This window comes from Esox lucius, chromosome 24, assembly GCF_011004845.1.
Source record: "Esox lucius isolate fEsoLuc1 chromosome 24, fEsoLuc1.pri, whole genome shotgun sequence".
Lineage (NCBI taxonomy): Eukaryota > Metazoa > Chordata > Actinopteri > Esociformes > Esocidae > Esox > Esox lucius.
The window spans coordinates 16,206,011-16,486,932 of NC_047592.1; the positions used below are offsets into that span (position 1 = coordinate 16,206,011).

General features: G+C 43.5%; 21 protein-coding genes and 4 long non-coding RNA genes across 54 annotated transcripts in view; 10 read left to right on the top strand and 15 right to left on the bottom strand.

The window, feature by feature from the left end:
- The first annotated feature begins 8,195 nt into the window (after positions 1-8,195).
- On the top strand, positions 8,196-16,369 carry tm4sf5 (transmembrane 4 L six family member 5). The gene is made up of 6 exons (XM_010900695.5): positions 8,196-8,795; positions 10,852-10,932; positions 11,029-11,171; positions 12,013-12,151; positions 14,486-14,539; positions 15,828-16,369. Exons 1-6 carry the CDS (start codon positions 8,622-8,624, stop codon positions 15,843-15,845), a joined length of 609 nt encoding a protein of 202 aa, XP_010898997.1. The 5' UTR covers positions 8,196-8,621; the 3' UTR covers positions 15,846-16,369.
- Positions 16,370-24,086: 7,717 nt separating this feature from the next.
- Positions 24,087-32,841, top strand: LOC105028164. The gene is made up of 3 exons (XR_829355.4): positions 24,087-24,301; positions 30,261-30,368; positions 31,534-32,841. It is a non-coding gene; the product is annotated as an uncharacterized LOC105028164 (long non-coding RNA).
- Positions 32,831-38,352, bottom strand: mettl3 (methyltransferase like 3). Its single transcript, XM_010900696.4, has 11 exons — positions 37,940-38,352; positions 37,582-37,775; positions 36,966-37,433; positions 36,645-36,820; positions 36,164-36,377; positions 35,839-36,026; positions 35,285-35,323; positions 35,080-35,188; positions 33,621-33,686; positions 33,363-33,475; positions 32,831-33,280 (listed from the first exon to the last, which is right to left on the bottom strand). The coding sequence occupies exons 1-11, from the start codon at positions 38,040-38,042 to the stop codon at positions 33,169-33,171; spliced, it is 1,782 nt and encodes a 593-aa protein (XP_010898998.1). The 5' UTR covers positions 38,043-38,352; the 3' UTR covers positions 32,831-33,168.
- A 59-nt stretch (positions 38,353-38,411) lies between these two features.
- On the top strand, positions 38,412-44,763 carry ttc5 (tetratricopeptide repeat domain 5). Its single transcript, XM_010900697.4, is given in 11 exon segments — positions 38,412-38,724; positions 39,339-39,471; positions 40,232-40,443; positions 40,720-40,870; positions 42,663-42,754; positions 42,842-42,898; positions 43,036-43,182; positions 43,439-43,653; positions 43,902-43,971; positions 43,973-44,047; positions 44,352-44,763. Coding segments are annotated over 11 exon segments (1,335 nt in total). The 5' UTR covers positions 38,412-38,661; the 3' UTR covers positions 44,472-44,763.
- A 97-nt stretch (positions 44,764-44,860) lies between these two features.
- LOC105028168 (E3 ubiquitin-protein ligase CCNB1IP1) lies at positions 44,861-47,698 on the bottom strand. Of its 6 annotated transcripts, none has more exons than XM_020043514.3 (5): positions 47,566-47,698; positions 47,000-47,297; positions 46,757-46,903; positions 46,045-46,213; positions 44,861-45,403 (listed from the first exon to the last, which is right to left on the bottom strand). In XM_020043514.3, the coding sequence occupies exons 2-5, from the start codon at positions 47,294-47,296 to the stop codon at positions 45,234-45,236; spliced, it is 783 nt and encodes a 260-aa protein (XP_019899073.1). In that variant the 5' UTR covers position 47,297; positions 47,566-47,698; the 3' UTR covers positions 44,861-45,233. The 6 variants fall into 6 exon arrangements, with proteins under 6 accessions (XP_019899073.1, XP_010899001.1, XP_019899075.1 ...); XM_010900699.4 differs by having other exon boundaries at positions 47,540-47,697; XM_020043516.3 differs by having other exon boundaries at positions 47,000-47,249; positions 47,540-47,693.
- Positions 47,699-49,191: 1,493 nt separating this feature from the next.
- si:ch211-212k18.5 (sal-like protein 3) lies at positions 49,192-56,377 on the top strand. The gene is made up of 3 exons (XM_020043170.2): positions 49,192-49,748; positions 51,447-54,733; positions 54,861-56,377. The coding sequence occupies exons 1-3, from the start codon at positions 49,673-49,675 to the stop codon at positions 55,101-55,103; spliced, it is 3,606 nt and encodes a 1,201-aa protein (XP_019898729.1). The 5' UTR covers positions 49,192-49,672; the 3' UTR covers positions 55,104-56,377.
- A 1,881-nt stretch (positions 56,378-58,258) lies between these two features.
- On the top strand, positions 58,259-67,987 carry slc7a7 (solute carrier family 7 member 7). The gene is made up of 10 exons (XM_029117557.2): positions 58,259-58,574; positions 60,250-60,913; positions 64,155-64,280; positions 64,522-64,666; positions 65,363-65,486; positions 65,660-65,763; positions 66,020-66,116; positions 66,255-66,404; positions 66,725-66,908; positions 67,140-67,987. The coding sequence occupies exons 2-10, from the start codon at positions 60,406-60,408 to the stop codon at positions 67,214-67,216; spliced, it is 1,515 nt and encodes a 504-aa protein (XP_028973390.2). The 5' UTR covers positions 58,259-58,574; positions 60,250-60,405; the 3' UTR covers positions 67,217-67,987.
- Positions 67,988-68,133: 146 nt separating this feature from the next.
- Positions 68,134-74,211, bottom strand: oxa1l (OXA1L mitochondrial inner membrane protein). Its single transcript, XM_010900705.4, has 10 exons — positions 74,079-74,211; positions 73,428-73,559; positions 72,253-72,532; positions 71,974-72,117; positions 71,560-71,645; positions 71,272-71,436; positions 70,912-71,016; positions 69,758-69,920; positions 68,524-68,604; positions 68,134-68,409 (listed from the first exon to the last, which is right to left on the bottom strand). The coding sequence occupies exons 1-10, from the start codon at positions 74,184-74,186 to the stop codon at positions 68,258-68,260; spliced, it is 1,416 nt and encodes a 471-aa protein (XP_010899007.2). The 5' UTR covers positions 74,187-74,211; the 3' UTR covers positions 68,134-68,257.
- Positions 74,212-74,559: 348 nt separating this feature from the next.
- Positions 74,560-88,450, bottom strand: LOC105028172 (ubiquitin carboxyl-terminal hydrolase 47). Of its 10 annotated transcripts, none has more exons than XM_034290599.1 (14): positions 83,460-84,507; positions 82,713-82,778; positions 81,221-81,351; positions 81,016-81,112; positions 80,772-80,887; positions 78,824-78,894; positions 78,577-78,702; positions 78,409-78,495; positions 78,143-78,271; positions 77,621-77,749; positions 77,225-77,262; positions 75,851-75,885; positions 75,523-75,636; positions 74,560-74,928 (listed from the first exon to the last, which is right to left on the bottom strand). In XM_034290599.1, the coding sequence occupies exons 2-14, from the start codon at positions 82,718-82,720 to the stop codon at positions 74,732-74,734; spliced, it is 1,278 nt and encodes a 425-aa protein (XP_034146490.1). In that variant the 5' UTR covers positions 82,721-82,778; positions 83,460-84,507; the 3' UTR covers positions 74,560-74,731. The 10 variants fall into 10 exon arrangements, 8 of the variants coding, with proteins under 8 accessions (XP_034146490.1, XP_028973389.2, XP_028973388.2 ...); XM_029117556.2 differs by lacking the exon at positions 83,460-84,507 and adding exons at positions 81,791-81,965; positions 87,886-88,450 and having other exon boundaries at positions 74,818-75,636; XM_029117555.2 differs by adding an exon at positions 81,791-81,965 and having other exon boundaries at positions 74,818-75,636; positions 83,460-84,504.
- A 1,745-nt stretch (positions 88,451-90,195) lies between these two features.
- LOC105028173 (ubiquitin carboxyl-terminal hydrolase 47-like) lies at positions 90,196-99,199 on the bottom strand. Of its 6 annotated transcripts, XR_002196033.2 has the most exons (15): positions 99,001-99,199; positions 98,727-98,904; positions 98,389-98,537; positions 98,209-98,305; positions 97,966-98,078; positions 97,813-97,883; positions 96,048-96,179; positions 95,800-95,895; positions 95,241-95,369; positions 94,918-95,046; positions 94,695-94,729; positions 94,567-94,601; positions 93,244-94,467; positions 90,796-90,910; positions 90,196-90,721 (listed from the first exon to the last, which is right to left on the bottom strand). XR_002196033.2 is itself a non-coding variant. In XM_010900712.5 (13 exons), the coding sequence occupies exons 3-13, from the start codon at positions 98,501-98,503 to the stop codon at positions 93,650-93,652; spliced, it is 1,770 nt and encodes a 589-aa protein (XP_010899014.2). In that variant the 5' UTR covers positions 98,504-98,537; positions 98,727-98,904; positions 99,001-99,199; the 3' UTR covers positions 92,716-93,649. The 6 variants fall into 6 exon arrangements, 1 of the variants encoding a protein (XP_010899014.2); XR_002196035.2 differs by having other exon boundaries at positions 90,196-90,910; positions 98,209-98,249; XR_002196036.2 differs by having other exon boundaries at positions 90,196-90,910; positions 98,209-98,259.
- Positions 99,200-105,398: 6,199 nt separating this feature from the next.
- Positions 105,399-108,553, bottom strand: zgc:194655 (uncharacterized protein LOC794380 homolog). Of its 2 annotated transcripts, none has more exons than XM_034290603.1 (5): positions 108,475-108,553; positions 107,777-107,874; positions 107,249-107,362; positions 105,978-106,159; positions 105,399-105,809 (listed from the first exon to the last, which is right to left on the bottom strand). In XM_034290603.1, the coding sequence occupies exons 4-5, from the start codon at positions 106,120-106,122 to the stop codon at positions 105,673-105,675; spliced, it is 282 nt and encodes a 93-aa protein (XP_034146494.1). In that variant the 5' UTR covers positions 106,123-106,159; positions 107,249-107,362; positions 107,777-107,874; positions 108,475-108,553; the 3' UTR covers positions 105,399-105,672. The 2 variants fall into 2 exon arrangements, with proteins under 2 accessions (XP_034146494.1, XP_034146492.1); XM_034290601.1 differs by having other exon boundaries at positions 105,978-106,205.
- On the top strand, positions 106,705-109,998 carry LOC106024920 (probable E3 ubiquitin-protein ligase ARI5). Its single transcript, XM_013140343.4, has 4 exons — positions 106,705-106,996; positions 107,271-107,371; positions 108,403-108,576; positions 109,266-109,998. Exons 1-4 carry the CDS (start codon positions 106,909-106,911, stop codon positions 109,719-109,721), a joined length of 819 nt encoding a protein of 272 aa, XP_012995797.3. The 5' UTR covers positions 106,705-106,908; the 3' UTR covers positions 109,722-109,998.
- Positions 109,999-110,209: 211 nt separating this feature from the next.
- On the bottom strand, positions 110,210-112,015 carry LOC109614999 (leishmanolysin-like peptidase 2). Its single transcript, XM_029117926.2, has 5 exons — positions 111,947-112,015; positions 111,629-111,730; positions 110,803-110,934; positions 110,576-110,709; positions 110,210-110,327 (listed from the first exon to the last, which is right to left on the bottom strand). Exons 1-5 carry the CDS (start codon positions 111,983-111,985, stop codon positions 110,210-110,212), a joined length of 525 nt encoding a protein of 174 aa, XP_028973759.1. The 5' UTR covers positions 111,986-112,015.
- Positions 110,240-115,686, top strand: LOC114830359 (probable E3 ubiquitin-protein ligase ARI7). Of its 2 annotated transcripts, XM_034290600.1 has the most exons (5): positions 110,240-110,313; positions 112,525-112,626; positions 112,968-113,068; positions 114,095-114,268; positions 114,953-115,686. In XM_034290600.1, the coding sequence occupies exons 2-5, from the start codon at positions 112,557-112,559 to the stop codon at positions 115,406-115,408; spliced, it is 801 nt and encodes a 266-aa protein (XP_034146491.1). In that variant the 5' UTR covers positions 110,240-110,313; positions 112,525-112,556; the 3' UTR covers positions 115,409-115,686. The 2 variants fall into 2 exon arrangements, with proteins under 2 accessions (XP_034146491.1, XP_028973756.1); XM_029117923.2 differs by lacking the exon at positions 110,240-110,313 and having other exon boundaries at positions 112,490-112,626.
- A 571-nt stretch (positions 115,687-116,257) lies between these two features.
- LOC117592767 (leishmanolysin-like peptidase 2) lies at positions 116,258-117,811 on the bottom strand. The gene is made up of 5 exons (XM_034290810.1): positions 117,776-117,811; positions 117,583-117,661; positions 117,059-117,160; positions 116,489-116,620; positions 116,258-116,395 (listed from the first exon to the last, which is right to left on the bottom strand). Exons 2-5 carry the CDS (start codon positions 117,631-117,633, stop codon positions 116,258-116,260), a joined length of 423 nt encoding a protein of 140 aa, XP_034146701.1. The 5' UTR covers positions 117,634-117,661; positions 117,776-117,811.
- On the top strand, positions 117,407-124,484 carry LOC106024919 (uncharacterized protein DDB_G0292642-like). Of its 2 annotated transcripts, XM_029117924.2 has the most exons (5): positions 117,407-117,690; positions 117,940-118,041; positions 118,359-118,459; positions 122,249-122,416; positions 123,592-124,484. In XM_029117924.2, exons 2-5 carry the CDS (start codon positions 117,972-117,974, stop codon positions 124,051-124,053), a joined length of 801 nt encoding a protein of 266 aa, XP_028973757.1. In that variant the 5' UTR covers positions 117,407-117,690; positions 117,940-117,971; the 3' UTR covers positions 124,054-124,484. The 2 variants fall into 2 exon arrangements, with proteins under 2 accessions (XP_028973757.1, XP_012995795.1); XM_013140341.4 differs by lacking the exon at positions 117,407-117,690 and having other exon boundaries at positions 117,911-118,041.
- Positions 124,485-125,666: 1,182 nt separating this feature from the next.
- Positions 125,667-144,865, bottom strand: LOC105009086 (ubiquitin carboxyl-terminal hydrolase 47-like). Of its 5 annotated transcripts, none has more exons than XM_029117744.2 (12): positions 144,815-144,865; positions 144,500-144,603; positions 144,320-144,416; positions 144,080-144,189; positions 143,921-143,991; positions 142,591-142,722; positions 142,351-142,446; positions 137,465-137,593; positions 131,416-131,544; positions 127,768-127,805; positions 127,640-127,674; positions 125,667-127,532 (listed from the first exon to the last, which is right to left on the bottom strand). In XM_029117744.2, exons 2-12 carry the CDS (start codon positions 144,573-144,575, stop codon positions 126,004-126,006), a joined length of 2,442 nt encoding a protein of 813 aa, XP_028973577.1. In that variant the 5' UTR covers positions 144,576-144,603; positions 144,815-144,865; the 3' UTR covers positions 125,667-126,003. The 5 variants fall into 5 exon arrangements, with proteins under 5 accessions (XP_028973577.1, XP_028973576.1, XP_012995793.2 ...); XM_029117743.2 differs by having other exon boundaries at positions 144,737-144,865; XM_013140339.3 differs by having other exon boundaries at positions 126,969-127,532; positions 131,447-131,544; positions 144,737-144,865.
- Positions 141,095-160,791, top strand: LOC105009085 (probable E3 ubiquitin-protein ligase RNF144A-A). 3 transcript variants are annotated; one of them, XR_002196022.3, is made up of 7 exons: positions 141,095-141,373; positions 147,109-147,143; positions 149,308-149,497; positions 149,715-149,815; positions 150,024-150,197; positions 150,831-151,959; positions 160,564-160,791. XR_002196022.3 is itself a non-coding variant. In XM_010868484.4 (6 exons), exons 3-6 carry the CDS (start codon positions 149,326-149,328, stop codon positions 151,284-151,286), a joined length of 903 nt encoding a protein of 300 aa, XP_010866786.2. In that variant the 5' UTR covers positions 141,095-141,373; positions 147,109-147,143; positions 149,308-149,325; the 3' UTR covers positions 151,287-153,543.
- LOC105009090 (probable E3 ubiquitin-protein ligase RNF144A-A) lies at positions 153,964-155,972 on the bottom strand. The gene is made up of 3 exons (XM_010868490.5): positions 155,896-155,972; positions 155,177-155,318; positions 153,964-154,524 (listed from the first exon to the last, which is right to left on the bottom strand). Exons 1-3 carry the CDS (start codon positions 155,970-155,972, stop codon positions 154,069-154,071), a joined length of 675 nt encoding a protein of 224 aa, XP_010866792.1. The 3' UTR covers positions 153,964-154,068.
- On the bottom strand, positions 156,743-158,692 carry LOC106024917. The gene is made up of 5 exons (XR_002196116.3): positions 158,557-158,692; positions 158,365-158,424; positions 158,019-158,066; positions 157,181-157,863; positions 156,743-156,929 (listed from the first exon to the last, which is right to left on the bottom strand). It is a non-coding gene; the product is annotated as an uncharacterized LOC106024917 (long non-coding RNA).
- A 1,812-nt stretch (positions 160,792-162,603) lies between the features above and the next one.
- On the top strand, positions 162,604-173,522 carry LOC105009089 (tyrosine-protein kinase FRK). Of its 2 annotated transcripts, none has more exons than XM_010868489.5 (6): positions 162,604-162,766; positions 163,009-163,071; positions 169,749-169,887; positions 170,140-170,295; positions 171,326-171,691; positions 172,709-173,522. In XM_010868489.5, exons 1-6 carry the CDS (start codon positions 162,743-162,745, stop codon positions 172,882-172,884), a joined length of 924 nt encoding a protein of 307 aa, XP_010866791.2. In that variant the 5' UTR covers positions 162,604-162,742; the 3' UTR covers positions 172,885-173,522. The 2 variants fall into 2 exon arrangements, with proteins under 2 accessions (XP_010866791.2, XP_019898665.2); XM_020043106.3 differs by lacking the exon at positions 162,604-162,766 and adding an exon at positions 162,807-162,890.
- A 4,906-nt stretch (positions 173,523-178,428) lies between these two features.
- On the bottom strand, positions 178,429-182,855 carry LOC106024916. The gene is made up of 2 exons (XM_013140333.4): positions 182,831-182,855; positions 178,429-182,010 (listed from the first exon to the last, which is right to left on the bottom strand). The coding sequence occupies exon 2, from the start codon at positions 181,057-181,059 to the stop codon at positions 178,552-178,554; it is 2,508 nt and encodes an 835-aa protein (XP_012995787.3). The 5' UTR covers positions 181,060-182,010; positions 182,831-182,855; the 3' UTR covers positions 178,429-178,551.
- Positions 182,856-242,200: 59,345 nt separating this feature from the next.
- LOC117593987 (MAGE-like protein 2) lies at positions 242,201-246,971 on the bottom strand. Its single transcript, XM_034290811.1, has 6 exons — positions 246,967-246,971; positions 246,792-246,851; positions 246,027-246,563; positions 245,869-245,952; positions 245,320-245,374; positions 242,201-244,486 (listed from the first exon to the last, which is right to left on the bottom strand). Exons 1-6 carry the CDS (start codon positions 246,969-246,971, stop codon positions 242,201-242,203), a joined length of 3,027 nt encoding a protein of 1,008 aa, XP_034146702.1.
- A 39-nt stretch (positions 246,972-247,010) lies between these two features.
- Positions 247,011-253,575, bottom strand: LOC117593902. Its single transcript, XR_004575353.1, has 3 exons — positions 253,504-253,575; positions 253,159-253,228; positions 247,011-252,600 (listed from the first exon to the last, which is right to left on the bottom strand). It is a non-coding gene; the product is annotated as an uncharacterized LOC117593902 (long non-coding RNA).
- Positions 253,576-280,280: 26,705 nt separating this feature from the next.
- Positions 280,281-280,922, bottom strand: part of LOC109615063 — a 2,043-nt gene continuing 1,401 nt past the window's right edge. Inside the window, exon 2 of the long non-coding RNA XR_002196092.2 lies at positions 280,281-280,879. This is a non-coding gene — a long non-coding RNA (uncharacterized LOC109615063). The remainder of the gene's footprint in view (positions 280,880-280,922) is intronic.

Below are 280,922 nucleotides of genomic sequence, written 5' to 3' on the forward strand. Positions count from 1 at the left end.
AATATCCTCATCAAAATATCACATCAAATCCTGAATTGGCAAGAAGATAAAACCTCTGTAGTTTGCCCTAAAGTCTTTTTGGAAGTGTATGGTTCTTTTCCGTAGCCCTTTTCCCTGCCAACATAGAAACATATCTTAGTTCTAACCTTGACATTCTCCCACCATTCTCCCATAAGGTTAAACAAAAATTGTAAGGTCTCCCGTTGCTTGAGTTTTTCTTTATATTTTGAAACCAATTTGAGATTCTCTAATAAACTAACATTCAATTTCCAAGGACCAGGAGATGGTCTAATTGATCTGTGGAATTCTAAAACACAGGTACATTTTGAATGATCAGAAAAAGGTACAGGCTTCATTAGTACAAATATAACCAGGATTAGTAGGATACTTAAATCTAGAAAGATCTATTCATTTGGCATCATGAATAAGAAGAACTGGCATCCAATCTGACTGTGGTTGTAGACATTCAGTCCCCTTCATCAACAATACAATTAAAAACACCACCCAGGACCGCTTCTCTATCACACAGCACCAAGGGATGCATGGACTGCAATGTCAAAAGGCGGTCTTGTAGCTCAGAAGGGCAATATACATTAATGATTTGTAGTTTCTTACCATTGCCTTCTAAATCAACACATAAGTCCTCCATCCAGAATCCTTTGCACTCTTTCAACATGAAAAGACCATCCTCTTAGGAGAATAGCTACCTCTGATGTTCTATTTTTGTTGTCACCTGACCAAACAGATTCCCCCGTACGTCCATATGTCCTGAAACAGCTTGTAATTGTCTCTGTAGGGGATGTCACATTCCTGCAAAAGAAATACATCACTATCCCCATGCACTAAATCAAAGACTGACTGACACTTAATGGGTTCATTTTGTCCTCTGGTGTTAATAGTAACAACTGAAAGGGGAGACATGGGGAAAGTTGGGGGAGGTACATAAGGTCGTGGGCATTACTAAGACACGTGTTTTTGGCTTCTTTTTTTTTATGTCTTTTTTTTACTTTTAACTCTCATCTTTATCACCTACCATATTCAGCATTTGAGATGATACTTGTTTGATCAGCTCTCAGGGGGAAATTCTGATGATGTTACCAGTGGGTCTGTCATCAATGCATCTAGAAGCTCCTGGGGGGGATTACAGTTGATCTTGACTCTGCATCGCCTGACTTCTTGTTAGCTGGCAGATTTTCACTTGTTGACATTGGCAGCTGAGTCGGATGGTTAGCGGTAGAAGTCATGCCCATGGTCCCCTTATCACCTACAGTGGCAAGTGGCTCCAAGCTCCAATCTTTAACACCTTCAGTGGAATTTGTTCTTTCTGTCTGTCTACTGTCATCAATTGCTGGTCGTCATTACTTGGAGGTTCTTTTAGATTACTCACTGACTGGGGGAGAGGGGGTTGGTTTTGTTGCGGTACCTCCTCTGGCCTGTAGGGGTCATACTGCCTTACTCTGTTGGCATATGTATGTGGACAAGCTCTTAAGGTGTGGTTTGTAGGTCCACACATGGTGCATTTTTGTTGGTTGCTCACAGTCTTTTGTATTGTGTTCTGAGCTCCTGCAATTCCTGCAGAAAGTAGCAGAGCATTCAGCTGCTAGATGGCCTAGAGAACCACACTTCCTACATTCTTTGGGCTGGCCATGGCCTCTAAAAGGTCCTAATTGGATGATTGACAGATGGTGTTGCAGTGTCTGAGTGATTCTCCTCAGGCGGACAAAGAAATGTCTAGCGCAGGTTCTAATACCGTCCTCATCTCTAAGTTCCATACCACACTGGACTGTACAGTAAAAAGAGAGCGAAGTCTGGATGTCTTCAGTGTTGACCTTCTCTGAGTACATAACCACAATAACTGTTCTTGAATCTCTTTCAGAAAGTGGTATTATGTGCACACGGCTAAGGCCAGAGTTGCTAGCTTTCCTCTGTTGAAAGCGTTCAATGCATATTTCAAATAAGGTGAAAGTAGCAAAAACCACCTTTCCTGGCATGGCGAAGACATAGTCCAGCTGCGGTGCAGTAAAGCCCAGTTCCTTCGGGATAATAAGTCGGCTGAACTGAAGTCTGTCCATCTCTAAATTCCCTTGAAGCTAGAATCGCACAGCATTCCGACGTGCTCCAAGGGCAGACATTTTAAAAGAGGTATTGGAAGTTGTCTTTGCCTGAGAGTAGAGGACTTAAAATCCACAGGCTGTGAACTACTTGAACAAGGTAAGTATGAACACTGCTTCCTCTGTATGGGGAAATGGATCCTGTGCATACCCAATTCATTGACAGTGCTCAACAATTCCTACCTGACTTTTTCAATGGTGCATGAAAGATCATAATAGAATAGTGCTACTTGAGACAAAGGAAATTAATAGATTTTTGGTGTTCTGATATTTTAGTTTTTAAAACGTCTATAGCCGTTACCCATGATGCAACACAAACATTATGAAAATGAATACCCGTATCATGTAAATATAGAAAAAGCTACTAAAATAGTATGCACTGGGTTGTCAGTGTTAAAGGAAAAAACATATAGTTATATACTGTACGGACTATCTGAACATTAAGCATTTTTACAGACCGTAGTATTCCCAGTTGCGTATGAGGCAGTTACAGCAACAAACACAATTTTGCTTATTTCATCATGTACTTATTCTAAGTTGTACTTTTTGTCTTTCAGTAGGATATAAAGATAGGCCACGTCCATATAGTAGTGTTTTATGTGGCCATGTAAAATGATTGGGAATTAGAATCCAGGTTCTCATACAACAGCACACTCTACTGGCCAAAAAGCTTATTGCACCTGGAATTCCCAGTGACGTCTCCCATCGAAGTACGTATTCGGGCTGATATTGCGGTTAGCGGAGTGATATCATTCGGTGCTCCATAGAAAATTAATCAAGGTTTCATTATTTTAAGGTGCTTAGGAATAAACAGAAATATAACTATCGCCATTTCAGTTAGCACTAACAGTGGTGGTAAGGTAAAGGTGACTTTTGGTTGCTACATGAATCCACGCGTGTTAATTCATAGTTTTGATGTCTTAACTGTCTACAACTAAATAAATACCTTAGAATGAGAAGATGTTTCCAAAGGTCTGTCTGGTACTGTATGACTATCCTAGCACTTAAAATGCACTGCAACTACAGATCCGTCAATTGCCAATTCAACCCATCATTCCATGACGTTTGTTAATGAATTCCACGTTGTCTTTCTGAGGCTAACAAAGTATAGGCCTATGCAAAGCCTGGGATATATATTTAATGATCGTGATATTGGTATATGGTTTTCTTCACACACACGATTATCTGATTTTTAATAGCAAAACTGCAAAAGATAACAGAATCAAATAATTTTGTTTGAAATAAAAATGTGAACAGTTGTGGCTTGTTTTTTTCATTTGAGTTCCTAGTAATCCTAAAGTAAAAGTTATTTTCTAGTTCCCAGCTGTTGTGAACACAGCAACAATTCTGAGCGACCTGCATGTAACCAAAATGCACACTTATCAGCATAACCAACTTCCACAGTCAGCACCACGTAAGAGGATTATTTGCTTTAAGATCAGGAGATATGAGCTGCATATAGTAACAACAAACACTGTTATTACTCATGCCACGAATAGAAAGCAGCTGCTCCCTACAAGGAAAGATGTACACCACCCAATACAAACATACGGTACTAGAAACTTCAGCAGTAACTGAATAAACATGAAATCATACAGGAAACTGCAGAAAAAAAACAGTGGAAAGCAACCACAGTCCATGGCTAGCTCATTAACAACCCAATTTATTCTGACATGGTTTGGATGGGAGCAACATTCCTGGAGGTACTGCAATAACAATCGAATGCAAAAATCACCCTTTTCCCAAAAATTATATTCATAAGAACAGATTTTTCTTTTGACAAAAATGTATTGTCACTTCCACTTGGCCAGTTTGTTATGTGAATTACCCCACTCACATGTTTGACATTTCATTCTACTGAGCACTGAAAAGGGCTGTTCTCAGAATGAATTTATCACTGTCCAATCAGCAGCAAATTCAAGGCGATCAGCGTGGACAAACATCCCTGTGGAACAATTCAGACACCTTGTAGAGTCTATGCCCTCAAGAATTTAAGCCATTCTGGAGGCAGGAAGAAGTGGTCCAACCCAGCATTTGATGAGTGTATCTGGCCAATGTGGTTATTTCATACAGAACACAATGTTATTCGGGTGTTTTCTATTTGTTCTACACAAGACTGTTGAACACATCAAATCAAATATTACGAAAAACAAGTCAGACCATCTGTGATTTGTCAAGATGGTACACTGCTCAAAAAAATTAGGAGACCACTTAAATCACACTTTGGGTCTCGATGAACCAAATATATTAAAGATCAAAATCTTTACTGTACATTGTGTAATTCGCAGAGGACAAAATGATGTAACAATGTTCAGTGTAAACCAAAACCACCACCCGACTAATGGCTGGATTCAAACACACACCGAAACTCAAAGTAAACAACTGAAAACACAGACTGTTCCAACTTCAGTGAATTTCCTCACGGCAACTCATAATGTGACTCAGTAGTGTGTATGGACCCCACGTGCCTGTATATATTCCCAACAATGTCTGGGCATGCTCCTGATGAGACTGTAGATGGTGTCCTGGGGGATCTCCTCCCAGACCTGGATCAGGGCATCGGTGAGCTGGACTGTGTTTGATGCTACCTGATGGTCGTCGGATGCACCGATACATAACGTCCCAGAGGTTCTCAATTGGATTCAGGTCTGGGGAACGTCAGGGCCAGTCAATGGCATCAATGCCTTTGTCATCCAGGAACTGCCTACACACACCAGGAGGAACCCTGGGCCCACTGCACCAGCGTAAGGTCTGACGATGGGTCTGAGAATTTCATCCCGGTACCTAACAGCAGTCAGGGTACCATTGGCTAGCATGTGGAGGTCTGTGCAACCCTCCAATGATATGCCTCCCCAGACCATCACTGACTCACCGCCAAACCGGTCCAACTGGTTGATGTTTCAGGCAGCACAACGTTCACCATGGCATCTCCAGACTCTTTCATGTCGGTTACATGTGCTCATTGTGAACCTGGTCTCATCTGTGAAGAGAACAGGGCATCAATGGTAGACCTGCCAATTCTGGTGTTCTCTGGCGAATGCCAGCCGAGCTGAACAGTGCTGGACTGTGAGCACAGGTCCCACTAGAGGATGTCGGGCCCTCATGCCACCCTTATGGAGTCGGTTTCTGACAGTTTGGTCAGAAACATGTACATCAGTAGCCTGCTGGAGGTAATTTTGTAGGGCTCTGGCAGTGCTCCTCCTGTTACTCCTCGCACAAAGGAGCAGTTACCGGTCCTGCTGCTGGGTTGTTGCCCTTCTACGGCCCTGTCCAGCTCTCCTCGTGTAACGGCCCGTCTCCTTGTATCTCCTCCATGCTCTTGAGACTGTACTGGTCGACACAGCAAACCTTCTAGTGATGACACGTATGGATGTGCGTTCCTGGAAGAGCTGAACTACCTGTGCAACATGAATGGGCTAAAGGTACCGCCTCATGCTACCAGTAGTGACAAGGACAGTAGAAAAACAAAAAGAATCAGCCAGGAAGAATAAGGAGAAAGCAATTGTCTGTGGCCACTACCTGCAAAACCATTCTCTTTTTGGGGGTTGTCTTGCTGTTGCCTCTCCAGTGCACTTGTTGTCACTTTCATTTGCACGAAAACAAGTGACATTGATTCACAATCACTTACGCTTCCTAACTGGACAGGATTGATACTGAAGTTTAATTGACGTGGTGTTATATTGTGATGATTGTGGGTTCTCTTAATTATTTTGAGCAGTGTAGTGTCGCTTGAACAGTACAATAAACACACGCTAGTCACTGGCAGTCCTGACTGACTTATAAGATTAAACACTGGCGCCACCAACCAACCATTCTATGTTACGCTAGTACAACTGCGCGGCAATTCTACTCAAGATACAGTACATCTCACGTTTTAACGGCAACGCCGTACTACAGGTCAAACTAGAAATATGGCGAAACAGGACTGTCCGACTGAGGGAAGGTATTGAGTATCGGATTATATTATAAAAGCATGAACGTGAGTAAACAGAAAGTTCGCCAACTCTTACCATCCTCTCCTGTCACATACTGCAGTTGGTGTGATGTGGTGGGATCCTTGGGACCCATCCCAGGTCCATGGCCTTTCAAGGTTGTCATTTGCAATCGTGCAAAAACATGACCATCGCATGGGGTAATGCTACCTTTCTTCTTGCTGTGATCGCGTCTTTATTTGTATCTTAAATGCATACCTAGACTTTCCATACTTCGATAATTCTCTGGTAGAAACACTGCACACGACGACTAACGATATTACAAACTACTTTTTTACAAACTGTTAATTGCAGGTGCCTCTGATTCCAGATATGCGCAGTTCACACACTTGATATCCTTGACCCCTGTGAAGTAAATGACCAATGTGAAGTACAGACTTATATTAAATTTAGAGGCTTATGTCAGTTGGCAAGAGCAATATGTTTAATACTAAGACTTTTTTGAAAGAACAAATTTTTTCTTTAAACACAATATAATGCACTGTGTATCCTGTAGTTTGTGAGCTCTTTAAAATGTTTCACGCCCACACCTGTATTACGTACGGTACACCTTCATTAATTGTAAAATGTTACGCAATATCGGTTACCTCGGTTTTTTGGAGCGGCAGTGTCAGAGGACTATAATGGATGTCCTATGTGGTTGAGTGCCACGCTAAGGACAGCCACTCCACCGAATTGGAAGTGGAAGACGGTTGAGAGGGTGGAAGTAGGTTTCAGGCAGTGTGAGAAGTGGTGAGCATCATTATTAATACCTTCCCTGTATAAGTCATAAACACACTGTCATAGAGAACGCTAAAGCATAAATTAACACAAAAGCCATGAATATTAGGAACCAAAAGTTGACTTGTTTCTACTGATTGTCAATTGGCTCTCAAAATCATTCAGCTCCCATTGACACATATTCTGTGTTACAAGATTAAATCAAAGTGAATAAAATATAGAACAAGTTGTGAATAAAATCCACAAATTGTTCTATATTAATTCCAAATATAAAAAAGAAAATCATTGATTGAATATGTGTTCACCTCCTTAAGTCAATATTTGGTATAGGTATCTTTGGCTGCAGTTACAGTCATGAGTCAATTTGGATGGGTCTCTACTAGCTTTGCATATCTATACACAACAATGTTTGGCCATTCTTCTCTGCCAAACTGCACAAGCTCCATCTAGTTGGATGCTGACTTTTGCTCTACAGCGATTTTCAAGTCTTTGCACAAATTCTCAATTGGATTGAGAGCTGGGCATTGACTGGGCCACTCAAGGGACTTGTCCAGATTTGTCTTGGCTGTGTGCTTTGGATCGTTGTCATGCTGAAAGATTATTCTTCACCCCAATCTGAGGTCCTGTGTGCTCAAGTTTTTTTAAGGACCTCTCTGTATTTTGCTCAGTACATCCTTCCCTCAGTCCTGACCAGTCTCCCTGTCCCTGCCACTGAGAATCATCCCCATAGCATGATGCTGCCACCACCATGCTTCACGTTAGGGATGGTGTTCTCAGGATGATGTGCGGTATTTGGCTCGTGCTATACATAGAGCTTAGCGTTGACGCCAAAAAGCTATTTTAGACCATAGTCTTCTTCCACTTGATCTCAAAGTCTCCCACATGCAAGTTTATTTCTTTATTTGCCTCTGTCCTATGACAGCCAATTTGTGAAGCCTCTCTGCTATTGCTGTAGTATGCTCCTTTAAAGTTGCCACAGGCCCCTTGTTGGATTCTCTGATTAGTTCATTCAGGTGTTTCATAACAAAGGGGGTGAATACATATACAATCAATTATTAGTTTAGAAAAATCAGCAGATTTTATTTTCAATTTGAGCGGCAAAGACATCCCGTTTTCATTTAATGTTGTAACACAATAAAATGTGGAAAAGTCCAAGGGGAAGTGAATACTTTTGAGAGGTAGTGTACACTGGAGTCTGGCTGGATTAGTCAGTGCTGGATTCCAGTATTTCAAAGTAAATGTTATCATCCCCTTTGTGCTTGCACTTCCCCCCACACATCGATCTACCAGCCTCCCATCAGTGTGGAGATACAGAATCCCCCGGACAGTCAGTTAGCCCCCCTCTCTGTGTTATCAAACCATAAATAACACTGACACTCACAGCCAGGGTACACATGAGCAGGTATCAAAGGGCAGGTAGAGACGTTTCATTTCCTCTTAATCCGTTCTTTTCAGTTCCATTCCACCAGCTGGCGAGAGACCTGTGTTCGTGGGGACTAGACCAAGAACGTGAAGACCTGAGGAGAACGACAACATTTTAGCAGAAGTTTCATTTCAGTGACTTAATTAGTTTTTTTCTTTACAAGGCGTCAACAGCGCTTACAGTGTTGTCCGGCACAGTGGCTTTCGGAGACCGTCGTCCATCTGTCCTTCCGCTCTCCCTCCGTCAGTGCGACTCAGTGTCTCTTCCTCCGGTCGTCCCTCCGTCCTTGCGTCTGCCTGGGGCTGTACCCGTCCTTCTGGTCCCTGTGTCCACCCGTCGTATCCCTGTAGTGGTCTGTGGCTGTGTTCAGTCAGGATGTGTTGCACGGGGAAGTGTGCCCGACTCGTGGGCCTGATCCTGCTGCCCTCAGCCTTCGCCTGTATCCTGTCCAACATACTCCTGTTCTTCCCCAACGGAGAGCAGCAAGACACCAGCCACATCTCCCTGCAGGCCTGGCTCATGGGCGGCCTCATCGGAGGGGGCCTCTTTGTGAGTACTGACTGAGTGTTGACGAAAACCTTTATAGTTCAGCCTTTAGAGCACCTGGGAAACCACACAGGTTCATTGAAGGGTCATCCTCTGGGGACGGAAATATTACTTGCTTTTGAGGGCCCCATGACCACAGCACCACACCCATGCGTAATGGTGATGTTGTCTTGGGACAGGTCATACTTGTAAATAGTCAAAACGATTGGGACACCTGTTTATTACTGTATTGTACGGCGGGAAAGGCAGAAGCAGGTACAGCAGTAATTCAATTGTGGCACCTGTAAGTACAGGTTACTCTTATTTGTGGGTTAACATTTGATTCGTGTTGGGAATGACCTGCACTTCCTCATCTTTGTTTCCCCTCACTCTCCTGATGGCGTGATACGAAAATCTCTCACACATTAAAACCAAGTGAGATAAAATATATTCGGAGTGTCTTTGAGATACCATTTATAATAACCTTTAGACTATTACCGTAGACTATATGACCGCTATTAGAAAATGCATGTTATATACCCTGTGATAAAGTCAATGCTAGGAAGATAAAGACCTTTTAGATCGATAGAAGGGTGTGTCTCCAGTTCCTCTTTATTCTAATCTAAAGCAAGGGTAGACAAGTAATGTGTCCTTACTTCTGTGTAGCGCGGTTTTCCCACCAAGCTACTGTATCTTGATATAAATGCACTACCTGTAATTCACTCTGGATAAGAGTGTTTTACTGATAATCCTGGAGACCCTGGAGGACCTATCCTGGAACAGTGTTGTCTAGCCCTGGTCTGGAGGAAATGTGATTAGATTGTTATGCTGCTGAAACCCTATTGAATTTGTTTGTGTTTGATCTTGATTAGTCGATGCCGTGGAAAATGTTAAGTGAACATTCTTGGAAGTGATAAGGCGTAGAAAGGTGAATCTTGGCAGAGTTCTAAATGGCACTGGTCTACACATTTCCCTGTGATGCCATACCAACTAGCCACATGGTGGCGCTATGACAACATTTTCCAAAGATCACGCCCCTCACCCAGTGTGTTGTTTTTATTTTTGACTTAACCTTGAAAATTTGAAACTGGAGAAAATACATTTGGCCTGGAGTTGGTACTGTTCAATTGGAAAAAGTTTTATGCAAGCTCATTGGCTCATAGCAGCCATATTGTATTAGCAAAACCGCTCGAAAATATAGTGTTTTAAAGCTGTGTCTTTTCAGATCTGGCCCTCGAAGCTAGTTCCACTCCATGTTTTCATTGCAACAACCCAATCAGGGACTTATTTAGACCTGGTAAATCAGGTGGGTGAAATGAATGATGAGATATAACAGAAAGCTAAGTCCCTGATTAGAGGGTTGCAAGGGAAACGAAGTGGAACTGGCTTCGAGGGCAAAGATTTGAAAACCACTTGAAGGCATCATGGATGCTACATATTTTATTGGGATTGGTTAAAGAGGAGTAGTGTTTTATTAAATTGTGAAAAATACATTGAAATCTTATTGTATTGTCCTTTCATTGTTAATTTGTGATGTCATGGAAAGCGGGCTAAGGAGTTGAGAAGGAGGTAAATGGGGAAATGTCTACAATTTGCCTTGATAGTCATACAGTGGGTGCCCTGCTGAAACCCGGGAAACGCTGCTTGCCCCTTTACTTATAGTTGTAATTGTTTTTCAAGCTTTATCACAGAACTCCAAGCTTGGCCAGTTGCTGCACTTTGGACCAAGCAAAGGAAAATTATTACAGGTTGACCAATATTTGTGTTGAAGATAAGAGGACATATATATACACACACACACACACACTAGAACATAGTCAAAGAGCCTGAGATGTAACCTACAATCAGGTGGTTTTGCAGATATAATGAATGTAAAGAAAGCCGTCCTGTCTGTATTTTCTAGTGAAGGTAGTTTCAGCCATCCTGTCTGTCTTTTCTAGTGAAGGTAGTTTCAGCCATCCTGTCTGATATGTATATATACAGCTCAGTGTATTATCAGTCATCCTGTCTCATCTAGAGAAGTCAAATGAGGATATATTAGGGTAATTAAAGTTATCCTGTGTGTCTGTGTTCTTTTCAGATACTGTGCCCCAGTTGTTCGGCTATCAGGGCTGGGGGCAAGGGTTGCTGTGGAAATGGTTGCTGTGGAAACCGTTGTCGGGTGAGTAGAGTTGTTAGTAACTTCATTAAATGAATGTGAGTGAAGGAGAGAAGGACATTTTGTGTTTTTGTGTGTGTGTTTGTTTCTGCCCAAAAGATGCTGAACTCTGTCTTCTCGTCTGCATTTGGTTTGGCCGGAGCGATCTACTGTACAAGCGTCTCCTCAGCAGGACTGGCCATTGGACCTAAATGTCAGATTGCTGATGGAAGTTGGGAATATCCCTTTGAAAACCTGCCAGGGTAAGTCCCCCCCCCTTGCTGTCTGTCTCCCGCGGAGTGGATATTAACTGTAATATTCACAATAGCCAATAGATGGCAGAGTAGCCTAGTGAGAAAGTAGCATCCAGGCCAACGCAGAACAGAGGCCATCAGGAACAACTAAAACAGATCGCCTCAGCTTAAACTAAGCCCACCCAGGCCAGGCGATCGTCAGGGAGAACTAGGGCCCGGAACGGGTCGCCTCAGCTAACTTCCTATTCCTGGTCAAAACTAAACCTCTGTTTACTGTAACATGTCAAATGGACGTGTGGATTGTCAGTTGCATCTTGATGACCGAGTATTGCAACACAGGCACACCAGTTTACTTAAGAAAGATTAACAGATCTCTAGAAACCTTTGGAATGCATGCATGGACATGACCATCTCTCTTCCTAGTCACACAGTTAATGCTGGATGTTGTAAATCCAGTTTGACTGGAACTTTTACCGAACACGCCACATCTTAAATCAGACAGACATCTCCGTTGTTTTTCACTATAGTTCTAAACTTGTATCATCCTCCCTCCTCCCTCTCTCCTCCCTCCCTCTCTCCTCCCTCCTCCCTCTCTCCTCCCTCCCTCTCTCCTCCCTCCTCTCTCCTCCCTCTCTCCTCCCTCCCTCTCTCCTCCCTCCCTCTCTCCTACCTCTTTCCTTCCTCTTTCCTCCCTCTTTCCTTCCTCTCTCCTCCCTCCCTCTCTCCTCTCTCCTCCCTCTTTCCTCCCTCCCTCTTTCCTCCCTCTCTCCTTCCTCTTTCCTCCCTCTTTCCTTCCTCTCTCCTCCTTCCCTCTCTCCTCCCTCTCTCCTCCTCCCTCCTCCCTCCGCAGTGGGAACAGCAGTTACCTGTTTGACCACTCGCTGTGGGAGCTGTGTGTGAAGCCTGACAATGCGGCCCTGTGGCACCTGGTCCTGTTCTCCATCACACTTGGCCTGGGGTGCCTGCAGCTCATCCTCTGTGGTATCCAGGTCAGAGATGGATACAAAACGTCCCAATATGTGACTGTGTTGTACCCAGTAGCTAGTGATAGTCTACACGCTGCCTTCACAGTCTCCAGTGCGTGCTGTCTCAAAGTAATAAATGGTTTTGCAAAGCGGAAAAAGCTACATAACCTACCCCATGTTTTCCATGTTAGATATATTTTTCTGGGGGGAAATGTTCCCAATTACTTAGAAATGCAAAGCGATCAGAATGAATTGACTGTCTTCAAACTTGAGTTAATGCTTGGTGGAAGCAACTTTGAAAGCCATTACTTCTGTTAATCATTTTGAATAATATGCTACCTTTGTGCGACATAACCACTTTTTATGTCAAGATTGCTCAAGCTCAGTACATTTGTTTGATAATCATTGATATTATATTCAATATTCAAACCAGGTCTCAGATTTTTTTAGATTTACAGTACAGGCCAAAGGTTTGGACACACCTTCTCATTCAATGCGTTTCCTTTATCTTCATGACTATTTACATTGTAGATTCTCACTGAAGGCATCAAAACTATGAATGAACACATGTGGAATTATGTACTTAACAAAAAAGTGTGAAATGACTGAAAACATGTCTTATATTCTAGTTTCTTCAAATTAGCCACCCTTTGCTCTGATTAGTGCTTTGCACACTCTTGGCATTCTCTTGATGAGCTTCAAGAGGTTGTCACCTGAAATGGTTTTCCAACAGTCTTGAAGGAGTTCCCAGAGATGCTTTGCACTTGTTGGCCCTTTTGCCTTCACTCTGCGGTCCAGCTCACCCCAAACCATCTCGATTGGGTTCCGGTCCGGTGACTGTGGAGGCCAGGTCATCTGGCGCAGTCTCCTTCTTGGTCAAATAACCCTTACACAGCCTGGAGGTGTGTTTGGGGCCATTGTCCTGTTGAAAAATAAATGATGGTCCAACTAAACGCAAACCGGATGGGATGGCATGTCGCTGCAGGATGCTGTGGTAGCCATGCTGGTTCAGTATGCCTTCAATTTTTTATAAATCCCCAACAGTGTCACCAGAAAAGCACCCCCACACTATCACACCTCCTCCTCCATGCTTCACGGTGGGAACCATGCATGTAGAATCCATCCGTTCACCTTTTCTGCGTCGCACAAAGACACAGCGGTTGGAACCAAAGGTCTCAAATTTGGACTCATCAGACCAAAGCACAGATTTCCACTGGTCTAATGTCTATTCCTTGTGTTTCTTGGCCCAAACAAATCTCTTCTGCTTGTTGCCTTTCCTTAGCAGTGTTTTCCTAGCAGCTACTTGACCATGAAGGCCTCTTAACAGTTGTTCTAGAGATGTGTCTGCTGCTAGAACTCTGTGTGGCATTCAGCTGGTCTCTAATCTGAGCTGCTGTTAACCTGCGATTTCTGAGGCTGGAAACGCGGATTAACTTATCCTCAGCAACAGAGGAAACTCTTGGTCTTCCTTTCCTGGGCCAGTTTCGTTGTAGCGCTTGATGGTTTTTACGACTGCACTTGGGGACACATTCAAAGTTCTCGCAATTTTACGTGACTGACTGACCTTCATTTGTTAAAGTAATGATGGCCACTCGTTTGTCTTTACTTAGCTGATTGGTTCTTGCCAGTTGTCCAATAGGGCTGTGTATCAACCTGACACAACACAACTGATGGTCCCAACCCCATTAATAAGGGGAAAAATTCCACTAATTAACCCTGACAAGGCACACCTGTGAAGTGAAAACCATTTCAGGTGACTACCTCATGAAGCTCATTGAGAGAACACCAAGGGTTTGCAGCGCTATCAAAAAAGCAAAGGGTGGCTACTTTGAGGAATCTAAAATATAAGACATGTTTTCAGTTATTTCACACTTTTTTGTTAAGTACATAATTCCACATATGTTCATTCATAGTTTTGATGCCTTCAGTGAGAATCTACAATGTAAATAGTCATGAAAATAAAGGAAACGCATTGAATGAGAAGGTGTGTCCTAACTTTTGGCCTGTACTGTATGTCCGGATGAGTGGACCATTCCAGAAAACTTGATTCCTCCTGAAAAGCTGTTCTAGTGTTTTATAACATTCAAAGAACGTATAACATTCATTCACTTTGAACATGTGGAATAGGTGGCCTAGATCTGTATGATCCGTTTTTTCAATGTAACCCCTTTTTTTTATGAAAATGTGAGGCAGTAAAACGTGAAGACTGTTACGTAGACGTCACTGCGTGTGAACTTATGCACGTCGTTGTGAGATGTAATGCGACCTTGAGCTAGGCATTTAAGCCTTTTTCCGCTGAATCGCTCAAATTGTACCGAATGACTAACCATGTACATGTGATGCATCTCTGGCACCCAGGTGGTAAACGGCTGCATTGGCTGCATTTGTGGTGATTGTCGTGACAACAAAGAGGTACGCAAATTACCTGGTTATTAATTAATTAGACGTCATTATTAATGAGTTAAACATAACGGGTCATGGCTTGACCAGTGTTTCTGCTAAAATGTAGTAATGGTTGAGTTTTGGGTCTGAAGTAAGGTAATGCTGTAAATGTCACGGAAATAAGATGTGACGGTACAGTAGAACATGGATGTAGTGTTAGTGGTTAGGCTCATGTGAAAACTATGCATATACAGAAAATGCTTTAACAAGCAAACACAAAGGGGTGTTATTTCGTGAGGACAACCCGGCGACCTGAAACAATGCATTAAGCCCTCATAGAGTAAAGCAGTAATGAGTCCAGTTCAGCAAAATCCAGGCATGAATTGAACTGAATCAGTGGGTGGTGGGAGATTTAACTGAGATTGAGTTGCTGGTTGAACATTGAGAGGAGGTACTGCATGTGCCGTACACAAAGGTCTTTCACATCATGTTGTTGGCCTCCCTCCCTTCCTGTTGCACCCTAAATAGACCCCACTATATGGGGAAGAATAGGGGACACACTCAGAGTACATTTATAAATAGTACATGTACAGTACATTAAGTGTACATTAACAGTGTGGCAAAAGAATGTTAGCAGCGCATGTATAGTATTGGTTAATAGAACAGTAGGAGCGCATGTATAGTATTGGTTAATAGAACAGTAGCAGCACATGTATAGTATTAGTTAATAGAACAGTAGCAGCGCATGTATAGTATTGGTTAATAGAACAGTAGCAGCGCATGTATAGTATTAGTTAATAGAACAGTAGCAGCACATGTATAGTATTAGTTAATAGAACAGTAGCAGCGCAAGTATAGTATTGGTTAATAGAACAGTAGCAGCGCATGTATAGTATTGGTTAATAGAACAGTAGCAGCGCATGTATAGTATTGGTTAATAGAACAGTAGCAGCGCATGTATAGTATTAGTTAATAGAACAGTAGCAGCGCATGTATAGTATTAGTTAATAGGACAGTAGCAGCGCATGTATAGTATTGGTTAATAGGACAGTAGCAACACATGAATAATATGTTAACAGTGCGTTAACAGAACATTAACATACATTGACAAACCATTTACAGAACATTAACAACAGTACATTAACATAATCCACAGTATTTACATTAACAGCACATATAACAGTGTTATAACAGTACATGAACAGGAAACTATCGTATTATTAACATTATGTACCATTTACAATACAGTTTAACATTGGCCTTTTCCAAAAGTGCTTTATGAATGCATCTCATCTTTTCCGGTTGTTCCTTTTTGCAGGATGATGGAGGGTTGTGAGAGACTACCTCTACAGTGTCCTGGCCTGTTTCCTAGGTGATATGATGGTACCATGAGTCAAGCATTCACACAACGGCCTATTAACTTTCCCCTTTGGCTTTGGAGTATATTGTCTATTTCTTGTACCCTGTATTTCCAAATCAAGCCAAAATGTGCCATATAAATCCAACGTGTTGTATATCTTTATTTTTAGAATTCTTTGCTCATGTCATAATTGTACCTCCAGTGACATTTTTTTTCTGTCTCTGCTGCCCACAGCCGGTTTGCTCAATTATTAAACTCTTTGGCTTTTGTATGAATTATTGACAACAATGTGAGAGGAAACTTCTAATTTGATGCCGGTTTTGCCGGGATTGATCAGCAGGTTACCTACAGTAGTTGTTCAAATTGTAATTTCTTTTTAGCAACAATTATAAATCATTCACATTGTTTTGTATCTCTGGTATGTTCTTTACTATAATCCATAACAACAATAAAGCAAACATTTGTCAGTGGTACACAATAAAATACTATATTTAACTTAATGATCTGGGTATTGGTCATTTAATATTCGTCAATACTTTGTGAAGATGGCAGACATGATGGGGTATAATAACTGTATAATTACTATATTAGTATTATTTACTGTAGTTAAAACATATCTTAACCCAGTGAAATGTAACCCTAAATGCATGGTTTTCTGATAAATTAGGAATTAGGAATAACTGACACTCAATGTCAGTTATTGCATTAGGAATGATTACTGTGATGTCCATGCAGAATCTCTGGTCTGTTAAATGTGAATAACTGACATTGAGTGTAAATGTAGATAACAACAACTATCAGGATTGTGTCAGAGGTAGGTCAGAGGTCACAGTGACCCCTGCGTTCACAATAGGAACTGCAGCTGGGAAAACAGAAATCTGGACCAGATTGGACAGGAATGAGTCGCTGATGTAGAGAACTTTAACGAGATCAGGTTTATCTCCTAATCTTTTGTTGCCATTGAGCGGCTTTGCGATCACTGTTACCTGTCTAGATATAGGTCTTCAGCAGACTTAGAGATGAAGACTCTGCCGTCGAGAAGAGAAAGAAAGAAGTGGGTTCAATACATGACAGACTGATAGGAGGGAATGCTACATTTACTCCGACCATAACCAAAACATAAAACCGCCTCTGGAACAGCCTGTGATCAAGGCTACGTTCCAATCTCCACATTCTAGGTGAACACAGGAAGCACGGCCATTGTAAGGCTACCGGTATAGTTTTGGGACCCAGCCAAACACTTACTCAACAGCCTATGTGGAGGATGAGGTCCAGAGTTACCCTCTCTTATGTCGTCGGGGGGTGTGCTCCAACTTCACCTCGATTATAGCATAATGAGACCATGTCGGACGGCGTGGTGTGGGGAAAGTGAGGGAGAGAGTGGAAGGAAAAGGTGGAGACGGGGGAAAGCAGAGACAGGGAAGGGAGATCCTACTGACCAAATGAGCTGGGAGGCTAAAAGAGGACAAAAGACATGGAGAGAGAGAGAGGGAGGAATGGACAAACAATTAGAAGGCTCTGGTCAGTGTGCTAACCGGACCGTGAAACCCAGCGTTCTTGTGTTTTGTCCTCCTGAACGGGACATTCATTAACCCTCCGCTGCGAACCCCGTTCCTGAAAACATCCTTCCCTCACCCCTCCCCAGTCCCCTTCACAAGAGGCCGACTCCTCAGCTGACCCCGTTATTGGCAGAGAAGTGAAAGAACAGCGTGGACCCCTTTATTTAGCAGGCTTACAGAACCCCAAGCTCCAAAAACATCCCCCTGCTCACCGTGCCTCCACCCCCCGCACCCAGCACACTGCGACTGAACATAACTGGTTCCAACTGGCTGCTGCAGCCTCTACACACAACACAGTATAAGTGAGTTACATATGTAGTTGGCTGAACGAATCAAATAAACGACAACTGGCTGGCAGTGATGGCCCTCTCTTCAGTCCTGCTACATGCTATTTCATTGATCTCTATTGTTCCTTTGTCCCTTCTTATCTTTCCTTGCTCCTGTTTACTCTCCCCTGTCATCCTTTATTCCTTCCTTTCCTCCTCCTCTCCTTTCCTTTCCTCTGAGTCACAATGACGCCCACAATCAACAGCTTAGCCGCCACAGAGGTGGCTAGAAAAATAACAGAGCTGGTGCCCAAGCCAGGCCTACTGTGGACTGTCTGGGTACCCAGACACAGTGATGACTCTAATTCGGCCCGACTCCCCCTGTAATTACGCCTGTGTTGGTTACACAACCCCGTCCTGACCCGAGCTGCCTACTAGCCAGCCCACAGACACGATGGAGAACAGGGCAGACACAGTGTGGAAAGGACCGACTCAGCGTTTAAACATCCATATTGAATACACGTTCAAGCATCCACACTCTAATGTGAAAAGGATCTTATGTCATTGGGTGAATTAGAATAAAATAATATGAATTATTCAGTAGCAGATCATACTGTAACATAAAACTACTTTTGACGTGTTGTCTTTAACTCTGTCCAAATCAACGAGATATTCAGGCTGCTTCTTAAATAGGAGCACCTCTCCCACGTTTACTGTTACCGTGACGACATCCAGACATGTTCACGTTGTAGACATGTCTGGTATGCTGATGCATCATAAACACATGACATCATTATCACCACGGTAGCAGGTTCATCACTAAAATGCAGCTCTGAGCACCGTGGAATTTAGGCCACTTTGTCAAAGCTTGACAGATAAAAGGCATGTATGAGATCTGACCTGATAGTGTTAGGATTCAGTTGTTTGGAAATATTGGTTTACGGCTCGGTTGTTTGGTTGTATCATCAACATTTTCATGTATAAGTAGTGACTTCCAACCATTATGGCTTGATGGTTTTCTAGCATGCGAACTCTGTTCCCAGGGACGCTTAAAATGGGAAGAAAGAGGGAGCGGGGGGGGCGGTGGGGGTGTAGAGCAGGGACGACATGTTTTCATGCTACTGGACACAAGAGCCAGTTGAGGGTGACGTCAACCAGCCTGTCCCCTGGGCCCCTACAACTGGCCCGTAGTCAAAACCCACAAGTGCCTGAGTGTGTGGGATGTTGGGAACATCTTGTGGTCTGAAGCACCAGGAGAAGTGGAGAGGTGGAGCGGGAGAGTGGGGGAGAAGGTGGAGGGAGGAGAAGGGGGGAGTAGGTGGAGCGAGGAGAAGGGGGGAGAAGGGGGAGAAGGTGGAGCGAGGAGAAGGGGGGAGAAGGGGGGAGAAGGTGGAACGAGGAGAAGGAGGGAGAAGGTGGAGCGAGGAGAAGGAGGGAGAAGGTGGAGCGAGGAGAAGGGGGCAGATGGTGGAGCGAGGAGAAGGGGGGAGAAGGTGGAGCGAGGAGAAGGGGGGAGAAGGTGGAGCAGGGAGAAGGGGGGAGAAGAGTTAGCATTGGACACAGGAACAGACTTGATCTGACCGGTTTCAGGTTCTAATTACTGACTGGTACTTTGATCAGTGTTGATAATTAGATGTGCAACACTATCTGAACACTTTTGAAAGGCACCATATATGAATTGGAACACTTTAGACGCATACAACATACAACAAACAACATACAACATACAACAAACAACAAACAACAAACAACAAACAACATACAACAAACAACAAACAACATACAACAAACAACATACAACATACAACAAACAACAAACAACATACAACAAACAACAAACAACATACAACATACAACTTACAACATACTACATTCAACAAACAACAGACAACAAACAACAAACAACATACAACAAACAACATACAACATACAACAAACAATATACAACATACAACAAACAACATACAACATACCGTTGTCCTGTATATTAAGAGGATCAGTTGGGTCATCACTCCATTCCCTATTTAGTGTTATACTTGTAACAGAGCCCTGGTCAGAAGCAGTACACTGTTTAGGAGCCTGGCCGGGTTCTTGTCATTGTATGTGCAGGAGCGACTAGTGGCACATTGTCATTGGCTTGTAACATTTCAACCTCCCAGATTGTGCTCTGTGGTACATATTTGTTACAACAGTGCTAACGGCAGCCTGGCTGAGGGTGGCAGAATGACACTGGCAGGGCTGGCAGCTCCGCTCTAAATAGCCGAGGGGTCAAAGATTCACAGAGGATGATGTTAGCATTGAAGTTAAGCTAATATTTAAAATCCCTTTTTTCATTCCGGCATGTGATTGGTTCCCCTACAGAACATATCGGCTGACCCAATGAGCCGTTTGCAGAGCGGCTCCAGCTTTGTCCCCTCTTAGGCCAGCGTCATACATGATGAACAATAAGGACTCATTCCTATATAGACCAGGCTTGAGACATAAGTAAACAGAGGGAACCGGGAGCAATTTGCGACGTGTTCTGTTCCTCAGAGGAACGGATCCAACAATTTGTCTGAGATGTGCTGTTTTCCATAAAAGGAGAGACATTTTCTAGGGACTCAAGGGAGGAAGGGCTTTAGTACTGCACAGTACAATGTCCTGCTGCGCAAAAACCTTCTGCTTGTCTGACAACCCCCATGGCATCCATACATTGCAGACTGAATTTCACCCAATACAGTGAGCTTCTTTTAATCAGGGCCCATAGGGCAGTAGTGAACACTGTAGGGACTATGGTGCAATTTAGGACACTGCCCACAGTAATATGAAATACTGGCAGGACTAATTTAATTTAGAATGACAGCATTCTCCCCTTTGTGTGGCCAGTAAACAAAGTCCAGCATATGCAGACGAGCTAATGATTGACTAGAAGCTGGCACAACCCAGAGACGATGGCCCATTTCACTGATGGCCATGTGCAGGCTGGCCTTCACCCAGAATCAGAGAGAGAGGCAGAGAGACATAGAAACCGAGGGACAGATGATCAATGTCATAGGTGTTCCATTGTAAGCTGATATTAATTGTGCAACAATTGTTTATTATCTCATTATAGTGCATTGCCGATCCCACTATAACCATCAACTCGTTCAATTAAATCTGTAGGAGAGTTTTTGAACTATAATTACGATACCCTTGCCAGTTGCCCTGACTACTGTTGGTCAATCTGAATTCTAATCAGTCTGCCTCCTCTGTAGTTTGTCCCAGTAACTTTCCACCAGACCGGGTAAGTCCTTTGGCAATGTCCTCACGCAGCGAGAGAGAAACCATGGCTGGATAAACCATAAGCCTGGATAAGGTTTGCATGCAAAGAGCTTATAAGAGTGATGGGTTTCTGTTTGCATACATGGCTAAGCGAGCTATACAGGATGCCACTATCACTCTAATTGATCCCCTTAGCAAACATCTGGCCCTGTAAGGGGCACTAAATCTCATGCCAAGCTGTTATTTCTAGACTTCTCGTAGGCTGCATATATGATTCTACTCCACCTCTTAGTAATAAAACTCACTAATAATTCTCATAAAGCTGGAGGTCTGACACCACACCAATGGAACCCAGAGAGTGAGGGTGACCGAGGGCCTGTCAGGGGAGGTATCATCTTCAAGGAGATCACCCTCAGGTGATCTTGCACTGTTGCGGCTGTGAGATTAAATGTTAACAGCCTTTTAAGTCACTGTTTAGATGTGCGAGGATCAGGGTGACAAAAAACAGACTCCTCCACCCTCTTCTGTTCCTTCTTTCCTCTGTCCTCCACCCCCCGTCCTCCCAACTCCTCCATTCCCTCTGTCCTCCAACCCCTTGCTCTCCTCCATCCTCCCCCCCTTTCCTTGTCCACCTTCACCCCTCTGTCCCTCTTTTCCCCTCTCTTCTATCCCTCTCACTCCTCCACCAGTCTCTCTCCTAGGTCCAACCCTCCTCCACCAGCCTCTCTCTTGGGTCCAACCCTCCTCCACCAGCCTCTCTCTTGGGTCCAACCCTCCTCCACCAGCCTCTCTCTTGGGTCCAACCCTCCTCCACCAGCCACTCTCTTGGGTCCAACCCTCCTCCACCAGCCTCTCTCTTGGGTCCAACCCTCCTCCACCAGCCTCTCTCTTGGGTCCAACCCTCCTCCACCAGCCTCTCTCTTGCGTCCAACCCTCCTCCACCAGCCTCTCTCTTGCGTCCAACCCTCCTCCACCAGCCTCTCTCTTGGGTCCAACCCTCCTCCACCAGCCTCTCTCTTGGGTCCAACCCTCCTCCACCAGCCTCTCTCTTGCGTCCAACCCTCCTCCACCAGCCTCTCTCTTGCGTCCAACCCTCCTCCACCAGCCTCTCTCCTAGGTCCAACCCTCCTCCATTCCCTCTCATCGTCTCTCACACATTCCGAAAGAGGGGAGGTGTTTATACAACTCTTGCAGCTAATATAGATTTTGTTTTGATTTGGTGCAGATTTGGCATCCAAGTTTGTTTCCAAGTAAACTGCCTTATGTCACATGATGACAGGTCACCATGACTCCATAGGTACTGGTTTGGCTGACTTGATCATATACACCATAGGATTCCAGGAAACAAACTAAAACCACTCGTCAGTGCTTGCTGAGACAGTTATGAATAAACTGAGAGGAACTTACCAGTGACTGGAAATAGTTCAGGGGATATAGGGGCATGTAAAGGCATCTCTGAAGTTTGTTGACATTTGTATTTGTCATAGAAAGTAGGTGAGAGAAAGAGAGAGAAAGAAATGTAAGTTAGTGATCTCTCTTTCTTGCTGTCTTTCATGATTTGCCTTTTAATTCCACGTTCACTGATTTGTCCTTCTCCTTTAATTCCTACAGCTACGGAAAACATTAAGAGACCACTGCACCTTTTTTCCTTCCTTTCCGATAAAGTTAAAAGGAAAGTTTTGAGTGAGGAACAGAAGCGTTCAATTTGCAGTGGTCTCTTAATTTAAACCCTTTTTTGGAAAAGAAAGAATAAGGTGCAGTGGTCTCTTAATGTTTTCCGGAGCTGTATGTCACTAATTCCCTCTTTTACGAGATTATTATCTTCACAGCATTATTTGCTAATTTCCTTTGATCCTGATTAACGACATCTACTCTCTAGAGTCTAACAATCCAGGAGACCTCCTGACCTACACACGGCTGTTGCTTAGTCTGCGTGAGTGACTTCGTTCATCAAAGGTTTTTACTGTATAAAAAGTGTTGTCTTACTATAGTTTTACACAGTTTAATACCATACACACATTAACCACACCTGCCTTTTCCATCCATTACTTCAGTAAGCTGCTCCAGTAGGCTACAGCCTGTTAGATTTTATCGGTTACATATAGCGAATAAATAATAGAGAACCTGTACAAATCAAGGGAGAAAATTCATTCAGTATTTACTGGAATAACACCAGCAGAGTTGTTTTATTAAATGAACATTCCGAAATGTTCTCACTGTAAAAATGTTTGCTAGCTGTTATATACATTGAAGGGCATGTCTACCCATTACAGGTCACATCTCCACAGAAAGCCTCATGCCAAATGGTCAGTGTAAACATTCCACATCCCTGAGGTTGCACAGAGAGAATCTGTTGTCCTCAATATCTAGGCATATTTCACTTCCAATTCCCAAATGTCACAGCAGACCAGACCAAACAATTGAAGATCAGTGACTTGCAACCAAAATCTTAATGAGCCCCACAATGCAATGAACCTCCCACTACTCTGCTTGTGGTGACAGACACACCACTGCAGTTCCTCTTCAGTTCTTTTACCCGGAAGCTTAGAAAAATTCCCAGAATTACAACAAGGCTGCCTGAGTGAAAAGGCAGCAGCTACGTGATGCCTGACATGTCCGGTCCAATCACAGACTGACACTTCCCCCTGATTATCTAAGTCGTGGTTGAGCTCATGTCTAGCGTTCACCTCCAGCGCGTGTGTGCAGATGAAAATCTTCCATGTTGAATGAGCTGTGAGTGAGCGACAAAAGATGGTTTTAAATCCTGCCCCGTGCCATTTGACTCCAACATCCCACTAACTTAAATGTCTTTCAACATTCTTCTCAGCTCTTCCATATAATACATTTTTTAGAAGACATTATTATTACATCAAAGTGCCAACAGACTTCCAAAACGACTACGTGGGCAATAACAGCTCTCAAAACGTGTATATAAAATGTAACACTTTAACTTTTAACTTTTTTATACACAGACATTAACCGTAACTGATTATATTTCCAGTTCACGGCTGTCCATCAATGCCTGTTATGGACTGTAGAAGACAAGTGAAAATGGAATAGAGGAGCAGAGAAAGAGAGATGAAGAGGGAGAAGGCGTGTCGGATTTGATTTGTGGCCCTGCTCCAGGGATTAGCTATTTAAAGTGCAGGCGCTCCACGCGCTTCACAAATTTTCCTGTAGTACAGAACGTTCGCCTTGCGGAGTCTAGCGGAGGTCTTGATAGTTATTCGAACTGACACATCTAATGGACCAAAGTTTCAAATGGTGAAATCGCATTTTAATTGGATCCAGTAGGGCAGTAAAGTTGTATAGGTAATAATATACTCAAACACTTTTCTTTAAGATCTGCAATTTACACCTGTATAAGGTAGGTTTTTATACTTTTTATTTTAACAGTTACGTATTGTAGCTCGAGACTTTAATACTTGTATGATGAGCAAAGATGAAATCAGCCGTTGTTAAATTATTTCATAGTAGTGATTTATTTGCACGTTTAATCAGTTCGAAGTGAAGTAATGTTCGTCTCTACATGTTGCCCTTACATGTAGAGATGAACATTAGCCTAATGTTAAGGGAAAGTTTAATTGTAATCTACCCCAGAGAGGGAGTGCGGCCGCCGGCCGTTGATTTTGGTGTCTGTGTTGGACGTAGGCTACCTGTTGTGCGCTTTGCTGTACAGCCAGCGTGAATGCTATTTACTATGATAATCAAGCTTAATGAGTTTTAGGCTTAACATTGGGTTGCATGTTGTTGTTTAGATTTGACTTCAGTTCATTTTTGCTTTGAGACCTTGGCACATATTCAACTGTTAGCGCACGGGTGTTCATTTATATCTGGGCCACTGGTCTCCAAATGTTTCCAAACAAGGTGGTGTTTGTGGGACAAAATCTCTCCTTTATTTACGTCCTCACGCGCTCAGCTTTCAGTTTAAACGGAAACACAGTAATATGCTACTGCGAAACATTTGAATTGTGTCCATAAGTACTTTGACAGTGACACGTTTTTTATGTTATTGCTCAGTACTTCACATCCTACTTTGGATTTGAAGTGGAAATGTATTAGGACACATGCAATACGTGCATTTAAAATATGCACTCATATTGCTGACGCCGTAGCACGCGATTCACTACATGTGACCAGAAACTTGTGTTTGTTTTGGTTGTGATTAATCGCTTCCCCAAAGAACAGTAGGTCTAAATAATGATGGCATTTTGGAGAACATTTTACCTTTAATAACAATATATTTTTAAACACTTGCTACAGTGACTACAGATAATCATGAATTTGAAACTGTATGATTGCTAAAAGGCATGTATCACACCCACTTCAATAAAGCTAGGAGTATGCACTTTACCTTCATAGTCATTGCGTAATTTCAGATCTTAAATGCTGGAGTATGGAGCCAAAGAAAAAAAATTGTCACTACCCAAATAATTTGGAACCAGACTGTTTCTGATTTCCTTTAACATCAATTAAACGTATTCTGATAAATACAAGTTGTTGTATATTAAAATCTGTCTGGAAATACACTTAAATGGACAGATTAAAACACACCCCAATGCATTTAAACCAGGTACTGCATGTGAAAATAGTACTTCATTGTACTTTCAAATTGATTTGGTCCACAAAAAACGTAAATACACAGGAAATAAGTATTTATACTAGGTTAAGGTTTTTTATGTGGGCTGGTGATCGTTCAGTGCTCATCAATCCAGTTAGATGTTGTTTTCTATCATGAGGGTGGGGGGTGGTGGTGGGGAAAGAACATTGACAAAAAGGTGTGTGTTGGGGCACTCACTGTTCACCTAGCAGTTTGGCTTTGCCAATAGTCCATTGTTGTGTCACTTCATTCAGCCCGGTACGTGCTCGGAGGCCCTCTGACTGGGATGAGCCTTTTATTGGAGCGGATGCCTTGGTTTTCAGAGAGAGAACAGTCCCTGGAGCTCATAAACACTTTGTATTATTCCAGAAATACCATTACCAACATACTGTAGGCCTCCTAAAGAGGAGAAGATTGGACTGGAGTTAAACAATTTTTTTATATATACACATGGAAATCTGACATCTGTTAAGTTTGCCTGTATAATGTGGTACTTCTAGCCTATAAGCCGCCAGCCATTTTACAGAAGACACACACCAGGAATCTCTATTTAAAATAGTGACACTATTTACAGTGTACATTTCTCCTAAAATCTGTGACGTGTTTGCACACATACTGTACAGGCAGGTGTGTCGAAAGTAAACTGTGGGTAATCACTTTGAAACCACAAACACACAAGGCCAGAGCACAACCTACTAATATTTATGGTAATATTGAGCAATCCGTAGCTGCCCCAACAAGTCACTGAGCTGGCAGTGAGTGGAAAACCACATGGTTCCGCGCTGCACGTCCGTCACGTCGCCCCGGGCCTTTTCAGGAGGGAAGAAACGGCCGCAGGAAAAGAGAGCCCCAAAATCCACTTTCACTATTGTGTTTATGTGGGAACTGTGTTCAACTCTCTCCCTCTCTTTTTCTCTCTGTCTGACTTTTTTTTTCTCACTCTTTTATTCCTCTCTTCTATCTGAGTCCTTTCTCTCCATCTCTTCATCCCCCCCTCACCCCCCATCCTTACCTCCACTCCCCCCACCACCGGACAGGGGTGGTTGTTCTGCTCAAAGCTCGGTATGGTTGTCGATCTCTGCCAGAGACTCGCTGTACTGCAGCCATTAATGACCAGGGCCCAAAATTCCACACGACTGCACTGACCAGCCATTCGTGTGTTTGTGTGTGTTTGTGCGTGAGTGAGACCAAAGAATGAGAAAAACAGAGTGTTTCTGAGAAGGTTATTAATACCCAAAGAATGTATTATCGCCGTGTAACTTTGACATAGGGAAAGAAACAGGCAAAGAAACCTAAACCTGAACAATATGCACTATTATATTTTAATAATCTTTAAGCCATCTTAAATGTGATGTTTCTATTTGCGTGCGTTGTCTTTTGTGCTACATTCATTTCCATTATTCCCATCAGTTTATATAATGTCACGCACTTGGAAATGCCCTTTGTATGAAATGCGCTGTTCAAATAAACTTGCCTTGCCTCCAACAGAACCCAGGTTTCTTTAGTTTTCCTGCCCACTCCGCTCACTTTCCCACACTCTCCTTTGTACAATACACTAATACCCGTACAACAACAAACAAGGGGATGTCCTATAGTCAACGCCTGCATCTAATGGAGCCCTGACCACTCAATCACAGTGCTATCACTTACTCAAGCATCCCCTTCCCCCTTAGGAATTCATAAGTGGCTAAATGAATCAGTGTCTGTCTAGCTGAAGGGCTAAAATAGCTTTTAGGTGGACGAGGTCCAACTTTCTGCAGGTAGAACTGGGCCAAACAACATGTAAGTGATGTAATATATTCGCTGTCCACACGCTGAGAGGTGTGCAAAGCAACACCAGACCAAAGGAAATGGAAGTGAAAGAGAATGGGGGGGTGGGGGTGTAGCGAGAGAGTGATTAAAGAAAGAGTTGTTACGGTGATATAAAGTAAGAGAGGGAAAAGATGCTCTGATGGCTATTTTCAACCCTCGTGACGGTCGACATGGGAATGGGTGTCACATTTATAAGTCCCCTTTAGCCTGACCCCTAGGGGTCAAAACCGCTTGTGTGCAGGCTTTATGAACCTGCCCTGTGAGTGCAGACTCCTGTAGCAGCCAGGAAAGCACACAAGCATACACACACACACACAGAAACTCACTGACTAACAATGAGTGAAAAACCGGTAAGAGGGTGTTCACTCCAGATTGCACGTCTGCAATCACAGCAGAATCCGCAGAAAGGCGTCTGTTTTATGTGGTCATGGGTTTGCAGGAAAGCGTCAATTTGTCAGCAGGCTCCACCCCTCCCTCCCCCACCATCCTCTGTTGATGTTGCCACGGAGCAGAAGCCGAATTGAGCTCTATGATGATGCAATACCTTGTGAGGGGATTTATAATGGAAAGCAGTGGGATTGTCTCCACAGAGGGAAGACATTAACGTTGCGTCTGTACTACTCCGGTAGCTTATAACATAAGGTCAATGGGACTAGGGTAACCAATATGTGAAATTAGTTTATATTGATCAGGTAAAACACTGAGACTTGAGTGGCATTTAGAAGGTAATAGATGAGCCGCTAACCTACCACAAATGAAAGGTCATTTAAATTGACAACTAACCTCTTCCACTGAAAATGGCGTAATATCAATGTTCCTCAGAATAATGCCCGTACAACAACAAACAAGGGGATGTCCTATAGTCAACGCCTGCATCTAATGGAGCTCTGACCACTCAATCACAGTGCGATCACTTACTCAAGCATCCCCTTCCCCCTTAGGAATTCATAAGTGGCTAAATTAATCAGTGTCTGTCTAAAATATAGCTTTTAGGTGGACGAGGTCCAACTTTCTGCAGGTAGAACTGTCAGAACTGAGTGTTTCTGCGTATGCTGAGCAGTTGTTGGCTACATTTCCTTCACTCTGTGGTCCAGCTTGTCCCAAACTAATAGGGTTGAGGTTGGGTTTATGGTTGGGTTTATGGAGGCCAGGTCATCTGATGCAGTATCATCACTCTCCTTGGTCAAATAGCCCTTACAGAGCCTGGATGTGTTTTGTGTCTGTCCAGTTGAAAAACAAATAATAGTCCTACTAAGCGCATAACAGATGGGATGGCGTATGACTGCAGAATGCTGTGGTAGTCGTGCTGGTTGTGTGTGATTTGAATACTAAATAAATCACAGACACCGGCAAAGCACCCCCACACCATCACAATTCCTCCTCCATGCTTCACACTGGGAACCATACAATGCGGAGATCATTCTTTCAACCACTCTGCACCTTAAAAAGAGAAAACTGCACCTTTTTCTTTCCTTTCCAAAAAAGTCAAAAAGGAAGGTTTTGAGTGAGGAATAAAAGGGGGAAAATGAAGAGACCACTGCAAGTTGAACGCTTCTGTTCCTCACTCAAAACTTTCCAACTTTTTTGGTTATGAGAGAAAAAGGTGCAGTGGTCTCTTAATTTTTTCGGGAGCTGTATGTATTGATGAAAAATGCTTTATTGACAGAGACAGTGAAGATAACGTTTTTCCTGGCCAGTAGTGGACTGGACGATGCAACTGTAGGTGTGCCCCGGAGGCAGCTGTTCAGAGCGCTGGACCACCCTAGGACACAAATGCATTCATGTTAGTGTCCCACAGCTGTTTAGAGCGCTGGACCACCCTAGGACACAAATACATTCATATTAGTGTCCCACAGCTGTTTAGAGCGCTGGACCAACCTAGGACACAAATACATTCATGTTAGTGTCCCACAGGCCATTTTCCAGAAGATAACTTCTGTAGGGCAGAATCCCAAAGTGCTTCCAGAGTAAAACACAAACAGGAGATATATCTGGCCTCACTTATCCTGCCTGGGTTGTATGTGTCATGTGACCTCTGTGTAATTCCAGCCTTGGGTTTATTCAGCTCCTCTATCCGTCTGCTGTAGCCCGTTGACGTCTACTGGATTATCTATGGGTGTGTGTGTGTGTGTGTGTGTGTGTGTGTGTGTGTGTGTGTGTGTGTGTGTGTGTGTACTCGCGCATGTGTTTGAATGCTCAAGTGCCTTTGCCTGACTGTTGACCAGAGACAACAGAGATTAACTAAGCCTCATCAGGTTTCATGGTGTCCTGTCATTGAACAGATCGTCCCCTCAGAGTGACATTATTGGACTAATTCCATTATGAATTCCCTGGACTAGTGAACCAAACCGTTATAATTCCATCATTGTTTCGCTCTGAGATAAAGGCCCATTTGACTTACTGTATCTTGTTAATGTCTGGTTGATAGAGGTTAATTAATAGAAAGTGGCCTTGTGGAAAAAAAAAATTGTTAAGCAATTGTTTTGGAAACTAAAGGTCAGTCTGTCAAGGCCAGTCTAATCAGTTGGCTGAGAATTTGTGATTTGATATGTTATCTTGGGATTTCAAGATAACACTAACATTACTCTGGCCCAGAAATCCTCTCTGGCATTCATAACACATCAGCCCATATTCTCTTTTGAGGCACCCAATATTAGCCAGTTTCTTGTCATTTGGTGCTAAAAAACTATGTAGACAGGGTAACTCTTGGCCCAGTGAGCAGAAATATTGAATAGCCTACCTGGCATTGTCCAGAAATGTCAGATATTTAGTCCATTCCTGACAAAACCTCTAGGCAATTGAGAAATGGGTAAATGCTTTGCAACTAGAGGTTTACAAGGTATGCGGCATAAAATATGTACACAAGTAAAAGATTTATACCATTCTTTCTTAACTCACTTTCTTTTTGTCTCAGAACTCCTCTCTCCATCTACAGCCATGGGTGTGAAGGTGCTTCAGTGCTTCCCTTGGTACAGGCGCTGTAAAGAACGATGCAAGGCAAAACAGTGCCCCCCACCAGCAGGTAAGAGAACTACAGACTCCCATTACATGTTTTATTGGTTTGTGTATATACTGTATACCACATTACATAGTACTGATTATGTGCATTATCACTAAGCCCAGCATAGACATGACCTGGAAGGCATGTTGAAACTAGTTATTCCCTATCATCCGGGATGTCAGTAAGGCCATGTTAAAGAAAGGCTTGGACCAGCCCCTTATAAAGCCAGACATCCCAAAATTATATAGTCATTCATTTATAATAACGATTCTGCTCTATTAAACTGTTTGTCATATTAGCAAAATGGTTAACAGATTGAAAAGTTGAATTACCCTCCCAGTAAACTCTAAAATGTTTTTATTGATTTAATTGGGATTTTGTTTGTGATAATTTACACTAACGATTCTGTAAATGGACGTATGTTTATTTTTACATAGGTACTGTATTGACAAAAAGATAAAATTAGTTCAGGAGTATCACTTTATTTATTAATGTTTAAATGTTTACATTACTTTCTTTGTCCTCCATACAAACAACTACTGTAAGATCCATTTGTCAAGTATTACATCTCAAGTACAGATTAAACTACAAAGATGTTTCAAAAGCAATATGAGAATGGCATTGTTTGGTAGAAGTTAACAATAAAAAAAACTTAATAGTCATCTTGTTAGACATGGTCAGGTTATAAGTTATCCATGATGTATTTAACCAACAAGGCAAATCAAAGATACATTGTCCTTCGGGAGTTTGCATGTAAAGGCCATTGATAATTTAGAAAATTTAATAATTCAACTTCTGCGATGGAGAAAAAACCTAGAACGGACCCCTCAATAACACAATAATGACCTAAACTCCAGAGTGAATTCCAGAGAATAAAAAAAATTACAGACAAGATTTCAGAGGAATTATTGGTTGAACTCGGAAAGCTTGGTTCAACACGAAACTGGGAGAGGAATGACCATTTTAACAGGACAATAATCTAAACAGGAGATACTTACCAATAATACAGTGAATCTTTTAAATGTATTATATACACTATTACCAACTGTCACATTGGTGGCATCATGCGTTCCAGTGTGTAAATCATCAAATCACACGATGTTGGGACATGGAGAAACACCTAATTAAGATGTGATTTTTCATCCTGCCTCTTTCTCTCCTCAACCCTCACCCTCTACCCACAAAGATCCTATCCCACCAGTCTCCAGAGAGGAAAGAAAGCCTCGTCTGTCATCTACAGTGTCGGTGGGCAGCGATGGCGAGGGCGCCAGCAGCCTGCGCGGATCCCAGATCTACTTCTCTACCAAGGCTCGTCTCTCCTTCAGACACCAGATGGACAGCAATTTCAACGCAGTGGACGCAACCTGTTGAGAGCAGCCTCACTCTCCGGGGTAGTGTTCGTTTTGGCATCTAACATGAGAATGTGGACTGAATCAGGGAGTGACTACCTGGGATTGTCCAGCAGCCGTCATCATCCATCAACGCTAGCTTCTCGCGTGTCTATGGTAGCCATTTCTCAATCGAGCTAAACTGAACAGCGAACGGGGCAAAAGGTTCTGTGTGAAGAGCCGAGACCTCCTCTGCTCAGTTGTATATATCTTTCTCAATTTACCCTTCAGGAGTGACAGTGAAGTCATGGATGTTTCGCAGTAGATTTGAGTTCTTCACTACAACAGAGAAAGACTGAATGCAATGCTAACATAGCTAGTGGAAAAATGTAATGGAGAAATGTTTACAACATCATTACCTACCAAGTGCATTGTTTTTCCTTTTCTTTTTTTTGGGGGGGGGGGGCATTTTTTTCTTTTCACCAATTTATTTTTCTACTTCGCTTTAATGAATGCACATGTTGGAGTGTGGGTTACTGGATTGATTGGGTCTCATAAATGGCCACATATCAATAAACTTTACAATACCATAGCCAGTAAATACAACAAGCTTAAGCACTCCAAACTTTGAACACCAGCTTTCTTAATCATGACGGTATCCTAACTTGCTAAGAAAGATGCAGCAACTCGATTTGATACGTTTGGCTAATATAGTATATGTATATTTGTGCCTTTTTTTTTACTCAACATCTTTTAAGTGAAAATACATGTGGTATTGACACTGCTGTAGTGCCCTGACTGCTTGGAACGAGCCTATTGTTTATTAATATCTAAACATCTTTGAAGCCTCTCTGAGCTTAGGGAACATTTACCTTTCCTGAGTGGGGAACATCAAATAAATGGCCTAAAAGGTGAACAGAGATGCCTCACTTAATAGTTTAAGGATAAAACACATTTTGTTTATTTTTTTTAACAAATGTAAGTCGTAGATACTTTCTAACTGTGTTGCTTGAGCACTGTAACTACCTGGAACTTTTGTGGTAATAATGGAATGTACATAATCACCCATAACTGAAGTGTTTATGAACTTGAAAATATCAATGTTGTACTTTCAATAACATCCTGATGTTCAACAATTTGAATGGAAATTAAAGATCCCAAAATTGTTCTTTATTCTCATTGACAAAATATACTAACAAAGTAATAATACAAAAAAACATATACCAGAATAATGATGGGTGTATTCTTGTTTGCTTTATGTGAAATGTGTAAATATCTGATGCAGATATTTACTTGAACAACCTTTTTAATACAAAACATTCTAAAAGGTACAAAAAGAGACATGGAAAAAAAGGACAGAAGGCAGTCCATCAAAGTTCAAGTCAGCGTTGATCAGTGTATGCTGTTCTTCATTCCCCTCTGCGACTAGGTTCATAACATAACACGAATACTGATTGACAATGTTGAACCTTCACAGGCTGTTAAAGACGACCCTACATGTTCTTGGTTTTGGAGATCACCCCGTCTGGGTATCGTTTCTTGAAGCGAGCCACAACGTCAGGGTCCAAGAGGTGGATCCCATCCAGTTGATTCCCAAGAGTTACCCTGGGAGGGAGAGAAAAGAAGGCTTGAAAAAAAAAAGCACAACTACAGACAATTATTCAACACGGAAATACGATAAACACACCAGTTGGGTTGAACATTGTGGGGTCTGCCAAAGAGCTCAATCTTCCTGGTGCCAGGTGAGAGTCTCTCAATCATCCCATAGATCTCATCTGGCTTGTGGCTGGTGGAACGTACCTGAGAGAGAGAAGACACTATTGAGTTAAAACATCTCAGGCTCCTTTAGAGCTTGAATGGAACATCAAATGGCCCCAAGGGTCCGTTTTCATGGACAGATAAAAACTGCGTCAACGAAAGCAGCCCATGTTGATTGACCCCTGACCTCTGCCACGATTACATCACAGTCCAGCCCTCTGTTGAAGCCCTGAGGGTTTCCCTTAACTCCCACCTGGGGGGAGGAACACACGCAGGAACATGGTAAGGGTATGTTGAGTGGTCTAAATCATAAAAACAATACTACACTACACACACGCTATCCCACAACACTAAACCTATTGCCCCAGACTGTCCGATCAGGAGGAATGAGAGGTATGAGGGAACACAAATGATCACATTCTACAAACATCACAAAATATCAGAACACAGACAAACACCCAAAGACATATCACAATACAGTCAAAAGAAACATACTACCACACGCTTACCAAACACCATACCACATTGCAACCTATCACACTCAGAACACACCATATCTCATAACATTCACCAAACCTCACAATACACCATATCACATAACACTAAACAAACATCACATTATACAACATCACATAACATTCACCAAACAAAACCATCCAAACTCAACAGATCACAACATAGCCACATGCTCACCAAACACAAACTCATATTGCAACCTATCACACTCAGGACACATCACATAACATTCACCAAACTTCACATTACACTGTATCACATAACATTCACCAATCATCACAACACATCACATAACACTCCCCAAATATCACACACCCATCAAACATCTCATTATAACATAAAACCTAACACCAAATATCAAATACCCACCAAACATCACATTATACCATATCACATAAAACTAACCAAAGATCACATTATAAATATCACATAACATTCCACAAACACCACATAACATATCATTCACCAAACAAAACCATCCAAACTCAACAGATCACAACATAACTACATGCTTATCAAACACCAACTCATATTGCAACCTATCACACTCACAAAAAATATAAGGTATCACTACCGGACCATATCACATAACATTCACATTACACCGTAATGACAGTATCACATAACACTCCCTAAATATCACATACCCACCAAACATCACTTTATACCATAATACTCCCCAAACATCATATTATATTACATCATGGGCCGGTTTCAAAGACACAGATTAAGCCTAGTCTAGGACTAAAACAACAAGATAATTGGAGTTTTCTATTGAATTTGATTTCTGAGTCCTAGACTAGTTTTAATACATGTCTGCAAAACCGGCCCGATATCACATAACATTACACAATATCACATAACACTAACCAAACATTACATTAAACCATATCACATAACATTCACCAAACAAAACTATCAAAAATCTACATATCACAACATAACCACATGCTCACCAAACACCAACTCATATTACAACCTATCACACTCACCAAAAATATAAGGTATCACTTCAGGACACACCATTTCACATAACATTCACATTACACCGTAATGACCGTATCACATAACACTCACCAAACATCACATTATACCATATCACATAACATCCACCAAACAATCAGATTTACCAAGCAGTGCTCTTTCCCATGATTCAGCCAGTGACCAGTCCTTCCAGTGCGAATGATTCTCTGTAACTGGTTGGTCTTCACCCAGATGATCTCGTCAACACGCTCATACCTATGAAATAAAGCAAGGAAAAGGACAGGCCCACATTCAGATGAGACCAGTTATTAAGTAGCCCCTACTATAAACGTATGAAAAAAAGACACTCACCCCCAAAGACTTAGACATTCCCTACCCAACTCCATGGCCCTAAAAGAAACAGATAAGAGCATTACAGCAAAACGCATGGGGGGGAGGTATATGGCCAATATATCATGGCTAAGAGATGTTCTCAGGCACGACACATCTGGGAGTGCCTGGATACAGAGATTAGCCGTGATATATTGGCAATATACCACAATCCCCTGAGATGCCTTGTTGCTATTATAAACCAGTCAATGCAATTAGAGCAGTAAAAATGTATGTGACGTCACAGACACGGTATACGTTTCATTTATCACCATTATAGGCCACAACAAGGCATCTCGCGGGTTTGTGCTACATTGCCAAAATACCACGAGTAAGCGCTAGTTCCAGGCATACTGTAATGTGACGGGCCGAATAACAGCTCTTAGCCGTGGAATATAGGCTGTATGCCAGAAGTTTTAATCCGTGAATTCAGATTGGCTGAAATTAGCAGTATATCAGTCCAGAAGTATGATCTGATTACATTATTAACCAGTTCACAATATTGGTACATGGTCAATAGAGTACACCCCTTGTACCTGCCAGTCACCCAGAGGAAGAGGAAGCCGTCATCCTGGAGGAAGGGGATGTGGAGCTTCCTCATCTCATCATCCGTCAGAGTGCCATAGGGCAGCTCCATGTGAATGTCCCAGGGAGGGTCAGCCATCACCACGGAAAACTTCCCCAAAATCGACACATCCAGGACACGGATGTCACAACAGATCCACTGTGATGGGATCAAAAATACTCAAAAGTGTAAGGACATGTAGCCAGGAAGGAAGTATAGCCCGTCAACTTGCCATCCCTTAATTGCATCTCTTCCTCTCGCGAACTCTCCCTCTCCATTCCCGGTCTCTATCTCACCTGAGAGGGGAACAGTTTCCCCACGTTGCTGTCCTCCTCCCCCGGGTGCAGTCCCACCTCCAGGCCACCTGCCTGGGGGCCCAGCAGACCCCCCTCAGCTTCTGGGGGGGCGTCGATCTCGTAGTGGACATATTTACACGAGTCCATGTGGAAACAGGTGTTGAGGAAAGAGCAGTCTCCAAGACTCTCGTCTGTGTGCTTGTTGATGATGCGTCTGGGAGGATGGCGGGAAAACAAAGCTCAGCCAATAAAGTGGGAAAGGATAAGACGCATCATCCAATTAAAAGAGATGTGTAAGTTAAGTGTAAGGTAAATGATGACATAGTACGTAGAGGACAGATCAGCAAACAAGAAAAAATATTTTTTGGTGGGGATGATTAAAAAGTATAGAATCAAAGATAGTCAGAAAATCTGTATTTCTTGAATAATCCCGAATTGTACATATTTTGGTATTTCTAAGACAGTACATCGCAGCACTGACCGGAAGTGCAACTTGGTGCATGGCTGGGGTGTAAATCCAGACCGCATACACTCCTCTTTGGTTCCATGGTCACAGAACTCCTGGACCTGGGCACGACCACGTGAACGGAACTTCTCAACGATGGACTGTTCCTTAGCTGTGCTGGTGTTCAGCAGCTCCAGGATCTCCCTGCTCATCTACCAGACACACAAACACAATTGGGTTTTGATTTTGCCAATGTCTGTGTTGACCAAACATTGGGCAGTGTTAATACATTTGCACTAGTGTGTATTCATACTATCCTATAAACCCCATCTTCCCTCTCCTCAGAGGGGAATGTACCTTTTTGCTCTGCTGCTCCTTGGTGGACTGCTGGTTAAGGAGGCTCTCTATCTCCATGTCCAGATGAGATGTCTGCCCCTTACTGGTCCTACCCTGTTTATCTGCCCCGCCCCTTCCACCCCCAGCCTTCCAATCAGAGGTCCCAACGAGCTGGGAGGAGGAAGCGGGTGCCAGGGAAATGGAAGAAGTGGGCGGAGGGGAGGGTGGGCTCTGCAGAGCAGGGGAGGAGCCTGGAAGTCTTTTGTGGTGGCCCTGGTCCTCCGCTTTACGCTTGGCCCCCGTCCTCTGGGCTAAGGCTCCTCCCCCAATCATGGCCCAGAGTTTTGTGTGGTCCACGGAGACTACGAGCGTGGAGGTGGAAGAGGATGGCGAGGTGGCCATGGATGGCTGGCGAACTTCAATTAGCTCCTGGGCTGAGAACTTGAGCAGCAGACTCTGGATGCAACCATGGGTGACGGGGGCTTCAGGCTGCAAAACAGGAAAAAATAGGATCAGATTTGAGAGGAAGACTAAAAGAATAGAAAAAGAAAAGCAAAATAGAAATTGCTGGTGTCCATAGTCTTTAGTTTGCCTCTGTGCCAATCCATAAACATTGGCTAGCAGGACACACACTCACTGTGTTGAGCTCCTTAGTGATGGTCAAAGAGTCAGAGGGTAGTGAGAGGCTAAGGTCAGACAGATAACCCAACAGTCTTTTCTCTAGTTCGGGATCCGGGGGGCGTTCAGCCTCCTTCTGTGGGGGGCTCTGGAGGGTTGGTCCTGGACTGTCACTCCGTGTTGCAGTTCCTTCAGAACTGCTACCTCCGACTTCTGAAAATATTTTCTGTTTTAAATACCACGAAGTAAATCATATTGTCTGTAATAACGCTGACTATGTAGATCACTAGCATTCAGACCGGAGAAGAGTTTAGTATGCCCTCGTCCTTCCTTTTCCCAATCCCGCCTCTTACTAGCTAGCTAATGTTAGCATATACCTGCAGAGAGTTGAGTAGGATCTTTCCGTCGCCGCTGCAGTCTCTCTCGTAGCGAGTCCAGCTGCTTCTTGTGTGCCTGTATGTTGCTCCATGTATCCGACATTTCCAGTAAGGTCAATTGAGAAAATGTGTCGAGATATCTTCGAGATCACTTAGTTTAGCGGGATAGTATGTGACACCGCTTGCACTGTGTCGGACTAGTAGCAACGACAACACATGAACAGTTCCCCCTTGTTCAAAGTAAGAGACCGAAGAGGCATATCCGATATCAGTCACGTAACTCTTCTTAATATTACAGTAGATATTTCAATTAATATGGAATTGTTCAACCGTATGAACTTGTTTAAGTAATATGTTTAGATGGTGTTCTTTGGTGACTATTCACTAAGCAATCGATTGGTTCGTTATAACACGGATGTGTTTTGGAAACGGACACATTTCCGGTTAAAGAAAAGTCAACTTCTGGCCGACTCTGGCTAAGTCGAGATAAGTCTATTCAATAAAACTCCAAACCTCATTTTTAGTTAATCGGGTAGTTATTTATTAATCTGAGGTAAAACATGTTTCTATAGTTTCACTATTAGCAAATAAGAGCGCAAATAAATAAGCAATAAATATGTAAATATTCTTCAGCACACCACTCCAGGCCAGAAGGTGCCGTACTTTCAATTGACTCTTCAGACAATGTTCGCGAATTCTTCTTCTAATAACCACTGGGAAACATGGCGGAAGCGGAGAAGGATGGTGATCCTGCGAATGACAAAGATGATTTAGACATTTTAAAGGTATTGCGGAAGATAATGATATTATTTCGGCATGCAAAGTATTGTCTTGAGTTTCCTTAAATGGACAATTTTAATGACTGTTTCTTTAGGCGAAGCAGTAACTAAAATCCCATCTTTCCTTTGTTGGTAACAAGCTAACTCCTGGCTCGTTACTATAACAACTGACATCAGCTGTCATACATATTAATCTATCAAATTCTGCTCGTGGTCGGTTTTATTTCAAAATTTTCCACCGAGTTCTTCGTTGCAAAATCTGTCCAGTCACCAGTTCTCGCAAAATGTTAAGGCACCTAGCTCTTTAGCTAGCTTTGAGTGGTGTACATCGTTCTTACAATCTCCTCATCTTGGCTAGCCAGTTAGCGCCTGAGACGTCTAGCCATGATGCAGCAATCTAGTTAACCTGCTGTATCATTCCTCGCTGCCAGTTTATGTGCATGCGTCCACTCATGCCACGGCCCAATCCTCATCAAGTTAATTTACACTGCATTCCTAATCATCAACATATTTTTTAAATGCAGTGTTTGTATCAGCAGACATCTTCCTCTCAGTTAATGCAAGAAAATAGTTTATCTTTTTGCCATCAATATACATTACACCCTTTCTTCCTTGGTCAGGAACAGGTGGATGAGTTGTATCGCTTTCGGGATAATTATTTTGAGACTCACGGTGTGGAGGATGCTGGAAGAAAGCAGAGGGATGTAGCACAGGAGATGGAGAAGACGCTAAAGAAGCTGGAGGAGAAAGAAGGTGATAATGGAACAAAATGGACAGTGTTTAGATTGCGTAACTATAGCTACATGTTAAAGGAATATACTGACATTTTCCAAAGCAGTTCCGTGTCAATTTATCATTTAATTACAACTTTTAACACATTATTCTGTGTTCACGCAGCTTGCTTGATTAGAGAGAGGGACCTCTTAATGCCTTAATCTACATAACTAAGACTACATTTCTAGCGTTCAGCCTCATTTGGCCATAACAATTTTTTTCCATGGTCATATATGCGCTGTTGTCTCATGCAGTAGCGGGTGAGCCAGAGGACAGTGTTCTAACGCCATACTAATAGAGTTGAGCTTTTCATCCGTTTGGCATATTATGTCCTTAAAGGGTCATTGTGTAGAATCCTGCCTTTAACGTTTACAAGACTGAATTTAAACAATTACATGACTTGTCTCTTCTCTTCCCTTACTGAATGTTAGTCCGGGTTAGTTTTGGGGGGTAGCATTGCAAGTGTCTAAAGCAAGTATGAGGAGACTATACGTCAATGCAAACTGATTGATGGAATGTCGAAAGTTTCAATGGGCAATATCTCAGGCACTCTTGAGTATTTTTGTTGAAATAAATATTTGAAACATTAACTGAAAACATTAAGTGTAGATGTGTTCTGATCATGTATGCTTTTATTTATGCTAGTAGTACAGTAAATATACATATGGCAATTTTTAAGAACGCAAAAATAATTAAATTGAAATTTTAATTTAGAAAATCCCCTCTTGGTTTTCTGTAGAGCTGTACAAGCACAATGCTGAGTTCCTGCTTCTGAGGGGCCGCTGCCTGGGGGTGGCTCCGGAGTTCAGCAGCACCGCCGAGGAGTGCCTGTCCCGGGCTGTGAAGCTGAAGCCCGGGCTGGTGGAGGGCTGGAACACCCTGGGGGAACAGTACTGGAAGAAAGGAGACCTGGTCACCGCCAAGACCTGTTTCACAGGAGCCCTGCAGCAGGTGAGAATACATTAATAACGTGTTTTATTTGCATGGCAGGAGGTTAGCTACAGAGAGATGTCTGTGGATCGGATATTGCATTGAGCTCAACATGTAAAGACCAACTTCAGGGAAGAATAAAGAATGTGGAAGCAGTCCCTTCTAATTTTGAGGCCGTCTACTGTTTTCTGACCCTTCTTTTATATTTTTCTTTACTGTCTTTTACCCTCTTGTTAAGAGGAGCTTCCTTCTTTCCTGTGTTTACCTGATCCCATTTGTTTCCTCCCTCTCTCCCAGAGTAAGAACAAGGTGTCCCTGAGAAGTCTTTCCATGGTACTGAGACAGCTTCCTGGAGGGGTCAGTGACGAGCAGGGGAAAAGGGTCCTGGAGAGTGTGGACATGGCCAGGCAGGCTGTACAGCTGGACGTCACCGACGGAACCTCCTGGTGTGAGTACAATGGATGGTGTGTGTGCGCGTGTGTGTGTGTGTGTGTGTGTGGGGGGGGGGGGGGGTGTAACACACTCCTATCTAGTGGAGCATACCATTGTGCTCATAAGTTTGCATACCCTGGCAGGAACTGTGAAATTTTGGCATTGATTTTGAAAATATGACAGATTTTTTTTAAAACTGTTTTTTATTCAAGAATAGTGATCATATGAAGCCATTTTTTATCACAGTTGTTTGGCTCCTTTTTAAATCATAAGGATAACATAAATCACCCAAATGGCCCTGATCAAAGGTTTACATACTCTTGAATGTTCGGCCTTGTTACAGACAAACAAAGGTGACACACACTGGTGAAAATGGCAATTAAAGGTACATTTTCCACACCTGTGGCTTTTTTAATAGCAATTTGTGTCTGTGTGTAAATAGTCAATGAGTTTGTTAGCTCTCACGTAGATGCACTGAGCTTGATGGATACTGAGCCATAGGGAGCAGAAAATAACTGTCAAAAAAAAGACCTGCGTAACAAGGTAATGGAACTTTATAAAATTGGAAAAGGAATAAAAAATATACCCAAAGCCTTGCAAATGCCAGTCAATGTTCAATCACTTATTAAGAAATGGAAAATTCAGGGATCTCTTGATACCAAGCCAAGGTCAGGTAGACCATGAAACATTTCAGCCAAAACTGCCAGAAGAATTGTTCGGGATACAAAGAAAACCCCACAGGTAACCTCAGGAGAAATACAGGCTGTGGTGGTTTTACAATATGGCACAATATGACAATACTTGAACAAAAATGAGCTGAATGGTCGTGTTGCCAGAAAGAAGCCTTTATTCCGCCAATGCCACGAAAAGCCAGATTGCAATATGCCCAACAACACCTTGACGCCACACAGCTTCTGGCACACTGTAATTTGGAGTGACGAGACCAAAATAACGATAAGCGCTATGTTTGGAGAGGGGTCAACAAGGCCTATAGTGAAGAGAATACCATCCCAACTGTGAAGCATGGTGGTGGCTCACTGATGTTTGGGGGGGGGGGTGAGCTCTAAGGGCATGGGGAATCTAGTGAAAATGTATGGCAAGGTGAATGCAGCATATTATCAGAAAATACTGGCAGACAATTTGCATTCTTCTGCACGAAAGCTGCCATGGGACGCTCTTGGACCTTCCAGCACAACAATGATCCCAAGCACAAGGGCAAGTTGACCCTCTAGTGGTTACAGCAGAAAAATGTGAAGGTTCTGGAGTGGCCATCACAGTCTTCATACCTTAATATCATCGAGCCAGTCTGGGAAGACCTCAAACGTGCAGTTCATGCAAAACGGCCAAATATTTTGAATGACCTGGAGGCATTTTGCCAAGACGAATGGACAACTATTACAAAAGACTGCATGATGTCATTGATGCTAAAGGGGGCAATACACACTATTAAGAACCAAGGGTGTGCAGACTTTTGAACAGGGGTCAGTTAATTTTTTGTTTTATGATTGCGCCATTCTGTTATAACCTACAGTTGAATATGGAATAAGACAAATGTTTTGCCTGCTCAATCAGGTTTTCTTTACAAATGGTACATACATTACCAATTCTCCAAGGGTATGCAAACCTTTGAGCACAACTGTACCACAGTCACAGACGGCGGTAGTGGCGCGTCTACATCACGGAGAAGGATGTGGCTGTTCATTATCTTTTCACGATAAAGGATGTGACTAAACAGTGTCTACATTTTTGCACGATAAGGTTTTGTAGTTCTGAATATGAGTTAATGATTTCTAGGTATATTTTAACAGACATCCTAGGGAATGCCTACATCTCCCTGTTCTTCACATGCGGCCAGAATCCACAGATGTCTCAGCAGGCTCTGAGTGCCTACGCTCAGGCTGTAAGTACATCCATGCACACATATAGCTTAAATATCAAAGACCTCTGTTCAGCAGAACCATAATTCCTCCCCTCTTCGTTCTCTTAGGAGAAAGTGGACCGAACAGCAACATCCAACCCCGATCTGCACTTTAACAGAGCCACGGTAAACTCACTGTTTATTTTCGGCTGCTCTTCTTAAATTAACACCGACAGTGCACGTCGTAGATTAAAGGAAATGCCCGAACACGAATTGAGGTAAAGCGGATTCCCCCGGGCCACGCCTGTGTCCCCCCCCTGCAGTTGTTCCAGTATGAGGAGATGTTCGGCTCGGCCCTGGCCGGGTACAGCCGGGCTGCAGCCCTGGATCCCACCTGGGATGGGCCTCCGGAGAGGGAGAGGCAGCTGCTGGAGTACCTGGAAAAACTGACGGCGCTCACAGAAAACAAGGTGAAAACTCCTGTATTATTTGGATCAAGCTCAATAGCGAACACCTAGGTCTTTCTGTAGTTTCGAAGTCCAGTTCCCGTGTCATTGGCGGGGGGGGGGGGTGAGTGAGTGAGTATGTTTTCCGCCTGACTACCAGGCAAGTGAGGGTACATTGTGACCACTCAAAGTTAATCTGCTATACGTCTTGGCCGCCACTAGATGGCGGCAGTGTGACATGCTGTTGTCCAATGCCGACTCCTGTTTTCCACTCTCCCAGGGCAAGGTGAAAGCGCGGCGCCTGAGGTCCATGCTGTCCAGCCTCAGTACGACGGCCCTGGGGCCGTGCTCCTGCCCACAGTTTCGCTCCCCCTCCGGCCGTGTTGGGAGCCTGGAGCCGCGCACGCTGTCCGCCCTGACCCACGGCCACAACGGCGGGGTGGCCGCCCTGGGCAAGGTGGTGTTCAGCCTGGCCTCAGAGGGACGCATGGCCTTGTGAGTTCACCCCGCTGGTAGCCTCCCTTCTCACGCGGGGCCTTTGTGCCTTTAACAAACACGGGTCTCTGCGTGTCGTTTTCGATCCGGGTAATCAAGTTAATCCGTGTCACCCTGCGTTTGAACTCAGAAAAGGCGTTTGTAATGGAGGGTTAGGTGACTTCAATGAAGGGTTACGACACTTTAACGGAGGGTTATAAGACTGACGTCCTGTGTTGTAATGGCGTGTCCGTCTCTCTGTCTCCCAGTACGTTTGGCATGGTGGACAGCGAGGAGACGTGCTGCGTGGTCATGGTCTACAACACGGCCGACAGTTGGGGGGGTCCTCATCGGGGACTCCGTGGTCGTCCCGGAGCCCCGGGTCAAACGTCACAGTGTGGAGCACAACCAGCAGGTCAGTCTCTCCCGACAGCTTGCATGGACTACCCGACCGTTCTGAATGACACCGTAACACATGCAGACAATTCACATACCTTAGGGTGGCTCTGGAGACAAGTGTCCCCTGTAGTGGTGTTGAATGACTGTTGTTACAGTGAACCGCATTTCAGTTCATAAGGCCCTTTTATTTTGTGGGTACACACATTTCCAAAGACAATATAAATCCCACTAAGCCTTTTTTTTTTTTTTATCCACTTATTATAACTTCGTTATTACGTCCTACGTCCTTCTCTTTGTTCTCGTCGCGGGGGTTCCTGCAGACGTTTAACTTCCGCAGCATACGAGTGGACACCCCTCTACTCCTCATCGTCAACGGCAGGAGGCAGAACGTCCAGGCCCAGACGGCAGCCTCCGTCAGCTACAAGCCGCAGAGTGAATGAGGACGCGAGGCAAAACAGGGGGAGCCAAGAAGGAGCATGGACATTCTGTGTGCCTGTTTTAGTTTTTGTGTGAGTTTTGTAAATACTAGATCTTTGTTATGTTAAATAGTATTTAGGAATACACTGTTTGTACATATTTATAAAACTTTTTTTTTTTTTGTATTTTGTTTATGTGAGGGGGGGCTGGGGAACTTCTTAAATGACTGCCTACAATGTAATAATGAATTGCAATGACAATGGTGTCAGACTTATGGGCTCAAGACATTAAAACCGACATTCCCATTCCCCCAAATCATCTGTTTCTCTGACGTGGACCACTTTTGACATATATGCTTCATCAACTGTGTCATCAACTTGTATAATGAATCCTATTTCATTCATCTCATTCATTAACCACTACTTCTGGTCTTTCAATATTGAAAAAGATCATCTTATTTTGCAGAATGATCTCACTGATCTAACTTACAAAGCTGTACTGTGTTTTATTAAGTTCAAGAGATTGCATCCAAGACACTTTCAACTTCACTCAACAAATGTCCAACTACTGAACTACAACATGAATATGAAAAGATCCCCAATACAGACTAACACGTAAATCTATGGTAAAGATGTTCTAAAACAGCCAGGTTTCTAACCAACATTTTCTCCTATGGATTTACAGCAGGCTGTAATTTTCACTATAGCTTGTTCCTAACTGACCAGCCTATCAAAGTTAATAATGAATAGAACCGGAATGATTCTATTTGTTGTTATTCTATGGTCTCAGTATTTCTTGAATAAGGTGCGGCCCTTGTCCCTGGCAGGTGAGCTAAACTGGAAGAAGGTCTTTCCTCCAGTGTCTGGCTCCAGAGAAGAAAAGAGGCGGCTGTCCCCATCAGGGCCTGTGGCCAGGAAAGAAGGACTCCCTCTGGGAGAAGGCTGTCTGATCACCCCTGGGAAACAGATGAATCCCTGTGATTATTTTCTGTTGTTTAACTCATTAGAAGCGGTAATCTTAACATCACACAACTATTGTGCCTTTGGGTTCAGAGATGCCTTTCTGCTCATTGCTGTGGCAAAGAGTGACCTAATTAATGAGGTGTTTGTGCCCACAGAACAGCCACTCACTGGCTGTTGGTTGTGTCTTGCACTATTCTCTATAGTGTGACAAACCCAGGAGGTCAACTGTTTCTGGGATGCCGGAAACACCATGTCTGGCACCAACAATCACCCCACGGTCAAAGTCACTTCGATCACAAGTCTTCCACATTATAACGTATGGCTGAACAGCAACTAAACCTCTTGACCATGTCTGCATGCTTTAAACATTGAGTTGGAGCCACGTAACCCCATTAAAATTGTTGAACATGATCCATGCACGAGCAGAAGCTTCAGGAAAGCATTTTAACCGAACCTCCCTGACAACCTCCAACCCCTCGTTTTTAGCGGGGGGTGGCGGGTCCTGCATGTTGATACATAAGACTGAATTCAAACTCCATGCCAACTTCCCAGATGACATGGATGCATTTGTTGACATACAGACAGACCTCCAAGACGGTCTAATCGGGGATTCACGTCCCCTCCCCCGTCTGACCTGTGGTGAATTCGGGCGGTGCGGCCTGACGGGGCGCCTCTCTGTCCCCCACCACCATGTTACGCAGCCTGAGGGAGTCATAGAGGCCCTGCAGTTTCTGGTACTGCCTGTTCCTCTCCATCAGACGCTCCGACACCTCGCTGTATTTCCTCTTGTACTCGTCCATCACCTGGAGGAAAGACGATGCATGAGAGGGAGGCCAGGGAAACGGAGGGGCAGGACCAGGCCAAGCACACAAGGGCAGGTTGAAGTGATCGGGTTTAAGGCAAGCACTGATAGCTGCCAGCGACCTGTCGCTTGAACGCGGAACGTTCAATAAAAGACCGGGACCCGGATAAAACCTAGCGGGAAAACGTGAGAAGAAAACACGTTGTTCCAACAACAGTTTCTTCAACAGGGGATTTTTAGACCCGCTTTAGAGTTTTATTCAGGCTTACCCCGTCCCTGCATTTTGATACTCATGTAAATGTTGTCAGGACAAGGAGATGTCTGTCAAAACATTTGCATCAAGTCTACCAAAAAAATAAGTTGGCTAACTGTTATTTAGTCCAGGACTAAGCTTAATCTGTGTACCATGAAAACCAGCCATATGTTTCCAAGGCCTTTTGCTTGAACAGAGTAACACTAGAAGTGGTGTGTTGCTGTTTGGTTAGGACAGAACCCTGCAACCAGCCTGCCGCAAACACAACCTGACGCGAGATAACTCTGATACCTTCTTAAGTGAGGCAACCTCCCCTCTCATGGCGTTGAGCTCCAGCTCTCTGTTCTGGTTCTGCTGGGTGAGCACCTTCTCCATTTGTTTCACCTGACTCTCTGCACGAGACAGACTGTACTCCTGGAACATACGCTCCTGGTGCACCTGCAGCACACACACACACTCACACTTATGGTGTTCTACCTAGAAAAAGACTGATGAGATTATTTTAAACGTCTATATTAGGTAATACAACCATACCTGGTAGGTCCAGAAGGCCAGTGCCCGGGCACTTATGTCCAGCACCGTTTCGGGCCTCAGACCCGCGAGCACCATGGCCTTGTACTCCTCAGACGGCGACAACTCGGTGCGCACAATGTCCATCTTTCCAGACAGGGCAGACGAACAGGCCGGGCAAATGGCAGGGGAACGGCTGAACTCTCCTGATCCGTGCTGGTCACAGAAAGCATGCGAGCAGGCCGTTACCCATGCGAACCCGCACAGCTTGGACCTACACTTAGGGTAGTTGCAGAGTAGTGTGTCGTCACACAAAGACATGCTGTCAAGAAAATAAAGCATTTAGTGAGCATAGCTCACTCACAGTGTGCCAGACAAGACATGTTGAGAGAGCATGCCACCTACCAGCGCCATTATTAGCATGCAGTTAGCAGCATGATTAGCTAGATTACCATACAGGCTTGTTACATACAACATCACTAAAAACTGTCTATGTGAAATGAATAGCTAAATATAGAATGATTGGGAAGTGGCCACGACAGTCAATGAGTTTAGCTTACTTACTTAATTTAAATGGACAAAATTCTGACCTTTATGAAACTGAGAGATGCTAAATAATTAAAAGCTATCAGCTCTTGGCCAGCCACAGTAGAGACGGTGGAAGCAGGCTCCAATAAAAATTCTGATTGGCTAGCTAGTAATTTCAAGGAACCAATTAGATGTGATATTTATTATAATCTTATACTTTACATAGCGACCTGGTAACATTTTTGTACCCTTTCTGTTCTATATTTTTGCATATTTTCTAGGTAACTGTTTTAATATAATTCCAAACCAAATATTAAATAAAGTGAACTTCAGTGAACAAATAAAAAGCTATATTTTTTATCTAACAAAGTTATAATACACCAAATATCCCAATGTAAACTCATAAACTGGGTGTTGGAACATCTTCCATTTATGCAGCAATCCAAAAACATCATACTAACATAATGCTTGGTCTTTGATATGGAGTTAACTTGCCATCAGTGTCGGAACCAAAATGTGAGCAAAAGCACACATGTTGGTTGTAGGAAATGTATTGGGTGTTGAGTTAAATAAATTAAATACATATATTACTTTTTGGTCAGTTAGGGTCCCATTATTTAATATCACATTTTGGTTCATCTGAAAACACCCAGTACAAAAAAAATTGTCAAATTAGAGTATATCAGATCAGAAAATACTTTCCCACTAGATATTACTGTAGTAGTTATAAAAGGTAAAACATTTTTTGTAAATAATATCATGTTGGATAGAGATAAAAAATATTTTTACTCTTAGAATTTGCTGCTTCTCTTTTCCTGGGGTTCATTGTTTGCATGCAGGCCAGACAATTATTTTGTGTCAATTTAAATGAACTGGCCTCGTGCTTTTCTTTCTCGTCCTCCATGCATTGAGTGGGACATGTATGTGAGAACACCTACTTAAAAATGGTCCCTTTCTCTCCCTCTCTCTCTTTATCCCTCCTCCACGTGGTACAGGAGTATAGGCAGGGGGTGAAAGAGGGGCATTGTGCTGGAGCGGCACTGCATCCGGGGGTTCATAGTTAGAGAGAAGAGATGCTCACTCAACTGTGTCCAGTGCGCCATTGTCCAGATTCCCATCTATTCTCTGCCTTTTAAATAGAGCTATGCCTGCACCAGAACACTGGCAGAAGGGTGGGGAAAACTTGGAATCGAACACATGCATGTTCTGATGCGGAATGGATGGAAGCGCCTGGACATTCTCACACCAACCAGACTATATAATTAGCCGTATGTAAATCCTTGCGCTAATTGATCCCATTCATTTTGCAACAGTGAGCCGATAGACAGCCACGATCCCCCATGCGAAAAAATTTGCACATAATGATCATATACTGTATATTGATGAGATATTATTATCCTGTCTCTTTAAGACTTGTAGATTATAAACTGCGATACATTTTCAACATTTTATTTGAATAGACTGAATTAGTTATTTAATAACTGATAACAGCTAGAACAAATATTAATTTGCCACCACCTTATTACCCCAATTATACAAATACTTAAAAAATATATATACACCATCTTTTAAAGTTCCTTAACTTTTTTTGTGAAACAGCGTGTAACAAGAAAAGTCATATGGTACTTTGATTTATTCATGTGGATTTTACCACCCATAGGATGATCTTTAATTGAGAGTTTAGTGATGGCGTGGAGAAAATACGCAAAACAGAGAGAAAAGGGAGAACCAGGGAGTCGGTGTTGCGCGCCATTGAAATGCAAATATCACCGAGGAACAAGGAGAGGTTGTGTGTGCGTGTGTGTGTGTGGTGTGTGTGTGTGTGCAGGTTATTATGCGTGCCTGCGTATGTGTATGCAAGGGGGGTGGGGGGCTGGCGCAAATTGGGCAAGTTTGGCGAGCGAGAGAGGCGACTTTAGAAAAACAGCCACACACGAACTCACAGCAGCCTCATATGACACGGTCCATTTATACGGATTTCTATTTCAATCCCTGTTTGCTTTACTTCATCAAGGTACGATTCCGTTATCTTGATGAGTATCTGACTTTAAGATTTTCCGGAAATTGGAGTTTTGACCGATTCTGAAACGCGAAGTCTACAAGTGCGTAAAGTGGCCAGTGTTATTTAATCGGCTGATGCCCCCCTTTCTTTCCGTATCCTCGTGAATCATGTCACGCCGGAAGCAGAAACGACCACAGCAGCTCGTTAACTCGGACCCGGGGGGCACGCGGTTACTATTGCACGGTGAGAACAATATTATCATTATTATTAGGCATGCGTCTATTTTTATTCCCTTATTGTCCCCCTATACGCTTACCTGGTTCTGTGGATGAATAAAGCTACAAGGAAAGGTACAGCTCGGAATTTACAAATATGGTAATGACCAGAAAGGTTAGATAATAACTTTTTTTTTTTGCAGAGATTGCTGTTAAACTGCAGTTAAAAGTGTATGTTTACTCCGTTGGATGCTCTTTATGTCTGTGAAGTCCTCCTCAAATAATTAGGACTACTTTCAAATTAGAATGTATTATTATGAAGATAATCAGTCACTAGTAGCCCATAAGGTCAAATTAATTATGTATTGTGTTTGGGGGAAAAAAATCACATTTCAATACTTTAGTAGAGTTTAGTGGGCTACTCAGATTGCTTCAGCACTGTAAATGGCTGCGGGAGAATAAATCCAGGTATTTGAGGGCTGGCCATGTAAACCTCTCTGATCTGTAAGGGAACATCTGTGGCCATTTTCCTGTGATGTTTAGTCCTCTAGAAAACGAGTAGGCTGCTCATGGCTGACAACTGGAGGTCTTTCATTACTTTGACAAAAGTTCTCCTATTCAGCAACAATACTGTAAGGTTGGATGGTGGGGGGAGGCAAGGTGGGGGGAGGGGGTTTCGTGAAGATGAATCTCTCTCTAATTTTCTCTGCTTCTATTGTACCTGCTTCTCTCCCCCGTGTTTCCTTTCCTGCTTGTCCCCCCCCCCCCCCACACACACGCACACACCCACACACTCTCTATGTACTCCTACACAGTTAGTTGGCTCAGTGTTTAAAGTGCAGAGGGGAAAGAATGCAACTGTATGCACCTCACTTGCACTGCAATACACACCTTTGGAGAATACAAACGACCTATTTGAAGTTCTGCAGGTAACATGTAAATGGGAAGGAACTTGTTTCAAAACTAGTTTTTGGAACTAGTTTAGCACATCATGACTCTTCAAAGACATCTAAGACTGACTGTGTCAGCTGAGGCGAGTTGTACAGTCATTCATTCCATCACTATATCCCTCTAGGAGGGAATAGTTAGTTTGTCTTTCCATTGTCTATACTCCCCCTCCCCCTTCTCTTTTTTCTCTTTCTCACTCTGCGCTCAAGATTCTGAAAGAATTTGACCCCGGAGCTCTAAAGGTCGCATTGGCAGACCAATCAGAAGCTTCTGGACAGTGCCCAGAGCCCTTAGCATGTTGCGACCTCTGACTCCTGGTCTGACGTCAGGGGGGAAGGGTGAATGGGGAGATGAAAGACGTGAACTGCTGCAGTGAGGGGTGGGTTAAGAGGGGTTATGGGTTGTCTTGGCAATGGCCATTGTCCTTTTAAACGTGTTGTCATAGCAGCAAGGTGGTCTGCAAGCATTTTTGGTGTGTTTGCTGAGTTTTGCTCAGGTGAGATGTGGAGCGGACAGAAGACTAGACAATACCATAAAAGAGTAAAGGACTATCAACTGAAGTTTTAAGCTTCAAATTGAATATGTAAAAAAACGTAATTGTTTTAATGTTAATTATAAATGGGAGCTCAAAAGTTTAAACTAAATAATGGAAAAGGTTTTGACCTTGTCTCTTTCGGTTCTTATGGGACGCTGATCATGAAATGAAATGTTGGGTTGAATAAAGCGATGAAAAGGCCCTGGGCTTAATCCTTCTGGTTCTTTCTTTCTCTGTCCATAGACGACCAGCTGTCCGCAAAGTCACCGTCCACATCTCTGGGCTCCGAGTTGACCTTCTCTGGTTCTTCCTCTTCCTCCCCCACCTCCCTGGAGGACAGACAGCGCCCCCTGGCCCCTCGGCAGTCCCCTGGGGGTCTCCATGCACCCTCCCTTCCTAGCGAGAGCTCGTCTCCCCCTCACTGGCCCAGCCACGTCGCGTCCTACACCACCTCCCTGCCCAACACGCACTCATCCCTCTCTCCAGACTTCCCACACCCCTCTTTATCCTCCCAGGCCCACTCCCTGCCGCTCAATCTCGTTCAGACATCCGGCCTGACCCTTTCCCAACAGGCCCACTCCACTATGACCTCGCCACAGATGGGCAGCTCTGCCACCACCACTACCTCCTTCTCCTCATCCTCCCTCCCTTCCCACCGAGAGAGCGCCAGCCCCGGGCATCAGAACGGCTCCAGCCCTCCGGCGCCGGGGCTCGGCCAGATCCAGGTGCCCCCGACCCTGGCTGTTCTCCTGGAGGAGCTCCGAGTGCTACAGCAGAGGCAGATCCACCAGATGCAGATGACGGAGGAGATCTGTAGGCACGTCCTGCGGCTGGGAGGCACCATCTACACCCGAGGCACCTCACAGCCCAGTGGCGGGGAGAACCCTCAGACATCCACCACCAGATCCCCCTCCCCACCTCACCACACCTCCGCTGCCCCGGTTCCAGCCTCTTCCTCATCCACTCTCCTCTCCTGCCTCCCATCTCGCCTTCCCCAGCCGACTGTGTCTAAACCTGGCCTTTCTCACAGCAACGGGAGCAGAGCGCCACAGTCCTCCACCTCTGTGACGTCCTCCTCCTACTACTCCTCGCTGAGCTCCGCCACGGCCTCCTCCATGCACCCTCTGTCCCTGGGGCTCCCCCAGCGCTACCTCCACGAGAAGTCCTCCAACACCTCCCCCTTCGGCCACAGCAACGGGGGCAGCTTCCCCGCACCCCCGCTCCCCGCCCCCAGCCACTCGCAGGACCTCCTCCTGCAGTCCGGCTCCTCCTCGGCTGGGTCGTCTGCGGGACGCTCCCAGCACGCCTGCAAGTTCTGCGGGAAGGTTCTGAGCAGTGACTCGTCGCTGCAGATCCACCTGCGCTCCCACACAGGCGAGAGGCCGTACCACTGCCCCGTGTGCCTGAGTCGCTTCACAACCCGTGGGAACCTCAAGGCCCACTTCCTGCGCCACCGCGAGCAGAACCCGGAGCTATCGCTCTCGCTCCTCCCCCCGGCGCTGGAGCAGCCGAGCCCTGGCCCCGCCAGCGCCACTAGCCAGAGACGCAGGAAGCGGCGAGCCGATGACGAGGAGCTGCCGTTCGGGGGCGTGAAAGGGATGACCGAGGGGATGGCGCTCGGGTTTCTCCCGGGGGGATCTTCTCGCCCATCCTCTTCCTCCGTACCGATGCCGCCCAGCATGGACATGGCACTGTTGTCCACGGCCCACTCCCTCCTGCAGCTGAACCGAGCCTCCGCTTCAGCCAGTGCCGGGGGGAGCGCGCTGCCTTCGTCCTCCTCCTCTTCCTCCATGGCCGGCCAGTTCAAAGGGGCAAAACAGCAACGGTTTGACGAGAACACGCCGCCGCACTCCGCCCTCCACCCCTACCCCCAGCTGGCCCACTTTCCCAAGATCCTCTTCCCCGGAGGACCGTCGCCCCACCACCTCGCCCTTCTCCACCCCCCGGGGACCCACCCCTCCGTCTCCCATCTCACCTCCCCCCACACCCAGCTCCCCTTCCCATTCCCCCCCTACCCCAAACCCCCTACCTCCTCATCCTCCTCATCCACCACCTCCTTCGCCCAGTCATCTGACACCTCCAAGTTGCAGCGGCTGGTTCTGAAACTGGAGAAGCAGCCCCAGGGAGGGATGCAGGCGGCCTCCCGTGGCCCTGGAGATGGCTCCTCCAACGGGGACGCCCGAGGCCAGGACCTCACCACCGGCTCTAACGCCTACCGCAGAGAGATGATGGCAGCCCTGGGCCTCAGTCCGAACCCAGACTCTGGGGTGGGCAGCCAGGGTCAGGCTCTTTCTGGATCCACCGATACCTCCCTGGTCCCCAACCAGTGTGGCGTGTGCCTGAGGGTTCTCTCATGCCCCAGGGCCCTGCATCTCCACCAGGCCACCCACCTGGGTGAGCGCCCCTTCCCCTGCAAGCTATGTGGACGCAACTTCTCCACCAAGGGAAGCCTGAGAGCCCACTTAGCCACCCACCGTGCACGTCCGCCCAACTCGCGCACGCAGAACTCCTGCCCTCTCTGTCCACGCAAGTTCACCAACGCCCTGGTTCTGCAGCACCACATCCGCTTGCACCTCGGGGGCCAGATACCCCCAGGAGGAGACGGGGAGGAAGGCACAGATGGGCTCCAGGAAGAGGCCGCCGACATGGGCCAAGCGACCACCGCGTCTCTATCCAAACCTTCCAGCCTCCAAGTACTCCATCCCCTGGCCTTAACAATGACCATGTCTAACCCCGGCCCGCTGCTCAGCGTCTTGGACTCGGGGAGTCCGGTGGTGGAGCGATCCCAGGCAGCTGACCCAAGTCCAGTGACGGAAGGGGAGTCGGAACCGTCGCCGTCCACGGCCAGCATTAGCCCACCTCTGACCCATAACACGTTTTCAGAAGACCCCATGCTCCTGGAGGAGCCACTGGAGACAGGCGAGGGTCCGTCTGGAGCCTTTGTGGAGTCTCACAACTCCCCAGCCAACCTCTCTAATTTCAGCCCAAGTAGGCTACACAAGGTAGTCTTGGAGGTCAATGGCGAGGAGGAGGAACAGGAGGAGGAGGAGGAAAACATCCCTCTTGCTCTCTGTGTCCCCAGGCCAGGTCTGGAGACTGGTGGTAGTATATACAGAGGAATCACCCACAGCTATGGGCCGCCCGTCGAGGACCAAGCCAACTCTCCGGGTGGACTCATCCCCAACCTTGACTCCCTCGCCACCCTCAACCCCTCGCCCACTCTCACCCCTCCAATCAGCCCTAAAACAACCCCGGAGCCGCCCCCCCAGGCCTCCTGTGTCACCCCGGTGGAGCCCTCAAGTCGTGCCCGGGATGCGGACCCACATGGGGGGGAGAGCGAGAGCACAGCGTCAATAGACCCCTCTCCGGGGGTCGTGTCAGAGAGAGAGTCCATAACCTCCACGGAGGAGAGGGACGGATCTCCCGAAAAACCAGAAGCCATTCATCCAGCCATCCCGGCCTCGACGCCCTACAAACCCTATAGCTGCCTCCTGTGTGGAAAGGCTTATGCTAGCCGCAGTGGATTAAAGGTATGCATTGGAAAAGTGTGGGAATATAAAGTTCATACTAAGCTAAAGAAGATAGTGGGGTGCAATGTCTTTGAGGATATTGGATCAAAATGTTGATGTTGTTTTTATTGCTGTTTTTAATCAACAGGGACATATGAAAACCCACCCTGTGTTGACCAACATGCCCACCGTAACTCCTCCCATCGCCACCCTGACCAATGAAAATGACACTACGGAGGATCGGATTTTGGTTTCAACCAACGGGAACACCGGAGAGGAGGTTGGAAAGGAACGATTGGGCAAATCGCCTGTGAAACCTGGTACCACTGAAGATCAGCCAATCACTGCTGGTTCTAGGGAGGAAGGAGGTGACCCAGAGGCTGCTGACTAAGAAGGCATGGGATTGGCTTCTGAATGGCGTCAGTCCTTTTGTTAAAGGCCCTGACATGGGAATGTATTTTCTTCATTGAATTAGAATTGATTCTAGGATGAGTCGTTCTATTTCTATGTCTAATTGTAATAGTCAGTTTGGTCTAGTTTGTCTATATTAGAACGCACAATTTAAAGTAGCCAAGTAGTGATTCAGTAGGAATCTCAAAGGACACGACGAGGCCTTACTGACAACATGTCACAGAATACTCTTTTACTGTAATGGCTCACAATGAAGTCTGTGTGTTCGATCATAATTGAGTAGAAAAGCAGGTATATATGTTTTAGAGTGCAGCTAGTATTAGTCAATCACAAATTCCCATTTTAATTCTAAAATGGGGATGAAGTGAAAAGGAAGGTGCATCTACTGAAATATCACTCTTTATGAACAATGGTATGAACTCCCTACCAAAACAGGCCGGGTTAGTAGCGGCCATTTCCTTGTACATAGCAACTATGTTTACTATTTGTATGATTTTTACTGACTTTGTACTTTTTAAACCGTCTTGCTGCTGTACTGATATTTCAATGGAGTTGCACTGACTGTAGACATTGCTGTTCATACATTCATTGAAACAGCGACCACACTGATGATGATGTTGATTGTGTTACACTGACCGGTCCATGTAATGTATTTTGTCAAGCCTGGTCTCTTCCGTTATGAGTGACCTTACAAGCTGCGACCCGAGACACGAACGGCCACGACCTAGATCAGCATTGTAATCGGTTTATCCTATTGATTTGAAACCTCTGCACACGGACATATTGAAGCCTGACATCCAAACAGATGGTTCTGTGTTATACTGTTGTGAAGTCTGGGTGCCAGGCTGGTATTGAAGTAAAAACTGGAGAATGTGACATCCAACCCTCCGAAGGACCCAGATGAACTACAATATGCCTGATAGATGACCTCGTCCCTCTGTGCCTTGTCTCATTCTTTCTGGTTCTGTTGTTCTGTATCCCTCCTCGTCCCTAGTTCACTCGACCTCCTTCGTCTTCTCCACTGGTCTCTCTTTCTCTTCCCTCTCCTCTCTCAAAGCACTTGAGAGTTCAACTTTTCTGCCCTGCAGAAATTGTCTGCACTGAATCCTACATGAAATTAGTTTAGTTTTTTTCAAATAAGTTGTTTTGGGGGGGGAGGCTTCGTGTGTTTTTTTTCCCAACCATTGTTTTTGTAGGTATGATAATAACGTGTATAATTTTTGTATGTCAAAAACAGAAAATAAAATCACGGTGATGGTGAACAAAATATCCCGTTGGTTGTCCGTCTCAGTGTATCAGCCCCCAGTCTGTTTGTGTATCTGTTTAGGCATTCTAGGTGCATGTTCTTTATGTCTGTGGGTACTCCAGCCTTGTCTGCCGGTTTGTCCCAGCGCTTTGTAAGTCTGACTGTCTGCCTCACAGCTCCTTTGTCTGGATGTTATAGCTGTCTACTTATTCTGGCTTTTTTGGCCTCAGTTTCTTTTCGCATGTTTAAGTTTCTCAGATGTGTGCGCGTGTGTTTTTCACTTGCGTGTGTGTGTGTGTGTGTGTGAAAGGGATAATCAGTTCTTGTGTGATTGAAAGTGCAGCTGTAGAGGCCCCCCCCCCATACTCTTTCATACTCACTCTCTTTTCATTTTCTCTCTCTCTCTCTCTCTCCCTCTCTCTCTCTTTCAGTCCTCCCCCTCCCCAGTATAATAACCCAACACACAGGAAGCTCTAATCCTTACACAATGATAGCCCTCATCCCTCCTATGCGACTGAACAGGACGGGGGGCAGCGCACACAGACCTGGGACAGCTGTCCCCAAAATGGCTGCCTAATCCTACTACCACCCTTCCCACTAGTAGCTGGGCTCCCGAAACCATGGCAACCGGTAACCAAGGAGAGGAATTTGGGAGCATAAAGGGGAAAGAGACAAAAGGCTGAAAAGAAGCCATGTGTGAGAAGTTTGTCCACATGTGTTGGAAGCGAGACTGCGACATGTCTCAATCAAAAAGAAGTGGACGGTTTAGTTTGTTAGGAAAGGTGTGGAATGATCACACAGGTGTTGATGGGGGTACTTGATCATCTTTTGATCAAGTACCTTAAAAGAGGTTCTCAGTGCTTTATCTGGGCCTAGAAGTTCACAATGTTTTGATGGACACCCAATACCCACCTTTGATCATTTTATGATCAATAATAATAATGAACGAATTACATAAGTGTCAAAGTCTTCCAAAACTAATGTTTTTTTTTTTCTTTTTGCTTGAATGGATAATTTAAGCTGCCTATCGTTCATACAATCAACAAAAAAGCAAAAGTATACCACAAGACTAATTATGACGCAATGGAGTGCTCAAACCGTTAATTTGCTGAAGTTGAGGAACTGGAGGCGTGAAGCCAATAATGACCACACGAGGGGGCTGTGTAACCTGGTTTAGGATTTCCTCCGGAATTGCCAGGAGTTCACTTGAAGAGCCTATATACCAGTTATAACAGATTTTATGAAAATGTAGTGATGACAGGCCCCATATATGTTTGTAAGGCAACCAAAGTTGGCTATATTTGCACCGAGTCATCGAAATCCTTTGAATCGTTTCTCACAATGATTCATTCGATTCCCTCGCTGCTCACACCCAAGCCAGATGTTTGGCGGGCAAAACAAATCTGTCACAATATCAGTGCCTATGATAACATTCTAACAACTAAACGCAATCATCACCACCTGGTTAGCATAAAACTATAACGACAGTATTATGTTGACATTAACTGCCATAGCATAAAAATTCAAGCAGCCCACTTATAGTCTCGTAAACATAAAGGAAATCCGTTTGACAACGAAACATATTCTCGGAACACAGTTACAACATTTATCGTTAACGTTTATTTTAAAATCAGTCCCTGACATTATTGGGCATCCCCCTCCGTCTCTTTCCGTGTCTTGGTATAGTAGTGGGGGCAGAAAACAGAGGTCCATCAGTCTGAGACTAAACGCAATCAAGCTAAAAGGTAATCACGCCCGTTAATGCATTAATCAATGGAGAACAATGAATCTGACAGCGAACCCTTTTGTCAGAGCATAGTGACATTAACAGTGGCATTATAAAAGTCAGTCCCTCCTCTTCCTCCTCCTCTCCCCAGGGTCCCCTTGGCACTAGAGCTGCTGGACCAGAAAACAGAAGTTCATCAGCTGATCGTCTGTGCACCTTCAGACTCTGACGGGAAAGTGAGCCGGATCGGTGACGCCAAGTGAGAGAGTAGAGGGCAGCGTGTGACGGTTGCTACTGGAGAGCGCGCGTCGAGCGCAACGATATTTTGACCACGGTCTTACAATAGAGAGTAAAACAATGAGGATGCAGAATTTACATGAAACGTCTATTAAAAAAAACAAACGCTAACCATTGTTTTAGAGAACAATAGCAAGAGGACACGAAGGGGAAGCAAGCCAAGTTCACCGCATCTGGAGACGGTAAGACCCCAGCATTTCCTGGCATGTAACACAACCTACACCAATGCACGTTGAAAAACAACCCGTTTTAATACAGACTGTTATATGGCTGTGAGCTGTTCGTTTTGCTCTATTCAACACGTGTTGTTCATTCAGGTGCTAGGTCATTACAGTTTAACTTCTGATGGCATTCCTGAGTGGTCATCAATAAAATGTGCAGTGTCAACTGGGCAACATAGCCGGCTCTGCCGTGAAAAAGCTCTGAGTTGACCAAATGACTCCTGCTTACTTTACAGTTACTGACTACTTTACTTCTATCGAGAGAGATGGTTTTTAGGGACAGAATGGTTGAAATCAAAGAGAGTGAAAAACAGGGGGGAGGGACAGAGGACTAGGGGGAGAGAGCATGGGATAGGTCGATTTCAGGTAAGATACGGTAACCTTGAGTGGTATGTGATTGTCACTGTGAGGATCCAACTTATCAGGGCCTGATTGGACCTTGCACCTCACTTCCAGTAGCCTCTCACTGAACGTCTCCCGCCCGTCACCTTTTTAATCACGTGCAGCGACTAAGCAATCTACTGTCCTCCACAATCACGCTTTCTTTAGAGCTGGACTAACGTGCCATTTTATCTGTCGGCGTGAGTTCTCTGTCTCTCCTCTTCTCCTCCAAATCCTGCTCGTGTTGTTGTGCTGCTTCTCTGTTTTCATCCTGCCTCTCTGCCGGATGTCATTGGTTTGTGAGATCGGAAAAGTTTTTCACTTTCAGTGTCCGGGTTTCCGTTCTCTGTCTCATTGCCTACTTGACTTGTTGACATGCTCTGATTCAGTGCTATGATTGATTTTCTCCAGATCTGGGCAGATCTATAGACTAAATCTCTTACACTTTCTCGCTCCATCCCTGCCTCCTTTCCTCCCTCCCTCACTCTCTTTCAATCATTTCCCTCCCCTAACCTCCCTAGGACCTCCAAACAGCTTCTTTAGTACCAGACACAGTCGTTACTATGTTTCTGGGCCTCTGTCCCCTCTCTCATAGAGAGCAGTGTGTGTTTGTGTTGTTTGTGTCTACACGCGTGAGTGTGTGTGTTAAGCTGTAGCTAGCTCAGGACCCCTGTGTGCCCTGTGTCCTAACTCATGTCCTAACCAACTCAGTAGTTCAGGTATATGAAGGCACACTACCCAGGCATGACTGGATTCATTAAAAAACGTGCCTGTGCGGCCTAAAAGCAAGGATACTTAGTGACAGTTCAGGTCAGAACGCTGCCGGTTGTTAACATGGCTTCGTGAGTGTGTGTCTGTCTTTGTCCAACTACAGAATCTTTACATTAAATGACAGAGGCAAAGGGGTCGCTCAGGGCGGGTCGGTACTCAGCGTTACAGCGTTGTCAGGTTGACCTGGCTCTCTCTCCCACTCTGTCAATACACTCCAGCTTAAAAGGCCATTTACCCAAACCCCTAATGGCTCCCAAAATGCCATCTGTGAATCTCAATCCAATAATTAACGTGTACCTCTGTGCACGTCTTCGTGTGTTTATGTGTCCACGTCTTTTTGCCCGTCTTCTGGTCTGCCTGTTAACACGCATTTGGGATGTCATGAGTTAGTTATTAGACAACCACGGAGTTTAGGCTGCCCAAATAGTTCCCATGGTAACAACATGACGGTCTCTGATAAGACTTATGTATCTTTCCCCTGCAGATCTCACCAAAGGTACGCTCGCAGCTGGAAAACATCTACCTCACCAATCAGAACCTATTCTCCCCACGAACTGACTGATTGACAGACACCCGGTCCAATCGCTGCTCACTCCCTCGCATCCCCAGTCACCAACCTTCACACCACACGCCTACTGCCATGGCGTCCTACAGCCCCGCCTCCACGCAGGAGCCGTCCACCAACGGCAAGTCGCCCTCGATCCGTTCGGGAGGCTCGGGGGGGGGCGACAGTGACTCCATGAAGCTGAAGAAGGAGATCTCGCTGCTGAACGGCGTGTGTCTCATCGTGGGCAACATGATCGGCTCGGGCATCTTCGTCTCGCCCAAGGGGGTGCTAATCTACAGCGCCTCCTACGGGCTGTCGCTGGTAGTGTGGACCATCGGCGGAGTCTTCTCCGTGTTCGGGGCCCTGTGTTACGCCGAGCTGGGGACTACCATCACCAAGTCCGGTGCCAGCTACGCCTACATCCTGGAGGCGTTCGGCGGGTTCTTGGCTTTCATCAGACTGTGGACCTCCCTGTTGATCATCGAGCCTACCGGTCAGGCCGTCATAGCCATCACCTTCTCCAACTACATGGTGCAGCCGGTCTTCCCCACCTGTATAGCGCCTTACCTGGCCAATCGGATGCTGGCCGCGGCTTGTATATGTGAGTATTGTGTACGGGGTGGGGTGATTTTAGTGTGGTTCTGTACCAAACTGACAAACCAGCCCGACCCAAATGATGCGGAATAAAAAGGGGCTTCTCGAAATGTACAGTATTCCCATAACCAGTGCTAGTATGAACAGAACAATTAGTTTAATCTCAATATGTGTTATTATCATCACTATCATCTGTTATAATATAACAAATGTACTGGCTGATGTGAATTCGGGGGGGGGTGGGTTGTCTCGTGTGGGTATGCGGCTCACTTCTTTGGGAAAGGAGGAACAGAAACGAGATGAGTCATAGCATACCCAAGTCAGACGCTCGATAAACATAGTGAACACTAGAAAGGTTGAAAGGGGAAGAGAGGCCAAGACAGCGAACTGCTTCCTGTCACAAAATAAGGGAGAACATAATTTACTCAACTTTGGAATAACTTACTCAACTTGAAAAAAAAGAAAAACTGCTTAGCCATGCTAATGACGATAGAATACAATGACATTCTATAAGTGTATATTACTCAGGATAGGAATCAGGAATATTTTTGTCGAATCAGGAATATTTTTGTCAAATCAGGGATCTTTTTCTGACAGTTTAGGATCTCACTACTCACATCTGTGTGTGTTTCAGTTATCTGCACTCATAGTCATTGGTTAGTACAATATGAGACAGATACAACACGGAATGTTGAGCTAAAAAAAGCAATGAGACAGAACTCTGGGTCATCTAAATGGAGACCTGGATGAATAAAAAATAATAAAGATCACTTATTAATCTAATTACAACCCCTATGCATCCACACCCACCAACACACATTCTTTTGCGCACACAGTAACTCACACACACACACAAAGACACAAACTCACACACAGCTCTCACGCGCACACTTAGATAAGCATCGCTTTGAGGAACTCCGATCTGCTGATAGCTTGCTCTGTGAAAAGGTAAAAGTCCTTTTCTACCCGAAGACTCTGACCCCGGGAAAATGGCTAACGATGGCTCCGTCAGCACAACACAGGAGTATAACCCCAGGTCTGGGATCAAATGACCTCGCGTTCACGCCTAAGCATAACCACGCAGCCGACGGGAGAATACCTTAACAGCGGCGTTTAGAGGCGTCTTCAGCGGGCTCGACAACGCGAAGGGTTGAGGACCGGGAAACCCCATCCAAGTGGAAACACACTACAACCACAGATCTAGGATCAGATTACCCTGCGGCCAACTGTCAGGCCGATAGACCCACGCCTGATCCGGAGTCAGCGGTCTGGGGTCCTCCCTTCACCACAGGATGGTGCCCGCTTCACGGCAGCCGTCAATCTCACCCCTGTTTTGACACAGTCCTTGGCCTGACCTCACATCTGGTCCAGATCGAAACGAGCTGAGAGGACCAACCTGATCTCGACCGTCCCACCCTTCTTGACTTTCACTGTCAATACCACCACGCCTCGGTGGTTCAGTGGGCTGAACTGGCCTCTGAAGGCCTCATCGCTCACCGTCTGTCTGGGCCTGTCACGGTTGTAGGGGGGCGGGACACAAACACAGAGGCATATTAAGAAACGGCTCTTTAATTAAAAGACGGACTTACATTCAATGCTTCGCCCCTCAGGAGCATAAACGCGAACAGTGACATTAAACGATGACAGACGAGAAACCCTAGAACTGAAACACAGAATATAGAACTGCAACGACCGGCACAGCACAGGCATCACACTACGCCGAAGTGGACCTCTGCTGATCTTGTCCATGCTTTCACATCTGGGTCCTTTGGCGTGAGCCGGGTCATGGAGGAGGAAGAGAGGCCTGGTGCTGTGTTCAATCTTATACATGCCAGTACAGTATATTTTTGGTCAGCATTTTGCGCCCTGCTGTGATTGGCCTGAGCTCTGTCCAGGTGACCACCCCGGGAGCAATTCTTCATGTTCAGGAAACGCCACCTTTAATTTTGACCCACATATCTAGCCGTAGATATGTGGGTCAACTTCAGTTTATTTTAAACCATAGACATCCACTTGCTTTGTTTTTGAACTAAACTGTTAATTATTTAGGCTAACACTATTTGCTAAATTACTTTATGGCTACTTAGCACTGATGCATGAACATATTTCCAAGGAGCATCATGATTCTATCATACTTGTGAAAAATGAACATTAAAGAGTGGGATTCTTTGGATATATAGTCATTCCCAGTGAGTGGGAGGACTGTGATGGTTCAGTCTGAACCACCATGATTCATCTCCACTCAGGTTTATGAACTTGAAGGAACACTGATAAGGAGGGAGAGATAAGACAAGATGGAAAACATGTTTTCTCAAGACTACACAGTCAGTCAGTCAGTGTGTCAGTCAGTCATTAGTTAAGTCAGTCAGTGTGTCAGTCAGTCATTAGTTAAGTCAGTCAGTGTGTCAGTCAGTCATTAGTTAAGTCAGTCAGTGTGTCAGTCAGTCACTAGTTAAGTCAGTCAGTGTGTCAGTCAGTCATTAGTTAAGTCAGTCAGTGTGTCAGTCAGTCATTAGTTAAGTCAGTCAGTGTGTCAGTCAGTCATTAGTTAAGTCAGTCAGTGTGTCAGTCAGTCATTAGTTAAGTCAGTCAGTGTGTCAGTCAGTCATTAGTTAAGTCAGTCAGGGAGCGTTACAGTCACTCATTTACTCTGTCAATCAGTGAGCTTGGTCATTCAGTCAGTGAGCTTTATCATTCAGTCAGTGAGCTTTATCATTCAGTCAGTGAGCTTTATCATTCAGTCAGTCATTCATCTAGTCAGTCAGGTAGCTTTACAGTGACTCATTCTCAGTCAATCATTTTGCCAGTGAGTGAGCTTGGGTGTGAGTCATTCCTTCAGTCAGTCAGGGAGTCAGTCAGGTTGTCAGTGGTCTTTTTCTCGTTCTTCCTCTGCGCTGGTCTTTTTCTATGTGCTGCTCTCAGCTCTTTCCTTGTGTGGAAAACATCGGACTAGACTGCTGCAGTCAGCAACCTTACTTCCTCAAGCTACGTTATGCAGACGCTGAAACTAACACACACACACACACACACACACTGAAAGTAAAACACACACACGTCAGCGTAGCGACAATGACCCGAGTCCAGACAGGCCCATCCACATGATGAATCCTGGGGACCCTATTGTATAAACAAAGTGGAACCCTACAAATAATACCATTGTACCACCAGAGCCCCATCCAGCTTAGACACGTGATGCAGTGTGTGTGTGTGCGTGTGTATTAATAAAATGTTGTACTCACCCCTTCCAGGTTTGCTGACCTTCGTGAACTGTGCCTACGTGAAGTGGGGGACGCGGGTCCAGGATTTCTTCACCTACGCCAAGGTCGTGGCCCTCATCGCTGTTATCATCACCGGCCTGGTCAAGCTAGGCCAAGGTACCGACGTGGCCTCGCAGTCACACGCCATACCAATAGCCTACATCACACATACGCGTCTCCACTGTATTGTATACTGACAGACTAGCAAATCGTGTTCACTGAAACAGTCCCTCGCGTCAAATGGTTCGGCACACATGACATATTTCTGTGTAATACTGGCGTGCATTCTTCAGCACCGGGTAAGGTGTGTCCTGGTGTGTGCATGTCTTGTGACGGAGAGGCATTCGGTTTTCCTCAGGTTACACCCATAACTTTGAGGGCTTGTTCGAGGGGTCGTCCACGGACCCGGGGAACATGGCCCTGGCTCTGTACTCCGCTCTGTTCTCCTACTCCGGCTGGGACACGCTCAACTTCGTCACGGAGGAGATCAAGAACCCAGAGAGGTGAGGGGGGGGGGGGGGGGGGGGCGGAGAGGGAGCGCCTGGGGGGAGGGGTCCAGGGTGTTGGCGGCCAGAGTACCACGCCGTGGTGTCTCGCAATGAGTTGTGACCGAGGAAAAGACGAGTGTGTTGTAAACGGAGGATTCGAGATGGGAAGGGATGAGAGGGCAGAAGCGGGGAACACTTGAGAGAGGATGAGAGTTTAATAAGGAAGTAAGGAATATTTGGGGTGGCGTTGAATAAGCGGAGAGGGTGGAGTACTGCGGACAGATGCGGGGGAGGACAGGAGGCATGTGGCGGGATTCCCTGCGACTGACGGCCAATCAGACGTGTCAGGCAGGGGATGGCGACGGGAGGCTCCTCTCCCACTGAGCGCTTATTTACCCGGGTCCCTATTCACACTCTTAAACACTGCCCACGTGGAGCAAGACGGACCTGTGGTTCGCAAGCTCATTCCAGGAGTTCTCAGGCAGATTATGTGACACGCCGTCTCCTTCTACATCTCTTCCTCCTCCTCCCGCCCCCTAGTCCTCTAACCCCACCTTTACCCTAAGGGGTCAGCTCTCGGCCCTCGTTCACTGATAGAGAACCCTGGGTCTATATCTGAGCCACTTCATTTTCTTCTTTCTTGTTGTTTTATTATTTCTCTTACTCTAATACTCTCTGTCTCCCCCTGGTGTCTGTTTGTGTGAACTACAGGAACCTGCCCCTGGCCATCGCCATCTCCATGCCCATTGTTACAATCATCTATATCCTTACCAATGTAGCGTACTACACTGTCCTGCCCATCCCGGCCATCCTGGACAGTGACGCCGTGGCTGTGGTGGGTTTTCTCAGCTATATACTGTGCAGAACACACAGCCTTCAGACTAACAGACTAAGAAGCGCATCGTTTACATACATTTTTGTGTGCGCGTCATACGGCAGAATAATCCTTGAATGTAAGCGGGAGCGTTTGTGCTGGTCTGACATGAGGTCTGTATTCACCCCCCTTAGACGTTTGCAGACCAGGTGTTTGGGGTGATGAACTGGACCATCCCTTTGGCCGTGGCTCTATCCTGCTTCGGAGGACTGAACGCTTCCATCCTGGCTGCCTCCAGGTGGGTTAGAACAGTATTTGTCTGGTGCCTCGCATTCATTCACCATCGCACCTGTTATCCATGCCCAATGTCCTCAATAGTCTTTTAAGGATGAACACCAGACCCTCTAATCACGCCAAGTGTTTTCCTGATTGGGAGACCTCAGGATTCCGGGACATGGGACTGAGATTCTAGAAGACATGGATCCGATTCTAGAACACAGTCGAGCCAGCGCTCCGGGGGGTTGTGTGTGACTTGTGCGTGTGTGTTCCCGCAGGCTGTTCTTCGTGGGCTCCAGGGAGGGTCATCTCCCAGACTACCTGTGCATGATTCACGTCACCCGTTACACACCCATCCCTGCACTGCTCTTCAACGTCAGTCACCCCGCAAAACCTCTGTGTGTGTGTGTGTGTGTGTGTGTGTGTCTCTCTCTTTTCTAATTACGTTATCCATAATAACTGGTGGTCTGTAGGTACAGTGCTGTGACACTGGGCTGTTGCTTTATGTCATAGGGAGCCATGGCGTTGGTCTACCTGTGTGTTGAGGACATCTTTAAACTGATCAACTACTATAGCTTCAGCTACTGGTTCTTTGTGGGCCTCTCTATCCTGGGGCAGCTGTACCTGCGTTGGAAACAGCCAGACAGAGTCAGACCCCTCAAGGTATCAAAAACCTCTGAACCTACATCTGTAACACCAAAGTAATGATCAATAATACCATAAATACTCCCAACAGAACTCACGGTGCTGAATGTTGAATCTGTTTCACATTAATAAAACACCTGGTTTCATATTTTTACATACACTCTTTTACAAAATTATTTACAAGAGCAACTAGGGTCAAATGCATTGGCTCTGGGATTCAAACCAGCAGCCTTTTGGTAACTGGCCCAACATTCTTACCCCTAATCCACCTTACAACCTGCTATGTTAATGTTATGACTCTTGCCACCACTGACCCGCTCTCCTTTTCCATCCACCAGCTCAGCCTGTTCTTCCCAATCGTCTTCTGTTTCTGCACATTGTTCCTGGTTGTGGTTCCCATCTACAGTGACACCATCAACTCTCTGATTGGCATTGGCATTGCCCTATCAGGAGTCCCTGTTTACTTCCTGTGCATCTACACTCCCGCCACCAAAAGGCCCATCTGGCTCCGCAGGTTCTTTGGTAAGATGTTGCCTTTATGGTTGCAAATGTCTGGTTTTCCTGAAATCGTAGGACATTTTCCAAATAGGATTTCTGGAAAAACTGGGAACTATATTGGTAGACATTTACAATACCTATATTCTTTATTCTTTGATCAAAATGTCTTGCACTATTCATACTATCTTTAGTGTAGGAACATGACGGGCACGTTTCTGAACCTATCTCCCTTTCTCTCTCTGCCTCTTTCTCCAGCCAACTTTGGTCTGTTGATTCAAAAGGTGTGCTTTTCTGTTGTGACTGAGTTGGATGTCATAGAGAAGTTGGAGTGAAGAGAAGAAACAACATAATAAAGACTCCCCAAATAAAGACTCAAAGAACCTCAACCAGACCACCTCCGGGCCAGAATCTCCCACAGGACTGCCAATCAGAGGGCAGACATCCATTGGCTCAAATTTTTGGCCAGCCAATCATCGCCATGATGTGTCGCTGTGTTCATGTTCATTGGACAATGGGGTCGTTCTATGGCCTGGATAACATTCCAGTTGCCTCTGACATCACAAAGGATGTTCCACATTCAGGAAGAATCAATACTGAATCATTCCTGAGTCTTTCAATGTTTTTACTCAAACACTGATATTTACATGTGTAAATGTAGGAGTAAGTTAGTGACCTACATAGCAACTGGCCCCCCCTAAATTAAAATAATGATGAAACAAGTGATTGAGATACTGAAGACATTGAGGAACGTAATATAATTACTGGGATGACTTGCTGCTGCATGTGGGTGTTCATCATTGATACAGAGCAGTGCTGAAACACATTGTCTTTGGCACCACCGATAGGGAAGACTATTAAAACAATAGAATTTAGAGTAGTAGAATACGTACAGGTATCTCTACTTAGAATTCTTCTGTTGACAAGTAAATGTTCATTTGTACCTGTCCTTTGTAAATGTCTTATCCTACATGCTTTTAAGATCTTTGTGAAGCAAAGGCTTGTATTTTTAATCAACACATTTGGAATAATCTTTACTCTTTCAATCAACTTTATTTAAACAAAGGAAAGGGAGTGTGTAGGGTCATGTTGATAAAAGGTGAATAGTTAAGACTGTATTTATAATAAATTAAATATGGAGATGTTGAAAGAGATTTCCCTGTAATGCCTACTTAAGACAATCACCAGCTGTGAGACTTGGAATAGTTCTCGTCAACAATACAACACACATTCCACAATGCACACAATGACATGAAGTCAATGGGAGTTCTCTTTATTTCGAATAATACATTTATGAAGACAAAACCTCTGCCCTCCACACACCAACCTCTCTCAATAAATATGTACACATGACTGATTGGGCCGTTCAAAACTCTTCAACCAATCGTTTCCTCCCATGGTCTCTTCTTGCCAGCGGTTGCCGGGGCACCTGGCTTTGCTTTGTCTGACTTGCTGGCTGTTGACGCTGCCGTGATGGATGGTGCCGACTGTTGCAGGGGGTTGTGGGTGAAGGTCTGCCTTAACGGACCTGGTTGGACAGGAAATAAGGGCGGAGATACAACATGAATCCACGAGTCTTCACGGATAGAAACAAAAGCACATCTTTCAGTTGGGTGGTGATGGAAAGGCAGTGGAGTCTCACCTTTTGAAGCAATGTCCAGGTGGTTCTTGATCCTCCTCTCCCTCTCCTCCAGCTGCTGAGCCAGTTGAGCGTTCTTCCAGCCTAGCAGGGACAGGTTCACGTTTTAAAAGACGGAAAACAATGTGAGAGAGCGTGACAGAGACAGACAGTGATAGACCGACCGAGCCAGAGGAAGACTGTCAAAAAATAAGACCCCCGAAAAAGAAGTGTATTTTAACAAGGTGGTTCCACCACGGCACTGTGGAAAACAAGTGGCCAGTGCAGAAACACCGTCATTAGTGAGTTTGCCAAACTGGTTTGGACTATTACGGAAAAGATGAACCTCTCTTTTAACCAAATCTAATGTAAAACTAGCATATTTACAGTGCAAGACATGTAACCCAGTCGAACTGAGAGACTGGAGTCTGATTTGGTTTCGAGTTCCATTGACAGATGGTGGGTTCTTGTCCGGGCCGCTGTGTTCTAACAAAGCCAGGGGGGTCAAGCACAGGGCGGCGCACAATTGGCACAGCAGTGTCCCGGGCTGGACGGGTGGATAGTGGGATGGGGGGGCCTTATGACGCCGGCCCAACGGCAGTCTTTCCCACCCACTAGAGAAGGTGCTTTTCACAGGATAGCACAGATCAGAGAATAAAGCCGGTCAACTTAAGTGGGAAAAAGTTGTTGATATTACTATTTGGAATTATTACATATAATAAAATTATTATTATTAACCCAGTTATAGGTGAAGTACTGAACATGTCTCACTGCTTCGTGCACAAAACATGTATGCCTACATTAAACGGTTTTTGAAAACCAGGTATGGTAAAAAGCTTGTTTCTGACTGAAAGGGGCAGTGTTGAGACAGGCTTGAATATGCAAATCCACTCAACAGCCAATTTAATTTAATAAGTTCCATTGATAAAATATACGCCGGCACTGAATGCCATAAAGACTAACAGAAGCCATTTCTAAGTTAACTGGATTGGCTCTATTGTGTTTTTTTTGGCAGGGCACTGAGAGGCTCAAATAGCGTTAGCCACGGCCTGAACAGTAACTTAGCGTGGGCACAGCCTCAGAGTTCACCGCCCAAGTAGCGCAGAATTCTCACCACTTCCAAGTTGCTACACGCGAGACAGGCAACGTGAGCCCCAACCTCACGCCCCGGTGACTCCACAACATGGACCCCCCCCCCCCAAACTAACGCCCCGGTGACTCCACAACATGGACCCCCCCCCCCCAAACTAACGCCCACCCTTCTTGACGGTCTCGATGAAGCCTTCGTTCTGGGGCAGGGCGCTGGACGGGTGCGATATCCTCTCCGGGATCCTCAGCTTCTTCCTGACCAGCGGGTGTTTCAGCAGGCCCACCTGGGCCAGGGAGAAGCAGTTGGACGTCATCCAGTAAGTAAACACCGCCTGGGGGAGGGACGGAGCGGAGGGTTAGACGGGGGGGGGGAGATGTCAAACGGCCTCTTAAAGCCCTTGCGACATCAGCAGTCATTGTGCCAAGTCAGAAAGAAACACCAAAAACCCTGCTCATCTTTCTCACCACTAACCTGGTATTAGGGCAATCTCATACACAATATCGACTGAGCAAGACATGTAATAAAATGAGACTGCCACAGGAGGGCACTATAAACAGGGTAACAAAGAGTTAAATTGTATAAACTTAACATTGCAATATGTACAAACTTAACATTGTAAAATAAGATTTCCATAATATTTTGCAGTAATATTAAAATCATTGTGTTTCACCACATTTATAACCAATAAAATATATTGCATGAATACAAAAGCACTTTTTAAAATGCAGACTTTCTATTGGACACTTTAAGCCGGACAGGTATCTGTTATTGGATGGAAAAGCTGCACCCTCCCTCTTTTCCATCAGTGTCACTGACATGTCAACTCAAACAGAAATGTTGTTCAATCCTTTAATCCAAACTGCTCGCACTAGTCAACAAGTGCCTGTGTTTCAAGGTACTAAAACACAACATTGTTTGAACATTGTTCTATTAGGATGCCTAACAAGCTACAGGTCCTACCTCTCCTTTCAACTCATTAGTTTTCACAAGCCTGCTAACTCAAGTCAATCATTCCAAGACAAACAAGGAGCAATTAAGATCATTTACTACAAAACAAACCTGTCTTCCCTTTCACCAGTTGATTATTTCTTTAAGAAACATTAGACTCAGGAGTCCAAATTCTACAAATATATATTTATTTTTATGTTTATAATTGTTTTTATTTCAGCTTTTGTTCCCGATGGACCAAAAGTGAAAGTACAATGGCCTGGGTGAGAATAGTTCTGACATTGACCTAGCTTCAACATGTAGGCAACATTCTACACGTAGCTCCTTTAAGAGAAGGAGAGAACAGAGAAATGAACCGAAAGAGAGGGACTAACCGTGGGGAAGTTGATAGTCAGGGGCAGGATGACGAAGGGCATGATTCTGAACACGGTCTTCATGGCCTTCAGGTTAGGGTTGTCCACACCAGACTCCGCCCCCAACTGAGGACAAGACCAGGAAACACACAACAGGACAGGGTTATTTAGACTCTACACTGAGACAACTGTCCTTACGATGGAAACAAAATATGTTCATATTCTCGCTTTATTTTGTAGAAATATTCTCGCTTTATTTGATTAATCAGCATAAAAACAGCTGATCACCCAGAGCCAATTAAACTCGTTCCCAGACCCTCCAGGCCAAAGTGAACGCCGGACACAGTTTTTCAGAGCTGACAAGGCCCCATTGTCATTCACCTCCAGGATGGCAAACATGGTGGCGGTCACAGCGATGGGGAGGATGTAGAAGGGGTCCGCTGCTGTGAGGTCCAGGAACCACAAGCACCCGCCCGTCTGCATACTGGGGACAGGGAGGTAGGACATCTTCCTGAGAGCGATGAAGAACGAGATGAAGACCGGAGTCTAGAATGGTGGAAAGACAGACAGGGTTAGGTTTACTCCAGAAACCACTTGTTCAATACTCAGTATGGGGTATAATGAGTTTACATTACTTATTCCAGTCATTCAATTAAAGATGAAACACACCTGAACCAGAGGTACCAAGAAACCTCGGAGAGGGTTGACGTCATTCTTCTTCTGGAACATCGTGAGGTCGGAGTAAGCCTTGGCAACTGGAAGAAAAAACATACGAGACTGAAAACAGGCGTATGACCTCACATTCGAAGCATCTGAACAGTGACACCTCATCATTGCGAAGTAAAAGGAGTTAAAGTTAGTAGATAAATAAAGGCCTGATCTGGACTAACTCTTCTCCCTAGTCTAGTGATGGGAAATGAAGAAGGGGAGAAGCCATGACACTAATTTCCAAATGGGACCTGCCAGGTCAAAAGGGGGCAGTGCATCTTGCGCGAGTAGAAGACGATAAGTAGAAGAAGAAAAGATGCCCTTGGGAGCGGAACGAGTAGGGGGAACAGAGACGAGGTAGAGACGGATACTAACAATCAAACTTGTTGCCGCTCTGCTTGGCCTCGTTCATCTTGTTGGTGAGCTTGGTCATCTCCGGCATGACGTTGTTGAGCTTGGCCGCCTCCCTCTGACCCTTCACTATGACCGGGAACACCATGATGCGGGCCAGTATGGTGCCTGCGGAGTAAACACACAGTTACCGGTGGGCATAAACACAACTCACTCCGGATGGGGGACTGAAGTGGGATCATTGGAATGAGCTCGGCCAGGCAGTTCAGAAAGTTCTGGTGACGGGGTGGGGGGGGGGCTCACCGGCAACAATGGCTCCCCACCACGGCATCCCCATGTCCACATGCATGAACTCCAGCATGTTCTGGACCAGGCCCACGGGCGTGGCGCTCCCCAGGCCCAGCTCCGATAGGCTCAGCTCTACTCCCGACCCCTGCAGAAGGTCCGCCGCGGTTGGTGCTGCCTCTAACACCTGCTCTCCGATTGGCTGTGTGATTACGGAGGCCGGGTCAACCAAGACTGGGCTGGGGATGGGGGGGGTTTCCAGCACTGGTGACGCGGTGGGGACGATGTCATCCGGTATCTGGAAATATAAACATCTAGACTTAGTTAAATGGAAGTTATCTTAATATCCAGCTCAAAAATCAGCTGAAAAGATATCAAACCACAACACCAGATGAAAGGCCCTATAAAATCAGTGAAACTTTGTGTGATTCTGTTTCAAGTTTTCCAACAATATTATTTTTGTCATGTTTGTCCAGGTCTCTGTTTATCCCAGCATTTGCATGTTCTTAGTTCACAACAATATTCAAAATAATCGTGATACCATTCCACCAGGTAAGCAGTGTCTACTGAGTTTCTTTTTTGAACACATTTTTGGGCATTTCTATAGTTTATTGATAGAGAAACTCTGGAAATATCAAAAAGACAGCTTTTGTTGAAAGAGCTGTGGGCCCGATTTGAACCAACGCCTCAGCAATGCATGTGACCTGGAGGCAGTGGTTTAGGTGGCTAGACAGCATATAGTTTGTAGTTAACTCTTTATCTTGTTATTAGCATAATCACTATGCATACACTCGTTGCCATTTGAAAAGGATTCATGAAATACTTTATTGTATATTTTTGATATAAGTTATTTAGCAGATGCTCTTATCCGCAGTGACACAGCAGCGAGTTCATACAGTCATCCTTTCCTTTCCTCTTGCAGGTCAGTGATGAATTCTATTTAGGTGTTACAAAAAACTTGGCCAAATAACTTGAAATACATTTAGTCGATTCCCTACTAAGTTCAGTACAAATGTAATATAAATAAATTGCGTTTTATTCTGTGGACGTGATTCCTTTCGCATTCTTTTCAACAGATTTTATGGCGCCCTAAAGAGGGAAATAAATAAAAGTTTTGAAAACTGATAATCTTTACTATAAACTACTTTGTAGTAGTTTAGTAGAGTAGTCACTATAGATTGACACGGACTCACCTGTGAGCTGTTGTGTCTGACTGACACAGCGCTGACCAATAAGTACCTTCCATTGTGACGAGTGAGAACGGCTCTAGTCGACGGACCTCTGCCGTCTACTATTGAGTGAAGATGGGATCTCTGTTGAAACCTCTATTTAGAACGGGGACACGATAACATGAATGAAAACTTGGTAGTTACTTAAAGACTTGCAAAATCATCAGTTGAAGATACACTAGTCTTTTAATCAGAATAGGTTGACTTTGACAATGCAGCGGTCACTGAAGCATAGTCAATAGAATTTAGTACTGTAAAAAGCAATATTTAAATGATCAGACTGCTAGCTATCACTAGGTAGTACTACAGCAAATATTTTACTGACTGCAGAGTTCAAATTGTATATTCAGACTGGTGGCTCGATCAATACGAGTAAAATATCAAAATGATTCTGGCGTGTGGCATACAGTTGGCTATCAAGATCTTTGATATAAATACACAGGGCTGATTCACTTGCTACATGAGTTAGAATTAGCCAGCTAGAACATTGAACATTGTCAAAGTCACAGACACTGTACATGCACCACGCCGGGCGAGCTGGTAGAATCGCTTTTAACTACCTGCTACCAGACAAACACCTTAATTCTATAGCACAGAGACACAAACAAGTCAAACCTGGTTCCATATGTTTTTACTTGAATGGTTGCCCGGATTTGGTTTAGCCTGTCTTAAAAAACATCCCATTAGACAACCCGGAGTCACCCCTCTCCTGATCGCAGCCATATTGAGAACGATAACTAGAAGAAAAAAAATCTGGTACGGAAAGCATAAATGGACAAATCAAATCAGGATTAGCCAAAAACGCGTTTTAACAAAACAGTTGAAAATGATCTCAGTATATAGCTATATAAACCTCCAGAATATATAGGAACGTATATACCCTTACAAAGAGTAGAGCCCGCCATTATTTACTACACTGGTCCCTAGCATACTCTTTAACCCACACGGAGGTGACTCATGACAGAAATACAGGTGCAGGATATTCAGAGTAAAGGCTATAAATCTTACACTATTTATTAAACTTTGCTACCAGTGTTGTAAATTGTCATATTCAGGTGTAAAGTTTTAGAATCAGAGATTAAATCAGAGACTGATATAAAGGAAGGAGGAAAGTTTTATTTCAATGCACTGTACACATTCAGTATGCATAACCTCCATTGTCACCTGGTGTGCCACTGTGCCAACTACCACGATTGGAATGAGAGCTACTGTATGTCTCTTGTAATCTCTGTGTCTTGTTAGAGATGTCTGCCTGGGGAGACGCTCCTTCAGACCACATTTATGAAATAAGTCTCCATGCACTCAGACCTCTTCATTGCACCTGGGGCAGAGAATGTTCTGAAAGCTTGTCTTTTTGTGCTCCACCTGTTGGCCACAGGTGCGACAGGCAGGAACAGAGGAGCAGTGGGAGACCCCCTGCAGCTGGGGCAGTTCTTCAGCAGTTCTTCGGTACTTGTTGATGCAGCTTTCATTGCGAGTGTTCAGAGTGCAGGGCACAGGAATTATATTGGGGTCTGTAAGTCTGTATTCAATACCAAAAGACCACTGAATAAAACTTAATATAATGAATCCTAGCATACCTATTACATTGCACTCTTTGCCTCCCTTCCTCAGGTCATTTCCTTCATTCCCACAGGGAGTCTGTCAGGTCCCAACTCAGCCATATGTTCAATTACTCTTTTACACTTGACAAGTTTTCTTTTACACTCATGAATTCCTTTTCTACACTCTTCAATTGCTCTTCTATTCTTTTGAATTCCTTTTCTATATTCTTCACTCTGTCTTCCATACTGTCCGATTCCATTTCTATGGACTTCAAACCTTCTTTTATACTTTTCAATTTCTCTCCTACTCTTTTCAATTTCTCTTATATTCTCTTTAAGTCCCTTCTTTTTCTCTGTTGTCATTGGACAACAATTGGCATGATGACTGGCCTTTTCACCACTTCTACTGCTGTCTTCACAGGTCTTTGATTCCACATGTACTCTCTCCTGTTGTACTGATATACTCTTAGATTCCATATTGATTATTTCCATTAATTTCTCATTCATTCTCTTACATTGTTCTTTTATTATTTTCAGTTTTTCCTCTATGTTCTTCCAGTCCTCTTCCATACACTTCAATTCCATTATTCTCTCAATTTCTTCCTTTCTTGGTTGATCTGAAATACATGCTTAAAATTACAGGGGAAATTAGTTTGACTGTAGTAAGTCAGAGAGAGTTAAGATGAAGGAAACATATTTAATTTTAGCCAAGGACACTCGGGCTACACATATAAATGGATCAAACAGGAACTGTTGAAGCCAGGAAGACTGAAAACAAATAAGATTAATGATGTTATTTTAAGGGCTGACTGTATGTCTAGAATTTTAAAACAGTTAACTTACCCTTCTGGTACATAAGCAGATACGGACTCTGGGATCTAGTGAATAAAATAATAATACATAAATTATAAATAACTGAAAAGGAACCAGGAAAGCCTAGTACACAGATTAGAAGGGATGAATGTTGTCCCAGGAAAGCAACTTTTACTTCAGCTATTAGATTTTTGCTAAAATAACATGGACAACAGAATGTTTATTAACAGAACTAAAGTGTACTCTTGTACACAAAGATTACTGTAGATGGCTAGCTAAGAGCTTTACAGTACCTATAATGAAAACAATGACTCCAATCACTCCATGGCCATGGCTTCATTTCTTTAGAAAACAATAATAGTATAAAAGGTTCATGTAATACAATGATTCTTTTAAATATTTCAGATTCAGAGTGGATACATATTGTTGTGCGACGCCTGAAAATTACAGAGTGGATAAAAGTACCAGCAGGGCTTGCTGGTACTCGATCCAGCTCCGTATAGTCTCCAAATTAAACTTTTGCCCCAGCCATTACATTTTTGCTGAAATAACGTGGGCAACAAAAAGTTTATTAACGGTACTAAAGTGTACTCTTGTACAAAGACTACTGTAGATGGCATACAAAAACAGTTGAACAGCTAACCACTACGCTATGTAAACTATAACCACGAGGAAATCGAAAGCTTTGTCTAAATCTTAAATTGCATACTACTTACGATGTACTACAAGTACATACTTTGGATAATGGTGAAGTACTTATGCTACTGTTTAGTATATAGTAAGCTAGTATTCCAGTATTGGGACTAATTGGGACATACTAACTCGTCAGAAAATTGTGTCTCAACATCTTGCCAAGTTTGTATATTTAGCTAGACACCATTAAGCATTGTGTTAAACTGACTAACGTTTCTTATTAAGTTTACTTCCCCAACAAACAACATCTATGAAATGCATGGCTTTTGCCACTGAATGTTTAAACAGTTAATTAGCCAGAAATTATGACACACAATAACTATCAATATAGGTGAAGATAACTTACTTTTTCATCAAGTGAAAAGACAAGAGAATCGTGGAAACCCCTACTCTTTTACGGAGCAAGGGGTTGTGATCTAGATCAACCCAAAAAGCATGGATGCGTACTTCAAATATCCACCAGAAATAGTCCCAATATAACTGTAAACTGTTTTACTTTAAACTTACTATTTAACATAGCTACAGAAGATTGAAGCCAGCAAAGTTTCTGTCCATCCTGAACAAATCCAAATGCACACTTTGTTCTGTCTGCAATGTGGATCGAACACTGGTCGCCTGCATGGGAAGGCTCCGCACACACGGTCCAGCAAAACACAGTCATATCAGAGCCTGATGTTTTTTTAAACACAGTACCTCAAGTGGTGATTTTACCTTTCATTATCCACATGGCTGGTTGATTGTTGACTGGCCTGTAGGAGAGGAGCAATACACATTAAAGAGATAAATCCTGGCATTTCAAGTATAACATTGTATTGCTGGAGTCCCTCACACTGTACTTTCTTTCGTCAAGGTTCCAATTGGCCCAATAAGTAATTCAGTTCCACTAGGCTAAAAACAGACCAGTTGCCCAAAACAGAAGGGTTTCAATCTGCTCCTGACTACAAGAAGTAGAGAACTATATATCAGGAATGTTGTACTGGTAAGGCTGATATAAAACTCTGTTAAGGGTTGTGTCTATTCATGGTTTTCTCATTATATTCTGATGAGACGTCATATTTTAAACTAAAATGATCAGTATTCAATGTAATAAAAAGAGATATACTTTACCAGTCGGACATATGTGTCATCAAAGACATACCAGTTGTGATCCTCATAGGACCTGATTGTGGCTGTGTAATGTCCACCTCTTAGACTTCCCACATGGTCCACAACCGCATAGAGCTCATAGTCACAGTCCTGTTCAGAGACAAAAGGTCGGCGATGAACAGGAAAATCAAGATATAAAATATGTTTTTGGAAGGGGGAAAGACCAGTTGTGAGAAGAGATAACCAAATAATCGGTTTTAGTTCTATTCTACCTGTTCTATTGCAGAAAAAGAACGAAAGACACATCCTAACAAGTTCAAATATATTCAAACGTGTTGCCAATTTGAGAATATTTTAATTCTCCATTTGGTGTAATGGTGCTGGTAACAACCTATAGGACAATATACAGAAAATCTAAAAGTAAATTTGACAATACATTTATGTACCATACAGAAAGTGGTGAGCCTATGAGCTGCAGGGATAGGAGTGTTAAGAGAAAAATCCTATAGATTAATAATATACATAGAGAGTATCTTCAAAAACCTTTATCTGTAATGTGTGAGGAACATCCACACTGCAGTCCTTTTTGACATACGACCTCCTGCGGTAGTCAAACTCAAACCTCTTGAGTAACAGAGTGAGAATCTCTGGGGGCTCCACCATCTCACCTGCCTGGGTGACACAAACATCAGTCCTGATGAGTGTAGCCAGGGGAACAGTGTCACGCAGGAGCTACCGTTACCTTCCACAAAGAAACGCGTTATCTTTTTTGTGGGAAGATATTGTTTTTTCTAAAAATCCTAACTCACAATGGTTGCATGTGTTCTTTCTTCACATTGGTCACAGTACATCTCACTGACGATTGAAGATTTGAAAAGCTCCTCCAAACCTTCCATCTGTGGCACACACACAATGTTCTTTAACATTCCATGCTCAAATTTTTTTTATTACAAATACATAAAGAATATTTTGCTCACCACACTGCAGGATTTGTCTGATGAATGAGCCAATGAAAGTGGCAGAGTCCAGAACGGGCCAGTTACATCACTGACCTCATGACCTTTTGAACATCTGGTAGTGTGTCTGAACTGTCCTTTAAACATCTAAAGCCATAAAATGAATATCATAATATTAAGGCCTTGTTTTGTCTTGTAAAACATTGTATTTGTAAGGTGATCAGTTAGAGGTGGTCCAATAACATCTCAGTATAAATAATAACACTACCTTAGACCAATCAGGATTGACCATGCTTAAAAGTTTCTCTAAATACTCTGCAGCATCACGTTGCTCATGCACTGGTTGGTAAAAAAGAGAAGAAAAGAAAATGTTGAGCTATTTTATAAGGATAACATTTTTAACCTATATATACAGTGAACTCAAAAAGTAGTGGTAATTGTGACACTTTTGTTTGGAGCTCTCTGTATTCCAGATTTAAAAGTATACTATAACCATGAGTTAAAATGTATATAGAAGGTCTACACACCCCTGTTTAAATGCCATGTTTTTGTGATGTACAAGAATGAGACAAAGATAAATCATGTCAGAACCTTTTCCACTTTTAATGTGACCTCTAATGTAAACAATTCAAAGGAAAAACAATCTGAAATCTTCGAGGGGGACAAATGAAAAATAAAAACCTTACAATAACCTGGTTGCATAAGTGTGCACACCCTCTTATAACTGGGGATGTGGCTGTGTTCAGAATTAACTCACATTATCACATAAATTATCACATTCAAACTCATGTTAAATTGAAGTCATTAAACACTTGCCATCATTTAAAGTGACAGATTAATCACAAATACATTTCAGCTGTTCTAGTAGGATTTTCCTGATATTTTCTTAGTTGCATCTCAAAGCAAAAGCCATGGTCTGCAGAATCAGAGGGATCTCATTGTTGAAAGATATCAGTCAGGAGAAGGGTACAAAATGATTTCCAAATCATTAGATATACCATGGAACACAGTGAAGACAGTCATCATCAAGTGGAAAAGATATGGCACAATAGAGACATTACCAAGAACTGGACGTCCCTCCAAAATTGATGAAAAGATGAGAAGAAAACTGTTCAGGGAGGCTCCCAAGAGGCCTACCGCAACATTTAAGGAACTGAAGGAATTTCTGGCAAGTACTGGCTGTGTGCTACATGTGACAACAATCTCCGGTATTCTTCATATGCATGGGCTATGGGGTAGGGTGGCAAGACAGAAGCCTTTTCTTACAAAGAAAAACATCCAAGCCCAGCTGAAGTTTGCAAAAACATGGAAAATGTTTTATGGTCTGATGAAACAAAGGTTGAACTTTTTGGCCAACATTCCAAAAGGTATGTTTGGCACAAAATAACACCATACCCAGAGTGAAGCATCATGCTTTGGGGCTGTTTTTCTTCAGCTGGAACCGGGGCCTTAGTCAGGGTGGAGGGAATTATGAACAGTTCCAAATACCAGGCAATTTTGGCACAAAACCTTCAGGCGTCTGTTAGAAAGCTGAAGATGAAGAGGAAGTTCACCTTTCAGCATGACAAGGACCCAAAGCACACATCCAAATCCACAAAAGCATGGCTTCACCAGAAGAAGACTAACATTTGGCCCAGCCAGAGCCCAGACCTGAATCCAATTGAACATCTGTGGGGTGATCTGAACAGGGCTGTGCACAGGAGATGTCCTTGCAATCTGACAGATTTGGAGCGCTTTTGCAAAGAAGAGTGGGCAAATATTGCCAAGATGTGCCATGCTAATAGACTCCTACCCAAAAAGACTGAGTGCTCTAATAAAATCAAAAGGTACTTCAACAAACTATTAGTTTAAGGTTGTGCACATGTATGCAACCAGGTGAGTTTTGTGAGTTTTAAATTAATTTATTTTTTCCTCAAAGATTTCAGTTTGTTTTTCAATTGAATTGTTCATGTTACAGGTCACATAGACCTGTAACATCCATCCCCCGCCCCTGCTTAGACTGCTGCCCCCGCGACCCGGCCCCGGATAAGCGGAAGATGATGGATGGATGGATGGATGGATGGACAGGTCACATAAAAGGTGGAAAAAGTTCTGATATGATTTATCTTTGTCTCATTCTTTTACATGACAAGAACCTGGCATTTTAACAGGGGTGTGTAGGCTTTTTACATCCACTGTATATACCTTTCTCAACAGGTTACCAACATCAAGCTCACCGTTTACAATGCTCAGTGTAGGTAAGATGTCCTTTATGTTAGTTTCTTTCGTCTTTAAAGTCTTGAATAGGCTTTTAAGCTGAAAATCAACAGTCTTCGGATTTTTACCAGAGTGACTGTAGAGAGAGGTGAGATATAAATATTTTCTTATTACATATAATTATATATTTAAAATATTGCTTTAAAATATTTATAATTTTGTTACAGTAAGTGGGACTCAATCCAGTTCAGAAAACACCCAAACCTTTCCACAGCCTCTCTGAAGCTTTTGGTCATGAAGAGGACCTGCAGAACACTGTTCAAATAACATGTTGCCCCTTGATTAACTAAGCCTTTGTATTCTAAAATCAATAAAGAATAGAGGATTATTGTAGTGCCATACTCAACCACCACATGTCAGCATGTAGGCTTATAATGGCCCGATCATAACAGAGGATCTAATGGCTTACCAAAAATGAGGTCAAGTTTCCTTCTAAACCTCTCTACAATGTCTTCATTGTATCCTTTCTTCTTTGGATGACTGAGCTGGGAATTCATCTGTTCATTTTTTTGTCTGAGTAATAAATCAATATATAGGTGCCTGTTGCAGAGAAAACATGAATGTTACAATGTAAGACTACGATTTAGGCCAATCTATTGTAAACACATAATAGCCTAACATTAACCTTTTAATATTTTTTTATTACGACAATAATATAACAATTACATTATTACAATTGCTGTAACACAAAGCATATAACAACAATAAATACAACAAATAACAATGTTTGCTCTTAATAATAATATTTTTCTCATCATCAACATTATTATCAGGTTAAATCTGCATCAAAGACACATGAGTAATATGGAAATGTCATCTGTAATAACCTCAATCATTAATTTGCAAATTTCCCAACATGCAAGCACAAATGAATGGTCTACAATAACAAGAGCAAAACAGTCAGGCATTGTATGTGGCGGATCTGTTTAAAAAAAATAATATATACACTATTCTGGAAACTCTATGCATTTTGACATACCTTTTTGCTCCTTTGACCACGGATAAACACTGGACAAACAAACCCAATTCAACTCAGTGAGAGCCTGATAATTAGTTAACAATTTGAATCGGCTGTGCTTGTCCGGGGCTAAAATGAAAATGTGTACTTTTGGGGGTACTTGAGGACCAGAGCTGGGAACCACTGTGCTTAATGTCTAAAATGTGATAGAAATGATGGTCAGAGAACACACAAATGAAATGACACAAAAGGTTGCTGGCCTTAGAAAATTATGCAAAGACTATACAATATTGCTATATGTAACTCTCCTGACAATACCAATCTCCACTATCAGTGCAATATTTAAGAACTCTTATACTAGAGCTGCAATTAACCTGCCTAGAAAAGGACTAGGGTGTTTTTCCCCCAGGCACAGTTATAATGGAATGAGATATTTATTTCACAAATATCACAGCTGGAGAATTGCATATGTTAATTGAATCTTGGGGTTACCACTAAGTATCCAGAACAAAAATTAGATGCCATTATTGGACAACTCTACACTCATAAAGACATAAATGTGGGACTTTGATAGGAACCCGGTTTGATGGTCAGATGAAAGTACAGACTTTCTTCTGGAAAGATAATCAAATAGTTTCTTGGCATGGAGATGTCATCTTATTGTATGGATTTTTTCCTCCAATCTAAATTAGTAGATTTTTTAAATGTGTGAACAAACTGACAAACAACAAAGCCTTTCAAGTTCATCTTTACCAAGGCTCCAGGAATTCTAGAGGGCACTGTATCAAGTGCATAAACTAGCTCTGATATATACAATTTACTAAATTGATATTAGAATAACAAATTGTACTACATTAGTACACACAATTGGCAATCTGTAAATCACTGTAATACATATTACACTAAGCATGTGTTATTCTATAATATCCTTTTTATCACTCACCTCAGCATCCACCTGATCCCTCACATCCCTCTGACAGTCACCTGCCTTTGGCTCAGACTCTCCCTGCTGAATTTGTCAAATAAGACAGTCAGACAAAGTGGACTGCACTTGTCTAAACATGTGCAGTCCAAGTAGACAGTTAATATCTATATCTGTTATTGCTCCAGTAGTACATGCACCATTGTGACATATTGAATGTTTTTGGTAATGATGCCTAAAGTGCAACTTCCATTTTTGCAAAGAAATCTATTACAGATGCCTTTCTATTCACGTAAGAGCAAGCTGTTATTCACTGTCTGCAAAGTACACATTTCACTAAGTAAATTTCTCTTTCCTTGGACAGACTACTAGTTAAATGGTAAACCATGAAATGGATTCTTGGAACCAATTTTTTTTCTCCATAGAACGCAAGTGGAATGGAAAATGGACCTGGCCTTTGGGGCTTTAAAATGCGAGCTGGAGGAAGACAAAAACGAAAATTTCTGGATCTACCGCATACAAACGAAAATGAAAACGTTACCATATATTTTTTGACTTCTACCAACGAATTTGTCTCCTCTGAATATCGTCCCCCCTGTCCGAACATACGCCTATGCACAATAATACATTTTCAAGAGTAGCTAAAGTTATTTAGCGTGAGGACGTACCCTGACTACTGGTATGTACGGCTTGTTTACTCAATAAACGTTGCAGGTAGAGCCTGTAATACGTGAAAAAACACATACGCGTTTGTTTACAGACACTTACCGATTTCACAGATTTTTACTATTCGAGAAACACAGCAATGCTAGACATGCCTTTTCCAAATTTCAGTTTCGATTTACATTCAACGTAACTGCCTACCCATTTGCGAGCAGATATAGCACTCCTTGTGGAGATTCAAGGAATTACAAATCTGGCCACTGAGCGATGGAGAACAAAAGCCAAACGGAGCAAGATTTACGAAGAACCCAGCAGCTACATGCAGTGGGCTGTTAGGATGGTTGAGTATATGCATTTCTTTAAAATAACAGATGCCTGCTGGGTTATCATTCCCATATGAGGGCAGCTCCTGTTCAGCCCGGTTGAAGTTCTTCTCTGTCCTGGCAGCACTAGGGAAAACCCAGTATCCATCGTACCAGGACAGCTAAGTCCCTGTCCATCTTCTGAAAATGTCTCAAAAAACCCTCTCTCTTTAAACGTTATTTTAATTACAAAGAATACATAAAAAATACCAGCCCTGGCTTTAAGTCATCTAACACTGCACTTGACATCCCCTGTACCTTCCTTACACTAACTAACATGTGATGTCATCTGTTTTATGGGAGTGGAGACATTATTTTCCTGCTCATGTGCAAAATTCCTAATTGTATACAAGTGATGGCCCATAGGGGGTTTTGACAAGATCTGTTACGACACTTGAGCCAAAATTATTTGGTCAGACTTACCTTAGCTGTACGTTAAATCTGGTTTAAAAGGGTGTTAATAATTATTGTATAAGACTATTTGAATGAATGATTGTCTCTAAATTATCTGGGTTTTTTTTACACAAAACGAACTATCAAATGTTCAGAATTGTACTCAGATGTTTTTATGTATTACTATTGTAACATTCCGTTTTTAAAATGTGCATACATTAAAATGGGTCTAAAATGTGTGTACATTAATGTGGGTCCCCTCAACTGGGGATGTCGTCGGGCGGTGGAAGGAGTACTTCGAGGATCTCCTCAATCCCGCCGTCATGTCTTCCAATGAGGAAGCGGAGGATGAGGCCTCAGAGGTGGACTCGTCCATCACCCGGGCTGAAGTCACAGAGGTGGTCAAGAAACTCCTCGGTGGCAAGGCACCGGGGGTGGATGAGATACGCCTTGAGTACCTCAAGTCTCTGGATGTTGTGGGGCTGTCTTGGCTGACAAGCCTGTGCAACATCGCGTGGCAGTCGGGGACAGTGCCTCTGGGATGGCAGACCGGGGTTGTGGTCCCTCTTTTTAAGAAGGGGGACCGGAGGGTGTGTTCCAACTATAGGGGGATCACACTTCTCAGCCTCCCCAGGAAAGTCTATGCCAGGGTACTGGAGAGGAGAATACGGCCGATAGTAGAACCTCGGATTCAGGAGGAACAGTGTGGTTTTCGTCCAGGCCGTGGAACACTGGACCAGCTCTATACCCTCTACAGGGTATAGAGCTGGTCCTAGGCGCAGCCAGGCCGGAGGGTGTCAGGTTTGGGGACCACACGATTTCGTCTCTGCTCTTTGCGGATGATGTTGTCGTGTTGGCCCCTTCAAGCCAGGACCTTCAGCATGCACTTGGACGGTTTGCAGCCGAGTGTGAAGCGGTGGGGATGAAAATCAGTACCTCCAAATCCGAGGCCATGGTCGGAAAAGGGTGGCTTGCCCACTTCAGGTTGGTGGAGAGTGCCTGCCTCAAGTGGAGGAGTTTAAGTATCTAGGGGTCTTGTTCACGAGTGAGGGAAGGATGGAACGGGAGATTGACAGACGGATCGGTGCAGCTTCTGCAGTAATGCGGTCGATGTATCGGTCTGTCGTGGTGAAGAAAGAGCTGAGCCGCAAGGCGAAGCTCTCGATTTACCGGTCAATCTACGTTCCTACTCTCACCTATGGTCATGAGCTTTGGGTCATGACCGAAAGGACAAGATCCCGGATACAGGCGGCCGAAATGAGCTTTCTCCGCAGGGTGGCTGGGCGATCCCTTAGAGATAGGGTGAGAAGCTCGGTCACCCGGGAGGAGCTCAGAGTAGAGCCGCTGCTCCTCCACATCGAGAGGGTTCAGCTGAGGTGGCTGGGAAGGTGTTCCGGTCCCGTCCCACCGGGAGGAGACCCCGGGGAAGACCTAGGACACGCTGGAGGGGCTATGTCTCCCGGCTGGCCTGGGAACGCCTCGGTGTCCCCCCGGAAGAGCTGGAAGAAGTATCTGGGGAGAGGGAAGTCTGGGCATCCCTGCTTAGACTGCTGCCCCCGCGACCCGGCCCCGGATAAGCGGAAGATGATGGATGGATGGATAAAAAAACAAACTGTTTTCAATTGTTCAATGCTTTTAAAACAAATTCAGCACTTACATTTAATATTTGATCTCAAATCCTTTGTAAGCAAGAACATATATACACCTTTGATGTATTGACCCCACCAGGCACTTGATATATACTCTGGCGATCCTCTTCCTGGCCTGTGCTACAGCCATCTTCAGGTGTCATTTGTTTTGAAGTCCTTTTGTTTAAAGATGAAGTTATCTTCAATCGGATTCCAATCTGGAAATGTACTTGTACAGTCAAGAACTTTCGACTATTGGCTCTTGAATCTCTGTTGTATTTTTGACAGTGTGCTTGGGGTGATTGTCCTGCTATGTGGTGAAGAACCACCCAATGACTTGAGGCATTTGCTTGTATTTGATAGACAAGATGTTTCTGTAAAAGTCAGAACATATTGTGCTGTTGCTGTCAGCAGCTACATTTTGGAGAGTAACTTGTTTGCACCTTGCATTGTAGCCTCTGTAATTCTTGTTTAAAATATTTGAAAATAACTGGACGGAAAGTGAACACAATCAGCTGCTGACACATCCCCTACCTCCTGGGGATTCCTTATCCGTCTGACTTTTACATTTTTTATTATAGTGAGCATTCTTTGATAATCTAATGTCTTGTTATGCCTACCAGGCCATTTATGATTTGCAAAGCTCACCAATGCTTTCCTTTTTAATGATGTTTCAACTGTTTTCAGTTTATGTTTCTAATGTTTTGGGTGGGATTTTTCGGGCTTGTAATGGCTTATGTTATTTATCATATTTATGTTTCTCCCAAAACATGTAAACAAATTATATCCCGCCTTCCATTACATTATTCATGTGTGAGACGAACCCGAACCCCCAATCTCAAATGGTTTGTCCCATATTGTTTCTCAGCCCAGGAGCGCGAATTACGTTAGGTAGCTTAATCAGTTAGCCTACAGTAAGAGAGACAGATAGGAAACTTGGGAAATTATGAAACGATTATATGTTAGCGGTGCAGCAAAAAGACGGAAGAAGGAGGAAATGTGTATTGCATTTGGACGGTGCTCAAGTTCACACCATCCAAATGAAATGTTTATTGTATTTGAACGACATCATTTTACACCATCCGAATTAAAAGTCTATTGCATTTGGACGACGCACAAGTGCACAAAATGCAAATGCAATGTGTATATATTTATTTATATATTTAATCATGTAATTATCCATTTAATAATGTTATAATTGTTTGCTTGTCTGGCAATTGAAATGCAATGTAGGGGTGGGACTTTCAGTATTATTGAGGTGTTCCCATTCCATTATGTCCGTGCACACTGAAAACACTAGGCAGTTGACACTCTACACTACTCTGCAACCAGCAATACTGACCTATGATCATACTGATCACACATGAATATTCCAGATGATGTATTTTCATGTACATTCAATGTACATTAGAATATTCCTTTGTCTGTACCGTTCATATGCTGTTGCGCCCCACCTCCTAGGGTATGGCTCATTTGGAGGTGGAGGGGTAACTGCCGGTGTGTGAAAGTGATGTGTGCAGAGGGGAGCATGCAGCCAACAATAAACTAGACCAGACACCAAGCTGAAAACAAACCCTTACCAGGAATTTCACTACATGCTGTACATAGAACCACACACAACCAGCAACATGCCAAGGGAAGACAGCGGACACAGGGAGAAGGGCTGGGCGAACGGGGTCCAATCAAAGAAATAAGGAAAACCAAGGCCTTAAGCTTCCCTGCACCTCTGTCTCTGCCTCCACACTCTAACCCAGAGGTCTCAAACCGGTTCCACGGGGGGCCATGTGTCTGCAGGTTTTTGGGTTTTCCTTTAAATTGGTTCCCAGTTCAGACCTAAACAACCAGGTGGGGGTAGAAACGAACCAATTAGTGACCTAATTAGTCAGTTAAGTACAAGGTGAGAGGGAAAACCTGCAGACACTCGGCCCTCCGTGGAACCAGTTTGAGACCTCTGCTCTAACCCCTATACAGAAATACAAGGGTGACACCCACTCGCATCTAACCTAGGGTGTTTAACAGAGGGTAATCTACAAGCGAATGTATACCCCAGGGTTTCATACCTATCCCTTCTCCCTGGAAAAAGGTAAGTGGGTGGAAACAGCAGGAAGGGCAAGCAGGCAGACAAGACAAAAGGCAACCAAAACATACTCCGGAACTGCTCTCTCTCTCTCCTGGAACACAAGTCCCTCATATACTGCCAGGCTTGATTGAGAACCGGACTCCAGAGGACAGGAAACGCCCAGCCTCATCAACAGCAACTCACCACACCTGCGAAAGACAGACAGACAAACCACCCGACACAAAACAACACTCTCCACAACAGAGATGGGGAGAAGCAATATGTCATACGTAACATATGCATACTACACTCACATTTTATCCATTATATTCAATGCTTCTACCCATATTCTTCATATTCCCCATCCTACTCTTTTACATTGTATATTATTGTTGTATTTTTGCTATATTTTTTACTTTATATAGTTCTTAATTCTTGCTACGTAGATGTCGGGTGCCATGTCACAAGAATTTCATTGTTGTGAGGACTTCGAAGGAAGGAGAAGCAGGAGAACGAGGCGATGTGTATTTGCTGTGTTTAATATAAAGACAGCGGCGAAGCTTAACAGCACTCTTTTTTCATAGAGAGACAATAACACACAAAGACAGGGGAAGCAGAGGGAGCATATATACTGGGGGGAATGATGAAGATGAGAACCAGGTGCGCTAAACGAAACACAGGTGAAAAGCATAATGAGATGGACGGTGGTGTCAGAAGGCCGGTGACGTCAAACGCTGGAGCCTGTCTGCTGCAGGGGGAGGAGAGGCAGCAGAGGGCGCAGTCGTCACAATTGTGCAGGAGGACGCTGTATTATTCGGTGCATTTGATAAATAAACTTTGAACTTGAACTACAGTAGTTGAAAAACTTGTAATAACCCAGAGGAATATCTGACTAGTAGTATTGGCGAGATTGCCAGGTTAACAGATACAGATATTGATGATGTTTTGACAACATTTGCAGGGACAATAAACTTGGATGACAAGATATGAAGTGCTGGTCATTTTCATCTCACTCGATGTTATGCCACAAAGAATATGACAGATTTTTCTCCATAAAACATGCAAGGCATTTTTCCAAAATCACAAAGCACATCTTGCTCTCTTTCTAGACAAACTAGTTTTGGGAGTTAAAAGAAAACATTTGCATTATTAAGCCCATTCAAATGTATATTTTCTAGGAGGCACCGCAATTAGAGAAGGGGTGCATGTGAACCTAATACTGTAGGTTCAAGCATGCCTGTTCAGTTAGGCATCTTGCCTTGTCCTCTAACATTGATCACTGACCAACAGTAGCAACCGGTCAATAGATGATAACGATATTTCAGTTGCACAACGCACTTGTTTTGGCCACCCTGCGCGCTTGTTTTGCCTGCATAAATGGTGACTAAAATGCAGTAATCCCGTAGCCCAACTAAAAAAAGAAGGGAAGGGAAAAAGCGATTTCAGTAGGCTTTCTCGTCAGGGGCTGCTCTGGATACAGCATGTCAAATTGCATAGGCCAGTGTCTACTTGTAGTCTGCCTGCTACATTAAGGCCTATTTCATAATTTTTTTTGGGGGGGGGGTGCAGGAGTAATGTGTTATTATGAATGTTAAATCCGATTAGAACGAGAAGTGAAGAACCCGACTTGAGTTGTGTGTATTTTGTTCAGCCTGCATGACCTGGGCCAACTCCCTGTTTAACACCTTGTATTTTATCGGCAACTGAAAAACATTGCTAAGGTGAAATATAAATCTTTCTGGACGTTTTCAAACGACTCTAAGACATAACTTGTATATTGGCACAACCGCGATGAAAGTAACTAATAACCGGCCACATGCAAACAAAAAAAATTCTCTGGTTAAAGAGTTCTCAAAGCGACCCAATTGTGTATCCATAACGGACTTGATTGATTGACAGCGCTCATTGAATAGTTTGCACTCAAATGTCCAATAAAAATGTTCCAAGCATAAAACACTGCGGTTCAATGAGGACATTTCTTTTAAATGGGTTAGGTCCCGCCCCATTGTATTTGAACGATGTACAACTTCACACCATCCAAATTAAATGTCTATTGCATTTAGACAACACTCAAGTTTACACCATCCAAATGAAATGTCTATTGCATTTAGACAACACTCAAGTTTACACCATCCAAATGAAATGTCTATTGCATTTAGACAACACTCAAGTTTACACCATCCAAATGAAATGTCTATTGCATTTAGACAACACTCAAGTTTACACCATCCAAATGAAATGTCTATTGCATTTAGACAACACTCAAGTTTACACCATCCAAATGAAATGTCTATTGCATTTGGACGATGCATAAGTGTACACAATGCAAATGCAATGAGTATTTATGTATATATTTAAGTACTTATTTATATATTTATTTATTTCATATTATGGCACATTTAGTCCTCCATACACAAATACCCTCAACTAAAATCTAAGAATCAATACTTGAACCTTATAGTAACTGTTTGTTGTCCCCCAAACTTGAATGCTGAGCCATAAATAATTGCTTACTGTCCAATGCTTACTGTCCAATTACTCTAAACACAGCACAGTACTGAAGTGGGGTTATCTGCCATTCTTGGGCATAAACTTTCAGGTTTGTTGGCAGAACTCAGACCGTTGTGTCAGTGTATTGTTGCTCGGTTGATATATATTTATTTTTTGTGGAATACAATTTATGATAACGGTCTTGACTCGCCACTTAAAAGCCCCCAGATCTCTAAGACATTTCCACTTAGTGCAGAATTTCTATGTGGACAAAGTAAATATAAAAATCTTACTTGCATAGGGCTTCTTACCAAAAGTCATGATCTTATACAACAAGAAGGACCACACGTCACCCTTGATGGTGAACGTCTTGCTGGCGATTGCCTCGGGAGCTGTCCATCTCAAAGGGAACAGGGCATCCCCCACAGGTATGCACTGTAATAGACACTAGTCCAGTTAAATGGCATTGGCGTAGCTTTAACAACCATGGCGAGGCCAAAGTCAGCCACCTTGGAGACAGGTCCCTGTGGAGGAAGTTCTTTAACTCCAGATAAGCCATTCCAGAAGCTACTTGGGCTGACATCTTTATCTGGTCAGAAAGGCATATCCTGTTACCCCGGTCATCTGTACAACAGGAAAAAAAGCACAATGAGAAAAACGTTATACATTCATTGACATGAAGGGTATCATTTCCATTTTCTGTTTTAGGCAGTTGAAAGATTCTGGCGTTTTGAAAGGCATCCTGGGGAAGGTATCCACAGAACGTTGAATAAAACATATTCCCAAAAGTGAGAGCTGCCATGATTATTACTTCATTCAAACCAAACATTCAGCATTTCTAGTGGATTTGGCAGGACAGGCTCAGTGCATGTGTAATAAGTCAGAATAGACGTAGGGTCAAACTAATCAGGAAAGGCACACATTTGCCAAACTATAAATGTATTTACCAAATGGTTTTTATTGTATATTGCCAAATTATATTTATTTTGGATTTTATTGGGAAATTATGAACACCCTTGTTTTCAATAGTTTGTGCACCCTCTTCTTGCCTTTCTAATATGTTTTGATCATTGAGATCCTTCAATCTGCGCTATTCAAATACAACCACATATTTTGTACACTCACCTAATATGTACACTCACCTAAAGGATTAATAGGAACACCTGTTCAATTTCTTATATGCAATTATCTAATCAACCTATCACATGGCAGTTGCTTCAATGCATTTAGGGGTGTGGTCCTGGTCAAAACAATTTCCTGAACTCCAAACTGATTGTCAGAATGGGAAAGAAAGGTGATTTAAGCAATTTTGAGCGTGACATGGTTATTGGTGCCAGATGGGCCGGTCTGAGTATTTCACAATCTGCTCAGTTACTGGGATTTTCACGCACAACCATTTCTAGGGTTTACAAAGAATGGTGTGAAAAGGGAAAAACATCCAGTATGCGGCAGTCCTGTGGGTGAAAATGCCTTGTTGATGCTAGAGGTCAGAGGAGAATGGGCCGACTGATTCAAGCTGATAGAAGAGCAACTTTGACTGAAATAACCACTCGTTACAACCGAGGTATGCAGCAAACCATTTGTGAAGCCACAACACGCACAACCTTGAGGCGGATGGGCTACAACAGCAGAAGACCCCACCGGGTACCACTCATCTCCACTACAAATAGGAAAAAGAGGCTACAATTTGCACGAGCTCACCAAAATAGGACGGTTGAAGACTGGAAGAATGTTGCCTAGTCTGATGAGTCGCGATTTCTGTTGAGACATTCAGATGGTAGAGTCAGAATTTGGCGTAAACAGAATGAGAACATGGATCCATCATGCCTTGTTACCACTGTGCAGGGGGGTGGTGTAATGGTGTGGGGGATGTTTTCTTGGCACACTTTAGGCCCTTTAGTGCCAATTGGGCATCGTTTAAATGCCACGGCCTACCTGAGCATTGTTTCTGACCATGTCCATCCCTTTATGACCACCATGTACCCATCCTCTGATGGCTACTTCCAGCAGGATAATGCACCATGTCACAAAGCTCAAATCATTTCAAATGGGTTTCTTGAACATGACAATGAGTTCACTGTAATGAAATGGCCCCCACAGTCACCAGATCTCAACCCAATAGAGCATCTTTGGGATGTGGTGGAACGGGAGCTTCGTGCCCTGGATGTGCATCCCACAAATCTCCATCAACTGCAAGATGCTATCCTATCAATATGGGCCAACATTTCTAAAGAATGCTTTCAGCACCTTGTTGAATCAATGCCACGTAGAATTAAGGCAGTTCTGAAGGCGAAAGGGGGTCAAAGACAGTATTAGTATGGTGTTCCTAATAATCCTTTAGATGAGTGTAGATTGTTGTTCATTGCAAAATATTTAATTTGTGGTGAGCTAACCATTTCTTTCTGGATTTTTATGTGTGATGGTCCTGAAAAAATTCATACATACATGTATTTTTAGAGATTTTATTTTATGAGCACAGTGTAAACTTGGGCTGAGAAATTTTATTTGACAAACAGGCAAATTGTTTTTACTGTATATGTTAATACTTGTGTAACATGCATCTTGAAATGTCCCAAAAAGAATAAACCCAAAATCTTGTAGTAGTAGAAGTATGTAGTAAACTGAATATTAAAATAAATAACATAATAAATGATGCTAAACATGAACAGGTTAACAAGGCTGCAGTAACACATAACTATGTGTTAACATTTTCCAAACGTTTGATTATAATTTTTTTTTTAATCTCCATCAAATTAAAACAGGTGGCTTAGTAGAACAGGTGACTCCAGTGATCTACAAAGTCTACAATGCACATTACAGCTGCATCATGGGTTTGAATCCGAAACACTGCTCTTTTAGCAAAACTCGCCTCTGTCTTTCCCCAGCATGTCTTTAAAAGCAACAACAAAAATATCTGAAAATGTACATTTGATAAATAATAAAAAACTGCTCTTTACCTTTCAGTTCCTCTTTTTCTGCTCTTTCCCTGAAGGTATACTCAAACGCTTCACTTGTTTTATCCTTCTCTTTTTATTCCTCCAGCACCATTTTTCAATTCCTCTTTGCATTTCTTTTCCTCTGAGTTCATCAAACGTACAAGGCTTGTAAAAAGTATGTGAGACTATGCTCTTGCACGTTTGCAGAGCTGGAAGACTGTTCGTACTTGGTCAGACTGGTCTGCGTGTCATTAAGATGCCTTTCTCCTTTTACATCAACACACTGACTTTATCTACCATTCTCACAGCATTATCCTGTTCCCCTTTCTCCACAACATGATCCCCTCTTCCTTTCTCCACATTATCCTGTCTCTCATTCTCTACATTATCCTGTCCCCCTTTCTTCAAATTATCCTGTTTCCCTTTCTCACATTATCCTGCTCCCATTTCTCCACATTATCCTGCTCCCATTTCTCCACAACATTACCCCCTCCCCCTTTGTCCACATTATCCTTTTCCCCTTTCTCCACAACATTATCCAGTTCCCCTTTCTCCACTTTATACTGTTCCCCTTTCTCTGCCACATTATCCTGTTCCCCTTCCTCCACAACATTACCCCTGCCCGCCTTGTCCACATTATCCCATTCCCCTTTCTCCACATTATCCTGTTCCCCTTTCTCCACAACATTATCCTGTTCCCTTTTCTCCACAAAATTGTCCCCTTTCCTTGTCTCCACAGTATCCTGATCCCTTTCTCCACAACATTATCCCTTTCCCCTTTCTCCACAAAATTACCCTTAGGTCCTTTCTCCACAAAATTATCCTTCTCCCTTAGTGAACTCCTAACGGGCAAAATATAGTCATAATGGTATACACGGAGCTTGCCCAATTTCTGTTGTGTCTCTGGTGTCTGCTGCAGAGTGACATCTGTTACTGACACCAAGTATTTGTCCTCATCCACATCCTGTCTCCTGTGTGCTATGTACTCCACGCTTTCCTCAAACAAACCACAGTATATTGGTTTTGTTTTATCAATAACAGTATCTGTTCCTGTGTCTGGCTTTCTCAAATGTCTCAGTTGTTCTTTCCTCCTGACTGCATGCTCATGTTCTTTCTGTTCTACACCACCATTAATGTTAACCCCACTTGTCTTCATTTCAACATGCTCTCCATCCTCTTTATTAACTCCACCCTCACTGGGAGGAACTTGAACTTGGTCGGTTGCATGGTCGTTTTTAACATGCGCTGTGGGAGGGTAGGAAAGGACAGTGAAAGACATCAGAGACAGTCACGTAGCAATTATTAAAAAATACTACTTTAAACAACATTTATAAATGAACTTACATTTTCTGTAGACAAGTAGGTAAGCACTCTGGGATCTAGACAAATATATATATTTTTATCTTAGATGTATCTTAGATGAATATTCAATGCCTCAAATACATAACAAAACACAGGTGGAAAAATCATACCTTTCAATCATTGTACTGTTTGGTTGTGGATTCAACTGTAAAGGAAACATACATGAATCAAACTATGGAAACATTTGATAACATAATACATTATTCTTGAATATGATTTTGAGTATAGTTCAATGTACTAATTATTTACAAAATCCAATTCATGATATTAGAACAATAAATAATTTAGGCTATATTTTATAAAATATTCAATAAATACCTAAATCCCCCTTACCTTGTTTACAAAGGAATCATTGAAGATATACCAGTTGTGATCCTCAAAGGACTTGATCTTAGCAATGTAATGTCCACCACTTAAACTGCCAAAATGGTCCACAACTGCATAAAGCTCATAGAGATTTTTCTGTTCAGAGCAATCAAAAGATATGTGAAGACATTGCATTCCAGACATAAAAAATGAGGACATAACTTGACATTTTCTTTTCTTTTTCTGAAGGATAACTAAGTGAAGGAAACAATATGACAGGAGTTTGACTTGCTTTAATATAGTTTGTTGAAAACAGAAAATGATGAATAGAGGTTTTGTAAGAAGTGTACCTCTGTCTGTAATGTGTGAGGCACTTCCACACAGCGGTTGATTTTGACATATGCCATGCTGTCGTAGTCAAATTCAAACCGCTTGAGGAGCAGAATAAGAATGTCTGGGTGATGTTCCATCCTGCATTCCTACAAGATATATATGACAACAAAACACATTATACATTAACACATACTATCTGTTATGATTGTGTAGTTCTCTGTATAATCTATGATAATTGTTGTTTATTTTTATTCACATTATTCATTTGATCGTATGTTGTTGTTCAGCCTTTTTGCATTTGCACGCCTTCAGCCAGTTAACCATAAAAATGTATAATTGAGAGGCTGGGGTGGTTCAGCGTTCTAAACCGCTGCCTCCAGTGCACATGAACTGCTGCAGCAGGGGTTTAAATCCTGACCGCTACTCGTTCAGCAAATTAAATCCTTCTCGGATTTACTGTCCAATAATGCATAAAAATTTTTGATATAATACATTTTCAACTGGTCAATAACGATGAAATAGAAAAAAGACAGAGAGACATTGCCATTAAGGAGAATTCCTAGCATTGTTCCTTACAATGGTTGCATCTGCTTTCTTGTCACATTCATCACAGTACATCTGGTTTTCCCCACTCACAGTTGAAGACTTGAAGAAATTGTTAAACCCATCCTTCTGAAAAGAAACACAAAGTCTTTATCCAACATAATGATTAATTGGTCAGCTGTATGTCGTCAACTGTTAATGTATGTCGTCATTTTTTTCTCATACTGAATTATAACATCTACTATAGACATACAATTTAAGGTGATAACATATTTTCCTACCACACAGTAGGTGTTGGAAGAGTCCAATGGATCTGCTATGGGGAGGGGCAATGTCCAAAATGGACCTGTTTCATCACTGGTTACATGTTTGCTGAAACAGGTAGTGATGTGTCTTAATTCTCCTTTAAAGATCTGGAAACAAACGTTTGTCAGGTATGTCATAACTTTTAAAACAAATCATGGTTAAGTTTTGTACAATAATAACTCTGTAGGCCTAACTACAAAAAATACATAAGTAAATGTGGTGGGCTTGCCAGCTTCTTTACTTTAAAAGTTTTTTTTAACTTTAAGTCCTGGCTTTCAAGTTGGGATAGACATACTAACAAGATTGATTCAACAGATAAAGTATTACATTTAATGAATGGAAAAAATGCAAATTATGTTCATAAATACAACTATGGTTGATCAACATTTAGGCATTTTAGTTGGGATATCATAAACGTGAAACAAATTTGGTTTCGAATCTGTAGCTGACATAGTAAAGAGACAGTGTTTTATGGTTATTTAATCTAATTATGCAAATTACACAAATTAATATAGTCATTGATGATAAATGATTAAGAACTTTAAGTTTGCATAGCCTTAACATGTTAAATAAATGTAGTTAGTTCTCTCTAGCTTGAACATTTCAAGAGATACTATGTTAAGGTTAATGAATGGTAATTATGCAAATTATGTACATAATTATGCTAATTACACACAAAATCAAATATAATACACATTAAACAGTTCTAGGTAGCGAAAGCATAAACATGTGAAACAAAGTCGATTTAACAGTTCAGGAAATACTGTTTTAGGGTTAATTAACACTAATTATCCAAATTAGGCTATTTCATTTTGAAAGTAGGATAGCCTAGAGATGTGAAACTAATTTGGTTGTGTCTCTCCAGCTTGAACAGTTCAAAATACACTGTGTAAGAGTTAACTAACTGCTAATTATGAAAACTTGTTAATTAACAAAGTAAAATACCAGGGCTGGTATTCTGGGCATAAGCATCATTAGCGGTCGCTTAGGGCCCCCCGACTGCTATGGGGTCCCTGACCACTAGGGAGCCCCCGACCGCTGGGGGGGGCAAATCAAATTTTGCTTAGGGCTCCCAAAAGACTATAGAGCCGGCCTTGTCAAATACCATACACGTTTAACTGTGAAACAAAGTTAGTTTGGTCTTTCTACCTTTAACAGTTGACGACATACAGTTTTAGGGTTAATTAACACTATGCAAATAAGGCTAATTAAAATAGTCCATACTTTTTAAACATTTCATAGAATTTTTATTGAGAATAGTCTTAAAGCTTTAAAGTTGGTGTTATAGCTTCATTGGCCAAGGATTAACATTTTTAATAGAATCCTCTGAATCTGTGGCTTTCATTCAAACTCATGTTAACACATTTTAAACACTTATATAACAGAAGTATACAAAACACAAAAATGTAATGGAAGGAACTCAAGTCTGAACATTTCAACGTTAGTTTGGAGTTGATGCTTGAAATGTATAGAAGGGGCTATATCTAGAAGTTTTGGTTTCGGTCTATGGTTGCTCTCTTTTCACATTTAAATGCATTAGAAGTGCATTTAAATTTGGCATGATTAAAAAAATATCTATGCTATCAAAACCATCCTATAAACAAAACAGTTCCAGTAGTCCAGACGTTTTATATGTTGGATTTGTGTAGGTAAATTTCATCGTGTAAGAGAGCAAGCTAAAGAAATTGGAAAAATAAGACGAGAAATCTAGTCGGCCCACCTAATAATTAAGTAGCCTACCTTAGACACTTCAGGATTAACCATGCTTAAAATCTTCTCAAAATACTCAGCAGCATCACGTTGTTCATATACTGGGGGCAAAAACAAACATCTAGCTTTAAACCTAAAAAAGTTCCAAATAAATTGTTTATCCAAGCTCATATAGCTACTTACAGTTTTCAATGCCCAGTGTTGACATGACGTCCTTTGTGTTAGATTCATTTTCCTTTAAATTTGAAAACAGCTGATGCAGCTGAAGATCAATAATATAGTTTTCTTCACAATGACTGTAATAAAGATCAACAATTGATGATGGTGAAATAATTACACATTACATGATGTAGCAATATACAATTATAATGTTTGGGTATTACTCATTTAAACACTTTCATGGCAATATCCCTCATGTTTCCAAACCTTTCCACAGCCTCTCTGAAGTCCTCCGTCATGAAGAGGACCTGCAAAACACTGTTCAAATAACACATTGCCCCTGGATTCTTCAAACCATGGTATTCTAAAGAGAATGTAACAAATTAGTCCTTAATTGATTATCTACAGTAGCTGTTCCATAGATTTTTGCCTACATAAATCACATACCTGGTCCTGTGATAAAAAGTGCTAGGGGGCCATTGACCGATAGGGGAGAGCAGGCCCTAATAAAAAAGTTGTTTACGGCCCCAAAAAGCCTAGAATTGGCACTGTTTATTGCCATTGTCAGCTCCGGTTACTGATATTCCTTTTCTAAACTGTAGATGAAAAATTAATATTAACACATTAATTGCATTTTCTAGGTTTATGTGGGTCACTTATACATGACAACAGAATGATTTCATGCATTGCAAATCAAATGTTATAAATACATCAGTTCGCATGAGACTTTAAATAGATGCAAGGCTTATAAACATTAAATATTTAGTTATTAAATTCAACTTTACCTTTTTATTCATGTATCATTATAGTCTAAAAAACGCGTTTTGCCCTTCGATTTGAAAGCTTACAGGAAACAACCGCAAAGTCTGTAACTGCGACTGTCATATCTGCTAAAAGTTCACTTTCGATTTCAGGTACTCAGATATGTTGACTCGTAGGTTTCCACACGTTTTCAACTATTGCCTACAAAAAAGAGCCTATTAGCGATTTGTTTATTGCAATGCATAAACTTGAATTAGGCTAATCATTTTCGTTTCAATAAGCATTTTTAAGCATTACCATTTGTTGCGCTTTCTTTAATAATGTAAGGTTTGTTTTTTCCCAACGTAACGTTTCATTACAAGGTTTTTATAGGGTGACCACCATTTTCGTTTCATTAGACAGCTTAACGTTGCTATTCATAGGCCTGTGTTTTTGATCGTGGTAGGTAGTATTACATTCAAAGCCCAATTGCTCGCAAACAGTTGATGCTACAGGCCTCGGGTTAGTCTCGTAATGAAAGAAAAAGTTTGGACCACACTGCACATGTCTCGATTCCGACAGGAGTTTCCATATGGCAGGACACTTTTATGGCAATATTAAAGTCGAACGTCGTAAGGGAACGTCAACAAATTGCACTGTCAACATGTTCAAATCTCAACAACTCTTTGACAACATAACCTAAAAACGTCAACCCAATGTAAAACTGTTCATGCTTTTTATAAATTACTAAACTTTTTTTTATGGATAATATAGACATTGATATATTTGCTATGAACACCTTAAAACAATGTATAGTTTACAATTTCAATAGCTCCTTGATCACATGACCTAGACGCTTCAAATCACTCTTGTAATCTTCAGGGGAAGGCTCACACATTGCACAGCCTTTGGTTTCCCAGTTATGCACCTAAACAATTTTTGGGAAGCATTTGAAAATTCTAAATTTCAATAGCTTTCTCAGAATTGGACTGAGACACATCATTTCGATGCTACATTATTCCCTACATCGAGCAGAATGTTACACACCCTTTATTTTCCCCAAAATATGGATCCCAATTATTTTCAAATACACATATATGACAAAATCGCTTGTATATTCAATAGCTCCCTGATCACATGACCTACAGTATCTCACAAATGTGAATACACCCCTCACATTTTTGTAAATATTTGATTATATCTTTTCATGGGACAACACTGAAGAAATGACACTTTAATACAATGTAAAGAAGTGAGTGTACAGCTTGTATAACAGTGTAAATTTGCTGTCCCCTCAAAATAACACAACACACCTCTGGCAACAAAAGTGAGTACACCCTTAAGTGAAAGTGTCAATATTTTTTGTGGCCACCATTCTTTTCCAGCACTGCCTTAACCCTATTGGGCATGGAGTTCACCAGAGCTTCACAGGTTGCCACTGGAGTCCTCTTCCACTCCTCCGTGACGACATCACAGAGCTGGTGGATGTTAGAGACCCTGCGCTCCTCCACTTTCCATTTGAGGATGCCCCACAGATGCTCAATAGGGTTTAGGTCTGGAAACATGCTTGGCCAGTCCATCACCTTTACCCTCAGCTTCTTTAGCAAGGCAGTGGTCGTCTTGAAGGTGTGTTTGGAGTCGTTATCATACTGCCCTGTGGCTCAGTCTCCGAAGGGAGGGGATCATGCTCTGCTTTAATATATCACAGTACATGTTGGCATTCATGGTTCCCTCAATGAACTGTAGCTCCCCAGTGCTGGCAGCACTCATGCAGCCACAGACCATGACACTCCCACCACTATGCTTGACTGTAGGCAAGACACACTTGTCTTTGTACTCCTCACCTGGTTGCCGCCACACACGCTTGACACCATCTGAACCAAATAAGTTTATCTTGGTCTCATCAGACCACAGGACATGATTCCAGTAATCCATGCCCTTTGTCTGCTTGTCTTCAGCAAACTGTTTGCAGGCTTTCTTGTGTATCGTCTTTGAGGCTTCCTTCTGGGATGACAGCCATGCAGACCAATTTGATGCAGTGTGGGCGTATGGTCTGAGCACTGACAAGCAGAACCCCCACCCCTTCAACCTCTGTAGCAATGCTGGCAGCACTCATACGCCTATTTCCCAAAGACAACCTCTAGATATGACGCTGAGCATGTGCACTCAACTTATTTGGTTGACCATGGCGAGGCCTGTTCTGAGTGGAACCTGTCTTGTTAAACTGCTGTATGGTCTTGGCCACCATGCTGCAGCTCAGTTTCAGGGTCTTGGCAGTCTTCTTATAGCCTAGGCCATCTTTATGTAGAGCAATAATACTTTTTTTCAGATCCTCAGAGAGTTCTTTGCCATGAGGTGCCATGTTGAACTTCCAGTGACCAGTATGAGGGAGTGTGAGAGCGATGACACCAAATTTAACGCACCTGCTCCCCATTCACACCAGAAACCTTGTAACATTAATGAGTCACATGACACCAGGGAGGGAAAATGGCCAATTGTCCCAATTTGGACATTTTCACTTTAGGGATGTACTCACTTTTGTTGCAAGCGGTTTAGACATTAATGGCTGTGTGTTGAGTTATTTTGAGAGGACAGCAAATTTACACTGTTATACAAGCTGTAAAGCAAATTTACACTATTATACAAGCTGTACATTCACTACTTTACATTGTAGCAAAGTGTCATTTCCTCAGTGTTGTCACGTGAAAAGATTATCAAATATTTGCGAAATGTGAGGGGTGTACTCACTTCTGTGAGATACTGTAGATGCCCTAAAAGCACTGTTCAATTGAAAAACAAACCGAAAGCTTTGAGGGGGATGAATGAAAAATAAAACCTTACAATAATCTGGTTACATAACTGTGCACACCGTCTAATAACTGGCATGTGGCTGTGTTCAGAATAAACCAATCACATTCAAACTAATTTTAAATAGAAGTCATTATACACCAGCCATCATTCAAAGTGACTCTGACATTTTCTTAGTTGCATCTCAGAGCAAAAGCCATGGTTCGCAGAGCTTCCAAAGCATCAGAGGGATCCCATTGTTGAAAGATATCAGTTAGGAGAAGGGTACAAAATAATTTCCAAAGCATTAGATATACCATGGAACACAGTGAAGACAGTCATCATCAAGTGGAAAAACATGGTACAACAGAGACATTACCAAGAACTGGACGTCCCACCAAAATGTATGAAAAGACGAGAAGAAAACTGGTCAGGGAGGCTTCCAAGAGGCCTACAGCAACATTAAAGGAACTGAAGGAATTTTTGGCAAGTACTGGCTTTGTGCTACATGTGACAACAATGTATCTCCCGTATTCTTCATATGAAAGGGATATGGGGTATGGTGGCAAGACTGAACCCTTATCTTTCCAAGAAAAACATCCAAGCCCGGCTGAAATTTACAAAAACAAACATCAAATCCCCCAAAAGCACATGGGAAAATGTTTTATGGTCTGATGAAACCAAGGTTGAACTTTTTGGCATAATTCCAAAAGGTATGTTTGGGGCAAAAACAACACTGCACATCAACCAAAGAAAACCATACCCACAGTGAAGCATAGTGGTGGCAGCATCATGCTTTGGGGCTGTTTTTCTTCAGCTGGAACCGGGGCCTCAGTCAGGGTGGAGGGAATTATGAAAAGATCCACAAAAGCATGGCCCAGCCAGAGCCCAGACCTGAATTCAATTGAACATCTGTGGGGTGATCTGAAGAGGGCTGTGCAAAGGAGATGTCCTGGCAATCTGACAGATTTGGAGAGCTTTTGCTAAGAAGAGTTGGCAAATATTGCCACGTCAAGATGTGCCATGCTAATAGACTCCTAGCCAGAAAGACTGAGTGTTGTAATAAAATCAAAATGTGCTTCAACAATGTATTAGTTTAAGGGTGTGCACACGTATGCAACCAGGTTATTGTGAGTTTTATATTTTTTATTTTTCCCCCTCATAGATTTGTTCTCGTTATAGTTCACATTAAAGGTGGAAAAAGTTTTGACATGATTTATCTTTGTCTCATTCTTTTACATCACAAGAACCTGGCATTTTTACAGGGGTGTGTAGACTATTTATATCCACTGTATGACTAAATCGCTTGTAAATTCTATAGCTCCCTGATAACATTACCTGCTTCAAATCCATCTTATAATCTTTAAAGTGTTGGGCCACACATTGCACAGCCTTTGGTTTCCCAGTTAGGCACCTACACAATTTTAGAGAAGCATTTAAAAATTATAAATGTCAATAGCTTTCTCAGAATGAGACGGAGACACATAATTTTCATGCTACATTATTCCCTACATAGAGTAGCATGTTGCACACTCTTTAGTTTTCCCAAAATGTGGGACCCAATTTTTTTTTTTAAATACAATATTTGACAAAATTGCTTCTAAATTCAATAGCTACCTGTCCACTTGACCTAGATTTCAAAATATAAATACATTTCTCAACATGAGACACACCATTTTGATGCTACATTATTCCCTACATAGGGCAGCGTTTTGCACACACTTAAGTTGTCCCCAAATAGCCCCCAAATGTCATACATGTGTATTTAAGAAAAATGTGGTCCCATAATATGGGAAAACTAAAGGGTGTGCAACATGCAGCCCTATGTAGGGGATAATGCAGCATCAAAATGATACGTCTCAGTCTCATGTTGAGAAAGCTATTGGAATTTTACATTTTGAAACGCTTCCCTAAATAAGAGTGATTATAAACATCTAGGGCATGCGATCAGGGAGCTATTGAATTTACAAGTGATTTTGTCATATATGTGTATTTAACCCTTATGCACCCCTCGGGCATTTTTGTAAATTTTTCTAAAAAATAATTTTTGATTTGGGGATCATCTTGTCTGTGTTGCAGCTAGGGGCATGATTTTTTGGCAGAACTCTTATTTTTAAGCGGAAGAAGATGGATGGATGGAACTCTTATTTTTTGTTACATTTTTTAAATCCAATATCTTTAACTCTTTCATGTCTTTCATACTCTGTTTGTGAATTTTGCACCCTCTTGACACCTTCGTGGACAAAAATGTCCCATTGACTTCCATTAAAAATTTTTTTTTTATCTCACTGCCATCAGAATATAAAACCATGCATTCTGTAATGTAAGCATGGTTTTTCTTCATTTTGAAGAAAAGTAGTCATATTTGAAATGTTTACTGTATTCCACCACACACACGCGCGCACACATGCACGCACACACGCGCTCAAACACATGCACACACACACATGTGCACACGTGCACACGCACGAAAATGGTTTAATCTGGTAGAAGAGTTTTTGTGTGCACATGGAATACAGTCAAAATTTCAAATATCACTACTTTTCTTCAAAATGAAATGCTTACATTACAGAATGCATGGTTTTATACTCTAATGGCAGTGAGATAAAAAAAAAGTGTTTTTAATGGAAGTCAATGGGACATTTTTGTCCACGAAGGTGTCCAGAGGGAGTATCTGGCACTACATAAAATGTACTAATGCAATCAAATAAATTTTGTTGCTAATCTTTGACATATCCAAGACTCTAATCACCACCAAAGCCCCATGCCTCTACTATTTATTATATTGAAAATATAATTTTTGTAATGATTTTTTGTAATAAATAATGAGGTAATTTAAACAATCAAGCTGGCATTTAAAGGGTTAAAATCCTGAAAATGATTGAATGTTTGGTTGTTTTGAGCAGGTTTTAAGTTGTTTAAGAGATTTATGGGAAAAAAAAGCTGAAAGAAATATAAATGTATAAACATTTCATGTCAGTTTATTGTACGTGTACATTTTTGTCCACGAAGGTGTCCAAAGGGTAGTACATTTGAGGGGTGCAAAAGGGTTAAATAAAAACCTGAGTCCCAAATTTTGGGAAGAATAAAGGGTGTGCAACATGCTGCTGTCTGTAGGGAATGATCTAGCATCACAATGATGCATCTCAGTCTCACATTGAGAAAGTTATTGGATGTTTTAAGTTTTGAAATGCTTCCCTAAAATTGTGTAGGTGCATAACTGGGAGACCAAAGGCTGTGCAATTTGCGAGCCATCCCTATGAAGATTATAAGAGGGATTTAAAACATCTATGTCATGTGATCAGGGAGTTATTGAAATTTTAAACTGCACATTATGTTTTCATGTGTTCATAGACAATATATTAATATCTATATTATCCATATAAAAGTTTAGCAATCTATAAAGACCAGTTTAACATTGGTTGGAGGTTTATAGGTGATGTAGTCAAAGAGTTGTTGAGATTTTAAAATGTTGACGATGCACTTTGTTGACGCCCCCTTGCGACGTGCTTGAGACTGACTGTAATATCGCCATAAATGTCTCCCGCAGTTTGAAAACCACGATCGGAATCGAAAAAACGAGACCTGTGCGGTGTGGTCCAACTTTTTCTTTCATAACGAGACTAAGCCGGGGTTTGTAGCATAACATTTTTGCGAGCTATAAGCTTTGAATGTCTTAATATCTGTCAAATATCGAAAGTAAAACTACCTTTACCACGGTGTTACACCGCCTGTTGGTATGCTTTCGAAACGGTTGTCTGTCATGCATTGGCCTAGGTGAATTTCAGGTGGTTAACTTTTATTGACAATTTGTTCCCACTTGATTTGACGATGTAAACATGTTTCCCACGCTAAGTACTACATTTACATCTCAAAAATGCATAATGATAAGTTTCGATAACTGATTAAGTGATGAAACAAAAAGTATCTCTGGCCACATGTTTATTTTAATAAAAGGTTATAACTGATTAACATGAATTACAATTATTTTGGCAATTACATTTATTTATTTTTTAAAATACATACAAATACAGGCAAATTGTGTTGCGTAGGCTGGCAGCTGCTACAAGTAAACCGCAGAATTCAACAATAGTTCAAAAAATATATATAACTCTTCGACCGCAGTCTAATAACTCTTAATATATATATTTTTAAAAGGCAGTAATCAGGTAGCCTACATGAAGGCTCTCTTCTGTCCATTCGTCAATGTCTCCGTCCCCCAGGCACCCTCATCACTAGCTGGATGATAGACTGGTGTTGGATCGCATACGAGGAGAGCGTGGATGAGTCCTCAAGCTGTTTGTTGGTAAAGATCAGTCGAAGGGTCTCCAGATCTTCCCCTAAAAACATCACAGGTTTTTGTAAACAGAGACTTATTTCACTGTTCAGACATTTTATCCATTAAATTCATGAATTGCACAAGTATTTTAATAATTAAATTACATTACATGTACAATATTTTATCAATCATGAAAGATTCCGTTGTGTGGGTGTGAACACCGCTCTACCTGAGTTCCCCGGAAGCCTTTCAGAAATTTTCTTTTTCAGCTGCAGTACTGTCATACTCTTCATCTGTTCCTCTGTATTGCTCAGGTCGATCACCATTTTTTCCCCTCTGAATCCAATCACTGTGACCTGGTAGATCTTTCCCATTGTGCTAAAAGTCTGCGTAGTGTCCAGACCACGTTGGCTGTTCAGATGTTTCAATTATTGCGTGAGAGAATGTATCTGTTTATCTGGACGTGAAAGTAGGAGGGCAAATTATTATCCTCCTCAGAAACAACACATTTCTACCTTATCACATGGCTAATAAAAAAAAACTGCCTTAGGCCTACAAAAAGGAAACTGAAAGTAGGTCTAGTGACTAGCTGCGAATTTATTCAAAGTTATTTACAGCAATAATTACTTTAGAAATGAGCTTCCGCTAAGTATTAACAGTGTAAAGACATGATAATGTTTTGATGATTTGTTATTATTATTGTCACTGCTCATTCTTATTCTTATTATGCAAGTTGTAGTAAGACATTAATTCACTTGTAAAATGTAAGTAGGTTTGGTAGATCTTTAGCCTACAGATGTAATCCGTTTTTAGATCTAATCTTAGAACAGCATAATGTGAAAACTGTGCAGAGGTTTAGTCTAAATTACAACCCTGTCATTCCAGTTAAAAAACAACTGAATCAGCATTCCTTACAGCATATCACATTTACATACCGCAAGTGTATTCTCTTACAGAATATCACGTGTTTTCTGTCAAATTGAAAGTGAAAGGTTTTTATGTTGACATGTACAAGGGGTTACGACAGACAGGGAGACATTTTTTCATGAACAGTTTCAGCACAGTGTTCAAATGAGATTTCACCTGCCTCATATGGTCAAACACCAGCCTTTCTAGTGAATGTGAAGAAGTTGCATGAAGAAAGTGGCCATACAGACACAATGACAACCCAACAGCAGGAGGAAGAAAAGCGATATGACCCCAGGGATCAAACGCTCCGGTTTGTTAACAGACCGGACGATTTAGATCGTAAGTAAACAAAATAATTTGATTATTAGTAAAACAAATCAGTTGTGATAGTGTCACAAAAAATTCAACAACCCCAGCACGGACAAGTAGAGTCATTATTCATATTAGGTTCATATAAGGTTTGCTTCATATTGTCTACTCTACTAGAATCATTATAAATCGGGAACATATGCTGTTGCTCAAAGTTATGAGGAACGTAAGACAGTTGGCCTACAAAACGTAATTTTTTAAATTATTATTATTGATCATTACATTTCCCTTTTTGTTGTGTTAGCCCTGGATGATGACACCACTGTCCTCAAGGCTGAGATGTCCTGTGGTCATGCAGTCACCCCAGAGTCTCTGACCGGATGGTGCCGCAGCCTCCTGGACCAGGTAGACATACAGTACACACTACTCATTCACTTCAGTCAAAGGCACTTCACACTGTGGAGACCTTAGGTGCTGTGTATCATGTCTGAGAAATGTCTAGGACAGTGAGATTTGTTTCACACATAGATGGCCAGGAGGTGCGAAGTTTATTAAGGCTACTCTTTATTTTATTTATTTTTTAACATTATACTTATTGAGTTTTTTCATTTTTTACAGCATTCTTGCAAACAGTTGGCCAAAAAAAACAGCCTTAAGGCTACTCTTTTTTTTAACATGTTTACTTAGCTGTTACTGTAACAAACGGTGCCATCTTTTATAGAACAACAGTGTTTAGTGGAGTTGAGAAAGCATGAATTCTTAACAATTTATACTGGCACGTGTGTGTTAATGTTCCTGTTTAACACTCACCCTATGAATTCTGGAACCTGTGGAGTTTTATGGACAGACCAATACAGAGGAACAGTGGTGTTGTTAGGCGTCCGGGGCTTGTATGAATAGGCCCAGATCTGAAATTGACCAGAAAATATATAAATTACCCCTGATCTACTCACCAATAATTCAGATTGTGCATTATGATAATGTTTCCGTATAGGCTGCTAAAATACCCTTCAAAACGTTCTTCTAGCATGTACATTCAGAATCCTGTACTTTCTGTCCCAGAAGGGGGGGTGAGGCTGAGCCCCGATTGTATTGTGATCCTAGCAACGCCTCGGCGGAGGAAGTATACTCTAAGGCGAAATTCATATTCGCTTGTTCAAGATGGTGTTGTGGAAATCTTGTTATTATGACACAAAAGTATCATTGCTAACATTTATAATTGGTACTTCAAATATTTGTGGTATGGTGAAATGCCCCTTTAACATTAAGAATGTCAACACAGATCCAATGTAGGCTAATCATACCAATCAAAGAAATTATGAACGATTTAGCTAATTAAAAAAAACTTAAAAGCAATTTCATCACACATATTCCAAATCTTAACATCCAACATCCACTCACTTTCCTTGACAACAGTTCCTTATTTTTCTTCACAGGGTCAGTTCAGGTTTTTGTGCCCTGCATACAGAACTGACACAGTTGAGAAGTGTGGCGCTGAGTGGCCTTACCCAGAGGTACGTAGACTAGCTGTGCTCACCACTGAGGAGATGGAGCACTTTGAGAAGACCATGGCTGCCTCGGCCGCTGCCACATACTGTGAATACAAATCAGTAAGTGCATTTTTTTACTCTTATGGCTATAAACAAGTTCCCAGGTGCAACAATCTATGGCACCACAGTCTAGATATCAAGCCTTGACTGCTGCAAGCCGAGAAGTGCCTGGGAATCTATATGTGTAGAGCAAAATGGCCAGCATTGACCAGGGAGGGGTAAGGATCAGCAACATTTCCTGGTTTCATCATTATCTATTGTCCCATCATGCTCTACCGACTCTTTCAGGCAGATCGGGCAAAGCTAAGAGATTTTGCCCCCATGAGACTTCATGTTTGGATCAGCAGTGTAATTCAAATGAGAAAGGGTTCCTAGGAGGAAGGCATGCCATGATTTTCAACTCTCCCAAATCTGCCAGGAGTCATTGTGATGAGCCGTAGATACAGTTGGATCCAAGGAAATTGGGGAAGGAAAGGTTGAAAAGGGGGTAAAATGGGTTGTAGAACAAATACAATTAAATTCCCATGGAAGTACGAATATGTGAAATATATACTATAGACACTAAGTGGGGACAGATCACCAACAACAGGACATAATTGGTTTCAAAGACTCTTTACAGTGTAATCTTAAACATGTAATTGCACATGCTCTATATGTCTACATCATTGTGCATCTCTATGCTTGCAAATAATAACAAGGATATACTAAACTGGTCTCTTCCATTTCCCCTTTATCCCCTCTTATTACAGTGCCCTGGCTGTAACACCTATGTAGAGAGAGAGGATCTGTCCAACCTCTGTGTGATGTGTACAGTGTGTACTGCAGACAACGGCCAGGCGTACGAGTTCTGCTGGCAGTGTATGAAGCAGTGGAAAGGTCCCCAGGAGCGTTCTGACCACTGTGACAATGATGGCTGCATCAACCAGGATCTTGAACTGCTGAAGAACTGCGAAACCACCACTTTGACTGAGGTGCAGGGGGTCTCTGACTGCCCCTCCATTCGTGCCTGTCCCACCTGTGGCCAACGGGTGGAGCACGACAAGACTGGTTGTAAGAATATTCTCTGCCCGAGATGCAATGTGGAGTTCTGCTTTGTGTGCCTGAAGCTCACATCTGACTGCTTGGAGACCAGTTCATATTTCATAGCCTGCTCTGATGGTGTTGCCCCTAGGCAGACCTCTATACCTGTATGGTGTAGAAACTGATAGAAAAGACACCCACATCTACATACTGTATTTCTTTTCTGCATTGTCTTTGCTCTTCTAGATTATTTCTACCTTTACATATGTTGGTGTACTGTTTGAGTGCAATATGAGTTTTTAAATGTATTCTGTTGTCATCTTTAATATAAAGTTTAGTGGACTGTGTTAGATTCAGTACTTTATCTGGATTGTGTTTTGTGACGTCTTATCATTAATGCGATTTTGCTTGTAATGTAATATTGCAAAAACATATATTAAACAATACATTTTTTTTGCATAATTTCAAATTGTTTCCTGTCCCAGTTATGTCTACTCTTTAGATTAATAAACATGTTCAGATCACTTTTTGAAAGACTTTTTACCCAAAGTATGTGGATTATCTGTGTTCATTAATTGACCTTTAGAGCCAGTAATGACTCAGTTTCCATTAGAATTCCTTCTAATCACAATTGGAGAAATGCAACTGCAGAACACTGTGTGTCTCAGGGGCATCATGTACCCTGACTCTGAAGGAGAGATACTTCCTGTAGCTGACTGTCAGGCCCGCCAGGAGACACACAACACCAGTGACCCCCAGGACCGAAGACACTGTGAGGTCTGTATTGAACCCTGTAATTGAGAGGGAGGGGCCTGGTCAAACATCAGGCTTGGGTTTCAGGCATGTTGGTCAAAGATCAGGCATGTTTTGATATAACTGGGAATCAGAGTTAGAATAATGATTGACACAACAATAATGCACAATGTGTTTTACGTTGCAACTTTGTATTTCTGTTTGAGAAAAAAAAAGATCGAAAGATGATATTATGCTAAATCAAGTGAATCAACTGAAACTGCAGTTATTACTCAGCTGTACTCACTTCCCAGGTATCGATGGGTCTGTGGTTAAGATATCTGAAGAGTCAGATATCTGGGTGTTGTTGGACAAGTCAATGTCTGGGTACCAACACAACCTCTTGTCAGGACAGAACACTAAACCCCTGTATCCTGTCACCTGGATGAATGAATGAGAAATCATGAAAGAATTGAGTGGCCAAAATGATGAAATCAATACACACATTTCCAAGCTTATTAAACTCAAGCTGACCTCAGTGGCACCCCCAGCTGGGCAGTCCATCCAGTCAGCGCCGGACACCTGTATCTGATACCGGTTCAGTCCAGTACACCTGTGTCTGTAACAACGACCCACCACAGAGTCACTGACAGAGAGGGAGACATTCTGAAGGAGTAGATGAGAGGGACAGAAAATGACAGGTGTCACTTTCACACACATATAAAACCACTTATAAAACCTATCTGTGAGAGTTCACACACCTGAACACAACAGACTGACAGACACACTGACTGACAGACACACTGACTGACAGACACACTGACTGACTGACACACTGACTGACTGACTGACTCACTGACAGGCACACTGACAGACACACTGACTGACTGACACACTGACTGACTGACACACTGACAGACACACTGACTGACACACTGACTGAAACACTGACTGACACACTGACTGACAGATTGACTGACACACTGACTGACACACTGACTGACACATTGACTGACACACTGACTGACACACTGACTGATACATTGACTGACACACTGACTGACTGACACACTAACTAACAGACATACTGACTGACTGACAGACACACTGACAGACACACTGACTGACACACTGATTAACACACTGACTGATACATTGACTGACACACTGACTGACACACTGACTAACACACTGACTGACACACAGACTGACACACTGACTGACTGACACACTGACTAACAGACACACTGACTGACTGACAGACACACTGACTGACTGACAGACACACTGACACACTGACTGACAGACTGACACACTGACTGACACACTGACTGACACACTGACTGACACACTGACTGACCTCTCTGGTCAGGTTAGAGATGAAGCATCGGCTGTTTAAATGGTAGGTCTCTCCACTCCAGTCGTCTGTTTCAGACTCATTCTCTTCTATCCAACACTCACTCTTTACGGAGACAACAAATGGAGAGAAACGAGAAACGGGAGCGTGGGGACATAATGAGAAATATACAGGAAGGACAGTATCTGAGAGCAGAGGATTCAGGAAAGGTTATGTTTTATGCTGTTTGTAAGATTTTTACTGTAAGACTAGCATGAAAGAACAAAAGACATCTCCAGGGAATGTTTTAAGATTATGTTTAAAAATACATCTTAATTTTACCTGAGACATTTTGATATAATCTATGAGTTGTAGTCTCATGTTGGCTTAAGACACTTGCAGTACTTTCCCTAAACAACCGTGGACTAGCTAGTACTATTCCTGTCTCATTCGGTAAGGGGAGGACACAAGCCGTGTCATTATGAAAACTTCATCTTGTTGTCATTAGAGGCAGGATTCTACACACTGCCTCTTAAAGTGGGGATCACCAGGAGTAAACACTCATCCGGGTTTGTCAGAGGTTTAAATGCTGCATCCATCCAGACAGCGGTCAGTCTGGGACTCCCCCTTGTGGAGGTGACGATAATGGCACCCAAGACCACTGAGTATTTGGAAGTACAAATGTGAAGTAGAGATACTGACAAAAAGGCATTAAAAAACATAGGGTTGTATGATGTTCATATAAAATAACACTACCTGCTGCTGCAGAAGGAGGAGAAGGGAGTGAATTCCAAAGACTGTGTTCAGTTCTAGTAGAAGCTGAAAAAAGAAAGTGAAATGTACTAATGTGTTGCGACATAGGGACTTTCCTGCCTGACTCCATTACTGTAATTTCACGGCGTGCCATATGTGTCTGTCAGTGACTGATAGATGGACCGAAGACAGCCACGCAATGGAGGACGAGAAGAGCTATGACCCTGAAGACAGAACACTCAAGTTTGTCGAACGACAGGATGATATTGGTAGTTCAGTTATGACTTTCTTTTGATATTTTTTTTTTTACAGTTCTAATCATTGTATAATCAAGGTGGCTAGATAAATATTTTTGCAAACAGCTTTAAGAGTAAATTGAAAGTAACTCAGAGAATATTGTATCTGTATCTATTGTTTTAAATGTTATATTAAATGAAGTTAATCTTACTTTTAATCTTCATATAAACACACTGTGAATGGGCTGATCATTGTGACTACAATAATTTGACTACAATCTGCATGCTATTCAAGTAGAGTTATCCAGTTCTGCCATAAGTGACAGCTGTACACTCCCACATTCTAAAGATGTATTCTTTTCCACTGTCTTCAGCCCTGGATGAAGACCCTTCTGTCCTGAAGGCAGAGATGTCCTGTGGTCATGCAGTCACCCCAGAGTCTCTGACCGGATGGTGCCGCAGCCTCCTGGACCAGGTAGACATACAATACACACTACTCATTCACTTCAAGCACTTCACATAGTGGAGACCTTAGGTGCTGTGTATCATGTCTGAGAAATGTCTAGGACAGTGAGATTTGTTTCACACATAGATGGCCAGGAGGTGCGAAGTTTATTAAGGCTACTCTTTATTTTATTTCTTTTTTAACATAATATTTATTGAGTTTTTTAATTTTTTACAGCATTCTTGCAAACAGTTGGCCCAAAAAAACAGCCTTAAGGCTACTCTTTTTTTTAACATGTTTACTTAGCTGTTACTGTAACAAACTGTGCCATCTTTTACAGAACAACAGTGTTTAGTGGAGTTGATAAAGCATGAATTCTTAACAATTTATACTGGCACGTGTGTGTTAATGTTCCTGTTTAACACTCACCCTATGAATTCTGGAACCTGTGGTGTTTTATGGACAGACCAATACAGAGGAACAGTGGTGTTGTTAGGTGTCCGGGGCTTGTATGAATAGGCCCAGATCTGAAATTGACCAGAAAATATATAAATTACCCCTGATCTACTCACCAATAATTCAGATTGTGCATTATGATAATGTTTCCGTATAGGCTGCTAAAATACCCCTTCAAAACGTTCTTCTAGCATGTACATTCAGAACCCTGTACTTACTTTCCCAGAAGGGGGGGTGAGGCTGAGCCCCGATTGTATTGTGATCCTAGCAACGCCTCGGCGGAGGAAGTATACTCTAAGGCGAAATTCGTATTCGCTTGTTCAAGATGGTGTTGAGGAAATCTTGTTATTATGACACAAAAGTATCATTAATAACATTTATAATTGGTACTTCAAATATTTGTGGTATGGTGAAATGCCCCTTTAACATTAAGAATGTCAACACAGATCCAATGTAGGCTAATCATACCAATCAAAGAAATTACGAACTATTTAGCTAATTAAAAAAAACTTTAAAGTAATTTCATCACACATATTCCAAATCTTAACATCCAACATCCACTCACTTTCCTTGACAACAGTTCCTTATTTTTCTTCACAGGGTCAGTTCAGGTTTTTGTGCCCTTCATACATAACTGAGACAGCTGAAATGTGTGGCGCTGAGTGGCCTTACCCGGAGGTACGTAGACTAGCTGTGCTCACCACTGAGGAGATGGAGCACTTTGAGAAGACCATGGCTGACTCGGCCGCTGCAACATACTGTGAATACAAATCAGTGAGTGCATTTTTTTACTCTTACGGGTAAAAATCTATGGCACTCATTCAAAGCACCGCAGTCTAGATATCAAGCCTTGACTGCTGCAAGCCGAGAAGTGCCTGGGAATCTATATGTGTAGAGCAAAATGGCCAGCATTGACCAGGGAGGGGTAAGGATCAGCAACATTTCCTGGTTTCATCATTATCTATTGTCCCATCATGCTCTACCGACTCTTTCAGGCAGATCGGGCAAAGCTAAGAGATTTTGCCCCCATGAGACTTCATGTTTGGATCAGCAGTGTAATTCAAATGAGAAAGGGTTCCTAGGAGGAAGGCATGCCGTGATTTTCAACTCTCCCAAATCTGCCAGGAGTCATTGTGATGAGCCGTAGATACAGTTGGATCCAAGGAAATTGGGGAAGGAAAGGTTGAAAAGGGGGTAAAATGGGTTGTAGAACAAATACAATTAAATTCCCATGGAAGTACGAATATGTGAAATATATACTATAGACACTAAGTGGGGACAAATCACCAACAACAGGACATAATGGGTTTCAAAGACTCTTTACAGTGTAATCTGAAACATGTAATTGCACATGCTTTATATGTCTACATCATTGTGCATCTCTATGCTTGCAAATAATAACAAGGATATACTAAACTGGTCTCTTCCATTTCCCCTTTATGCCCTCTTTTATTACAGTGCCCTGGCTGTAACACCTATGTAGAGAGAAAGGATCTGTCCAACCTCTGTGTGATGTGTACAGTGTGTACTGCAGACAACGGCCAGGTGTACGAGTTCTGCTGGCAGTGTATGAAGAAGTGGAAAGGTCCCCAGGAGCGTTCTGACCACTGTGACAATGATGGCTGCATCAACCAGGATCTTGAACTGCTGAAGAACTGCAAAACCACCACTTTGACTGAGGTTCAGGGGGTCTCTGACTGCCCCTCCATTCGTGCCTGTCCCACCTGTGGCCAACGGGTGGAGCACGACAAGACTGGTTGTAAGAATATTCTCTGCCCGAGATGCAATGTGGAGTTCTGCTTTGTGTGCCTGAAGCTCACATCTGACTGCTTGGAGACCAGTTCATATTTCATAGCCTGCTCTGATGGTGTTGCCCCTAGGCAGACCTCTATACCTGTATGGTGTAGAAACTGATAGAAAAGACACCCACATCTACATACTGTATTTCTTTTCTGCATTGTCTTTGCTCTTCTAGATTATTTCTACCTTTACATATGTTGGTGTACTGTTTGAGTGCAATATGAGTTTTTAAATGTATTCTGTTGTCATCTTTAATATAAAGTTTAGTGGACTGTGTTAGATTCAGTACTTTATCTGGATTGTGTTTTGTGTCGTCTTATCATTAATGCGATTTTGCTTGTAATGTAATATTGCAAAAACATATATTAAACAATACATTTAGTTGTACATACATCTAATTGTTTCCTGTCCCAGTTATGTCTAATCTTTAGATTAATAAACATGTTCAGATCACTTGTTGAAAGATTTTTTACCCCAAGTATGTGGATTATCTGTGTTCATTAATTGACCTTTAGAGCCAGTAATGACTCAGTTTCCATTAGAATTCCTTCTAATCACAATTGGAGAAATGCAACTGCAGAACACTGTGTGTCTCAGGGGCATCATGTACCCTGACTCTGAAGGAGAGATACTTCCTGTAGCTGACTGTCAGGCCCGCCAGGAGACACACAACACCAGTGACCTCCAGGACCAAAGACACTGAGGTCTGTATTGAACCCTGGTAATTGAGAGGGAGGGGCCTGCTCAAAGATCAGGCTTGGGTTTCAGGCATGTTGGTCAAAGATCAGGCATGTTTTGATATAACTGGGAATCAGAGTTAGAATAATGATTGACACAACAATAATGCACAATGTGTTTTACGTTGCAACTTTGTATTTCTGTTTGAGAAAAAAAAAGATAGAAAGATGATATTATGCTAAATCAAGTGAATCAACTGAAACTGCAATTATTACTCAGCTGTACTCACTTCCCAGGTATCGATGGGTCTGTGGTTAAGATATCTGAAGAGTCAGATATCTGGGTTTTGTTGGACAAGTCAATGTCTGGGTACCAACACAACCTCTTGTAAGGACAGAACACTAAACCCCTGTATCCTGTCACCTGGATGAATGAATGAGAAATCATGAAAGAATTGAGTGGCCAAAATGATGAAATCAATACACACATTTCCAAGCTTATTAAACTCAAGCTGACCTCAGTGGCGCCCCCAGCTGGGCAGTCCATCCAATCAGAGCCAGATACCTGTATCTGATACCTGTTCAGTCCAGTACACCTGTGTCTGTAACAACGACCCACCACAGAGTCACTGACAGAGAGGGAGACATTCTGAAGGAGTAGATGAGAGGGACAGAAAATGACAGGTGTCACTTTCACACACATATAAAACCACTTATAAAACCTATCTGTGAGAGTTCACACACCTGAACACAACAGACAGACTGACACACTGACTGACAGACACACTGACCGACAGACACACTGACTGACTGACTGACACACTGACTGACTGACACACTGACTGACAGACACACTGACTGACACACTGACTGATACACTGACTGATACACTGACTGACACACTGACTGATACACTGACTGACACACTGACTGACACACTGACTGATACACTGACTGACACACTGACTGACACACTGACTGACACACTGACTGACAGACACACTGACACACTGACTGACACACTGACTGACAGACACACTGACTGACAGACACACTGACTGACACACTGACTGACACACTGACTGACCTCTCTGGTCAGGTTAGAGATGAAGCATCGGCTGTCTAAATGGTAGGTCTCTCCACTCCAGTCGTCTGTTTCAGACTCATTCTCTTCTATCCAACTCTCACTCTTTATGGAGACAACAAATGAAGAAAAATGAGAAAAGGGAGCGTGGGGACATAATGAGAAATATACAGGAAGGACAGTATTTGAGAGCAGAGGATTCAGGAAAGGTTATGTTTTATGCTGTTTGTAAGATTTTTACTGTAAGACTAGCATGAAAGAACAAAAGACATCTCCTGGGAATGTTTTAAGATTATGTTTAAAAATACATCTTAATTTTACCTGAGACATTTTGATATAATCTATGAGTTGTAGTCTCATGTTGGCTTAAGACACTTGCAGTACTTTCCCTAAACAACCGTGGACTAGCTAGTACAATTCCTGTCTCATTCGGTAAGGGGAGGAGACAAGCCGTGTCATTATGAAAACTTCATCTTGTTGTCATTAGAGGCAGGATTCTACACACTGCCTCTTAAAGTGGGGATTACCAGGAGCAAACACTCATCGGGGTTTGTCAGAGGTTTAAATGCTGCATCCATCCAGACAGCGGTCAGTCTGGGACTCCCCCTTGTGGAGGTGAAGATAATGGCACAAATGTGAGTACAAATGTGAAGTAGAGATACTGACAAAAAGGCATTAAAAAACATAGGGTTGTATGATGTTCATATAAAATGACACTACCTGCTGCTGCAGAAGGAGGAGAAGGGAGTGAATTCCAAAGACTGTGTTCAGTTCTAGTAGAAGCTGAAAAAAGAAAGTGAAATGTACTGATGTTTTGCGACATAGGGACTTTCCTGCCTGACTCCATTACTGTAATTTCACGGCGTGCCATATGTGTCTGTCAGTGACTGATAGATGGACCGAAGACAGCCACGCAATGGAGGACGAGAAGAGCTATGACCCTGAAGACAGAACACTCAAGTTTGTCGAACGACAGGATGATATTGGTAGTTCAGTTATGACTTTCTTTTGATATTTTCTTTTTTACAGTTCTAATCATTGTATAATCAAGGTGGCTAGATAAATATTTTTGCATACAGCTTTAAGAGTAAATTGAAAGTAACTCAGAGAATATTGTATCTGTATCTATTATTTTAAATGTTATATTAAAATTACTTTTAATCTTCATATAAACATAGAGTGAATGGGCTGATCATTGTGACTACAATCTGCATGCTATTCAAGTAGAGTTATCTAGTTCTGTCATAAGTGACAGCTGTACACTCCCACATTCTAAATATGTATTCTTTTCCATTGTCTTCAGCCCTGGATGAAGACCCTTCTGTCCTGAAGGCAGAGATGTCCTGTGGTCATGCAGTCACCCCAGAGTCACTGACCGGATGGTGTAAATACTTACTTTCCCAGGTTATTTGAATTTGCTTTCATACATTTTTGCGATTTTATAACTTCTTCAGGACGTTTTTCTAAAGATTTGACTTAACAACTGAGTTGAAATTCTGATATCAGCTTTGTAGGGGACAATTACATAAAATTTCCTCAAGAGCAGTTCTTGAGGGGGACACCAAAAGAGTGCACTTGATCAAACCATTGTGAGGCAAAGGGCGGGGTGTTGCAATATTTTTAAACTTAAAAGTGCTATTAAGTGTCTATAATCAGCACAAGTGCATTCATTGCATGTTATTAATATTATTGAAATCACAGTGGATGTAAAAAGTCTACACACCCCTGTGAAAATGCCTGGTTCTTGTGATGTAAAAAACGAGACAAAGATATATCATGTCAGAACCTTTTCCACCTTTAATGTGACCTATAACATGAACAATTCAATTGAAAAAAAAACTGAAATCTTTGAGGGGGAAAAATAAAAACTCACAATAACCTGGTTGCATAAGTGTGCACACTCTCTTATTACTGGCATGTGGCTGTGTTCAGAATTAACCAATCACATTCAAACTCATGTTAAATAGAAGTCAATACACATCTGCCATCATTTAAAGTGACTCTGAAATAAATAAATAAAGTTCAGCTGTTCAAGTAGGATTTTTCTGACATTTTCTTAGTTGCATCTCAGAGCAAAAGCATGGTCCGCAGAGAGCTTCCAAAGCATCAGAGGGATCCCATTGTTGAAAGATATCAGTCAGGAAAAGGGTACAAAATAATTTCAAAAAGCATTAGATATACAATGGAACACAGTGAAGATAGTCATCATCAAGTGGAAAAAACATGGCACAACAGAGACATTACCTAGAACTGGACATATAACTATGTTTACAGTGATATATTTGGAAATCCCTGTGCCCCCGGGATTTCTGCCTATGATTAACTATATTTACCAAAACATTTATTGCATTTATTTGAACCAAGGAAGTCATGGAGATCTCTTAAAATAATTACCTGATTAAGTGTGGCAAAACAAATAAATCCCAAGAATGTTCTGGGAATGTTTTTTTTTCAATTCTGAATACAAATCAGTTTGCTGAATAAGAATTCTGACTACAAATCATTAGTTGCACTTAAGAACATTTGGTCGGTGAGTTTACAATTCTTGCAACTTCTTTGAGATATGGTGGTGTCTCACTATGGCTCCATTGGTAATAAACAAAATAAAAAAGTTTACCCAGGTAATAATAATAGAATAGATGTCTTGCGGCTAGGTTGTTGGTTTGAATCCTTGGCCATAGCAGGGCTAAAGAAATATCAACTACCAGGCAACCAGTTTAAAATGGCTGTCCTAATTGCACTGTATGAACATGTATTGTAAACCTTTAACTAGCAGATCTCTGGATAAAATGGACAAATGAGACTAGAGTCACACACACTTCATCAACTAGTATTGTTGTATCATGTTAAACTGCTACAAATACAACCCTATCTCCACAAATATTGGGATGCTGCATAAAATGCAAATTTACATTTATGTACATTTATCCCGATAATTAAATGAAAATAGTACAAAGACAACATATCAAATGTTGAAAATTTTAAATGGTATTGTTTTTGGAAAAATACATGCCCATTTTGAGTCACAGGTTTCAAAAAAGTTGGGACAGGGGCTCGTTCACCACTGTGTTGCATCAACTCTTCTTTTAACAACACTTTGTAAGCATTTGGAAACTGGAGAGACCAATTGCTGTAGTTTTGAAAGAGAAATGTATTTCCATTCTTGCTTGATATAAGATTTCAACTGCTCAACAGAGCGGTCTCCTTTGTCAAATTTTTTGTTTCATAATGTGCCAAATATTTTCAATGGGTGACAGGTCTGAACTGCAGGCAGGCCAGTTTAGCACCCAGCCTAAACTGGCCTGCCTGCACCCAGCCTTTTACTACGGAGACATGCTGTTGTAATATGCGCAGAATTTGGTTCGGTCTTCCTGAAATAATCTAGCCCTTCCCTGAAAAAGACGTCAAAGGATGGCAGCATATTTTGCTCCAGAACCTGTATATTGTTCTGCATTAATGGTGTCTTCACAGATGTGCAAGTTGCCCATGCCATGTGCACTAATGCACCCTCATACCATTACAGATGCGGGCTTCTGAACTGTGTTTTGATAAGAAACTGGGTGGTCCCTCTCTTCTTTAATCTGAAGGACGCAGCGTCCTTGATTCCCCAAAATAATTTCACATTTTGATTTGTCAGGCCACAGGACACTTTTCCACCTTGCCTCAGTCCATCTTAAATGAACTCGGACCCAGAGATGGCGACGGTAGTTCTGGATCTTGAGGTGAAGTGTGATATTCCACCAGGTTTAGTTTTTAGAATTAAACAACTTTTCCAGTCTTTTCTTGCCTCTGTCACAACAATGTTGCTGGCATCAAATTCAAAGTGGGCATATATTTAAATGTCTCAAATTTAAATGTCTCACAATTAAATGTCTCAGTTTCAACTTTAGATATGTTTTCTTTGTACTATTTTCTGTTGAATATTGGGTTTAAATGATTTGCACATCATTGCATTTAGTTTTTATTTACATTTTACGCAATAATGTTTGGGGTCAGCATCACTTTTCTAGACACCCAATGTGCTTTAAAGAGTAGGATAGGAAAAATCACCTCATCTGCCACCAATGTATAACAACAACTTGAGGTAGACAGGGAAACTGTCAACTGAGCTAGAAATAAAAATCCCATTTACAGTATTTAATGGTTACAAATTCATTTTATTCATAGTTTTTCAAAGTGTTATATTCCATTGAGGAATAACGTTTTAAACCTATCTTTACTATTTAATTTCATGATACATATATTTACATGATATTCCATGATTTATAGTGAATTTGACTTGGTTACTGTCATTAAGTGCATTGAACATTCAGTAATTCAAATCAATTGCCATGTATTTAAACAAACTGGAAAATGATTTCCAAAGTTGTGACAAAAATGCTTAAGAAACATAACAAGATGGATATCAGACTTAAATTGTCACTTTCCATGAAAACCAAGTTTGACATGATTTTGAAGCTATTGCCAGCAGACAAAGACAATAATTGGAGAACATTTTAGCTGAGTTTGCTTAATAATTTATTAAAACAAACATTCATAGGCAAACCATGAAATTACTTACTAACATGTTCATATTAATTTTGCTGCTAAATCATAAACTCTTGTGCTATGGTTTCACATGACTGTCTGGTAAAGAAGAGTTTAAAACAGATATAAATAAAAGCTGAAATATCTTAAAACTTTACAACAAAACATACAAAGTAGATATTTAAAACACGTCATTTCAAAGGGGATTTAACTAATAGGCATTGATTGAAAAAGCAGTGGATAACCAGGTCATGTACATTTTTGTCATGGTTGAGGGAAAGGACGTGAGGCGCAGAGTAGGTGAAGGTGGTCATTCCATTAATTTTCTGTCACTCTTGAACAAAAACAACAAAAGGCGAGCATAACCACAACCTGCCACATACAACGCAAATAATGACCCATAACCTAGGGAAAAACAAGGGCAACATAAATAGGATCCCAAAGCAGAGGCAATAGGGAGCAGCTGCCTCTGGTTGGGGATAATTAAACATAAACTCACATTGAGATGCCAAGAGGCAACTCTGCAGTCAGGCCCTGAGTGTGGCCTCCAGGCACATAGAGATGCCTAGAGGCACTCCAGCCAGGACCTGACAGATGAATGCCACTGGGGATTGAGATTCATTAGATTGGTTTTAAATCCTAATCAGAAGTTAATTTTTTTCCCAGGGGCAGTACAAGTTCATTTGTCCTGCATTAATTGGCAAACGGAAATGTGATGTGGAATGGTCTTACCAAGAAGTGCGTAGGCTTGCTGCTCTGACTGCCCTGGAAATGCAACAGTTTGAAGAGACCATGTCTACCCTGGCTTCCACCAAATTGTTTGATGTCAAATCAGTAGGTATCCAACTGGTATTTACATACTGTAGCAGTCATTGACTTTGTTTGAACTACCAGCGGATATGAACAAAATATATCCAAGATCTTTCTGTGGTTTTGTGACAGATACTGGTGGTCTAGGAAGGAATTTGGATATCCTGCTAGAAAATAGAATTCAATATTAATAAAAAATATATATTTGTGACAGATGCCTTAAAGAACATTTTACAAATTACAAGGGAAGTCATTTGGAATTCCTGGTAGAAGAAAATAGGAACAAATATATTTTTTAAACTAATCCATATTCTTCCTTTCTCAATTTCATGAAATTAGCTTTGCTTTGTTGCAACAACTCAATAGTAGACCCAGGAGTTTAGATTTGTCTCCAGGAATTCGATCCAGGAATTTTGTGTTACTGGTCAGATTCTCTAACCACTAGAAAATCTGCTCCACAACACAGACAAAACTTATGATCATTAAGTACTATTAAGACCTTCATGGAGGTCATATACTCTAATTATCAATTAGCCTTTCAAACTGAAGAACCTGGTTTAGCATACACAATGTGCCATTAGAACACAGGACTGGTGGTGCAGATAATGGGCATCTGTATGTCTTTGGAGATATTTAATTGAAAATGTTCCTTTTCCAACTACAACAGTCATTTACAACATGAATTTGTCATGGATAGTCATTTACACTAGTCCTTTACAAAAATGTTGTAAATGACTGCTGTCATTACACTGTAATTCTGATACATTTTGTTATTTTAATGGACAACAAATTTGCTTTCTTTTAAAAAACATGGGCATTTCTAAGTAACCCCAACCCTTTGAACAGTAATGTACTTTGTGTAAGAGAAAAGTTCCCTTTAATACAATATGTGGTGCCAACAGTTCATGGGCAAATTTCTCGATTTAATGGGTTTTAAACATTTATTTGATTCATTTATTTTACACAGTATTCTATATCAATCAATAACGTATATACTGCAAGTATTTATGGTGACATGGCCCTTGGAAGAAATGGCTGCAAGGGATAAATATATACTATAGCCCTTAAAGTAATTTTGATATTAGTAATACCTATAATAACTTTAATGATGGTAAAATAAGAACCATCCTATCATATCTGATCATGAAATGTACAATAATTCCATGCCTTTCCTTTTCCCCCATCGGCTCGATCTTAAGTGCCCAGGCTGCAAGACGCTGGTAGTGAGACAAGACACCTTCAACTTAAATGTACACTGCAAAGTGTGCTCTGCAGACAAAGGTCAAGCCTATCAGTTCTGCTGGCAATGTCTGAGCCCATGGAAAAATCCGGGGTTAGCCATTGGTCGATGTGGGAATACTGGCTGTTCCAACCGGGAACTACAGCTGCTGAAGGAATGTCCAACCGTCTCCTTGTCCCAGGTACAGGGGGTGACGGATTGCCCCTCCATACGTGCCTGTCCCACTTGTGGCATATTATTGGAACATGACAAGACTGGTTGTAAGAATTTGCGCTGCCTGCGTTGCAATAAAGAGTTTTGTTTTGTTTGCCTTAAGCTTAAATCTGAGTGTAAAAAGACCAGCTCGCCGTACAAACTCTGTCCTTCTGGTGTGGCTCCGAGGCAGAAAGCTATTCCCATCTGGAGTGGTAATCAAAGATAATACAATTTGGGAACGTTGCCTCTGAATTAAGATGACTGTGATACATTATTAATACCTGTCTATATTCATTTGTAAACCTTCAGGAGGAACGAGACTGTTAGACAGCTCAAAAACAAATGTAACATTACCAACAACTTTATTATGTATTTAATTATTAACTGTCATCTTCATCTCTTTTCTAATATTCATCAGTTAAAATGGCTCAGTCTCCCATTTGTTAGCAGGAAACATTTCATACACATGATTAATAATTTAGATCAGAGATGATCTAAGAACATTTTTGATTAAATGAAATTGGTATTGGACATTAAACGTTTCTGGTGTTGTATTATTCCAATTGGTCAACAAATGAACATACACGATTTTCAACAGGATCTTATAATGACAGTTATCAGGGATATTTCAGACATATACAGTGGGGAGAACAAGTATTTGATACACTGCCAATTTTGCAGGTTTTCATACTTATAAAGCATGTAGAGGACTGTCATTTTATCATAAGTACACTTCAACTGTGAGAGACGGAATCTAAAATCCAGAAAATCACATTGTATGATTTTTAAATAATTAATTTGCATGACATAAGTATTTGATACATCTTTTTTTTAAGAAAGCCCACACTACTACAACAGGCAAACCCGAACTATGACAGGCAAACCTGAAATCTGTCTTTCTTTAACGGTCATGGTCGTTGCTAAGAGACCCCATCATTGATGACACCTGTCTTTCTCCATTCAGGTTGCACCAGTATGGCCTGGTATCAGGGTTAGTAAGATGATAAGATTAGTGCATTTCTTTGAGTCTTTTGAAAATGTTATATCTCTTTATATTTATATTGCCCTATAACCATGTATTTGTATATTTTCATTAAGGCTAACTTGTAACATTAATTTAAAGCAGTTGTGTGTTGCATACCAAGTTAATGTACATTAGTCTTGGAAATCTTTTCATAACCATCTAGCCAGTTTGACAGAATATGATCAAGGTGTGCACTACAAGAAATATTTAGACATTCTTAGCAGAAAGAATAAATTCAAGATTAATGGAGTTAACAGAATTAAGCACCAGACAGGCTGTGTAGAGATGATGGAAAGTGGCAGTTTAATCTAGGATGTGGTTTGATGGTTTTAAGCATGAGGAGTAAAAAAAGTTAAATGTTAAGAATCTATTTTAAATTTGATTACATTTATTAATATAATATCCATAGATGACTATAGCCCACTCCCCACATACACACAACCCTCAACTGGACAAATCTATTACCCCTCCCCACATACATAAACAACCCTCAACTGGACAAATCTATAACCCCTCCCCAAATACACACAACCCTCAATTGGACAAATCTATTACCCCTCGCCACATACATAAACAACCTTCAAATGGACAAAATATTGCACCTTACATATACTTTTTTGTTATTTTTAGTGCACAGTCTACTATTTTTATACTCACTTTACTGTTCTTATGTTTTTACTTCCCTTATTCCTTTTGTATTGTATTGATTTTTGCGTCAATGGCCAGAACAAATTCCTTGTTTGAAACTTACTTGGCAATAAAACTCTTTCTGATTCTGATTTGAGACAGGACCATACCTTTATTTAACAATAAAACACAGTACATAATTCTGTTCAAATAAAATGACATCAACAGAAACAAAATGTCAATAGCTTGATAAATGTTGACAGCTTGGTAAATTTAGAATTGGTATTTGCTTCTGTCACTATATACATAATTATTTTATATCTGTAGTTAGTCGTGTCTTTTCCATCAAGGATTTACCAAAACATTTGTATATGTTTTAAAGTCATTTCAAATTTTATCCAGATAGTGTAGTGTCAGTTCTATCATAATGGATAATTACTATAGCTTTTATAACCATGAAGCTCAATACTCACCAGATTATTCTCAGGGTGTCCATGTCATTCTGTTTATCAGTATTTAAGTAAACTAGATTGTGAGAAAAGGGCTCTTTGAATCTACTCTTTTTCTCCTTGGGCCCTTATTTTCCTCCGTTCCTACCATTTCCACTTCTTTTTTCTTTTTGTTTTCCTTCTCTTCTCTCTTGCCCATTTCAATTATCTTCTTCGTATCTTCCTTTTTTATGTTTTCCATTAATCTCTTCTCTTCATTTACCAGTCTCCATGGCCTTCTCTTAACTTTCCATTTTCTTTCCCACTTCCAAAACCTAAACCATTGTCCACTCCTCTTATTTTCAGCCTTTGTGGTTTTCTTTCCTCCCTTTCTTCGTATTGGAAAGCAACACTGCGTCGTGTACTCTGGGGTGTCTGTCTTTCTGCTTGGTGAAGTGTTGCCAGTTCTGTCAGATTCTGTCATGTCAAAATCCTCTCCTAACTCAGCCACTCCAGAATTTCCCCTCGTCAGTGTAGCTCTACCTATTAATGCCATGTTGTTGTCCTCAGGGTCACCCTTAATTCTGCCTGCCATTGCTGCACCATCAACATTCCTCTTTCTCTCATCATTATGCTTAAGGACTAACACATCCATTCCTCTCTTAACCACATCATTCTCTGTTTTATTTTCCAATACATTATTCTGTGTGCTGTTAACATCATACTTTATTTTATTTCCATCTTGTCTTATTTTCTCCTGTTCTCTCTGTTTTTTTTGTGTAACAAACTCCCCTGGTCCTTTTTGTTCTTTAGCCCCGAAAACATCATACCTATTCAGTTCTTTTTGTCTAACAATCTTATCCACATTCTGTTGTTCTTGAGTAACAACAAAATAATGTTCTTCTTTGTTTGTTTGTGTGTTTTTCCTCAAAACATCATATTCTTTCTGTGTATTTTGTGTATCATCATCATCGTCTTTCTTTTCTGTTTGTCCAACATCATCATCCTCTCCTTCCTGTTCCTTTTGTCCAACAACCTCACACTCTTCTTTATTTCCTTCTTCTCTAACAATATCATTCTCTCCTTTGTGTTCTTTTTCCCCAAAAACTTTGTTCTCTTTCTGTGCTTTTTGTCTTACATCATCTTTCTGTTGTTCTTGTCTTACGTCTTTCAGTCCTTCCTGTCTAACAATATCATCCTCTCCTTCCTGATCCTTTTGTCCAACAACCTCAGACTGTTCTTTTTGTTCTTCTAATCCATTCTGATCATCACTTTCTTTAACGTTAACAGCAACCTTATTCTCTCCACTCCAGTATTCTATCTTTGTCTGTTCTTTCTGTTTATTTTGGCCAAAACCATCATTGTCGCTTTTCTGTTCTTTTAGTCCAATAACATCAATCTGTCCTTTTTGTTCTTTTAGTCCAATAACCTCATCCTCTTTCTGGGCATCTTCTGTTCCACCTAGTAAGTTAACTTGATTGATTGCTTCATTTACTTGAACATTTTTGTCTTCTTTTCTTTTGTTGGTTTCCATCTCAAAGGAACAGGAAGGAGTAAAGGTTGGTGAGTCACTGCGTGACCTTCGGTTGTCAGTTCCATGGTTTATCTGACAATCTGGAGTAACCACTTAAAAAGTGAAACATGTTGAATGTGAATTTTCATATAAATTCTTATTTGACCATAGATAATTAGAATGACATAGATAAACATTTCGTTTACATTTCTTTACTTACATTTTCTGTAAATAATCAGATACGCATTCTGAGACCTATAGTAAATGGATAACATTTTAATAAAACAGACACAATTTTGCAAACGAAACACACCAATAGTCTCCTTAAAATATAAAAGATATATTCACCTAAATCGGTCTTCTTGTTTAAATGTGTCTGAATTGAGCTGTAAGAGAGAACAGAAATATTCGTAAATATAAGGGAAGGATGTGCATGTTAAAAGAGTAGTAGGTCTTTTATTAGGAATATTTTAGACAAAAAGTTAATGTGGTTGCAGAATAGATCCGTCCATGTTGGATCTTTCTCCAGAATAGATACTAAATGTTCTGTGCATTTACTGTCTGAGGTCAAACCCTCTTCAACATGTTGTACCAAACTTGTCTGTTGTAACTGGTAACAACAGGCTATTCCAACATGAGCATGACAGACAACAGGCAGTCTACTTGAGAAAGCGATTAACACATATACTTGTTGTTGAAACAAAAAGTACACAAAGACGCCCAAAATGTAGAGCATCAAACATTCTAAATTATAGTAATTTCTTATTTTAAATCCACACTTATGAAGTATAGAGCAAAGTCAAATGTAATCTGGCACCTAAATACAAACTTCCACCATGACAAGAAGTCTTAAAACAATTGGCTTTGTACAGTAGGGCGTGTTGGAGCTAAGAAACCATTCTTGTGGAAATGCAACAAGCAAAACAGATTGTAAAGATGGTTTCTCAGCTGCAACATGCCCGACAAGACTTATTCTAATAATTGACTTCGCATGAAAGACTTCTCATGGTATTAATGTGTATTTCTATTTATTCTGATGTTATTGTCAGGTCATGGCTGGGGGCCTCTAGGCGTCTCTATGCGACTGGGGGCCACAATTAGGATCTGGCTGCAGAGGTGTGTCTATATAGGCATCTCTGTGTTACTGTTTTCGGTTCTCCCCAATTACAGACAGCTGCGTCTTGCTGTCTCTAATTGGGGACCCTTTTTAAGTTGTTCTGCTTGCCTTTCAGTTTCTCGGTCATTGTATGGAGTTAGCCTTTGTGTTTGCTGCCCTTCAGTTTACGGTTTGACTCTGCTTTTGTTGTTTTCTGTTAGTTTTTTGAAAGAGGAACATTAAAAGGATGTACTTCAGCTCTGTTCTTCAGCGCCTTGTGTCCGGCCTCTGAACCGGGACAGAATGACCGACACACCAAGGACGCAGCGGAGCTGGACCAATGGAGGAACTCCTCAGAGGCAAGGAGCTGGACCAATGGAGGAACTCCTCAGAGGCAAGGAGCTGGACCAATGGAGGAACTCCTCAGAGGCAAGGAGCTGGACCAATGGAGGAACTCCTCAGAGGCAAGGAGCTGGACCAATGGAGGAACTCCTCAGAGGCAAGGAGCTGGACCAATGGAGGAACTCCTCAGAGGCAAGGAGCTGGACCAATGGAGGAACTCCTCAGAGGCAAGGAGCTGGACCAATGGAGGAACTCCTCAGAGGCAAGGAGCTGGACCAATGGAGGAACTCCTCAGAGGCAAGGAGCTGGACCAATGGAGGAACTCCTCAGAGGCAAGGAGCTGGACCAATGGAGGAACTCCTCAGAGGCAAGGAGCTGGACCAATGGAGGAACTCCTCAGAGGCAAGGAGCTGGACCAATGGAGGAACTCCTCAGAGGCAAGGAGCTGGACCAATGGAGGAACTCCTCAGAGGCAAGGAGCTGGACCAATGGAGGAACTCCTCAGAGGCAAGGAGCTGGACCAATGGAGGAACTCCTCAGAGGCAAGGAGCTGGTCTCTGAGGGGGAGCACCTCCGTGATCTAGCCCGGGATCCAGGGCGGTGGCAACGCTGGCAAGCACCACGTCGGCTTTCCAACGCGCAAGCCCAGAAACCCCCCCCATCTGTTTATTTTTGGGGGGGAGGGGCTATGGGGGGCGGAGGGGCGAGAAGTGGAGCAGATGCTGGCTTTTGAACTGTGCACTGATAACAAGCTGGTCCGGAGGATGCGGCATCCATGATTCACAAAATGAATTACACATTTTGAATAGTGAGACCACAGGACAGTTTTCCTCCTCACCTCAGTCCATCTTAAATGAGCTTGGCCCCAGAGAAGTCGGTGGCGTTTCTGGATCTTGTTTATATATTATTTATTTTTTGCATTGTAGAGTTTTAACTTGGATTTGTGGATGCTGCGATTTACTGTGTTCACAAACAATGCTTTTCAGAAGTGTTCCTGAGACCATGCAGTAATTTCTACTATGGAATTGTGTCTGTTTTTAATACAGTGCCGCCATTGAGGGCCTGACGATCACAGCCATCCAATATTGGTTTTTTCGGCCTTGTCCCTTGCATACATTGTTTTTCACCGGATTCTCTGAATTTTCTCTGAAAATGAGATCCTTCCAAAGACGTGAATTTGAAATCCCAGGGCAAGTGTTGTGCTGCCTGTAACATCATCCAGCTTGACCGGTTTGGCGGTAGGTCAGTGATGGTCTGGGGAGGCGTAACCTTGGATGGTCGCACAGACCTCCACGTGCTAGCCAACGGTCCCAGGCTGAAATCCTCAAAACCATCGTCAGACCATTTGCTGGTGCAGTAGGCCCTTGGTTCCTCCTGGTGCAGGACTTTCCCCGGCCCCATGTGGCCAGAGTGTGTAGCCAGTTCCTGGATGATGAAGGCATTCATGCCATTGACTGGCCCTAATGTTCTCCAGACCTGAATCCAATGCTGCCAAGTAGCACCACAGACTGTCCAGGAGCTCACTGATACCCTGATCCAGGTCTGGATTAGTAAATGCATTTGGGTTGTGTCCAGTGTCTATGAAACCTAATCCAGGTCAGAAGCATAACCAGATGGACATGGACAGGAACAATGGGTGAAGGGGGGGGGGGGTGGTTGGGGGGGTTTATCAGGTTTTTAGGTTTACAATGTTTTACAGTGGAGAAGAAGAACTGACACTTACACCACCCAACACATTAACATAGCAACGTAAAACCTTGGGGCTGAGAAAGGGGAGTCCAGTAACACTGGACAATGGAGAGAATCAGGTTCTCTTTTCCTGTGTTTTGTTCCCTCCATTCTTCCTTCTATATTAAGCATTCCCACAGCATGATGCTGCCACCACCATACATCAGTGTAGAGATGGTGTACCTTGTACGTCTTGTCACCCTCCCATACAGGCTTATGCAGAGTTCTTGGTAAAGTTGACTGGGGCATTTTTGGCCTTTCTGTGGCTTCTCTCATTGAGTGCTGAGTTTGTTTTGATAGCCTTCTCTTTTCTTAACAGTGCCTATGGGGTGTGATGCAGCTTCCACTTCCTGATTACTGATCCAACTGTGCCCACTGGGATATCCAAACACATGGATATTGCTTTGGACCCTTTTTTCAGTTTTTCTGGGCAAATGGGATTTGTTTTACCGTGTCGTTTTATTTATTGCCTAGATTTTTGTATTTTCCTTTCACAAAATGAATACCAAATGAATAAGGACCCCAACCACAACTCTGGGAAAACAAACAAACTTATGTTCAATCCACAATACTAGTATTGTGGATTTTATTGTTACAGGGGAACAGTGCACAAAAGTATGAACCTTTATGCACTCACTGTATGTTGCGCTAAATAACATATGCGTAAATGTTCTCTTCGGTCTCTAAGGATTATTTTCCTAAAATAACATTAATTCTAACAAATACAAAAATGCATGAGTGAAGGCGAAGTTGCAGAAAAAGTACTTTCTTCAATGGTGTGATACAAAAATATTGGCAAAGTACAATTAAACAAGTAATTTGCCCCTTACCAGTCGGACATATGTGTCATCAAAGACATACCAGTTGTGATCCACATAGGACCTGATTGTGGCTGTGTAATGTCCACCTGTTAGACTTCCCACATGGTCCACAACCGCATAGAGCTCATAGTCACAGTCCTGTTCAGAGACAAAAGGTCTGCAGTTAAAACACCATTTCCCAAAAAGTAGCAACGCTGTGTAAAATATATTAAGGTAAAACAGAACGCAATGATGTGCAAATCATTTAAACCCTATAGAAAATCACGTTTCAAAAAAGCTGGGACAGGGGTGTCACGGCTTCGGGGTTTGGGAACAAGGAGGAGCAGGAGAAGGCGTGGTAGAAGGATATTTAATGGTATCCAGGAGAAATGTACAATATATATAGTACGAAGCGTCGCACAGCTCTTTGTCACAGTCGGAGACAATCACACACAAAGACAGGGGGAGCAGAGGGAACATATATACCGGGGGGAAACAGCGATGATGAGGAACAGGTGCACTAAACGGGACACAGGTGAAATGAATGATGAGACGGTGGTGTCAGAAGGCCGGTGACGTCGACCGCTGGGGCCCGCCCACTGCAGGGGGAGGTGAACCAGCAGAGGTCGCAGTTGTCACAGTACCCCCCCCCTGATGCGCGGCCCCAGCCGCGCGACGACGCCGGCCTCGGGGCCGACCCGGGGGGCGCGGAGCAGGGCGGTCCGGCCGACGCCGATGGAAGTCGCGGACAAGGACGGGAGCCAGGACGTCCTTCACCGGAACCCAGCTCCGCTCCTCCGGGCCGTACCCCTCCCACTCCACGAGGTACTGGAGGCCCCCCGCCCGGCGCCTCGAGTCAATGATGGAGCGGACAGAGTACGCCGGGGCCCCCTCGATGTCCAGAGGGGGAGGGGGCACCTCCCGCACCTCACACCCCTGGAGGGGACCATCCACCACCGGCCTGAGGAGAGACACATGAAACGAGGGGTTAATACGGTAGTCGGGGGGAAGGCGTAACCGATATGTTACCTCGTTGACTCTCCTCAGGACTTTAAAAGGCCCCACAAACCGCGGGGCCAGCTTCCGGCAGGGCAGGCGGAGGGGCAGGTCCCTGGACGAGAGCCAGACCCGGTCGCCCGGCCGATACACCAGGGCCTCCCCGCGGTGGCGGTCTGCATTGGTCTTTTGACGGCGGACAGCGAGCCGGAGGCGGGATTGTACTGCCTCCCATGTGCCCGCTGCCCGCCGGAACCAGTCGTCCACCGCAGGGGTACCGGTCTGGCTCGGCGTCCACGGCGCCAGGACCGGCTGGTAGCCCAGGACGCACTGGAAAGGCGTCACGCCCGTGGAGGAGTGGTGCAGAGAATTCAGTGCGTATTCTGCCCACGGCAGAAACTCTGCCCACTCCCCCGGCCGGTCCTGGCAGTAGGACCGGAGGAACCTACCCACTTCTTGATTGACCCGTTCCACCTGCCCGTTGGACTGGGGATGGTAGCCCGAGGTCAGGCTGACCGAGATCCCCAGGTGCTGCATAAATGCCTTCCACACCCTAGACGTGAATTGGGGACCCCGGTCAGACACAATGTCCTCGGGCACCCCATAGTGCCGGAAGACGTGTGTGAACAGGGCCTCCGCGGTCTGCAGGGCAGTAGGAAGGCCGGGCAGAGGCAAGAGGCGGCAGGACTTCGAGAACCGATCCACAACGACCAGGATGGTGGTATGGCCCTGGGAAGGGGGGAGATCTGTCAAGAAATCAACAGAAATGTGGGACCATGGTCGTTGTGGAATGGGCAAGGGGTGCAACTTGCCCACAGGTAGGTGCCGGGGTGCCTTACTCTGGGCACACACCGAGCAGGAAGAGACGTATACCCTCACGTCCTTGGCTAAAGTGGGCCACCAGTACTTACCGGCCAGGGCACGCACTGTTGGCCCGATGCCAGGATGACCGGAGGAGGGAGATGTATGCGCCCAGTAGATGAGGCGGTCGCGGACAGACGCCGGCACATACGTACGGCCCTCAGGGCATGTGGGCGGAGAGGGCTCGTCGCGCTGCGCTCCGGCGATGTCCGCGTCCAGTTCCCATACCACCGGTGCCACGATGCATGACTCCGGGAGCACGGGAGCATCATCCACTGGCCTCTCCTCCGTGTCATGCTGGCGGGACAGCGCGTCAGCCCCGACGTTCTTACTCCCCGGCCTGTAGGTGAGAGTAAACACAAACCGGGTGAAGAACATAGCCCACCTTGCCTGGCGAGGGGTCAGCCTCCTCGCTGCCCGCATGTACTCCAGGTTCCGGTGGTCAGTCCAGACGAGGAAAGGGTGTTTAGCCCCCTCTAACCAGTGCCTCCACGCCGACAGAGCTCGAACCACGGCCAGCAGCTCACGATCACCAATGTCGTAGTTCCGCTCCGCCGCACTGAGCTTCTGGGAGAAGAAGGCACAGGGACGGAGCGTGTTACGACACCCCGTCCGCTGGGAGAGGATGGCACCGAGCCCACAATCGGACGCGTCCACCTCCACGATGAACTGGAGCGACGGGTCGGGATGGGCCAGGACCGGAGCGGTGGTGAAACGGTGTTTCAGTTCCACAAACGCCCGCTCCGCGTCCACGGTCCACCGCAACCGGGTCGCCCCCCCCTTCAGAAGGGAGGTGATCGGAGCCGCTACCTGGCTAAAACCCCGGATAAACCTCCTATAGTAATTAGAGAAGCCTAAGAAACGTTGCACGTCCTTAACCGTGGTTGGGGTCGGCCAATTACGCACGGCGTCAATGTGAGGCTCCTCCATAGCCACACCTGTGCTGGAAAAGCGATAACCCAGGAAGGACACAGACGACTGGAAAAACAGACACTTCTCGGCTTTCACGTACAGGTCATGCTCCAGCAGTCGAGCCAGCACTCTGCGCACTAACGAGACATGTTTGGCGCGGGTGGCAGTGAATATCAAGATGTCATCAATATACACTACCACTCCTTCGCACAACAAGTCCCGGAATACGTCGTTGACGAAGGACTGGAAGACTGAAGGAGCATTCATCAACCCGTACGGCATCACTAAATACTCGTAATGGCCAGACGTGGTACTAAAAGCGGTTTTCCACTCGTCTCCTTCCCGGATACGCACCAGGTTATAGGCACTCCTGAGGTCTAATTTAGTGAAAAAGCGGGCCCCGTGCATCCTCTCCACCTCCGCAGAGATCAAAGGGAGAGGGTAGCGGAACGGAATGGTGATCTTGTTCAGCGCCCGGTAATCGATGCACGGGCGCAAACCACCGTCCTTCTTTTTCACAAAAAAGAAACTCGAGGAGACCTGTGACTTGGAGGGCCTGATGTAGCCCTGTTCCAACGCTTCCGTAACGTAGGCGTTCATAGTCTCCGTTTCGGTGCGGGACAGTGGATACACGTGACCCTTCGGGAGTGCGGCTCCGTCAACGAGGTCTATCGCACAATCCCCCAGCCGGTGTGGTGGCAACACAGCAGCCTTGGCTTTGGAGAAAACCGTAGCCAAGTCCCTGTATTCGGGGGGAATGGGCACGGCGGGCGCACTGTCTGGACTTTCCACCGAGGTCGAGCCAACGGAAACACCCAAACACCTACCCTGGCACTTCCGCGACCACCCCGACAGACGTCGACTAGACCAGGAGATGAAGGGGTCGTGTAGGGACAACCAGGGGAAACCTAAAACGACCGGGAACGTGGGAGAGTCGATGATGTGGAATGTAATGGTTTCGCTGTGTCGGCTGTCGGTAATCAGGAGGAGGGGAACAGTGCAACTCGTGACCAGACCTGACCCTAGTGGCCGGCTGTCTAAAGCTCTCACGGGCAGGGGGGTGTCAAGGTCCTGGAGGGGTATGTGCGACCGTAGGGCAAAAGACCTATCCATGAAATTCCCGGCTGCGCCTGAGTCTACCAGCGCCTTACACCGGGCAAGCAGCGGAAATCCGGGGAACCTAACAGGGACAGTGCACATAGAGAGGGAAGAGGTTAGTGGCGAATGTGCATGTGCTACCTGGGGTGATGCGGAAGTGCCCTGCCTGTCGCCTCTTGACTCAAGGAAGGAGGTGCGGTGTGGTGCAGTATTACGGCCTCGTTGCCCCCTGGAGGCACTCCGCACCTGCCCTCCCCGACGTCTGCCCGGCAGTGCAGCCGCCCCCAATTCCACGGGGACGGCGGTGACGGGTTGGCAGGGTGGAACGGGCGGGCCTCTACCGGGACGTCCTCGGGCAGCTAGCAGGTTGTCGAGACGGATGGAGATGTCCGCCAGTTGGTCAAAGGAGAGGGACACGTCTCGACAAGCCAGCTCCCTCCGGACGTCCTCGCGTAGGCTACACCGGTAGTGGTCGATCAGAGCCCGCTCGTTCCACCCCGATCCCGCTGCCAGGGTCCGGAACTCCAGAGCGAACTCCTGCGCCGATCTCGTCTCCTGCCGTAGGTGGAACAGTCGTTCACCCGCCTCTCTCCCTTCGTGCGGATGGTCAAACACGACTCGGAAGCGGCGGGTGAATTCAGCGTAGCTGCCCTGGGTGGGCTGCTCGAAGTTCCAAACGGCGGTGGCCCACTCCAGGGCTTTCCCGGACAGGCAGGAGACGAGTGAAGAGATCTTCTGGGCTTCGGTCGGCGCAGGATACATTGCCTGGAGCGCGATGTCCAGTTGCAGCAGGAAACCCTGGCAGCGGTCCGCCGCCCCGTCGTAGGCCCTGGGTAGCGGAATGGCCATCGCTCCCGTGCTGGGCGGCGTGGCTTGGGAAGGCGTAGAGACGGCCGGTGCTGCGGGGTTCCGCTGGCTCAGCTCTAGGCGCTGCACCGCTTTCAGTACGCTGTCCATTGCAGCGCCTAGGCTGGCCAGCATTGTTGAGTGTACTTGGACTGCCTCCGCAACACCGACCTCGCCTGTGGCTCCTTCAGGCTCCATATCCTTGTTGTAGTTTAGGTGTGTGATTCTGTCACGGCTTCGGGGTTTGGGAACAAGGAGGAGCAGGAGAAGGCGTGGTAGAAGGATATTTAATGGTATCCAGGAGAAATGTACAATATATATAGTACGAAGCGTCGCACAGCTCTTTGTCACAGTCGGAGACAATCACACACAAAGACAGGGGGAGCAGAGGGAACATATATACCGGGGGGAAACAGCGATGATGAGGAACAGGTGCACTAAACGGGACACAGGTGAAATGAATGATGAGACGGTGGTGTCAGAAGGCCGGTGACGTCGACCGCTGGGGCCCGCCCACTGCAGGGGGAGGTGAACCAGCAGAGGTCGCAGTTGTCACAAGGGGCCTCGGGAACACATACGAAAACCATTGTCTTGCTACAAAATCTTTTTAGAAGCCTGAACTAATATGATGTCACCACTTAGGAATGCTTTAAGTGTTCTCTGAGATTTCTCTGAGATTTCATTGGTGTAAAGAAAAGTGTGATTTGTGCTTACAAAATTTTAAAGAACACTAGTTCTGTGAGGAGCTGGTTCTGTGAGATCCTCCTCTCTCATTCGTAGCAATGTCCTAGACTCTCAAGGGCAACGTAGATTGTCTGTGGTCCAAGATAATAATCAAATAGTATTTTGCATTATAAAAGTAGGGGAGTAGTTTGACATCAAGCAGAAAGCTATGTGTAAAGAATATAGACATTAGGGTGAATTGATTATGTCCTTTTAGGGATAGAGATTTTTGTCTAATAGATTATCTTTCCAGGTGTGGCTGCTTAGTAATATAATTCCGTTAGAGGTAGGAAGAGGATTGATCCAAATATTATTCCAATATTGGGTGCAGGATTCAGTCCTCTGTATAATCAAAATCCACTTTTATGCATTCCATAGAAAGTCTGGGTCTATGCATGAACCACATATTAATTAAACCACAGGAAAATGGATAAACACACAAAATCTGTGCATTTTACCACATATTTGGTCTCAATAAAATGCACAAAACCATGAAATCTGTGACATTTATTTTTGTATGTTTTGTAAAATGTTGTATATTGCGTTGCAGCCAAAGAACACGATTTTAATTTAGTTTTGTTTTAATTTAGTTTGTGGTGTGGCATATTATGAAAATAGAAAATTATGAATAAAGCTTTTGTACCTGTGTCTGTAGTTTGTGAGGCACTTCCACATAGCGGTTGATTTTGACATATGCCATGCTGTAGTAGTCAAATTCAAACCGCTTGAGGAGCAGAGTAAGAATGTCTGGGTGATGTTCCATCCTGCATTCCTACAAGATATATATGACAACAAAACACATTATACATTAACACATACTATACACTGTATTACAGTTGTGTATTTCACTGTAAACACCAAATTAATTTGTATTGATTTTATTGACATTATCCATGTGATGCAACGCTGTTGTTCTGCCTCTTTGCAATTATAGGCCTTTGACAAGGTGAACATAATAAATGGACCTGTGTGGACCAGGGTGGGTCAAGCAGTATTTCTCCAGTGTACATGGACTCCTGCACATGGAGTGCAGTCCGGCCAGCTGATCCTTCAGAAAAACTCTCTTAAAATGCTTCCCAAATTCCCTTTCCAATTAAGCATAAAAATGTCTGATAATATTTCCAGACAATTGACAAATTAAAGGAAAACACATTTTTGTACTGCAATGCTACAATAATTTCTCTCTGTGTAGTCCTGTGTAGTTCTGAGGGCATGTGATACTGTATGAGTAAATAGGATTGTTATGAACATTGAGTGAGTATGCTCAAATGTTGCCTGTATTATATCTTTTTTTTCATGAGTTTAGATAAATGTGGTATTTCCTTTCTGTAAAATTTTATGGAAAAATAATTCCTTCATTACACTTTTGATTGGAAGACAGCTGCTTCATGTCCTGTGTAAGTACTTAATATATTCCCCCCCTTTCATGGGGTACAACACATTGACATTCTAAATGTGTTGAAAACCTGTCTCTTCTGTTTTTCCTAAAGATAACATTTTTATAAATTTTCTTTCTGGGTGAAATTTTGTTCATTGCATTCTTAGTGGAGGCCAGTATACTAACATTACCTTATATCCAAGCTGCATGCCGTAGTTTAAAAATAAATTAAGGAAGAAACAGGCCTTATTTTAGGTGTCATACAAGAAGTCATACAAGAGGTCATACACTCACCTAAAGGATTATTAGGAACACCATACTAATACTGTGTTTGACCCCCTTTCGCCTTCAGAACTGTCTTAATTCTATGTGGCATTGATTCAACAAGGTGCTGAAAGCATTCTTTAGAAATGTTGGCCCATATTGATAGGATAGCATCTTGCAGTTGATTGAGATTTGTGGGATGCACATCCAGGGCACGAAGCTCCCGTTCCACCACATCCCAAAGATGCTCTATTGGGTTGAGATCTGGTGACTGTGGGGGCCATTTCAGTACAGTGAACTCATTGTCATGTTCAAGAAACCAATTTGAAATGATTTGAGCTTTGTGACAAGGTGCATTATCCTGCTGGAAGTAGCCATCAGAGGATGGGTACATGGTGGTCATAAAGGGATGGACATGGTCAGAAACAATGCTCAGGTAGGCCGTGGCATTTAAACGATGCCCAATTGGCACTAAGGGGCCAAAAGTGTGCCAAGAAAACATCCCCCACACCATTACACCACCACCACCAGCCTGTACAGTGGTAACAAGGCATGATGGATCCATGTTCTCATTCTGTTTACGCTAAATTCTGACTCTACCATCTGAATGTCTCAACAGAAATCGAGACTCATCAGACCAGGCAACATTCTTCCAGTCTTCAACTGTCCAATTTTGGTGAGCTCGTGCAAATTGTAGCCTCTTTTTCCTATTTGTAGTGGAGATGAGTGGTACCCGGTGGGGTCTTCTGCTGTTGTAGCCCAACCGCTTCAAGGTTGTGCGTCTTGTGGCTTCACAAATGCTTTGCTGCATACCTCGGTTGTAACGAGTGGTTATTTCAGTCAAAGTTGCTCTTCTATCAGCTTGAATCAGTCGGCCCATTCTCCTCTGACCTCTTGCATCAACAGGGCATTTTCGCCCACAGGACTGTCGCATACTGGATGTTTTTCCCTTTTCACACCATTCTTTGTAAACCCTATAAATGGTTGTGCGTAACTGAGCAGATTGTGAAATACTCAGACCGGCCCGTCTGGCACCAACAACCATGCCACGCTCAAAATTGCTTAAATCACCTTTCTTTCCCATTCTGACATTCAGTTTGGAGTTCAGGAGATTGTCTTGACCAGGACCACACCCCTAAATGCATTGAAGCAACTGCCATGTGATTGGTTGATTAGATGATTGCATTAATGAGAAATTGAACAGGTGTTCCTAATAATCCTTTAGGTGAGTGTATTTCAACATAAGCTTTTGTTTCTGTGTTGACCAAGTTTCTTGAACCCGTAATGGTTCAGGAGTTCATACAATGTTAACAATTACTCAAAGATGTCAATTTATCATCACTATGACCACCTGCCTAATATGCTGTTGGTGGCATGAACTCTACAAGACCCCTGAGGGTGTCCTGTGGTATCTGGCACCATTAGCAGCAGATCCTTCATGTCCTGTAAGTTGTGAGGTGGATCCGCCATAGATCAGACTTGTTGGTCTTGGTTCTCCACTGCTCCGAGGTCCAGTTCAGACGATTCTGGGTCCATGGTAGGCACTTTTGACAGTTGACAGGGGTCATCATGGGCACTCTGACTGGTCTGAGGCTATGCAGCCACATACACAGCAGGGTGTGATGCACTGTGTTGTGACACATTCCTCCCATAACCATCATCAGATTTTCTGTGACTTGTGCCACAGTAGATTTAGTCAGTTCGGACCAGACAGGATAGCTTTTGTTGCCCTCGCACATCGATGAGACTTGGGCACCCAACACCCTTTTGCCGGTTTGTGGTTTGTTCCTCCTCCAACCACTGTCGGTATGTACTCCCCACCACAGACAAGGAGCACCGCACAAGCCTTGTCGTTTCAGAGATACTCTAACCCAGTCATCTGGCCATAACAATTTGGCCCTTGTCAAAGCTGCTCAGATCTTTACAGATCTTTCGCTTATCTTCTAATTGACCCAGATGTTGACATGTGCCCTTTTTAGGAGATGATCAATGTTTTTCGCTTCATGTTGTAAGTGGTCATAATGTTTTGGCTCATAATTGTTTGTATCTTTACTGAACTGCTATTTGGATTTTCATTTAAATTCATTGTCATCTACAGTCAGCCTTTACTATTTCAGAAATACAGATTAATTTAGCAAAACTTGCTGCCCCATTGTTCCCCTATGGAAAAAGGCTCCATGTGCAAACCACCATGTGTCCTTATTACATATCTCATTATGTATATATTTAAATCAAGTTCCAAACCATTTTAATCAAGACAAACTCAGCTTCATGACTAAATATGTTAGCTTGAGGACAAACTCAGCTTCATGAGTAAATATGTTAGCTTCAGGACAAACTCAGCTTCATAACCATTCACTGTAATACTATTGCCCAAAACCTTGTTTTCCTTGGAACTCTGAGCTTTGGGCTATTGGTTTCCATTGGAGAGACATGCTGGTCTATTTACGTGATTATCTAGAAATGTATATTATTGAACTTGAAGAACTAAATTTTTATTGTTGTTTTTAATACTTTCGGGTTACCCAGATGTAATCGCAATTGATGCAAGATGTCAAACCATTTCCATGGAAGACTGAGTGTCTGCAGGCTTTTGCACCTGTAGTTGATTGATTAATTACGTTACTAGATAGTTAACAACCAGGTGAGGGGAGAGTCTAAGTCTCAGTTGGGCACCAATTGAAAGGAAAAAAACAGCCTTCTCTCACGGTGAGGATCAGTGCCACCATCCCGCACACCTCCAATTCCCATCACTCCACAAACACATCCTGGACTTGTCTTCGTGTCACATGTCTTCAACTATTCACACCAGGTCCCAATCATCTCGTTAGTATGTTTTTAAATGTTTCCCCTCTGCTCCCCACATTTGTCCATCATTGTTGTTTGCCGTCAGTGAGCTACATGCAACCGGTGAGTGTTTCCGGTTTGCTGTTCACAGATTCAGCCCTGTTTGTTTTTCCTTCAGTTTGTTTTGTATGCTCGGTGTTTGTTTTTTCATTAAACACAACTACCTGGAGTCTATTGGCCTGCGCCTGGTCCCTCCACTACCACCTCATGTTACACCTTCACTAAAGCCTCCTTGAAATCGGTGTGACACCTCTGCAACAGAAGGGTTGAATGTTTACTTTCTACATCAAGTTTCTTTCCAGTTTTGTCTTAAGCACCAATTGTAGTAATAAAACAGTGGGCACATTAGTCGATGTCATTCTGAGGATACTGAATTGTACACTCATTCCCTGCCACGAGAGGCTCAGCGTAGATTCAATTTGAAATTATTTATTTGCTATGGCCTCATGCAAGCGTTCCAGCTTAGCCAGCATTCTTGTGTGGGTGAATTTGGAAGCGTTATATTGTCCAGCCTACTTACATATCGCAGTAATGCACAAGGTCATCCAATGCACGTTTTTGACTACAATTTCCAACCCTCTTGGCTGATGTCTGTCCCATAGATCTACATGCAGATGTCACAGAAGTCACTCTTCCTTTCGAAACATTAGCCAGTTGAGAAATCTTTGTGTTGGAAGGTCCAGCCATCCGTGTTCCAATGAGGAACCCACTTTCAAAGTCACTTAGATCCTTTCCTTTTGCCATCTTGATCCAGAATTGAGGTCAAGATGGCAAGAGGAAAGGATCTGGATTTTTAGACATGCAACAGAGCATGATAGAACATTTATTGCTTAATTGTATCACACCTGTATGGAGGCATCTTCATTCATTATGTTCCTCCACACATTTATTTAGGTTTTTCCTTGAATTTGTCACCCGTCTGTACATTACATATAATTTATTTAAAAAAAAAATACTTGACTTACCAGACAAATATTGGGGGGGGGGGGGGGATACAATTGTCTCTACACATAATGAGAATTCCAAACATCATTACTCACAATCGTAGCATCTGCTTTCTTGTCACATTCATCACAGTACATCTGGTTTTCCCCACTGACAGTTGAAGACTTGAAGAAATCGTTAAAGCCATCCTTCTGAAAACAAACACCAAAATGTTCTCCAACATACTGATTAATTTGCCCAAATGTATTTCTTATTGTTGTATTAAATTCAATTATAGCACACTTGGTCTACTATAACATTACCAAACTATTTAAGGTGATAACATATTTTCCTACCACACAGTAGGTGTTGGAAGAGTCCAATGGATCTGCTATGGGGAGGGGCAATGTCCAAAATGGACCTGTTTCATCACTGGTTACATGTTTGCTGAAACAGGTAGTGCTGTGTCTTAAACCTCCTTTGAAGATCTGGAGACAAACTTTTATCAGGCATGTCATAACATTTTAAACAAATCGTGGTTATTTAATGTGATTGATTCAAAAAGTATTCAAAAGTATTATGTTTAATTCATTCATACATTAATTAACATTAGTTGATCAACATTGAAGCCTTTTAGTTGGGATAGCATAAACGTGAAATAAAGTTGGTTTAGTCTTTGTCACTTGAATGTTTAATCAACACTAATTTTGTAAGTTACATTAATATAGATGATAAAAAAATCAAGAACAGTTGGTTTGGTGTCTGTAGCTAAATGGTTGAAGAGATCTGTTAGTTTCTGTCTAATTATGCAAATTATGATTGTTAGTATCATTATATTCCATACCCTTTTAAGGATTTTAAGTTGGGATACCCTAGATATGTGAACAGTTTCCTGTTTTAGGATTCATTTAAACTCATAATACAAGTAGGCTACTTAATATTGTCATAGTCAATAAACTGTTAAACATATTCAGTTGAGATTGACTAAACATGTGAAACAAAGTTGGTGTAATCAAGAGACTTAAACAGTTCAAGATATACAATTTGAGTATTAATTAACAAACATTATTAGTTAGGCTATTTCGTGATTTTAAGACGTTTAAGACATTTAAGGTAGGGAAGCCTAAAAATGTCAAACAAATTAGGATGTCTCTCCAGCATAAACAGTTCAAAATATAATGCAAAGATTAATTTATGTTAATTATTCAAACCCAATTAATTTTGTCAAATACCATACACGTTCAACAGTTTTAAGTTGTGGTGGCCTAAACTTATGAAACAACGTTGGTTTGGTCTTTCTAGCCTGAACTGTTTAAGAGGTTTGGTTTTAGGGGTTAATTAACACACTGGAAATTAGATCGAGTCAGTCGAGATCATTTTGTAGCCCATTAACATGATGCCACGTTTGAATATTTAGCTAGACACCCTTTTGTAAGTTGTGTAATTGGCTTGCGTTTTTATTAAATAATATCTGTGAACTGTATATTGCTTTTGCCACTGACCGTTTTAATAGCTTACAAAGGAGTAATACTAGTATCATACTAATAGCCAAAATAATTGAGCCCATGTTAGAGAGACTGCCGACTACCTTTACACTCCCAAAGCTATTTAATTTTATGGCACAATAACGTTAGTTTTCCTTATACGTGAATGACATTGATAGGCAGCAGCATTTGTGCAGCCTACCTTAGACGCATCCGGATTAACCATGCTTAAAATCCTCTCAAAATACTCCGCAGCGTCACATTGTTCATGTACTGGGGGGCAAAAACAAACATTTAGCGTTAAACCTATTCTTGTTGAGTTTTACAAATGCGTTCTATCCAAGCTCAGGAAGATACTTACAATTTGTAATGCCCAGTATTGACAAGACGTCCTTTGTGTTAGTTTCATTTTCCTTTAAAGTTGTAAACAGCCTTTTCAGCTGAACATCAATGTATTTTTCTTCAGTATTACTGTAATAAAGGTGAATTAATCATATTGGTGAGTTAATTAGACATGACATGATGTAACAAAATATAGTTCTAATGTTTGGATATTACTAATTTAAACACTTTATTGGCAACATCCTTCGCGTATCCAAACCTTTCCACAGCCTCTCTGAAGTCATCTGTCATGAAGAAGACCTGTAGCACACTGTTTAAATAACATGTTGCCCCTTCATTAAACAAGCCATGGTAGACTAAAGGGGAGAGAATACCGAGTTAGTACTGAATTAACTGTTCTTCAGACATTCCTGACATCACGTAGCCTACAGTATGCTACCTGGTACTGTGGTATATTTGAACTTCTTATTGTCTTTGTCATCGCTATTATTTCTTGTCCTTTTCGATTTATGCATATCTTCAGTTAAACACCAACTTCTGTACCTGTAGATGAAATGTTCAATTTACAAACAAATCGCAGTTTCTAGGTCAGTTAGCAAGACATTTTAAGCAGCAAATACATTTATTATAGGCTAGTCTATAAACATTAAATATTTCTTGTTTAATCCAACTTCACCTATTTATTCGTCCATTAATGGAATTTAAAAGCCGTATTATTTTTCCTAATTTTGAACACTAGGAAAACTAACCAGACCTAAAATGTCGAAGGGTGCCAATTTTATCTCCGCGGAAAAAACACTTTCGATTTCAGCTACTCTGATATGACGAAACGTATACCTATAATTAGCCAATACAACAAATAGACCTATAAGTGTTCTAACATTTTTTGTTCATAGCCTATATCCTACTTGATGTGTGCTTATTTTTGCCATTAGCATTTGTCGCGTTTTGATTTGTGAGCTTATATTTTCATCAAAGAAATGAATGGAGAACAAGCATGTATTATTCAAAGGCAGCTTTCGGTTGGAACACATTTTCGTACTTCAATGAAGCAGTCCATTTTGAGTTGGTGATGAACCTGTTTGGCAAATCATTTCTATTTTTCCCGGATCCCATCAGTTTGTTTATAATAGATTTAAGCACATTAAAGAGCTCAGGTGCACCAGATAATTTGGAGAACCCTGAGCTGTAGGCAGTGTCGTGCTAAACCATGCTGGGGCCCTTGGGCTAACCATTTCCATGGAAGACTGAGTGTCTGCAGGCTTTTGCACCTGTAGTTGATTGATTAATTACGTTACTAGATAGTTAACAACCAGGTGAGGGGAGAGTCTAAGTCTCAGTTGGGCACCAATTGAAAGGAAAAAAACAGCCTTCTCTCACGGTGAGGATCAGTGCCACCATCCCGCACACCTCCAATTCCCATCACTCAAAGGTCGTGCCCGGTCCACACATGACACACACAGTCACAGCTAACTGAACGCACGTCAGGGCTGCCAGAGTATAGAAATGAGTGAGGTCCAGATTGTATTTTTATTTTAAGAGAGCTTATTGGCAATTCACACCAAATGTACACCTAAACATAACCATAAGTTATACACTACTGTCACACAAATTCATGTTCTATAATTAAATACATAAGCCTACAGAAAGATCTGTTAGACCTCTGTTCTTTCTGTCCTCATTGTCACATTTTTCCGGTTATCTTTTTTTTTTTATTTACAAATACATCTAGCCTGATATGCAGTTTGAATTAATTGACTTAACAAGTTAGTTAGCCAAATTGTTAACAAGTTAGTTAGCCAAATTGTTAACAAGTTAGTTAGCCAAATTGTTAACAAGTTAGTTAGCCATCTTAGCCTCAAGCCAGATGGCCTTGCTTGAGTCCTTAACTCTAACTGGTACAACTTCAAATATATGAAATACTACGTCACTATAGATTCATGGATAGGGGGCTAAGCCTCTTATAACAGTATATTCAAGAGCACCGGATGCTCTCGTTTCCTCCAGTGTTGAGCGCCCGATGTGCTAGGATCGGCTTATCAGCCTTCACGTTTTCTGTAGAACCACGATCCATCACGCGCAGTGCAACCGAGGGATGCGAAAAAGCGGTTTTCTCCCATAAACTAGCCAGGGGCTGTACACCTTCACCGATTTCGTACTCTCGTGTGGGATACACTTTTTTACTTCCCTGTACATGCACCCCATGGAACAAGAGACTAAACTAACCCTGATCAGGAATAAAGAAGAGGCTGAGGTGGACATTGCAATAAACACAGTTTCGAGATCCAGAGCAAGCCTAGAGACTAATATAGCTATACTCAAGGAATCTATGAATAGACAGAGTACAGCAAGTTGAAGAACGAACTGCTTTCATCGCAGATGCAAAGAGCCGTCCTCCGTTACTTATTGGGAGCACTCCGGGGACGGCTTGACGTGCAGAGATTAATCGGCGCAGTAAAGACTCTATTTGACAACGTGGGACTGCAACTCAACGCCTCTGCTTACATCAACAAGCAGGTGTAAACCCTGGCCGTGCAAAGAGACCTGGACAATACAAGAGAACCTGTTACTAGGGAGAGCGTTCAAGACGCTTACCGAGAATACAGTATACAGAAACCTATGGCTGCAGAGTGTTGTATGAAGAGCTATGTATCACGTATTAACATGTCCTATTTACTTTGTTCTCTGTCTGTTACCATGTCATATGTTCTATATCAATGAACATTAAAGACAATAGATTGTTCGGTGTAAACCCTGTCTGGATGTTCTTTGTGTGCACATCAAATGACATTGAGACCCAATCGCCTTTTAGTTTTTTATTCTACCAATCACACGTGATGCTATACATACAGACTCAAAATTAATCAGGTCTCCACTGTATTTGTGCAAATGTATTAATGTAATCAGGGACTGCCTAACAGTAGGTACAGTATATACGTGTAGCGCGTATTTGATATCATAGCCCCTTTCATACCAGATGTACGATGAACGGATGTGCATCTCTACCCTTGTCCCCCCTTAAAACCTCTACCTCTTGCCTGTCTGCAGGGTCTCCTATCCCAACGGTGTCACCCGGTGCAAAGGTATGATAATGTACATCTACCAAGGACCACATTCCGTATTATCACATTCCGTATTATCACATTCCTTATTATCACATTCCGTATTATCACATTCTGTATTATCACATTCTGTATTATCACATTCCGTATTATCACATTCTGTATTATCACATTCCATATTATCACATTCTGTATTATCATATTCCGTATTATTTGTGTTAGGATTTTATTTCATGTTCATTGGTCCCTGCCTTGCTGCTTCAGATTGCGTTCTGCCAATTCGAGTTCGGAGTAGTAGGCCATAGGCTAAGCGTGAATGTGGGGCTAGCCCCTCTCTCACAATGCAATCTACATTGTACATGTGAAAATATGAATATGCATGCCCAGAATGTTAGTGTGATCAATGTAGATCACAGGAATGTAATGCCAAGTGGGGCTGACAGCTGGTAGCCCCACTACAGCGTCATTTCGTATTTCAAACCTGATTGGCTGTCTGTCTGTCTGGCGCCAACATTAGTCGGCAAGAAGAGCGAGGAGGGTAGATTGTCTTAGCTAGCTGGTTAGCTTCACAAACGCCAGATTACTAAAAGTGGATTTCATACTCGAGCATCGGTTTGAAATCCTTAATATGGAGGAGAAACTTGAAGTTAAGCGACTTGGTGCCCATCAGCCACGGGATATTGTCATCACTCAAACTGCTGGTAAAAGACTACAGAGGCACTATGACGCTTAGCCCATCTTCAAAGGGACACCTAGCACTGTACAAAACGAACTGTTAGACCGTATGTATGAAGTGTACAGGGAGGAGAGAGCCAAGCAAGTGGACGAGACATAATTTGTTGCCATACAGGCAGATGAGACAACTGATGTCTCTTGTAAATCAGAAATGGTGGTTGTGTTGCGATACATGTTGCCTGACAATTCAGTGACAGAGAGGTTTTTGGAGTTTGTTGAAGTCAAAGATAAAACTGGACTCGGCCTCTCTAATAGCATCAAGGGTGTGCAGGAACCACTGAATCTGGGAGAAAAGCTGATCGCTCACATTTATGATGGTTCGGCATTCCAAGGCCACCCACTGTACGATGGAACTTTAAAAGTAGAACTGTCAAGGCAGTTTGGGAAAAGCCCGCTGTGCTGCTCCTGTGTATGGAGGACATACCCACACAACCAGGATGGGATGAGGCCACCATAAGTGAGGCATAAGGCCTGTCAAAAAAACTGTATTTTCTTCCTTATGCCAGAAGTTGATGTTTTATACAACACTCTGCAAAAACGGAGCATCGATGCATCTGGGATTAGCAGTTCGCTCACCCGTTTCAAGGCGGTGAGCGAACTGATGAACTGATGAATGGGCTGGAACAGACGAGCCAGGCCGACGAGTAACCAACACAGCGCCGGTGATGAAGGAGGCACGCGACACAGTCATCTTCCAGGTGGAGCAGAGGTTTTCACAAATTGACCACCGGATCGTTGCCAAACTGGTTGACTCGCTCTTCCCACAATTTGTCCTCTCATTCCCTATATCTGAGTTTGACTGTGCGGTGAAACTATGGCCTCTAGGAAACAAGGAAAAGTTGAAGTCTGAGCATTGGTCATATTTTTGTGCTGGATCGATTGATATAGATGGTGATGAGTGTCAGTGTGCCCATGCTTATCTATTAAGGTTGTTGTCATAGAATGGATCTGTATCCCTAAAAATATGTCTTTCTGCTTCATTGTGGCCTTCAGTGGTGTTGAGCTCACAGCTGTTTGCGTACGTCCCTGTAGGCACATTTGTTCTGAGCTTGGTTGCATTCCTAATTTAGGTTTGTAAATGTGACAGTGGTAATTTTACATGTGAGAGAGAGAAGGAGAGCAATTACACAAGAAGGTCTCTCTCACATTTTACAGTATGTGTACTACAACACCTGGTAGAAGCGCTGCTCTGTTGTTAAAAGTGTTTTGTGGAGCCATGCTGTTTGTTGATGTGTTAAATAAACACATCAGTATCAAGAGGGAGTTTTGTAGCTTTACTGTTAAGTATCCTATATTTTGAAATGGTTTGTGCCACACCAATTTTTTACATATACAAACGCCACTGTACATTACCCTGTCATCCCAGTTTGTTTTTATTACCGAGTATCACGTGTTTTCTCTGAATTCGAAAGTGAAATGCACTAACAGCTGGACATTTTCCCTTGAACAGTTCCAGCGTATTTTTCAAATGAGACAAAACCTACCTCCTGTGGTCATATCCCAGTCCAGTGAATGCAAAGGTGGCCTAGAGGAACTGAAGATTAGAGACGCGATGACAACCCAACAACAGGAGGTAGAAAAGCAATATGACCCCGCAGATAATACGCTCAAGTTCGTAAATAGACCGGACGATTTAGATCGTAAGTAACCTAATACATTTAATGATAAGTAAATCAAATAGTCTCATATATGCTGCTGTTTGGTGATAGCGTCGCAAAAAATGTGTTTGCTCCATATTGTCTGCTCTAGAATCACTTTAAATCGGGAACAAATTCTGTAGCTCAACAATACTAGGAACATACGACAAATAGTGTACTACAAGTTTTTTAAATTGTATTTCCTCTTTTGTTGTGTTAGCCCTGGATAATGACACCACTGTCCTCAAGGCTGAGATGTCCTGTGGTCATGCAGTCACCCCAGAGTCTCTGACTGGATGGTGCCGCAGCCTCCTGGACCAGGTAGACATACTACTCATTCACTTCAGTCAAAGGAACTTAACAATGTGTAGTCCTTACTCATTCACATCAATTCACATTATACAGATCAACACAGATCGAAAGCAATCACACAAATCACTAGTTAAATAACAAAAATGTTATGCAAGGAATTACTTTGCAAATATTCCAAAATCTTTACATGAAAACAGTTCCGTATTTGTCGTCCCAGGGTCAGTTCAGGTTTTTGTGCCCTGCATACAAAAAGGACACAGCCAAGAAGTGTGGCGCTGAGTGGCCTTACCCGGAGGTACGTAGACTAGCTGTGCTCACCACTGAGGAGATGGAGCACTTTGAGAAGACCATGGCTGCCTCGGCCGCTGCCACATACTGTGAATACAAATCAGTGAGTATTTTATTGTTCAAATTCATTAGAATTATTTGAATTTCTACTGTTGTTATGGTTCTTAAAAATCTCCCCATTTGGCGCAGTGGACTAAGCCACTCCTTCGCAGCATTAACATAACAACTATATTTTGGAGCCCTGACTGTGCTGCTAGTTGAGAAGGGGTTCAGAAGCCACATAAGCACTTTTATTTGACCAGCATCATCCAACAGGCATTGTTTGCTCTTGTTGCATTTCAGCTACTTTGCTGCAATCTATCTTTTTTTTTTACCTGGTTGTTCTCTTCAATTTCATGATATCCTATCACTAGGGAAGTGGGAAAAGTGGGTAAAATGGTAAAACTAAATCATATTAAGGGTTAGTTTAAACTACCACAGAGTTTTAAATAGGTCAAATATATAAAAGCTACTAGGTAGGGACAGACCAACTATTGTACGTTGCTATGGTCAGAGATATTTCATAGTATTGTCAAAACATAATCCAGTCTTTACAGCAGTATCAAAAACTAGTAGAGATGAATTACAGTGTTATACAAACCTAGTAATATGCACAGGTCTACATCATTATGTATCACCATGCACTGAGACATTTAAAAGGGCTTTACTTAACTCCATCTCCTCCATTTTAAATCAGTGCCCTGGCTGCAACACCTACGTAGAGAGAGCGGATCTGTCCAACCTTAATGTCCGATGCACAGTGTGCACTGCAGACAAAGGTCAGAGGTACGAGTTCTGCTGGCAGTGCCTGAAGCCATGGACGGGTCCCACGCCACGCGCTGACCACTGTGACAACGATGGCTGCATCAACCAGGACCTTGAACTGCTGAAGAACTGCAAAACCACCACTTTGCCTCAGGTTCAGGGGGTCTCCGACTGCCCCTCCATTCGTGCCTGTCCCACCTGTGGCCAACGGGTGGAGCACAACAAGACCGGTTGTAAGAATATTCTCTGCCCGAGGTGCAATGTGGAGTTCTGCTTTGTGTGCCTGAAGGTCACATCTGACTGCTTGAAGACCAGTTCATATTTCAGAGCCTGCTCCGGTGGTGTTGCCCCTAGGCAGACTTCTATACCTGTATGGCGTAGAAACTGATAGAAAAGATAACCATATCTGCTTACTTTAGACTTTTATTTTATCTTCCTCCATGTACGGGGTATTTTCTGCATTGTCTTTGCTCTTCTAGATTATTTCTACCTTTACATATGTTGGTGTACAGTTAGAGCGTATGTATTCAGTCTTTCCTGTGAAGCATAATGAGTTTAAAAAAAATATTCTGTTGTAATCTTTGATATAAAGTTTAGTGGGCTGTGTTAGATTCAGTACTTATCTGAAATATGTTTTGTATCATTACTGTAATTTTGCTCATTATGTAGTATTGGAAATAATTGTAAATAATATATTTAATATAAAAATGGTGTTCCCCCTAAAGTTATATTTAAATATAATACATTTGATTTTTAGTTCTTTAGTTTTGTCAACTCAACATAACCAGCATCATTTAAAATTGTTTCCTGTTCCAGTTATGTCTAATCCTTAGATTAATAAACATGTTCAGAGCTCACTTTTTGAATGATTTTTTTTCATTAACTGACCTTTAGAGCAAGTGATTACAATACAAATTGGAGGAGTGTAACTGCAGAACACTGTGTGTCTCAGGGGCATCATGTACCCTGACCCTGAAGGAGAGATACTTCCTGTAGCTGACTGTCAGGCCCGCCAGGAGACACACAACACCAGTGACCCCCAGGACGGAAGACACTGTGAGGTCTGTATTGAACCCTGTAATTGAGAGGGAGGGGCCGGGTCAAAGGTCAGACTGGTGTCAGGGTTCATGTTTAGATGTAACTGGGAATCAAAGTTAGAATTATGATTGACTAGATGTGTCAATAATGTACAATGTGTATTTTGTTTTTCTGTTTGAGAAAAAAAAGATACATTCCAACTTGATATTGTGCAAAATCAAGGAAACAGACTGCACTTCCTACTCCGCTGTAATCACTTCCCAGATGTTGATGGTCCGTGGTTAAGACATCTGAGGCCTGTGCCTGACATCTATAATAAATATTTGTTTGCATTTGCATAGTCACACGTCAGCTCAGAGGTTATTCTACGCCAGGATCGTCTTCACAGTCGTATATACTGCATCGTCATTTTTTTTGTCCCGGGCCGGTGCGTGTAAAGAGAGATTGCACCCCGACCCAGCGTTACCCACGCTACGGCAGTGGGTGCGTCCGTCCAGCCCAGTCCTCGGTTTCAGACTCATTCTCCTCTTTCCAACACTCTTTATGGGGGACAACAAATGGAGAGGGTTAGAGATGAGGAAAGGGAGAGGGGCACATCATGAGAAATAGGCAGGAAAGACAGTATTTGAATATAGTCATAGAGAGCAGAGGATTTATTAAAGGGGTAATTTGTGATATGTGATACGAGATTTGTACTTCTAGCAAAAATGAACCGAAGATACCTTCAGCAAATGTTTTAAGGTAATGTTTGAAATATTTATTTCTAAAGAAAGTTCCTGAACTGTTTCCTATTCAAACTTTTTCACCAGTCAGTCTATCTTAAAATCTTGGCTTTAGACTCTTGCAATACAATTACCCCCACTCTAAACCACTCTGAAGTAGCTAATCCTATTCTTTCGTAAGGGAAAAGGGGGAGACAAATCATGTCATGGTTTAATATTCTGTCTTGTAAAGATTACATGCAGGTTTCTACACAGACCCATCCAGTTTGTCAGATGTTTGTAAATGCTGAATTCATCCAGGCACCAGTCAGTCTGGCACTCCCCCTTGTGGAGTTGATGATATGGCACCCAAGACCACTGAGTAATGGAAAGTACAAATGTGAAGTAGAGAAACTGACAAAATGGCATTACAAAACATTGGGATATATGATGTTCATATAAAATATCACTACCTGTCCCTGCAGAAGAAGGAGGAGTTGCCATGGCAGATGGACAGTTATCCAAAAAATGCTCACCTATAGAAGATACATGCAATTACAGGTGGATCTCAAAGAATGCTTGCCATCTTCCCTCCGTTCAAGGCATCTGCTATACAGTATGCCAGTGGAAAGCACAGGGCATCATCAAAGATCACAGCCACCCAGGCTATGGTCTGTTCACACTGTTGCTGCCTGGTAGACACTACAGGAGCATCGGAGCACGCACTTCCAGACTCACAAACTCTCCGAAAAACTGCTCTGATGACTTTCTATGTACATTCAATGTACATTAGCACATATTAATGTACCATTCATAGGGACTATTACACTCATTTATATTTATTATATTTCTTTCAAATTGTCCATATACCTCATGTCTACAGTCGTTGGAATTGTTGCTAGTTTATATTGTGTATTTATTTTCTATTCTTTGCTTTATATTTTACCAAATGCTTACTGCGTAGATGTTATGAGCCTTGTCATAAGAATTTCTGCTCAGAACAAGTGTTATTTTGTGCATTTGACAGTTAACATAACTTTGACACCATCAGAGATACAGGAAACAATTTGACATGATGCTGGTTCAGTTGAGTTAAAAACTAAAATTATTATATTTAAATATAACTAGAAAGAACACAATTTTTGTACTAAATTAATTATTTAATATACATTTTTGCAATATTACATTACGAGGAAAATCGCAATAATAATAAGATGATACAAAACACAATTCAGATAAAGTACTGAATCTAACAGTCCACTAAACTTTATATCAAAGATGACAACAGAATATATTTAAAAAATCATATTGCTTCACAGGAAAGACTGACACTCGAACAGTACACCAACGTATGTAAAGGTAGAAATAATCTAGAAGAGCAAAAACAATGCAGAAAAGAAATACAGTATGTAGATATGGGTGTTTTTTCTATCAGTTTCTACACCACACAGGTATAGAGGTCTGCCTAGGGGCAACACCATCAGAGCAGGCTATGAAATATGAACTGGTCTCCAAGCAGTCAGATGTGAGCTTCAGGCACACAAAGCAGAACTCCACATTGCATCTCGGGCAGAGAATATTCTTACAACCAGTCTTGTCGTGCTCCACCCGTTGGCCACAGGTGGGACAGGCACGAATGGAGGGGCAGTCAGAGACCCCCTGAACCTCAGTCAAAGTGGTGGTTTTGCAGTTCTTCAGCAGTTCAAGATCCTGGTTGATGCAGCCATCATTGTCACAGTGGTCAGAACGCTCCTGGGGACCTTTCCACTGCTTCATACACTGCCAGCAGAACTCGTACGCCTGGCCGTTGTCTGCAGTACACACTGTACACATCACACAGAGGTTGGACAGATCCTCTCTCTCTACATAGGTGTTACAGCCAGGGCACTGTAATAAGAGGGGATAAAGGGGAAATGGAAGAGACCAGTTTAGTATATCCTTGTTATTATTTGCATGCATAGAGATGCACAATGATGTAGACATATAAAGCATGTGCAATTACATGTTTCAGATTACACTGTAAAGAGTCTTTGAAACCAATTATGTCCTGTTGTTGGTGATCTGTCCCCACTTAGTGTCTATAGTATATATTTCACATATTCGTACTTCCATGGGAATTTAATTGTATTCATTCTTCAAGCCTTTTTACCCCCTTTTCTACCTTTCCTTCCCCAATTTCATTGTACCCAACTGCACCTATGGTACATCCCAGCAGATTTGGGAGAGTTGAAAATAGCAGCATGCATTCATCCTAGGCATCCCTTCTCATTTTAATTACACTGCTGATCCAAACATGAAGTCTCACAGGGACAAAATCTGTTAGCTTTGCCCGACCTGCCTGAAACCAGGAAATGTTGCTGATACTTACCCCTCCCTGGTCAATGCTGGCCATTTTGCTCTACACATATAGATTCCCAGTCACTTCTCGGCTTGCAGCAGTCAAGGCTTGATATCTAGACTGCGGTGCTTTGAATGAGTGCCATAGATTGTTGCACCAGGGAACTTGTTTATAGCCGTAAGAGTAAAAAAATGCACTCACTGATTTGTATTCACAGTATGTGGCAGCGGCTGAGGCAGCCATGGTCTTCTCAAAGTGCTCCATCTCCTCAGTGGTGAGCACAGCTAGTCTATGTAACTCTGGGTAAGTCCACTCAGCACCACACTTCTCAGCTGTGTCAGTTCTGTATGCAGGGCACAAAAACTGTTGTCAAGGAAAGTGAGTGGACATCGGATGTTAAGATTTGGAATATGTATGATGAAATAGCTTTTAAGTTTTTTTCATTAACTAATTAGTAAGTAATTTGCTTGATTGGTATGATTCCATTGGATCTGTGTTGACATATTTAAAGTTAAAGGGACAGTTCACCATACCTCAACACAATCTAGCAAATTTTAATTTCGCCACAGAATCTACTTCCTTTGCATTGGTCTGTCTATAAAATACCACAGGTTCCAGAATTAGGGTTGAGGGTTAAACAGGAACATTAACACAAACGTACAAGTAGAAATTGCTAAGAATACATGCTTTTTCAACTCTCAACTAAATCCTGTCATTCTATAAAAGATGGCACTGCTTGTTGAAGTAACAGCAAAGTAAACATGTTAAAAAAAGAGTAGCCTTAATAAACCTTGTGCCTCCTGGCCATCTATGTGTGAAACAAATCTCACTGTCCTAGACATTTCTCAGACATGATACACACCACCTAAGGCCTCCACAGTGTGAAGTGCCTTTAACTGAAGTGAATGAGTAGTGTGTACTGTATGTCTACCTGGTCCAGGAGGCTGCGGCACCATCCGGTCAGAGACTCTGGGGTGACTGCATGACCACAGGACATCTCTGCCTTCAGGACAGAAGGGTCTTCATCCAGGGCTAACACAACAAAAAGGGAAATGTAATGATCAATAATTTAAAAAAACTTATGTTACTAATACTGTCAAGCTCCAGCATGTTCCTGATGCAAAATATGAGTATATAATCAAAAAAACAAGCAATACAGTAGCAGCAGCAAAAGAACATGAGGTGCCGTGGCAGAAAATGCATCTCATCTCATTAAACATTCATATAACGTGTGTGTACATGTGTAATATTTATGCAGATGCAACCTAACAGGTACAAAACATACTTGGCAGCAACTGAAGATGAAATATATAAATATTCTTCAAATAGAAAAAGTATAATTTCACTAAGCAATTGTGTCGTTAAGCCTCCCCTCCCTAATTATACATCCTTCAGTGGCTACATTCAACATGTGATATATTTAAGTAGAAAGTGAATGTTTGTAAGCAAAAAAGTACAGTATTCAGCCATTTCAACACTGACAGTATACACTCACCTAAAGGATTATTGGGAACACGTTTAGCAGCGTTTTAGACAGTGGTCCGCTGGTAATCCGACGGACTCCCGCTGTTGTTCCAGTCGGTCCACCAGCTGCATATAGGCAATATCTTAGACCTACAGGCCTAGGCTTATTCTGGATTTCATAAATAAAAGAACTTAATTTTGGAAATTGGTTAAAAATGACCTTCAAATATAATACAAAGCACATGTGAGTTAATTTTAAAATTAAAAATGTAATAAAGTTCTAAGAAAAAAGTCAAACAATTTTTCAAAGTGAAATATTTTTTAAAGTTGTTTTATTGTAACTTTTAAATTTTCTGCTCTGGGCTCCCCCTGCCTCTGGCGCTGTCTTCTTCCCCCCTCTCGGTCTGATACCCCTTTAGGAATCGGCTCACTTTTTTCTGGAGAGCCTCTTCGGTTGTCTCCCTTGTTGCAGGGTTCTTCCTTACCGCTCCTAAGTGAGAAGATTATAGACGTTAGCCCTTGGACTGTAGTGTCAATTTATTGCTGAGAATTTGTTCAATTTAGTCCTACTTTAAAGTTTAGTCCTACTTTTAAAGTTGTTTATCAAATGTATCACTCCTACATTTCCAGATACATGCGTCCTCTCAAGCTATCTAGTCTGAGGCTGCAAGTAGCAGGGGGCTGCTGTGGCCAATTCATATGATTGATTTCACAGAGAGAGATCAGTTTGTAACACCTTACTGTGGATGACTCTCTTCAGGTGGAGGTTGTTGAAGGACACCTTCTGTCCCGACCCTGTCCAGTTCATCCCCATGGCGAGGTTGTTAGTGAAATGGCTCTGAAATATTATTTTTACGGAGTCCTTTAGGTTCTTGCCTCCTCTTGAGGCTAAGTAAGCAACCTGTAGAATAAAAAAAACAACAACTGTCAATTCTGTAATTTACACAGGAAAGTGCAACTTTTTGTTGGGAGCATGCCAGGTTAACTAAAGTATGTTAAACTAAGAATCTGATGTTTTGTTACAATTGAAAGTAGTCTGATTAGTTTGCTGAAACTAAATCACACTTAACCAATTGCTATCTCCATGCTTTTATGATAAGCCAATGACAAAGTTATTGCCTGTCTCCCCATCTTGTCTTCAATCTCATCAAAGGGCCTCTTCAAAGAGAGGGATATGCAGATTTCACACACTGCATTAGGTATAATTTCTCTGTTAATTCCAGATTGTGCAAGCTCTCTCTCAATGTCCTCCAGCATGCTTCTATCCTCCAGAGGAAGGATGACATCTGGTGGGATGGACATGTCCACGTTGGTTCCAGCTGTCAGGCTCTGTAATATGGCTGTGTTTAAAGAAACCTGCTGTTTAACATCCCTCAGTTCTTCGGCCAACTCCCTCAGATGCTGCAGTATTAATCTGTAGAAGTCTAAAAATACAACAAAGATAAACACTTTATGCTGTGATACATGAACTCTGAGGATAATGTTTGACATTTCCAATGATGCTGCATCTTAATACAATTCATATCAACTTTGGACACCAATGATTCTGTTAATGATGTAATGAGGAATCTGTATTTACTTTCAGGATGCTGAAAAGCAGGCCCCAATGATGAGCATCCATAGCCTGCTTAAAATCATAATGACAAGTAAAGATGATTGCAAGAATTACGTTACAGTCTTGATCCAGGCATTTTAGTGCATTAATAGTTTGGCAGTAAGACTGAATTTGTACCATTTGGCCTATTTGGTCCTTTATAAAAATTATTATTACACTGAAGAGAGCAACTTTGACTAGTATTTAGCACTGTCTGTGGGGAACCTATATCCTCCTTGTCATTGTATATTATTATAGAGAGACATGCATTAGATTTCATATTTATATATCTTTGATGCTGAATGCTGGACACACAAGACAACACAGTTACCTCCAGATTGGTGACCTGAAGTGGTCATGGGGGTTGGAGGGGCATGGAACTGGACTGAATCTGTTTCAATGAAACAAAAAGGTTTAGATTTTCTTTCCATTTGTAGTGACAGATGACCAGGCATTCTTGTGGGTGTGAGTTCAGATTGTGTTTTTTAAGCAGGGTAATTTTGAGTTGATATCTGGCAGTTACCTTCAGATTGGTCAGTGGCTTTTTTAAAGTTCAAGCCCAGGGGTTGGGCAGAAGGAAGTTGTTTTGATTCTGTTAAATAATTACAGTAAATGGCTGATTACACACTTTGTTACATATAGAAATAGTAGAACAGTCATATACAAAAATTTTTTTAAACTTGCTCTTTTTTGGGGGGCCATCAAATCTTGGTGGTTTCGGTGCACAGGGAAACCGCCCAACCTCTTCTTCCTCAATATCGCTATCCAAGTGATATTTCCAATTCTTCCTATGAATAATATTGGAATTAAATTATTATAGGACAAACAATTGATCACAAGAAAGAGACAGGGTATCATTCTTCAATATTTCTTTTCTCATGGAAGAGAAAAAAGATATTGTACATGCTTCTGAATTTTTAATGATTTTATCCTACATATATATATATATGTATTTATTAGAAAAACCCATAAGCATGAACAAAGGATCTCTCTTCCCACACTCTCTCCCTCGCCCCACTCTCTCCCTCTCTCCCTCTCACCCCCTCTCTCTCCCACTCTCCCTCTCACCCCCTCTCTCTCCCACTCTCCCTCTCACCCCCTCTCTCTCCCACTCTTCCTCTCTTACCCCCTCTCTCTCCCTCTCTCACCCCCCCCCCCGCTCACTCTCTCACCCCCTCTCGCTCCCCCTCTCGCTCCCCCTCTCCCTCTCTCACCCCCCTCTCTCCCTTTCTCTCTCCCACCCTCTCCCTCTCTCACCCCCCCCCCTCTCTCTCCCTCCCTCCCTCTCTCCCGCTCTCTCTCCCCCACTCTCATTACACAAACAAAAAACAAAATCATCTAGTTTGTGTTTGCCTATTCTATCTATCCGAATAATTTGAATATAATAAATATGAAGGGCATATGTAATCAGTAGAAGTACTTTGATAAAAGGGTAAAAGGAGCAGATATCCGGAAGATATTTGTATTCAATGAATGCCTACTTTCTCTGTGGCTTCTTATCCCCATCCTCCGGCTCAGTGTCCAAGCTTTCACCTTTTTTTGCCCGACTGTAAAAGGCATGGGCTTTTGTATAGCTATCTAAAACCAATAAATAACATGTACATTGTAAGAATATTATGTTTTTATAATGTGATTGTATGTAGAAGAATAGCTGTATTCACCTTTTCTTTTCTTTATGATGATGGGATGGTTAGTCCAGGTACACGGTCGGGTGTCTCCTGGTTTATTGATGCCTTTCTAATTCTATCTGTGTTTGGGTAGGGAGGCCAGTAGCAGGTTTTGCCTGTGCACCAGGTCTGGGACTTGGAGGGACTTGGTTAGTGGCGCTTTGATGGTTCGGGTTGCTAGATGGGGCCTGCCTGCCCTGGTGTATAGTGTGGATGACCATACTAAATCATTCTCCAGCCAACCAGAAAAAAAAGGCAGGGATATAGGACGGCACCGAAAAATACAGAAGTCTACAGATGAAGCAGCGGCATGGCAGAATAGCCATCTTTGTATGGAAGGAGAACATATTTCCGTTGGACATTGGTGACTGGGGTATACTGTACATCATCCCTCAAACAGGACAGGTGGGAAATGTCCATGTTTGATGATAACAAGGGGTAAGAGTAAATATCTGCCTTGTTCCTAAATGTTTTGTAAGCTATAAAAGCATGTCCGTGGTTATCCATTAGGATGTTCAGCACATGGACCACCTCCATGTTCTTCAGTTGCACGTTATCATTTCCATTTAAAAGTTGCACTGAGAAATGGCGGAAGTTAATTTTCTTGTACTGTTTTACTCTGGATGCTGTTGCTGGAACAGGGCCAGCACTGTTTGCCATTTCACATGAAAACTTCTCGTCCTTGGTGGCCTGTATTGCTCTGCGTTCACTCTCAGAAAGGCGGTGCATCACCTGCTCAAATTCCACCTCAGTATCATCTGCCACTTTATCAAAATCTGATTCATCTTGAGGGGAAGTCTATGCCAGTTCAGCAAAATTTAACAAGGGATGAAAACCTTCCTTCTCTTCCTCCCTCTCCACAGGTCCTGACACTACTTTGTTTAAATCCTGATCCACCCCCTGCTGAATTCTCCGACGTTTACTCCAGTAACTTGACATCTCATTATAAAATAAAAAACTTTTTCTTAGAAAACTTTTTATTATCACCTGGTGATTTTATTCCAGCCACATCAAGATAAGTCCAGTATGGGAGAAGATCGACCAGTCCAACAGACAGGAATGTCCCACATGGACAGAAGAAGTACCATTACCATTAGTACAATTACCAAGTATAGGCAGAAGTGGGACATTTCAAAAAGGCTTCACCATATTGGTGAATTACATAAGGATTTATAACTTATTAATTTATTGTGAACTGTACTATTAAACGAAAACGGACTCCAGATCCGGAACTTGGCGACTCTTATCCTGTACCTATTGGGACATGTATCTACATCATTTGACATTTGACAGATGTCGGAATAAGTATAAAACATAAGAGTTTGGGGGTGCATTAGTGCACATGGCATGGGTGACTGGGTCTTCTGTGAAGGCACCATTAATGCTGAACAATACATACAGGTTTTGGAGTAGTGATATGCACAGACTGTTTACTTGCATGCATTTTCCAGACTTATTGAATAGCCTACAGGTTGTGATCATGGATGCATAATAAGCGGTTATGGTAGGATGAGGGACCCATTTCAGAGTTGAGACATCCAATCCCTAGTATACACTAGGTTGACCTACTCTTGTTTCTATGTGGGTCACATTTTCGAAATATTGTTTCTAACAATCTTATTTTTTGTCTGTAGATCATTCTACAGACAAAAAATAATTTCTCCACCTGTTTCTCCCTGTCTTTAGGTGTTCCTACCAGGGCCAGCTAGATGTTTGTGTGGTGGACTCTCCTCATACTCAGAAATGGGTGTGGGACTTTGCCCACAGCTGCTATGTCTGAAAGGTCCCTTCCCCCGTGAAAGTATCTGCTTAGAAAAGCATGGGACAAGAGGAAAGGACAGGAGAGGAATCTCCTGATGTTGTTAGATTTGCGGACCATCTTCAGTTGTCACAGAAAGTACTTGAATGGTCGGGCATGAGATGTTATCCAGAACACCATATGTTCGAGGATCATCACAGAGGTGGAGTAGGCCATGCATGTTATAAGTAATGTACTCTGCCCTACAGTTTCCTAAAGTTGTGTAATACAAATAAACCTAGCAGGCTGTCAGGGTAGTGGATGTTCAGAGAGAAACTCTCCGGAAGATGGTCATGGCTGCACATAGGAGCATGGACGTTTTGATATCTTCACAGCAACCTGAACGTCGTCTTGATGACCACATCTTGGTCACATCTCGAAGCTGCTGTACCTTAAAGGAACGTTATCCGCACCAAATAATGCAGCTCCCTCGATGAAACATGCTGGAAGCCACTGTGACCTTTTGTTTTTCTTATAAAGGCATGGACTGGGTCCTCACACACAATAGCAGAAAGGTGTGTGTCACATTACTGAATGTGAAATCATTCAGTAATAATGAATGCCTTCTGTTTCCAGCTGAAGATCTTCATGAAATAATGTAGAAAATGAAAATAATAACCCCAATATGCTGAGCAAATAAATGTTTAAACGTAAGCTGCTGTCTTTTTGAATTTTATTTAAGTTATAAATAACTGGATAATAATTATGGATAGCTTTATATTTATCCTTTTTAGTATAAACACATACATACAATTGTCCCATGATTAACAGAAGTTGAGCACTCCAGACTTTGCCCAGTAATAAGTATGATGGTATGGTATAGCAATGTGAAGGTCATAATATATACACATGCATTTTGTTCAATATAAAAAATATTTCTAAATGTTCATTTCAATATGCTATGAAAAAAGTGATGGGACTAAAATGATTTCAGTCTCCGCTTGACTACACAGTTTACAAATTACAATACGATTAACTTACACAGGAAAAACAGGCATAATTTTGTGAGATAAGAGGAATTGAAGAATTAACAAAATAGGAAGTGTTTCTGTAGTTAGCCTATTTGGTTCGATCACCATTGACAAAACTACTGGGGGTGGGCCGATCAGCATTCCGGCAAATGGGGCTGGTTGCTCAGTCGATCAGCCTCAAATTCATTTTTTGCCCTTAATCCGTTTAAGAGCTTTCAGCTCGCAGTACGCAGCTGGGCCGATAGCTGTATCATAAGAGTTGTTTTGCCGCCCATGTCCCACTCAGATTTGTCAAAGGTAGGCTAAGTTTTATATGGATGAATTGCCCGTGCGTTGTACATTTACTACTGGGAAACGAACCTGTTTGCTTTTATTTTTACCAGCTATGTTCAATCTAACGTGTCGACTTAATGTATCATTGGTATGATATTTATTTTCGATATGTTTTTTGTCTGTCTACCTTCAGATGCCTAGCAATGGCTCAGTACTGATAAACTAATCATTTAAACGCAAATGTTTGTTCGTACGTCTATCCTTAGACAATGATTCCAATCCTGGTGAGTGTTGGGGTGGTCGGGGTCGCAGTCCTGCTGAAGTACCTGGTAAGAACAAGACACAAAGAGCAAACGTTTCTCTTAGGCAGTTTTCCTCATCATTGACCTAGGGTTTCTCTTGAGGGACCTATAAACCAGATTTTGTAGATTAGCATCTGATCTTTTTAACGTTTATACGTAGGGAAAAATGCATTTTCTATTCGATGAAATATTTATTGAACAACACAACTAGGCTACACTGAACAATTGATAAATTATTAAATGTATTATTGGATTGGTGTATAGGCCTACTTTCTTTGCATACGTCTCAAGTGCTTGAAAAATACTTCACTGAAGCCAGAATTATTCCTAGAAATTTGGACTATTGCTGGGTGAAAACCTGGGCCAACGTAATATACAATTAATCGCTTCTACACTCCCTGTGTTATAAATCTCTAAAATGATAAATCGGTGTGGTAAATAATGATGTAGAAAATAGTGGTTCGCTAAATCACTCAAAATATTTTTGTAGGCCTATTGTAAATAAAGTATTTGAGCTGGTTTCCAAAACCGAAAGTTTAGCAGATGAAACGAAACTTAACACGGACGTGCTGCGGCTGCACCCTTCTCGGAAACTCGCCTCCACCCAAAAACTCTGATGTTATATCAAATGCAGGCAACAGAAATAATAAATAACGAGTAAGATTAAGTTATTTTTCATGTCCAGACTTTAACAAAAGTCTAAACTTTGAAAACAACTTATTTCTCACTTACGAGTAGTTTAGTTTATGTACTAAATGTACATTTTCTTTAGTAAAATAGTACTATTTGAATAAATTTAAAGGCCAGAACATTTTAAATTAAATAACTAAAATACATAATGTAATATATAAACACAGCTAGTATACATTTCAAGATAGATCGGTTGAACAAATAATATTAGAAATTGCAACGATTACTTCCAAAAGTCAAGCAGGATTTATTTTTTATTTTTTTATTTTTTATTGAACACCAAGAACAGAAAAACAAACAGAAAATACATCTATAATGGCATTGGTAAATACAAATAACTGAGTATTAAGCAAGGCACATATCAATTAAATAAATTAAATAAATATATACATTTAAGAGGGGGTCTTTACTCTTCTAACAGATCAAGATCTCTTACTATTCCAACTAATTTCTGGGCCTTTTTACTTTTCATACATTCCAACGATGGAAAGAAATTACAAATAAAATCTCTTTTAAAAACAGAAAAATAAGGTTTCGTCTTCATACATTTACATTTATGGATAAAAAATGTACCCAGAATCAACATTACATTAATAACAAAATTATTTCTTTTCTCATCTAATAATATTCCAAACATAATATGTTTCCAATTAAAAGTAGGCAATGAATGAATCTTTGACTCCAACCAATAAGACATATTTTCCCAAAAAATATTTGAAAAAATACAATAAAAAAAAGATGATCAGTAGTCTCTATGTCGATTTGACAAAAGATACAGGCATTTTCCCCCAAATTAAAACGTTGTCTTAAAAATTCACTTGACGGGTACACCCCGAAAGAAATCGTGTGTTCTGTGACGTGGCCCGGCATGGCGCAGCCAGGGCCCCACCCTGGAGCCAGGCCCGGGGTTGGGGCTCGTTCGCGAGCGCCTGGTGGCCGGGCCTTTCCCCATGGGGCCCGGCCGGGCCCAGCCCGAACGAGCGACATGGGGCCGCCCTCCCGTGGGCTCACCACCCACAGGAGGGACCATAAGGGGCCGGTGCAGAGAGGATCGGGCGGCAGTCGAAGGCGGGGGCCTAGACAACCCGATCCCTGGACACGGAAACTAGCTCTACGTGGAATGTCACCTCGCTGGCGGGGAAGGAGCCTGAGATGGTGCGTGAGGTTGAGAGGTTCCGACTAGAGATAGTCGGGATCACCTCTACGCATGGCTTGGGCTCTGGAACCACACTCCTTGAGAGAGGATGGACTCTTCACCACTCTGGAGTTGCCCATGGTGAGAGGCGGCGGGCTGGTGTGGGTTTGCTTATAGCTCCCCAGCTCTGCCGCCATGTGTTGGACAGTGACACCTGGAGGGGCGTGATTGGGAGGAACGGCCCCCCTGATCTGAACCCGAGCAGTGTTCAGTTATTGGACTTCTGTGCTAGTCACAGTTTGTCCATAACGAACACCATGTTCAAGCATAAGGGTGTCCATCAGTGCACGTGGCACCAGGACACCCTAGGCCGCAGGTCGATGATCGACTTTGTTGTCGTTTCATCTGACCTGCGGCCGTATGTCTTGGACACTCGGGTGAAGAGAGGGGCGGAGCTGTCAACTGATCACCACCTGGTTGTGAGTTGGATCTGATGGCGGGGGAGGAAGCTGGACAGACTCGGCAGGCCCAAGCGTACTGTAAGGGTCTGCTGGGAACGTCTGGCAGAGTCTCCTGTCAGAGAGATCTTTAACTCCCACCTCCGGCAGAGCTTCGACTGGATCCCGAGGGAGGCTGGAGATATTGAGTCCGAGTGGACCATGTTCTCCACCGCCATTGTCGAAGCGGCCGCTCGGAGCTGTGGCCGTAAGGTATCCGGTGCCTGTCGAGGCGGCAATCCCCGAACCCGGGGGGTGGACACCGGAAGTAAGGGATGCCGTCAAGCTGAAGAAGGAGTCCTATCAGGCCTGGTTGGCTTGTGGGACTCCTGAGGCAGCTGACGGGTACCGACAGGCCAAGCAGACTGCAGCCCGGGTGGTTGTGGAGGCAAAAACTTGGGCCTGGGAGGAGTTCGGTGAGGCCATGGAGAAGGACTATCGGCTGGCCTCGAAGAGATTCTGGCAAACCGTCCGGCACCTCAGGAGAGGGAAACCGGGCCCTATCAACGCTGTTTACAGTAGAGGTGGGCAGCTATTGACCTCAACTGGGGATGTCGTTGGGCGGTGGAAGGAGTACTTCGAGGATCTCCTCAATCCCACCGTCACGTCTTCCATTGAGGAAGCAGAGGATGAGGGCTCAGAGGTGGACTCGTCCATCACCCGGGCTGAAGTCACAGAGGTGGTCAAGAAACTCCTCGATGGCAAGGCACCGGGGGTGGATGAGATCCGCCCTGAGTACCTCAAGTCTCTGGATGTTGTGGGGCTGTCTTGGTTGACACGCCTGTGCAGCCTCTGGGATGGCAGACTGGGGTGGTGGTCCCTCTTTTTAAGAAGGGGGACCGGAGGGTGTGTTCCAACTATAGGGGGATCACACTTCTCAGCCTCCCCGGGAAAGTCGATGCCAGGGTTCTGGAGAGGAGAATGCGGCCGATAGTAGAACCTCGGATTCAGGAGGAACAGTGTGGTTTTCGTCCGGGCCGTGGAACACTGGACCAGCTCTATACCCTCTATGGGGCGTTGGAGGGTTCATGGGAGTTTGCCCAACCAATCCACGTGTGTTTTGTGGATTTGGAGAAGGCATTCGACTGTGTCCCTCGCAGCATCCTGTGGAGAGTGCTTCGGGAATATGGGGTCCTGGGTCCTTTGCTAAGGGCTGTCAGGTCCCTGTAAGACCGAAGCAGGAGCTTGGTCCGCATTGCCGGCAGTAAGTCAGACTTGTTCCCAGTGCATGCTGGACTCAAGGCAGGGCTGCCCTTTGTCGCCGGTTCTGTTCATAATTTTTATGGACAGAATTTCTAGGCGCAGCCAGGGGCCCGGAGGGTGTCAGGTTTGGGGACCACACGATTTCGTCTCTACTTTTGGCGGATGATGTTGTCGTGTTGGCCCCTTCAAGCCAGGACCTTCAGCATGCACTGGGACGGTTTGCAGCCGAGTGTGAAGCGGTTGGGATGAGAATCAGTACCTCCAAATCCGAGGCCATGGTCCTCAGTCGGAAAAGGGTGGCTTGCCCACTTCAGGTTGATGGAGAGTCCTTGCCTCAAGTGGAGGAGTTTAAGTATCTAAGGGTCTTGTTCACGAGTGAGGGAAGGATGGAACGGGAGATTGACAGACGGATCGGTGCAGCTTCTGCAGTAATGCGGTCGATGTATCGGTCTGTCGTGGTGAAGAAAGAGCTGAGCGGCAAGGCGAAACTCTCGATTTACCGGTCAATCTACGTTCCTACTCTCACCTATGGTCATGAGCTTTGGGTCATGACCGATAGGACAAGATCCCGGATACAGGCGGCCGAAATGAGCTTTCTCCGCAGGGTGGCTGGGCGATCCCTTAGAGATAGGGTGAGAAGCTCGGTCACCCGGGAGGAGCTCAGAGTAGAGCCGCTGCTCCTCCACATCGAGAGGGGTCAGCTGAGGTGGCTTGGGCATGCCTCTGGAACGCCTTCCTGGGAAGGTTTTCCGGTCCCGTCCCACCGGGAGGAGACGCCGGGGAAGACCTAGGACACGCTGGAGGGACTATGTCTCCCGGCTGGCCTGGGAAAGCCTCGGTGTCCCCCTGGAAGAGCTGGAGGAAGTGTCTGGGGAGAGGGAAGTCTGGGCATCTCTGCTTAGACTGCTGCCCCCGCGACCCGGCCCCGGATAAGCAGAAGATGATGGATGGATGGACAACTTACAGCTTCTTTATTATTCCATGGCATTAATCAGGCCACACTTTGATTTGTAGTCGAGATTAAACGGCCGTCGATGTACCCCAATGGACCGCGATAGTATGCCTTCTTTCCGGCGCTTCTGGCTTCCTGGATGAGCGGCCAAAGAGCTGCACGAGCACTCCGATCCTCTGCTGACAGATCCTCCCCGAATCTGATCCCACATTCAGTGCACAGCTGCGAGTTCTTCGTAATCTTCCAGAATTCATCTCTATATTTACGCATGGTGAACTGAACAATCATTTGACGGTGTCTTCCACTCTCCTTTTTCCCAACCCAGTTAACCTCAAAAAGTGCAGTCACCTCTTTCCGTACCTCCTCGTCAACCTGCTCTTTCATTCCTTTAATACGAAGATTCCACCTCCGCTTATAACGCTCCAGCTCTGACGTTTTCAACCTTAACTCCTCATTAGACTTCTCAAGGACTTCGGTTTTCTTTTCCAAGATGACACATTTTTGCTTGTATTCCTTAATCTCTGCAGCATTAAACTCTACTGATTTGGAGAGGTTCGCAATCATGATGCTGTTTTGACTCATTTTGTCTGCAATGTCCTCAAGCTTTTTGTCTTGAGAATCGAATCTCGCTGTTAAGGATGAGTTAATCGCCTGGAGCAAAGCTACATTGGAAACTTCAGAGTCGTCTGGCTTCACCTTTTTTTGAGGAGTTTTGGTTGGAGTAATGTGAGAAGCATCCCGTCGCTTTTCTCTTGGGTTATCTCGACCGTAATTGTGATCTGTGTCCATGAGTTCGTTTTGGGTTTTGCTTGCTGAGTGCGCCGTGTTCCTGTCAAAATGTACTTTTTTTTGAGCGAATCAAAAGAAACGAAACAACACAATAGTAACGTGTTTGGTCACTTACATTTCTGAGACTGATTTGTTACAAAGCGGCATTATGTTATAAATTTAAATATTTCTGCCAGAGCTCAGCAAAACATGTGCGCCTAGCTCGCCATCTTGCCGGAAGTTGCATTTTATAAAACGTATTAACAGACATCCCAACTCTCCCGGAAGTTCCAAGGATCTCCTGCATTTTAATAGCGTCTCCCTGACGCCCGCAAATTATATACAATCTCCCGGAAATCGAATTTTTGGAAATTCGCAACCGAGGAATAAGGGCAGAATCCAGACCCGGAACCACGAGGGTTATTGTGTTATTTTGAGGGGACAGCTAATTTACACCGTTATACAATCTGTACACTCACTACTTTACATTGTAGCAAAGTGTAATTTCTTCTTTGTTGTCACATGAAAATATATAATCCAATATTTGCAAAAATGTGAGGGGTGTACTCACTTTTGTGAGATAGTGTATACTGTGGTGGCATCTTGGGCACTCTTGACTACGGCAGATAGCTGTGCTGCGGCGAGACTGTGCATCACTTCACAGATTGTATTTATTGCTTTAATATCAGGGTGCCAACGGCTGGGAGACGATAGGGTGAATAGGTAGCTAGGCTAGCTTTGTTAGCTAACTAATTATGTCCCCATAGTGCTGTATGTAATCACCAACTGAAAGGCCCTGGCGGACTACATGCCTTTATGTTAGATCTGTTTCTCCTGTGTGGGCTGCCATGGTTATCCTGGTTCAGTGTCCTGCATGTAATAACCAACTGAAAAGGATTATTACAACTGTAAGGAGGGAACAAAATACGACACATTGTTGGCCCTTTGTTGTCAAGGTCTGAATCTGACAGCCAACATTTTAGTAATTGGAAGGTGGGGATTCTGACAAACACTGTGAGCACTGTGTTTGGCTGAACATGAAATAAGAGAAACACTTCCTGTCTTTATAATAAACAACATATTAAAAACTGTAATAGGTATAAACTAGGTATCACAATGTTAAAATCAGTCTGTATCTAACATTTGGGAACTTTCCATTTAAAGACCCCTCTGAGTCATCAAGGTGGAAAATAGGTTGTTTCCTTGAGGAAGGCAGTTACTAATTGTTCCCAAATATTGGTACATTTTCCATAGGCATGTACAGTACCTTTTCACTTTTAGAATCAATACAATCTTGAAAATGTTTCTAATGCAAATATTTCAACTAACATTTTTCACTAGAGGGACCTTTAGGTCAGTTTACTGATCAACAAAGATTTGTTTAAATTGTTAAGTTTGTTAGTGGTTTAGTCTGCTGATAATCTGTTTGATCTTGCGTCTCTTTTGCCTCCTTCCACAGTTAACTCCCTCTAACCCTTGGGAGACAGATCGCAGGTCTATACAACTTTTAAACAAACTGGGTGAAGGTTCCTTTGGTGCAGTCTATAAAGGCTTATGGAACAACAAAACTCTTGTTGCAGTGAAGACCCTTAAACATGGTAAACATATTAACATATATTAGTCTTTCTGACTTGTGGTAGAGTAAATCATTTGTCCATTTTGTCAATGGCATTCACTTCATAAAGAATTGGGTTACTGTGTGGTTCCCTAAAACATTTACATGTCTATCCTGAACCAAATAATTCTGGTCCCACCAGATACAAAGCTGTCTTTGCAGGTTTCTTTTGATTGAATTCCAAGCAGTATTGGAATGACATTGACAACCTTTTCATGTGTTTTTATTGTCTTAGGCTCCATGAACCCTCAGGACTTCCTAAAGGAGGCCCAGATAATGACGACAATGTGTCATCCCAACCTCGTAAAACTTTTAGCTGTCTGTACTACGAAAGAGCCCATTTACATCATCACAGAGTTGATGGATGGAAGTCTGCTGGATCACCTCAAAAGTAAGATTGCTGTGCTTTATGAATCAGTCGTCTTATTTGTAAATTTGTAATTCCTTTTGATTGATTGACTTAACCGATCAATGGTATTGGTTTTAGAAATGCACATGTATGGTCAAGAGTAGACGAGTAATTACAGATTTGAGCATCAGACTTGCGACCACGGCCCTCAATATACCACCACACATTGTGTGACACTAGTGCACATATTATAGAGTATTGACATGTTTAATATTATCCATAGCTTTGACATTCCAATATGAATCTTTTGCCAATCTCTTCTGCTTTTCTTAATGCCCAGAAAATGTTACAGTGACTGCAAAGAGCTTGGTATAAAATGGTGACTCTGATAGCACATGTCCCATTGGACCGTTTGGAAGGGAGTCCAAAGAATCATCATTCACACATAGAACACCACAGAAATACTTTTTAGCACCTGAATCTAAACTTCTTCTGATACGTCAAAAATGTATCTACATTTCTTTGTACCAGATATGGTGTCAACATTTTTCATTTTATTTTGTCATTCTTTTGTACAAAAGTCCATAAATCCTAATTTATACCAGCATCCGTTTCAAACTCCAAGTCCACTTTGCCATATTTTCTTTTGTCAGTCCAGAGGTCACACTTTTCTGACATTTTTGTTCTTTTGTTTTGCAATTGGTCCAGTGGGATTATCAGTCACACATTCCTGAATTAGTGAAGGTTTTTATTTTATTGCCCTTCCTAAGATATTAGGTGGAAGTGTGTGGAGACCCACCTGGATGCCTTTCACCTATAGAAATAAAATAATATATAATATAAAATGCCTCTCATTTAACAACTTTTCTTTTTTGGTAACCGCAGAGTGCATAGGGATATGTGATGAACCCAATATTATATCTACCCACCCTGTTAGAGTGCCTCTAAAGACATAGCTGGGCAATCTTTCATGTTTCCACTTGCTAAATGAAACAGAAAATGGAAATGATACCCTTCATGTCATTGAATGTATAAACATTTTTCTCATTGAGCTTTTTTTCCTGTTGTACAGATGACCGGGGTAGAAGAATATGCCTTTCTGACCAGATAAAGATGGCAGCCCAAGTAGCTTCTGGAATGGCCTATCTGGAGTTGAAGAACTATCTCCACAGGGACCTGGCTGCCAGGAACGTTCTGGTTGCCAAAAACAACATCTGCAAGGTGGCTGACTTTGGCCTTGCCAGGGTTGTTAATGCTACGCCAACGTCATTTAACCAGACTGACGTCTATTACATACCTGTGGGGAATGCCCTGTTCCCTTTGAGATGGACAGCTCCCGAGGCAATCGCCAGCGAGAAGTTCACCATCAAGGGTGACGTGTGGTCCTTTGGCATCTTGTTGTATGAGATCATAACTTTTGGTGACATGCCCTATGCAGGTAAGACATCTATTTATTTTAAGTCTGCATTAAGATAGGCCATCTTAGGATTGTGGGCCTTCCAATTGACAGAATAATGGACAGAAAGTCAAGGAAGGCTGAGAAATCCCCCAAGAAACATCAGAAACATAGCCAATACCCATTGGCTGACCAAAAACAATAGTTTGAACATTCTTAAATATAAAAGCACTGATGAGATCAGAAAATCACAAATGGCTATTAGATGACCAGAGAAGGCTCATTATAACCAACACAAAAAAGTGAGGTAGATCAGGAACACACTACCACTACCATCCACTGAATTAGCCTAAAATACAGTGGCCAGGTTAGTTTGCTAAGAGTACCTAGAAGAACCTGCAGAGGTTGTTGTAGACTGGGTGTCATGGTTTGAGCAAGTATGGCTGCCATTGAAACTGGTTTACTTGTTTTAAATTAAGAAGCTGCTGACGGCAACAGAAGAATTGGTTCTGAAATTCACAAAAACATCTGATCTGCCAATATACAATCAATATACAATATACAATCAACCCAAACACACTGCAATCGCTACAATAGAGTTGTAGGAGCCAAAGGCGGTACGTTTTTGACTGTAAAACTAATTCTCCGGATTTAAATCCACTTTTTAAATTGTTGAAGATGAGGCAAGACAAAAAGACCATAAAATGAACGACAGATCATCCCTAGAGAAGAAGCCCAGTGCCTGGTGGGGTCAATAGGTCACAGACATCAGTCAATTATTTTTTGTAAAGCATATGAGACCTGATACTATACTTAAGTCCTTAATTTGGACATAATATTCTCTCCCAGTGATGAGTGTTGCAATTTCAATGATGAGTGTTACAAATGGTGAAACCAGTATGTACACAAATAACCTGAAAGTAGTAGGTCTTATTTAAAATAAAAACCTGTTTGTGTGTTGCATTCCTTCAGTTACAACAATGTCTATTTATCTCCTAGGAATGATTGTTCTAGTGAGAGCATAATGTTAAACTTAACTGGTGATCAATTTTGTTTCAGAAATGAATAACCACCAGGTCAAAGAGATGGTTGCTAATGGATACAGGATGGCTTGCCCAAGAGGCTGTCCCAGAGGCATGTACTTGATCATGATGGACTGCTGGAAGGCGAATAAACATGGCAGGCCCTCCTTTGAGACACTGCATAAAAGTCTGGTAAACTTCAAACAGTTCTAGTCTTGAGTCTGGAATAGGTGGAATAATAATACCCATACATCCTCCCATATAATTGTTATGTAAATATTTAAGCAATAAGGCCAGTTTGTTGGTATATGGCCAATGTACCACATCTTAGGCAAGACACCTCACAAAGTGCCTGGATACAGCACTTAGAGCTCATTTTGACTACATCAGTGGCACCAGAGGATGCCCTGAGGCCCAACACATGTGTGCAGTGTTTTAGCCAGACCCCTGAATGGAAGGTGTATAACCTCACTAAGTTGCTTACCTGGTAACTAACATGGTGCTCTGTTTCTGGTGCTGTTGCTGGTGATTACGGAATTGTTGTTGCGTCATTGTCTTTGTCGTGGTAAATTGACAACATGGCACAAACCCCTGATATGCCTTTGTATTATTATTAACCAGTTACACCGCAAATACAACTTAACCTTGACCTGGAACTATGATGTATAGCATTCTCTTTTTTCATGTTTGTGTGACAAACTTTTTCTTGTATGTATTTTGAACAGAACAAATAATATTTTGGAACCTGTGGAGTATGTATGGGAGAAAGCAACAATGTGATCTCAGAACAATATATGACACTTTGCTATTTGTCTTACCCTGTGGTTAATAAATTGAAATAATCAACTGCTGTGGTGTTGGAGACTTTTGTGAAACTTTTTTTTCCATGTAATTTTTCCTGAATGGTGGACTATTCCACAAATATGATGCTTGTAATCCTTTAGAGCAGTTTCCTTTACATTCTTTTAGAGCAACTCCTTCAGCCTACAGTGTTTCAGAGATATGTTTTCGTGAAAAAACAAGGACATTTCTAAGTGACCCTAAACTTTTGAGTGGTACAGTACTAGAAATGAGGTTGAATAGGAAAGGTAGCAAAATGAATAGGAAATATAGTCACTGACAAGGTTAAAAATAATTAGCGGAGAAGACGTTACAGCTCCAAGGGGAGTGTGGGAGTGTGGGACAGGGGAGTGTGGGAATGACTGCCTGATTAGTGTGACTGTGCTGTTTCAGGGGATTACGCAACAAAGTCAAGCATCACTAAATCAGCTTATTCCCGTTTTACCAAGACAGCTGGGTCATATTGCTTTAGCAGGCATATGGCGGTGGATATGGGTATGGATGCTTGGTCAAGAGGGCTTGTAGGCAGTTGTTAGCAGGATGGTGGGCTGGCTGACTGGTTGTTTGACTGGCTGGCTGGATCTCCAACACAGTTTTTATCTCTCATTGGTATCAGTAGAGTGGCACAAACCCCGCCCGCATTCCATGAATCAGCATTGCACCAATACCCCCAAGAGTGAATCCTGGAAGCTTTCGATGGCAGCCAGCTGGGCCAAACCCACCCCTACACACCTCCCATCTATTGGAACCTCAAAGGCGGTCTCAGCAGCTTGCGGCCGAGGATCAAAAGTAGGGAGGCCAGTATTAAAGAGGCAACAGAATATGCAACAAGAACAGCTGCAAGATGAAAATGGAGGATATACTGATGAGCCAAAACATTATGAGCACTCACAGGTGAAACAAATACGTTGATCACTTCTTAACAAGGGCACACGTCAAGGTCTGGGTAGATTAGATGGTAAGGGAACAATCTGTTCTCCTAGCCAACGTGTTGGATGTAGAATGAAATGGGCAGGAGTAAAGACCTGAGGGAATTTGACAAGGGCCAAATTGTAATGGCCAGACGACTGGGTCAGAGCATCTCTGAAATGACAAGGCTTGTGGGATACTCTCAGCAGTGGCACAGTTGATAAAAGGTCTACTGTGGCACAAGTCACAGAACATGTGAATGACGGTTACAGGAAAAACGTGTCACGACACACAGTGTATAGCACCCGTATGTGGCTGCGTAGCCGAAGACCGGTCAGTGTGCCCATGATGACCCCTTTTCAGAGTCAAAAGGCCTACAATGGTCACACGAGCGTCAGAGCTGGACCTTGGAGCAGTAGAAGAAGGTCACCTGGTCTGATGAGTCCCATATTCTTTTACATCATGTGGATGGCCATGTACATGTGTGCCGTTTATCTGGGGAAGTGATGGCACCAGGATGCACTGTGGGAAGATGACAAGCCGGTTGAGGGAATGTGATGCTCTGGGCAATTTTCTGCTTGTAAACCCTGGGTCTGGGCATTCATGTGGACACCCCTTCATGCATGGCAATGATATTTCCTGATGGCAGTGGCCTCAGTCAGCAGGATAATACGCCCTGACCCGACGGAGTGTCGGCGGCCGGGAGAGCCGACGGAGGGTTGGCGGCCGGGAGAGCCGACGGAGGGTCGGCGGCCGGGAGAGCCGACGGAGGGCCGGAGGCCGGGAGAGCCGACGGAGGGCCGGCGGAGGGCCGGAGGCCAGGAGAGCCGACGGAGGGCCGGAGGCCAGGAGAGCCGACGGAGGGCCGGAGGCCGGGAGAGCCGACGGAGGGCCGGGAGAGCCGACGGAGGGCCGGAGGCCGGGAGAGCCGACGGGGACTTTACCACTGGCGGCGAGAACCGGTACGGCGGGTCCTTGAAGCCCCACCAGTCCTCGCTCCGCCCAAAGACCAGGGAGGCTTCCGGACGTAGAAGGGGTGCCCACGCCAAGCTGGCCGGGGACTTTTTGTCAGGCAGCCAGAACCGGTACGGCGGGTCCTTGAAGCCCCGCCAGTCCTCATTCCGCCCAACCACCGGGAAGGCCTCCAGACGCAGAGGGGGTGCCGTCACAACCCTCCTCAGGCACCCCCATAGCCCCCCCCTAAAAATTTCTTGGGGAGGCCTCGGCCCTGGAGGGACTGCCTGCTGGTTCAGGTTTTGGTGGATCATTCTGTAACACTTTGTCGTGGTGTAGTGTTGAAGGAACCAGGCGCAGGCAGATATCGCGTTACTAATGATACTAATGACTGAATGAACTTAAAGTGCGCAACAATGTGTCTTAACAGCTAACATTCAAACAGTACATTAAACAACACTCACCGATTAAATGCACAAACATAACAGCAGAGGGGAAACATTTAAACACATACAAACAATACAAATTGGGACCTGGTGTGGAAGATGGGAAACATGTGACAGTCTGGGATGTGTTCGTGAGATATGGGAACTTGAGAAATTATGGCACGGTGGCGCTGCTGCTCACCGCACCATGACAGATACTCTGACCCAGTCATCTGGCCATAACAATTTGGCCCTTGTCAAAGCTGCTCAGATCTTTACTCCTGCCTATATCTCCTGCATCCAACATGTTGACTATGAGAACTGATTGTTCGCTTATCTAATCAATCCCAGATGTTGACATGTGCCCTGTTTAGGAGATTATTTAGCTTCAGGACAAAGTCAGCTTAATGCCTAAATAAGTTAGCTTCAGGACAAACTCAGCTTCATGACTAAATATACTAGCTTCAGGACAAACTCAGCATCATAACCATTCACTGTAATAAAATGCTATTGCTCAAAGGGGTTTACTGCCCAATTTGTCACCAAATGCCCAGTATTACTGGCTTCCCGTACAGGCCTCCTGCCAAACTGCAATTCACCGAAAATGCTCTAGGGGATCCCCGAGCTCCACCGCTCTGCAGTGGGATGGAAGTCAGAGGTTTTCCACAGTCTGGCAGCAAGTCCTGGGCAGGTGGTAGCTGTGCTTTACACTGCAAATGTACAGTTTTACCACAGATGTATACACCTAATGGTACCTTCGGTCCAAACCCACCGGAGTCAGAATTTTGATGTTTGCTGAGGAGGGTATATCTGCAGACCGCAAGTCGGGGGCACAACTTCATATGGGGATTCCTTAATATAAAGTTACGCCCGTTGACGGTTTACATTGGTGTGGTGTTTTTGGTTAAGTGCATGCGTTTATGAAGGAAGAATTACAGTGTCAATGACGGAGGATTTCGGTAGGTGCTTCCATATGACAACCTCTATCTATATATTTAGGGCTGTCAACGTGTTCATTAAGATTGCTTATCTACTAAATTCTTTGAATCGGAGATTCGAATAGCTCTCTAGTTACAGAACACAGAAAACATGACAACCTTTATAGCTATGTTTAAATATAGCTAGTTACGCGACGAGGTAGGCTACTTGTCAGTCAGCTCTAGTCAATTAGGGTATGTTATACCTAGCTAAAGATGCATGGTGCACCTGTCACTATATGCAAGCAGGCATGATCCATTTATTTTGTAGCCTCATGTTGTCTTTATTTAAAAATGTAAACCAAAAAATAATTTGTCATGGCCATATTCTTTGCAGTGGTGTAAAAAGTAGAAGTATTTGGCTGTGTTCGTCAGTTTTAGGAAGTTTGCCAATAATGAGCTAAATTACCTAACCAGTAACCTTAATCCATAATTGACACTTACTTTTTATTTGATTTAACTCTGGTTAGTTTAGAACTCCCTTTACTTGGTTACTTAGATCTTAATTAGATACTTCACAAAAGTGGTGAACACAGCCGAACCCAGTTGAGTAATTTTACATTGTACACCTCTGCTTCTATGTTATTGTTGTGATCTTTCATTTCAGTTGCCAAGATGCATTGTTGACCTGGGGGATGCTGTTGCCTGGGTAAATGCCAACATGGGCCTCTTCTGAGACCTGATCACTTTGAGCATCTCTGATAAAAAAAAAATTGTTGACAGGGATATAGGACAGTGTTTTGGAAGTGTTCATCTGGCAATACAACATCATAGGATGAAACCAAAGCCTACAGAATCTGGGCAAAGTTGAATACACAGTACATAAAGAAACAGTTTAGTTTTGTCAGTGTTGGAATGTAATGTTTTGAATATTTAATGGGATGATTAAATGTTTAATTGTCTAAATGGCATATCATTTAATTTTGTATTTTTAGGTTATGTCGTTAACTTTAAGATTTTGGACTACATTCATTGACTTTCAGAAATGTCTGTTGTGCTGTTCTATGTTTGAAGTCCATAACCACGTCATTACTCTAGAATTAAAAATGTGCTTGTTCCAGACACCCCCAGAAAAATGCATATTTCAGTAAATAGATGTTGACCTGACCTCTACATGATGCAAATTTAATCTTGCCACCTTTCTGCAACAGGCTATAGAAAGTTCAACACTTCCAGTTACCAATTTAAACTTTCTTGAACAATGCTGTTAAATTGAACAGTGCAAGTCAAAGGAAGGAGAAACCATTACAATGATTTGTATGAAAAAGTCAAAGCGTAGTGTTTTAACTGCCCAATTGTACAACCAATGGGATTACGCATACATTTCAGTCCAAACTCCCCCCAGTCCATATGCTGAAGTTTAATGGGCAAATGTACAGCATACTTCTAAATTGTATGATGTGTTAGCTTACATGCTCATGTAGCCCAGGAAAAACAGCTCTCAATGAACCTCTTGTGACAATACAGCTCTGTATTAATGTGATACTACTCTTGGTGTACCATCATGTGTTTCATATTTCTGTCAGAAGTAATAAAGGCGTGATACATGTTCCATTATTTAGCCTCATTATTATCTCATAAGGATGATGAGTACATGCAGGTATAGAAGAAAGAGACAGACAATCTAAGACATCTTGATACATGTACCGGTGTTTAACTTAATTTTATTATCACATACAGAGATGGGTACAGGGATGGGTTGGAATATGTCACACAGGTATTAAACATTTTGCTAAGTTAGATATCAAACTAAAATAAGCAATCTGTATCACTTCTTATGAAGTGATATGAAGTCTTATGAAGTCATCAATGAAGTCGTCACTGTAATCGTATTCGTCTGGACTCTCGCTGTTTTTGTAGTCCATCGTATCCTCCAAATCCTCACCGGGGATCTTATCTTCATCCTCATGACACTCTTCCGATTCGCAGTTTACTTCCTCAGCCTCGTTCAGCCAAGGGTGCTCGTTGTCCTGACTGTACCTGTGGTGCAAGCTGTGTGCTGGTGAATCGTGGGCCATGTTGTCACTCTTGGACCCAGATGATTTAGAGGCTGAAGACTTATTTGACTTAGAAGCCGAGCGATCTTGCGTCACCGCTTTGGGGTGGTGAAAAGGTTCTTGTTTCTTGGCACATTTGCCAACTCTTTTGCTACGCAGATCGCTTTTTTTGCTTTGAGCGCTAGGTTTCATCTTGTTGGACGGTTTAGTCACCAGCTGGTCTAGTCTATCATGAAAGTCTGATTGGACATCAGAATGTTCCTGTGACGACTCTGCAGCAGATGTAGGCTCAGCTGGTTGGTTCGGGTGATCCTCTCTGTCTAGCCCGTCCTCCTCACGGTCACACCCCCCCTCTCCCTTGTAATCAGGTGACTCTTGTTGAAGGGTATCAGTAGGCCACGCAGCTTGATCGGTCACCTTGGCCACTCTTGCAGCCTCTCCACTTAAGCTCTGCGCTTGGGTCTGTGGAACACCAGGACTTCTATGTGAAGATGTAGCGTTGGGGTGGTAGCTGGGTTCTTGCTTTTTGAGAGCCTCTGGCTCCTGGAGGGACCTCCCTGGCTCTGTCCTTTTGAGTTTGCGTCTGGGTGTATTGTCAAGCATGCCCTTTTGAGTATTCTCACACACTCTTCTCTCCTCCTGCACGGAGTAGGTGTTGCTGATAAGAGAGCTAGTGCATTTTATCTTGGAAGGACTGACTCCCTTTATACCTCTCCCCAGTTTCTCCTCCCTTTCGTAGTCATCGGTTTCCGAGTCCGAAAGCTTGGTTTTGTACAGAGGCGAATCCCGATTTGGGATCTGTGTGTTCTTAGCAGACATTACTCTTTCGCACCTCTTGTTAGACTTGTCCTGTCTCTTTTTAACAAGCGTCTTATCCTCTCGGTCAAAGCGCTGCACAGATGTCTCTTTTACCATGCTGGCACTCCTGCTACATTTCTCCTCACTCCTGTCAGGCCGGCTGTTCTTTGTAAGTTTGACACGCTTTACATCTGGCTTGATCAACTCATCTGAGTCTGATTGCAGGGCACGTTTACACCCCAGAGTGTCCTCTTTCATAACGCTACAGGCAGACTCTGGGCAGTACTCGTCTTCTTCGGACTCTGAATGTGACACGCGCTTATACTCATGTCCCAGATTAACATTCTTCATCTCCCTCATAGCCTTTTTGGCCCTCCTTTTAACCTGAGCACAGAACACCTCATCATCCTCCTCCACTTCTTTGCTGTATTCCTCCTCGGTAGATCGGTCGTCTATGAAGTCGTCACTGCAATCGTATTCGCCTGGACTCTCGCTGTTGTTGTAGTCCATCGTAGCCGCCAAATCCTCACCGGGGATCTCATCTTCATCGTCATGACACTCTTCCTCTTCCCTGTTCACTTCCTCAGCCTCGTTCAGCCAAGGGTGCTCGTTGTCCTGACTGTACCTGTGGTGCAAGCTGTGTGCTGGTGAATCGTGGGCCATGTTGTCACTCTTGGACCCAGATGATTTAGAGGCTGAAGACTTATTTGACTTAGAAGCCGAGCGATCTTGCGTCACCGCTTTGGGGTGGTGAAAAGGTTCTTGTTTCTTGGCACATTTGCCAACTCTTTTGCTACGCAGATCTCTTTTTTTGCTTTGAGCGCTAGGTTTCATCTTGTTGGACGGTTTAGCCACCAGCTGGTCTAGTCTATCATGAAAGTCTGATTGGACATCAGTAACTTCCAGTGACGACTCTGCAGCAGATGTAGGCTCAGCAGGTTGGTTCGGGTGATCCTCTCTGTCTAGCCCGTCCTCCTCACGGTCACACCCCCTCTCTCCCTTGTAATCAGGTGACTCTTGTTGAAGGGTATCAGTAGGCCACGCAGCTTGATCGGTCACCTTGGCCACTCTTGCAGCCTCTCCACTTAAGCTCTGCGCTTGGGTCTGTGGAACACCAGGACTTCTATGTGAAGATGTAGCGTTGGGGTGGTAGCTGGGTTCTTGCTTTTTGAGAGCCTCTGGCTCCTGGAGGGACCTCCCTGGCTCTGTCCTTTTGAGTTTGCGTCTGGGTGTATTGTCAAGCATGCCCTTTTGAGTATTCTCACACGCTCTTCTCTCCTTCTGCTCGGAGTAGGTGTTGCTGATAAGAGAGCTAGTGCATTTTATCTTGGAAGGACTGACTCCCTTTATACCTCCCCCCAGTTTCTCCTCCCCTTCGTAGTCATCCGACAGCTTTTCCCGAGTCCGACAGCTTTTGCCTTTTTGTCCAGCCCTCTCTGTCAAAGCACCGGACAGACATGTCTTTAACCACCTTGTCACTCCTGCCATGTTTCTCCTCACTCCTGTCAGGCCGGCTGTTCTTCTTTGTATGTTTGGACCCAGATAACTTACAGGCTGAAGACTTATTTGACTTAGAAGCTGAGTGATCTTGCGTCACCGCTTTGCTGAAGTTTTTTGTGTCCCACCGTGTCTCATTTATCCACTCATGGCTGAATCGTCCACCCATGGCCGATTCGTCCAACCATGGCTGAATCTTCCAACCATGGCTCATTTATCCAACCATGGCGGAATCGTCCAACCATGGTTAATTTATCCACCCATAGCTGAATCGTCCACCCATGGCTGAATCGTCCACCCATGGCTGAATCGTCCAGCCATGGCTGAATCGTCCACCCATGGCTCATTTATCCACCAATAGCTGAATCGTCCAGCCATAGCTGAATCGTCCAGCCATGGCTGAATCGTCCAGCCATGACTGAATCGTCCAACCTTGGCTCATTTATCCAACCATGGCGGAATCGTCCAACCATGGCTTAATCTTTCCCAGTTGTCAGGATAACGACAGTGTATGTTCTGATCACGGCTCTGCTTCTGTCATAGTAGACAAGGTTGTTTTTTGCAGAGTACTGTTGTTGCCCTTGTCCGTATCGCCCTGAAGGCCTCTCTGCCTTAATCAAGATGTTGTAGAAACCTTGACAGAAATACTGTCTCATCTTCTTCTGTATCGAGCCACTCTGTGCCCACAATTTGTTGCTGTTGGGCACAAGGCTCAAGGTTCAATTTCAAGTTGTGCTGTTCTGTCTCAGCGTTGAATTGGAGATGTGTTCCAGGCATAACAAGGTCAGGCCTTCCGCCTTTTCCCAAACAAAATTTCCGTTATGCCATGAATCTGGCTCTGGAACACAGAACGTGCCAAAGTGAAAGGTTGCAGGAGGTTTCACTTCACATGGTTGTCCCAATTCGTGTCCATGCATTAAGCTAGAGGTCCGCCACACAGTCCTTACAGGAGAAGACAAAACATTGCATCAATATACCTATTATCCTGGTCCCTAATATAAAGGCTACTGCAATACTAAAAATAACACTCAACTAATAATGAAACGGTGTGACTGAATGTCAGAAAGAAATAGGGACTGGGGCGGCGGAAGGCCGCGGTAAAGAAACTGGGGCGGCAGCAGGCCGTGGAAAAGGGACAGGTGCTGGCTGTGGAGCAACAAGAGGGGCGGTGGCAGGGACTAGGACAGCGGCAGGCCAAATAAGAGGTCACATACCACGAAGGGTTTTCTGTCACAATGAATTTTGGTGTTGTATCCTCCATGTTGTTGTATATTGATGAATAAAGCCACTTGGTTACCAGTGGAACTGAGTTATAAATAATTCAGGCTGTAAACAATAAACGCACTGTAGTTTAGGCACAGGGGCAGCGGCAGGCCGCTGAGCAGAAACAGGGGCGGCGGCAGGCCGAGGAGAAGAAAAGGGGTGGCAGGCTTTGGAAAACGGGACTGGGGCTGGCTGTGGAGCAACAAGAGGGACGATGGCAGGGACTGGAGCGGCGACAGGACGCGGAGTAGGGGCAGAGACTGGGATGGGGGCCGGCCGCAGAGAAGGGACTAGGGCGGCGGCAGGCCAAATAAGAGGTCACATACCACCAAGGGTTTTATGTCAAAATGAATTTCGGTGTTGTATGCTGTGGCAGCAGGGACTGTGATTGTTGTGATTTTTCATTTCAGTTCCAAAGATGCATTGTTGAGCTGGGAGATGCTGTTGCCTGGGTAAATGCCAACATGGGCCTCTCCTGAGACTGGGTACAAGTCCTCACCCCTGAATGATGAGGAAATACAGGTGGTCTGCAGATGCTCAGAGAGGCTTCAAATCTAGAGGAAGAACTCTCTCCCCATTCATGTTTTTGTTTAGTAATTTTGAAGACACTGAAACATTCATGGACGAAACAGACAAAAGAGGACTTAGTGATAATTTTTCAGGATACCTATTAGCTGTCTTTAAACCATCATCTAATGCTGTTTTCCACACAACAACAATTACAAGATCCAGAAAACACAATACAATTTGACGAGACAAACAGACAAAGAACATCATTTATTTAGCAAGAATAAACTGGACAGTGTTTTGGAAGTGTTCACCTGGCCATACAACATGATAGGATGAATCCAAATCCTACAGAATCTGGCCAAAGTTGAATACACAGTACGTAAAGAAACAGTTTAGTTTTGACAGTGTTGGAATGTAATGTTTTGAATATTTAATGGGGTAATTAAATGTTTAATTGTCTAACTGGCATATAATTTAATGTTGTATTTTTAAGTTATGCCATTAACTTTAAGATTTTGGGCTACATTAATTGACTTTCTCATTTGTGCTCTTTTGGACCTGTTCTACTTGTAATTTATGCTATTGAATCAACTTTTAGGTTAAGGGTTAAATTAGATGTAACACTTACATTCCTCCCCCCAAAAAATTAAGTCCATAACCACATCATTACTATATAATAAATGTTGCTTGTTCCAGGCACTCCTGGAAAAATGTATTGTTCTGTAAACAGATGTTGACCTGAGCTCTACATGATGCAAATTGAAACTTGCCATTTTTCTGCAACAGGCTATAGAAAATTCCACACTTCCAATTACCAGTTTCAACTTTCTACAAGATTGCTTTTAAATTGAACAGTGCAAGTCAGAGGAAGGAGAAACCATTACAATGATTTGTATGAAAACTGGTCAGATCTATACAGGTAGAACCCACAGGTCTAGGGAAAGGACCTTCAGAACAGTTTAGCTGTCACTGAAGTTGTTGCTCCCAGGTCCACCGCAAGATATATCTTACACACCGTGTTCACATTTGTGTAATATGTTGAATCTATGGAAAATACATAAATGGTAATATTGTATAAACTTGTGCAAAAGGGAGGCCTGTTTCACTTTGTAACATGAAGAGCTCAGATCAACTATATTTTAACTGCAATAAGCAGCATTCTCAATCATCAACCTCCTAATGATGGCCTTCAACTTAATCACATATAACCAAGCAATGGCTACTCAAAGAAAAACTGACCATGGCAGGCATAGTGAGTATGACTGTGCATGTGTCTGAATTATAACTGCACTTAGCAGCTTTCAAAACCACCAGTATCTCATTCTTGACTGTAACCTAAACATTTAAAACTTTTTTAGAGGCACCTCAGTCTTCAAAACAATATATTTCAGTTGTTATCAAACAATTTTAATCCTGATACAAAATACAATTAAATGTTTTATTTTACATAATTGGTACAAGCATAATCAGACTAGTGTTTTTTCAACATGCAGTCAAAGCAAATACACTTTTGTTTTCTATCAGTGCTTCAACTGCTTGAACCTAGAGTTATATCTTGACAAATTATATTGAATAAAATCACATGGACTCTGAGATAAAGTTGTAACTATAGTTTACTCTTCCTCCATTAGTACACTCAACGTAATGACATCATACCCATACATGACACCTATTGTTGAAACGTGTGTCAAACCAGGATGTCCCCAAACTGACCAATGGCGAACATCAGTGGATGTAACTTAATGTTCAGGAACCCCCATTTAAACTGACCAATAGCGAACATCAGAGGGCGTAACTAAATATTCAGGAACCCCCATATATAAAGAAACTCCCCCGACTTGCGGAAAAGGGACTGGGGCTGGCTGTGGAGAAACAATAGAGACAGCTGAAGGGACTGGCGCAACCGCAGTCCGCAGAGCAGGGACAAGGGCAGGGACTAGGGCGGCGGCAGGCCAGATAAGAGGACACATACCACGAAGGGTTTTATTTCACAATGAATTTCGGTGTTGTATCCTCCATGTTGTTGTATATTGATGAATAAAGCCACTCTTTGTTGTATGTGGCAGAGTCTGTATCCCACCTCTCCTTGGACTCTCTGTTGTATGTCACAGTCTGTCACTCACCTCTCCTTGGACACTCTGTTGTATGTCACAGTATGTATCTCACCTCTCCTTGGACACTGTTGATTGAGGCGGAAGCCAAATAAGAGGACACATACCACGAAGGGTTATATGTCACCATGAAATATGGTGTTGTATCCTCCTTGTTGTTGTATATTGATGAATAAAGCCACTCTTTGTTGAATGTGGCAGAGTCTGTATCCCACCTCTCCTTGCACTCTCTGTTGTATGTCACAGTCTGTCACCCACCTCTCCTTGGAATCTCTGTTGTCTGAGGCGGAAGCCAAATAAGAGGACACATACCACGAAGGGTTATATGTCACAATGAATTTCGTTGTTGTATTTTGATGAATAAAGCCACTGTTTGTTGAATGTGGCAGGGTCTGTATCCCACCTCTCCTTGGACTCTGTTGTATGTCACAGTCTGTCACCCACCTCTCCTTGGACACTCTCTGTTGTATGTCACAGTCTGTCACCCACCTCTCCTTGCACTCTCTGTTGTCTGAGGCGGAAGCCAAATAAGAGTACACATACCACGAAGGGTTGTATGTCACAATTAATTTTGGTGTTGTATCCTCCTTGTTGTCGTATATTGATGAATAAAGCCACTCTTTGTTGTATGTGGCAGAGTCTGTATCCCACCTCTCCTTGAACTCTCTGTAGTATGTCACAGTCTGTCACTCACCTCTCCTTGGACTCTCTGTTGTATGTCACAGTCTGTCACTCACCTCTCCTTGGACACTCTCTGTTGTAAGTCACAGTCTGTCACCCACCTCTCCTTGGACTCTGTTGTCTGAGGCGAAAGCCAAATAAGAGGACACATACTACGAAGGGTTATATGTCACAATTAATTTTGGTGTTGTATCCTCCATGTTGTCGTATATTGATGAATAAAGCCACTCTTTGTTGTATGTGGCAGAGTCTGTATCCCACCTCTCCTTGCACTCTCTGTTGTATGTCACAGTCTGTCACTCACCTCTCCTTGGACTCTCTGTTGTACATGTCACAGTCTGTCACCCACCTCTCCTTGGACACTCTCTGTTGTATGTCACAGTCTGTCACCCACCTCTCCTTGGACTCTGTTGTCTGAGGCGGAAGCCAAATAAGAGGACACATACCACGAAGGGTTATATGTCACAATTAATTTTGGTGTTGTATCCTCCTTGTTGTTGTATATTGATGAATAGAGACACTCTTTATTGTATGTGGCAGAGTCTGTATCCCACCTCTCCTTGCACTCACTGTTGTATGTCACAGTCTGCCACTCACCTCTCCTTGGACTCTCTGTTGTATGTCACAGTCTGTCACTCACCTCTCCTTGGACACACTCTGTTGGATGTCACAGTCTGTCACCCACCTCTCCTTGGACCCTCTGTTGTCTGAGGCGGAAGCCAAATAAGAGGACACATACCACGAAGGGTTATATGTCACAATGAATTTCGTTGTTGTATTTTGATGAATAAAGCCACTGTTTGTTGAATGTGGCAGGGTCTGTATCCCACCTCTCCTTGGACTCTGTTGTACATGTCACAGTCTGTCACCCACATCTCCTTGGACACTCTCTGTTGTATGTCACAGTCTGTCACCCACCTCTCCTTGGACTCTGTTGTATGTCAGAGTCTGTCACCCACCTCTCCTTGCACTCTCTGTTGTTTGAGGCGGAAGCCAAATAAGAGGACACATACCACGAAGGGTTATATGTCACAATTAATTTTGGTGTTGTATCCTCCTTGTTGTTGTATATTGATGAATAGAGCCACTCTTTATTGTATGTGGCAGAGTCTGTATCCCACCTCTCCTTGCACTCTCTGTTGTATGTCACAGTCTGTCACTCACCTCTCCTTGGACACTCTCTGTTGTATGTCACAGTCTGTCACCCACCTCTCCTTGGACACTCTCTGTTGTATGTCACAGTCTGTCACCCACCTCTCCTTGGACACTCTCTGTTGTATGTCACAGTCTGTCACCCACCTCTCCTTGGACTCTCTGTTGTCTGAGGCGGAAGCCAAATAAGAGGACACATACCACGAAGGGTTATATGTCACAATGAATTTCGTTGTTGTATTTTGATGAATAAAGCCACTGTTTGTTGAATGTGGCAGGGTCTGTATCCCACCTCTCCTTGGACTCTCTGTTGCATGTCACAGTCTGTCACTCACCTCTCCTTGGACTCTGTTGTATGTCACAGTCTGTCACTCACCTCTCCTTGGACACTCTCTGTTGTATGTCACAGTCTGTCACCCACCTCTCCTTGGACTCTCTGTTGTCTGAGGCGGAAGCCAAATAAGAGGACACATACCACGAAGGGTTATATGTCACAATGAATTTCGTTGTTGTATTTTGATGAATAAAGCCACTGTTTGTTGAATGTGGCAGGGTCTGTATCCCACCTCTCCTTGGACTCTGATGTACATGTCACAGTCTGTCACCCACATCTCCTTGGACTCTGTTGTACATGTCACAGTCTGTCACCCACCTCTCCTTGGACACTCTCTGTTGTATGTCACAGTCTGTCACCCACCTCTCCTTGGACTCTCTGTTGTCTGAGGCGGAAGCCAAATAAGAGGACACATACCACGAAGGGTTATATGTCACAATTAATTTTGGTGTTGTATCCTCCTTGTTGTTGTATATTGATGAATAAAGCCACTGTTTGTTGTATGTGGCAGAGTCTGTATCCCACCTCTCCTTGCACTCTCTGTTGTATGTCACAGTCTGTCACTCACCTCTCCTTGGACTCTCTGTTGTATGTCACAGTCTGTCACCCACCTCTCCTTGGACACTCTCTGTTGAATGTCACAGTCTGTCACCCACCTCTCCTTGGACTCTGTTGTCTGAGGCGGAAGCCAAATAAGAGGACACATACCACGAAGGGTTATATGTCACAATGAATTTCGTTGTTGTATTTTGATGAATAAAGCCACTGTTTGTTGAATGTGGCAGGATCTGTATCCCACCTCTCCTTGGACTCTGTTGTATGTCACAGTCTGTCACCCACCTCTCCTTGGACTCTCTGTTGTCTGAGGCGGAAGCCAAATAAGAGGACACATACCACGAAGGGTTATATGTCACAATGAATTTCGTTGTTGTATTTTGATGAATAAAGCCACTGTTTGTTGAATGTGGCAGGGTCTGTATCCCACCTCTCCTTGGACTCTGATGTACATGTCACAGTCTGTCACCCACATCTCCTTGGACTCTGTTGTACATGTCACAGTCTGTCACCCACCTCTCCTTGGACTCTGTTGTATGTCACAGTCTGTCACCCACCTCTCCTTGGACACTCTGTGTTGTATGTCACAGTCTGTCACCCACCTCTCCTTGGACACTCTGTTGTCTGAGGCGGCAGGCCAGAAAAGAGGACACATACCACGAAGGGTTTTATGTCACAATGAATTTTGGTGTTGTATCCTCCTTGTTGTTGTATATTGATGAATAAAGCCACTCTTTGTTGTATGTGGCAGAGTCTGTATCCCACCTCTCCTTGGACTCTCTGTTGCATGTCACAGTCTGTCACTCACCTCTCCTTGGACTCTCTGTTGTATGTCACAGTCTGTCACTCACCTCTCCTTGGACACTCTCTGTTGTATGTCACAGTCTGTCACCCACCTCTCCTTGGACTCTCTGTTGTCTGAGGCGGAAGCCAAATAAGAGGACACATACCACGAAGGGTTATATGTCACAATTAATTTTGGTGTTGTATCCTCCTTGTTGTTGTATATTGATGAATAAAGCCACTGTTTGTTGTATGTGGCAGAGTCTGTATCCCACCTCTCCTTGCACTCTCTGTTGTATGTCACAGTCTGTCACTCACCTCTCCTTGGACTCTCTGTTGTATGTCACAGTCTGTCACTCACCTCTCCTTGGACACTCTCTGTTGTATGTCACAGTCTGTCACCCACCTCTCCTTGGACTCTCTGTTGTCTGAGGCGGAAGCCAAATAAGAGGACACATACCACGAAGGGTTATATGTCACAATTAATTTTGGTGTTGTATCCTCCTTGTTGTTGTATATTGATGAATAAAGCCACTGTTTGTTGTATGTGGCAGAGTCTGTATCCCACCTCTCCTTGCACTCTCTGTTGTATGTCACAGTCTGTCACTCACCTCTCCTTGGACTCTCTGTTGTGTGTCACAGTCTGTCACCCACCTCTCCTTGGACACTCTCTGTTGCATGTCACAGTCTGTCACCCACCTCTCCTTGCACTCTCTGTTGTCTGAGGCGGAAGCCAAATAAGAGGACACATACCACGAAGGGTTTTATGTCACAATTAATTTTGGTGTTGTATCCTCGTTGTTGTATATTGATGAATAAAGCCACTCTTTGTTGTATGTGGCAGAGTCTGTATCCCACCTCTCCTTGCACTCTCTGTTGTATGTCACAGTCTGTCACTCACCTCTCCTTGGACTCTCTGTTGTATGTCACAGTCTGTCACTCACCTCTCCTTGGACACTCTATGTTGTATGTCACAGTCTGTCACTCACCTCTCCTTGGACACTCTCTGTTGTATGTCACAGTCTGTCACCCACCTCTCCTTGGACACTCTGTTGTATGTCACAGTCTGTCACTCACCTCTCCTTGGACACTCTCTGTTGTATGTCACAGTCTGTTACCCACCTCTCCTTGGACTCTCTGTTGTCTGAGGCGGAAGCCAAATAAGAGGACACATACCGAAGGGTTATATGTCACAATGAATTTCGTTGTTGTATTTTGATGAATAAAGCCACTGTTTGTTGAATGTGGCAGGGTCTGTATCCCACCTCTCCTTGGACTCTCTGTTGCATGTCACAGTCTGTCACTCACCTCTCCTTGGACTCTGTTGTATGTCACAGTCTGTCACTCACCTCTCCTTGGACACTCTCTGTTGTATGTCACAGTCTGTCACCCACCTCTCCTTGGACTCTCTGTTGTCTGAGGCGGAAGCCAAATAAGAGGACACATACCACGAAGGGTTATATGTCACAATGAATTTCGTTGTTGTATTTTGATGAATAAAGCCACTGTTTGTTGAATGTGGCAGGGTCTGTATCCCACCTCTCCTTGGACTCTGTTGTATGTCACAGTCTATCACCCACATCTCCTTGGACTCTGTTGTACATGTCACAGTCTGTCACCCACCTCTCCTTGGACACTCTCTGTTGTATGTCACAGTCTGTCACCCACCTCTCCTTGGACTCTCTGTTGTCTGAGGCGGAAGCCAAATAAGAGGACACATACCACGAAGGGTTATATGTCACAATTAATTTTGGTGTTGTATCCTCCTTGTTGTTGTATATTGATGAATAAAGCCACTGTTTGTTGTATGTGGCAGAGTCTGTATCCCACCTCTCCTTGCACTCTCTGTTGTATGTCACAGTCTGTCACTCACCTCTCCTTGGACTCTCTGTTGTATGTCACAGTCTGTCACCCACCTCTCCTTGGACACTCTCTGTTGAATGTCACAGTCTGTCACCCACCTCTCCTTGGACTCTGTTGTCTGAGGCGGAAGCCAAATAAGAGGACACATACCACGAAGGGTTATATGTCACAATGAATTTCATTGTTGTATTTTGATGAATAAAGCCACTGTTTGTTGAATGTGGCAGGATCTGTATCCCACCTCTCCTTGGACTCTGTTGTATGTCACAGTCTGTCACCCACCTCTCCTTGGACTCTCTGTTGTCTGAGGCGGAAGCCAAATAAGAGGACACATACCACGAAGGGTTATATGTCACAATGAATTTCGTTGTTGTATTTTGATGAATAAAGCCACTGTTTGTTGAATGTGGCAGGGTCTGTATCCCACCTCTCCTTGGACTCTGATGTACATGTCACAGTCTGTCACCCACATCTCCTTGGACTCTGTTGTACATGTCACAGTCTGTCACCCACCTCTCCTTGGACTCTGTTGTATGTCACAGTCTGTCACCCACCTCTCCTTGGACACTCTGTGTTGTATGTCACAGTCTGTCACCCACCTCTCCTTGGACACTCTGTTGTCTGAGGCGGCAGGCCAGAAAAGAGGACACATACCACGAAGGGTTTTATGTCACAATGAATTTTGGTGTTGTATCCTCCTTGTTGTTGTATATTGATGAATAAAGCCACTCTTTGTTGTATGTGGCAGAGTCTGTATCCCACCTCTCCTTGGACTCTCTGTTGCATGTCACAGTCTGTCACTCACCTCTCCTTGGACTCTCTGTTGTATGTCACAGTCTGTCACTCACCTCTCCTTGGACACTCTCTGTTGTATGTCACAGTCTGTCACCTACCTCTCCTTGGACTCTCTGTTGTCTGAGGCGGAAGCCAAATAAGAGGACACATACCACGAAGGGTTATATGTCACAATTAATTTTGGTGTTGTATCCTCCTTGTTGTTGTATATTGATGAATAAAGCCACTGTTTGTTGTATGTGGCAGAGTCTGTATCCCACCTCTCCTTGCACTCTCTGTTGTATGTCACAGTCTGTCACTCACCTCTCCTTGGACTCTCTGTTGTATGTCACAGTCTGTCACCCACCTCTCCTTGGACACTCTGTTGTCTGAGGCGGCAGGTCAGATAAGAGGACACATACCACGAAGGGTTTTATGTCAAAATGAATTTTGGTGTTGTATCCTCCTTGTTGTTGTATATTGATGAATAAAGCCACTCTTTGTTGTATGTGGCAGAGTCTGTATCCCACCTCTCCTTGGACTCTCTGTTGTATGTCACAGTCTGTCACTCACCTCTCCTTGGACTCTCTGTTGTATGTCACAGTCTGTCACCCACCTCTCCTTGGACACTCTCTGTTGTATGTCACAGTCTGTCACCCACCTCTCCTTGCACTCTCTGTTGTCTGAGGCGGAAGCCAAATAAGAGGACACATACCACGAAGGGTTTTATGTCACAATTAATTTTGGTGTTGTATCCTCCTTGTTGTTGTATATTGATGAATAAAGCCACTCTTTGTTGTATGTGGCAGAGTCTGTATCCCAAATCTCCTTGCACTCTCTGTTGTATGTCACAGTCTGTCACTCACCTCTCCTTGGACACTCTCTGTTGTATGTCACAGTCTGTCACCCACCTCTCCTTGGACTCTGTTGTCTGAGGCGGAAGCCAAATAAGAGGACACATACCACGAAGAGTTTTATGTTACAATTAATTTTGGTGTTGTATCCTCCTTGTTGTTGTATATTGATGAATAAAGCCACTCTTTGTTGTATGTGGCAGAGTCTGTATCCCACCTCTCCTTGCACTCTCTGTTGTATGTCACAGTCTGTCACCCACCTCTCCTTGGACTCTCTGTTGTATGTCACAGTCTGTCACTCACCTCTCCTTGGACACTCTCTGTTGTATGTCACAGTCTGTCACCCACCTCTCCTTGGACTCTCTGTTGTCTGAGGCGGAAGCCAAATAAGAGGACACATACCACGAAGGGTTATATGTCACAATGAATTTCGTTGTTGTATTTTGATGAATAAAGCCACTCTTTGTTGAATGTGGCAGGGTCTGTATCCCACCTCTCCTTGGACTCTGTTGTACATGTCACAGTCTGTCACCCACATCTCCTTGGACTCTCTGTTGTCTGAGGCGGAAGCCAAATAAGAGGACACATACCACGAAGGGTTATATGTCACAATGAATTTCGTTGTTGTATTTTGATGAATAAAGCCACTCTTTGTTGAATGTGGCAGGGTCTGTATCCCACCTCTCCTTGGACTCTGTTGTACATGTCACAGTCTGTCACCCACATCTCCTTGGACACTCTGTTGTATGTCACAGTCTGTCACCCACCTTTCCTTGGACTCTGTTGTATGTCACAGTCTGTCACCCACCTCTCCTTGGACTCTGTTGTATGTCACAGTCTGTCACCCAAATCTCCTTGGACTCTGTTGTACATGTCACAGTCTCTCACCCACCTCTCCTTGGACACTCTCTGTTGTATGTCACAGTCTGTCACCCACCTCTCCTTGGACACTCTGTTGTCTGAGGCGGCAGGTCAGATAAGAGGACACATACCACGAAGGGTTTTATGTCACAATGAATTTTGGTGTTGTATCCTCCTTGTTGTTGTATATTGATGAATAAAGCCACTCTTTGTTGTATGTGGCAGAGTCTGTATCCCACCTCTCCTTGGACTCTCTGTTGTATGTCACAGTCTGTCACCCACCTCTCCTTGGACACTCTCTGTTGCATGTCACAGTCTGTCACCCACCTCTCCTTGCACTCTCTGTTGTCTGAGGCGGAAGCCAAATAAGAGGACACATACCACGAAGGGTTTTATGTCACAATTAATTTTGGTGTTGTATCCTCCTTGTTGTTGTATATTGATGAATAAAGCCACTCTTTGTTGTATGTGGCAGAGTCTGTATCCCACCTCTCCTTGCACTCTCTGTTGTATGTCACAGTCTGTCACTCACCTCTCCTTGGACACTCTCTGTTGTATGTCACAGTCTGTCACCCACCTCTCCTTGGACTCTGTTGTCTGAGGCGGAAGCCAAATAAGAGGACACATACCACGAAGGGTTATATGTCACAATGAATTTCGTTGTTGTATTTTGATGAATAAAGCCACTGTTTGTTGAATGTGGCAGGATCTGTATCCCACCTCTCCTTGGACTCTGTTGTATGTCACAGTCTGTCACCCACCTCTCCTTGGACACTCTCTGTTGTATGTCACAGTCTGTCACCCACCTCTCCTTGGACTCTCTGTTGTCTGAGGCGGAAGCCAAATAAGAGGACACATACCACGAAGGGTTATATGTCACAATGAATTTCGTTGTTGTATTTTGATGAATAAAGCCACTGTTTGTTGAATGTGGCAGGGTCTGTATCCCACCTCTCCTTGGACTCTGTTGTACGTCACAGTCTGTCACCCACCTCTCCTTGGACTCTGTTGTACATGTCACAGTCTGTCACACACCTCTCCTTGGACACTCTCTGTTGTATGTCACAGTCTGTCACCCACCTCTCCTTGGACACTCTGTTGTCTGAGGCGGCAGGTCAGATAAGAGGACACATACCACGAAGGGTTTTATGTCACAATGAATTTTGGTGTTGTATCCTCCTTGTTGTTGTATATTGATGAATAAAGCCACTCTTTGTTGTATGTGGCAGAGTCTGTATCCCACCTAACCTTGGACTCTCTGTTGCATGTCACAGTCTGTCACTCACCTCTCCTTGGACTCTCTGTTGTATGTCACAGTCTGTCACTCACCTCTCCTTGGACACTCTCTGTTGTATGTCACAGTCTGTCACCCACCTCTCCTTGGACTCTCTGTTGTCTGAGGCGGAAGCCAAATAAGAGGACACATACCACGAAGGGTTATATGTCACAATTAATTTTGGTGTTGTATCCTCCTTGTTGTTGTATATTGATGAATAAAGCCACTCTTTGTTGTATGTGGCAGAGTCTGTATCCCACCTCTCCTTGCACTCTCTGTTGTATGTCACAGTCTGTCACTCACCTCTCCTTGGACTCTCTGTTGTATGTCACAGTCTGTCACCCACCTCTCCTTGCACTCTCTGTTGTCTGAGGCGGAAGCCAAATAAGAGGACACATACCACGAAGAGTTTTATGTTACAATTAATTTTGGTGTTGTATCCTCCTTGTTGTTGTATATTGATGAATAAAGCCACTCTTTGTTGTATGTGGCAGAGTCTGTATCCCACCTCTCCTTGCACTCTCTGTTGTATGTCACAGTCTGTCACTCACCTCTCCTTGGACTCTCTGTTGTATGTCACAGTCTGTCACTCACCTCTCCTTGGACACTCTCTGTTGTATGTCACAGTCTGTCACCCACCTCTCCTTGGACTCTCTGTTGTCTGAGGCGGAAGCCAAATAAGAGGACACATACCACGAAGGGTTATATGTCACAATGAATTTCGTTGTTGTATTTTGATGAATAAAGCCACTCTTTGTTGAATGTGGCAGGGTCTGTATCCCACCTCTCCTTGGACTCTGTTGTACATGTCACAGTCTGTCACCCACATCTCCTTGGACTCTCTGTTGTCTGAGGCGGAAGCCAAATAAGAGGACACATACCACGAAGGGTTATATGTCACAATGAATTTCGTTGTTGTATTTTGAGTAATAAAGCCACTCTTTGTTGAATGTGGCAGGGTCTGTATCCCACCTCTCCTTGGACTCTGTTGTACATGTCACAGTCTGTCACCCACCTCTCCTTGGACACTCTCTGTTGTATGTCACAGTCTGTCACCCACCTCTCCTTGGACTCTGTTGTATGTCACAGTCTGTCACCCACCTCTCCTTGGACTCTGTTGTATGTCACAGTCTGTCACCCAAATGTCCTTGGACTCTGTTGTACATGTCACAGTCTGTCACCCACCTCTCCTTGGACACTCTCTGTTGTATGTCACAGTCTGTCACCCACCTCTCCTTGGACACTCTGTTGTCTGAGGCGGCAGGTCAGATAAGAGGACACATACCACGAAGGGTTTTATGTCACAATGAATTTTGGTGTTGTATCCTCCTTGTTGTTGTATATTGATGAATAAAGCCACTCTTTGTTGTATGTGGCAGAGTCTGTATCCCACCTCTCCTTGGACTCTCTGTTGCATGTCACAGTCTGTCACTCACCTCTCCTTGGACTCTCTGTTGTATGTCACAGTCTGTCACTCACCTCTCCTTGGACTCTCTGTTGTATGTCACAGTCTGTCACCCACCTCTCCTTGGACTCTCTGTTGTCTGAGGCGGAAGCCAAATAAGAGGACACATACCACGAAGGGTTATATGTCACAATTAATTTTGGTGTTGTATCCTCCTTGTTGTTGTATATTGATGAATAAAGCCACTGTTTGTTGTATGTGGCAGAGTCTGTATCCCACCTCTCCTTGCACTCTCTGTTGTATGTCACAGTCTGTCACTCACCTCTCCTTGGACACTCTCTGTTGTATGTCACAGTCTGTCACCCACCTCTCCTTGGACTCTGTTGTCTGAGGCGGAAGCCAAATAAGAGGACACATACCACGAAGGGTTATATGTCACAATGAATTTCGTTGTTGTATTTTGATGAATAAAGCCACTGTTTGTTGAATGTGGCAGGGTCTGTATCCCACCTCTCCTTGGACTCTGTTGTACGTCACAGTCTGTCACCCACCTCTCCTTGGACTCTGTTGTACATGTCACAGTCTGTCACCCACCTCTCCTTGGACACTCTCTGTTGTATGTCACAGTCTGTCACCCACCTCTCCTTGGACACTCTGTTGTCTGAGGCGGCAGGTCAGATAAGAGGACACATACCACGAAGGGTTTTATGTCACAATGAATTTTGGTGTTGTATCCTCCTTGTTGTTGTATATTGATGAATAAAGCCACTCTTTGTTGTATGTGGCAGAGTCTGTATCCCACCTCTCCTTGGACTCTCTGTTGCATGTCACAGTCTGTCACTCACCTCTCCTTGGACTCTCTGTTGTATGTCACAGTCTGTCACTCACCTCTCCTTGGACACTCTCTGTTGTATGTCACAGTCTGTCACCCACCTCTCCTTGGACTCTCTGTTGTCTGAGGCGGAAGCCAAATAAGAGGACACATACCACGAAGGGTTATATGTCACAATTAATTTTGGTGTTGTATCCTCCTTGTTGTTGTATATTGATGAATAAAGCCACTCTTTGTTGTATGTGGCAGAGTCTGTATCCCACCTCTCCTTGCACTCTCTGTTGTATGTCACAGTCTGTCACTCACCTCTCCTTGGACTCTCTGTTGTATGTCACAGTCTGTCACCCACCTCTCCTTGGACACTCTCTGTTGTATGTCACAGTCTGTCACCCACCTCTCCTTGGACTCTCTGTTGTCTGAGGCGGAAGCCAAATAAGAGGACACATACCACGAAGGGTTATATGTCACAATGAATTTCGTTGTTGTATTTTGATGAATAAAGCCACTCTTTGTTGAATGTGGCAGGGTCTGTATCCCACCTCTCCTTGGACTCTGTTGTACATGTCACAGTCTGTCACCCACATCTCCTTGGACTCTCTGTTGTCTGAGGCGGAAGCCAAATAAGAGGACACATACCACGAAGGGTTATATGTCACAATGAATTTCGTTGTTGTATTTTGAGTAATAAAGCCACTCTTTGTTGAATGTGGCAGGGTCTGTATCCCACCTCTCCTTGGACTCTGTTGTACATGTCACAGTCTGTCACCCACATCTCCTTGGACACTCTCTGTTGTATGTCACAGTCTGTCACCCACCTTTCCTTGGACTCTGTTGTATGTCACAGTCTGTCACCCACCTCTCCTTGGACTCTGTTGTATGTCACAGTCTGTCACCCAAATGTCCTTGGACTCTGTTGTACATGTCACAGTCTCTCACCCACCTCTCCTTGGACACTCTATGTTGTATGTCACAGTCTGTCACCCACCTCTCCTTGGACACTCTGTTGTCTGAGGCGGCAGGTCAGATAAGAGGACACATACCACGAAGGGTTTTATGTCACAATGAATTTTGGTGTTGTATCCTCCTTGTTGTTGTATATTGATGAATAAAGCCACTCTTTGTTGTATGTGGCAGAGTCTGTATCCCACCTCTCCTTGGACTCTCTGTTGCATGTCACAGTCTGTCACTCACCTCTCCTTGGACTCTCTGTTGTATGTCACAGTCTGTCACCCACCTCTCCTTGGACACTCTCTGTTGCATGTCACAGTCTGTCACCCACCTCTCCTTGCACTCTCTGTTGTCTGAGGCGGAAGCCAAATAAGAGGACACATACCACGAAGGGTTTTATGTCACAATTAATTTTGGTGTTGTATCCTCCTTGTTGTTGTATATTGATGAATAAAGCCACTCTTTGTTGTATGTGGCAGAGTCTGTATCCCACCTCTCCTTGCACTCTCTGTTGTATGTCACAGTCTGTCACTCACCTCTCCTTGGACACTCTCTGTTGTATGTCACAGTCTGTCACCCACCTCTCCTTGGACTCTGTTGTCTGAGGCGGAAGCCAAATAAGAGGACACATACCACGAAGGGTTATATGTCACAATGAATTTCGTTGTTGTATTTTGATGAATAAAGCCACTGTTTGTTGAATGTGGCAGGATCTGTATCCCACCTCTCCTTGGACTCTGTTGTATGTCACAGTCTGTCACCCACCTCTCCTTGGACACTCTCTGTTGTATGTCACAGTCTGTCACCCACCTCTCCTTGGACTCTGTTGTCTGAGGCGGAAGCCAAATAAGAGGACACATACCACGAAGGGTTATATGTCACAATGAATTTCGTTGTTGTATTTTGATGAATAAAGCCACTGTTTGTTGAATGTGGCAGGGTCTGTATCCCACCTCTCCTTGGACTCTGTTGTACGTCACAGTCTGTCACCCACCTCTCCTTGGACTCTGTTGTACATGTCACAGTCTGTCACCCACCTCTCCTTGGACACTCTCTGTTGTATGTCACAGTCTGTCACCCACCTCTCCTTGGACACTCTGTTGTCTGAGGCGGCAGGTCAGATAAGAGGACACATACCACGAAGGGTTTTATGTCACAATGAATTTTGGTGTTGTATCCTCCTTGTTGTTGTATATTGATGAATAAAGCCACTCTTTGTTGTATGTGGCAGAGTCTGTATCCCACCTCTCCTTGGACTCTCTGTTGCATGTCACAGTCTGTCACTCACCTCTCCTTGGACTCTCTGTTGTATGTCACAGTCTGTCACTCACCTCTCCTTGGACACTCTCTGTTGTATGTCACAGTCTGTCACCCACCTCTCCTTGGACTCTCTGTTGTCTGAGGCGGAAGCCAAATAAGAGGACACATACCACGAAGGGTTATATGTCACAATTAATTTTGGTGTTGTATCCTCCTTGTTGTTGTATATTGATGAATAAAGCCACTCTTTGTTGTATGTGGCAGAGTCTGTATCCCACCTCTCCTTGCACTCTCTGTTGTATGTCACAGTCTGTCACTCACCTCTCCTTGGACTCTCTGTTGTATGTCACAGTCTGTCACTCACCTCTCCTTGGACACTCTCTGTTGTATGTCACAGTCTGTCACCCACCTCTCCTTGGACTCTCTGTTGTCTGAGGCGGAAGCCAAATAAGAGGACACATACCACGAAGGGTTATATGTCACAATGAATTTCGTTGTTGTATTTTGATGAATAAAGCCACTCTTTGTTGAATGTGGCAGGGTCTGTATCCCACCTCTCCTTGGACTCTGTTGTACATGTCACAGTCTGTCACCCACATCTCCTTGGACTCTCTGTTGTCTGAGGCGGAAGCCAAATAAGAGGACACATACCACGAAGGGTTATATGTCACAATGAATTTCGTTGTTGTATTTTGAGTAATAAAGCCACTCTTTGTTGAATGTGGCAGGGTCTGTATCCCACCTCTCCTTGGACTCTGTTGTACATGTCACAGTCTGTCACCCACATCTCCTTGGACACTCTCTGTTGTATGTCACAGTCTGTCACCCACCTTTCCTTGGACTCTGTTGTATGTCACAGTCTGTCACCCACCTCTCCTTGGACTCTGTTGTATGTCACAGTCTGTCACCCAAATGTCCTTGGACTCTGTTGTACATGTCACAGTCTCTCACCCACCTCTCCTTGGACACTCTATGTTGTATGTCACAGTCTGTCACCCACCTCTCCTTGGACACTCTGTTGTCTGAGGCGGCAGGTCAGATAAGAGGACACATACCACGAAGGGTTTTATGTCACAATGAATTTTGGTGTTGTATCCTCCTTGTTGTTGTATATTGATGAATAAAGCCACTCTTTGTTGTATGTGGCAGAGTCTGTATCCCACCTCTCCTTGGACTCTCTGTTGCATGTCACAGTCTGTCACTCACCTCTCCTTGGACTCTCTGTTGTATGTCACAGTCTGTCACCCACCTCTCCTTGGACACTCTCTGTTGTATGTCACAGTCTGTCACCCACCTCTCCTTGCACTCTCTGTTGTCTGAGGCGGAAGCCAAATAAGAGGACACATACCACGAAGGGTTTTATGTCACAATTAATTTTGGTGTTGTATCCTCCTTGTTGTTGTATATTGATGAATAAAGCCACTCTTTGTTGTATGTGGCAGAGTCTGTATCCCACCTCTCCTTGCACTCTCTGTTGTATGTCACAGTCTGTCACTCACCTCTCCTTGGACACTCTCTGTTGTATGTCACAGTCTGTCACCCACCTCTCCTTGGACTCTGTTGTCTGAGGCGGAAGCCAAATAAGAGGACACATACCACGAAGGGTTATATGTCACAATGAATTTCGTTGTTGTATTTTGATGAATAAAGCCACTGTTTGTTGAATGTGGCAGGATCTGTATCCCACCTCTCCTTGGACTCTGTTGTATGTCACAGTCTGTCACCCACCTCTCCTTGGACACTCTCTGTTGTATGTCACAGTCTGTCACCCACCTCTCCTTGGACTCTCTGTTGTCTGAGGCGGAAGCCAAATAAGAGGACACATACCACGAAGGGTTATATGTCACAATGAATTTCGTTGTTGTATTTTGATGAATAAAGCCACTGTTTGTTGAATGTGGCAGGGTCTGTATCCCACCTCTCCTTGGACTCTGTTGTACGTCACAGTCTGTCACCCACCTCTCCTTGGACTCTGTTGTACATGTCACAGTCTGTCACCCACCTCTCCTTGGACACTCTCTGTTGTATGTCACAGTCTGTCACCCACCTCTCCTTGGACACTCTGTTGTCTGAGGCGGCAGGTCAGATAAGAGGACACATACCACGAAGGGTTTTATGTCACAATGAATTTTGGTGTTGTATCCTCCTTGTTGTTGTATATTGATGAATAAAGCCACTCTTTGTTGTATGTGGCAGAGTCTGTATCCCACCTCTCCTTGGACTCTCTGTTGCATGTCACAGTCTGTCACTCACCTCTCCTTGGACTCTCTGTTGTATGTCACAGTCTGTCACTCACCTCTCCTTGGACACTCTCTGTTGTATGTCACAGTCTGTCACCCACCTCTCCTTGCACTCTCTGTTGTCTGAGGCGGAAGCCAAATAAGAGGACACATACCACGAAGGGTTATATGTCACAATTAATTTTGGTGTTGTATCCTCCTTGTTGTTGTATATTGATGAATAAAGCCACTGTTTGTTGTATGTGGCAGAGTCTGTATCCCACCTCTCCTTGCACTCTCTGTTGTATGTCACAGTCTGTCACTCACCTCTCCTTGGACTCTCTGTTGTATGTCACAGTCTGTCACCCACCTCTCCTTGCACTCTCTGTTGTCTGAGGCGGCAGGTCAGATAAGAGGACACATACCACGAAGGGTTTTATGTCACAATTAATTTTGGTGTTGTATCCTCCTTGTTGTTGTATATTGATGAATAAAGCCACTCTTTGTTGTATGTGGCAGAGTCTGTATCCCACCTCTCCTTGGACTCTCTGTTGCATGTCACAGTCTGTCACTCACCTCTCCTTGGACTCTCTGTTGTATGTCAGTCTGTCACTCACCTCTCCTTGGACACTCTCTGTTGTATGTCACAGTCTGTCACCCACCTCTCCTTGGACTCTCTGTTGTCTGAGGCGGAAGCCAAATAAGAGGACACATACCACGAAGGGTTATATGTCACAATTAATTTTGGTGTTGTATCCTCCTTGTTGTTGTATATTGATGAATAAAGCCACTGTTTGTTGTATGTGGCAGAGTCTGTATCCCACCTCTCCTTGCACTCTCTGTTGTATGTCACAGTCTGTCACTCACCTCTCCTTGGACACTCTCTGTTGTATGTCACAGTCCGTCACCCACCTCTCCTTGGACTCTGTTGTCTGAGGCGGAAGCCAAATAAGAGGACACATACCACGAAGGGTTATATGTCACAATGAATTTCGTTGTTGTATTTTGATGAATAAAGCCACTCTTTGTTGAATGTGGCAGGGTCTGTATCCCACCTCTCCTTGGACTCTGTTGTACATGTCACAGTCTGTCACCCACCTCTCCTTGGACTCTCTGTTGTCTGAGGCGGAAGCCAAATAAGAGGACACATACCACGAAGGGTTATATGTCACAATGAATTTCGTTGTTGTATTTTGATGAATAAAGCCACTCTTTGTTGAATGTGGCAGGGTCTGTATCCCACCTCTCCTTGGACTCTGTTGTACATGTCACAGTCTGTCACCCACATCTCCTTGGACACTCTCTGTTGTATGTCACAGTCTGTCACCCACCTTTCCTTGGACTCTGTTGTATGTCACAGTCTGTCACCCACCTCTCCTTGGACTCTGTTGTATGTCACAGTCTGTCAACCAAATGTCCTTGGACTCTGTTGTACATGTCACAGTCTGTCACCCACCTCTCCTTGGACACTCTCTGTTGTATGTCACAGTCTGTCACCCACCTCTCCTTGGACTCTGTTGTATGTCAGAGTCTGTCACCCACCTCTCCTTGCACTCTCTGTTGTCTGAGGCGGAAGCCAAATAAGAGGACACATACCACGAAGGGTTTTATGTCACAATTAATTTTGGTGTTGTATCCTCCTTGTTGTTGTATATTGATGAATAAAGCCACTCTTTGTTGTATGTGGCAGAGTCTGTATCCCACCTCTCCTTGCACTCTCTGTTGTATGTCACAGTCTGTCACTCACCTCTCCTTGGACACTCTCTGTTGTATGTCACAGTCTGTCACTCACCTCTCCTTGGACACTCTCTGTTGTATGTCACAGTCTGTCACCCACCTCTCCTTGGACACTCTCTGTTGTATGTCACAGTATGTCACCCACCTCTCCTTGGACTCTCTGTTGTCTGAGGCGGAAGCCAAATAAGAGGACACATACCACGAAGGGTTATATGTCACAATGAATTTCGTTGTTGTATTTTGATGAATAAAGCCACTGTTTGTTGAATGTGGCAGGGTCTGTATCCCACCTCTCCTTGGACTCTGTTGTATGTCACAGTCTGTCACCCAAATCTCCTTGGACTCTGTTGTACATGTCGCAGTCTGTCACCCACCTCTCCTTGGACTCTGTTGTACATGTCACAGTCTGTCACCCACCTATCCTTGGACACTCTCTGTTGTATGTCACAGTCTGTCACCCACCTCTCCTTGGACAGTCTCTGTTGTATGAGGCGGCAGGCCAGAAAAGAGGACACATACCACAAAGGGTTTTATGTCACAATGAATTTTGGTGTTGTATCCTCCTTGTTGTTGTATATTGATGAATAAAGCCACTCTTTGTTGTATGTGGCAGTCTGTATCCCACCTCTCCTTGCACTCTCTGTTGTATGTCAGTCTGTCACTCACCTCTCCTTGGACACTCTCTGTTGTATGTCACAGTCTGTCACCCACCTCTCCTTGGACTCTCTGTTGTCTGAGGCGGAAGCCAAATAAGAGGACACATACCACGAAGGGTTATATGTCACAATGAATTTCGTTGTTGTATTTTGATGAATAAAGCCACTGTTTGTTGAATGTGGCAGGATCTGCATCCCACCTCTCCTTGGACTCTGTTGTATGTCACAGTCTGTCACCCAAATCTCCTTGGACACTCTCTGTTGTACATGTCACAGTCTGTCACCCACCTCTCCTTGGACACTCTCTGTTGTATGTCACAGTCTGTCACCCACCTCTCCTTGGACTCTGTTGTATGTCACAGTCTGTCACCCACCTCTCCTTGGACTCTCTGTTGTCTGAGGCGGAAGCCAAATAAGAGGACACATACCACGAAGGGTTATATGTCACAATGAATTTCGTTGTTGTATTTTGATGAATAAAGCCACTGTTTGTTGAATGTGGCAGGGTCTGTATCCCACCTCTCCTTGGACTCTGTTGTACATGTCACAGTCTGTCACCCACATCTCCTTGGACACTCTCTGTTGTATGTCACAGTCTGTCACCCACCTTTCCTTGGACACTCTCTGTTGTATGTCACAGTCTGTCACTCACCTCTCCTTGGACACTCTCTGTTGTATGTCACAGTCTGTCACCCACCTCTCCTTGGACACTCTCTGTTGTATGTCACAGTATGTCACCCACCTCTCCTTGGACTCTCTGTTGTCTGAGGCGGAAGCCAAATAAGAGGACACATACCACGAAGGGTTTTATGTCACAATGAATTTTGGTGTTGTATCCTCCTTGTTGTTGTATATTGATGAATAAAGCCACTCTTTGTTGTATGTGGCAGAGTCTGTATCCCACCTCTCCTTGGACTCTCTGTTGCATGTCACAGTCTGTCACTCACCTCTCCTTGGACTCTCTGTTGTATGTCACAGTCTGTCACTCACCTCTCCTTGGACACTCTCTGTTGTATGTCACAGTCTGTCACCCACCTCTCCTTGGACTCTCTGTTGTCTGAGGCGGAAGCCAAATAAGAGGACACATACCACGAAGGGTTATATGTCACAATGAATTTCGTTGTTGTATTTTGATGAATAAAGCCACTCTTTGTTGAATGTGGCAGGGTCTGTATCCCACCTCTCCTTGGACTCTGTTGTACATGTCACAGTCTGTCACCCACATCTCCTTGGACTCTCTGTTGTCTGAGGCGGAAGCCAAATAAGAGGACACATACCACGAAGGGTTATATGTCACAATGAATTTCGTTGTTGTATTTTGATGAATAAAGCCACTGTTTGTTGAATGTGGCAGGGTCTGTATCCCACCTCTCCTTGGACTCTGTTGTACATGTCACAGTCTGTCACCCACATCTCCTTGGACACTCTCTGTTGTATGTCACAGTCTGTCACCCACCTTTCCTTGGACTCTGTTGTGTGTCACAGTCTGTCACCCACCTCTCCTTGGACTCTGTTGTATGTCACAGTCTGTCAACCAAATGTCCTTGGACTCTGTTGTACATGTCACAGTCTGTCACCCACCTCTCCTTGGACACTCTCTGTTGTATGTCACAGTCTGTCACCCACCTCTCCTTGGACTCTGTTGTATGTCAGAGTCTGTCACCCACCTCTCCTTGCACTCTCTGTTGTCTGAGGCGGAAGCCAAATAAGAGGACACATACCACGAAGGGTTTTATGTCACAATGAATTTTGGTGTTGTATCCTCCTTGTTGTTGTATATTGATGAATAAAGCCACTCTTTGTTGTATGTGGCAGAGTCTGTATCCCACCTCTCCTTGCACTCTCTGTTGTATGTCACAGTCTGTCACTCACCTCTCCTTGGACACTCTCTGTTGTATGTCACAGTCTGTCACTCACCTCTCCTTGGACACTCTCTGTTGTATGTCACAGTCTGTCACCCACCTCTCCTTGGACACTCTCTGTTGTATGTCACAGTCTGTCACCCACCTCTCCTTGGACTCTCTGTTGTCTGAGGCGGAAGCCAAATAAGAGGACACATACCACGAAGGGTTATATGTCACAATGAATTTCGTTGTTGTATTTTGATGAATAAAGCCACTGTTTGTTGAATGTGGCAGGGTCTGTATCCCACCTCTCCTTGGACTCTGTTGTATGTCACAGTCTGTCACCCAAATCTCCTTGGACTCTGTTGTACATGTCACAGTCTGTCACCCATATCTCCTTGGACTCTGTTGTACATGTCACAGTCTGTCACCCACCTATCCTTGGACACTCTCTGTTGTATGTCACAGTCTGTCACCCACCTCTCCTTGGACAGTCTCTGTTGTATGAGGCGGCAGGCCAGAAAAGAGGACACATACCACAACGGGTTTTATGTCACAATGAATTTTGGTGTTGTATCCTCCTTGTTGTTGTATATTGATGAATAAAGCCACTCTTTGTTGTATGTGGCAGTCTGTATCCCACCTCTCCTTGCACTCTCTGTTGTATGTCACAGTCTGTCACTCACCTCTCCTTGGACACTCTCTGTTGTATGTCACAGTCTGTCACCCACCTCTCCTTGGACTCTCTGTTGTCTGAGGCGGAAGCCAAATAAGAGGACACATACCACGAAGGGTTATATGTCACAATGAATTTCGTTGTTGTATTTTGATGAATAAAGCCACTGTTTGTTGAATGTGGCAGGATCTGCATCCCACCTCTCCTTGGACTCTGTTGTATGTCACAGTCTGTCACCCAAATCTCCTTGGACACTCTCTGTTGTACATGTCACAGTCTGTCACCCACCTCTCCTTGGACACTCTCTGTTGTATGTCACAGTCTGTCACCCACCTCTCCTTGGACTCTGTTGTATGTCACAGTCTGTCACCCACCTCTCCTTGGACTCTCTGTTGTCTGAGGCGGAAGCCAAATAAGAGGACACATACCACGAAGGGTTATATGTCACAATGAATTTCGTTGTTGTATTTTGATGAATAAAGCCACTGTTTGTTGAATGTGGCAGGGTCTGTATCCCACCTCTCCTTGGACTCTGTTGTACATGTCACAGTCTGTCACCCACATCTCCTTGGACACTCTCTGTTGTATGTCACAGTCTGTCACCCACCTCTCCTTGGACACTCTCTGTTGTATGTCACAGTCTGTCACTCACCTCTCCTTGGACACTCTCTGTTGTATGTCACAGTCTGTCACCCACCTCTCCTTGGACACTCTCTGTTGTATGTCACAGTATGTCACCCACCTCTCCTTGGACTCTCTGTTGTCTGAGGCGGAAGCCAAATAAGAGGACACATACCACGAAGGGTTATATGTCACAATTAATTTTGGTGTTGTATCCTCCTTGTTGTTGTATATTGATGAATAAAGCCACTGTTTGTTGTATGTGGCAGAGTCTGTATCCCACCTCTCCTTGCACTCTCTGTTGTATGTCACAGTCTGTCACTCACCTCTCCTTGGACTCTCTGTTGTATGTCACAGTCTGTCACCCACCTCTCCTTGGACACTCTGTTGTCTGAGGCGGCAGGTCAGATAAGAGGACACATACCACGAAGGGTTTTATGTCAAAATGAATTTTGGTGTTGTATCCTCCTTGTTGTTGTATATTGATGAATAAAGCCACTCTTTGTTGTATGTGGCAGAGTCTGTATCCCACCTCTCCTTGGACTCTCTGTTGCATGTCACAGTCTGTCACTCACCTCTCCTTGGACTCTCTGTTGTATGTCACAGTCTGTCACCCACCTCTCCTTGGACACTCTCTGTTGCATGTCACAGTCTGTCACCCACCTCTCCTTGCACTCTCTGTTGTCTGAGGCGGAAGCCAAATAAGAGGACACATACCACGAAGGGTTTTATGTCACAATTAATTTTGGTGTTGTATCCTCCTTGTTGTTGTATATTGATGAATAAAGCCACTCTTTGTTGTATGTGGCAGAGTCTGTATCCCACCTCTCCTTGCACTCTCTGTTGTATGTCACAGTCTGTCACTCACCTCTCCTTGGACACTCTCTGTTGTATGTCACAGTCTGTCACCCACCTCTCCTTGGACTCTGTTGTCTGAGGCGGAAGCCAAATAAGAGGACACATACCACGAAGAGTTTTATGTCACAATTAATTTTGGTGTTGTATCCTCCTTGTTGTTGTATATTGATGAATAAAGCCACTCTTTGTTGTATGTGGCAGAGTCTGTATCCCACCTCTCCTTGCACTCTCTGTTGTATGTCACAGTCTGTCACTCACCTCTCCTTGGACTCTCTGTTGTATGTCACAGTCTGTCACTCACCTCTCCTTGGACACTCTCTGTTGTAAGTCACAGTCTGTCACCCACCTCTCCTTGGACTCTGTTGTCTGAGGCGGAAGCCAAATAAGAGGACACATACCACGAAGGGTTATATGTCACAATGAATTTCGTTGTTGTATTTTGATGAATAAAGCCACTCTTTGTTGAATGTGGCAGGGTCTGTATCCCACCTCTCCTTGGACTCTGTTGTACATGTCACAGTCTGTCACCCACATCTCCTTGGACTCTCTGTTGTCTGAGGCGGAAGCCAAATAAGAGGACACATACCACGAAGGGTTATATGTCACAATGAATTTCGTTGTTGTATTTTGATGAATAAAGCCACTCTTTGTTGAATGTGGCAGGGTCTGTATCCCACCTCTCCTTGGACTCTGTTGTACATGTCACAGTCTGTCACCCACATCTCCTTGGACACTCTGTTGTATGTCACAGTCTGTCACCCACCTTTCCTTGGACTCTGTTGTATGTCACAGTCTGTCACCCACCTCTCCTTGGACTCTGTTGTATGTCACAGTCTGTCACCCAAATGTCCTTGGACTCTGTTGTACATGTCACAGTCTCTCACCCACCTCTCCTTGGACACTCTCTGTTGTATGTCACAGTCTGTCACCCACCTCTCCTTGGACACTCTGTTGTCTGAGGCGGCAGGTCAGATAAGAGGACACATACCACGAAGGGTTTTATGTCACAATGAATTTTGGTGTTGTATCCTCCTTGTTGTTGTATATTGATGAATAAAGCCACTCTTTGTTGTATGTGGCAGAGTCTGTATCCCACCTCTCCTTGGACTCTCTGTTGCATGTCACAGTCTGTCACTCACCTCTCCTTGGACTCTCTGTTGTATGTCACAGTCTGTCACCCACCTCTCCTTGGACACTCTCTGTTGCATGTCACAGTCTGTCACCCACCTCTCCTTGCACTCTCTGTTGTCTGAGGCGGAAGCCAAATAAGAGGACACATACCACGAAGGGTTTTATGTCACAATGAATTTTGGTGTTGTATCCTCCTTGTTGTTGTATATTGATGAATAAAGCCACTCTTTGTTGTATGTGGCAGAGTCTGTATCCCACCTCTCCTTGCACTCTCTGTTGTATGTCACAGTCTGTCACCCACCTCTCCTTGGACACTCTCTGTTGTATGTCACAGTCTGTCACCCACCTCTCCTTGGACTCTGTTGTCTGAGGCGGAAGCCAAATAAGAGGACACATACCACGAAGGGTTATATGTCACAATGAATTTCGTTGTTGTATTTTGATGAATAAAGCCACTGTTTGTTGAATGTGTCAGGATCTGTATCCCACCTCTCCTTGGACTCTGTTGTATGTCACAGTCTGTCACCCACCTCTCCTTGGACACTCTCTGTTGTATGTCACAGTCTGTCACCCACCTCTCCTTGGACTCTCTGTTGTCTGAGGCGGAAGCCAAATAAGAGGACACATACCACGAAGGGTTATATGTCACAATGAATTTCGTTGTTGTATTTTGATGAATAAAGCCACTGTTTGTTGAATGTGGCAGGGTCTGTATCCCACCTCTCCTTGGACTCTGTTGTACGTCACAGTCTGTCACCCACCTCTCCTTGGACTCTGTTGTACATGTCACAGTCTGTCACACACCTCTCCTTGGACACTCTCTGTTGTATGTCACAGTCTGTCACCCACCTCTCCTTGGACACTCTGTTGTCTGAGGCGGCAGGTCAGATAAGAGGACACATACCACGAAGGGTTTTATGTCACAATGAATTTTGGTGTTGTATCCTCCTTGTTGTTGTATATTGATGAATAAAGCCACTCTTTGTTGTATGTGGCAGAGTCTGTATCCCACCTAACCTTGGACTCTCTGTTGCATGTCACAGTCTGTCACTCACCTCTCCTTGGACTCTCTGTTGTATGTCACAGTCTGTCACCCACCTCTCCTTGGACACTCTCTGTTGTATGTCACAGTCTGTCACCCACCTCTCCTTGGACTCTCTGTTGTCTGAGGCGGAAGCCAAATAAGAGGACACATACCACGAAGGGTTATATGTCACAATTAATTTTGGTGTTGTATCCTCCTTGTTGTTGTATATTGATGAATAAAGCCACTGTTTGTTGTATGTGGCAGAGTCTGTATCCCACCTCTCCTTGCACTCTCTGTTGTATGTCACAGTCTGTCACTCACCTCTCCTTGGACTCTCTGTTGTATGTCACAGTCTGTCACCCACCTCTCCTTGCACTCTCTGTTGTCTGAGGCGGAAGCCAAATAAGAGGACACATACCACGAAGAGTTTTATGTTACAATTAATTTTGGTGTTGTATCCTCCTTGTTGTTGTATATTGATGAATAAAGCCACTCTTTGTTGTATGTGGCAGAGTCTGTATCCCACCTCTCCTTGCACTCTCTGTTGTATGTCACAGTCTGTCACTCACCTCTCCTTGGACTCTCTGTTGTATGTCACAGTCTGTCACTCACCTCTCCTTGGACACTCTCTGTTGTATGTCACAGTCTGTCACCCACCTCTCCTTGGACTCTCTGTTGTCTGAGGCGGAAGCCAAATAAGAGGACACATACCACGAAGGGTTATATGTCACAATGAATTTCGTTGTTGTATTTTGATGAATAAAGCCACTCTTTGTTGAATGTGGCAGGGTCTGTATCCCACCTCTCCTTGGACTCTGTTGTTCATGTCACAGTCTGTCACCCACCTCTCCTTGGACTCTCTGTTGTCTGAGGCGGAAGCCAAATAAGAGGACACATACCACGAAGGGTTATATGTCACAATGAATTTCGTTGTTGTATTTTGAGTAATAAAGCCACTCTTTGTTGAATGTGGCAGGGTCTGTATCCCACCTCTCCTTGGACTCTGTTGTACATGTCACAGTCTGTCACCCACATCTCCTTGGACACTCTCTGTTGTATGTCACAGTCTGTCACCCACCTTTCCTTGGACTCTGTTGTATGTCACAGTCTGTCACCCACCTCTCCTTGGACTCTGTTGTATGTCACAGTCTGTCACCCAAATGTCCTTGGACTCTGTTGTACATGTCACAGTCTGTCACCCACCTCTCCTTGGACACTCTCTGTTGTATGTCACAGTCTGTCACCCACCTCTCCTTGGACACTCTGTTGTCTGAGGCGGCAGGTCAGATAAGAGGACACATACCACGAAGGGTTTTATGTCACAATTAATTTTGGTGTTGTATCCTCCTTGTTGTTGTATATTGATGAATAAAGCCACTCTTTGTTGTATGTGGCAGAGTCTGTATCCCACCTCTCCTTGGACTCTCTGTTGCATGTCACAGTCTGTCACTCACCTCTCCTTGGACTCTCTGTTGTATGTCACAGTCTGTCACTCACCTCTCCTTGGACACTCTGTTGTATGTCACAGTCTGTCACCCACCTCTCCTTGGACTCTCTGTTGTCTGAGGCGGAAGCCAAATAAGAGGACACATACCACGAAGGGTTTTATGTCAAAATGAATTTTGGTGTTGTATCCTCCTTGTTGTTGTATATTGATGAATAAAGCCACTCTTTGTTGTATGTGGCAGAGTCTGTATCCCACCTCTCCTTGGACTCTCTGTTGCATGTCACAGTCTGTCACTCACCTCTCCTTGGACTCTCTGTTGTATGTCACAGTCTGTCACCCACCTCTCCTTGGACACTCTCTGTTGCATGTCACAGTCTGTCACCCACCTCTCCTTGCACTCTCTGTTGTCTGAGGCGGAAGCCAAATAAGAGGACACATACCACGAAGGGTTTTATGTCACAATTAATTTTGGTGTTGTATCCTCCTTGTTGTTGTATATTGATGAATAAAGCCACTCTTTGTTGTATGTGGCAGAGTCTGTATCCCACCTCTCCTTGCACTCTCTGTTGTATGTCACAGTCTGTCACTCACCTCTCCTTGGACACTCTCTGTTGTATGTCACAGTCTGTCACCCACCTCTCCTTGGACTCTGTTGTCTGAGGCGGAAGCCAAATAAGAGGACACATACCACGAAGAGTTTTATGTTACAATTAATTTTGGTGTTGTATCCTCCTTGTTGTTGTATATTGATGAATAAAGCCACTCTTTGTTGTATGTGGCAGAGTCTGTATCCCACCTCTCCTTGCACTCTCTGTTGTATGTCACAGTCTGTCACTCACCTCTCCTTGGACTCTCTGTTGTATGTCACAGTCTGTCACTCACCTCTCCTTGGACACTCTCTGTTGTATGTCACAGTCTGTCACCCACCTCTCCTTGGACTCTCTGTTGTCTGAGGCGGAAGCCAAATAAGAGGACACATACCACGAAGGGTTATATGTCACAATGAATTTCGTTGTTGTATTTTGATGAATAAAGCCACTCTTTGTTGAATGTGGCAGGGTCTGTATCCCACCTCTCCTTGGACTCTGTTGTACATGTCACAGTCTGTCACCCACATCTCCTTGGACTCTCTGTTGTCTGAGGCGGAAGCCAAATAAGAGGACACATACCACGAAGGGTTATATGTCACAATGAATTTCGTTGTTGTATTTTGATGAATAAAGCCACTCTTTGTTGAATGTGGCAGGGTCTGTATCCCACCTCTCCTTGGACTCTGTTGTACATGTCACAGTCTGTCACCCACATCTCCTTGGACACTCTGTTGTATGTCACAGTCTGTCACCCACCTCTCCTTGGACTCTGTTGTATGTCACAGTCTGTCACCCACCTCTCCTTGGACTCTGTTGTATGTCACAGTCTGTCACCCAAATGTCCTTGGACTCTGTTGTACATGTCACAGTCTCTCACCCACCTCTCCTTGGACACTCTCTGTTGTATGTCACAGTCTGTCACCCACCTCTCCTTGGACACTCTGTTGTCTGAGGCGGCAGGTCAGATAAGAGGACACATACCACGAAGGGTTTTATGTCACAATGAATTTTGGTGTTGTATCCTCCTTGTTGTTGTATATTGATGAATAAAGCCACTCTTTGTTGTATGTGGCAGAGTCTGTATCCCACCTCTCCTTGGACTCTCTGTTGCATGTCACAGTCTGTCACTCACCTCTCCTTGGACTCTCTGTTGTATGTCACAGTCTGTCACCCACCTCTCCTTGGACACTCTCTGTTGCATGTCACAGTCTGTCACCCACCTCTCCTTGCACTCTCTGTTGTCTGAGGCGGAAGCCAAATAAGAGGACACATACCACGAAGGGTTTTATGTCACAATTAATTTTGGTGTTGTATCCTCCTTGTTGTTGTATATTGATGAATAAAGCCACTCTTTGTTGTATGTGGCAGAGTCTGTATCCCACCTCTCCTTGGACTCTCTGTTTTATGTCACAGTCTGTCACACACCTCTCCTTGGACACTCTCTGTTGTATGTCACAGTCTGTCACCCACCTCTCCTTGGACTCTGTTGTCTGAGGCGGAAGCCAAATAAGAGGACACATACCACGAAGGGTTATATGTCACAATGAATTTCGTTGTTGTATTTTGATGAATAAAGCCACTGTTTGTTGAATGTGGCAGTATCTGTATCCCACCTCTCCTTGGACTCTGTTGTATGTCACAGTCTGTCACCCACCTCTCCTTGGACACTCTCTGTTGTATGTCACAGTCTGTCACCCACCTCTCCTTGGACTCTCTGTTGTCTGAGGCGGAAGCCAAATAAGAGGACACATACCACGAAGGGTTATATGTCACAATGAATTTCGTTGTTGTATTTTGATGAATAAAGCCACTGTTTGTTGAATGTGGCAGGGTCTGTATCCCACCTCTCCTTGGACTCTGTTGTACGTCACAGTCTGTCACCCACCTCTCCTTGGACTCTGTTGTACATGTCACAGTCTGTCACACACCTCTCCTTGGACACTCTCTGTTGTATGTCACAGTCTGTCACCCACCTCTCCTTGGACACTCTGTTGTCTGAGGCGGCAGGTCAGATAAGAGGACACATACCACGAAGGGTTTTATGTCACAATGAATTTTGGTGTTGTATCCTCCTTGTTGTTGTATATTGATGAATAAAGCCACTCTTTGTTGTATGTGGCAGAGTCTGTATCCCACCTAACCTTGGACTCTCTGTTGCATGTCACAGTCTGTCACTCACCTCTCCTTGGACTCTCTGTTGTATGTCACAGTCTGTCACTCACCTCTCCTTGGACACTCTCTGTTGTATGTCACAGTCTGTCACCCACCTCTCCTTGGACTCTCTGTTGTCTGAGGCGGAAGCCAAATAAGAGGACACATACCACGAAGGGTTATATGTCACAATTAATTTTGGTGTTGTATCCTCCTTGTTGTTGTATATTGATGAATAAAGCCACTGTTTGTTGTATGTGGCAGAGTCTGTATCCCACCTCTCCTTGCACTCTCTGTTGTATGTCACAGTCTGTCACTCACCTCTCCTTGGACTCTCTGTTGTATGTCACAGTCTGTCACCCACCTCTCCTTGCACTCTCTGTTGTCTGAGGCGGAAGCCAAATAAGAGGACACATACCACGAAGAGTTTTATGTTACAATTAATTTTGGTGTTGTATCCTCCTTGTTGTTGTATATTGATGAATAAAGCCACTCTTTGTTGTATGTGGCAGAGTCTGTATCCCACCTCTCCTTGCACTCTCTGTTGTATGTCACAGTCTGTCACTCACCTCTCCTTGGACTCTCTGTTGTATGTCACAGTCTGTCACTCACCTCTCCTTGGACACTCTCTGTTGTATGTCACAGTCTGTCACCCACCTCTCCTTGGACTCTCTGTTGTCTGAGGCGGAAGCCAAATAAGAGGACACATACCACGAAGGGTTATATGTCACAATGAATTTCGTTGTTGTATTTTGATGAATAAAGCCACTCTTTGTTGAATGTGGCAGGGTCTGTATCCCACCTCTCCTTGGACTCTGTTGTACATGTCACAGTCTGTCACCCACATCTCCTTGGACTCTCTGTTGTCTGAGGCGGAAGCCAAATAAGAGGACACATACCACGAAGGGTTATATGTCACAATGAATTTCGTTGTTGTATTTTGAGTAATAAAGCCACTCTTTGTTGAATGTGGCAGGGTCTGTATCCCACCTCTCCTTGGACTCTGTTGTACATGTCACAGTCTGTCACCCACATCTCCTTGGACACTCTCTGTTGTATGTCACAGTCTGTCACCCACCTTTCCTTGGACTCTGTTGTATGTCACAGTCTGTCACCCACCTCTCCTTGGACTCTGTTGTATGTCACAGTCTGTCACCCAAATGTCCTTGGACTCTGTTGTACATGTCACAGTCTGTCACCCACCTCTCCTTGGACACTCTCTGTTGTATGTCACAGTCTGTCACCCACCTCTCCTTGGACACTCTGTTGTCTGAGGCGGCAGGTCAGATAAGAGGACACATACCACGAAGGGTTTTATGTCACAATTAATTTTGGTGTTGTATCCTCCTTGTTGTTGTATATTGATGAATAAAGCCACTCTATGTTGTATGTGGCAGAGTCTGTATCCCACCTCTCCTTGGACTCTCTGTTGCATGTCACAGTCTGTCACTCACCTCTCCTTGGACTCTCTGTTGTATGTCACAGTCTGTCACTCACCTCTCCTTGGACACTCTGTTGTATGTCACAGTCTGTCACCCACCTCTCCTTGGACTCTCTGTTGTCTGAGGCGGAAGCCAAATAAGAGGACACATACCACGAAGGGTTATATGTCACAATTAATTTTGGTGTTGTATCCTCCTTGTTGTTGTATATTGATGAATAAAGCCACTGTTTGTTGTATGTGGCAGAGTCTGTATCCCACCTCTCCTTGCACTCTCTGTTGTATGTCACAGTCTGTCACTCACCTCTCCTTGGACACTCTCTGTTGTATGTCACAGTCTGTCACCCACCTCTCCTTGGACTCTGTTGTCTGAGGCGGAAGCCAAATAAGAGGACACATACCACGAAGGGTTATATGTCACAATGAATTTCGTTGTTGTATTTTGATGAATAAAGCCACTGTTTGTTGAATGTGGCAGGGTCTGTATCCCACCTCTCCTTGGACTCTGTTGTATGTCACAGTCTGTCACCCACCTCTCCTTGGACTCTGTTGTTCATGTCACAGTCTGTCACCCACCTCTCCTTGGACACTCTCTGTTGTATGTCACAGTCTGTCACCCACCTCTCCTTGGACACTCTGTTGTCTGAGGCGGCAGGTCAGATAAGAGGACACATACCACGAAGGGTTTTATGTCACAATGAATTTTGGTGTTGTATCCTCCTTGTTGTTGTATATTGATGAATAAAGCCACTCTTTGTTGTATGTGGCAGAGTCTGTATCCCACCTCTCCTTGGACTCTCTGTTGCATGTCACAGTCTGTCACTCACCTCTCCTTGGACTCTCTGTTGTATGTCACAGTCTGTCACTCACCTCTCCTTGGACACTCTCTGTTGTATGTCACAGTCTGTCACCCACCTCTCCTTGGACTCTCTGTTGTCTGAGGCGGAAGCCAAATAAGAGGACACATACCACGAAGGGTTATATGTCACAATTAATTTTGGTGTTGTATCCTCCTTGTTGTTGTATATTGATGAATAAAGCCACTCTTTGTTGTATGTGGCAGAGTCTGTATCCCACCTCTCCTTGCACTCTCTGTTGTATGTCACAGTCTGTCACTCACCTCTCCTTGGACTCTCTGTTGTATGTCACAGTCTGTCACTCACCTCTCCTTGGACACTCTCTGTTGTATGTCACAGTCTGTCACCCACCTCTCCTTGGACTCTCTGTTGTCTGAGGCGGAAGCCAAATAAGAGGACACATACCACGAAGGGTTATATGTCACAATGAATTTCGTTGTTGTATTTTGATGAATAAAGCCACTCTTTGTTGAATGTGGCAGGGTCTGTATCCCACCTCTCCTTGGACTCTGTTGTACATGTCACAGTCTGTCACCCACATCTCCTTGGACTCTCTGTTGTCTGAGGCGGAAGCCAAATAAGAGGACACATACCACGAAGGGTTATATGTCACAATGAATTTCGTTGTTGTATTTTGAGTAATAAAGCCACTCTTTGTTGAATGTGGCAGGGTCTGTATCCCACCTCTCCTTGGACTCTGTTGTACATGTCACAGTCTGTCACCCACATCTCCTTGGACACTCTCTGTTGTATGTCACAGTCTGTCACCCACCTTTCCTTGGACTCTGTTGTATGTCACAGTCTGTCACCCACCTCTCCTTGGACTCTGTTGTATGTCACAGTCTGTCACCCAAATGTCCTTGGACTCTGTTGTACATGTCACAGTCTCTCACCCACCTCTCCTTGGAAACTCTATGTTGTATGTCACAGTCTGTCACCCACCTCTCCTTGGACTCTCTGTTGTCTGAGGCGGCAGGTCAGATAAGAGGACACATACCACGAAGGGTTTTATGTCACAATGAATTTTGGTGTTGTATCCTCCTTGTTGTTGTATATTGATGAATAAAGCCACTCTTTGTTGTATGTGGCAGAGTCTGTATCCCACCTCTCCTTGGACTCTCTGTTGCATGTCACAGTCTGTCACTCACCTCTCCTTGGACTCTCTGTTGTATGTCACAGTCTGTCACCCACCTCTCCTTGGACACTCTCTGTTGCATGTCACAGTCTGTCACCCACCTCTCCTTGCACTCTCTGTTGTCTGAGGCGGAAGCCAAATAAGAGGACACATACCACGAAGGGTTTTATGTCACAATTAATTTTGGTGTTGTATCCTCCTTGTTGTTGTATATTGATGAATAAAGCCACTCTTTGTTGTATGTGGCAGAGTCTGTATCCCACCTCTCCTTGCACTCTCTGTTGTATGTCACAGTCTGTCACTCACCTCTCCTTGGACACTCTCTGTTGTATGTCACAGTCTGTCACCCACCTCTCCTTGGACTCTGTTGTCTGAGGCGGAAGCCAAATAAGAGGACACATACCACGAAGGGTTATATGTCACAATGAATTTCGTTGTTGTATTTTGATGAATAAAGCCACTGTTTGTTGAATGTGGCAGGATCTGTATCCCACCTCTCCTTGGACTCTGTTGTATGTCACAGTCTGTCACCCACCTCTCCTTGGACACTCTCTGTTGTATGTCACAGTCTGTCACCCACCTCTCCTTGGACTCTCTGTTGTCTGAGGCGGAAGCCAAATAAGAGGACACATACCACGAAGGGTTATATGTCACAATGAATTTCGTTGTTGTATTTTGATGAATAAAGCCACTGTTTGTTGAATGTGGCAGGGTCTGTATCCCACCTCTCCTTGGACTCTGTTGTACGTCACAGTCTGTCACCCACCTCTCCTTGGACTCTGTTGTACATGTCACAGTCTGTCACCCACCTCTCCTTGGACACTCTCTGTTGTATGTCACAGTCTGTCACCCACCTCTCCTTGGACACTCTGTTGTCTGAGGCGGCAGGTCAGATAAGAGGACACATACCACGAAGGGTTTTATGTCACAATTAATTTTGGTGTTGTATCCTCCTTGTTGTTGTATATTGATGAATAAAGCCACTCTTTGTTGTATGTGGCAGAGTCTGTATCCCACCTCTCCTTGGACTCTCTGTTGCATGTCACAGTCTGTCACTCACCTCTCCTTGGACTCTCTGTTGTATGTCACAGTCTGTCACTCACCTCTCCTTGGACACTCTCTGTTGTATGTCACAGTCTGTCACCCACCTCTCCTTGGACTCTCTGTTGTCTGAGGCGGAAGCCAAATAAGAGGACACATACCACGAAGGGTTATATGTCACAATTAATTTTGGTGTTGTATCCTCCTTGTTGTTGTATATTGATGAATAAAGCCACTGTTTGTTGTATGTGGCAGAGTCTGTATCCCACCTCTCCTTGCACTCTCTGTTGTATGTCACAGTCTGTCACTCACCTCTCCTTGGACTCTCTGTTGTATGTCACAGTCTGTCACCCACCTCTCCTTGCACTCTCTGTTGTCTGAGGCGGCAGGTCAGATAAGAGGACACATACCACGAAGGGTTTTATGTCACAATTAATTTTGGTGTTGTATCCTCCTTGTTGTTGTATATTGATGAATAAAGCCACTCTTTGTTGTATGTGGCAGAGTCTGTATCCCACCTCTCCTTGGACTCTCTGTTGCATGTCACAGTCTGTCACTCACCTCTCCTTGGACTCTCTGTTGTATGTCAGTCTGTCACTCACCTCTCCTTGGACACTCTCTGTTGTATGTCACAGTCTGTCACCCACCTCTCCTTGGACTCTCTGTTGTCTGAGGCGGAAGCCAAATAAGAGGACACATACCACGAAGGGTTATATGTCACAATTAATTTTGGTGTTGTATCCTCCTTGTTGTTGTATATTGATGAATAAAGCCACTGTTTGTTGTATGTGGCAGAGTCTGTATCCCACCTCTCCTTGCACTCTCTGTTGTATGTCACAGTCTGTCACTCACCTCTCCTTGGACACTCTCTGTTGTATGTCACAGTCTGTCACCCACCTCTCCTTGGACTCTGTTGTCTGAGGCGGAAGCCAAATAAGAGGACACATACCACGAAGGGTTATATGTCACAATGAATTTCGTTGTTGTATTTTGATGAATAAAGCCACTCTTTGTTGAATGTGGCAGGGTCTGTATCCCACCTCTCCTTGGACTCTGTTGTACATGTCACAGTCTGTCACCCACATCTCCTTGGACTCTCTGTTGTCTGAGGCGGAAGCCAAATAAGAGGACACATACCACGAAGGGTTATATGTCACAATGAATTTCGTTGTTGTATTTTGATGAATAAAGCCACTCTTTGTTGAATGTGGCAGGGTCTGTATCCCACCTCTCCTTGGACTCTGTTGTACATGTCACAGTCTGTCACCCACATCTCCTTGGACACTCTCTGTTGTATGTCACAGTCTGTCACCCACCTTTCCTTGGACTCTGTTGTATGTCACAGTCTGTCACCCACCTCTCCTTGGACTCTGTTGTATGTCACAGTCTGTCAACCAAATGTCCTTGGACTCTGTTGTACATGTCACAGTCTGTCACCCACCTCTCCTTGGACACTCTCTGTTGTATGTCACAGTCTGTCACCCACCTCTCCTTGGACTCTGTTGTATGTCAGAGTCTGTCACCCACCTCTCCTTGCACTCTCTGTTGTCTGAGGCGGAAGCCAAATAAGAGGACACATACCACGAAGGGTTTTATGTCACAATTAATTTTGGTGTTGTATCCTCCTTGATGTTGTATATTGATGAATAAAGCCACTCTTTGTTGTATGTGGCAGAGTCTGTATCCCACCTCTCCTTGCACTCTCTGTTGTACGTCACAGTCTGTCACTCACCTCTCCTTGGACACTCTCTGTTGTATGTCACAGTCTGTCACTCACCTCTCCTTGGACACTCTCTGTTGTATGTCACAGTCTGTCACCCACCTCTCCTTGGACACTCTCTGTTGTATGTCACAGTATGTCACCCACCTCTCCTTGGACTCTCTGTTGTCTGAGGCGGAAGCCAAATAAGAGGACACATACCACGAAGGGTTTTATGTCACAATGAATTTTGGTGTTGTATCCTCCTTGTTGTTGTATATTGATGAATAAAGCCACTCTTTGTTGTATGTGGCAGAGTCTGTATCCCACCTCTCCTTGGACTCTCTGTTGCATGTCACAGTCTGTCACTCACCTCTCCTTGGACTCTCTGTTGTATGTCACAGTCTGTCACTCACCTCTCCTTGGACACTCTCTGTTGTATGTCACAGTCTGTCACCCACCTCTCCTTGGACTCTCTGTTGTCTGAGGCGGAAGCCAAATAAGAGGACACATACCACGAAGGGTTATATGTCACAATGAATTTCGTTGTTGTATTTTGATGAATAAAGCCACTCTTTGTTGAATGTGGCAGGGTCTGTATCCCACCTCTCCTTGGACTCTGTTGTACATGTCACAGTCTGTCACCCACATCTCCTTGGACTCTCTGTTGTCTGAGGCGGAAGCCAAATAAGAGGACACATACCACGAAGGGTTATATGTCACAATGAATTTCGTTGTTGTATTTTGATGAATAAAGCCACTCTTTGTTGAATGTGGCAGGGTCTGTATCCCACCTCTCCTTGGACTCTGTTGTACATGTCACAGTCTGTCACCCACATCTCCTTGGACACTCTCTGTTGTATGTCACAGTCTGTCACCCACCTTTCCTTGGACTCTGTTGTATGTCACAGTCTGTCACCCACCTCTCCTTGGACTCTGTTGTATGTCACAGTCTGTCAACCAAATGTCCTTGGACTCTGTTGTACATGTCACAGTCTGTCACCCACCTCTCCTTGGACACTCTCTGTTGTATGTCACAGTCTGTCACCCACCTCTCCTTGGACTCTGTTGTATGTCAGAGTCTGTCACCCACCTCTCCTTGCACTCTCTGTTGTCTGAGGCGGAAGCCAAATAAGAGGACACATACCACGAAGGGTTTTATGTCACAATTAATTTTGGTGTTGTATCCTCCTTGATGTTGTATATTGATGAATAAAGCCACTCTTTGTTGTATGTGGCAGAGTCTGTATCCCAAATCTCCTTGCACTCTCTGTTGTATGTCACAGTCTGTCACTCACCTCTCCTTGGACACTCTCTGTTGTATGTCACAGTCTGTCACTCACCTCTCCTTGGACACTCTCTGTTGTATGTCACAGTCTGTCACCCACCTCTCCTTGGACACTCTCTGTTGTATGTCACAGTCTGTCACCCACCTCTCCTTGGACTCTCTGTTGTCTGAGGCGGAAGCCAAATAAGAGGACACATACCACGAAGGGTTATATGTCACAATGAATTTCGTTGTTGTATTTTGATGAATAAAGCCACTGTTTGTTGAATGTGGCAGGGTCTGTATCCCACCTCTCCTTGGACTCTGTTGTATGTCACAGTCTGTCACCCAAATCTCCTTGGACTCTGTTGTACATGTCACAGTCTGTCACCCATATCTCCTTGGACTCTGTTGTACATGTCACAGTCTGTCACCCACCTATCCTTGGACACTCTCTGTTGTATGTCACAGTCTGTCACCCACCTCTCCTTGGACAGTCTCTGTTGTATGAGGCGGCAGGCCAGAAAAGAGGACACATACCACAAAGGGTTTTATGTCACAATGAATTTTGGTGTTGTATCCTCCTTGTTGTTGTATATTGATGAATAAAGCCACTCTTTGTTGTATGTGGCAGTCTGTATCCCACCTCTCCTTGCACTCTCTGTTGTATGTCACAGTCTGTCACTCACCTCTCCTTGGACACTCTCTGTTGTATGTCACAGTCTGTCACCCACCTCTCCTTGGACTCTCTGTTGTCTGAGGCGGAAGCCAAATAAGAGGACACATACCACGAAGGGTTATATGTCACAATGAATTTCGTTGTTGTATTTTGATGAATAAAGCCACTGTTTGTTGAATGTGGCAGGATCTGCATCCCACCTCTCCTTGGACTCTGTTGTATGTCACAGTCTGTCACCCAAATCTCCTTGGACACTCTCTGTTGTACATGTCACAGTCTGTCACCCACCTCTCCTTGGACACTCTCTGTTGTATGTCACAGTCTGTCACCCACCTCTCCTTGGACTCTGTTGTATGTCACAGTCTGTCACCCACCTCTCCTTGGACTCTCTGTTGTCTGAGGCGGAAGCCAAATAAGAGGACACATACCACGAAGGGTTATATGTCACAATGAATTTCGTTGTTGTATTTTGATGAATAAAGCCACTGTTTGTTGAATGTGGCAGGGTCTGTATCCCACCTCTCCTTGGACTCTGTTGTACATGTCACAGTCTGTCACCCACATCTCCTTGGACACTCTCTGTTGTATGTCACAGTCTGTCACCCACCTTTCCTTGGACACTCTCTGTTGTATGTCACAGTCTGTCACTCACCTCTCCTTGGACACTCTCTGTTGTATGTCACAGTCTGTCACCCACCTCTCCTTGGACACTCTCTGTTGTATGTCACAGTATGTCACCCACCTCTCCTTGGACTCTCTGTTGTCTGAGGCGGAAGCCAAATAAGAGGACACATACCACGAAGGGTTTTATGTCACAATGAATTTTGGTGTTGTATCCTCCTTGTTGTTGTATATTGATGAATAAAGCCACTCTTTGTTGTATGTGGCAGAGTCTGTATCCCACCTCTCCTTGGACTCTCTGTTGCATGTCACAGTCTGTCACTCACCTCTCCTTGGACTCTCTGTTGTATGTCACAGTCTGTCACTCACCTCTCCTTGGACACTCTCTGTTGTATGTCACAGTCTGTCACCCACCTCTCCTTGGACTCTCTGTTGTCTGAGGCGGAAGCCAAATAAGAGGACACATACCACGAAGGGTTATATGTCACAATTAATTTTGGTGTTGTATCCTCCTTGTTGTTGTATATTGATGAATAAAGCCACTGTTTGTTGTATGTGGCAGAGTTTGTATCCCACCTCTCCTTGCACTCTCTGTTGTATGTCACAGTCTGTCACTCACCTCTCCTTGGACTCTCTGTTGTATGTCACAGTCTGTCACCCACCTCTCCTTGCACTCTCTGTTGTCTGAGGCGGAAGCCAAATAAGAGGACACATACCACGAAGAGTTTTATGTCACAATTAATTTTGGTGTTGTATCCTCCTTGTTGTTGTATATTGATGAATAAAGCCACTCTTTGTTGTATGTGGCAGAGTCTGTATCCCACCTCTCCTTGCACTCTCTGTTGTATGTCACAGTCTGTCACTCACCTCTCCTTGGACTCTCTGTTGTATGTCACAGTCTGTCACTCACCTCTCCTTGGACACTCTCTGTTGTATGTCACAGTCGGTCACCCACCTCTCCTTGGACTCTCTGTTGTCTGAGGCGGAAGCCAAATAAGAGGACACATACCACGAAGGGTTATATGTCACAATGAATTTCGTTGTTGTATTTTGATGAATAAAGCCACTCTTTGTTGAATGTGGCAGGGTCTGTATCCCACCTCTCCTTGGACTCTGTTGTACATGTCACAGTCTGTCACCCACATCTCCTTGGACTCTCTGTTGTCTGAGGCGGAAGCCAAATAAGAGGACACATACCACGAAGGGTTATATGTCACAATGAATTTCGTTGTTGTATTTTGATGAATAAAGCCACTCTTTGTTGAATGTGGCAGGGTCTGTATCCCACCTCTCCTTGGACTCTGTTGTACATGTCACAGTCTGTCACCCACATCTCCTTGGACACTCTCTGTTGTATGTCACAGTCTGTCACCCACCTTTCCTTGGACTCTGTTGTATGTCACAGTCTGTCACCCACCTCTCCTTGGACTCTGTTGTATGTCACAGTCTGTCACCCAAATGTCCTTGGACTCTGTTGTACATGTCACAGTCTCTCACCCACCTCTCCTTGGACACTCTCTGTTGTATGTCACAGTCTGTCACCCACCTCTCCTTGGACACTCTGTTGTCTGAGGCGGCAGGTCAGATAAGAGGACACATACCACGAAGGGTTTTATGTCACAATGAATTTTGGTGTTGTATCCTCCTTGTTGTTGTATATTGATGAATAAAGCCACTCTTTGTTGTATGTGGCAGAGTCTGTATCCCACCTCTCCTTGGACTCTCTGTTGCATGTCACAGTCTGTCACTCACCTCTCCTTGGACTCTCTGTTGTATGTCACAGTCTGTCACCCACCTCTCCTTGGACACTCTCTGTTGCATGTCACAGTCTGTCACCCACCTCTCCTTGCACTCTCTGTTGTCTGAGGCGGAAGCCAAATAAGAGGACACATACCACGAAGGGTTTTATGTCACAATTAATTTTGGTGTTGTATCCTCCTTGTTGTTGTATATTGATGAATAAAGCCACTCTTTGTTGTATGTGGCAGAGTCTGTATCCCACCTCTCCTTGCACTCTCTGTTGTATGTCACAGTCTGTCACTCACCTCTCCTTGGACACTCTCTGTTGTATGTCACAGTCTGTCACCCACCTCTCCTTGGACTCTGTTGTCTGAGGCGGAAGCCAAATAAGAGGACACATACCACGAAGGGTTATATGTCACAATGAATTTCGTTGTTGTATTTTGATGAATAAAGCCACTCTTTGTTGAATGTGGCAGGGTCTGTATCCCACCTCTCCTTGGACTCTGTTGTACATGTCACAGTCTGTCACCCACATCTCCTTGGACTCTCTGTTGTCTGAGGCGGAAGCCAAATAAGAGGACACATACCACGAAGGGTTATATGTCACAATGAATTTCGTTGTTGTATTTTGATGAATAAAGCCACTCTTTGTTGAATGTGGCAGGGTCTGTATCCCACCTCTCCTTGGACTCTGTTGTACATGTCACAGTCTGTCACCCACATCTCCTTGGACACTCTCTGTTGTATGTCACAGTCTGTCACCCACCTTTCCTTGGACTCTGTTGTATGTCACAGTCTGTCACCCACCTCTCCTTGGACTCTGTTGTATGTCACAGTCTGTCACCCAAATGTCCTTGGACTCTGTTGTACATGTCACAGTCTCTCACCCACCTCTCCTTGGACACTCTCTGTTGTATGTCACAGTCTGTCACCCACCTCTCCTTGGACACTCTGTTGTCTGAGGCGGCAGGTCAGATAAGAGGACACATACCACGAAGGGTTTTATGTCACAATGAATTTTGGTGTTGTATCCTCCTTGTTGTTGTATATTGATGAATAAAGCCACTCTTTGTTGTATGTGGCAGAGTCTGTATCCCACCTCTCCTTGGACTCTCTGTTGCATGTCACAGTCTGTCACTCACCTCTCCTTGGACTCTCTGTTGTATGTCACAGTCTGTCACCCACCTCTCCTTGGACACTCTCTGTTGCATGTCACAGTCTGTCACCCACCTCTCCTTGCACTCTCTGTTGTCTGAGGCGGAAGCCAAATAAGAGGACACATACCACGAAGGGTTTTATGTCACAATTAATTTTGGTGTTGTATCCTCCTTGTTGTTGTATATTGATGAATAAAGCCACTGTTTGTTGTATGTGGCAGAGTCTGTATCCCACCTCTCCTTGCACTCTCTGTTGTATGTCACAGTCTGTCACTCACCTCTCCTTGGACACTCTCTGTTGTATGTCACAGTCTGTCACCCACCTCTCCTTGGACTCTGTTGTCTGAGGCGGAAGCCAAATAAGAGGACACATACCACGAAGGGTTATATGTCACAATGAATTTCGTTGTTGTATTTTGATGAATAAAGCCACTGTTTGTTGAATGTGGCAGGATCTGTATCCCACCTCTCCTTGGACTCTGTTGTATGTCACAGTCTGTCACCCACCTCTCCTTGGACACTCTCTGTTGTATGTCACAGTCTGTCACCCACCTCTCCTTGGACTCTCTGTTGTCTGAGGCGGAAGCCAAATAAGAGGACACATACCACGAAGGGTTATATGTCACAATGAATTTCGTTGTTGTATTTTGATGAATAAAGCCACTGTTTGTTGAATGTGGCAGGGTCTGTATCCCACCTCTCCTTGGACTCTGTTGTACGTCACAGTCTGTCACCCACCTCTCCTTGGACTCTGTTGTACATGTCACAGTCTGTCACCCACCTCTCCTTGGACACTCTCTGTTGTATGTCACAGTCTGTCACCCACCTCTCCTTGGACACTCTGTTGTCTGAGGCGGCAGGTCAGATAAGAGGACACATACCACGAAGGGTTTTATGTCACAATGAATTTTGGTGTTGTATCCTCCTTGTTGTTGTATATTGATGAATAAAGCCACTCTTTGTTGTATGTGGCAGAGTCTGTATCCCACCTCTCCTTGGACTCTCTGTTGCATGTCACAGTCTGTCACTCACCTCTCCTTGGACTCTCTGTTGTATGTCACAGTCTGTCACTCACCTCTCCTTGGACACTCTCTGTTGTATGTCACAGTCTGTCACCCACCTCTCCTTGGACTCTCTGTTGTCTGAGGCGGAAGCCAAATAAGAGGACACATACCACGAAGGGTTATATGTCACAATTAATTTTGGTGTTGTATCCTCCTTGTTGTTGTATATTGATGAATAAAGCCACTGTTTGTTGTATGTGGCAGAGTCTGTATCCCACCTCTCCTTGCACTCTCTGTTGTATGTCACAGTCTGTCACTCACCTCTCCTTGGACTCTCTGTTGTATGTCACAGTCTGTCACCCACCTCTCCTTGCACTCTCTGTTGTCTGAGGCGGCAGGTCAGATAAGAGGACACATACCACGAAGGGTTTTATGTCACAATTAATTTTGGTGTTGTATCCTCCTTGTTGTTGTATATTGATGAATAAAGCCACTCTTTGTTGTATGTGGCAGAGTCTGTATCCCACCTCTCCTTGGACTCTCTGTTGCATGTCACAGTCTGTCACTCACCTCTCCTTGGACTCTCTGTTGTATGTCAGTCTGTCACTCACCTCTCCTTGGACACTCTCTGTTGTATGTCACAGTCTGTCACCCACCTCTCCTTGGACTCTCTGTTGTCTGAGGCGGAAGCCAAATAAGAGGACACATACCACGAAGGGTTATATGTCACAATTAATTTTGGTGTTGTATCCTCCTTGTTGTTGTATATTGATGAATAAAGCCACTGTTTGTTGTATGTGGCAGAGTCTGTATCCCACCTCTCCTTGCACTCTCTGTTGTATGTCACAGTCTGTCACTCACCTCTCCTTGGACACTCTCTGTTGTATGTCACAGTCTGTCACCCACCTCTCCTTAGACTCTGTTGTCTGAGGCGGAAGCCAAATAAGAGGACACATACCACGAAGGGTTATATGTCACAATGAATTTCGTTGTTGTATTTTGATGAATAAAGCCACTCTTTGTTGAATGTGGCAGGGTCTGTATCCCACCTCTCCTTGGACTCTGTTGTACATGTCACAGTCTGTCACCCACATCTCCTTGGACTCTCTGTTGTCTGAGGCGGAAGCCAAATAAGAGGACACATACCACGAAGGGTTATATGTCACAATGAATTTCGTTGTTGTATTTTGATGAATAAAGCCACTCTTTGTTGAATGTGGCAGGGTCTGTATCCCACCTCTCCTTGGACTCTGTTGTACATGTCACAGTCTGTCACCCACATCTCCTTGGACACTCTCTGTTGTATGTCACAGTCTGTCACCCACCTTTCCTTGGACTCTGTTGTATGTCACAGTCTGTCACCCACCTCTCCTTGGACTCTGTTGTATGTCACAGTCTGTCAACCAAATGTCCTTGGACTCTGTTGTACATGTCACAGTCTGTCACCCACATCTCCTTGGACACTCTCTGTTGTATGTCACAGTCTGTCACCCACCTCTCCTTGGACTCTGTTGTATGTCAGAGTCTGTCACCCACCTCTCCTTGCACTCTCTGTTGTCTGAGGCGGAAGCCAAATAAGAGGACACATACCACGAAGGGTTTTATGTCACAATTAATTTTGGTGTTGTATCCTCCTTGATGTTGTATATTGATGAATAAAGCCACTCTTTGTTGTATGTGGCAGAGTCTGTATCCCACCTCTCCTTGCACTCTCTGTTGTATGTCACAGTCTGTCACTCACCTCTCCTTGGACACTCTCTGTTGTATGTCACAGTCTGTCACTCACCTCTCCTTGGACACTCTCTGTTGTATGTCACAGTCTGTCACCCACCTCTCCTTGGACACTCTCTGTTGTATGTCACAGTCTGTCACCCACCTCTCCTTGGACTCTCTGTTGTCTGAGGCGGAAGCCAAATAAGAGGACACATACCACGAAGGGTTATATGTCACAATGAATTTCGTTGTTGTATTTTGATGAATAAAGCCACTGTTTGTTGAATGTGGCAGGGTCTGTATCCCACCTCTCCTTGGACTCTGTTGTATGTCACAGTCTGTCACCCAAATCTCCTTGGACTCTGTTGTACATGTCACAGTCTGTCACCCATATCTCCTTGGACTCTGTTGTACATGTCACAGTCTGTCACCCACCTATCCTTGGACACTCTCTGTTGTATGTCACAGTCTGTCACCCACCTCTCCTTGGACAGTCTCTGTTGTATGAGGCGGCAGGCCAGAAAAGAGGACACATACCACAAAGGGTTTTATGTCACAATGAATTTTGGTGTTGTATCCTCCTTGTTGTTGTATATTGATGAATAAAGCCACTCTTTGTTGTATGTGGCAGTCTGTATCCCACCTCTCCTTGCACTCTCTGTTGTATGTCACAGTCTGTCACCCACCTCTCCTTGGACTCTCTGTTGTCTGAGGCGGAAGCCAAATAAGAGGACACATACCACGAAGGGTTATATGTCACAATGAATTTCGTTGTTGTATTTTGATGAATAAAGCCACTGTTTGTTGAATGTGGCAGGATCTGCATCCCACCTCTCCTTGGACTCTGTTGTATGTCACAGTCTGTCACCCAAATCTCCTTGGACACTCTCTGTTGTACATGTCACAGTCTGTCACCCACCTCTCCTTGGACACTCTCTGTTGTATGTCACAGTCTGTCACCCACCTCTCCTTGGACTCTGTTGTATGTCACAGTCTGTCACCCACCTCTCCTTGGACTCTCTGTTGTCTGAGGCGGAAGCCAAATAAGAGGACACATACCACGAAGGGTTATATGTCACAATGAATTTCGTTGTTGTATTTTGATGAATAAAGCCACTGTTTGTTGAATGTGGCAGGGTCTGTATCCCACCTCTCCTTGGACTCTGTTGTACATGTCACAGTCTGTCACCCACATCTCCTTGGACACTCTCTGTTGTATGTCACAGTCTGTCACCCACCTTTCCTTGGACACTCTCTGTTGTATGTCACAGTCTGTCACTCACCTCTACTTGGACACTCTCTGTTGTATGTCACAGTCTGTCACCCACCTCTCCTTGGACACTCTCTGTTGTATGTCACAGTATGTCACCCACCTCTCCTTGGACTCTCTGTTGTCTGAGGCGGAAGCCAAATAAGAGGACACATACCACGAAGGGTTATATGTCACAATGAATTTCGTTGTTGTATTAAGATGAATAAAGCCACTGTTTGTTGAATGTGGCAGGGTCTGTATCCCACCTCTCCTTGGACTCTGTTGTATGTCACAGTCTGTCACCCAAATCTCCTTGGACTCTGTTGTACATGTCACAGTCTGTCACCCACCTCTCCTTGGACACTCTCTGTTGTATGTCACAGTCTGTCACCCACCTCTCCTTGGACTCTGTTGTATGTCAGAGTCTGTCACCCACCTCTCCTTGCACTCTCTGTTGTCTGAGGCGGAAGCCAAATAAGAGGACACATACCACGAAGGGTTTTATCTCACAATTAATTTTGGTGTTGTATCCTCCTTGTTGTTGTATATTGATGAATAAAGCCACTCTTTGTTGTATGTGGCAGAGTCTGTATCCCACCTCTCCTTGCACTCTCTGTTGTATGTCACAGTCTGTCACTCACCTCTCCTTGGACACTCTTTGTTGTATGTCACAGTCTGTCACCCACCTCTCCTTGGACTCTCTGTTGTATGTCACAGTCTGTCACCCACCTCTCCTTGGACTCTCTGTTGTCTGAGGCGGAAGCCAAATAAGAGGACACATACCACGAAGGGTTATATGTCACAATGAATTTCGTTGTTGTATTTTGATGAATAAAGCCACTGTTTGTTGAATGTGGCAGGGTCTGTATCCCACCTCTCCTTGGACTCTGTTGTATGTCACAGTCTGTCACCCAAATCTCCTTGGACTCTGTTGTACATGTCACAGTCTGTCACCCACATCTCCTTGGACTCTGTTGTACATGTCACAGTCTGTCACCCACCTCTCCTTGGACACTCTCTGTTGTATGTCACAGTCTGTCACCCACCTCTCCTTGGACTCTGTTGTATGTCAGAGTCTGTCACCCACCTCTCCTTGCACTCTCTGTTGTCTGAGGCGGAAGCCAAATAAGAGGACACATACCACGAAGGGTTATATGTCACAATGAATTTCGTTGTTGTATTTTGATGAATAAAGCCACTGTTTGTTGAATGTGGCAGGATCTGCATCCCACCTCTCCTTGGACTCTGTTGTATGTCACAGTCTGTCACCCAAATCTCCTTGGACACTCTCTGTTGTACATGTCACAGTCTGTCACCCACCTCTCCTTGGACACTCTCTGTTGTATGTCACAGTCTGTCACCCACCTCTCCTTGGACTCTGTTGTATGTCACAGTCTGTCACCCACCTCTCCTTGGACTCTCTGTTGTCTGAGGCGGAAGCCAAATAAGAGGACACATACCACGAAGGGTTATATGTCACAATGAATTTCGTTGTTGTATTTTGATGAATAAAGCCACTGTTTGTTGAATGTGGCAGGGTCTGTATCCCACCTCTCCTTGGACTCTGTTGTACATGTCACAGTCTGTCACCCACATCTCCTTGGACACTCTCTGTTGTATGTCACAGTCTGTCACCCACCTTTCCTTGGACTCTGTTGTATGTCACAGTCTGTCACCCAAATCTCCTTGGACTCTGTTGTACATGTCACAGTCTGTCACCCACATCTCCTTGGACTCTGTTGTACATGTCACAGTCTGTCACCCACCTCTCCTTGGACACTCTGTTGTCTGAGGCGGAAGCCAAATAAGAGGACACATACCACGAAGGGTTTTATGTCACAATTAATTTTGGTGTTGTATCCTCCTTGTTGTTGTATATTGATGAATAAAGCCACTCTTTGTTGTATGTGGCAGAGTCTGTATCCCAAATCTCCTTGCACTCTCTGTTGTATGTCACAGTCTGTCACTCACCTCTCCTTGGACACTCTCTGTTGTATGTCACAGTCTGTCACTCACCTCTCCTTGGACACTCTCTGTTGTATGTCACAGTCTGTCACCCACCTCTCCTTGGACACTCTCTGTTGTATGTCACAGTATGTCACCCACCTCTCCTTGGACTCTCTGTTGTCTGAGGCGGAAGCCAAATAAGAGGACACATACCACGAAGGGTTATATGTCACAATGAATTTCGTTGTTGTATTAAGATGAATAAAGCCACTGTTTGTTGAATGTGGCAGGGTCTGTATCCCACCTCTCCTTGGACTATGTTGTATGTCACAGTCTGTCACCCAAATCTCCTTGGACTCTGTTGTACATGTCACAGTCTGTCACCCACCTCTCCTTGGACACTCTCTGTTGTATGTCACAGTCTGTCACCCACCTCTCCTTGGACTCTGTTGTATGTCAGAGTCTGTCACCCACCTCTCCTTGCACTCTCTGTTGTCTGAGGCGGAAGCCAAATAAGAGGACACATACCACGAAGGGTTTTATCTCACAATTCATTTTGGTGTTGTATCCTCCTTGTTGTTGTATATTGATGAATAAAGCCACTCTTTGTTGTATGTGGCAGAGTCTGTATCCCACCTCTCCTTGCACTCTCTGTTGTATGTCACAGTCTGTCACTCACCTCTCCTTGGACACTCTTTGTTGTATGTCACAGTCTGTCACCCACCTCTCCTTGGACTCTCTGTTGTATGTCACAGTCTGTCACCCACCTCTCCTTGGACTCTCTGTTGTCTGAGGCGGAAGCCAAATAAGAGGACACATACCACAAAGGGTTATATGTCACAATGAATTTCGTTGTTGTATTTTGATGAATAAAGCCACTGTTTGTTGAATGTGGCAGGGTCTGTATCCCACCTCTCCTTGGACTCTGTTGTATGTCACAGTCTGTCACCCAAATCTCCTTGGACTCTGTTGTACATGTCACAGTCTGTCACCCACCTCTCCTTGGACACTCTCTGTTGTATGTCACAGTCTGTCACCCACCTCTCCTTGGACTCTGTTGTATGTCAGAGTCTGTCACCCACCTCTCCTTGCACTCTCTGTTGTCTGAGGCGGAAGCCAAATAAGAGGACACATACCACGAAGGGTTTTATGTCACAATTAATTTTGGTGTTGTATCCTCCTTGTTGTTGTATATTGATGAATAAAGCCACTCTTTGTTGTATGTGGCAGAGTCTGTATCCCACCTCTCCTTGCACTCTCTGTTGTATGTCACAGTCTGTCACTCACCTCTCCTTGGACACTCTCTGTTGTATGTCACAGTCTGTCACCCACCTCTCCTTGGACACTCTCTGTTGTATGTCACAGTCTGTCACCCACCTCTCCTTGGACTCTCTGTTGTCTGAGGCAGAAGCCAAATAAGAGGACACATACCACGAAGGGTTATATGTCACAATGAATTTCGTTGTTGTATTTTGATGAATAAAGCCACTGTTTGTTGAATGTGGCAGGGTCTGTATCCCACCTCTCCTTGGACTCTGTTGTACATGTCACAGTCTGTCACCCACATCTCCTTGGACTCTGTTGTACATGTCACAGTCTGTCACCCACCTCTTCTTGGACTCTGTTGTATGTCACAGTCTGTCACCCACATCTCCTTGGACTCTGTTGTACATGTCACAGTCTGTCACCCACCTCTCCTTGGACTCTCTGTTGTCTGAGGCAGAAGCCAAATAAGAGGACACATACCACGAAGGGTTATATGTCACAATGAATTTCGTTGTTGTATTTTGATGAATAAAGCCACTGTTTGTTGAATGTGGCAGGGTCTGTATCCCACTTCTCCTTGGACTCTGTTGTACATGTCACAGTCTGTCACCCACATCTCCTTGGACTCAGTTGTACATGTCAAAGTCTGTTACCCACCTCTCCTTAGACACTCTGTGGTCTGAGGCAGCAGGCCAGATAAGAGGACACATACCACGAAGGGTTTTATGTCACAATGAATTTTGGTGTTGTATCCTCCTTGTTGTTGTATATTGATGAATAAAGCCACTCTTTGTTGTATGTGGCAGTCTGTATCCCACCTCTCCTTGGACACTCTCTGTTGTATGTCACAGTCTGTCACCCACCTCTCCTTGGACTCTCTGTTGTATGTCACAGTCTGTCACCCACCTCTCCTTGGACTCTCTGTTGTCTGAGGCGGAAGCCAAATAAGAGGACACATACTACGAAGGGTTATATGTCACAATGAATTTCGTTGTTGTATTTTGATGAATAAAGCCACTGTTTGTTGAATGTGGCAGGATCTGTATCCCACCTCTCCTTGGATTCTGTTGTACATGTCATAGTCTGTCACCCACATCTCCTTGGACTCTGTTGAACATTTCACAGTCTGTCACCCACCTCTCCTTGGACACTCTCTGTTGTATGTCACAGTCTGTCACTCACCTCTCCTTGGACTCTGTTGTCTGAGGCGGAAGCCAAATAAGAGGACACATACCACGAAGGGTTATATGTCACAATTAATTTTGGTTTTGTATCCTCCTTGTTGTTGTATATTGATGAATAAAGCCACTCTTTGTTGTATTTGGCAGAGTCTGTATCCCACCTATCCTTGCACTCTCTGTTGTATGTCACAGTCTGTCACTCACCTCTCCTTGGACTCTCTGTTGTATGTCACAGTCTGTCACTCACCTCTCCTTGGACACTCTCTGTTGTATGTCACAGTCTGTCACCCACCTCTCCTTGGACACTCTGTTGTCTGAGGCGGCAAGCCAGATAAGAGGACACATACCACAAAGGGTTTTATGTCACAATTAATTTTGGTGTTGTATCCTCCTTGTTGTTGTATATTGATGAATAAAGCCACTCTTTGTTGTATGTGGCAGAGTCTGTATCCCACCTCTCCTTGCACTCTCTGTTGTATGTCACAGTTTGTCACTCACCTCTCCTTGGACTCTCTGTTGTACATGTCACAGTCTGTCACTCACCTCTCCTTGGACACTCTCTGTTGTATGTCACAGTCTGTCACCCACCTCTCCTTGGACTCTGTTGTCTGAGGCGGAAGCCAAATAAGAGGACACATACCACGAAGGGTTATATATCAAAATTAATTTTGGTGTTGTCTTGTTTTATATTAATGAATAAAGCCACTCTCTTTTGTATGTGGCAGAGTCTGTCACCCACCTCTCCTTGGTCTCTCTGTTGTATGTGAGTCTGTCACCCACCTCTACTTTGCTGTGGTGAATCTGGAACCATCAGTGTCCAATAATCTTACTCTGAACCCAAGGGAGTCTCTCATAGGTCTGGGCTGGGTTTGGCCTTGGAATGATCTGGACCACAGGTGTAAGGTACCCCTTCATTGGACAAGGTGTATCAGTGATTCAGGACTCCTACATTGTGAGAAACAAAGATGGAATCTTGCACAACACAAAGTTAGAATCAAAACTACAGCACAGAGTTTCGTATTAGCTAACTCTATTAAACCCCAATATTGTTTCAGTTGTTTCTTAATCAAACATGTCTTCCTCTCTCCCTTTTTTAACTTTGCCTTGCTCTAGGGACCTCCCATTAAGCTCATTTCTGTCTCATCCATCAATGTTTCACAACAATCTGGGATTCACTCCCCAAGCCACTACTCATCATATTCCCTAAGTCAAGGATCTATGAGCTCACTCATTTTCCCAAGAGAGTCAAGGACAAGCCACAGGTCCTTCTGTCCTCAATATGAGATAACAACACCCACTCATTGCACTGACCATGGGAACAGTAGTGGAGCCAGAGCAAGAGTGTAGTTCATCGGTCTCTTAACAATTAAATGTGGAAAAATCAAAGACAAACAGACTGTTTGGGATAATAATATGAGCCCTGGTTTAATGTTTCATCAATTAACTCTCAATGAATATACAAGTGATCACACAGTGAGATGTTTCGTCTACTCATCAGGTTAATGTGAAATAACATTTTATGAAAATAACCCCACATCAGAGTTAACAGTTTCGTCATCTCAGTTTCAATCTTATCTTTTTTTTGTCCTTTGACTTCTTTTCGAAGGGTTTTCTATATATATATATATATATAAAAAATGTCGTACAATACAATATTATAACAATGAAACAACAATAAAACCTGTACAAACCATAATCAACTATTATTTGCAAAACCTCAACGCGGTAGACACGTACAGCTCAGGAGCCTTTCTCAAAGCCTTTCACATATCACTTGATTTCCGGTGAAACAATCCACGCTGGCCTTGCGCTTTTAATTCAAAATGTCGGCCGAAGGCGTGCCTAGCACATGGGGTGTATCCTTTACATCGGAGATAAGCGCGTGACTGTTGTTCTGAGTAGACGAGGTTTTGTCCTCGGTGCGCACCAACTGGATAGGCTAGAACGTGTTTGAGACCAGCCTTGTCTACACTCGCAATAGACTCAAAATCGTTTCTACCTTTAATGTGCACTAGGTCCATCAGCGCAAGCAACAACGAACATGAAGGGTTTTGCTCTATAGTGTCAGCGTCCCGGATCCCCATACTCCTGATAGTCTTGTAGATGTGTTTCCGTTTGTATATTTTCTCTCTTTCGGATAGTCCCTCTTGCACTGTGGTCTACGGTTTATGGGTTGAGGCAGTCGCGTACCTCTCGAAGCCTCGCAGGATACAACGTCGATGTGGCTGGTGTAAGGGCTTTTATAAGACAGACTTGGAATGAGATAATTTACCATTGCTTGGATAAGAGAACGTTGAACCACAGTAAACTCAACACTGGTTGGATGTCCAAACACGGCTCATCTATCCACCCACCGCCCATTTATCCACCCACCGCCCATCTATCCACACACGGCTCATATATCCAAACACGGCTCATTTATCCACCCACAGCTCAATCTTTCCCGGTTGTCGGGATAACGAGTGTTTGTTCCAATAGCAAGCCATTTTAACGTAATGTATTCGCTAGACTTGACTATATGAAATTAACATGACAGATATTAACACCGTAATACTGACTAGACGTAATTACATTGTGACTAGTCAGAATTTTGATTCAAGATATATGTAACGTTCTTCTGACTAGTCAAAACACCAGTTAAAGATGTCTGTAAGTCAATTTTGACAAGTCAAAACTGAATTACAAATATCAGAAGTGACCTCACTGAAAACGACACTCGACCTTCATACATCCCAAATGGAAATTGCAGAATTTTGTTTGGACTAGTCAAAATTATAGTTGCAGATATCTCAAATGTCCTTATTTCGAATTGTTTTGCATGACGTTTCTCATGCGAGGCATCATCATATTGGTCCAGCAACGCTTTTCGGTGTTAGCAGCAATGGCAGTTTCAGTTGTGGATAGTTAAAAAATGTAATGAAATAAAACGAGCTTATCATCTGAGATTTAGAGGTGAACAAGAGTTTTTTTTTTTAATCGACTTTTGAAAGAAAGTAAATCTTCTGTATTTCCTGCTAAAAGCGCCTGTCGTGCACTGGCTGAAGCCATACATATTTTATCTAAAACTAGAACTTCGGCCTCACGCAGGTCTGACAAGGCGGTTAATGCTTGCCATACGGTGGAAGAGTAGTTACATATGTTTGAATACAAGCAAGCTTACTCCCGCTCCTGACTCCCACATGTAACACAGTAATTACATTTTGACTTGGCAGAATGAAAGTTAAATATATCTCCAATTTGAGATATCTCCAATCAAAATTCATTTATGACTAATTAAAACATTATTTAAGATATCGCAAAAGAATGATCTATATATCTTAAATTTAAGGGGATTTAAGATATCTTGAACTGGAATCGTGACTAGTCAGAATTAAATTATAGATATCTGGAACTGTAATTACTATAGTCATAATTGGATTGAATATATCAACAATAGACATTTCGGATATCTGCAACTTCATTTAAAGATATCTGTAAAGAGAAACCTCATAGACATGAATGGCAATAGTCATTCAAAACTGACTAGTCAAAACTGAATTACAGATATCTTCAATTGTCGTTAACTAGTCATAATGACGTTATAGATATCTTGAATTGGAGGTCTGACTAGGCGAAATTATGTTGCAGATATCTGTAAGAAATATCCAGTCCAGCGAATACATGTTAAAACGGCTTGCCATATGTTCCGATCGTGGACCTGCTGCTGTCGTATTAGACGAGGTTGTTTTTCAGAGTCCTGCGTAACCACTGGAATATGTTTGAGACCAGCCTTGTCCACACTCGCCATAGACTCAAAGTCGTCTCCACCTTCAATGTCCTCTAAATCCATCAGCGCAAGCAACAACGAACGCGAAAGCTTTTGCTGTATAGTGTCAGCGTACCGGATCACCATACTCCTGATAGTCTTGTAGATGTTTTTCCGCTTTTCTCTCTTTCAGATAGTCCCTCTTGTTTGAACATCAAGTTAACCACTTTATCAAACAGTCCTTGTTTGCTTTCACAGCTGAAAACATTTGGAATGAAAAGTCACATACCAAAAGTGGCGGCTGCTGGTCTTTCAAAGAGGAGCTCATTTTCGGCTTACATTATAACCCTCTGATGGGCTTCACTTGTAGTGAAACTCGGGGTCTTTGGGGTCTTTTGGACCCCAGACAATAACATTACATTTTGTAACAGAACAACTTTTTTTTTTTAACAAATATAATTTGAATCTGTTTATTCATGTTTTAACTCAATATTTGTGCAGTTTTTGGAGGATTTCTGATATCTTTAAAATGTCTATAAATACATAAATATTTATTTCAATAGGCTTTTTACAAGAAAATCTGCATTTTACGTAGAATTCACTTTATAAAAGACCCAGATTTCTAACTTTCATTCCTAGGGATACCATGGATAATTTTATAAGGTTTAAAGTAAGATTTTAGCAATTCTTTGGGGGAAATTCTGTTTAAAATTCTGTTTAACCACTAGATGGCTATAGAGCCAGTGTGTGTATGTGTGTGGCCTGGTAAACCCTACAATATGGGGACAATATGTTCCCACAAGGATGGCAATATCTGAAATCCTTCTTCGTGTGGGGAAATGTTTGAGTCCCCATGAGGAAAACAGCTTAAAAATCATACTAAGTGATGTTATTAGAAAATGTAAAAATGCAGGTTTTCTGTGATGGGTAGGGTCAGTGTAAGAGATAGGAATATACAGTTTGTACAGTACAAAAATCATTGTGTCTATGGAAAGTCCCCCCAAAACGTGATAACACTACGTGTGTGTGTGTACACATTTTCAATGTGTCGTAGGGTTACCAATTTATTTTTGGCCAGCAGTACATTTTATTTGTCACAGCACTTCCAGTCAGCCAAATAACTTTGTCATACCAGGAGAGCTGAAAAGATCAATCTTAGGAGTTGATCTTACCTGCTGTTTAATTAAAAAATGTTCCTCGTAAGGAAGACTTCCAAATGGCCTCGCTAAAATCAGGACAATATTAGCACTGTCTGCCATCGTGCGCAGTTTCACCCGCGTACAACGCTAGCCTAGCCTACTATTGAATATGAATGACTGATAAAAAAAAAAAACTTTGTAAAACTGAAACAAGGATCACGTGGTGCAGCAGATAATTGTGTGAAATGTATGATGCAAATCAGCTAGCAATTTCGCCAAACAAATATGAATAAATATTGCAGACGTCTTTCGAATACGCTTGAGAAATCCGCGGTGGGACTGAGCGCTAAACAGCTTCAGTGACACCTTATAGTAGACCGCTGTCAGTCAAAAGGAATGCAGTTTGACAGATCGTCAGATCCTCCAATCATGCGGAAGCCTGGAATCAGGGCCAGCCCACTCATAATTCACCCCCAGAGACGATGAGAGTCCGTGGGCGAGTTTTAAGAAGCCCCATTGAAGTCAATTGACGCTCGGCATCAACAGGGAAATGCACTGTGACGCTGCGGGATTGTATGAGAAGAAAATCGAGTCAGCCTACCTGTAGCTTATTCTGAACTAACTAGTTTTAGAGATGAACATGTTTTAACGCATTTTTAGTCAATAAAATTTTTACACAATACTACATATTTAACGATTTTTTTGTTGGCATTATAGGGGAAGCCGAGCTTCCCTTGCATTCTTAAAGAAATCCCCACTGCTCTTTTGTATGTGGCAGGGTTTGTCACCCACCCCTCCTTGGATTCTCTGTTGTATGCGGCGCAAGGCCAAATAAGAGGACACATACCACGAAGGGTTTTATGTCACAATGAAATTTGGTGTTGTATCCTCCATGTTGTTGTATATTGATGAATAAAGCCACTCTCTGTTGTATGTGTCATAGTCTGTCACCAACATCCCCTAAGACTCTGTGTTGTATGAGGGAGGGTCTGTCACCCATCCCTCCTTGGACTCTGTTGTATGTGTCATAGTCTGTCACCCACCCCACCTTGGACTCTCTGTTTTATGTGGCAGAGTCTGTTACCCAAGTCTACTTATACACCCTGTTGTATGTGAAATAGTCTGTCAACCACCTCTACTTGGCTGTGGTGAATCAGGAACCAGCAGTGTCCAATAATCTTACTCTGAACCCAAGGCAGTCTCTCCTTGCACTCTCTGATGTATGTCACAGTCTGTCACTCACCTCTCCTTGGACTCTCTGAAGTATATGGGAGGGTCTGTCACCCATCCCTCCTAGTGATTCAGGACTCCTAAAATGTGAGAAAGATGGAATCTCGCACAACACAAAGTTAGAATCCAAACTACAGCAGAGAGTATTGTATTAGCTAACTCCATTGAACCCCAATCTTGTTTCAGTTGTTTCTTAATCAAACATATATGTCTTCCTCTCTCCCTTGTTTACTTTTTTTAACTTTGCCTTGCTCTGCAGACCTCTCATTAAGCTCATTTCTGTCTCTTCCATCAATGTTTCACAACAACCTGGGATTCGCTCCCCAAGCCACTACTCATCATTACTCAGCATATTCTCTAAGTCAAGGATTCTTTGATCTGTCAGAAAGATTTCAGTGTTGTATCCTCCAAGTTGTTGTATATTGATGAATAAAGCCACTTGGATACCGCGCGGCGGCGTTACGCGGAGCAGGGTCTCGCGCCGCGGCAGTACGCGGAGCAGGGGCTGGCTGTGGAGCAACAAGAAGGGCGGTGGCAGGGACTAGGGCAGAGGGTTTAATGTCACAATGAATTTCCATGTTGTATCCTCCATGTTGTTGTATATTGATGAATAAAGCCACTCTCTTTTATATGTGGCAGGGTCTGTCACCCACCTCCCCTAAAACACTCTGTTGTATGTGGCAGGGTCTGTCACCCATCCCTCCTTGGACTCTCTGTTGTATGTGGGAGGGTCTGTCACCCATCTCCCCTAAGACACTCTGTTGTATGTGGCAGGGTCTGTCACCCACCTCCCCTAAGACACTCTGTTGTATGTGGGAGGGTCTGTCACCCATCCCTCCTTGGACTGTTGTATGTGAGTCTGTCACCCATCCCTCCTTGGACTCTGTTGTATGTAAGAGGGTCTGTCACCCATCCCTCCTTGGACTCTCTGTTGTATGTGGCAGGGTCTGTCACCCATCTCCCCTAAGACACTCTGTTGTATGTGGCAGGGTCTGTCACCCACCTCCCCTAAGACACTCTGTTGTATGTGGGAGGGTCTGTCACCCATCCCTCCTTGGACTCTGATGTATGTGAGTCCGTCACCCATACCTCCTTGGACACTCTGTTGTATGTGGCAGGGTCTGTCACCCACCTCCCCTAAAACACTCTGTTGTATGTGGGAGGGTCTGTCACCCATCCCTCCTTGGACTCTCTGTTGTATGTGGGAGGGTCTGTCACCCATCCCTCCTTGGACTCTGTTGTATGTGGGAGGGTCTGTCACCCATCCCTCCTTGGACTCTGTTGTATGTGGGAGGGTCTGTCACCCATCCCTCCTTGGACTCTCTGTTGTATGTAGGAGGGTCTGTCACCCACCTCCCCTAAGACACTCTGTTGCATGTGGCAGGGTCTGTCACCCACCTCCCCTAAGACACTCTGTTGTATGTGGCAGGGTCTGTCACCCACCTCCCCTAAGACACTCTGTTGTATGTGGGAGGGTCTGTCACCCATCCCTCCTTGGACTCTCTGTTGTATGTGGGAGGGTCCGTCACCCATCCCTCCTTGGACTCTCTGTTATATGTAAGAGGGTCTGTCACCCATCCCTCCTTGGACTCTCTGTTGTATGTGGGAGGGTCTGTCACCCATCCCTCCTTGGACTCTCTGTTGTATGTGGGAGGGTCTGTCACCCATCCCTCCTTGGACTCTGTTGTATGTGGGAGGGTCTGTCACCCATCCCTCCTTGGACTCTCTGTTGTATGTGGGAGGGTCTGTCACCCATCCCTCCTTGGACTCTCTGTTGTATGTAGGAGGGTCTGTCACCCATCCCTCCTTGGACTCTCTGTTGTATGTGGGAGGGTCTGTCACCCATCCCTCCTTGGACTCTGTTGTATGTGGGAGGGTCTGTCACCCATCCCTCCTTGGACTCTCTGTTGTATGTAGGAGGGTCTGTCACCCACCACTCCTTGGACTCTCTGTTTTATGTGGCAGAGTCTGTTACCCAAGTCTACTTATACACCCTGTTGTATGTGAAATAGTCTGTCAACCACCTCTACTTGGCTGTGGTGAATCAGGAACCAGCAGTGTCCAATAATCTTACTCTGAACCCAAGGCAGTCTCTCCTTGCACTCTCTGATGTATGTCACAGTCTGTCACTCACCTTTCCTTGGACTCTCTGAAGTATATGGGAGGGTCTGTCACCCATCCCTCCTAGTGATTCAGGACTCCTAAATTGTGAGAAACAAAGATGGAATCTCGCACAACACGAAGTTAGAATCCAAACTACAGCAGAGAGTATTGTATTAGCTAACTCCATTGAACCCAAATCTTGTTTCAGTTGTTTCTTCATCAAACATATGTCTTCCACTCTCCCTTTTTTACTAGTTTTAACTTTGCCTTGCTCTGCAGACCTCTCATTAAGCTCATTTCTGTCTCACAACAACAATGTTTCACAACAACCTGGGATTCGCTCCCCAAGCCACTACTCATCATTACTCAGCATATTCTCTAAGTCAAGGGATTTGTTTGTTCTGCCACAAAGATTTCAGTGTTGTATCCTCCATGTTGTTGGATATTGATGAATAAAGCCACTTGGTTACCAGTGGAACTGTAAAGTCTTGCGTTATAAATCTTCCAGGCTGTTAACAATAAACGCATTGTACTCTAGGCCGTGGATCAGGGTCTTGCTGGGCGGCGGTACGCGGAGCAGGGTCTTGCTGGGCGGCGCTACGCGGAGCAGGGTCTTGCGCGGCGGCGGTACGCGGAGCAGGGTCTTGCGCGGCGGCGGTACGCGGAGCAGGGTCTTGCGGGGCGGCGGAACGCGGAGCAGGGTCTTGCGCGGCGGCGGTATGCGGAGCAGGGTCTTGCGTGCCGGCGGAACGTGGAGCAGGGTCTTGCGCGGCGGCGGTATGCGGAGCAGGGTCTTGCGTGCCGGCGGTGCGCGGGGCAGGGTCTTGCGCGGCGGCGCTACGCGGAGCAGGGTCTTGCGGGGCGGCGGAACGCGGAGCAGGGTCTTGCGCGGCGGCGGTATGCGGAGCAGGGTCTTGCGTGCCGGCGGTGCGCGGGACAGGGTCTTGCGCGGCGGCGGTACGCGGAGCAGGGTCTTGCGCGGCGGCGGTACGCGGAGCAGGGTCTTGCGCGGCGGCGGTACGCGGAGCAGGGTCTTGCGGGGCGGCGGTACGCGGAGCAGGGTCTTGCGGGGCGGCGGAACGCGGAGCAGGGTCTTGCGCGGCGGCGGTACGCGGAGCAGGGTCTTGCGGGGCGGCGGAACGCGGAGCAGGGTCTTGCGCGGCGGCGGTACGCGGAGCAGGGTCTTGCGGGGCGGCGGAACGCGGAGCAGGGTCTTGCGCGGCGGCGGTCCGCGGAGCAGGGTCTTGCGGGGCGGCGGAACGCGGAGCAGGGTCTTGCGCGGCGGCGGTATGCGGAGCAGGGTCTTGCGTGCCGGCGGTGCGCGGGGCAGGGTCTTGCGCGGCGGCGGTACGCGGAGCAGGGTCTTGCGCGGCGGCGGTACGCGGAGCAGGGTCTTGCGCGGCGGCGGTACGCGGAGCAGGGTCTTGCGGGGCGGCGTTACGCGGAGCAGGGTCTTGCGGGGCGGCGGAACGCGGAGCAGGGTCTTGCGCGGCGGCGGTACGCGGAGCAGGGTCTTGCGCGGCGGCGGAACGCGGAGCAGGGTCTTGCGCGGCGGCGGTACGCGGAGCAGGGTCTTGCGGGGCGGCGGAACGCGGAGCAGGGTCTTGCGGGGCGGCGGAACGCGGAGCAGGGTCTTGCGCGGCGGCGGTACGCGGAGCAGGGTCTTGCGGGGCGGCGGAACGCGGAGCAGGGTCTTGCGCGGCGGCGGTACGCGGAGCAGGGTCTTGCGGGGCGGCGGAACGCGGAGCAGGGTCTTGCGCGGCGGCGGTCCGCGGAGCAGGGTCTTGCGGGGCGGCGGAACGCGGAGCAGGGTCTTGCGCGGCGGCGGTATGCGGAGCAGGGTCTTGCGCGGCGGCGGTACGCGGAGCAGGGTCTTGCGGGGCGGCGTTACGCGGAGCAGGGTCTTGCGGGGCGGCGGAACGCGGAGCAGGGTCTTGCGCGGCGGCGGTACGCGGAGCAGGGTCTTGCGCGGCGGCGGTACGCGGAGCAGGGTCTTGCGGGGCGGCGGAACGCGGAGCAGGGTCTTGCGCGGCGGCGGTATGCGGAGCAGGGTCTTGCGTGCCGGCGGAACGTGGAGCAGGGTCTTGCGCGGCGGCGGTATGCGGAGCAGGGTCTTGCGTGCCGGCGGTGCGCGGAGCAGGGTCTTGCGCGGCGGCGCTACGCGGAGCAGGGTCTTGCGGGGCGGCGGAACGCGGAGCAGGGTCTTGCGCGGCGGCGGTATGCGGAGCAGGGTCTTGCGTGCCGGCGGTGCGCGGGACAGGGTCTTGCGCGGCGGCGGTCCGCGGAGCAGGGTCTTGCGGGGCGGCGGAACGCGGAGCAGGGTCTTGCGCGGCGGCGGTACGCGGAGCAGGGTCTTGCGCGGCGGCGGTACGCGGAGCAGGGTCTTGCGCGGCGGCGGTACGCGGAGCAGGGTCTTGCGGGGCGGCGGAACGCGGAGCAGGGTCTTGCGGGGCGGCGGAACGCGGAGCAGGGTCTTGCGCGGCGGCGGTACGCGGAGCAGGGTCTTGCGGGGCGGCGGAACGCGGAGCAGGGTCTTGCGCGGCGGCGGTACGCGGAGCAGGGTCTTGCGCGGCGGCGGTACGCGGAGCAGGGTCTTGCGCGGCGGCGGTACGCGGAGCAGGGTCTTGCGCGGCGGCGGTACGCGGAGCAGGGTCTTGCGCGGCGGCGGTACGCGGAGCAGGGTCTTGCGCGGCGGCGGTACGCGGAGCAGGGTCTTGCGCGGCGGTGCGCGGAGCAGGGTCTTGCACGGGTCTTGCGCGGCGATGAATAAAGCCACTCTCTTTTATATGTGGCAGAGTCTGTCACCCATCTCTCCTTGGACTCTCTGTTGTATGTGGGGGGGTCTGTCACCCATCCCTCCTTGGAATCTCTGTTGTATGTAGGAGGGTCTGTCACCCATCCCTCCTTGGACTCTGTTGGATGTGAGTCTGTCACCCACCTCTTATCCGACTGTTTTATTTGTCATAGTCTGTCACCCATCCCTCCTTGGACTCTCTGTTGTATGTGGGAGGGTCTGTCACCCATCCCTCCTTGGAATCTCTGTTGTATGTAGGAGGGTCTGTCACCCATCCCTCCTTGGACTCTGTTGGATGTGAGTCTGTCACCCACCTCTTATCCGACTGTTTTATTTGTCATAGTCTGTCACCCACCACTCCTTGGACTCTGTTTTATGTGGCAGAGTCTGTTACCCAAGTCTCCTTGCACTCTCTGATGTATGTCACAGTCTGTCACTCACCTCTCCTTGGACTCTCTGTTGTATGTCAGTCTTTCACCCACCTCTCCTTGGACTCTGTTGTATGTCAGTCATTCACCCACCTCTCCTTGGACTCTGTTGTACATGTCACAGTCTGTCACCCACCTCTCCTTGGACTCTCTGTTGTCTGAGGCGGCAGGCCAAATAAGAGCACACATACCACGAAGGGTTTTATGTCACAATGAATTTCAGTGTTGTATCCTCTATGTTGTTTTATATTGATGAATAAAGCCACTCTCTTTTGTATGTGGCAGAGTCTGTCACCCACCTCTCCTTGGTCTCTCTGTTGTATGTGAGTCTGTCACCCACCTCTCCTTTGCTGTGGTGAATCTGGAACCATCAGTGTCCAATAATCTTACTCTGAACCCAAGGGACTCTCTCATAGGTCTGGGCTGGGTTTGGCCCTGGAATGATCTGGACCACAGGTGTGAGGTACCCCTTCATTGGACAAGGTGTATCAGTGATTCAGGACTCCTAAATTGTAAGAAACAAAGATGGAATCTCGCACAACACAAAGTTAGAATCTAAACTACAGCAGAGAGTATTGTATTAGCTAACTCCATTGAACCCCAATCTTGTTTCAGTTGTTACTTAATCAAACATATACGTCTTCCTCTCTCCCTTTTTTACTAGTTTTAACTTTGCCTTGCTCTGCAGACCCCTCATAAAGCTCATTTCTGTCTCTTCCATCAATGTTTCACAACAATCTGGGATTCGCTCCCCAAGCCACTACTCATCATTACTCAGCATTTTCTCTAAGTCAAGGATTGTTTGATCTGCCACAAAGATTTCAGTGTTGTATCCTCCATGTTGTTGGATATTGATGAATGAAGCCACTTGGTTACCAGTGGAACTGTAAAGTCTTGCGTTATAAATCTTCCAGGCTGTAAACAATAAACTCATTGTACTCTAGGCCGTGGATCTTGGTCTTGCTGGGCGGCGGTACGCGGAGCAGGGTCTTGCTGGGCGGCGCTACGCGGAGCAGGGTCTTGCTGGGAGGCGGTACACGGAGCAGGGTCTTGCGCGGCGGCGCTACGCGGAGCAGGGTCTTGCGCGGCGGCGCTACGCGGAGCAGGGGCGGAGCAGGGTCTTGCGGGGCGGCGGTACGCGGAGCAGGGTCTTGCGGGGCGGCGGTACGCGGAGCAGGGTCTTGCGCGGCGGCGGTACGCGGAGCAGGGTTTTGCGCGGCGGCGCTACGCGGAGCAGGGTCTTGCGCGGCGGCGCTACGCGGAGCAGGGTCTTGCGCGCCGGCGGTACGCGGAGCAAGGGCGGAGCAGGGTCTTGCGCGGCGGCGGTACGCGGAGCAGGGTCTTGCGGGGCGGCGGTACGCGGAGCAGGGTCTTTAGGGGCGGCGGTACGCGGAGCAGGGTCTTGCGCGGCGGCGGTACGCGGAGCAGGGTCTTGCGCGGCGGCGGTACGCGGAGCAGGGGCGGAGCAGGGTCTTGCGGGGCGGCGGTACACGGAGCAGGGGCGGAGCAGGGTCTTGCGGGGCGGTACGCGGAGCAGGGTCTTGCGCGGCGGCGGTACGCGGAGCAGGGTCTTGCGCGGCGGCGGTACGCGGAGCAGGGTCTTGCGCGGCGGCGGTACGCGGAGCAGGGGCTGGCTGTGGAGCAATAAGAAGGGCGATGGCAGGGACTGGGGCGGAGGGTTTTATGTTACAATTAATTTCAGTGCTGCATCCTCCATGTAGTTATATATTGATGAATAAAGCCACTCTCTTTTATATGTGGCAAAGTCTGTCACCCACCACTCCTTGTACTCTCTTTTGTATGTGAGTCTGTCACCCACCTCCCCTAAGACTCTCTGAAGTATTTCACAGTCTGTCACTTACCTCTCCTTGGACTCTCTGATGTATGTGGGAGGGTCTGTCACCCACCTCTCCTTGGACTCTCTGTTTTATGTGTATCAGTGATTCAGGACTCCTAAATTGTGAGAAACAAAGATGGAATCTCGCACAACACAAAGTTAGAATCCAAACGACAGCAGAGAGTATTGAATTAGCTAACTCCATTGAACCCCAATCTTGTTTCAGTTGTTACTTAATCAAACATTAACTTTGCCTTGCTCTGCAGACCCCTCATTAAGCTCATTTCTGTTTCTTCCATCAATGTTTCACAACAATCTGGGATTCGCTCACCAAGCCACTACTCATCATTACTCAGCATATTCCCTAAGTCAAGGATTCTTTGATCTATGAGCTCACTCATTTTCCCAAGAGAGTCAAGGACAAGCCACAGGTCCTTCTGTCCTTAATATGAGATAACAAACACTCATTGAACTGACCATGGGTAGTGGAGCCAGAGCAAGAGTGTAGTTCATCGGTCTCTTAACAATTAAATGTGGAAAAATCAAAGACAAACAGACTGTTTGGGATAATAATATGAGCCCTGGTTTAATGTTTCATCAATTAACTCTCAATGAATATACAAGTGATCACATGAGATGTTTCGTCTACTCATCAGGTTAATGTGAAATAACATTTCATGAAAATATCCCTACATCACAGAGTTAACAGTTTCATCATCTGTTTCAATCTAATCTTTTTTTGTCCTTTGACTTCTTTTCGAGGGGTTTTCTCTATATGTAATTTTGGTTTCCGGTGAAACAATCCACGCTGGCCTTACGTTTTTTATTCAAAATGTCGGCCGAAGCCGTGCCTAGCACATGGGGTGTATCCTTTACATCGGAGACCAGCGCGTGACTGTTGTTCTCAGTAGACGAGGTTTTGTCCTCGGTGCTCAGCAACTGGATAGGCTAGAACGTGTTTGTTTCTACCTTTAATGTGCTCTAGGTTCAGCGCTAACAACAACGAACATGAAGGGTTTTGCTCTATAATGTCAGCGTCCCGGATTCCCATACTACTGATTGTCTTGTAGATGTTTCAAATAGTCCCTCTTGCACTGTGGTCTACGGTTTATGGGTTGAGGCAGTCGCTCACCTCTCGAAGCCTCGCATGATGTAACGTCGATGTGGCTGGTGTAAGGGCTTTTATAAGACAGACTTGGAATTAGATAATTTACCATTGGTTGGATAAGAGAACGTTGAACAGTAAACTCAACACTGGTTGGATGTCCAACCACGGCTCATATACCCACACACGGCTCATCTACCCACACACGGCTCATCTACCCACACACGGCTCATCTACCCACACATGGCTCATCTACCCACACACGGCTCATCTATCCACACACGGCTCATCAATCCAAACACGGCTCATTTATCCACCCACAGCTCAATCTTTCCGGTTGTCGGGATAACAAGTGTTTGTTCCAATAGCAAGCCATTTTAAAATGTATTCGCTAGACTTGACTATATGAAATTAACATGACAGATATTAACACCGTAATACTGACTAGACGTAATTACATTGTGACTAGTCTAAATTTTGATTCAAGATATACGTAACGTTCTTCTGACTAGTCAAAACACAGTTAAAGATGTCTGTAATTTTATTTTGACTAGTCAAAACTGAATTACAAATATCAGAAGTGACCTCACTGAAAACGACACTCGACTTTCATACATCCCAAATGGTAATTGCAGAATTTTGTTTGGACTAGTCAAAATTATAGTTGTAGATATCTCAAATGTCCTTATGACTATTTCGAATTGTTTTGCATGACGTTTCTCATGCGAGGCATCAGATCATATTGGCCCAGCAACGCTTTTCGGTGTTAGCAGCAATGGCAGTTTCAGTTGTGGATAGTAAAAAAAATTTTTTTTTTATCGACTTTTGAAAGAAAGTAAATCTCCTGTATTTCCTGCTAAAAGCGCCTGTCGTGCACTGGCTGCAACCATAAATATTTTATCAAAAACTAGAACTTCGGCTTCACGCAGGTCTGACATGGCGGTTAATGCTTGCCATACGGTGGAAGAGTAGTTACATATGTTTGAATACAAGCAAGCCACTTACTCCCGCTCCTGACTCCTACATGTAACTACAGATATCTGTAATTACATTTTGACTTGGCAGAATGAAAGTAAAATATATCTCCAATTTGAAAAATATTCAAAGATATCTATAACTTGATAATAGATTTCTACAATTACATTATGACTGGCTGTAATTCCAGTTTCAGATATCTTCAATTTAATTAATACTAGTTAGAATTCCAGTTCAAGATATTTACAACTGATTTATGACTAATTACAACATTATTTAAGATATTGCAAAATAATGATCTATATATCTTAAATTTAGGGGGATTTAAGATATCTTGAACTGGAATCGTGACTGGTCAGAATTAAATTATAGATATCTGGAACTGTAATTACTATAGTCATAATTGGTTTGAATATATCAACAATAGACATTTCGGATATCTGCAACTTCATTTAAAGATATCTGTAATGAGAAACCTCATAGACATGAATGGCAATAGTAATTTAAAACTGACTAGTCAAAACAGAATTACAGATATCTTCAATTGTCGTTTTGACTAGTCATAATGACGTTATAGATATCTTGCAGTTCTGACTTGGCGAAATTATGTTGCATTCATGTGTAAGAAATATCCAGTCTAGCGAATACATGTTAAAACGGCTTGCTATATGTTCCGATCGTGGACCTGCTGCTGTCGTAATAGACGAGGTTGTTTTTCAGAGTCCTGCGTAACCACTGGAATATGTTTGAGACCAGCCTTGTCCACACTCGCCATAGACTCAAAGTCGTCTCCACCTTCAATGTCCAATTAGTCCATCAGCGCAAGCAACAACGAACGCGAAGGCTCCTGATAGTCTTTTAGATGTTTTTCCGCTTTTCTCTCTTTCAGATAGTCCCTCTTGTTTGCACAACAAGTTGACGACGTTATCAAACAGTCCTTGTTCGCTTTCACAGCTATAAACATTTGGAATCAGAGGTCACATACCACGGAGGGTTTTCTGTCACGATGAATGTCGGTGTTTTATCCCCCATCTTGCTTTATATCGATTAATAAAGCCACTCGGTTTCCAGTGGAACTATAAAGTAGGCTATTGCGTTATAATTCAACCAGTCTTTACACAACACTAAACGCACTGTAGTATACGGTGTAAGGGTTGAGCCAGCTACGCACCTCTCGATGCCTCGCAGGCAGTAATGTAACGGTTTTTACACGCCAGACTTGGGATTAGATCACTTACCCAGCTCGGTCACTGACAGAAGGACAAGATTCTAGATCTGAGAGTCTAGAGGGGGCGGAGCCACAACATTTCACAACTACGGCTGTTTGATCCAACCCATGTTAGCAAATTGGGTAACTGTCGAAACACGGAATGTTGTGTGGAAAGGATCTCAAGGATGAGTGGTCGATTGTGTTGTAGGAGACTCCTGCTTAAATAAGGAATCTAAAAGACTTGTTGCACTTATTACATCAGGGGTTCTCAAACTTTTTTGGACCAGGGACCCCTTACAGGGGACAACATTTTTCAAGGACCCCCTAATGATTTTAATACCGATTAAGCATGTGCTTACTAAAATGTTTAGTCTTAGATGCCATTGGAAATATTTGAATTCTAAAAGCTCTGAACAAATCATAAAATAAGTTATCAACAGTGTTACAGAACACATCATAGTAATTAAACCTATTACTTTAGAAGAGTTTGTACATTAGGGCTATACGTCACATTCTTATCTCACACAGTTCACAGTAACTCACTTAATGATTTCATTCTTAATGAGATGGCTCTGCCATTCTCTCACCACACAGTTCATCCACTCTTGGAGGGATGGATGACTGGCAGACTCAGATTGTTCTCCACATGCAAACGAGCTCTGTGCTTAGTCTACATTGCAGTCAAAGTTGAGAATGCTGACTCACAGAGGTATGGAAAGAGAAGGGAAAATACTAGTTTTTGGATAAAATGAATGGGCCAACATTGTACATTGACGCAATACTCACTCAAAGGGTTTTACTTCCCAATTTGTCACCAAATGCCCAGTATTACTGGCTTCCCGTACAGACCTCCTGCCAAACTGCAATTCACAGAAAATGCTCTAGGGGCTCCCCGAGCTCCACCGCTCTGCAGTCAGCGGTTTTCCAGTCAGGCAGCAAGTCCTGGGCAGGTGACTGTGCTTTACACAGCAAATGTTCAGTTTTACCACAAATGTATACACCCAATGGCACCTTCGGTCCAAACCCAACAGAGTCAGAATTTTGATGTTTGCTAGTCAAATGTACATGTTTTACTGCCCAATTGCACGACCAATGGGATTATCCATAATACACTTCCATCCAAACTCCACAGAGTCCAAATTTGGAGGTTTGCTGGGCAAATGTACATGTTTTACTGCCCAATTGTACCCCAAATGGGATAACCCATAATACACTTCGGTCCATAATCCCCTCAGTCCATATTTTTATGTTTATTGGGCAAATGCACTTTATTCTTCCAAATTGTACGATGGGGTACCTCACATGCTCATGTAGCACAGGAAAAACTGCATATTTCTGTCTGAAGTAATAAAGGTGTGATACATTATTTAGCCTTATTCTTACCTCATATAAGGATGATGAGTACATGCAGGTATAGAAGAGACAGAGACAATCAAAGACATCTTGATACACGGGATGGGTACAGGGATGGGTTGCAATATGTCACACAGGTATAAATCATTTAGCTAAGTTAAATATCAAACTAAACTAAGCAAACCGTATCAATTCTTAGAACTATACAGAGTATTAAGAACAACCTTTGGTTCCTCTGCTTTATAATCTGGATTTGAATATGTAGATGACAGTACTGCAGACACAGCCACACACAGACATACACAGACACACACAGACACACGCATACACACGCATACACACGCATACACACAGAGTTAGTCAGGCCCTAAATAAGGGTATCAGTTCAAAGGGAGAGGTTGCAGGAGGTTTCACATCACATGGTTATTCCCAATTCGTGTCCATACATTGAGCTAGTGGTGCGCCACAAAGTCCTTACAGGACTCTGCAACAGTTTACCTATTCTCCTGGTCCCTAATATAAAAGCTACTGCAATACCAAAAATAACACTCAACTAATAATGAAATGGTGGAACTGAATATCAGAAAGAAATAGGGACAGGGGCGGCAGCAGGCCGAATCAGAGGTCACATACTATGGAGGGTTTTCTGTCACGATTAATTTAGGTGTTTTATCCGTGTTAATGTATGTTGGTGAATAAAGCCACATGGTTTCCAATAGAACTATATAGTCTGGCGTTATAAAAAAAACAGTTTATACTTGACGTATCTTGACGTTAGCCTTACTTCTTATGATAACGCTAAGGCTAGATTGTGACCTAAAGCACGGGATTACCGGTAGCAAGCCTAATTGATTAAAATGAAAAATAATCTACAAAATTAACACTATTTACAGTGCGCGAAACAGCCAAATCGTTAATACATACAACAACCTAATAATAAATATACATAAAACAATAAGTGTTCATTAACCATATTGTGGCATTCTCACCCGAGCTCCTTGCGCCATCTTTTCTTTTTCAGCATCAACACCCACCGAGCAGCCGAGATAAACGTCCTCACGTTTTGTGCGAAGTCTCTTCTATAACGATCCATATTTGGAAGAGTCAACCTCCGTCACGGGCGTGTGCGGCAGCAGCTGGACCCTTCTCGGAAACTCGCCTCCACCCATTAGCTCTGATTTTATCTCAAATCTAGACCTCAGAAATACTGTAAATTAACCAAATATTCCTCTATCCTAAGACCCATTTTTCTCCATCTGCCCCCATCCTGCAATAGGTTTACGTTTACCTCAGCACCTCATACTTCCTTTACCAGAGCACAACCGACATTATTTGTCTTATCTAAACACGGGGACTCAATACATTAATCATTAAGAATGCATCAGTTCAATATATTTCCATAAAAACACAGCTAATGTATACATTTCAAGATAGCAAATATTACACCCTTAAATTCGGATGCTGTCCTTTTATCAGAGATCCTATTCAATGACATTTACCTGATGACAGATCAACAGTCTATCTTGGTGTGGCACTAATCAATGATTAAACTGTTGGTTTGTGACCACGTTCTCTCCCTCCCTGCCTGTTCGTTCATGTTTATCACTTCCCTGCCATGATCATACATATCACAAACCAATATTGAACAAACTTTAGCTATATCTAGATGATTCAAAACACCTAAACTGAAGGGGGAAAATGCCAAGCTGTTGTATTGAGATTGTTACCATGAACCTTTGGGCTACTTACACTACATTCTTGACTGGCGGTGGCTCGTCCATTACTTAGCTAGATACTTGCAGACCATATATGGTGAAGACTAAAACAGAGATTGTGCATATCATTTTAGCAGGCGTTCTTCCTTTCAAATCATTCACTAACAATTTTTCACACAGCCATATGAACTACTCAGTGTTATCTAGCAAGCAAGCTACTAGTACTGTACCGTTTGTTGGATTAAACTTGAAAATAAAGATAGCTAGCTGACTACGTCTTAACTATTTTATAGCCAGAAGAAAGCTTATATTTTATCACATTCGCTCGTTCGTTCTATAGCTATGAACATTTATTGACGTTTATACATGTTGTACTTACTGTGAAAATCAAACTTACAGCTACAGTAATCCACTAAACCAGCCTATACACATTGCTCGTCGTGAAAGAATGACTGAGGATCTGGGATTCGCTCGCGAGAGACGTGACAAATTCCACATATTTATTTTTCAAAATAAAAGTATAGCGCAAAACATCATTATTGGGGGGACACTTTAACCCGTTTCTAATATTGGGGGAGACATATCCCCTGCGCCCCCGTCCCCCCGGCTCCTACGCCCTTATTCATGTGTGGGCTGCCATGGTCATCCTGGTTCAGTGTCCGCTAGGCTAACTTTGTTAGATAACTAATTATGTCCCCATAGTGCTGTATGTAATAACCAAATAAAATGCCCTAGTGGACTGCATGTAATAACCAACTGAAAAGGATTATTACAACTGTGAGGAGGGAACGGGATACAACACATTGTCGGCCCTTTGTTGTCAAGGTTCTGAATTGAGTCAAACGCTAACATTTTAGTAATTGGAAGGTGGGGCTTCTGACAACTTGAACACTTTGTTAACAATTTATACAAATGTTTGATTACAGAATTGCGAGTTTGTAAAACGTATAAAAACTTCATTGGCCAACAAGGGCGTAGGAACCGGGGGGGACGGGGGGACCTGTCCAATATTGGAGACAGTAGCAATTGTCCCACCCAAACATTATACCGCGGAGGAGAACAATATTTTATTTTGAAATCTGTAACTCGCTTGCTTTTATTTTGAAAGCGCAACACAGCGTCTTGCCTCCGGCCCGCCCCTCAACGGCTCAGGATCTGAGTGCTTGGAAAGCCGGAGTCTGTAGCTGTTGAGCTGCGACTGGTCGGAGGTTAAGATGAAAAGACAGCAGCAGCTCAATTAAAGAGATTATTTTCTCATGGGGAAGAAAAGAAAGAAAGGGAATGTGAGTTGGTAATAATTTTGTCCAGAAGGATAATAATATTTTCAGTCTAAGTTGTTGTAGCAAAGTGGATTACTGTAGCTGTAAGTTTGGTTTTCAGAATAACTACAACCTGTATAAACGTCCGTATATTTTCATAGCTATAGAATGAACAAACGTGATAAAATATAAGCTTTCTTCTGGCTAAAAACATAGTTAAGGCGTAGTTAGCTAGCTGTCTTTATTTTCAAGTTTAATCCAACAAACGTTACAGTACTATTAGCTTGCTTGCTAGATAACAGAGTAGGTCCTATGGCTGTGTGAAAAGGTGATAGTGAATGATTTGAAAGGAACGCCTGCAAAAATTATTTGCACAATCTCAATCACCATGAGGTCTACAAGTAGCTAGCTAAGTAATGGTCGTGCCACCACCAGTCAAGAATCGAGAGTAGCTAATTTACTTGGTAACAATTTCCACACAACAGCTGGCAATTTTTTTTCTTCAGTTCAGATGTTTATAATCATGTAGATATAACTAAAGTCTGTTAAATATTTTAAAAATGTGGTTTATGCTATGTATAATCATGGCAGGGAAGTGACAGACATGAACAAACAGGCTCAAACCAACAGGTAAATCAAAGGTAAAGTGCCACGCCAAGACAGACTGTTGATCAGTAATCATGTAAATCAGTCATTGAATAGGATCTCTGATAAAAGGACAGCAGCTGAATTTAGGATTGTACTGTATGTGTTTACTTTATGCAGAAGGGAGGCTGTCATACCAATAACACTGGTCAGAAAGATAGCCAGAGCATGGGAGAGAGAGAGGCCTCAAACCAACAGGCAAGATAGTGAGAAGTATTTATTCAAGGTGGTCTATAGGAGCAGATTGGAATACATAAAGCTGGACTAACATGCCTGACTGAGATGTTACCAACATCACTGTAGTATTATTTATTTTAAAAGATGCACTCTGGTTACATTATCATCTATCTGAAATGACAGTATAATTTACCAGTGCTAGTTAGGACTATGGCATGTTCAGAAATCACTACTTTCTTAAAGTCAAACTGGAATTTTCATACTGAATGCTTGAGTCCTTTCAACACCCGCAAGGCCTCGGTTCAGAAAGACGACATTATTTGGGGTAACTATCTACTTGCTACACTCATCCAGACATAATGAGTATTGCAAGCCATTGTTGTTGAAACAATTATCATCCCCAGTATTTTTTAACCAGAGCATGTCTATATTTAACGTAGTCATGGACAAAGAGAATCAAACTAGAAGTGGATTCTAGAAGTGGAAAAACATGTAGAACTAATATATTAAATAGACATTTTGGTGAATATATTAACATTCGCACTGTAGTCAAATGTGTGTCCCCCAATATCTGAGTCACTCCTACGCCCTTGTTGGCTAAGCATGTCAAATATTGCTTGCAAGCATGAACTAAATATACAAACTTGCAAAGATAAGCTTGCAAGCAGGTACCTAAATGTACAAGCTATCAAAACGTAATTAAGGATTTGAGCATCAGACTTGCGACCATGGCCCTCAATATACGACCAAAAATTTTGTGACAAAAGCTTGGTAAAAAAGGGAGTCTAAAGAATCATCTTTCACACATAGAACACTACAGAAATACTTATTAGCACCTGAATTTCAACTTCTTTGGAGACTTCAAAAGTGTACATTTCTTTGTACCAACATTGTTCATTTAAGTTTGTCATTCTTTTGTATATGGCAAAGTCCACTTTGTCATATTTTCTTTGGTCAGTCCAGATGTCACAGGTTTTTTTGTTTTGCAATTGGTCCAGTGGGATTATCAGTCACACATTCCTAAATTAGTGAAGGTTTTTATTTTATTGCCCTTCCTAAGATATTAGGTGGAAGTGTGTAGAGACCCACCTGGATGCCTTTCACCTATAGAAAGAAAATAATATATAATATAAAATGCCTCTCATTTAATTTTTTTGGTAACTACAGGGATATACCACGTATAAGGATACGTGAAGAACCCAATACTGTATCTACCCACCCTGTTAGAGTGCCTCTAAAGACATAGCCGGCCAATCTTTCATGTTTCCACTTGCTAAATAAAACTGAAAATGGAGATGATACCCTTCATGTCATTGAATGTATAAAAAAATTCTCATTGTGGTTTTTGTCCTGTTGTACAGTTGACCGGGGTAGAAGAATATGCCTTTCTGACCAGATAAAGATGGCGGCTGTGATGGAAATTCCATGTATCGACACTCTTAAAGGAGTAAGAAACAGAGACAAAGTTCTCTTGGCACATTCTAACAGTTTTATTAACTATTATACAAATATGAGAGACGCGTCAAACGCTTACATACATAATCATTTGAGGAGTCTCTAAATCCATACATGAACAATCCGTATTTATTACATAGAAAAAGGGGTGTGGTAAGATGCTGAGATCTGTCTTGTCACAAGAGTTTACCCAAAGGGCGGGCTGTCCCCCCACCTTATCCTTCTCAACTCCTGAGGAGACACAATGTCTGGATAGTCATCAGAGACACTAAAGGGATTTATACAGATTTACGAGTACCCCTCTAATCCCACTGTACCGGTCAAGGATGTCTCCTATTCAAACACTAGACCCCTCTCGGCATCTTTAACTAGTAACTCATTCATACATGTATAGGACAACAAAGAATACATCCTTCTTCTAGGCAGGAGGACATGGCCCAAATACCTAATACTCCTCTGATATTATACAGACATGTGTGTCACAATCAAAGTACAGATTAACATATCAGCCAATGGAATGACAGGCATTTCTCAAATTCACCGTAGTTCAAAATTTCCATAACACAGCCCAAGTAGCTTCTGGAATGGCCTATCTGGAGTTGAAGAACTTCCTCCACAGGGACCTGGCTGCCAGGAACATTCTGGTTGCCAAAAACAACATCTGCAAGGTGGCTGACTTTGGTCTCGCCAGGGTTTTTAAAGCTACGCCAACAGCATTTAACCAGACTGGCGTCTGTTACATATCTGTGGGGGATGCCATGTTCCCTTTGAAATGGACAGCTCCAGAGGCAATCACCAGCGAGAAGTTCACCATCAAGGGTGACGTATGATCCTTTGGCATCTTGTTGTATGAGATCATGACTTTTGGTGGGAGACCCTATGCAGGTAAAACATCTATTTATTTTAAGTCTGCATTAAGATAGACCACTGACTGCAAATGTCTGAAAGATTGTGGGCCTTTCAATTGACGGAATAATGGACAGAAAGTCAAGGAAGGCTGAAAAATCCCCCCCAAAACATCAGAAACATAGCCAATACCCATTGGCTGACCAAAAACAATAATTTGAACATCCTTACATATAAAAGCACTGATGAGATCGGCAAATCAGTACATGTGGATCGGTACATGAGGATGTGTCAGCCAGATCCATCAACTAAATACAGTGGTGGCCAGGTTAGTTTGCTAAAAGTCCCTAGAAGAACCTGCAGAGGTCGTTGTTGACTGGGTGTCATGGTTTGAGCAAGTATGGCTGCCATTGAAACTGGTTTACTTGTCTTTATTTAAGAAGCTGCTGACAACAACCACAGAATTGGTTATGAAATTGACAGAAACATCTGATCTGCCAATGTACAAGCAGGATAATCAACCCACACTGCAATAGCTACAAAAGAGTTGTAGGAGCCAAAGGTGGAACATTTTTGAAGTCTCTGTATTTAAATGCACTTTTTAATTTGTTGAAGATGAGAGGGAAGAAGACCATAAAAAAAATGAGACCTGAAGATAAATTGAAGATAAATTGTAATAATCAACAGCTGTGGTTTATGAGATTTTTGTGTAAAAAAATTCCATGTAATTTTTCCTGAATGGTGGACTATTCCACAAATATGATGCTTGTAATCCAGTTTCCTTGACATTCTTTTAGAGCAACTCCTTCAGCCTATAGTGTTTCAGAGGTATGTTTTCTTGAAAAAACAAGGACATTTCTAAGTGACCCTAAACTTTTGAATGGTACAGTACTAGAAATGAGGTTGAATAGGAAATGTAGCAAAATGAATAGGAAATATTCATTATTTCTGACAAGGTTAGAAATAATTATTTTCAATTGTCCTTCAATCTTTGATTTAATCAAAGAATACTCTGGGATTCTCCACCCCCATCGGCGCTGCCACCAATCTCCAGCCGGGGGTTAGTACACCGGCGAGGCGGAGCACCGAAGAGGAAGGGGAGCAGCTGTGCCACGCGGAGAAGACGTTACAGCTCCAAGGCAGGGGAGTGAGGGAATGACTAGTAGTGTGACTGTGCTGTTTTGGTGGTTTAGGCACCAGAGTCAAGCATCACTAAATCGGTTTATTCCCGTTTTACCAAGACAGCTGGGTCATATTGCTTTAGCAGGCATATGGCGGTGGATTTGGGTGGATGCTTGGTCAAGAGGGCTTGTAGGCAGTTGTTAGCAGGATGGTGGGCTGGCTGACTGGTTGTTTGACCCGCTGGCTGGATCTCCAACACAGTTTTTATCTCTTACCGGTATCAGTAGTGTGGCACAAACTCCGCCTGCATTCCATAAATCAGCATTGCACCAATACCCCCGAGAGTGAATCCTGGTAGCTTCCGGAAACTTCCGATGGCAGCCAGCTGGGCCAAACCCACCCCTACACACCTCCCATCTATTGGAACCTCAAAGGCGGTTACAGCAGCTTGCGGCCGAGGATCAAAAGTAGGGAGGCCAGTATTAAAGAGGCAACAGAATATGCACCAAGAACAGCTGCAAGACGAAAATGGAGGATATACTGATGAGCCAAAACATTATGAGCACTCACAGGTGAAACAATTAATGTTTATCAGTTCTTAAGGAAACGTGAAGGTCTGGGTGGGGAACAATCTGTTCTCCTAGTCAACAGGTTGGATGTAGAAAGAAATGGGCATGAGTAAAGACCTGAGCGACATTGACCAGGGCCAAATTGTAATGGCCAGACGACTAGGTCAGAGCATCTCTGAAATGACAAGGCTTGTGGGACGCTCTCAGCAGTGGCACAGCTGACAGAAGGTCTACTGTGGCACAAGTCACAGAACATTTGAATGACGGTTACAGAAAGAATGTGTCACAACACACAGTGTATAGCACCCGTATGTGGCTGCGTAGCCGAAGACCGGTCAGTGTGCCCATGATGACCCCTTTTCAGAGTCAAAAGGCCTACAATGGTCACACGAGCGTCAGAACTGGACCTTGGAGCAGTAGAAGAAGGTCACCTGGTCTGATGAGTCCCATATTCTTTTACATCATGTGGATGGCCGTGTACATGTGTGCCGTTTATCTGGGGAAGTGATGGCACCAGGATGCACTGTGGGAAGATGACAAGCCGGTTGAGTGATTGTGTAGCCCTGGGCAATGTTCTGCTTGGCAACCCTGGGTCCCGGCATTTATGTGGACGCCAATTTGACACCTAAACATTGTTACAGACCAGGTACACCCCTTGATGCATGGCAACAGTATTCCCTGATGGCAGTGGCGTCTGTCAGCAGGAAAATACGCCCTGCCACACTGCACACATTGTCCAGTAATGGTTTGAAGATAATGAGGAAGATCTTCAAAGTGTTGCCATGGCCTCCATATTCCCCAGACCTAAATCCAATTGAGCATCTGTGTGATGTGCTGGACCAACCAGTCCAATCTACAGCTTCTGCACAACTTACAGGACTTGAAGGATCTGCTGCTAATGTCTTGGTGCCAGATACCAGAGGACAACTTCAGGGTTCTTGTAGAGTCTGTGCCTCAGCGGGTCAGCGCTGTTTTGGCAGTAGGCAGAGAACCAGTTTTAGGCAGATGGCTCATCATTGTTTCAATACAGCTTAGTGTCATCTGTAAGTATTGTGACAGTAATTCATTTTTTTCTTTTTGGTCTGTGTTTCAAAAGTTTGGATTGGAAATCCGACAGTAATTATGAGGTTAAAATATAGATTGTCAGCTTTTATTTCAAAGTATGTGTATACATACTGATTTACCATTTAGAAATTAACACACGTTTAATTATTATTCTCACAAAAAAATGGAAAACAACTTGGTTTGGGAGAAAAGGGATATTCAGGTTTTCAACTTGTCTTTAGATATTATAATCCGTTAAATATTTGGTCTTTCACACAAGCTGTTATATGTTAAAAATTCCCATTTTCTACAGTAGGGTTAAATAAATTAATGTTGTGGTTATTTCTGCTTAAAGAAATTAAGGTGGATGTTTCTTGTCTTTCTTAACAATAAGCGATAGTAACTGCATATATTTAATTTTATGAGGTGCTCACTAATGCTTCAGAATAAGTTTAACAGAAACATTCATAAAGCACCCATTAGTTACATTCTAGATAACATCTTTAGAGTTTCCCACCACAATGATTACTGTACTTATATCATCCAGAGTTCTACGGTAGGCCGCCATTGGCCAAAGGCAAATCTAATTAATTATTGTCTTTCAAATATCAACAGAATAATACACAAGAGAAAGTTGAATTATGTCAGTATAATTTTATTTTCATACAGAGACAGGAGTGAAATTTAAAAGCAGCAGTATTACCATAGAAAACTAAATTACACTTCAATGGGTTACATCAATTTACATGCCAACATTTACAAATAACTTTCTCAATGAACAAAGTATTTATTATTCATGCACGTGTGTTCCTTTGGACATCAGTTGTTTCCATCATTCTCAACCTGGGGCCATATGACCAACAGGAATAGACTTCATCACACAATCAATTGATGATATGGATTTTATAAAGCCCTTTTAGCATCAGCAGTAATAACAAAATGCTCACGCTGAGAATCAACTTAAAACCCCCTAAGAGCAAACAATGGAAATGTTGAATCACAGTAGGTAGAAGAGTCCACAGAACATCCGTAACCGAAGACGAAACCTCAAGATGAGTCAGGCTCCACAGAAGGACTGGCAGGGTAGAAGTATCAATGCCAGACGGGGAAGGTGGTTATTCACTCTATCCCCCATGTACCTGCAGCACCAGGTGAATGACAGACATGTGATCCACAGGGTATGATGATAGTGGTTCATTGTCCTCCATTATCTTGCTTTTGACTGTCAGCCTCACAGACTCCTCACGAAGACCTGTAAAAAGTAGGAGGAGTCAGTGATCTTACACTGAGCAGGTATAATTATACATACGATATAGCTTAATTGTGACATATTATTTTCTGTATTGCAGTGTTAGAAATTAGCATGTAGTGAACTGAAATTGAAATAAAGATATATATGCTAAATAATAGATGAATGCATTTAATTGTCAAAACATTTTTAAATCATACTATTATAAATAAGGTATGAAGGAGTGTGGTATATTAGACGTACAGTGGGGAGAACAAGTATTTGATACAGTGCCGATTCTGCAGGTTTTCCCACTTACAAAGCATGTAGAAGTTTAGATAACTCCAAAATCCCATTTTTTACAACAAACTGTTTTTGTCATCAATGTTATTTCTCTTTTATATAGTCGGACAAACAATTAAAGTGCCAGAATGATTATGATGCTAATGTATGTGTGTGTAAGTAAAATTGGCCTCATTACATTCAATGCATTTTAATTTCCTTGTTTGCTTAGTCAATCAACAACCACATTTATTTTATAACGCCCTTTCAACACCTCCCCCATTGTGCAATCAATGAAAAATGTCTTATTCAATACGTCCTGTATATTCACATTGCCCAATATACATGTTCTATTCATCATACCTGAAGTAGTTAGGTTCTCAAAAATGTCCTTCTTTAGCTGTTTCACTGTCATATCTTTCATCTTCCATGTATCAGCCATATTAATTACTGTTCTAGCCATTGTAGGTTCTATCACTGTCAACTGGCAGACCATGATGTTGCTCTTGTTGTTGAATATGACTGAGTTGTAAACCTGTGTTGTCTGTATAAAACAGCTACCAGGGCACGTTTCTTTTTTCCAAGTGAGAGGAGCATTTCTTTCACTTTCTCTTTTGATGTCGAAGTCTAATCTAATATCAAGATAATCTTTTACAGTTTGACGAAAAAAGCCCCAATTTTTTTGTTGTTGTTTTCACTGGGTTAATTCACTTGGAAATGAGTAGAACAATCACTATCCTAAAGATTTGCAAAGATTGACAGGTTCCAACTTCATTCCCATCCATACACCCACTGAGCTCTAACTCACAACATTCATTATAATAAAAATGTTGTTTCACCTCCAGATATCCTCACATATTGTCCATATTTTGCCCTAACAATCATTAGTAGATGTACAGTAGATTTACATTTTCTTTTAGGGAATAAATATAATTTTTGGACAGATTGAGCTAAGGGATTTGTCTATTCTGCTTCCCTATTTGAATGGGTTGTCTTGACCCCTTCCTGCTCAGTGGTTCCATTGGAGTATTTTTTTTACATAGTAAGTTACACGGTCACTAGTAATACATAAGTCACAGGTACGTATGTTATTAGCAAGGACTACTGACCTGAACAAAAAAAAACTAAAACGGTAACTAGCTCGTGGATGCAAATTATGTTCTCCACTAAAAACAGCCTCTAGCTACGTAAGTCCAGGATATCTCTTTAGCTGGGAGAGCAGGGCCTGCTGTCCCAGCTAAAAAAGCTAGTTGATGGACACAAACCAACAACAAATAAACCATCAAAACAACATCATATGTTTCAGTTTCATAACAAATAAGGTGTCAGCATGTCATTATTTATACTCCCAATTTGTAAGACCTTTTTCATTGTTGGTCATGTTTGGACCCGGCCCATTCAAGTAACACACAAGTATGAGACTAGCCGCTATAACAACAAAAATGGTATATAAAAATGGCAATTCTCAAATCAGTGTGCAGGATTGACCTGCATTATCCGGACTTATAGATTGGTGAATTGTCTTGGGATTTCAGGGGAATACCAGTGAGAATCACCATAACTAAATACATAAGAGACAAATTAAATAAGTACTTTCCATAACACAGGTCATATTGAAAGAGAAAGTAAAATCGAATCATGTTGATTAAGGTTAAATGTTAACCAAACAATAAAAAAAAAGTTCCGTTGACATGGGTGAAAACTCCCGATCCTGAAGAGAACCAAACTAACTTGACATCCAGGGTCAAAATAAAAAAAATCTGAGGAAAATATAAAAACAAAGCTCTCCAGGTTTGCTTGTCTTTGTGCCGAAACAAACCACTGGTATAGTACAAGAGCATCTCCCCACACATAAACCCTCACATCGATGGCACAAACAAGAGAGGACAGAAAAGTTCCCCAAATGTGTTTAGTTTCGCACAGACACATTGCTTGGACCAACAAATGAACTTGATGTTTACTTGATCGTGTGGTGTAAATACTTGTGATTTAACCTTCTGTGTATGCCACAATAGTATATACTCAATTTAGTCACTCATTTCCATTTTGGAATACAAATGTTCATATGTCCTACATTTTGTGATTTGGTGATATAAAGAAAAGGAAATACCATTCTGTCTTACTACTTGAATGCTGTCTTACTACTTGAATGCCACAAAAATGTAATCCAACAATGTGCTATGGCATTGATGAAATACATTCCATTATTTCTTTGTTCTCAAAACAACAACCAAAAGAGTAGCACCACCGGAGTGCATACGGCGTAGACAATGAGGATACAAAATACCATCTTCTTCTTCCGCTTCATCCGGGGCCGGGTCGCGGGGGCAGCAGTCTAAGCAGGGATGCCCAGACCTCCCTCTCCCTAGACACTTCCTCCAGCTCTTCCGGGGGGACACCGAGGCGTTCCCAGGCCAGCCGGGAGACATAGTCCCTCCAGCGTGTCCTAGGTCTTCCCCGGGGTCTCCTCCCGGTGGGACGGGACCGGAACACCTTCCCAGGAAGGCGTTCCGGAGGCATCCGAAAAAGATGCCCAAGCCACCTCAGCTGACCCCTCTCGATGTGGAGGAGCAGCGGCTCTCCTCTGAGCTCCTCCCGGGTGACCGAGCTTCTCACCCTATCTCTAAGGGATCGCCCGGCCACCCTGCGGAGAAAGCTCATTTCGGCCGCCTGTATCCGGGATCTTGTCCTTTCGGTCATGACCCAAAGCTCATGACCATAGGTGAGAGTAGGAACGTAGATTGACTGGTAAATCGAGAGCTTCGCCTTGCGGCTCAGCTCTTTCTTCACCACGACAGACCGATACATCGACTGCATTACTGCAGAAGCTGCACCGATCCGTCTGTCAATCTCCCGTTCCATCCTTCCCTCACTCGTGAACAAGACCCCTAGATACTTAAACTCCTCCACTTGAGGCAGGCACTCTCCACCAACCTGAAGTGGGCAAGCCACCCTTTTCCGACTGAGGACCATGGCCATACAAAATGGCCAACTTAAATAGGATCCCAAATCAGAGGCATTTGGCAGCTGCCTCTAAATGGGGACCAACAAAACTACACATGGAGACACATTCAGTGGGGAGAACAAGTATTTGATACGCTGACGATTTTGCAGGTTTTCCTACTTATAAAGCATGTAGAAGTCTAATTGTCATGCATGAGGTTGTGGTAGGACACAGGCGCAAAGTCGATGAAGTGGCAATAATCCATGTTTTAATTCAAAAGGAAGACAAGACAAAACAAAACAAAACAAAACAAAACAAAACAAAACAAAACAAAACAAAAGCAGCAACCAGTGACGTGGGCTACCCTATACAGGGGGGAAAACTAAATGAACCACACCCGTGTGGCTAAACAGGGATCTTAAATAGGGTCCCCAATTGGAGGCAACGATCAACACCTGCCTCCAATTGGGGAGACCAAAAAGGATTGGAGGTGGCTAGAGGTGCCACCTCCTGTCCTGTCCTGACTATGCCCCCCAGCCCAGCGCAGAGATGGCTAGGGGCAAAGCCAGGACATGACAGTAATTTTTATCATAGGTAATCTTCAACTGTGAGTGAGGGAATCTAAAACAAATATCCAGAAAATCACATTGTATGATCTTTAAGTTATTAATTTCATTTTATTTCATGACATAAGTATTTGATACATCAGAAAAGCAGAACTCAATATTTGGTACAGAAACCTTTGTTTGCAATTACAGAGAGGGACAGCAATTGTTTGCTTTCCTGTAGTTCTTGACCAGGTTTGCACACACTGCAGCAGGGATTTTGGCCCTACAGACCTTCTCCAGATCCTTCAGGTTTCGGGGCTGATGCTGGGCAATACGGACTTTCAGCTCCCTCCAAAGATTTTCTATTGGGTTCAGGTCTGGAGACTGGCTAGGCCACTCCAGGACCTTGAGATGCTTTTTACGGAGCCACTCCTTAGTTGCCCTGGCTCTGTGTTTCAGGTCGTTGTCATGCTGGAAGACCTAGCCATGACCCATCTTCAATGCCCTTACTGAGGGAAGGAGGTTGTTGGCCAAGATCTCGCAATACATGGCCCCATCCATCCTCCCCTCAATACGGTGCAGTCATCCTGTCCCCTTTGCAGAAAAGCATCCCCAAAGAATGATGTTTCCACCTCCATGCTTCACGGTTGGGATGGTGTTCTTGGGGTTGTAGTCATCCTTCTTCTTCCTCCAAACACGGCAAGTGGAGTTTAGACCAAAAAGCTTTATTTCTCTCTATTTCTCCCATTCCTCCTCTGGATCATCCAGATGGTCATTGGCAAACTTCAGACGGGCCTGGACATGAGTATGGGGACCTTGCATACGCTGCAGGATTTTAATCCATGACAGCGTAGTGTGTTACTAATGGTTTTCTTTGAGACGGTGGTCCCAGCTCTCTTCAGGTCATTGACCAGGTCCTGCCGTGTAGTTCTGGGCTGATCCCTCAACTTCCTCATGATCATTGATGCCCTGCGAAGTGAGATCTTGCATGGAGCCCCAGACCTAGGGAGATTGATCGTCATCTTGAACTTCTTCCATTTTCTAATAATTGGGCCAACAGTTGTTGCCTTCTCACCAAGCTGCTTGCCTATTTTCCTGTAGCCCATCCCAGCTTTGTGCAGGTCTACTATTTTATCCCTGATGTCCTTACACAGCTGTCTGGTCTTGGCCATTGTGGAGAGATTGGAGTCTGTTTGATTGAGTGTGTGGACAGGTGTCATTTATACAGGTAACAAGTTCAAACAGGTGCAGTTAATACAGGTAATGAGTGGAAAACAGGAGGGAAAACAGGGTCTGTGAGAGCCGGATTTCTTACTGGATGGTTGGTGATCAAATACTTATAAAAAAATAATCTAATGTGACTTTCTGGATTTTTGTTTTAGATTCCATCTCTCAAAGTTGAAGTGTACCTATGATAAAAATGACAGACCTCTACATGCTTTGTAAGTAGGAAAACCTGCATAATCGGCAGTGTATCAAATACTTGTTCTCTCCACTGTATAGGACATCCCTACAGTGCGGCCCTGACAATTGCCTTACATACGGTGAGTTGGATACCACCCACATTTGGTTAAAATCCTCTTATTATTACAATTGAGCAAGAAATACAAGTCAGTTCAGTAAATACACACATTAATGAAATCAAGTTGGATATATATTGTTGTCAGTGGAGGCCCAGGACAAAGCAGCCTTGATTACCCAGTGGCTTTGCCACAAATGCTAGAATGTTAATACAGACTTGCCTGATTTAACGACCATAACATAGATGTAAAATATAAAGTTTTCTTGTCCTACTGGTTAAATACTTTGTGTGTGTCATTAGCTGGCGATGACTATGTGTCTCTAAGGGCAGAAATGTCCTGTGGTCATGCAGCCACCCCAGAGTCAGTGACAGGATGGTGTTACGAACTTTTAAGACGGGTACGCCAACAATTAATCATGGGAGAAAGAAAGTTAATAATATAATCTGTTGTTTATGACTTGTCATTATAATTATAGCCTGTGGGAATTTGCAACGACTGAAATCATTTGAAACGTATCTTTGTAAACCCAGAAACAATAGGTAAGACAGAGAAAAACTCAAATGCACAATAAACAGTTTTATTCTTGCAAGGAGAGAATACACAGGTTACAAAGTAACAATGAATAATCTCTAAATCAGTATAGGAAATGCATCAGTATATAAGGAGGGGAAAAGGGGTGTGGTAAGATGCTGCCCCACTGTCCCATGTCAACCAAACACACACCCTTTGTTCTATCACATGTCCTGGGCTTGACACAAGGGACATGGTGTCTTCCCTCATGTGGTTAACTTTCTCAACCATTAAGGGGGAATTAAAGCATCTGAGCAACCTACTTATAGGTAGATGATTAACCCTATAATTACTCGTGGCCAAACAAGAATGCCCCCTAGGACAAAACCCAGATCCCCTCTCCCACACTCCTCTATGCATTTAAACATTGGGACTCAGTCCTTTACTCAGAATATATTTTATCAGGTTACAGAAAACAGCAGATTATGGTTGATTTGCATTTAGCCCAGCAGGAAATCAAACAAGTGAGTATTATTGACATACTATTAACTGCATGGCAGCCTAAACTATGACATTGCCTATTTACTACAAAGCCTTATTTACATGGCTCAAGTGTACTGACTGTACTGCGTGAGAAATAACATTGCAAGAAAAATTAGTTATTTTACTATCCACCCCTGGCTCAATAGTGCCCAGGATGCAGGTCATATTTAAAGAGAAGCAACCCCTACAACCTGAGTGTACGCTGCACAACCTGTTCGGCAATAACAGACCAGCCCTTTGAATTCTGCTGGCAGTGCATGAATCAGTGGAAAGGTCCACAACCACGAGCTGACCGCTGTGACAATCATAACTGCACCAATGAGACCCTGGAACTGCTGACGAACTGCCCCGTTACCTCAATTGTTGGACACCATTACTGCCCATCCATATGGGCCTGTCCGAATTGTAGCACAGTTGTTTGGCATAAAAACACTGGCTGTAGTTATTTACTTTGTCCTACTTGTAACATAGAGTTCTGCTTTGTTTGCCTTAATCTTGATTGTGTTATGACCTGCTCAGTGGCTCCTAGGCAGACCTCGATACCCATCCGGAGCATTAAATAAATATGTTGGTCGTATTTATATTCTAGTTCATATATGTTTCTTATTTGATGAATAGTCTGCCTTACAAATTACTCCTTTAAATGGCCTTACTGCTACTTACACTGATACAAAGGTCATTGTAAATGTGAATACAAAGATGAACGCCATCGGGCCTATGATGAAAACCGTTTATGTCCTCAACCGTATTTAATCTGGATATTTTAAGGGGCAATCTGGAATTGGTAAACACATTTATTAAAGTTTGAAAAATATACAGTGCGTTTGGAAAATATTCAGACCACTTAACTTTTTCCAAATGTCGTTACTTTGCAGGCTTATGATAATACGGATTACATTTAGATGCATTTAGATAGGTACACACTGGTTTATCTTTTGGCCCAAGACTGTTGGTGGTTCCAAACTTTTTCCTTTTAAGAATAATGGAGACCTTTGTGTTATTGGGGACTTTCAGTGATGCAGATATTTTTAGTACCTTTCCCCAGATCTGTGCCTCAACACAATACCATTTCAGAGCTCTATGGACAATTCTTTGACCTCATGGCTTGGATTTTGCTATTGACATCTGTGGGACCTTATGTAGTCAAGTGTGTCTTTCCAAATCTCATCCAATCAATTGAAATTACCACAGCTGGACTCCATGTTGTAGTAACATCTCAGTGATGATCAATGGAAACAGGATGGATTACATAATACAGTTATTTAATACATTTGTAAACATTTCAAATCCTATTTTTGCCATAATTCTGTCCATAATTTAACATCTGGAAAAACTCAACGAGTCTAAATACTTTCTGAATGCAAGTTAACTTATAAATGCACCATGACCTTTACAAACTGCTACTGATCATCAGAACCCCAAATAAGGTTGTTTGATTCAGTTATTTGAAAAAAAAGAACACAATAATGCAATTTTAAACAAACCACTTTCACATGAAATTCCAGTTAGGACTCCGAACACTTCAGTTGTTATACCTCAGTCTATGAACTTAAATGCTTACATTACATCAACTCTAGTTTCTTTGATTATTTTCAGAAATACTGTTCATGAGTTTCCTATTGTGTTAATATTCCCATTTCTAATCAAATAAATTGTAAAAATAAATTGACATGTTTGAGTACTTTTTAACATTGTATGAACTCCTGAACCATTACGGGTTCAAGAACCTTGGTCAACACAGAAACAAAAGCTTATGTTGAAATATTTGTCTATGGCTGTCAGTGTTTTTGTCTTCGCTTATAATACTACCTTAAAAGTGAACAATACGTGTTTGCACCACCTATCGGCAGTGAGTTGAATATCAGTTTTCAGGACCCAATGTAGTTTAACCCTCCGGGTCGGAATCCGCGGTATCGCGGAAAATCGGACACTGTATATTTCTAATCGTAGAATCCGAATGGTTATAGCTATTAACTTCCTTTCCCGTGTGCTGCACATTCCAAAGAAGCGATTGATATAAGATTTGTGTTCATGCGTTCATCACAGCCTTCGTAAGACGACCGCAAAGTTGCACCAAGAATGGGAGCCATTACGCACGTCACGAAATGTAGCCTAGTTATATCCGCTGTTTAGAAGGCTAATCTTTGTTGACTAGTCGCAAACGGTGTGTGTACTATGTCATCTGACGCCTGGCATTCAATAGCAATTCAAATTAGCATAGCCCGCGAATCTCAGGTATAAGGCGCGAGCACCCATTCCAAGTGGCCTCTACTTACCCAACGCATCAGTCGAGAGAGTATCTAGAGATTAATTGCTTCGCTTTTATTCCAACAAAGAACATTTTCAAACAACAGCAACGAAAACTTTTGTTTATGCAAGATGGCAGAAAGGTTTACAGCCCAGCAAGTCATGGAACAGATCTTCGAAAGTGACGAAGATGCTGCAGCAGATTCTGGCCCGGATGACTTTTTTACAGACGAGGAAGAAGATTTCATCAATGGAATTGATCGAATGGAGGATGAAATGTAAGTAGATTTCAGTCGTGTTGGGATCACCATGATTATTTCATAATGCATAAATTGGTTTCCAAGGCCTATTGTTACATAGTAGGCTACCGTTCTGGTAAATAGAACACGTATTCTATACAGGGGCGTTCTTGATTTGTTGTTACAGTTAGTAGCCTACTGTTCTGGTATATAGAACTTAGACTAGATTAAAATAAGTAACGGAACCCAGTCCGGGATAACATTGGATTTGCTCTAGGTTTTATTGAGGTTTGTACTCATACTGACTTAGTGATAAGTTCACAGGGTTGTTTGGTAGGGTTTTTTTTTTCGCAAGCCATGCTTGTAACACCTCGTGAATAGAGACAAAGGGGTTAGACTACCAACATGTTCTGTCTCTATGGGGGATGTGTCATTTACCATAGGGCTTTGTTATTTCAATGAGTGTACATTACACTCCTGGCTATTCTTTTCACATTGTAAAGGTGTTAGACTAGCACCAGGTTCTGTCTCCATGGGGGATGTGTTATTTACCATAGGGCTTTGTTATTGCAATGAGTGTACACTACACTGTACATTGTAAATGCTATTGAGCAATGCCATGCTAATTTTCTAAACCTATCCTTCCTCTAGCCAAGTTGATGAGACTGAAGAACAACCCAGTACATCTGCTGGATTGCTGCCACCCACAACCCCCACTGCACCCCTGCCGCAACTAGCCCCTGTATCAGCTCCTGCACAGCTTGCCACCTCCTCTGCAGTATCATCTCCTGCACGACCAGCCACCCATGCAACCACACCAGAGCCGAGGAGATCCCGTCCACGAAGGCCTCGATCAACCCGAGGAAGATCACGGTCACCGCATGGACCCACACCAGCTGTCCCACCTGCCCAAGCGTGGAAGTCGGAGAAGGAGCAGGATGTGCCACCCTTTGTCCCCCGTTTCCTCCCGGCCAGGACACCTGGGGTTCAGCCTGGTGCATCAGTACAGGACAGTCCACTGAGCTTATTCAAGCTCTTCTTTAGTGACTCTGTGGTCAAAACTTTGTGTGAAAACACAAATAAATTGGCTGCGAGGAACATTGAAAGCGGGAAGAAATACAAGTGGACCCCCCTCACCCCCCTGTATTTTTTTAAGTACCTTGGACTTGTTGTTTACATGGCCGTCCTCAAGTTGCCTGCTGTAGCGGACTATTGGAGACAGGAACACATGTTCAGTGTCCCTTTTCTAGGCTCACTGATGCCAAGGGACAGCTTCCGTGTAATCTCCTGGAATCTGCACATGAGTGACCCTGCTGAGGATGTGATCAACGACCGTAAGAAGGGGACACCTGAGTATGACACGCTCTTCCGTGTGAGGCCACTCATGGATGACATCAAAATAGCATGCAAGTCATTCTACCAGCCCCGGCTGAACCTCTCCATTGACGAACGGAAGGCTAAAACAGGGATGACCCAATACATGAAGGCCAAACCTACAAAGTGGGGCTTCAAACTGTTTGTGTTGGCAGACTCCAGCAATGGGTACACTTGTGACTTCACAGTCTACACTGGGAAGAGCAAGTTTGCCACTGGCTGTGGACTGTCCTTTGACTCTGTGGTGGGGCTGATGAAGCCAGCATTCCTTGGTTCAGGGTACCACTTGTATTGTGACAATTTTTACACCAGCCCACATCTGTTCAGACACCTCAGGTCCTTGAAGTTTGGAGCCTGTGGGACCATCCGTGAAGGAAGGAAGGAGGCTCCAAAAACCAAGGTCAATGCCCTGACCAGGAAGTCCCCAAGAGGATCCCTGAGGTGGATTAGAGACGGCGACCTCCTCTTCACAAAATGGATGGACAACAGGGAAGTGTCAATGTGCTCCACCATTCATCCTGCATACTCAGGTGACACAGTACAGAGAAGGCAGAAGAGCAGGGAAGGACACTGGGAGACAAGTCACATTCCAATCCCAACCCCAATCATAGAGTACAATAAGTACATGGGAGGTGTTGACTTGTCTGATCAACTCATCCAGTACTACTCAGTGCACCACACAACCAAGAGGTGGTACAGGACCCTCTTCCTCCATTTCCTGGCCATTGCTATTACCAATAGCTACATCCTCCACCAGGAGCTGTGCCAGAGTGCACAGAGTCGGCCCCTGACACATAAGGCGTTTGTTGAGCAACTTGCAGCTGAGTTGTGTGGGGTGACATTGGATGTTCCTGCCACACCAAAACTAACCGGACATACCCCTTTGCCTACCAGAGAGACAACTGACCAAAGCTCGAGGGCCACAGCTGGACACCTCAGGTGTGAGCTCTGCAAGCGAAATGGTGTAAAGAAAAACACTCCCTGGAAATGCGGTGAATGTGATGTGCCACTCTGTTTGCTTGCAGACAGGAACTGCTTCCATCTGTGGCACAGCTAAAATGACAATTTGTGCGTGCTAATTTCTTTTTGAGTGAGACCTGATTCATGTAAATGGTTCTATTATTATTATTTTTTCACAGAACATTTAGGAACTGCTTCCATCTGTGGCACAGCTACAAAATACTTTTTCTGTTTACCTATTTATTTTTGGGTAAAACAATTTATCCCAGTAAATGTGCATAGTTCTATTTTTTTTATTGTTATTTGTGTTAGAATCAAAATACCATGGTGATTTTCAGTTCTTGTATTTACGGATAATAAAAACCACAAAAAGATGCACGTGTGTTTTGCATTCATTGCATATATACAGTATAATGAGTTTCTCAGAAGGCTGTTATGATGTAGTTTTTTGGGGGGATTATATCTAGACATATTCGTGAAGCAATCCGTTTGTGGATAACCAAACAGACTCCACAGAATGGTCGCCGACCGAAGCGCATTGCGTAGGCTACAATTCCATAATTATCCTGAAAAATGATCTACAGGATCTTACGGCAGGCTTTTGCTACTATCTAGGCATCCTAACGAAGCGACTGGAAAAGAGTTTGTATACATATGGATAATAGAGTCCGCCTGGTAGATTTGGACCAAACCGGTCACCATTACACATTGAATTAGCCAAGTCTTCCTATGTTTATTTGTCGCCCGAATCACAAATAGCCCTTGTAAAAGAAGGTATCGCACCAGCCATTATCTGTAAGTGATAAGACCGTCTTTCAATCTGTAAAGTGGTTGAGGAAAACTCCCTAATAGGGTCAACCTTGGAAGAAACCTAGAGAGGAGTCATACAGTGAGGGGTGGCCAGTCTTCTTCTGGCTTTGCCAGGTGAAGATTATAAGAGTACATTATCTTTTGGGCCTGATCAATGTTCATGCATGTTCAGATGACCAGCAGGTCGATAAATGCATGTGGGCCATGTCCAGATACTTAAGGTAGAATCTGTATCAGCAGCACAACCAGGTGGACAAAGACAGGGACGGGTATGAGATGTCAGGCCAAAGTGCTTTCAGGCATGGTCTAAGGGCACACATCAACCTAAGGTTACAGAGGACACCAAAATATTTTGAGCATTCCTTGGATCCAAAGGGATGCCTTAGTATATGCTTCAGACAGACCCTTGTCCCCAACACAGAAACAAATGCAACATAAACAGTTGCATAATACCAAAGGTTTACACAAAAAACATGATTGCATGTCTTCACACCCAGTTACTTGGTGGAAGCTCATTAGACAGCCATTAGAGCTGTGAATCGTTTGGAATATGCTCAACATTTGTGTCCATTGTTTTGTCAGGCTCAGTACATTTGGTTAGGAATCATTAATAGGACATGTCATGAAGGACTTTTAATAAAAGCTCTGTTAGGATTGAGACTAGGAAAGATAGATGATTTCTTGACAACCGTCTGTTTTTAGAAATATTATTAATATTTAACTTTTTAAGTGTGATATTATTCCCTAGTGATGGTATTCCCAAGATCATCATCCTCAAATCGCTGATGACACCACCATCCTGGGCCTCATCTCTAACAACAATGAGACCGCTTAGAGAGGAGCTAAGGAACCTGGCTTACATGGCGCCAGGACAACAACCTCTCTCTTAACTTCTGTAAGACTAAAAAGATGATCATGGACTTCAGGAAGCAGCAGAGGAGGGGTCATGTCCATGGGCGAGGCTAGCCCCTTTTTAGGGGTGCTTCAGCACCCCTAAAAAGGAGATCAGCACCCCTAAAACTTGGAGTAAGAAATGTTGTTAATCTAAAATTGTTGTTCGTTTTTGACAAGGTTAAATAATGTCCAAAACATACTCCGTAGTTTGTGGTTTAAAATGTATGTGTTAAGGATGAAAATGAAAACATCCCCGCTTAGCAAATGGTGTCATCCTCTTCTCTTCTTCTTCTTCTACTTCTACATCTCCGCTCAGCACGACCGTCATCCAGCGCGAAACACGCAGAGTGAGAACCCGTTACGTAGTGTTGTGAATCAACTAAGTTGCTCCAAAGCTGTCTCACACTCCTTTCCTTTTACCTAGAGTTGTTCCGATTCCGAAACCATATCGGTGAGTACTGGAGTCAGTATCCTGAATCACTGTACACCTATAATAAGTGTTTATTTTCGGACTATTTTAGTCCATCGGGTTCCCTCCGCTGTGGAGTAGCACAGGACCTTGTCCATAGTCATAAATGGAGAGAAGAAGCGTCAGTTACAATGTTCTTCCGCAAGACGCATGCAGTTCTGTTTATTAACTGCTAGAGTGTGAAACAAAAACAGCAGCGCGACAAATGAGCTGCGTACTTATGTAGTGCTTACCTGTGTCTCTGTTGTTAAAGTTTATCGTTAATTTGATACTCATTTTAACAATCGGGAATCATCTAAACATGAAAACTGGTCAGTCGTCATGGAAACATGAAGCCCTGGCGTTTGGACCAGAGTGAAAACAAACACATCACTGTATATCACCAGTAGGTGAAAACACTCACTGTGGCTTTTTAAATGAATTGTTATTCATTCCTAGATTTATATCTGTTATTTTTCAGTTGTGGCTGACTATCAAACTAGACAATAAAAGAAAGTTGTTTTTCTTTTGCTGTATTTATTCATTCCTCACACACAGAGGATTTAACCTGAACCAGGCTTAACTCTTGAACTCCTAGCATTATTCTCTCGCTCTCTCTCTCTCTGTGTGTGTGTGTGTGTGTGTGTGTGTGGCCTGCCAGTGAGCAATGGACATACGACAGTTCTTTAAAAGAAAAAAGACAGATTCAAGTGAGAGACTCTGTCTTGTTTTTTTTCTTCTGAAAAGTGTTAAGCTAAAGTAACAGATAATGCAAACCAGCTATCTATTGTTGTATCAAATTACTTATCTAGGCAATGGCTCATAAATGGCTCAGGAGGACCACAGGCCAAAGCAGACTCCAGCACCTAGCTGTGATGTCTATTGAGAAGGAGTTGAACACCCAAGGGCCATTGACAGGTTTGCCACCCTCAAAGTGCGGCAACATAGATGAACTCTCCCAAAGTAGAGCCAAATGGGGAATCAGGGGAAGTACTTCAAAGATTTCCCTCTCTTTCTTTTTTTATATCTTTACTTTCTAAGTATTTTCAAGACCTCTGTAAATAATCTGGACCTTTTGGTTTTACCTTCTTTTTTTTCATTTTTTTTTTGCTCTTGTTTTATTATTATTAATGATGACTTATATTGGTTTATGAAAGTTCAGACAGGCGTGCAACCAGATATGTTAGAGATGGCCATTTGTAAATAATTTACAGAAGATGAATTACATTTTGTTGTCCAAGTACCTGTTACTTTGTTCAATGACAATAAAGTTGAATCTAATCTAACCAATCTGATGACTGTTGATATAAAAGGAGGCACATGGAGTTAACAGTAGGGAAACCAGCTGAGTGAAGAAGGTTTTGTGTTTGTTACAGGGGGCTGTCTGTGTGAACTCTCACAATTAGGCTGTTGCTCTGAAAGGTCTCAAAAAAAAGAAAAAAAGAATCTGGATTTTGGAGTTAGTTGAACCAATGTTAAAATGATAAAGTTATTTTTCAATAGACATATTTTTTGTTTTTGTGTGAAAAGAGGGTGGGTGGTGGCAGTGGGGCTCATTGGGTGCTCAGCACCCCTAAAGCTCTGACCCTAGAATCGCCCCTGGTCATGTCCCCTACACATTGATGGAGCTGAAGTGGAGAGAGTCTCCAAATTCAGGTTTCTCGGTGTGTTCATCAAGGATGACCTCACCTGGTCCAGGCATGAGAACTCGGCAGTGAAAACTGCCCAAAAATGACTATACTTCTTGAGGAGACTCAAGACATTTGGCATGTCTGTAAAATCTCTCACCGACTACTACAGTTGCACCATTGAAAGCATCCTCTCAGGCTGCATTACTGCCTGGTACGGCAGCTGCTCTGCTGCAGACAGCAAGTCCCTCCAGAAGGTGGTGAAGTCTGCGGAGCGCATAATAGTCTTCCATCTCACCTCTGCGCAAGGAATCTACCATACACGATGCCTGAGGAAATCACGGAACATCATCAAAGATCACAGCCACCCAGGCTATGGTCTGTTCACACTGCTGCCGTCTGGAAAACGCTACCGGAGCATCGGAGGATAAACTTCCAGACTAAAAAATATTTATTTCCCTCAGGCTATGAGTCTCCTTATTCAGTAACACTAATCCATGATCATAATGATCACAAACAAACATTCCAGATGCTATGATGCCCTTTCAGGTACTTTAATGGGCATTATAATATTTCAAATCGATGCTGGTTTACATTTTTCTAATGTATATTACTGCCACACTTGCCATTTCTACAATATTCGATACTACTACCAATATTGGTGCTAATTTACACTACTCTTTTTAAACTGCTGCTATGTGCAGTGTTATATATATTATCGCTTTATCATCTTCATATGTATTTTTTGCTGTGTGTAAATTTCTCTTCTTAATACTCACTATGTAGTTGTAGTGTGCTGTGCCACCATTCACAAGCTAATTGCACTCATATGTATCTAGAATATTCAATTAATATATCAGTTGCTGCTAGGTCACACTGTTATGTATATTACTCCCATACTTGCCGTATTTAAATGCTCAATAATACTAGATTATTGCTTAATAATACCCAGGTATGAAATGAAGAATTAGACAAAGGAGACCCCGTTGAACTGTTGAACAGCTGAAATCCAATATCAACAACAATTAGTAAAACATTTAACTTTTAAAACTACAGCAATTGGTTTCTTATGTTCCCAAATTCTTACAGAGTGTTAAAAGAAGAGGTGATGCATCACAGTGGTAAACAAGCCTGTCCCAACTTTTTTGAAATGTGTTGCTGGCCTCAAATTCAAAAGGGGCATTTATTTTTCCAAAAACAATAACATTTCTCACTTTCATCTGATATGTTGTCTTTGTACTATTTTCAATTAAATATAAGGATGAATGATTTGCACATCATTGCATTCTGTTTTCATTTGGATTCTACGCAGTGTCCCAACTTATTTGGAAACAGGGTTGTATGTTATTTGAAGTCTGATTTAATCGTCTTGTTCCTACTTCAACTGTGTTGCCACATGGAACAATTGTTTCAACCCAATAGAACCAGTGATTATTATCAGATCCTGGCTGGGCATCTCTATGCACCTGGGGGCCACAGTCAGTGCCTGACCACAGAGGTGCCTCTAGGCATCTCTGCGCTTTAGTTTTGGTTGTCCCCAATTAGAGGCAGTTGCACTGTGTTGCCTCTAACTGGGGGACCCTATTTAAGTTGCCCTTGTTTTTCTTTGATTGTTTGTGTTTGTACTCAGTTTGCGGTCTGCTGTGCCTTTTTTTGGTTCCTGTTCGGTGTGGTAAAGAAGACCTTTAAAAAGATGTTCCTCCTTAACTCTGCGCCTGTGTTCTGCCTCCTGGACTGTGTACTGGGTAAAAAAAGACAACCATGGAGAAACTGGAAAATTTAATTCATCATACGATATATGAAACAGAACAAACAATCATACGATATATTTTATAATTTTATACAAAAACATTCTGCTATAAACAATCAGTCAGTAGCTCCAAATTGAATTCACTGTTTTCTGTGATTCAAATGAACAAGCTCACTAGGGTAAAACACATTGAGAATTAAAATACATACTTTTACCAATATATAGATGGCCCATTCAAACTTGTGTACTTCCATAATGTCACCTGATGTGTCACCTAAAGCTGATGATTGTCCCCTCTGGCGTTCCATAGACTGCAGCATGCATGCAAACACTGTCTCCACACACATCCAAGCAAAGCTGTCTAATATACTGATGAGCCAAAAACATTATGACCAAATAATGTTGATAATTTCTTAACAAAGGCACATTTCAAGGTCTGGGTAGATGGTAAGAGAACAATCTGTTCTCCTAATCAACGTGTTGGATGCTGGAGATATGGGCAGTTGTGAAGACCTGAGCGACTTTAACAACAGCCAGACGACTGGGTCAGAACATCTCTGAAATGACAAGGCTTGTGGGTGCTTTTCGTAGTCAAAATGCCTGGAACTGGACCTTGGCGCAGTGGAAGAAGGTCGCTTGGCCCAATGAGTCCCATATTCTTTTACATCATGTGGATGGCCGTGTACATGTGTGCCGTTTACCTGGGGAAGTGATGGCACCAGGATGCACTGTGGGAAGATGACAAGCCGGTGGAGGGAATGTGATGCTCTGGGCAATGTTCTGCTGGGAAACCCTAGGTCCGGGCATTTATGTGGATGTCAATTTGACACTTAAACATTGTTGCAGACCAGGTACACACCTTCATGCATGGCAATGGTATTCCCTGATGGCAGTGGCCTCAGTCAGCAGGAAAATGCGCCCTGCCACACGGCACATTGTCCAGGAATGGTTTGAAGAACATGACGAAGAGGTTCAAAGTGTTGCCATGGCCTCCATATTCCCCAGATCTAAATCTAATGGAGCATCTGTGGGATGTGCTGGACCACCTTGCAATTTACAGGACTTAAAGGATCTGCTGCTAATGTCTTGGTACCAGATTCCACAGGACACCTTCAGGGGTCTTGTAGAGTCCATGTTTCAGCGGGTCAGGACTGTTTTGATGGCAAGCAGAGAACCAACATCATATTTGGCAGGTAGCTCATCTTTGTGTCAATATAGTATAGTGCCCTCTGTAAGTATTGTGACAGTGATTCATTCTTTTCTTTCAGGTCTGTGATTTAAAATGTTATATTTGAAATCTGACAGTAATTATGAGGTTGAAATATAGATTGTCAGCTTTTATTTCAAAGTATATGTATACATACTGATTTACCATTTAGAAATTAACACACGTTTAATTGTTATTCTCCCAAAACACTTGAAAACAATTTGGTTTGGGATTAAAGGCAGATTCAGGTTTTCAACTTGTCTTAATATTAGGTCTTTCACACAAGTTGTTATGAGTTAAAAAAAATCCCATTTCCTACAGTAAGGTACTTTTTTTTTTTTTAAATGGTGGATATTTCTACTTAAAGAAATTAAGGTGAATATTTCTGAATTTAATAATTCTTTATTCTGAGCTCAGGGGGGAAACAGAGGTACACAGTAATGCAAACGTTATTGAATTCCCTCCCTTCTGAGGCATGCAGTTGACGTATATATACCCTCACAGGAGAATGTGACAGATAAGAAGAAACTTTCCTCTATATGGTATCTATGAATCAATAATCAGCCCACACAGCTCTGAATTGATCATGAGGTAAACAGAACATAAACAATGCTATTACTAATCATACATCTGTTTCTCGTCTTCCTTAACATAAAGAGATAGTAACTGCATATGTTTCATTTTACGAGGTGCTTACTAATGCTTCAGGTTAACAGCCTAACAGAAACATTCATAAAGCACCCATTAGTTACATTCTAGATAACATCTTTAGAGTTTCCCACCACAATAATTACTGTACTTATATCATCCAGAGTTCTACGGTAGGCCGCCATTGGCCAAAGGCAAATTTTATTAATAATTGTCTTTCAAATATCAACAGAATAATACACAAGAGAAGGTCGAATTATGTCAGTATAATTTTATTTTCATACAGAGACAGGAGTGAAATTTAAAAGCAGCAGTATTACCATAGAAAACTAAATTACAATTCAATGGGTTACATCAATTTACAAATAACTTTCTCAATGAACAAAGTATTTATTATTCATGCAGGTTTGTTCCTTTGGACATCAGTTGTTTCCGTCATTCTCAACCTGGGGCCATATGACCAACAGGAATAGACTTCATCACACAATCAATTGATGATATGGATTTTATAAAGCCCTTTTAGCATCAGCAGTAATAACAAAATGCTCACGCTGAGAATCAACTTAAAACCTCCTAAGAGCAAACAATGGAAATGTTGAATCACAGTAGGTAGAAGAGTCCACAGAACATCCGTAACCGAAGACGAAACCTCAAGATGAGTCAGGCTCCACAGAAGGACTGGCAGGGTAGAAGTATCAATGCCAGACGGGGAAGGTGGTTATTCACTCTATCCCCCATGTACCTGCAGCACCAGGTGAATGACAGACATGTGATCCACAGGGTATGATGATAGTGGTTCATTGTCCTCCATTATCTTGCTTTTGACTGTCAGCCTCACAGACTCCTCACTAAGACCTGTAAAAAGTAGGAGGAGTCAGTGATCTTACACTAAGCAGGT

Coding starts and splice junctions, on each gene's coding strand:
- tm4sf5 (XM_010900695.5), top strand. CDS start 8,622: ATGTGTTGCACGGGGAAGTGTGCCCGACTCGTGGGCCTGATCCTGCTG. Junction 8,796..10,851: donor TCATCGGAGGGGGCCTCTTT/GTGAGTACTGAC, acceptor TGTTCTTTTCAG/ATACTGTGCCCCAGTTGTTC. Junction 11,172..12,012: donor CCCTTTGAAAACCTGCCAGG/GTAAGTCCCCCC, acceptor CTCCCTCCGCAG/TGGGAACAGCAGTTACCTGT.
- mettl3 (XM_010900696.4), bottom strand. CDS start 38,042: ATGTCGGATACATGGAGCAACATACAGGCACACAAGAAGCAGCTGGAC. Junction 37,776..37,939: donor TCCTACTCAACTCTCTGCAG/GTATATGCTAAC, acceptor AAATATTTTCAG/AAGTCGGAGGTAGCAGTTCT. Junction 33,687..35,079: donor ATGGGAAAGAGCACTGCTTG/GTAAATCTGATT, acceptor TCCTCCCCCCAG/GTGGGAGTTAAGGGAAACCC.
- LOC105028168 (XM_010900698.4), bottom strand. CDS start 47,317: ATGCTTTATTTTCTTGACAGCATGTCTTTGTGTGACGACACACTACTC. Junction 46,904..46,999: donor TGGCCTTCTGGACCTACCAG/GTATGGTTGTAT, acceptor TGTGTGCTGCAG/GTGCACCAGGAGCGTATGTT. Junction 45,404..46,044: donor ACCGCCCGAATTCACCACAG/GTCAGACGGGGG, acceptor TCTGTTTCCCAG/GGGTGATCAGACAGCCTTCT.
- si:ch211-212k18.5 (XM_020043170.2), top strand. CDS start 49,673: ATGTCACGCCGGAAGCAGAAACGACCACAGCAGCTCGTTAACTCGGAC. Junction 49,749..51,446: donor CACGCGGTTACTATTGCACG/GTGAGAACAATA, acceptor CTCTGTCCATAG/ACGACCAGCTGTCCGCAAAG. Junction 54,734..54,860: donor CTAGCCGCAGTGGATTAAAG/GTATGCATTGGA, acceptor TTTAATCAACAG/GGACATATGAAAACCCACCC.
- slc7a7 (XM_029117557.2), top strand. CDS start 60,406: ATGGCGTCCTACAGCCCCGCCTCCACGCAGGAGCCGTCCACCAACGGC. Junction 64,281..64,521: donor CCTGGTCAAGCTAGGCCAAG/GTACCGACGTGG, acceptor GGTTTTCCTCAG/GTTACACCCATAACTTTGAG. Junction 66,405..66,724: donor ACAGAGTCAGACCCCTCAAG/GTATCAAAAACC, acceptor TCCATCCACCAG/CTCAGCCTGTTCTTCCCAAT.
- oxa1l (XM_010900705.4), bottom strand. CDS start 74,186: ATGGCTGCGATCAGGAGAGGGGTGACTCCGGGTTGTCTAATGGGATGT. Junction 69,921..70,911: donor TGACTATCAACTTCCCCACG/GTTAGTCCCTCT, acceptor TCCCTCCCCCAG/GCGGTGTTTACTTACTGGAT. Junction 68,605..69,757: donor CATCGAGACCGTCAAGAAGG/GTGGGCGTTAGT, acceptor TGTCCCTGCTAG/GCTGGAAGAACGCTCAACTG.
- LOC105028172 (XM_020043484.2), bottom strand. Junction 78,272..78,408: donor AAAGAACACATGCAACCATT/GTGAGTTAGGAT, acceptor TGTGTCACCCAG/GCAGGTGAGATGGTGGAGCC. Junction 77,750..78,142: donor CTCACACATTACAGATAAAG/GTTTTTGAAGAT, acceptor GTCTCTGAACAG/GACTGTGACTATGAGCTCTA.
- LOC105028173 (XM_010900712.5), bottom strand. CDS start 98,503: ATGGCAATAAACAGTGCCAATTCTAGGCTTTTTGGGGCCGTAAACAAC. Junction 95,370..95,799: donor AGAAAGCAGATGCAACCATT/GTAAGGAACAAT, acceptor TATATCTTGTAG/GAATGCAGGATGGAACATCA. Junction 94,602..94,694: donor AACAGTACAATGATTGAAAG/GTATGATTTTTC, acceptor ATATTTGTCTAG/ATCCCAGAGTGCTTACCTAC.
- zgc:194655 (XM_034290603.1), bottom strand. CDS start 106,122: ATGGGAAAGATCTACCAGGTCACAGTGATTGGATTCAGAGGGGAAAAA. Junction 105,810..105,977: donor AAGGCTTCCGGGGAACTCAG/GTAGAGCGGTGT, acceptor TGATGTTTTTAG/GGGAAGATCTGGAGACCCTT.
- LOC106024920 (XM_013140343.4), top strand. CDS start 106,909: ATGACAACCCAACAGCAGGAGGAAGAAAAGCGATATGACCCCAGGGAT. Junction 107,372..108,402: donor GCCGCAGCCTCCTGGACCAG/GTAGACATACAG, acceptor TTTTCTTCACAG/GGTCAGTTCAGGTTTTTGTG. Junction 108,577..109,265: donor CATACTGTGAATACAAATCA/GTAAGTGCATTT, acceptor CTCTTATTACAG/TGCCCTGGCTGTAACACCTA.
- LOC109614999 (XM_029117926.2), bottom strand. CDS start 111,985: ATGAGACTACAACTCATAGATTATATCAAAATGTCTCAG. Junction 111,731..111,946: donor ATTATATCAAAATGTCTCAG/GTAAAATTAAGA, acceptor GTCTCCGTAAAG/AGTGAGTGTTGGATAGAAGA. Junction 110,710..110,802: donor CAGCTGGGGGTGCCACTGAG/GTCAGCTTGAGT, acceptor TCATTCATCCAG/GTGACAGGATACAGGGGTTT.
- LOC114830359 (XM_029117923.2), top strand. CDS start 112,512: ATGTGTCTGTCAGTGACTGATAGATGGACCGAAGACAGCCACGCAATG. Junction 112,627..112,967: donor CGAACGACAGGATGATATTG/GTAGTTCAGTTA, acceptor CACTGTCTTCAG/CCCTGGATGAAGACCCTTCT. Junction 113,069..114,094: donor GCCGCAGCCTCCTGGACCAG/GTAGACATACAA, acceptor TTTTCTTCACAG/GGTCAGTTCAGGTTTTTGTG.
- LOC117592767 (XM_034290810.1), bottom strand. CDS start 117,633: ATGGATGCAGCATTTAAACCTCTGACAAACCCCGATGAGTGTTTGCTC. Junction 117,161..117,582: donor CCGATGAGTGTTTGCTCCTG/GTAATCCCCACT, acceptor GTCTCCATAAAG/AGTGAGAGTTGGATAGAAGA. Junction 116,621..117,058: donor TCTCTAACCTGACCAGAGAG/GTCAGTCAGTGT, acceptor CTACTCCTTCAG/AATGTCTCCCTCTCTGTCAG.
- LOC106024919 (XM_013140341.4), top strand. CDS start 117,927: ATGTGTCTGTCAGTGACTGATAGATGGACCGAAGACAGCCACGCAATG. Junction 118,042..118,358: donor CGAACGACAGGATGATATTG/GTAGTTCAGTTA, acceptor CATTGTCTTCAG/CCCTGGATGAAGACCCTTCT. Junction 122,417..123,591: donor AATTGTTTGATGTCAAATCA/GTAGGTATCCAA, acceptor CTCGATCTTAAG/TGCCCAGGCTGCAAGACGCT.
- LOC105009086 (XM_029117744.2), bottom strand. CDS start 144,575: ATGCATAAATCGAAAAGGACAAGAAATAATAGCGATGACAAAGACAAT. Junction 143,992..144,079: donor AATACTGGGCATTACAAATT/GTAAGTATCTTC, acceptor TTTGCCCCCCAG/TACATGAACAATGTGACGCT. Junction 127,533..127,639: donor TCTGATTATTTACAGAAAAT/GTAAGTAAAGAA, acceptor TCACTTTTTAAG/TGGTTACTCCAGATTGTCAG.
- LOC105009085 (XM_010868484.4), top strand. CDS start 149,326: ATGAGACAAAACCTACCTCCTGTGGTCATATCCCAGTCCAGTGAATGC. Junction 149,498..149,714: donor TAGACCGGACGATTTAGATC/GTAAGTAACCTA, acceptor TTGTTGTGTTAG/CCCTGGATAATGACACCACT. Junction 150,198..150,830: donor CATACTGTGAATACAAATCA/GTGAGTATTTTA, acceptor ATTTTAAATCAG/TGCCCTGGCTGCAACACCTA.
- LOC105009090 (XM_010868490.5), bottom strand. CDS start 155,972: ATGTCCTGTGGTCATGCAGTCACCCCAGAGTCTCTGACCGGATGGTGC. Junction 155,319..155,895: donor CTGGACCAGGTAGACATACA/GTACACACTACT, acceptor CCCTGCATACAG/AACTGACACAGCTGAGAAGT. Junction 154,525..155,176: donor CATACTGTGAATACAAATCA/GTGAGTGCATTT, acceptor CTCTTATTACAG/TGCCCTGGCTGTAACACCTA.
- LOC105009089 (XM_020043106.3), top strand. CDS start 162,855: ATGTTCAATCTAACGTGTCGACTTAATGTATCATTG. Junction 162,891..163,008: donor GTCGACTTAATGTATCATTG/GTATGATATTTA, acceptor GTCTATCCTTAG/ACAATGATTCCAATCCTGGT. Junction 170,296..171,325: donor TCTGCTGGATCACCTCAAAA/GTAAGATTGCTG, acceptor CCTGTTGTACAG/ATGACCGGGGTAGAAGAATA.
- LOC106024916 (XM_013140333.4), bottom strand. CDS start 181,059: ATGGCAGGAGTGACAAGGTGGTTAAAGACATGTCTGTCCGGTGCTTTG.
- LOC117593987 (XM_034290811.1), bottom strand. Junction 245,953..246,026: donor CTGCTCCGCCCCTGCTCCGC/GTAGCGCCGCCG, acceptor ACCGCCTCCCAG/CAAGACCCTGCTCCGCGTAG. Junction 244,487..245,319: donor GAGAGTCCCTTGGGTTCAGA/GTAAGATTATTG, acceptor CACATATAAAAG/AGAGTGGCTTTATTCATCGC.